At 39.8% G+C, this 288,358-nt stretch overlaps 2 protein-coding genes across 2 annotated transcripts; one reads left to right on the forward strand and one right to left on the reverse strand.

Moving 5' to 3' along the window:
* Positions 1-3,449: 3,449 nt before the first annotated feature.
* On the forward strand, positions 3,450-39,755 carry LOC139458598 (uncharacterized). The gene is made up of 26 exons (XM_071240025.1): positions 3,450-3,489; positions 4,836-4,924; positions 9,554-9,622; positions 11,147-11,246; positions 11,918-12,006; positions 14,605-14,673; positions 15,386-15,491; positions 18,093-18,182; positions 18,620-18,708; positions 19,381-19,449; positions 20,076-20,181; positions 20,372-20,467; positions 20,908-20,996; positions 21,674-21,742; positions 22,177-22,282; positions 24,690-24,770; positions 25,209-25,297; positions 26,735-26,803; positions 28,961-29,066; positions 30,314-30,418; positions 33,418-33,492; positions 35,167-35,289; positions 35,858-35,980; positions 36,526-36,648; positions 38,475-38,841; positions 39,434-39,755. The coding sequence occupies exons 1-26, from the start codon at positions 3,450-3,452 to the stop codon at positions 39,615-39,617; spliced, it is 2,721 nt and encodes a 906-aa protein (XP_071096126.1). The 3' UTR covers positions 39,618-39,755.
* A 6,147-nt stretch (positions 39,756-45,902) lies between these two features.
* Positions 45,903-218,285, reverse strand: LOC139459827 (potassium channel subfamily T member 2-like). Its single transcript, XM_071241523.1, has 31 exons — positions 217,034-218,285; positions 175,502-175,581; positions 169,377-169,473; positions 162,466-162,549; positions 146,845-146,953; positions 145,049-145,123; positions 133,223-133,303; positions 131,591-131,685; positions 102,946-103,129; positions 83,085-83,249; positions 82,013-82,149; positions 81,721-81,784; positions 80,610-80,718; positions 79,862-79,970; positions 78,546-78,695; positions 77,011-77,249; positions 76,060-76,309; positions 74,955-75,081; positions 71,897-72,069; positions 70,924-70,995; positions 70,550-70,684; positions 69,414-69,525; positions 67,277-67,462; positions 66,558-66,689; positions 66,270-66,296; positions 63,501-63,560; positions 59,931-59,993; positions 54,737-54,866; positions 53,607-53,691; positions 51,466-51,658; positions 45,903-50,860 (listed from the first exon to the last, which is right to left on the reverse strand). The coding sequence occupies exons 1-31, from the start codon at positions 217,195-217,197 to the stop codon at positions 50,675-50,677; spliced, it is 3,873 nt and encodes a 1,290-aa protein (XP_071097624.1). The 5' UTR covers positions 217,198-218,285; the 3' UTR covers positions 45,903-50,674.
* Positions 218,286-288,358: the final 70,073 nt, after the last annotated feature.

A 288,358-nucleotide genomic window follows, 5' to 3' on the forward strand; every position in this document is an offset into this window, starting at 1 on the left:
GCTCATAATATCAAACACTCGTCTGACCTTGTTCTCATAATCAGCCATTTATTGTCTGACCTGTTATTTTCTGGCTGCTGTCAAATTGCTGGAATATGTCTGACTGCGATGTTAAACAACAAACTAACAACAAAACATATAATCGCTTCTTTCTCCTTGCTCTGAAGCTAAAGAAAAATATCCTCTTGCGTCCTGTTCAAGCCCGCGCCTCGCGTCCCCCGGTTTTAGTGAGTGAGCAATATTCCAGCAATATCACGGTGGGGGACACCAGAAATGGGCTTCACACACTGTACCCATGTCGGGAATCGAACCCGGGTCTTCGGCGTGACGAGCGAACACTTTAACCACTAGGCTACCCGACCGCCCCGGTTTTAGTGGGACAGGAGAATCATTCGTGTCGTACGAGACAACTCAATTGACTGTGTGACCTGGTTGATTGTCTGATCTTGGCCGATGACCATCTTCCCGAGGCAAGGGCTTTAACTGACTACAAAATCCAGTTTCCACCCTGGCAGAACTAGGCTGGAATTCTGGTGTTACATTTTAGTTCAACCAGTGAACTTTGAAAACGAACTCATTTACTGCTTGTGTGTGTGTGTGTGTGTGTGTGTGTGTGTGTGTGTGTGTGTGTGTGTGTGTGTGTGTGTGTGTGTGTGTGTGTGTGTTTGTGTGTGTGTGTGTCTGTGTCTCTGTGTGTGTGTGTGTGTCTGTGTCTGTGTCTGTGTGTGTGTGTGTCTGTGTCTGTGTGTGTGTTGAAGGGGAGGCGTTATGTTGCTGGAAGACATAAAACATATAAAATATAGTACAACGCAGAATTTTTTTCAAAATGCATGCAGCTGGAATACAAATATATAATTTTGAAACTAGCCCAATCACAACGACCTACATTCAGTGTTTAGGCATGTCGGGGGTGTTATATGGTGTCAGATATGAAAGTTGTGTTTGGTTTGCTTGTTCTTTGGATTCCGGGTTAGAATTGATCACTGCAACTTGTGCTGTCGGAAATGGCGACCAAATGAATAGGGTGGTCAGGTTAGGCATGGATCACTGGTTTGTCTGGTCCAGAATTAAATATTTACAGACCGCCCCCATATAGCTGACATATTGCTGGAAACAGTGTCAAACAACAAACAAACAACATGTCAAGCATGTCAACGCACTGCTGTAAATTGGTGCATTCGATAGACCTTTACCGAATACCCAATTCAAACCAAGGTCACCTTTCTGTTATATGGAGGTCATATTAGGTGTGTAACGTCGCGTGCAACATGTTTGCACTTTTATAGCGACGTGCATGCATGTGTGAGTGTTTGTGCTTGTACTAGTCCGGGCGATTTTAAAGTGCTAGCCCACTGAGATACCATTCCGCAGTTTAACAAGACTCCGAGCCGACCAGTTTTTATTTTATCCCCTTACTGCCTCGCGCTAGCATGACAACAAGTACCTTCTTTAAACGTATATTGGTATGACGCGGCCTGGGATCGAGCCGCCGACCTTCTTTCCGGGCAGACGCTCTACCACTAGACCACGGGGCGGTCTGGTAGATTCCACTGGTCGTCCATACTTATTTTCACAGTTCTGTTACCTGACCTATTTATTACACTTGTATGTTTTTTGCGGTTAAGGTCATGAAATCTGGGCTGAAGTCCAACAGGTGGTGTATGACGTATCCTTCTCACATCAAAGTCACAGAATCGGTTATTTCAGAACGTTAATTTATGCAAAATAATGGCCGTCAGCCATATTAGACCACATTCAAGTTTTCAATTTAGTATTTGTATGAAATGCATATTAAATCCTTCATTATATATTTTATATATTATTATATACTCAACAACAAAAGTTCCTGTGACACCAATATTTTAGTGTATTTTTCAAACAAATAAGTTTGGTTTTCAATATCGAAGTACATGTATCGAATTAAGTCACAATAAAGCAACTGCTATAGAAAAGCATGCATTCCATGCATGCAACAGTTGACTTTTATGCAAGCCCCATGCATTTCACTACCCAAGAATGGGTATAAAAACATGTGCGTTAACGGGATTCCATATGCATTGTTAAGCATCGTGCTGACAACAACCACTCAGAAAAACAACAAAATTACGCAATTATTCAACATTACGAAATGCCACGCCTGTCCGAAAATGAGCGTCTGCGAGCCATTGGTATGCTTGAAGCAGGATCGAGTCAACGTGATGTTGCAAGACAATTTAACGTCCACAGAAACACCATTTGGTGTTTATGGCAACGATGGCAACAGACGAATGCAGTCTGAGACCATCCTCGGAGTGGCAGGCCACGCGTAACCAATAATCGACTAGACAACTGGATTCGAACAACACACCTACGAAATCCAGCCAGCAACAGTGACTGCAAGAAGCACCCCTGGCCTTCGACGAATATCTTCACAAACCGTAAGTCGCCGCCTCAGATGTGCAGGGATTGTCGCCAGAAGACCCCCAAGACGTCCCATTTTGACAGGAAACCACCGTCAAGCACGTCTACAGTTGTGCAGACAGCGTCTACGCTGGACGGCCATGCAGTGGGGACAAGTTCTATTCACTGACGAGTCTCGTTTTCACCTCAGCCACAGCGATGGACAGATTCGAGTGTACCGACGTCGAGGTGAACGTTACGTCAATCATTGTGTTATGGAATCGGTTTGGGGGCGGCAGCGTTATGGTATGGGGTGGGATTACAGCAAGACAGAGGACCCGTTTGATAGTGGTAGAGGGAATCTCAATGGACAGCGCTATCGCGACGAGATCATCGGCCCTGTTGTTCAACCGTTTTTGCGTCGTCATGGCCCAGGCATTACCTTTCAACATGACATGGCCCGGCCTCATATTGCTCGACTTGTTCAGGATTCTCTTCAAGAAAACAACGTGAATGTCATCCCTTGGCCGGTTCGCTCCCCTGAAATCTCACCAATCGAGAACATGTGGGATGAGATGGATCGGCGCCTTCGACGTCAACCACGTGTTCCATAGACACTCCAGGAACTTCGAAACATGCTCCAGCAGATATGGACAGATATCCCACGGGACTTTGTGCGACGCCTGGTCCATTCCATGAGACGAAGATGTGTTACTTGCATCAAATCACAACCAGAGGTGGACACACACGCTATGGATTTGTAAATTGACATTTTGGCATGTTCATGGTTTTTTTTTTATGAAATCACGCATTTTCGGAAGTTAGTATGGCAAATTAAACCATTTGAACACTTACAGGAGGTTTTTCCTGTTTCAAACCGAAATTGGTTCAGATTTGGTTTTAAAAACATAACTTCGCATTAAATCTTATTCAATGTCACAGGAACTTTTGTTGTTCAGTATATCATATTGACGTGCATGTATGGAACTGGAACACGGACACTAATCTAGGAAACACAGCCATGACCTACAAACAGCGTCTAGTCACGTCAGTTATTGTGTGCTGTCAAGATGATAGCGTTGGTGTTGTTCAGCTTAGGACTTTCAACAGGTACGTGTTTCCAAAACTGTATCTGAACATTTCCTTATTCCTTGAATTGAGGAAGAATATTTTTGTCTGTTTATTGCATAATAATAGTAATATTATTGTACATACATGTAAGTTTTGTTGTTTAACGCCGCCTTCAGCAATATTCCCGCTATATGACGGCGGTCTGTGAATAATCGAGTCTGGACCAGACAATCCAGTGATTGACATCATAAGCATCGCTCTGCGCAATTGGTTGGTTGGTTGGTTAACGCCGCACGCAGCTATATGACGGCGACCTGTAAATATATCGAGTCTGGACCAGACGATCCAGTGATTAATACCATGAGCATCGATCCACGCAATATGGGATCGATGACATGCATCAAACAAGTCAGCAAGCCTGACCACCCGATCCCGTTAGTCGCCTTTTACGACAAGCATAGTCGCCTATTCCTACTAGTATGGGTTGCTGAGGACCTATTATACCACAGATCTTCACGGGTCCAATATATGTAAGTGAGCGAGTCTGGCTTCATAAACCAGTGATTGATATTATGGGTACGGCAACGCCGTCAGGGTTCGAACTCGCCATCCGTTTAGTCCTTCTTACCATAAGCTTTGTAAATACCCGGAATAACTCACAACGGATGTGGCCGAGTTATACTAATACGTCACCATTATCTGACGCGTACTCTAAATTTCCCCCGAGATTCTCTAGATACAGTAGGCATCAAAGAGTGACCGAAGGTGGAGTTACCATCACATTTAAATCCGATTGTTCCCGAGTTGTAGCTCGCCGCAATCAATAGGAAGTTGATGTGACTGATCTAGCTGGGATACAGCTGTCTTGATAGCATGCTCGATTGTACCTAAAACCTTTTGAAATGTAGACACGAAAGGCTGGAGTTGCCAAAATATTGCTCGACATAAAGGGAAAGTTGAAGTCATCCTGTCATACAGTCTTGTGGGGATAGTTTTGTGACTCTGAATTTCTATGCATCGATCTAAATATGAAACAGATGAGGCGGGCTCTTTTATTTCTAGTTCAGCTAGGTAAATCAGTGAAGGTTAATTGGCTTTTGACCATTAATGAACGATATTGGATGACCATTACACACGAAGCTTAAGTGATGACTCTTGCCAATCCGAGCAGAAATTAATATGCATAAAGAAACATGTCTCCAGGAAGGGGAGCACAGTTGTTTCCCATGGGGATGCCTTTGTTAAACTTCTCTTGGTCATTTCCCGTGATTTTTTTTTTTCAAAATCCAAGCAGACATTAAGTCCTCAAAGAAACAGATCATCAGGAAGCACAATATTTACGGGAAAAATTCAGTAACATGATGTTTTTTCCTTTCTTTTTTCAGCGGCCTCCCTCGACTGCTACAATTGTAATCATTATGATGTTAACAACGTTCACCATTCTTGTCAGATTTTGAAATGTAACAACGGAGAGGTCAGTTTTTCTCTTTTATAACCCATAGCTTTAGTATTAACTAAGTTCATATAAAAACGTATGCGCAATAGTGCATTTATCACTTCACGTGCACTAGTGTATCGTTTACCTCATCCGGATGGGCCCGTGAAGATCCGGGTTAGAATAGATCTTCAGGAACCCAGGCCTGCTGTGAAAGGCGACTTTGCTTGTCGTAAAAGGCGACTAACGGAATCGGGTGGTCAGGCCCGCTGACTTGGTTGATGCATGTCATCGATCCCAATTGCGTGGATCGATGCTCATGATGCCAATCACTGGATTGTCTGGTCCGGACTCGATTATTTACAGACAGACGTCATATACCTGGGATATTGTTAAACAACAAACAAACAAACGTCATCCGGATGGTACTTTTGACGTTTATTATGACGTAAGATCGAAATGTCATCTCATTAGAACCGACGTCATAGCTGAAGATTGTTGACGTCATTCAACAATTGCAGTTCTTAAAGGCGGCGGTCGTTATCAGTGGAGTTCAAAGGGATTACGAAGGAATGGCTAAAAAATCAATTATCACACTCGCATGTGAGGGATGCTTCGTTCACGTTACAAAATATCCATAGAAGCATGGAGGTCATGAATCGGTACATTTGTAACTCCTAGAGGACACCGACAAGTAGAGACAGTTCTCTCCTACACCTCGACGGCGGAGTGGACAACAAGAACCGAATTGGCCTCCCGTCTGATGTTGTGTACAACACTACTTCTCACGAGCTAGTATTTGGGATCTACTACAGCATCAACGATGTAATCGGCATTACCTACCCATTGTTCATACCATCATCATCGTTGTGCTCAGAAGGTGAGATTTGTAAACATGTTCACAAACAATCGACATTGTTTACATACCGAAATCTGAACAATACCCTCGAATTTAGGCGACAGTCTATTGTGACACTTATCTATCTCTCCGGAGATATTGAACTTAATCCTGGACCTGAAGGAAATAGCTTTGGTAAGCTAAAGTGTGCAATAATTGAACAGATAAAGGAATCGGAAGCTAGATTAACTCAAAATATTGAATCTGTTAAAGGTGAAATCCAGACAATCAAGAACGATGTTCGTGAACTTCGAGACAAGGTGAACAGCAATAAAGAAGAACAGGCAATCTTAAGGCTTGATATTGATGCTGTTTCCGATAGAATAGATGCTATTGATGTTTATGGCGATGCTGTTTACAGTTTGGAGGAAAGAGTTGAAAGTCAAGAACGACATAGTAGAAGAAACAATTTAATTCTTTATGATGTTCCTGAAGGAGATAGTGAGTCCTATGATGCATGCAGGGGATATTATTAACAGAGATAGAAATAAAGAAAACCAACTTCCCCAGCTAGTGTCAAGAGATGTTGAACGTGCACATAGACTATCTATAAGGGAAGATAACAAACCACGCCCACTCATAGTGAAAATGACTCATTGGATGGGCATGATGCAAGGGGTCAGCATGAGAGGTACTAGTATACTGAGAGAGATGGGATTCGGGGTTGCTAGTGACCTAACGTACGAGGGGCGTTCAATAAGTTTTGCAACTTTAATATATGACCAAGTCGCAGAATATCTTTTGCACTTTTATTTTTCAATATTATCCCCATTCACCTCAATACACTTATTCCATATGTCCTTCAAGCTTTTAATACCACTTTTATTGGGTGGTAAAGGGTGGTAAATTATACGCATTTTTTTTGGTAGATTTCTCTAAAGTTTTTTATTCTGTTTGCAGATATAAATTATGGTCACGTTTCAAAGCACATGGTCTCAGCATTAAAACTGGAAAGTTAATGTGCTGTGTCTATCAGAATGTGAAGGTTTGTTTGCGAAATAACGGTACTGTGTCTGACACATTTGAAAGCAAAATTGGCGTTAAGCAAGGGTGCATTTTACGTTCGTTTTTGTTCTCCTTCTTTATCAATGAATTAGCTCAACAAATTCAGCAGAACTGTTCTGATGACATCCTACTTCACCCGGAAACTATAAAATTATTTTTTCTTTTGTTTGCCGATGATATAGTAATGTTTTCAAGCACAATACCCGGACTACAAAAGCAAATTAATCAGCTGGAATGTTATTGCAAAGAAAGGAATTTATCTGTCAACAAGAATAAGACAAACGTTATTATTTTTAAAAATGGTGGTACACTTGCCAGAAGGGAGAAATAGTTTTATCAAGGACATTCATTAGATGTTGTATCGTCCTATAAGTACTTAGGTGTATATTTTACAAATAGATTGTCATGGAAGATGTATGCTAACCGAGCTGCTGTACAAGCTAGGAAGATCCTAATTGGAATTCTTCAACATATGAAAGTTCTTGGAAATATATCCTATAATACATTCTTTAAGATTTTCGATACAAAAATAAGCCCAATTGTGTTATATGGAACAGAGGTTTGGGGATAAGACATGACTGATGTTATAGACAAAATACATTTATATGCATGCAAAATAGTCCTTGAAGTGAAACCTGGTACGTCTAATCTAATCATCTATGGAGAATGTGGGCGATACCCATTAACTAAGTTAAAGACGATAAATTACTGGATTAAATTAGTTAAAATGCCTGCAAAAAGATATCCAAAGCATTGTTATAATGTGTTAGTACTCTATGATCAGCAAGGACAGACTAACTGGGCATCTTTGGTTAAGCATAAACTTTATTCATGTGGGTATGATAATATATGGACAGAACAGGATACGTATATACTAGATCATTTCAAAGATGCTTTCACTCAGACACTGAAAGATATGTACATTCAAAATTGGCATTTTTCCTTATCAGTATCAGAGAAACTATCAAGTTATTCACTCTTTAAAAACAGCTTCCGTGGAGAGCAATACGTATTAGATTAAAAAGATTTCGATTTGCACTTGCAAGATTCAGAGGTGGTTCACACGAACTCTTTATCGAGACGGGAAGATATATGGGGGTCGTGAGAGAACACAGAAGTTGTCAGTTTTGTGATTTAAACACTAGAAAATGAATACCATTTCTGACTACTTTGTCCGTTGTATGCTGAACTCAGAAAACAGTTCATTGATAAATATTATATACGTTTTCCAAGTCTACAGAAATATGTTTCATTAATGTCAAGTAAGAATGTAGTAAAAACGAAAAAGCTGTGAATGTACATATTGCATGCTATGAAGCTAAGAAGCTCCAACTGTGTTACCTTATAAATGTATATACACCCATTACTATGTAACATGTACTATAGGCCTATGGCCTCTCAGTATCATGAATAAACACATATACGTGAGGGATGCTGTTTTTATGAAACTGGTGATAATAATTCGTGTATTTCCCTCGTTCTCGCTCGGGAAATACAATATTGTTTCTTTGTTTGTTGTTTAACGACACACAATATTCTAGCTATATGACGGCGGTCTGTGAATAATCGAGTCTGGACCAGACAATCCAGTGGTTGACATCATGAGCATCAATCTACGCATGTTGGATACGATGACATGCATTTACTAAGTCAGCGAGCCTGACCACCCGATCCCGTTGGTCGCCTTTTACGACAAGAATGGGTTACTGAAGACCTTTTCCCTAACCGGATCTTCACGGGTCGGGGGAAATACAAGAATTCTGACAGTCGTATCGTATTATCTGTATGACACACATGCTCGTGTAATTATTTATATTGTTAATGAGCGAGGTGATTAAAAATATGTGTGTAATAATAGTTTCACCTGCTCCCCATAATTTTTAACATTATGCAAATACCATCGTGACGTGATTTATGACCACAATAGAAATGACGTCACAGCATATAATTGTTGACGTCATATTGACTCTGCTATCACTGCAAGACGTTTCAGTACAGAAAACTATCCATGTGCTACATCTGATTGATGAAGTGTGGACAATTACAGGGAGTATTATATTTATGTGTGTTTCTACTGATTTACAGAACTGGCGATGCTCAGGAAATGGAACTGCAGATACTCGTTTTGGGAAAACTGTTCCACTCATATACCATTCTTTTTCAACTTGTTATTCTCTTGCTTTGACCTTTTATACATGACACCTTTTCATGGCCGATTATACAAAACACCTTGATATCTCATTGACCTGGAGGATTTAAATCTTTCCGTTTTACATGTTTCTGTACGAACGAGTATAAAGTATTTCAAATAATTTGCAATATTTTTTGGTTATTTGTTAATAGTGGCGATATTAAAGTATTTTGGTTGGATTTATTTATTGTCTTCCGGATTTCTGTATTAGGTTGGATTATGTTTCCCTAAAATTCTGAGGAATAAGTACAAGTACTTTTTGAGCCAAACTGTACTTTATTATATTATTCGGTTGGTCAGACTTGCTGACTGTGTTGATAACATGTCATCGTATCCCGATTTCGTGGATCGATATTTATGATTTCAATCACTGGATTGTCTGGTCCGGGATCATGTAGCTGGAATATTGCTGAGTGCGGCCTTAAACAAAATAATCCTGAATTAATTGAATTAATGGATTAAGGATTATCAATCATCGGAATTAACATGGGATTATTTATCGTATCGCTGGAAATTCGTTGTCGTTGAAGTTGTAAGCAGTAGTGTATTTGTCAATGAAATTCATCTATTTCAGTTTTGCAAAATGGAAACAGATCACAGCACCAAAGTACATGGACATTGTGAAGATATTCATCAACTTGCAGTGAGTTCCAAATGACATACGGAGCTACTCTTTCTGACGTTAGGCGATGCTACTTTGCCATGCATAATTCCAACTTCTTCATTCACAGAAAATAAGTTAAACAATAAAATCATTAAGATGTTATTATAAAACTTAATTTCTTACTTATGTTGTTTTCCATGGCCAATGGCGGAATATGAAATACCTGAAGAAATGTCTGTAGCATGTCTTGTGCCTCTTCCATTCCGTACCATGTCATGTCACGACTTTATTCATCCTCATGTTATGTTCTCTTCTCCTCCATCCGTACCCTCTCCTCTGTACCACCTCATGTCCTCTTCTCCTTCGTTATGTATATTGTCATGACTGTGCGCCATTCCGTGACATGTCTTGTCATCTTTGCCGCCTCTGTGTACCATGTCCTCTCTCACGCCATGTCCTCTTCCATTCTCTACCATGTCATGACTTCTCGTCCATTGTTTACAACTTCAGGACCTCTTCTCCATTGTTTAAAATGTCATGTACCCTCCTCTTCCCCTCCAGACTCTACCACGTAATATCCTCGTCTCCTCAAGTCTCTACCATGTCATATCCTCGTCTCCTCCAGTCTCTACCACGTCATATCCTCGTCTCCTCCAGTCTCTACCATGTCCTTCCTCTTTTCCTCCTGTCTCTACCACGTCATATACCCGTTTCCTCCAGCCTCTACCACGTCATGTTCTCGTCTTCTCCAGTCTCTACCACGTCATATCCTTGTGTCCCCCAGTCTCTACCACGTCATATCCTTGTCTCCCCAAGTCTCTACCACGTCATATCCTCGTCTCCTCTAGTCCCTACCACGTCATATCCTTGTCTCCTCCAGTCTCTACCACGTCATATACCCGTCTCCCCCAGTCTCTACCACGTCATATACCCGTATCCCCCAGTCTCTACCATGTCATATACCCGTCTCCTCCAGTCTCTACCACGTCATATACCCGTCTCCTTCAGTCTCTACCACGTCATATCCTTGTCTCCCCCAGTCTCTACCACGTCATATCCTTGTCTCCTCTAGTCCCTACCACGTCATATCCTTGTCTCCTCCAGTCTCTACCACGTCATATCCTTGTCTCCCCCAGTCTCTACCACGTCATATCCTTGTCTCCTCCAGTCTCTACCACGTCATATCCTCGTCTCCTCTAGTCCCTACCACGTCATATCCTCGTCTCCTCCAGTCTCTACCACGTCATATCCTTGTCTCCTCCAGTCTCTACCACGTCATATCCTCGTCTCCTCTAGTCCCTACCACGTAATATCCTCGTCTCCTCCAGTCTCTACCACGTCATATCCTCGTCTCCTCCAGTCTCTACCACGTCATATCCTCGTCTCCTTCAGCCTATACCACGTCATATCCTCGTCTCCTCCAGTCTTTACCACGTCATATCCTCGGCTCCTCCAGTCTCTACCACGTCATATCCTCGCCTCCCCCAGTCTCTACCAAGTCACATCCTCGTCTCCTCCAGTCTCTAACACGTAACACCATGGTTAATTACATTAACATTGCAGCACTGCCATGCGACACCTTCATGTATTCCGTTTCATGAGAACAAGTGCACTTTCTGCTGTGATACAGATGAAGAGGTGCACAAGACATTCCAGCAACCAAGTTAGTGCTTGGCATCCTAATTAGACGTTAAAACTAACGTTTATCTCTGGAATTGTGTGTTCCAGCTTTGACATGCGACACATACAGAATCCTTCACACATGGACTTTCTATGGTATCTGACATAACGACAATGACTGTGGTACTTTATGTATTACCGGAAACGTCGCTATTACGGTATAATAAAGAAGTTGTTATCCATAAACCTTTCACAACTTTGTCATCCGTCAAGTTCTAAGAAACGCCGATTAACCAAGACGTTTACGCCCATTGTATATGTGTGGAATGACACGAAACGCTAAACTCCAAAAGCAACCGTTGACCTTTGACAGACAGCAGGCCTTCCTCAACCATCTTGTGTTGTCCATCAGGCGCAGTTGTTAAGCTTGTATCACTGCTAATGGTGGTCATACCTGATACTGACTTGTGAACTGACAATTGACCCCGCCCCACTTCAAGCCTGAGGTGACGTTGACGTTAAGAAAGGACATGTGTTGACACTCGTAATGAATTCCTGTTTCATGGACACCAGTTATTGGTCTGTTGCGAAATCGTAATTTGTTTACGTTTAGTTAATAATATTATTTCCCATGACAGTCGGTGATGCACAGGAACTTTTTTCCCGCTTGTATAGATGTCAAAGTGGCATTAAACATTTTTCTTTTCATTTCAGCGGAATCTCTGGCGTGTTACAATTGCCATCATTATGATGTTAACAGCATTGGCCATTCTTGTGAAGTTTTGCACTGTGGTGATGGAGAAGTATGATATATCGATTCCTTTAGTTGCATTGCTAATGATTGTGAGTGTGATTTTATCACGATGGAAAGCTCCAGAGAGAAGCTTCACAAATTGTACATATGTGGGCAATCGAACCCGGTCCTTCGGCGGGACGAGCGAAATGTTAAAGCATTAGGCCTCCTCACAATCCACATGGCCATTGGGGGACGGAAGTAATAGGACTCCAGTGGTTTCTTCATAATTTACGATTTCGAATAAAACGAATAAAACTTATGAATGATGAAATCTCACTGAGAATCCCTCAAGCATCATGGGAAAAAACGATAAATTATCGAATGACCGGCCTGAAAACAGCCACACATGAACTGGCAACATCTGAGCTTGTACACATCTTCAGTTAGACTGGCAACATCTGAACTTGTACACATCTTCAGTTAGACTGGCAACATCTGAACTTGTACACATCTTCAGTTAGACTGGCAACATCTGAGCTTGTACACATCTTCAGTTAGACTGGCAACATCTGAGCTTGTACACATCTTCAGTTAGACTGGCAACATCTGAGCTTGTACACATCTTCAGTTAGACTGGCAACATCTGAGCTTGTACACATCTTCAGTTAGACTGGCAACATCTGAGCTTGTACACATCTTCAGTTAGACTGGCAACATCTGAGCTTGTACACATCTTCAGTTAGACTGGCAACATCTGAGCTTGTACACATCTTCAGTTAGACTGGCAACATCTGAGCTTGTACACATCTTCAGTTAGACTGGCAACATCTGAGCTTGTACACATCTTCAGTTAGACTGGCAACATCTGAGCTTGTACACATCTTCAGTTAGACTGGCAACATCTGAGCTTGTACACATCTTCAGTTAGACTGGCAACATCTGAGCTTGTACACATCTTCAGTTAGACTGGCAACATCTGAGCTTGTACACATCTTCAGTTAGACTGGCAACATCTGAGCTTGTACACATCTTCAGTTAGACTGGCAACATCTGAGCTTGTACACATCTTCAGTTAGACTGGCAACATCTGAGCTTGTACACATCTTCAGTTAGACTGGCAACATCTGAGCTTGTACACATCTTCAGTTAGACTGGCAACATCTGAGCTTGTACACATCTTCAGTTAGACTGGCAACATCTGAGCTTGTACACATCTTCAGTTAGACTGGCAACATCTGAGCTTGTACACATCTTCAGTTAGACTGGCAACATCTGAGCTTGTACACATCTTCAGTTAGACTGGCAACATCTGAGCTTGTACACATCTTCAGTTAGACTGGCAACATCTGAGCTTGTACACATCTTCAGTTAGACTGGCAACATCTGAGCTTGTACACATCTTCAGTTAGACTGGCAACATCTGAGCTTGTACACATCTTCAGTTAGACTGGCAACATCTGAGCTTGTACACATCTTCAGTTAGACTGGCAACATCTGAGCTTGTACACATCTTCAGTTAGACTGGCAACATCTGAACTTGTACACATCTTCAGTTAGACTGGCAACATCTGAGCTTGTACACATCTTCAGTTAGACTGGCAACATCTGAGCTTGTACACATCTTCAGTTAGACTGGCAACATCTGAGCTTGTACACATCTTCAGTTAGACTGGCAACATCTGAGCTTGTACACATCTTCAGTTAGACTGGCAACATCTGAGCTTGTACACATCTTCAGTTAGACTGGCAACATCTGAGCTTGTACACATCTTCAGTTAGACTGGCAACATCTGAGCTTGTACACATCTTCAGTTAGACTGGCAACATCTGAGCTTGTACACATCTTCAGTTAGACTGGCAACATCTGAGCTTGTACACATCTTCAGTTAGACTGGCAACATCTGAGCTTGTACACACCTTCAGTTAGACTGGCAACATCTGAGCTTGTACACATCTTCAGTTAGACTGGCAACATCTGAGCTTGTACACATCTTCAGTTAGACTGGCAACATCTGAGCTTGTACACATCTTCAGTTAGACTGGCAACATCTGAGCTTGTACACATCTTCAGTTAGACTGGCAACATCTGAGCTTGTACACATCTTCAGTTAGACTGGCAACATCTGAGCTTGTACACATCTTCAGTTAGACTGGCAACATCTGAGCTTGTACACATCTTCAGTTAGACTGGCAACATCTGAGCTTGTACACATCTTCAGTTAGACTGGCAACATCTGAGCTTGTACACATCTTCAGTTAGACTGGCAACATCTGAGCTTGTACACATCTTCAGTTAGACTGGCAACATCTGAGCTTGTACACATCTTCAGTTAGACTGGCAACATCTGAGCTTGTACACATCTTCAGTTAGACTGGCAACATCTGAGCTTGTACACATCTTCAGTTAGACTGGCAACATCTGAGCTTGTACACATCTTCAGTTAGACTGGCAACATCTGAGCTTGTACACATCTTCAGTTAGACTGGCAACATCTGAGCTTGTACACATCTTCAGTTAGACTGGCAACATCTGAGCTTGTACACATCTTCAGTTAGACTGGCAACATCTGAGCTTGTACACATCTTCAGTTAGACTGGCAACATCTGTATCATGATATAATCAATTGGCTAATTCACCCTGTTCTGTAAATATAATTACTTCTAGTTTTGCAAGATGGAAACAGACCACAACAACAAAGTGACAGGAACGTGTGAAAAGATCAATGAAATGAGTGTGAGTATAAGAATTTAAGTTACTCTTCTAGGCGTAAGTTAACTTTGTTTGTGTAACACAACAGATGATGCTGGCTACAGGATCGTGTTCGGGAATGTAAGAACTTTTAACTCAAAGTGAGGTAACAGAGCCACTGACATAACAACTTATACCTGATACGATCTCATCTGATATGGTTTGGGTTGGACTGGGCTGGGCTGGGCTGGGCTGGGCTGGATTGGATTGATTGGATTGAAGATTGGATTGAGGATTGGATTGAGGATTGGATTGGTTGGATTGGATTGGATTGGAATTGGATAGTTCTGTTCATTGACCTTCAGATGTATCTCTATCAGGCAACAACACCACATCGTTTGAAATTGGAAACATGTTTAGCACCTCCCCATCTTTGTCCATGCATGAAATATTTTCATGTTACATTTTTATATGTGTCTTTTACACCATCGATACCTTTCTTTTTGCTGCTTGTTCTAATCCGGGTTTTAGTGTAAGCCCACTGAGATACCAGTTTCACACTTAGAACCAACTCAGACGCACTACTATTTGTTTTAGCCCCTTAATGCCGAGCACCGGGCAGGGTAACAGCAAGCACTATTTTTAAAAGAATTTTGGAATGACTCAACCAAGGAATCGAATTTACCTAAAAGAGTGTCTATACTATGTCAAGTTTATTTGCACTCACTGGCCATAATAGTATGAATTAACATTGCAGCACTGTCAAGAACATGTGACCTCTTCATGCATTCCGTTTTACCATGATAAATGCACATTCTGCTGTTCGACTGGAGAATGTGTAAGCAATTCTCTCCAGGTGCCAGGTAAGATCTTAAACATCATTATGTTTACATCATGTCGAAACACAACAGCGTTGGTAAGGAATAAAGGGAAATCCCTCAGTTTTTCTGAAGTAAATCCATCCGCTAAGCGATAGACGTCGGAAGGACATGGTTGCTGAATGTGATGTCATAATATCCATAGTTTATCCTTTTTTTCGTTCTTCGTTTTCGTTCTTATATACATATCTGAGGACGTAATGCATTTGAATGGTGACGGATACAATGACACTGAACGCTGTTGCAATTATATACATTTAAATATTTAGATTATATATATATATATATATATATATATATATATATATATATATATATATATATATATATATATATATATATATATGATTTGGTTTGTTGGTTTGTTGTTTAACGCCGCACCCAACAATATTCCTGCTATATGACGACATAATCGAGTCAGGACCAGACAATCCAGTGATTGACATCATGAACATCGATCCACGCAACTGGAATCGATGACATGCATCAACCAAGTCAGCGAGCCTGACCACCCGATCCCGTTAGTCGTCTCTTACGACAAGCATAGTCGCCTTTTAGGGCAAGCATGGGTTGCTAAAGACCTATTCTACCCCGGATCTTCACGGGTCATATATTAATGAATTAATAAATTAGATAGACTAACTTAAGAGATGAATGGGTGCATCACTTAAACACTTGAAAGTTGTACAAACAAATAAAGGTGAGGTGAGGTGAATTGGGTTTATCGTCGCGTCCAAGATTATTGCACTTATATAGCGACGTGAACAAACAAAGGAATAATAAGCTTTCGGCTTTGCATATATACGTTTTGCTTGGAGGTCATGAGTTACCATCAGTTTATCATAGTGCAAATGTCTTGAACATTTAAGAGTCCTCATTATGTTAAAAAAGTTATTGTTTATTCCTGTGTCATAACTATTGTATGCTAAATGTATTATTTGTCATTTGCCGCCATAGAATAGGGGTTTTATGCAACATTGTGTTACAATCTAAGAAGGTATCTTTATGATAAAACAATTTTAACCTAAAATGTACGAGAATCTGTACTTTACTTAGAAAGTATTATCCCAAATATAACATCAGTTACATTTGACCACTTTCTAAATGGCATTGTGTATTCATAGCTTTCGGCCATGGGAGCCGTGCCAATTTACACGTGTCAGAGGGGTAGACAAAGTACGTGATCTAGACTACCAGTTGTCAGACTTTCAATGTTTTGGGAAACCTCGTTGGCTGAGCGGGTTAGATCGCTGACTTTGTGTGCTGGCGATTAGGTGCTTCCCTCTGGCATTGTGGGTTCGAATCCCGGACGGGACTCAACACCTAAAGTAAGAGAACCTGAGAAAGTGTTATCCCAAATATAACATTTATTGTTTTGTCATTCCCCTCAAATTAAAAAAAAGTTCTATTTATTGATAAATTCCTGTGGAAACCCTGACACAGTATTATATTATTTCCTGATATGCAACCAATTCAAATATCTTTTGTTGCATCAAAGTTCATGTGGATGTATACTCATGATGTCAACCACTGGATTAATTTACAGACCGCCGTCATATAGCTGGACTATTGCTGAGTGCGGCGTTAAACAACAAACAAAACAAAAAGCTTAGTACTTTATAAAGTTAGCGGAGTAGCGGAGTTGGCCGCCAATTCTTCAAAGTGTTCTTGTCTTTGTTTGGTGTAAGGATAAATGTGTTTACACACCTACTCATTGCTGCGGTTAATCATTTTATTATTTACAGCTTCTGTGATAAATCTGTAGACCCAAATTTCGAAATCTTTCTGAACGAATTTAAAGAACTCAACATGGAAGGATCAACACCCGGGCTTTTATTATCTTCCATGGTTTTTGTTGCTTCTAAGTATTTCTTCAAATTCCATTGTTTTGTCTAATTTATCAACGTGATTGTTTTAAAAAAAGTTTTTGTGTATGTATAAACTTTATGTATTAATCGTTTACATGTTTTCCATTGTCCATAAGGGTGTAAAGAGTAAGAACTTACTGATATTGGCAAATGTGCATGTCAGCGATTCCAAATGCTGATTTGCCATTTAAAGCGATATGACGTCACAGTGCTTTGAGAAAAGCAAGATATAACGTCATTCATTGTTTATTTACGTCACATACGGATAACATTACGTCAACTGAAAAGTAGACTAACTTCAGTGAAGTGTCCCTGTGGGTTGACATTTCATCCGTTTTTCTTCATTTTTGTCTTGAAACTCAGAATGTGAATGAAAGCTGCAGTCCCTTGCCAAATGATTAGGGTTTACACCATCCAGACAGACGAAACCTAATTACTATGTTTTTACATAGATGTTTCTCTAAAATGGCATGGTTAAATCAGTTCTTGCTTCAAACTGTTAACATGCATATTCATATGATTGCCAATGAGAGTGAGCTATAAAGTCACCTAAGTAGTATTTAATCCACATCGTGACCTTATATAGATAATGAGGTATGCACACTCCCACTGAGAATAACGTTTTTCATCATTTTGACAACTATAGTTTACCAGAATTATAACATGATGTCAGTAATTTACTGTCAGTTTCTAAACACGCTGCCTTCCTTTCCTGTAGCCATCCATCACCCTAAACCAACACCACTAACATCTACCACAACGTTGCCTACTGTGATCCAAGCAACTTCGGTGACCAATGTTCGGCCATGTAAGCTTCACTACTTGAAGAACAACTTCTTCAATCTCTGTATATTTAAATAATGTCTACCGTGAACGCGACAGTACGATTATTGAATTATGAATTTATATTATGAAATATTTATACTCTACTGGCTCGAAGTCTTGCTAATATACATCAAAGCTCCATGACTGGTAATACTATAAACATCCGATGTCTTGCTGATCTAAATTGTGTCTGCCTTGTCCTACTATCACTTTGGACCAACAAACATCGATTTCGATTAAAACAAAGTCCACAGTTTATATTTTCACCATAAAGCAAGTTGATTGAATTTACGTGTCTATTTATTTTGAGATTGAAATATTATTATGGGATCTGAAAAGAAATAGATTTCAATAAACGAGATGATTTTATTCACAGATGTCGAAATGTTACTCAATACATGTTTTTTTTTTGCATTTCAGCGGAATATTTGGAGTGTTACAATTGCCACTACTTTGACGTCAACAACATTAACTATTCTTGTGAAATTTTGCACTGTGGTTTTGGAGAGGTATGATTTATAGACTCCTATAGCTGATATAAGTATATTGCAAATGATCGAATTTAGCTCTATTTCTGTAATGTCACGGCAGGGAATACAAGATATAGGCTTCACAAATTGTACACATGTGGGAAATCGAACCGGGACCATCGGCGTGACGAGCGAAAAGTTAAAGCATTAGGCTACCACACCGCCCACATGACTAATGAGGGAAGGAAGTAATAGGACTCCAGAGGTTTCTTGATAATTTCATGATTTCGAAATGTGAACAAAACTCATTTATGATGTAATCTCACTGCGTATCTATCAAGCATCATGGAAAGAACGATATATCATATCAAATGACCTGCCTCAAAAAGTCAAACTTGTATCACCTACCGTTCAATTATTGAGTCATTGCGAGGTCACATGAGGGTCTGCTGTTGGAAATGGATCGTTTAACGAGACACAGGGAAATGACATAATTGCAGTTGTAGCATTGTTACTCGCAAACGTTGTGTGCATATTTTATGAAACTTTAAGTAAACCTTCCTACCTCGTTGCGAACAGATCTCCAGTTACACTGACAACATCTGAGCTTGTACACACATCATCGGTTACACTAGTTACATCTCCATCATGATATAATCATTTGGCTAAATCACCCTGTTCTGAAATATTTGTAAATATAATTCCTTCTAGTTTTGCAAGATGGAAACAGACCACAACAGCAAAGTGACAGGAAAGTGTGAAAAGGTCAATGAAATAAGAGTGAGTATAAGATTTTAAGTTACTCTTCTAGGCATAAGTTAACTTTGTTTGTGTAACACAATAGATGATGTTGGTTACAGGCTCGTGTTGGGGATTATAGTAACTTAAAACTCGAAGTGAGTTTACAGAGCTGCTGATATAACAACGTATAATAGATCTCATTTTGATATGTGTCTCTTACACCACCGATATTATCGAGTTGTTGCTTGTACCAATCCCATGTCGCATTTTCACATTGAGAGCGAGTGAGCGAGTTTGGTTTTACGCCGATTTTAGCAATATTCCAGCAATATCACGGCGGGGGACACCAGAAATGGGCTTCACACATTGTACCCATGTCGGGAATCGAACGCGGGTCTTCGGCGTGACGAGCGAACGCTTTAACCACTAGGCTACCCGACCGCCCCTCACATTGAGAACCAACTCAGACACAGTATACTGACTCTGAGGTATCCAGTATTTTTTTAAGGCCCGTAATTCCAAACCTGCAGAGGAACAGCAAGTACCATCTTTTAAAGTAGTTTAGTACGACTCAAAAAAGAAATCGAACTTACCTAAAAGAGTGTATGTACCATGTCAAGTTCATTTGTATTCATTGGCTTCAATAGAATGCTCTAACATTGCAGCACTGTCAGGAACACGTGACCTCTTCATGTATTCAGTTTGTCCATGACAAATGTACATTCTGTTGTGAGACTGGAGAATGTGTAAGCCAGTCTCTCCAGCTGCCAGGTAAGATCTTAACATAATTAACTTTACATCCTTTGGAAACAAATGAGCGTTGGTAATGAATACAGGTGAAGTCCAGATAATGTAAACCAAACTTTCATACAAATGTTGTTCGAGCTGGATCCAGATATATTTGACATAATATCAGTAATGTACTGTCAGTTTCAAAACATGTTGCATTCCTCTACTGTAGCCACCCATCACGCTATACCTACACCACCAACAACAAGATCTACCACAACGTTGCCAACGGTGGTCCAAGCAGCTTCGAAGACCACTGTTCGGCCATGTAAGCTTCACCAGTACTACTTGAGGAACAACTTCTTCAATCACTGTCCACTTAAATAATGACTACCGTGAATTCAGTACGCTGGATTATTAAATTATGAATCTGTACATTGAAATATGAATACTCTACCTGCTCGAAGTCTTGTTTATCTACATCAAAGCCCAGTGAGGAGGGGCCGTATATTGAACCAATAATATTATACAGGTTCGATGTCTTGCTGATCTAAATTGTGTTTGCCTTGTCCTACTATCACTTTGGACCAACAAACTTCGTTTTCGATTAAAGTCCACAGTTTATATTTTCACTATAATGCGAGTTGAATGAATTTGCTTATCTATTTATTTTGAGATTGAAATGTTATTATAGGATCTGAAAAGAAATAGATGATATTATTCACAGATGTCAAAATGTTACTCAATACATGTTTCTTTTCATTTCAGTGGAATATTTGAAGTGTTACAATTGCCACTACTTTGACGTCAACAACATTAACTTTTCTTGTGAAATTTTGCACTGTGGTTTTGGAGAGGTATGATTTATAGCTGATATAAGTATATTGCAAGTGAGTGAGTGAGTGTGGTCAAATTTAGCTCTTTTTCTGTAATGTTCACAGCGGGGAATACAAGATATAGGCTTCACAAATTGTACACATGTGGGAAATCGAACCGGGACCATCGGCGTGACGAGCGAAAGGTTAAAGCATTAGGCTACCACACCGCCCACATGACTAATGAGGGAAGGAAGTAAAAGGACTCCAGTGGTTTCTTGATAATTTCATGATTTCGAAATGTGAACAAAACTCATTTATGATGTAATCTCACTGCGTATCTATTAAGCATCATGGAAAAAACGATATATCATATCAAATGACCTGCCTCAAAAAGTCAAACTTGTATCACCTACCGTTCAATTCTTGAGTCATTGCGAGATCACATGAGGGTCTGCTGTTGAAAATGGATCCTTTAACGAGACACAGGGAAATGACGTAATTGCAGTTGTAGCATAGTTACTCACAAACGTTGTGTGCATATTTTCTGAAACTTTAAGCAAACCTTTCTACCTCGTTGCGAACAGATCTCCAGTTACACTGACAACATCTGAGCTTGTACACACATCATCGGTTACACTAGTTACATCTCCATCATGATATAATCATTTGGCTAATTCACCCTGTTCTGAAATATCTGTAAAAATAATTTCTTCTAGTTTTGCAAGATGGAAACAGACCACAACAGCAAAGTGACAGGAAAGTGTGAAAAGGTCAATGAAATAAGAGTGAGTATAAGATTTTAAGTTACTCTTCTAGGCGTAAGTTAACTTTGTTTGTGTAACACAATAGATTATGCTGGTTACAGGCTCGTGTTGGGGAATATAGTAACTTAAAACTCGAAGTGAGGTTACAGAGCTGCTGATATAACAACGTATAACAGATCTCATTTTGATATGTGTCTGTTTCGAGTTGTTCCTTGTACCAATCCCATGTGGCATTTTCACATTGAGAACCAACTCAGACACAGTTTACTTACTCTGAGTTGTCCAGTATGTGTTTTAGCCCCGTAATTCCAAACCTGCAGAGGTACAACAAGTACCATCTTTTAAAGTAGTTTAGTATGACTCAAAAAGGAAATCGAACTTACCTAAAAGAGTGTCTGTATCACGCCAAGTTCATTTGTATTCATTGGCTTCAATAGAATGCTCTAACATTGCAGCACTGTCAGGAACACGTGACCTCTTCATGTATTCCATTTTTCCATGACAAATGTACATTCTGTTGTGAGACTGGAGAATGTGTAAGCCAGTCTCTCCAGCTGCAAGGTAAGATCTTAATATAATTAACTTTACATCCTTTGGAAACAAAAGAGCGTTGGTAATGAATAAAGGTGAAGTCCTGATAATTTTAACCAAATTTTCATACAAATGTTGTTCGAGCTGGATATGTTTGGCGTCGTCACATTCAAGAAATGCATGTGATAATGTATTATGTAGACATGCAGACATTTCTTATGAATATGGAAAGGATTTTGTGGCTTATTATTTACTCTGTTTGATTGGCAAAATGAACATGTGTCACTATGAACTAATTTCACCCTAAATTGGTAATTTCTGGTGTAAACTATCCAATGCAAATTCCTTAATATCTTTTTCAAACATTTCCTCCTTAGTAAAAGGGATGTCTGGAAACACGTTTGCTCGGAGGTCATTAGTTACCATCAATTATCATGGCCAAGACCTATTAGAGGACTTATTATGTTGAAAACATTATTGTTTATTCCTGTGTCATAGATATTTATGCTAAATGTTTTATTTATAAGTTGCCATAGATGTGGAATATTATACACTTTGTTGCAATCGAAGACGACGCCTTTATGATTAAAGATTTTCTTTAAATCCTCAAAAGGAGTGAATCAAGTTGAACAACAAATATATTGTTCCATGTCTATACCTTTGTTATGCCCATTCTCTATAAACAGATCAACCTCGCGAAATTAAGGATGTCATAAAGGTTCAAACAAAATAATATTTATATGTCTAGGATTAACATTATGTTTTCTATCAAATCTACAACAGGTCTTCTTGATTGATTTAACCTAGCTCCTAGTCTGAAGTATTTTTCTATACAGGATGTTTGGGTTTTTAAAGATTGGGTTTTAATGAACGCGTCTCATATTTGATAGTTTCGAGGATTCAATAAATGTTTCCACGTCTACCATTCGAAGGCCATCATCTTCACATGACTTTATCAAGTCAGATCTTTTTATTTGGTCTGTTTTGCCATTTCCTATAAATTTAATGAAAGTTCTACTGATGAAGTTTACTGGAGTAGAAAATGACAGGGTTTATATAAGTGTAATTATACCTATTAAAGTTAATCTTCTCTTTCTTCAACTTGCAAATAGTATACTAATATGGTTCCCTTGTATTTATTACCCAAAGTTCTTCCAGACGTTTGTTAAGTTTGATTCATAATACTTCAAACTCTTCTGAATGCCAGTCAAAGTGGAAATCCTGACACAGTGTCCTAATACTTCCTGACATGAAACCAATTGAAATATCTTTTTTTTAATCTTTTTTCCTGATAATTGAGAGAAAGTGACTGAAGTGGCAATAGAGGCTCAAATAATTTCTTCTCTACGACTTGTCCTAATTTATATTGTTCATTTGTTTTGTTTTATCCCTTTAATGTCTGTGGTGCATGTTATCGTAATCCCAAATATTTAAGCCACAAGGATGAAAATATAGGGCGATATTGGACCACCTTGTCTTAAGACACTTTCGTTATAAAAGAAGATGACGATGACCATTTTGTATTACACAGGACGTGTCATTATTAGTTAATATATGAATTAATGTGATCATATGAGGACCAGCATCACATGCAATGTTTAGACACTACATCAAACCTTTTTTCAGAAAATCGATAAGCAATAAACTTAGTTGGTTTCTTGTAATTCTTTTCTTAAAACATGATATCGTACAGACGTCTATCACCGATACATCTATCCTGAATGTAGCATGTCTGGCTTAATGAATTATGGTATTTAGAGTTGGTTATATAGGTACTCAGGATATTATAAAGTGAGTTGAGTAGAGATGTTGGCCGCCAATTCTTCAATGTGTGTTTGTCCTTGTTTAGTTTAGGTAAACTTGTCATAACTACTCATTGTTGTGGTTAATGTATTGTTAGAAACAGCTTCTGTGATAAATCTGCAGACCCAACTTTCGAAATCTTTCCAAAAGAAGTTAAAGAACTAGATATGGAAGGATCAACACCCAGGCTTTTAAACTGAAAAGTAGACTAACTTCAGTTAAGTGTCCCTGTGGGTTGACATTTCATCCGTTTTTCTTCATTTTTGTCTTGAAACTCAGAATGTGAATGAAAGCTATAGTCCCTTGCCAAATGATTGGGGTTTACACCATCCAGACAGACGAAACCTAATTACTATGTTTTTACATAGATGTTTCTCTAAAATGGCATGGTTAAATCAGTTCTTGCTTCAAACTGTTAACATGCATATTCATATGATTGCCAATGAGAGTGAGATATAAAGTCACCTAAGTAGTATTTCATCCACATTGTGACCTTATATAGATAATGAGGTATGCACACTCCCACTGAGAATAACGTTTTTTATTATTTTGACAACTATAGTTTACCAGAATTATAACATGATGTCAGTAATTTACTGTCAGTTTCTAAACACGCTGCATTCCTCTCCTGTAGCCATCCATCACCCTAAACCAACATCTACAATAACGTTGCCTACAGTGGTCCAAGCAACTTCGAAGATCACTGTTGGGCCATGTATGTTTCACCACTTCTACTTGAGGAACAACTCTTTCAATCTCTGTATGTTTAAATTATGTCTACCGTGAACAGTACGATTACTGAATTATGAATTTTGTATTATGGAATATTTATGCTCTACTGGCTGAAATCTTGATAATCTACATCAAATCTCCATGACTGGTAATACTACACACAGTCGATGTCTTGCTGATCTAAATTGTGTTTGCCTTTTGCTACTATCACTTTGGACCAACAAAAATTAAGAATTTCGATTAAAATAAAGTCCCACAGTTTATATTTGCAGCATAATGAGAGTTGATTGATTTGCGTATCTATGTATTTTTAGATTGACATATTATCAAGGGATCTGAAAGGAAATACATGTCAATTAATGAGGTGATATTATACAAAGATGTCGAAATGTTACTCTTTTCATGTTTTTTTTTATTTCAGCGGAATATTTGAAGTGTTACAATTGCCACCACTTTGACGTCAACAACATATACTATTCTTGTGAAATTTTGCACTGTGGTTTTGGAGAGGTATGATTTATAGACTCCTATAGCTGATATAAGTATATTGCAAATGAGTGAGTAGGTGTGGCATTTAGCACTATTTCGGAAATGTCACGGCGGGGAATACAATAAATAGGCTTCACAAATTGTACAAATCGAACCCGGACCATCGGCGTGACGAGCGAAAGGTTAAAGCATTAGGCTACCCCACCGTCCACATAGCACTTTTATTTTTTGTCTATTTTCTGAAGCTTTAAGTAAACATATTTAACTCGTTGCAATATATCTGTAGTTACAATGGCTACATCGGTGCTTGCACACACATCAGTTACTATGGCTACACCAGAACCTGCACACAGATCTCCCGGTACACGGACTACATCTGAGCTGACACACACATCAGTTACAATGGCTACATCTGAGCTGACACACACATCAGTTACAGTGGCTACATCTGAGCTGACACACACATCAGTTACACTGGCTACATCTGATCTGACACACACATCAGTTACAATGGCTACATCTGAGCTGTCACACACATCAGTTACAGTGGCTACATCTGAGCTGTCACACACATCAGTTACAGTGGCTACATCTGAGCTTACACACACATCAGTTACAATGGCTACATCTGAGCTGGCACACACATCAGTTACAATGGCTACATCTGAGCTGACACACACATCAGTTACACTGGCTACATCTGAGCTGACACACACATCAGTTACACTGGCTACATCTGATCTGACACACACATCAGTTACACTGGCTACATCTGAGCTGACACACACATCAGTTACAATGGCTACATCTGAGCTGACACACACATCAGTTACACTGGCTACACCAGAACTTGCACTAAGTTCCCGGTACACGGACTACATCTGAACTGACACACGCATTAAGTTACACCGGTTACATCTTAGCCTGCGGACAGATATTCAGTTACACCAGCTACATCGGTGCTTGTACAGACAACAGTTACAGTGGTTTCATCTGAGCTTAAACACACATCTCCAGGCACACTGGCAACATGTCAGTTTACACACATATTGCCAGTTACAGTGGCTTCATCTGAGCTTACAGACACATCTCCAGGCACACTGGCAACATGTCAGCTTACACACATATTGCCAGTTACAGTGGCTTCATCTGAGCTTACACACACACACATCTCTAGGCACACTGGCAACATGTCAGCTTACACACATATTGCCAGTTACAGTGGCTTCATCTGAGCTTACAGACACATCTCCAGGCACACTGACGACATGTCAGCTCACACACATATTTCCAGTTACAGTGGTTTCATCTGAGCTTGCACACACATCTTCAGTTACTCTGGCTTCATATGAACATGGACACACATCTTCAGTACACTAGTTAAATACATGATATAAGCAAATGGCTAATTCCCCTTGTTCTGAAATGTCTGTGAACATAGGGTATAATTTCTTCTAGTTTTGCATGATGGAAACAGATCATGACGACAAAGTGACTGGAAAGTGTTCCAGCGTCAATGAAATGAACGTGAGTATAAGATTTCAAACCGCATTACTCCTCCTGCTGTCAGTTGACTTGTAAAACATGTCCCATTCGCTGTCTGGGCTGCCTGTGTCCCCTTTTCTGTCCCCTTTGATACTAATGTGATAGACAAGATTGAAGAAAAACATGGCAAATATGCGGACCTCGCCTTCGAAATGTCACGCTTGCATCCCAAGTACCAAGTTGTCCGACTCCCCATTGTTCTCGGTGCCTTAGGTTCGGTACCTCCCAATCTGTTGACTGACATTGGGAGAGTACCCGGGTTTGCAACCAGGAATAAATGGTACAAATCAAATAGGGAATTGCATCGGACATCACTTTTGTCAGTGATGCGTCGAATTTGGTAATGTCCTCCACATATCTAAATAAAACTCTTTGAAAGCTTTACTGAGGCCTTGTTTGTTGTAACCTTGATCAAACAACTTCTGAGCGAAATTGTGTGGTATCTGCAGTGTATTATACCACACCTATGGAACTTTCTTAACCCAAATGCGCTATGATTGAAGCCAAGAAGTACTCAAGTCTGTTAAAAGTCTGAAAAAGTGAAATTTATTGGGTTTTTTGTGGTGTGGTATAGAACGGTTTTTGATGCATCTTAAGACAAATGCTATTTTGCGCTAAAAGCATACAAGATTTTAATGAAGTTGGACTTCTTGAAATGTGTCATTATGTTTTGATAAATAACTACACCTATTGCTAAAAGTCATGTCCTATATGTATTCAGATGTTGGTTAAGTTACATTTTGATGTGATTTGGTTACCACTAATCCAAGATGAACGCCATCTAGTACCATAAATGAACTTGGTTTTAACCAGAATATATTACAAAATATAACTCTTTCACAAATATGTTGAGTTAGAATAACAAGAGAAGCATCTGGACCTTTATTCTGAAAAAGAAAAGACAACGTAATGTTTTGTACTAAAGTTGGATTTTGAGACAAAGTCTCATCCTAATGAGAACAAGAACAGGCATATGAGCCAGAAGCATTATGTGAGTATAGAAAATGTTTTTATGAAGGGAAACAATTGCTAATATTTAACTCTTCTTAATATGTACATACCACACCAATGGGACTTTCCTAGTCCAAATGGGATAAGATTGAGGTACCTAGGTCTATTAAAAGTCTAAACAAGTGAAATGTATTGTCTTTGTGGTGTAGTACAGAACGGTTTTTGATGCATTTTAAAACAAATGTCATCATGCACTTAAAACATGTAAAATTGTATGTGGGCTGCTTGAAATATATTTGCATGGATTTATAACTCTTAACTCCAAATTATAACAGCCATGTGCTAGATGTAGTCAAAAGTTGTTTTAATGCTACATTATTCTGTTTTTCCGGTTACAAGCTGAAACTGAAGGTCAAATTGGGGTCAAATTGGATATGCTTACCGCAATAACTTAAAATGCACTTATCTGTAATGTAATATTTCATAAGATCACACAATAAGACAGTCCAAAACTATTTTTATCACATTAGTGTTAGAAACTTAAGTCTTGACATTGTATACCTAAACAATGGTAGTCACATATGAGTCTGCTACTTATAGAGTCCATCTGGACCATCATCAACATCACTCGCTTCAAATTCAACCTCGTCCTTAACTTCCTGATTGCTACAGGTCTGTAATTTGCAATAGTATGTACATTCCATGGTATTCTGTAGGCAGGTACAGCTGCAGCTACAGCTCTCCTCTAAGCACTTCTTTAAACAGTTACAGTCCCCCTACACAATAACCAAGGCCCATCCTCCTCCTTCCAACCATGACCAACAGGAAAAGCCTCCATGCTCCTTTTCCATACTGGATAATTGTCCCTGTTGCAATGGTTCTGCAGTGAAGAGGTGCAAGGAGGAAGCTGCTAAGATTCAGCTTCGCAAAACAGGTTGAACCGCAATTCACGAATTCTTAATGAGTGTCTCTGTGCTGTATAGACAGCACATTTGTGACTCTAGTGCCTTGAACAGCTGTGGTGAAACGTTCCAGCTTGTGCTTTAGCGAGTCAATGTGTTGCTCTATATGTCACTGGTGAGTAACCTGAGGGCTGAAACCTTTCCTCTTCCAGCGAAGCAGCTAATAGCGGTGTACAAAGTTGAAACGTCGAGTTCATTTGTATTTTAACATGTTTTAACATTGCAGCACTGTCAGGAACAGGTGACCTCTTCATGTATTCCGTTTTACCATGATAAATGCACATTCTGCTGTTCGACTGGAAATTGTGTACGCCAGGCTCTGCAGCTGCCAGGTAAGATCTTAACATAATTAAGGTATATAAAGGTAAATAAAAGATAAATTACATCCCTCAGTTACACTGTAGTAGATACCGTTGCTGTTGGATAGACGTCGGATGGATAAACAGTACGGTTATACCGAAATCAACTTCTAATTTAAATCGTTATAACCGTAGTTCGTTATATGAATATATACAGCACATAAACAGCAAATCGACGGGACCCCAAAACAGTTCCGTTATATCCGTCAGTTCGTTATAAGCGTGTTCGTTATAAACGTAGTTTACTGTAATGACTGAATGGCATAGTGGTTTGTTTAATGCCGCACTCAACAATAGTCTGGACCAGAAAATGATGGATCAACCAAACTCCCTACCCTGACTTCTCGATCCATAAGTCGCATCTTACGCCAAGCATAGGTTGTTGTGGACCAATAACCTGGAATCACTAAGTGGTCATGTTACTCATAACGGTGAAAAGAGTGAAAACGATATTGACACATGTGCCTTTCAGCAATTCGAAATTCTGATTTGTCACAGTGCTTCATGAAAAGTAGGCTGATTTCATTCTCGTTAGATCTGGTTTAGAATAGGTCCTCAGCAACCCATGCTTGCCGTAACAGGCGACTATGCTTGTCGCAAGAGGCGACTAACGGAATCGGGTGGTCAGGCTCGCTGACTTGGTTGATGCAGGTCATCGTATCCCAATTGCGTGGATCGATGCTCATGATGTCAATCGCTTGATTGTCTGGTTCAGACTCAATTATTTACAGACCGCCGTCATATTGCTGGAATATTGCTGAGTGCGGTGTTAAACAATAACAACCAAAAAATGTAATGGGATGACTCATATATCGTCGCATGTTGTTTCGATGGAGTTTACCTAATATGGTGACAAATGCAGCAGTCATCACCCCAAGAAGAAAAGAAGTGATTTCACTTCATCTGTATGTTTTAGTATACTGTACATTGCAATACGAGTGCGGCGTTAAACAACAAACAAACAAACACTCGTCGAAGGGGTGACAGTGCGCCCGGGCAGACAATCCCCTACACCCAAGGGTGATGGTTACAGCGTATCCGCTCACTCAATCCCTCACGCTCTTAATGCTATCGGTGCAGTTAGTTTTCATTTGAAGGAAATTGTATGACGATTCTTCTGTATGACGATACTTCTGCAAAAACCTCCGCTCAGACAAATTGATGGGTGATTGATTTTGATAGTTTTATAATTCTTTATTACATTCTTATGTTTCTGTTAGACACGTCTCATAATCCCACACCAACCGCATATCGCCAATCTACTACATCTACGCCAGCAACAACGTCGACAGGTGGAATGACATCACGGTCGACTCATCTACCAGGTATGGACAAGTGTGACTTATAAGCATGACATATACGTGAGTGAGTGAGTATGGTTTTACGCCGCTTCTAGCAATATTCCAGCAATATCACGGCGGGGGAGACCAGAAATGGGCTTCACACATTGTACCCATGTCGGGAATCGAACCCGGGTCTTCAGCGTGACGAGCGAACGCTTTAACCACTAGGCTACCCGACCGCCCCTGACATATACGTGTCAGAGACAAGTGTGTCAGATAAGAGTGAGTGAGTGAGTATGGTTTTACGCCGCGTTTAGCAATATTCCAGCAATATCACGGCGGGGGACACCAGAAATGGGCTTCACACATTGTACCCACGTCGGGAATCGAACCCGGGTCTTCGGCGTGACGAACGTACGCTTTAACCACTAAGCTACCAGACCGCACCGTGTCAGGTAAGAGTGTAGATACCTGTCAGATACATGTGTGAGATATAATAGTGATAGATAGTGTCAGAGTGTGTTGGAGTCGCGTCTGAGGAAGTGTCAGAGATAAGCGAGTCAGTGATAAGTGTGACAGAAAGGTATGCCAGATACATGTCAGAGATAAGTATGACAGATACGTGTCAGAGATAAGTGTGACATATACGTATGACAGATAGGTATGACATATACGTGTGACAGATAGGTATGACAGATACGTTTTAGAGATAAGTATGACATATACGTGTCAGAGATAAGTATCACATATATGTGTCAGAGATAAGTATGACAGATACGTGTCAGAGAAATGTATGACAGATACGTGTCAGAGACAAGTGTGACTAATACGTATCAGATATAAGTATGGCATATACGAATCAGAAATAAATATGACACATATGTGTCAGAAATAAGTATGACAGATACGTGTCAGAGATAAGCGTAACTTATACGAGTCAGAGTTATGTATGAAATATACGTGTCAGAGATAAGTATGACATATACGAATCAGAAATAAATATGACACATATGTGTCAGAAATAAGTATGACAGATATGTGTAGGAGAGATAAGCGTGACTTATACGTGTCGGAGATAAGTATGACTTATACGTATCAGAGATAAGTACGACATATACGTGTCAGATAAGTAGGACAGATACGTGTCAGAGATAAGTATGACATATACGTGTCAGAGATAAGTAGGACATATACGTGTCATAGATAAGTATGACAGATACGTGTGACAGTTAAGTATGACAGATGCGTGTCAGATATAAGTAGGACATATACGAATCAGGGATCAATATGACAGATACGTGTCAGAGATAAGTATGACATACACGAGTCAGATAAACTAATGTCCAAAAGAAACGATACCACGTGTTTTCACAGTACACAGTATGTTTACAAAAATTCATTGTAATCAATCCTTTACAATCATGAGGACAGACATGTAAAGACGCGGGGGGGGGGGGGGGGGGGGTCCAAAATGAAAATTTCATTTGAACACAGTTGATGAGTCAAGCGTGGAAAATGTCACAACACACGTCTCAAAGTCACGTTAGTACCGGGTATGTCCACCGTGCGCGTCAATACACGCTAGTACGCGTCTACGGGCTGATGACGTTGGGGGGGGGGGGGGGGGGGGGGGGGGGATGCGTTGCCATTCATGGAGGAGGCATTGTTCCAATTCCTGGATGTTAACTGGAGGCACAGGGCGATTCCTGACTTTGCGGCTGAGAATGTCCCACATGTGTTCGATTGGGTTCATGTCCGGTGAACATGCCGGCCATGGTAAAACGTGAATGTTGGCGTTTGCTAGGAAGTTCTGGGTCAGCCTTGCCGTGTGAGGCCTCGCATTATCGTGCTGGAAAGTGATACCATTAGGCTGTTGTTGGATGAATGGCACCACAACTGGTTGTAAGATGTCATCACGATAACGCTGCGCATTCAGGTTTCCTCGAATAACGACGAGTCTCGTTTTGACGTCACCGCAGATTCCACCCCAAACCATGAAACCTCCGCCTCCATATGGCCTGACTTGATGGACGCAGTTCGGTGCCAAACGTTCACATACTCTTCGGTACACACGCTGCCGGCCGTCATTGCTGAAGATGCAAAATCTGCTTTCGGCAGAAAACATTTCACGTGCCCAGGTCCACCGTTGCCACCGTCGAAGTCGCCTGGCCCATATCCGTCTGTTGAGTCGGTGTTAAGTGTCAGGAACGCTCCGCGGTAGGGGCGACGTGCTCGGATACCATGTGCCCGCAGTCTCCTGTACACGGTTTGTCGACTTATCACGTGTCGCCGCGCCGTCCGTGCCGTTAACGTCGCCGTTACGAAGCGGTTCCGAAGGTGAAGTACCAGGATGTGGCGGTCTTCAATAGGCGTGGTCTCCCGATTCTCGGCCTGTCTGCTGGTGACGGTTATGCGCGCGCATCCTAACCTTCTGGCGACGTCGCGGTGCGTAGCTCCATGTAGGAGCATTCCTACGGCTCTCTCTCTCTCTCTTTCAATCTCTGTCAAACGTGGCATTTCTTTTGTGTGCTTTTTGTTGCTGTGATCCCAACGTGTCAGGTCAGCAGTTTTATACAGAAGATATGCACGTGCATTTCGTGTTACGGGACGGAACGTCATTTGGGCAAATTGCACGCTTTTTTTTCAATTGAACAAATGTTCCCGGTTTTATCGACCGAATACGTTTGGTTTGGAACATAGGATACGCAAAAGTACCTTTTCAGACGAAAATTAACTCTTCATAATAAAATATTTAGAAAAATGTGTGGTATCGTTTCTTTTGGACATTAGTTTACATGCATGAGATAGAATAGAGATAGATAGTGACAGTGCGCCCGGGCAGACAATCCCCTACACCCAAGGGTGGTTACAGCGTATATCCGCTCACTCAGTCCCTCACTCTCTTAATGCTATCGGTGCAGTTGGTTTTCATTTGAAGGAAATTGTATGACGATACTTCTGACAAAGCCTCCATTGGAGGTCAGACAATGATTTTTGAAATAGTTTTCTAATTCTATATTACATTATTATGTTTCGGTTAGACACGTCTCATAATCCCACACCAACCGCAACAACGTCGACAGGTGGGATGACATCACGGTCGACTCATCTACCGGGTATGGACAAGTGTGACTTATAAGCATGACATATACATGTGAGAGACAAGTGTGTCAGATAAGAGTGTAGATACCTGTCAGATACATGTGTGAGATATAATAGTGATAATATCAGAGACACGTGTTAGAGACGCGTCTGAAGGAGTGTCAGAGATAAGCGTGTCAGTGATACGTGAGACAGATAAGTATGACAAATAAGTGCCAGAGCTAATTATATATATATATATATATATCCCCCGTCTACAACATCTACAACAACTATGGCACAGTCCATTATTCTGAAGGTATTGTTGTAACTCAGTACACGGACCTATATAACCAAGTCCGTGCTCAGTAGTAACAATTAATCTCGATCAAAACAGATATTTTATTTCAATTCTATACCCCTTTTTGTCAATATGTGACATGAAGAGGTCACGTCGCTTTCGTTTCACGCAATTTTGATTGGACTATGCATAGACTCGTTGGTCTAGCCAAAATATGACTCCATAATTCCAGGCAAGTTCGGCAAGGGTGGAAACTAGCCTTTTACAGTCAGTTAACTCCCTTGCCTCGGGAACATTCCCAATTACACACAACATTAAAAACAGTTACCCGTACCTAAATATTAATGACTCCATGAATACAATCCGACCTACGCAATGTCGGACAAGTCAATTTTATCTACAGAGGAGGTAAGTTTGGTATTCTCACAATTGTCACGTCGATTATCTGCATCTCGGCAAGGATGCAAGGAGCGTGGCATCGTCACGTCTTCCCAGCCACTACGCCCGCGTGGACATAAGCTGCTACAAAATGGACTTGTCTACAAAGATAGGTACTACGTCCGCCGTTCAACTCCCCTTAAATTAACCCACCTACTAAGTTCCTAAATATATCAATTTACCCACAATAATCCCCAGTCGACCCAAACAGAAACTTATGACTGTCGTTGCGCTACAATACGATCGCCTTGTGGGACGGGACCTGAGCCCCGTTCCACAAAGCGATCTTAGCGCTACGATCATCGTAAGCCTATGTTAAAGTATGGGAGTTACGATCATCTTAGCGCTAATATCGCTTTGTGGAACGGGGCCCTGCACCACAAAGTTTACAATCACGTCACAATACTCTATGACGTGATTTGTAAAATTTTATTGCAAGATCCACCGGCGAAACAATGCCATGTGACGTCAGCGTAGCAACGGGGCTGCTTGGTTCCTTGAGTGTGCATCTATCATCTCCTCACGCAATGTCGTTGACTAAGCCAAGTTGATATATCTTTCAATGTTTGTTAGTGTGACTTGTTCCCGCAGTACATAAGCACGAACTCCGGTATTACACAATGTGTAATACAGCTGTATGTTTATTAAACAGTTTTTCTCTTCACAGGCAAGTAATAAATTTATATTGTAGATATCGCTCAATGAAATTGCATCACAATGCTTTGCAGACCATTGTGAAGTCATTGGTTAACATGACGTCACAATCAAATGAAATCACTAAAGGCTCTGCTACTGAAGCTGTTAGCAATACTTTTTACACTAAAGACACTGCTTATTTTTTGTCTACAAACCAAAAAAGTTGGAAGAATGATAGATGATAAATAATATCTCACCCTCGTATCTACATTCGTTGATATTTGATATCAAAAGACACTCGGGTGAGATTCTCTTTTTATCAACTGTATGTCAGTTACCACCAAGCCAGTTGACCCCTGTCAAGACCACGACGCTATCTGCAGCACCATGGTTGGCATCTGCAGCAACCCGGTCGGACGTTATATGTGCGGGAAGACATGTAATTCTTGCTCAACAGGTTGGTATGTTTCTTGTCATGTCACAGCCTAAATGTCCTCTGTAAGTATGACATATGACATGTATGCATGACATATGACATGTATGCATGACATATAACATCTTGATGGATGACATCCCATTTCTGGTGTCCACCTCCATGGCACTGCTGGAACATTAAATTCATATTGTTTCTCTATGTGAGATGAGGTTTAACGTCGCGTCCAAGATCATTGCACCTATAAAGCGATGTGCATGCACGTGTGTGTGGCTGCTTGTACTTGTCCGGACTGATGCCGATTTATAGTGCTAGCACACATTTTCAGCCCACTGAGATACCATGCCGCAGTTTAACATGGATACCCCACTCAGACACAGTGTGCTAGCTGACTTCGAGCCGACCAGTCCTTGTTTTATCCCCTTAATGCCGAGCAGGGTAACAATAAGTACCATCTTTTAACGTATGTAAGTATGACGCGGCCGGGGATCGAAACACGAGGCTTTCCGGGCGGACGCTCAACCACTAGACCACGGAGACGGTCGCTCTATGGAATGTATGTTTGACATGACTTGTATCCACTGTGTGGCAGGTACTATCAAGCCAGTTGACCCCTGTCAAGACCACGACCCTGTCTGCAGCACCATGGTTGGCATCTGCAGCAACCCGGTCGGACGTTATATGTGCGGGAAGACATGTAATTCTTGTTCAACAGGTTGGTATGTTTCTTGTCATGTCACAGCCTAAATGTCCTCTGTAAGTATGACATATGACATGTATGCATGACACATTACCTCTTGATGGATGATATCCCATTTCTGGTGTCCCCCGCCGAGATATCACTGGAATATTGCTAAAAGCGGCGTAACACATGCTCACTCACTCACATGTATGGCATTACATCTGAACGCATGACATATTACCTCTTTATGTATGATATGACTTCCCTATACTTTTAAGTATGTATACCCCACCGCTTTGGTGCAATCCACGAGCATGGATATGTTGCTGAGAAACAAATAACATAGTTAGGCGAATCTGGGATTCGAACCCACGCTCTTTCTTTTCTGAGGCAATAAGTACCATCTTTTAACGTCTGTTAGTATGACGCGGCCGGGGATCGAAACCCGACACTATCCGGGCGGACGCTCTACCACTAGACCACGGAGGCGGTCTACCCTATGGAATGCGACCACTGCATTGCATATGTTTGACATGACTTGTGTCCATGACGAATGAGATATGACCTCTGTCCGTCAGGTACTACCAAGCCAGTTGACCCCTGTCAAGACCACGACCCTGTTTGTACCACCATGGTTGGAATCTGCAACAACCCAATCGGACCTCATATGTGCGGGAAGACGTGCAACTCCTGTTCAATAGGTTGGTGCGTCACTTGTAACAGCAGGCGGTGTAGTGTGGTAGTCCGAACGACATAACGACCCCGTGAAGATCAGGTTAGAATTGGTCTTCTGCAACCCCTTCTTGTAAAAGGCGACTGACGGGATCAGGTGGTCAGGCTCACTGACTTGGTTGATGCATGTAATCGTATCCGAATAGGGTAGAGCGATGCTCTTCGTGTCAATCACTGGATTGTGGTCAGTGAGTGAGTGAGTGAGTTGGGTTTAACGCCGCTTTTAACAGTATTCCAGTCATATCACGGCGTGTCAGCTTAATGTGGGAGGAAAGCCCGAAGTGATGCAGATCTCAGATGTTTACCACTTCGGTGAAACCACGAGCACGGGTATGGTGCTGACAAACCTAGAAACATAATCGGGGCGAACCAGGATTCGAAACCACAATCATAGGTTTCTGGCGTGCCTAAGGGACGCAACTCTGCACAGGGAATCGCGGCGCCTTAGACGACTGGGCCACCCGTCCCCCCGGATTGTGGTCAGACTCACTGACTTGGTTGATGCATGTAATCGTATCCGAATAGCGTAGAGCGATGCTCTTCGTGTCAATCACTGGATTATGGTCAGGCTCAATGACTTTGTTGATGCATGTAATCGTATCCGAATAGCGTAGAGCAATGCTCTTTGTGTCAATCACTGGATTGTCTGCTCCAGACACATCGCCGCCATATAGCTCAAATATTGCTGAGCGCGGCTTTAAACAATAATTAAATAAACAAACAAACAAACAAAGATGTAACGCGTGGATGAGCTGTTATCATGTTTGTTGGACAATGCGCACCAACCATTTATACGTGGATTCGTGTAAGCAGGCCATAAGGCGTACCCGCACAATGTTAGTTCATTATGATACACGAGAAGGACGTGCAGTGAAACACTTTTAATAAGGGCAGTTGTGTTCAAAATGAAGTTCTATTTCCAAATCTCGTGTAAGAATTCTTGTAGTAGCTTCGCTCTCATTCGGAAAATACACGAATTCTGACACTCGTTTCGTAAAATCTGTATGACACACGTGTGTTGTGAACAGTGACATAAGAAATATCCTGTTTTTATCTAAAATATACTAAACATATTAAACATTTTAGCGAACACCTGGTATCAATCATCACTATTTGATAGTGATTCATAAATGCCTTTGAATGTTTATTTTAGGGAGTTTATAAAGAAAACAAAATGTAAAATGTTGAACTAACCTCATTGACAACATCTACGTAACCTTTGGGGGGAGGGGGAGGGGGGGGGGGGGGGCAAGACGTAGGCATCCCCATGGACACCAATTGACCCATGATTGGGGGCATGATACGCTCACCTTTTCGCGAATCACCCCAATCATCGTCATTTGATAGTGATTCATAAACATATGCTCATGATATAGTCGGAATCGAACAATCATCTCCGTGTTTGGCGGAGAGTTCAGATGATAGGGATATACCGATCTACTTTGATCTACTTAAAAGATCAGGTGGTCAGGCTCGGTAACAAGGTTGATGGCCTGTCTTCGTATCGGATCGATGCTCGTGGTATCAATTATTTACAGCTATCTGGAATCAAAGAGCCAGAATATTGGTGAGTGTGGCGTTAAACAAACAAACTGTATATGACAGCAATTATACCAATTAAACCCCCATCTCTCAACTTCTTTATGGGTTCTTCCAACATGTATGATGTTACGTCATACTTCTACAGCTGCGTTCTGCGACAACTATAACAGGTAACATCATTGCCGCCTTCAACCATTGACATCACCATAATCTTCTTCAGTCGCTAAAACTGCCTCTACATATCCCACCACAGCTGCCGCTACAACTGGCATACCATCTGCACCTACCACCACATCTGCTACTACAACCGCAACTACACCGGCTGCCAAGTCGGGCTCATCATCGTCAACGATCAGTGTTTCAACCCTCTCTGTCAGCACACCACCTGCAGCCACCAACGGCAACACATCCGCCAATATAACTAGGGCCTCAGCAAGGACGTCCACCACAAGGAAACCTTCACATCGAACATGTTTCCAGTGCGGTGATATAAACAAGGGTACATTTTGCACTATGGGGCAGAATATCATGCCATCCTCCTCGCCGTGTCCAGCAGACAAGGCTTTCTGTATGACCGACCTGTTTCATCATATCGATGGCTCCACAAAGTACATCAGAAGGTGAGAACCCCGTACGTTCTTCTGGTCGGAATTTGGCCATTCGTCGTATGAAACTGCGTCAAGGTAAACGTCAAGCTAAACCACAAAATGAAAAAGTCTTGTCGACTGGTGATTACTCGGCAGGTGGATTTAGGTCACTGGTAGATAAGGCTATCTCACTGCAAAATGTGCAACAAAACTGTTTCATTTGTAACTAGGTTGGTTGGTTGGTTTGTTGTTTAACGCCCTACTCAACAATATTCCAGCTATATGACGGTGGTCTGTAAATAATCGAGTCTGGACTAGACAATCCTGTGATTAATATCATGAGCATCGATCCACGCAATTGGGATCGATGACATGCATCAACCAAGTCAGCGAGCCTGACCACCCTATCCCGTTAGTCGCCTTTTACGACAATCATGGGTTGCTGAAGACCTATTCTACCCCGGATCTTCACGGGTATTGTAACTAGGACGTGTACTCATTCTTTTTCCGCCAGAGTTTTGAAATCATCCCATAAACTACTTTAAAAGGCACTTTACAAAACCGTTAGAAACAGAAACATTATACAGTTATTTGATTTAACAACTGTGTGTTTTATTCTGTGTAGGTGTGTCTCCCAGGTGATGTGTCTCAGGCAGTGGTACCAACAAACATCGGACGAGAGCGAGTGTGTAGATGTTGACCCCACTACAATTTCCACAGACATCACCTGCAGGTACTGCTGCACCACCGACGACTGCAACAGCGGCAACATGCCGGTCAGAAACACCCTGTACAAACCAAAACATTGAGGTTTATGTTCCAGAGAAGATATCTACAGCCACTACAAATATTCATCGATAACCCTTTATTAGTATCTTAAAGCATGGTCACGTTTCTGAAATGTTTGATATTGCATCTGGGCAGTGACAGACAATAAATGCCGCAACGCCACCAGAATAGCGACTGGATTTTATTTGGGTTAGGTGATTGTTGTTGTCTGGTAAAGTTCAAACAATGTGGGAATTCCACATTAGTTTTATTTGTTTGTTTGTTGTTTAACGCAACACTCCGCAATATTCCAGCTGTATGACGGCGGTCTGTAAATAATCGAGTCTGGACCAGACAATCCTGTGATTGATATCATGAGCATCGATCCACGCAATTGGGATTCGATGACAACAATCGAGTCTGGACCAGACTATCCAATGATTGATATCATGAGCATCGATCCACGCAATTGGGATTCAATGACATGCTTCAACCAAGTCAGCGAACCTGATCATGACCACCCGATCCCGAAGGTCGCCTCTAACGACAAGCATAGTCGCTTTTTACGGCACCTAAGACCTATTCCATTCTGTTCAGGCCCTTGCCATGCCTCTAATTTGACTTTTAGTTGACAACTGCACTTCGACTATACTAAAAGCTGAAACGTCTAATGGCCATTAAGCAGCACGTAATGTTCAAAATATCATGAAATTTGGTATATGTATAGTTTGTATAGTGTAGTTGGGCTCAAATGGGTATCTTAAATTTGAAAAGTCCAGAAGGTGTAAAGATATTTATAGGATAGTGCATTTCTGACACTCAGTTTTTGCCCGGAATATCCAAGGGGGCGATGTATACCACAGGTCACAATTCTGCAACAAACAAACCACTTTGCCGCAATTCTGCCCTTTCTTTTTTTCTCTCTCGCTTATTCTTGTTGCCATGTATGCGATGTATCCCCTTGTGGGGATTCCGCGTTAGAATTGGTCCCCAGAAATCTATATCAGTAAATGCTTTTGTAAATTTTGACATTCATGGTCGCTAAAATGGGTATTGGTTAGTTAAAACGGCTGCTGGTATGAAGAGTGTTCAGTGAGTTACTACCAGGTAAGACTAAATGCAACTGCTGGATTGAGAATGGCTTCCTCACTCTGTGCCAAACGAAGTGGGATTCCACATTAGAATTGGTCGCTAGCAACATATGTTTGCCCGTGAGAAGAGATGGAAGATTACTTTGCTTGGATGGAATATTGAGCTTATTCCATGTGGAGGTCCTGTGTAGGCGACTAAATGATCGGGTTATCAGGCTGCCTGATTTGTCTGGTTGCCTGACATCGTATTATGGCAGCGTGGGACCTCATGATATCATCACCGGAATGTCTGGTCCAGACGCGAATATTTACAAGCCGCTACTAATGCTACGCCTCCGTTGAACGGAAAATAATCATACACAAATGGGGATGCAAGATTCAGCGGTATTGAAGGCTATCTTCATCTTCTTGTCACGTGGGATACTTGAGTGAATACCAGAAGGCTTTGGCGTTTGAATACCCACCAATAGGAGGAGATAGTGACGTCACAATATGTGATAATTCGCGGTAAGAATACAGGTTCCCAGCAACCAATGCGTGTCGTAAGAGGCAACTAAGCAGATCAGGGCCCACTTGCACAAAACGATCTTAGCGCTAAGACTATCGTAAGCCTATGTTAAAGTATGGGGGTTAAGATCATCTTACCGCTAAGATCGCTTTGTGCAAGTGGGCCCAGTTGGTCAGGCTCAGTGACTTGGTTCAATGCATGTCATCGAATACCAATTGCATGGAACGATGCTGATGATGTCAAGTACTGGATTGTCTCGTCCAGCTCGATATTGCTGGAATATAGATGGGCGTAGCGTCTAACAACGAACGAACAAACAAACCAAACACTTCTGGAATAAAACTATGGTACCGCTGACAAAAGGGTCCAGGGTATTGGGTGGGGTATGAGTATGCCGATATAATACACTAGATAATCGGGGATGGATGCCTTGATGTTCTCGTCCCAAGGGTCACAGAAAACCAAGGCCAGAGTTATTTGTATAAAAGATTTAATTCACTTCTCAATAAAAACCGTGGGAAATACAAGCTGTGGCGGCACTGTCAAGTTCTGACAGGACAAAGTTCAAAGTTCAAAGTGTGAGGATGCTGGGATACTTGGTGACTAGTTACGGTAAAAATAATCCCGAGTGATTTCATATTCACAATAATGACAATGAAACATGACCTGGACAATTAACACAAATGTACTTTGTGGTGATAATACATGTTCATGAATAACTTCATATTGAGTGTAAAACAGTGGCAAAAACATCAGTCATCAGAACATGTATACATTAGATAATAAATATTCAGTATAGATCACATACGAACTGGTCAGTCACCAGCTGATATTCAGGGGTGAAGAAACTTGACATGTCTCCTTAGGTTTTACCGTTGGGCACGGTGAATATCCTGATAAATATGACAAAAGAATCTAACTAGCAACAGTCTGCCTACAAGCATAGATCAATCATCTCATTCTATTTGTGTTCATTTCATGATCAAGGTAAATAATCTCATTCTGTTTGTGTTTCATTTCATGGTCAAGATAAACCAAGAAAGTAGATGTCACATTTAAATTCTCTTGAATTATAGTTTTCACTGAGTTTACGTCAATATAACATTTGTTCGTTTGACTAAATTACATACTAATCATAAAAACAGTTATATTCATTTGTTTGATTGACATTTAAACATAACACTCAAAAGAAGTTAAATATCACCCGATGTTTTGAGTGAGTGAGTGAGTGAGTATTGTTTTACGCCGCTTTTAGCAATATTCCAGCAATATCACGGCGGGGGACACCAGAAATGGGCTTCACACAATGTACCCATGTCGGGAATCGAACCCGGGTCTTCGGTGTGACGAGTGAACGCTTGAACCACTAGTCTACCCGACCGCCCCCGATGTTTTGACATGGCTTTACTTAATCTGTCATGGCGGGTGGATATTGCAACACAGCCTTCCAATTGTGGGTGTTCTTTAACTTGGTTTGATAATTATAGTTTGTTTCCGATATAATTTAACTGAAAAAACATATCTTATATAATTAAGTGAATTTAATTATTGTAACTGGCATATATTTGTGGGGAAAGTGTGTGAAATTTATATTTTCAATTTTCAACATGTTGTATAGAACCATTAGAACAAGAACGATATTTCAAATACACCTTATTAAAACTTGATTACCATGCCTATTGCCTTCTAAAACATGACGATATGTATGAACAACGAAGACATCAAAATATCACAGATATGCAACATTCATGACACTGTGTTGTACTAGGGGTCAACAAGGGTGGACATATACATCACTGAAGTGAGTGAGTGAGTGAGTGAGTTGGGGTTAACGCCTCTTCGAATTGTATTTCAGTTATTTCAATGTGTGTTAACTGAAAAGCGCTAGAAGTTTCAGGTCTTTGACGTTTACCACTTTGGTGAAACCATGGACATGGTGCTGACAAAGCATGAAACATAATCAGAGCGAATCTGAGATTCAAGCCACTATCGAGGTATCATAGGTTTCATACACGCCTAATGAACTCTGCACAGCAAATTGCGGCTCCTTTGGCGATAGGACCACCCGTGCCTCGACAATGTGACGTTATAAAGTGAAAAGATTCTCATTCACCCGAAGGCGGGATAGTGTTAGAAATTTCAATTACGGGGAAAAGTATTCGCATTGCACATCTGAGAATGCACATCTAACTATGTTAGATTAAGGCCAACACCTGTCCATGGGAAACCCACCAGAACCTTTATGTCTGCTACATATTAATCTTATTACAATCAGATCATTTAATCTACGATTCCTCTTAGCATTAAGATCTGATGACACCTCAATAGGACCTCGGGTGGTAAGGTGACCTTTCTTATTAGCTATTCCGCGTCGAGACGTCTAAACTTTCGGTACGAATGAGCGAATCATTCAACCCAGCTTTTCTGATTTCTTTATCTTAAAAACTACAAAAACAACTCTCGAATTTAGTAAGTATAGCAGTGCCATTATATTGTGGATCTGTCATAGATCATGTAGTTTCTGAGGGCTGTAGCGTCTATACTCTAAACGGGGTACCATCGATGGAATACTTGTAATCTGTATAAGTTTTCATTTGTAAAAAAACAAAATTCCGAATCGGGATGGTACAAAATGAAACAGAAACGTTTTAAAAAGCTTGCAACTGATTGGCTCTAGATCCAACAGTGCCTTCCTTCAATTACGACGGTCATAGTTTAGCTGACGCGACCTTCTACGGAGATGTCCACAGAGGTATCTTAGAGTAAGAGATCTGATGTTAATGATATTGGCTACATATATGCCTATGGAAAAACACATAAAGGGTCGCAAGAGAGAGACTTTCGTTTATATAGTGTTCATCATATAGCGCGCGTCAAAGACATAGACTGATCCCACAATATATCAGGCACGTTATACTGCACGCAAACGATGTCTACTGCCAGTGATTTTGTGAGAATTATTGTTCAAATTCATCAGCTCATGTGGTCATGTGAGTATTAATGTATGTTAAGCCAGAATAAAATACACAACTGCGACTATACACAGACCTAATGGATTAATCTGACACCGTCAAATACACTGGAATAACATGATGGAATGACGACATTGCTTGTGGAAAACACGTATGTATGTACACATAAATGGTAATAAATAGTAAATATATAGAAATATGATATGATCGTACATTACCAAAAATAAACTTTCTGTACTCCATTATCTAACATTTTTCAAGGTGTCTTAACATCAGATATATTTCAGTGCCCAACCCATACACCAATTCAGGCACTTCAATTACGAGCAACAATTAACTGCAAATATAACGTTGTCTAAATAATTCCTAAATGCCAGGTCGCTGGACTGTAATTCAGAAATGATCTCATTGAAAGGAGTGATCTCCAGTTGGCCAGATCCAATTCAAGCACTAGTTGTATAACATTCTTCACAGACATGTTTCTGTAGGCAGTTGGAAAAGGAGTAAAGGCATGTGACCAACCGCCTTTGAATATCAGTAACCTCTATTGCTAGCTATCAGTGAGGCCAATTTTTATTGAGGAATAAAAGTCATTAATATAACTGGACTAGATTAGGTGAGTTTTTCTCGGACATCGATTTACAAACTCTAGCTAGGAATAGTGGTGGTTGTTTACAGTGGGTCTATAGATTTTATTGTGAAAATAATGGATGGCTGCAACACGTTGATCTTCAGTTGTATTTCGGACAAGTCTCTGTATATGAATAATTTTATTGATTCATTTTACGATCCAAAATTTAAAGAAGGAAATGACATTCGGCTTGGCGAAGAGGAGAAAACACTATCGAAATATTAAGTGTGTTCACAATCATAAGAAAAAAACTTCTGATCATCAGTTGAATCAAGGATGACACCATAGCATTCCAGAGTGATATAACACCCAAACACTCTGAACATAATGTTCTTCCTTTAATTACTTTAGGAAACATCATACTATTTTATTATATATAAACATACATATCATTTCAGATCTTATGATGCAAAATAAATCCTGATTGGAAAGATGCTGAATGTGTGTCCAAATTATGTACATGTGCAGTCAACAATGTATTTGTTTACAATTGCTGGTTAGTGACTTAAACTGCCAAGATTTGCCGACATGCAATACTAAAATAAATACTACTTCAAATCGTAATACCTGACTATACAGGACACTAGTTTGGTCGTACTGAATAAATCCTTCACATGCATCACGATCATGATATAAAGAACTTCATAACAAGATCCAGAATGTTATCATAATAAAAATGTGTTTTAGGAAAATCCATGTTCTATATTTAAAATTCAAAGCAAACTTTGCAGCAGTCTGGCGCTCTTCTCTGAGAGCTTCTTTGAGCAAAGATCTTCAGTGAAAGCTTGATCACACATCCGAGAGGTCATAATGTATTCAGGTGCCATCACAATGGCTGGCAGTCTTGTTGAAATCAGATCTTTTACTCTAAATGCATTTCCTCCTGCGTGAAGATCTGACTTACCCTCCATAGAAGGTCGCTTCAGGAAAACCCAAACCAAACTTGTCTAAATAAAGGATGAAATGGTTCTTGGGCAAATCAGATGCCACCTTTCTAAAACGATTCGTCTTCATTTCTTTACCAGCTTCATTCGGAAATTTCAATGAAATTTAATGCTACAAAACACATATATGCCATTGGCAGTACACTCGTTGTGTTTGGATGCCATTATTAATCCAAATTCTGCTCTGAATGCTTCACTCACTTGTATTGCAAATTTAGAAGCATCAACACGGATTCGCTGATAAAAAAGGTCACCTAACATGACCTTCTATGGAAGTGTTATCAGATCTTCAGTAAAAGATTTTATTGAGATTGAATAGATTTCTGATGACTGTAAAACACTTGACAAAGTGGAAACATGTGTTAACAAACAACGATGAACATTCCAGAAGGTGACAAAACTGTAACTGTCCACTTCAGTATACAGATCTATGCATGTTTTTATAGGGCAATGGTCACAAAAACTTGATCCGAATGCAGGCACCCATGCATGCACACACATTCTCGTCTTACATTCGATTCTGTACATATGTATCATGTGACACACATGGACACATCAGTTCATTTGTATCATGAACTCTGATAACTCTGAGTTGGGTTTAGCATGGAACACAATTTTGGTTATATCACAACACTCCACAGCAGGTTAATCAAACAGGTTTGTTGAAGTATAGATGTGAGCTTTATGCCACCAGGGAAATATTGTGATGAATATGAGTGCTTCAACAAAACATGTTCAAGCGTGGTTGGTGACCTTCATACATTCAGTTGTTCAGTTGTTCTTAGCTTGAAAAATGATGTCCCCAAGTTTCATGCTTCTGCAGAAGTCATCTCAATTGTTCTTAGCTTGAAGAATGACACTCCCAAGTTTCATGCTTCTGCAGAAGTCATCTCAATTGTTTTTATCATGAAGAATGACACTCCCAAGTTTCATGCTTCTGCAGAAGTCATCTCAACTGTTTTTAGCTTGAAGAATGACACTCCCAAGTTTCATACTTCTGCAGAAGTCATCTCAATTGTTTTTAGCATGAAGAATGATTTCCCCGATGTTCATACTTCTGCATAAGACTGCTCATTTGTTCCAATCTTGAAGAAAAGTTCAATTGCTCACACATTAAATAATCATTTCAAACACATTCTTGGTGTATGCTACCATAATAAGGTTGCAAAGGAGCTCTTTTCTTCTATGAAGAGAAGTTTCCTATTTCCTAAATTTCCTCCTGAAGAAAAGTGAATCCTGTTGATACCAAATGTGACCCTACACATTAAGAGGTCCTTGTAATATCTTGATCTTCAACATGATCATCCACGAATTTGTGCTCTGTTGTATTTCAGGCTTCCAACACAGAGTAAAGTCATATCTTTCCAGAAAGAAAACATAATACTATCTCAGGTTCAGACAATATGAATATGATCAAGATTTCTAAAAGATATTTTAGGCTGGATATAGTGTACACTGACAACACACACAATAGGAACTGGAGAAAGAGTAGGTGCCAAATTGGTTCGTTTAACCCTGATCTGACAGGCCTGTTAATACCCTCGGAAACATTACGTATAAATAACACAAAAATACATATCAACTGCTCTCAGTCAGGTGTGCTTCTAAGTTAAGTGAATGTGGTAGTTCAGTTCAATGATCAAGTGAGTGAGTGAGTGAGTGAGTATGGTTTTACGCTGCTTTTAGCAATATTCCAACAATATCATGGTGGGGGACACCAGAAAAGGGCTTCACACATTATACCCATGTCAGGAATCAAACCCAGGTCTTCGGCATGACAAGCAAATGCTTTAACCACTAAGCTACCTGACTGCCCCAGTTCAATGATCAAACATACACCAAATATTAAGATAAAGAAAAACCGGCATCGCCTGTGTGTGTAAACAGGAGACTTTTGTTTGAATTCTGAACACTTCAAATTTGTAGCTGACACCTGCCTGCCCTTGTTTGTCATCAAGCCAACCTTTTTCTGTTACTGGGATCACGGATCCACTGGCTCCAAATTTAAGAGTGGCAAATATATCTTGGCTTCTTGATTCTGTTGACTGTACAATCTTTTCAACAAATGGTATTGCACTGTAAAGTACATTACTACAGCTTACATGATGGACAGAAGGTGGCTAGAAGTTAAAAGTAAGAAATGTTAATTGTGCACGATAGCAATATTTCTTGACCAGTAATTTATTCATGTACAAGATGTTGCTTTTGTGCACAATAACTATAAATATTTAGAATGGTATGTTCCAATTGCTTATGATTATTGGCAGGACAAAATGCTACTCCTCATGAAAAATTGGCATCGAAAAAACCTGAGGCAAGAAAGAGGTCTTGATCCAAAGTCTTTCACCTTTATGGAGTTCATAACAATAGCTTGGTTTTAATGTAGATAACACATGAATGAAAGAACATCCACGCTGCATACTTAAGGTTCAGGGGACAAAACTCGTGGACATCTAAGGAAGCAAGGCCAAAATGATAAATTATTCATAATATTCCCTTCATTACCTGACTTCGAACAGTAATTGTTCTCATCCATTACACCATCCTCCTGTTAAACATTCCACGAGTAGGATTCTAGAATATCACACAGTTCAATGACACAGCTTCAACCTTCTCAAAGTGTTGTGCCCTGATAAGAAGCCATGTACAATTATACCATGTCACCTCATGATAAATTCTGTAGTCTCCTAATATCAAAGTAACCATGGTAACAGTGTCTCCTATGGCAAAGCAGTTCTGAAAAGGCAGCAATAGTGACAACGAAAGGCTTAATCACAACCAAGGCCATGGAAGTCACCAGATTCAGTGGTGCAGGATCTGTACAGAGCAGCTAGAGTCCACTTCGTAATGCTGACTTCTCGTACTTTTACATCCAATGTGGCAGGTCTGAGAAGTGAGCAGCTGACAGAAATCTTTTCCTAGCCATCATAAATGATATCTGAATCAGGTCCTTTCGGATTTGTTCTCATCAAACTCCCCTGTACACATTCTTATATCTGTCTTCTTCGCATCAATTCCACATTTGCTCTAAGAATGTGTCAAGTGAACGTTGTTAAAATTAATAATGCTGAGGTTCAAGAATCACCTGTTTATGCAGTTGGAACATCCAAACTGATGTCAGGTCATCTCAACAAAATCACTTCTGGTCACATTGAACACAGTTTTTACAGAACATATAACAAAAACATACATAGACAAACTGCAGAGAAATGTGACACTCATTCCATGTCTAGGTGTAGCACCATTTAAACTTCGTATTTGCTTCTTGTTTCAACAACATCTTGTAGTTAATTCCCAGTTAAATTCAAGTCCTCTGAAACCAACTGGTATGATTATTACAGGTGGCAGTCCAATACCTTTGTTATTGCAATTTTCTCAAATCTCACAAAAATCAGATCTTTTTCCATGATGCCATTCCTCTCTGCATGAAGATATGAGTACACCTCCACAGGGGGGAGTGTCAGGTGAACTAATCTAATCAGTCAATCAGTGGCAAAGCTTCTATAGTCTTGATACGACTGAATGAAGTATTAAACCCAGTGCATATGACTTCTGTATTTAGAAAATGAGCTTAAATGACCAGTTCAAAATGTAAATAACTAAGTCAGTGCCATTGTGTATATGTTACACATTTTGTAGTGCCAAAGGGTGCACTACTGAGGTAATATTTGTATCCTGTTTTGCTTTTAGTTTGATAAGATAGAAAATTATGAAACAAGGTGGTTATAATATTGTTATCAAGAACCCATTCTTTCTTTATTTGGATTTGACAGTCAGTGTCTCTCAGGGTTCTCCTTATGCACCTCCTATTGAGGTGTCCTCACATCTCAGAAATATATATTATCACAGTAAAAGATCTGATTTGAATGAGATTGAAATTTCACGTGTGTGACACATCATTACCTTTCAGTTTTTCTCTGTCCATCTTCAAAATTGCATTTCTTTCATAAATCAACTTCAAACATAACCTAAACCCTTCAAAACAATATAACATGCCCTTCAGCACTGCATATCATCCATAACAACTTTAAACATAACCTCAAAATCAATAATCCTTAAGACTCCTCCCAATATCATGTCAACAATTGCACATTCTCCATAACAACTTGAGATCACCTTCAAAATTGCACACTCTTCACAACTTCAAAAGATTACCTTCATAATTTCACATTCTTCAAAAACACAACCAATAATGGTTTCCATTCCCTCACAGTATCTCACACAGAAACACAATTCACCTTCTTCAGTTCACTAGAAATTCCCTCACAGCTTGTAGCACCATCAATGTGTTTTCTTACAATAGTTTAAAAGGTACACCTTATCCCAACAGGAGAAAGTAGTCCTCCTATTGCTCCAGAAACTATACCATTGTGTTTTGAAGAAACTGTTCAGCCAACAACCAGGTGGTGTGATCCTTTGTGAGTAATCATTTAAACTGTGGTCTTTCGCAAAAGCTTTGAATCCTCTTGAAAAAAACCAGATCCAACTGCAAACATATGGATCCTACATGTGTGATGCAGATATGGATCCTGCATGGATGATGCAGAGGTCACAATCGCTTCACAGCCTCAAGCTTCATAGAATTAGGGCTCAACAAATGACTTCACATGCACTTTTGTGCCGGTTACGCATTCAGTGTTCACATACTGGGAACTGACATCAAATTCCTTCCATCTGATAAACACATCCTCTTCTGATGAATCAGAACATCAATGCTCTCCATCTTCTTTCTGGGAGTAATCATATCTTCTTCTCCGATGATTACTTCAACAAGCAAAGATGAAACATGAATCTCCGTCATTGGTATTTCCTCCAACCGGGACAATAAATGCCACTTCTTCTATAACTGGCTCCAGCAACACATCTCCTTGACACAGCTACAACTGTAACAGTTTCACATGCTGTAGACTAAAGAGCCTTGAAAAGCAAATCCACTGATGAATCGGCCTTTATCATACCACTGTGCCATGGAGACCATCTTTAAATCCCTGTTGCTTGAAGTCATCAGCTTCTTGTGTGAAACTGCTTGTCCGACTCACTGATGGCGATCCTTGGATGATGTTTATTTTTGGACAGACAGGGCTTGTTTCATCAACGTTGTCATCCTCCTCATCAGAATCGTAGTACACCACAGGAATCTAGAAGGAAACAGAACAGGACAAGCTGTAAAATGAATTGAATAATTGAATACAGAGGAAGCTTTATTTGCCTTTCAAGAATTCAAATCCATCCTTACTGAACAAAATATAATTAAAAGCGACAAAACCCTTTTTGTATGCAATAGAAATCTCTGCCAAAAGTCAATTGTACAATTCCCACTATATACTGAGCATGTGATTATGAATCACTATCAAATATCAGTGATACCAGGTGTTCGTCATAAGGTGAATTTATCCTGTCCAATCGGTGGCACAAAGACATGCAAAGGCACGTCAATTGCTCACACCAAAAACACAGTTACAAATGGAACAAGTCAAAATAGGGAATTGCATCGGACATCTTTTTCATCACTGATGCATCAAATTTGGAAATACCCTCCACACGTCCACCATAGAACGTTTTGATAGCTTTACTGAGGCCTTGAATGTTGTCACCTTGATCAAACAACTTCTGAGCAAGAGTAGTATGACTATTTGTGGGAAAACATGCTTGTGCTGAAAGGAATATGTTTGTATGTTTCTTAAGTATTATGATCAACAATCAATGTTGGTGGGGTGTGATCCGCTACAAAAAAGAAGCATACCCGACTATTATCAGCATAAGTGACAGTGTCTGGCTTGGGCTTCCCATTCGGTCCTTGGCGATCTCCTTTACTCCCCAACACCTGATCAGAGTTGTCTGCCCCTGTTGGGTCTTCTCTCATCCCCGGTAACAACCTTCTCTCATCTGTAAGTGGTGATGGGTGCGGGGAGAGTGAACTTGGTCGGATTAGATACCTGTGGAAAGATAAGAGTTGTAGTCTCAGAAGCTGATGCAGATGAAAAGGAATTCTCAGACTTACAGATTCTGATAAAGCTGTAATATTCCATCAAACACACAAGTGATCGATATTATGAACAATGTTCCATGCCGTCAGGGCAACATGGACATGCATTCAAAAAGCCACTGAGTTTGACCACCAGAATCATTCCATCTTCACATACAATAATCATAGTAAATTGGGACCAACAGCCTTTCTTCTTTATATTTATAAACTATGGTTTAGAATTTCAAAACCTGGTTACACAAAGGACCTCTACAAACTTAAAGTAAGAAGTAACCATATGATCAGTAAAAATTTAATATTAGCTAGTTTTGTCATCTCTGTCAATCTCCCTGAAAGGCCTCCACCTCATATTATTTAAGAGATGATTTATTTGTCTCAGTATCGAGTTACAGCTAGAGATGATTGATCCAAATCCTCCTCATCCACCACAACTTACACAATGTCATCCAGTTCCAGCTTCAGATCACAGACCCTAACCCCTCCTTCTTCACTACTCACACAATGTCATCCAGTTCCAGCTTGAGATCACAGACCCTAACCCCTCCTTCACTACTTACACAATGTCATCCAGTTCCACCTTCAGATCACAGACCCTAACCCCTGCTTCTTCACTACTCACACAATGTCATCCAGTTCCACCTTCAGATCACAGACCCTAACCCCTCCTTCACTACTTACACAATGTCATCCAGTTCCACCTTCAGATCACAGATCCTAACCCCTCCTTCACTACTTACACAATGTCATCCAGTTCCACCTTCAGATCACAGACCCTAACCCCTCCTTCACTACTTACACAATGTCATCCAGTTCCACCTTCAGATCACAGACCCTAACCCCTCCTTCTTTACAACTTACACAATGTCATCAAGTTCCACCTTCAGATCACAGACCCTAACCCCTGCTTCTTCACTACTTACACAATGTCATCCAGTTCCACCTTCAGATCACAGATCCTAACCCCCCCTTCTTCACTTCTTACACAATGTCATCCAGTTCCACCTTCAGATCACAGACCCTAACCCCTCCTTCTTCACTTCTTACACAATGTCATCCAGTTCCACCTTCAGATCACAGACCCTAACCCCTCCTTCTTCACTACTTACACAATGTCATCCAGTTCCACCTTCAGATCACAGACCCTAACCTCTCCTTCTTCACTACTTACACAATGTCATCCAGTTCCACCTTCAGATCACAGACCCTAACCTCTCCTTCTTCACTACTTACACAATGTCATCCAGTTCCACCTTCAGATCACAGACCCTTACCCTCCTTCTTCACTACTTACACAATGTCATCCAGTTCCACCTTCAGATCACAGACCCTAACCCCTCCTTCTTCACTTCTTACACAATGTCATCCAGTTCCACCTTCAGATCACAGACCCTAACCCCTCCTTCTTCACTACTTACACAATGTCATCCAGTTCCACCTTCAGATCACAGACCCCTAACCCCTCCTTCTTCACTACTTACACAATGTCATCCAGTTCCACCTTCAGATCACAGACCCTAACCCCTCCTTCTTCACTACTTACACAATGTCATCCAGTTCCACCTTCAGATCACAGACCCTAACCCCTCCTCCTTCACTACTTACACAGTCATCCAGTTCCACCTCCAGATCACAGACCCTACCCTCTGCTTTTTAACTACTTACACAATGTCATCCAGTTCCACCTTCAGATCACAGACCCTAACCCCTCCTTCTTCACTACTTACACAATGTCATCCAGTTCCACCTTCAGATCACAGACCCTAACCCCTCCTTCACTACTTACACAATGTCATCCAGTTCCACCTCCAGATCACAGACCCTAACCCCTCCTTCACTACTTTCACAATGTCATCCACCTTCAGATCACAGACCCTAACCCCTCCTTCTTCACTACTTACACAATGTCATCCAGTTCCAGCTTGAGATCGTAGCTTGGATTGATGATCACATAAGAGATGGAGTTGCGTTTGTCACTCACTTCATCTGGAACACAAGTACATATGATATTAAAACATGTTTGATGGCAGACACAAGTGGGTGATCCTCTGTGAATCCTGATGGAAACAGCATAGATACCAAAAAGGTTTTGATTCGAGCAGTTTGCTTCAGAAGTAAAATAACACTTGAATTATTTAATATATTTGGTTTTAAAATATTAGCAGCGGTTGTAATATGAGCTGTTTGTCATCACATGGTTGGAATTCTAACCTTGTCACTTGATAAATAAACAGCATCTGTGTATTCAATCATCCAATGATTGAGCGCTCCTGATTGATTGCCCAAGTGGTGATCCTTGGTTTGTTTGATTCGCCACAAGTCAGAAGCCAGAGTCTAGTTACAATTATTTAGGTCTAGGTCTTAAAAACCTATCACAGTATTACCCTATATTGTATTAGGTTCCTGACAACCTCAGGTAAACCTAGTAACCAGCTCATCTTCCAAGCCCAAGTTTTGAAGCAGTTCTCTTTCAAACCTGGGTTTTGAAACAGATCACTTCTAAACCTGTCACAATTTTTTTACATGAAAATTCCCCTGACAAGAATTGAACCTGTAAACTCACATATCATGTTAAGTTTTGTAACCCACTGTTTTCCCACTGAGCTACCGAGGCAGGTGATGAGCAGTTGTTAGATTCATCATGTCATGACTCCAGCTAGTCCATGCTGCATGTGAATTTTCTCTCGCATGCTTTGAGCGAATTCCTTTTATACCGCAATACACTGTATAGTTTCACTACAAGGTATGTCAATGTCTCCTTATTTTTTTCTGGTATTTCTTGGAATTCGACGGTTCATAAGTTGGATAAAACACGCCTCCGAGGTCTTGGTTGAAAATGTAAAACCTTGAGCTTGTGAAAAGACCTCAGGTCTTCGGCCCTTGGCCTTTTCACTCACTCACGGCTTTACATTATTAACCAAAACCTCAGAGGTGTGTTTTATCCTATACATAGTCCATATGTTAAAATTAATTCGACTGTAATATATCTGGAAGACAACTTAGACCAGAAGAAAAAGACTGCATTACAAACCATAATCTTCAATAGGTAGATTTTGCGACTGCATCCGGCACTTGACCATCTGAATAATTTCCTGCCTCTCGGGGGTGAGGTGAGCTCCCAGCACCCCCTCTTCCTGGTCATCTCCCATGCTCAAGGACACCTACAGGTATTGCAGAGTAGGGAGTGAAACAGTGAACTGATTTCATTCTGTACAAGGCGCCCATGTCAGTGTGATTATTATATGTGGGAATAAATAGTTCACGATGTTCCAGGGTAAATTTATGGTTGGTTGGTTGGTTTGTTGTAATGCCGCACTCAGCAATATTCCAGCTATATGACGGCAGTCTGTAAATAATCAAGTCTGGACAAGACAATCCAGTGATTAATATCATGAGCATCGATCCAAGCAATTGGGATCGATGACATGCATCAACCAAGTCAGCGAGCCTGACCAACCGATCCCGTTAGTCGCCTTTAACGACAAGCATAGTCACCTTTTACAGCAAGCATGGGTTGCTGAAGACCTATTCTAGCCGGATCTTCACGGGATGGTAATTTATGAGCTTCAATAATGGCATAAAGCCATGGTACAATTATAGGTTGTCTTTGATACTTGAATGTAAATTACATCCTATGAATTTTCAAAAGCATAATGTCAAAACTATCAGAATATTCTGATTTGAAGGTATCTAATTGTTCCAATATACTGATACAAACAAATAAAGGAACACAGAAATGGCAGTCTCTTTCAATCACAGATTGTGATTCTGGCATGTGGTGCATCAGAACATGGATACATACAATGAAATTTTTCCAGATTTGAAAAGGCCTTTAATTTTGAGGTCTGTTATGATAATTTAGATTTTGCCTTGAAAAGGTATGATGATGAATAATGTGCCTTGGAAACGCCTTGAGTTTTCTGAACCAATCTCCATCTGGTGTAAATTGCTTAGAAATGGTCTGAAGAAAAACAATCTATTCAGAGTATCCCCAGAGCTATCTCTCTTCCACTGATCTGATGCTGAGTTGAACATAACTGACTCCGGAACAAACTGAAAGGAAGGCCCAAAGTTAAAAATGTTCATATGCAAATAGTAAGTGTAGTAACTGTTTATTGCACTGCCTTGAATTCTAGGAAGGGAGGTTGATTTTTTTACTAAAATTCTGCATGAGCTAAGCAATAGATCTGGTGGTGAGGGAAAAAAGATACCAAACCAATTCTTCCCTATCTAGCTGTTCCTTTATTTTGTTTTAAATCAGTAGAGGAAAATGAAACATAAAGTGAGAATCATTCAATAATAGTCCTTATTAAATTTGAAATCTTCTAAGATAAAAAATAATACATGATAATACACAACTCAAGCTGATGCACACATTTGATAAACGAGTTGTTTACATTTATACATTTTGTTTAAAAAACAACATTTTATTCCAAGTTTTTATATCAATTCAAAGAGTAGTAATACTTTTTACACACACAATTATTACAAAATTGACATATCATTACTCAATTGTATAATTTTACATTATGATGGTTTAAATCATTAAACACTCGTTATGTTAAAAGGCATATATATGCATGATGCACAATCTGAAACCAGGGTATTAGCTAGCTAAATGTAATAATCTTGCTGCTGTATAAATAACATGCTGGCAATGCAATACTCGCAGAGCAAAACACTCCTTCACTGGTACATGAGGTTGGAATAATCTGATGTGAAAATACAGTGCATTATTTTATTAATTTGTACAGCACACTTTCCGATCAATACCTGCTGAAATGTGCTTAGGCCAGGACAGACCATAATACTCTGAAGGTTTCAACCGCTGCAGGCTAACTAAAAGTATTGCCCAATATTGTGTGCAGCCAATAAGTTATCTGTTCATTAAAATCTCCTTTTCATTTCTGCAATCTCATTAAAATCAGATCTTTGTTTAGCGGTAGCGAGAACATCCCATTAAGGGTCACGTCAGAACGACCTTTCATCCAACCAATCAGAGCGTCGCTTACCAGATCATGAAAGTGACAGTCGGAATGTGTTTTCTAATCATGCAACCACGAAATATTTAAAACGGGGTATTCTGAATGACAGTTACGGGTTTTATGATTATATCCATACAATCTAGGCCATCTGTAAGCCATTCCAGAATGTTCTTCTTATCAGTTTTAATATTTTTAATCGAGAATATGTCAAAATATGTTTCAAAGCATAGTCGCCAGTTTGAAACTAGTGTCCTAAAGCTCGAGAAAGCTGCCTTCTGAATGGCTAATGTCGATTTCTTGTGAGTCATTTCATTGGTCGGTCAAAATTCGCGAAAGGTTGTTCCGACGTGACCCGTAATGGGATGTCCTCAGATCTTTGTTTAGCGGTAGCGAAAACTAAGATCTGAATTTAATGAGATTGTCATTTCTGACAACCACTTGTCTTGTTTGGCCCACATTCTTTTAACTAAGAACAAGAAGATGTTGGGCCATTCTTGTTAAAAGGACTCATGGACATGAAAACCTTAGAACTCTAAACAGTTGTCATTAAAAGCAATAAAATGAATGTTGTCATTTAAAATTAAAAAAAACATAAAAGTGTCCCTCAATTTGCTCACTTTGGGAAATACAGATCTAAAGAACAAGTAATCATTTGTTTTGCCCTGAAAAATAATTTTTGGGTGAAAACTTTGATAAAAATACTTGAAAATAGCACTGATGAACAACCTGTAAATACCTGGTACTGTTTGTTAAATGGATACATTAAAGACATTCCATTGTCCCCTGACATAAATCAAGTGCTGCAACCACTTGATGTTAAAGAAGTGAGGTGAAATGGGGTTTAACGTTACGCTCATGATTATTGTAGTGACGTGCATGCACATGTGTGTGTGGCTGCTTGTACTAGTCCAGGACTAAAGCCGGTTTTACAATGCAAGCCCACTGAAGTACCATGCTACAGTTTAAACATGAATATCCTACATAGACACAGTATACACAGACTCCGCACCGGCCATTCATTGTTTTTTACCCCCTCAATGCCAGGCAGGGTGACAAAAAGTACCATCTTTTAACGTTGCCTGGGGATTGTACCACCAACCTCCTCTCTGCGAAGACGCTCTATCCACTAGACCATGGAAACAGTCCATATACATAAGACATACATGAATGCACTCATTGCATCCTAGCTAATTAATTCCTGTGAAATAAATACAATCCCAGGGATAAGGTGAATACTGTTCTCCCCATACCTCTGACTTTATCCATCTTTTCCTCTGGATGGACATACGGGGGCACGGGTGGCCTAGTCCTCTAAGGTGCCACGATTCACTGTGCAGAGATGCGTCCCTTGGGTATGCCAGAAACCTATGATTGTGGGTTCGAAATCCCGGCACCTTAGACGACTGGGCCACCCGTGCCCCCTGGAGTAGTGGAGCATGTGTCATAGGGAATATTGCTCTGAGTCAGATGAGTATGAATGATTATTCCTACATATACAATTACACTTCCTTAAGGCATAAATGGAGAAAATCAGCACACCCTAAAATAGGGAAAAGTTTTACTGGGGAACAACTTGAGAAAGAAAACTCCTTTTATGTGGTCAGTAAGTTTTAAGGTATGGGAAACCAGGGCATTTCTTCAATTTGCAATAATGCTTCAGTAAATTATTGATGACATTTTCAGCCAAACATTTAAAAAATGTCAGGTTGGTTATTTTTTCTAATATTTTGTTTTTGAAACAAAAATGTTTTTAAGAGGAAAGTGAGTGAGTTAATATTTAACGTCACATCAGCAGTATTTCAGCCATATCGTGACGAGCTAAGAGGATGGCATATGTGAACATTAGCACTTGACTTGCTTATAATACATTCACAATCTTACATTGGACTCTACTTTTAGCAGACATTTCTTATGATGGAAAGGTTTTTTGTTGCTCTTTTTCAAATGGAGCATGAATGTAGGACTAAGTATGTGGTGTATTTCATCCAGTATAAAGAGAAGAGAAACACACAGCGATGTTTTAGTCTGCAGATACTTGCAGGGGAAGGAAAACTTATTTGATGTGGGATGTTTGGTAGTGTGAAGATAGGGATGAACAGCTAACGATAAATTTGTTTGTTTGTTTGTTGTTTAACGCCGCACTCAGCAATAATCCAGCTATATAATCGACTCTGGACCAGACAATGCAATCCATGAGCATCGATCTACGAAGCTGGGATACGATGACATGCATCGACCAAGTCAGTGAGACCACGGACTTGTATAGGTCCGTGGTGAAACTGACCACCTAATCCCGTTAGTTGCCTCTTACGACAAGCATAGTCGCCTTTTATGGCAAGCATGGGTTGCTGAAGACCTATTCTACCTAATTTGTAATGGCCTAAGAGACAAAAGCTATACTTGCATACTTATATGCACAGATGTATATAAGAAAAATGTGTGACAATCCCTGACATTGTCTGTTATCATCTCTAGGCCTTGTTAGTATATGCACTTACCTGCAGGAGTGGTATTAACAGTGTTAGGATCACACAACATTCAGTTTTATCTTTCACTTAGTGCCATAGTGTTTCCATGGCAACCTGAATACATGCATCCGATTCTCACAGCGAGTTCAATAAATTCATCTGATTTGGCTTAAACATGATGTTTGCCACAGCAACATCAATACATGCACACACCTGACTGGCAGAATTCCACAGCAATGCACAGCAATACACGCCTCTGATTGGCTTATTATTCCACAGCACCCTGAATGCATGCATGCATTTGATTGGTTAGTGTTTCCATAACAACCTGTATGCATGCTTCTGATTGGCGTATGCTTCCTCAGCACTTAATAAATGCAAGATATCTGTTGGCCTGTGTTTCCACAGCAATCTGTATGCATGCATCTGATTGGCTTATTATTCCACAGCACCCTGAATGCATGCATGCATTTGATTGGTTAGAGTTTCCACAGCAATCTGTATGCATGCATTTGATTGGCTTGTGTTTCCACTGCAACCTCAATATATGCATCTGATTGGCTTGTTTACAGAGCAGTCTGTATGCATGCTTCTGATTGGCTTGTGCTCCCACAGCACTTCATAAATGCATGACATCTGATTGGCCACTGTTTCCACAGCAACCTGTATGCATGCATCTGATTGGCCTGTTTCCACAGCAACCTGTATGCATGCATCTGATAGGCTTGTTTCCACAGCAACCCAAATGCATGCATCTGATGTGGCTACTCACTGAGTTAATACGTCCCCTTACTGGTGGAAGTTTCATCGTATTGCCAGTGCGTTGTTTATTCCTCTAATAAGATACACATGCTATTACATTTTAGTCTGTGAGGAAAACTTAAGAATGAGTTGTTCCAGGAGGAGCAACATTGCAAATTTGACATACCAACTGTATCAAGAATTCAACATACTTAGATGCTACTTTTCATGGATGAACATAATCTTTGACTATTACTGAAAATGGTTATGAACAAAATAAAATATATTTTTGCCTAAGATAACTTTGAGTAAGTGGGCATGTCAGGGAATTATTGTTCATGATAATGGCTGACTTTGGTTGGAATATATATATGTATACACATACTTGAAAAGCCCAGTATCAATAACCTTATCATGAAATAAGTTATATTACCCTTATTGTATACCAAATATTGAGGCAATTATTATGATATAACGTATGTTACCACGGTACGTAGGCAGTTATCACATGGGTTCATGTGATAGATCTCACAAACAGATCACACAAAGGAAGGGTAGGGAGGAACACATTGTATGAAAATATTGGCTTAATTCGTTAGATTAATCCCAGAATGCTTGTTGTCCATCTGTGAAATATCTGTAGAAGCATATTATTTGTCAACAATTTAAAACAGGAAAACATTTTTACGGTGTTATATAAATATACTTCTGGTTGTACAACACTTCTTGTTGGGTAAGAAAAAGATACATCGAGATTGCGAAGTTTGAAGAGAGGATACAAATCACTCAGAAATGAACTTTGTTGAGAACAGTACAACATACACTTAACGTGTATGCTTGCAAGAGTATATACACATATATATATGGGGCCCAAAGCCAGAATCATGTCTAGACAGACTCAAACAGCACAAATGCAGAATATCAGAGAAAGATGCAGCCAGTGTTGAGAGTGGTGAGGTTTTGCCGTTGTCTTTGATAACTTGGCAAGACACCTGAGAACCTATCAGGAATAGCCTTAATCCTACCACTTCTGTCAGTTTAGATTACAGATATAAGAGATGATATTCATGGACTACAAGAGTTTTAAAGGTGTAGGCCAATGGATGTTATGGAATGGCCTTTAGCAGGGTGCGATTTTCAAATTTGCCTGTTCAGGTCTACGAATGAATTTCTTTGTATGGATAGAAATGAATGAAATATCAACACCAATTGATGACTTTGCTCACAAAACATGTGGATTGTAGATGTAGATTTTGCTTCTTAAATGGATTGTCTGCATAAAAAGAAGAGAAAGGTTATATGCAAATGTGCAACCTCATGATATAGACAATGTTCAATGACAGTTGTTCCTGTGGCGGTGTTGGGCGGTCGGCTAGCCTAGTGGTTAAAGTGTTTGCTCGTCACGCCGAAGACCCGGGATCGATTCCCCACATGGGTACAAAGTGTGAAGACCATATGTGGTGTCCCCCGCTGTTATATTGCTGGATTATTGCTAAAAGCGGCGTAAAAACAATATTCACTCCTGTGGCTGTGCAGTCAGTACAGCCGTACTACTTCAACAACCCGTCATGGTGGAGCTCACTTTTCTCAGTTGTTCACTAACAAGACAATATGTCTGCATGATATAATAGTGGATTGATGGCCACTATGTTTATATCTGTGTAACAGGGGTCTTTTATTCATAATTTCCATTATTGACTGTGTTTCACCTGCATTGCTGTATTTGTCTTGACATGATATGTTGTCTACTTGATGATGGTGAGGCCATAAATTGCAGTTAGATCACAAGATTAGATCATACATTCTGAATGCTAGATCATGTCTTTTTCAATATAGGTAATAAAGTAAGTGTGCAAAGTCTACAAATAATGCTGATTTTTGTGGTTCAAAGTCTACAAGTAATGCTGAATTTTGTGGTTCAAAGTCTACAAGTAATGCTGAATTTTGTGGTTCAAAGTCTACAAGTAATGCTGAATTTTGTGGTTCAAAGTCTACAAGTAATGCTGAATTTTGTGGTTCAAAGTCTACAAGTAATGCTGAATTTTGTGGTTCAAAGTCTACAAGTAATGCTAATTATTGTGGTTCAAAGTCTACAAGTAATGTGAATTTTTGTGGTTCAAAGTCTACAAGTAATGCTGATTTTTGTGGTTCAAAGTCTACAAGTAATGCTGATTTTTGTGGTTCAAAGTCTACAAGTAATGCTGACTTTTGTGGTTCGTAGTCTACAAGTAATTCTGACTCTGTGGTTAACAGTTGTCCATTGTTGTAGACATTCTCATAACAATTATCCATACACAAAATGTGTTTGGTGACCCCAGTGACAGGGTGGAGGGTAAGGAGTATGGTGCAGGGAATTATCAGATGCAGGTGGGCTGCACACAGTGCAGAAATAGTTGCTTTAATTTTATTTTTGAAAAACCCTTGTTAAAAAGATGACTATCCTTGGTACCTATTTAAGGTACTCATGATTACAAATTTCATTCTTACTTCAAAATTACAAATATTGTTTTTCAAAATTTCATCAACAATTAGTACTAAAAACCTCACAAAGTCTCATATCATATTTTGAATAATCAACTTTTTTGTTTTAGAAGACAGAGGCAAATTTTGAGGAACAGAAAGAACATGTAATGTTTCATCTTAATAGGGTATGATATGTAAAAACATCCTTATATAAGGATTATGTGAGGATTTAAATACTGTAGTGCAATTGACTGGTTGTGGTGCATGAGTTGCAACTGGGTTAAGGAAACACAAAATACAAAATCGCACCCTGCCTTGACATGACATTGTGTCATGATGACAGACTAGACCTGATGATTGATGATGTTAGAAGGTCTGTCTGTGATGTATCTGATGGGGTGATGTTTCACAATGTACACATGGTCATGCTGGAGCATCTGTTGAACAGAATGGGGAGGCTGGGGCTTGGGTAGATGCGGCCAGGGAGGAAGTTGAATGATGTGTGTGTGTGGGGGAGGGATGGATATCGCCTCCTGTAGACTCCTATATATGAATGAACAACTTCTTTATTACAATAAGGAGTGACGTTGATAACAGCATTAGCACCAACACTGAAACATGCTCCTACTTGTAATAAAGACGTTGTTCATCCATATATTTTATCCTTACTTAGTACTCCAACTTCTAAATTCCTCTCAAAGAAGTTTCCCTCCAGAGGAAATAACTATCGTATTTCATTAAGTGTTTCATACATATTTTGTATCTCAAAGAATGTTGATGTTTCTCAAAGCAATTGTTTTGTGAATCATGTGTGTTGTTAAGAGTACATTGCCAATCACAATTTTGACATCTGTTTAAAAAACATAATTTTTTCATCAAACATGTTTTGTTTGAAAATTAATATAGTTTATTATGAATAAGTGTTGTCAGGATAAAATGTTGAATATTCTCAGGAAACTATAATCTGAAGAGATCTAGGTACTCCAGTATAATGAATTGAATCACGTATTATCACTTGTGATGTGTCTAGACTTGATCAAGGCAGTCAGGAAACAGAGAGTTGGGGTGTGAATGGGTTGGCAGAGGAAGAATGGATTATTAGTAACAGCAAGCGCACACAGTATAAATGTATACTTACAAAGGAATTTCTAAACGCGAGATTGAGCGCGGACTGATCCCGAGAGACACATGTTGAGGACTGCAGGATAAGGACAGTGTTATATGCAACTCAATAAGCTGTACATCACCTATAAAGTTAGTGATTTGTAGCAAATCTACAAACAGAATCCAACTGAAATAAAACGTGAGAGGTTTGTGGCAGCATTCAAACACAGTGTTCACAAATGGTAAACTTCCACAAAAACTGTGCTTTGGGAGTGATGAGTCCAATCATCTAGATATGAGAATCAGGGAAAGCATTGCTGGCCAGCTATACCCATGTTTTAGATACCTCAGAAAAATGTCTTTTCACATTGAACATTTCAACCCTGAGAGGAATCTGTTTTGACAGGTTTCCAGTTACTAGATAAGGATTGAGATGAAATATCGGGAGACTGTTTGGAATTTTCGTCTGTTTTCACATTATAAATATATATATCCGATCCCCAAAATTAAAATGTGAAAAAAGATAATGCATTTACTATCGCTATCAATATCAATATTTCATATACAACAATAAATAAAACCTGTTGAAAACGTATCTTAAAAACTTCAAAACAACAAACTGTGACGAATAAGAAGAAATTTAAAAATATATTTTAAATTCTAATTTTTAAAAATGTTTTACCTAACGACCTGAAGTTTTTTTGGGAAAAAATTGTAATTAAGATTGTGTATGTCCTAAATAATGATGAAAAAAATACTTAAATTATTTTTACAATTTGCATAAACAGTTAAACCCTGGCAACCCTGCAGAAAGAACAATTTTGTGTGTGTCTACATATTCTGAATGGGTCATTGCTATGTTGCAAATACTTGTAAAATGGAAATAACTTAAACTAAATGATTTCACTGAGATGGAAACAGTTGGATTGAGGTTTGACTGTAGGCTCCAGATACTCCCTGATTCTCATGTTCCTGAACAGACTATCTCTGAACAGCCCAGAGTCTATGAGTCAGCAGTGTTTCAAAACGCAAAATATCGGAACCTGTAGATCAAGCACTGCAGGCAAGGTGCAATAACCAGACACAGCGTACTGGTTAGAAAAAACAGAAGAAGATTCTGATGAGCTGAGCTGGTACAGAATGGAATCCATGGATGGAAAACTGTGATGTGAGCTAGACTGACTGACGGAAACAGCGAATGGTGACGAGATCCAAGAAGTGATATCTGATATATGATGACTTCCTGCATCGGATAAAGTCTACTCACATTCCCACGGAAAAATGAACGTTGCCTTTTTAGCTAATAAAAAGACAGTAAAATACAGTTATTATGAGTAGGTGTTGTCTCAAGTTGTTATTAAAACAAAAGAAACTGCTTCAAGCCGGAAGCAATTTCTGGTCAAAGTCGCATGTATAATGTCAGTCTGGTTGTCAAGGAGGCGTCCAAATCTAATCAAGAGATGTAGATCGACAAACTGAAAGAACACTGAAAACTATAGTAAATCTCGATTCAGTATTAAAAAACATTATTACTGAGAAATGGTCCTTTAAAATTGTTTACCCTTCTGATAGGGGATGTGGAAGCCTTAATTCACCATTCCACCTTTGTGTTGCTTAAACTAATAGACAGTCGATATCAGTGAATGTCTGGAGCAGGAGTGCCCGGTCAGACACGGGTGTACACATACAAATATCATCACCACCTTGAGGACAGCCACAGTGGGACTGCAGGTTTCTAAACACAAGCTAAATCTACCAACAACAGCATAAGTAAACTCTCTGATGTTAGGGTGTGAGAGCGCTAATCACTGCACACTGTTCAGTATGTGTTAAGAGCTGACCCTGCAGTGCAGTCCAGACCATGTGCAGGTGATGGCAGGGTGTGGCAGGGCGTGGTGGGGTGTGGCAGGGCATGGTGGGGTGTGGCAGGGCGTGGCAGGGCATGACAGCAGTGGGATGCATAGGGAACAGTGTCTAGGAGTCAGGATCACCAATAACGGGTCTATACCCCAAATAGGAAATTAGCAAATCTACAACAGGATTCAGGAATTCGAACATCTGTTAGCCTAGGCTATTAGTATAAGACTATGTGATGTACTCTACAAACTAGTTTTTTCAGCAAATTCTCAAATGATTAATTACACACTTCCGTTTATAGATCAAAGTACCCTAAATATTTAACTTTTGAACCCTGAAGTTTTGGGGTATGTGTTAGTGTTATTATTAACAAATTAATTGACTGGTTTTAATTAACAAATCAAGAACGTGTTTCATAAATATCTTTTTTAATCCACTTTCCAAATAAAATGAACTAACCATAATATAGTGAATACATAATATCACAAATATATTTTTTTAATGTTTTTAATAAATTTAAACAATAAAAACTTTCTAAAAATACATTTACATAGCATCGTCAAACAATAAGGCCAGACCATTTCTTGGTGTTTTACTGATGTTTTACTGATTTCCTGCGTCAACATGCCAGGATACAGAAGAAAGCAAAATACAAAAAGGATTTTGTTTGTGTTCCTATTAGGTAAAGCTTGTAAAACGATAATCAAAAGAGCATATTTTCAGTCACAACATTTTTTTTACCTTTTCCAAATTTCAGATACACTAAAACGTAAAACAGGCAACAAAACTGGTCTGGCAAAAACTACTTCGTAAACTTCTAATGAAGGTGTACTGCCTACCCCTGGGTGTGGGAAGTGGGTGGGGGAAGAGGGTGGGTTCAGCCGATCACCTGCACAGGCCTGGGTGGGACCACAAGGGCACACATGGGGTGACAAACAGAACTTACTTTCACAGGAGAGTGACCCATACCGCTCTATACAGAAAAGAATAAAATGTCAGCATGTCAAGAAATTCTTTAAAGTCTAGTTGTACAAGAATACAGTCATTCAGTAAAGCTAATTTCATGCAAAAGGAAATGCAGAAAATTAACAGTCTTCCCACTATTGACCAGAAAGGACAAAACAGATACCAATTACATAGAAATGGCTCTCACTAACCTGCTATTAAAGTAGGATTTGATACAATATACACAAGCTTGGGGTAAACAAAGATTGGAAGACCCATGAAGACTTACCGAGGTAATCTCAGACCCGGTATGGACCTGGGTTCGGTAAATGCCAAGGGGAATCTCACACGTAGTTGAGCATAGCTTCTGGTACAAGCGGCCATATGTACGGATCCATAGATCATCCTTAGTGATCTTCATCTGTGGGAAATGGGATGAATGCCAAGTTATTCAAGTGGGTGTGAGTGAGGGAGTGTCATTAATGCCACTTCTAAAAGTAATCCAGTTATATCATGGCATGTCAATTTGATGTGGAATGAAAGCCCGAAGTTATTCTGACATTAATTGTTTACCACTTTGGTGAAACCCATGAGCATGGTATGGTGCTGACCAACCTAGAATCATAATCAGGCGAACTGGGATACGAACCCAGTATGACGGGTTTCTGGCTTGCTAATCAAATTTGGACAGAAGCATACAAAATGGAGTGAAATCATGTCTCTTTCATTCTTAATCATCAAACAATGACATGAATTCATGTCTCTTTCATTCTAAATCATCAAACAATGGCAGGAATCCATGTCTCTTTCATTAATTCTAAATATTATGAACAAGAATCCATATTGTCAGGGTACAATGACAAGCAATTAACTATGTCAAGCCTGATCCATTAAGTCACCTCTTTCGACATGCAGTGGATGCTGTGACCAAATCAAACCCAGAATCACCAACAACTTGTAAATGCCACATGAAGATCATTAAAATAAATGTTATGCATTTCAACTCACACAGGCAAGATGACCTGACCCGACAGCCTGGTCAATCCCCAGGAGGAGGCGGACGAAGGTGATGAGATAGTCCTTGACAAATGCTTGGTACAACAGCGTGTCCAGCATACTGGCACTGAACACATTGCCTGCTGCAAACGGCAGTCGGAACATGTAGTAGATGTGGGATCCTCGCTCTCTCTCTTTCTGAAAAGTGAGACAGATTGTTCTCAATGGACTGAACCTGTCCAACAGTTTTCAAAGTAAAAAGAAAGTTCATCGTAAATTAATCGCAAACAACCCAAATCCCACTAAAATCAGATCTTTACAGAGACCTGAGGACATCCCATTACGGGTCACTTCAGAACGAACTTTCATCTGACAAATCAGACATTGCTTGCACAATCGCAAAAGTGAAAATTAGAATGTGTTTTCTGATTATTCGACTTCGAAAAGGTTAACAGGAGACATTCTGAACAACAGTTACAGGCTGAATGACAGATTTAGTCAAAATCATTGTCTATCTCTCGCTTCAATGGGAAGAAACAGAAGAAACTTTCCACAACCCATGGAAATTACTGCCATACAATCTCAGCCATCTATTAGACATTACAGATTGTTCTTTTGTTCAGTTTTCAGGACAGAAACATGAGCTGGCCAATAGAGCCACATTCAATACCCTTCATTTCTAAATCTCCTCATATCTGCTCATCTATCCAACCTAATCTATTTTCATTCTGTAAATACAGATTTTCTAAGACTTGACCTACTCCCTTTCTTCCCTTTTACTGCAGTTGATTCGACACAAAACTTTCTTTCCATCAATCTAGACACATATATTTACATAATAGTTTATGAAACCGTTTCACTCAGTACAACAAATGTTTATAATTTTTCTTTTTTTAAATTGGTCTTTCTGCATTAATCAACCGAATCTAATTACCGTATTCGATGTAATAAGTGCCCAGGGTGCTCTCAAAATTAGAAATAGGGGGGCACGTATTAGAATATTATTTTAGTGAAAATAAAAGATAAATTTCTTGGTTAATGCTGACAGCCTGAAATGATTATGTACGACAGATATATTTTTTTCCAAAATTTAATTGCCCATAATTGAGTGTCCATATAACAGATGAGTGCGTATTATACGAGAAAATATAAGTCTTGTGTACATTGATCAATCAGAAGGGGTGCTAATTAGGATTGTTCACTGGTCAATATATTAGCAAATATCGCAGTGGCCGCTTGTTAGAGCAGGGCACTTATTACGTCGAATACGGTAACCTACATAAGTTCGTCTGAGCAAGAAAGAATATCGTCCCATCCTATTAGTCCTGACAGTACAATGATAACCTTATGAAATTGGTCTTTCTGTATCAACCAACAGATGCTGCTGTTCTGAACAGTGCTGTAGTATCACTTCAGTCAGCTTTGATCATGATCTAGAAGTGTAATGTAAGTTGTCAGCCTACCTTGAGGGTATATGGTGTGATGTACCCTGTGAGTGAGCCTATGTACCCCGAGCCGTCAGGCCCACACACAGGGTATATCACACCATATGCCTGGGGGATAGGTTGACAAGTTTATATCACTGACATTCAATCATACAGAACAAGAATTTATGTTTAACTGTGTAAAACACTTTGATTCGGCTAATTGGACAGCTAGCAGACGATGCAAATGAACCAAGTTACTTCCCTTTACCCAATAAATTCGGATAAACATCAGTTCATTTCAGCTCAACAATACTTTTGTGAGATAAGTAAGTTACCTAAAGTGTGTTCTGATCAATTTCTCAGAGGCCTACATGAGCGGGCTACATGAGACAGGCTACATGGAAAATAATTGCTACTTAAGGCTAAAAAACCCCATAAGTCTAGGCTCTCAGGCACTGCCCACATCATCATAAAGTTCACTGCACATTTCGTTTTTGTTTCCATTTTCAATTTTTTTTGTGCATTGTGTTGAAGCATTATGATTTTTATATTTTTTGGAAAATGGAAATAAAAACAAAACATGCGGCAGACTTTATGATGATGCGGGTGATGCCTGAGATCCAAGACTATTATTTTTTTCAGTCTAACCAATCAGAAGCTAGTATTTCAATGTAAGGTGAGATAATAATGATTGCCCTTCTAGGTATAGGTATAATAGTTACTTTTTCCAACTTGGAAATGGTGAGGGCATATCTGTCCTTGGCACGGAACTGCATGAACCTCATATTGGAAGCTTGTGACAACTCTGTGATAATGTTGGCAGTAGGGAATAATCTGGAATGAAATGTAAACAAAACATGCAATAAATATTCCCTAGCAACTTCACCTTTATAAAAATAATAAACAATATTGCATGATGTCAGCTTAATGTTTGTCTGCCTGTTTGTTTGTTAAGCCTGCACTCAGCAATATTTCAGCATTATGGCGGCATTCTGTAAATAATCGAGTCTGGACCAGATAATACAGTGATTGCTATTACATGTATGTGCTACGATCCATGCCATCAGGGTATGATGACTCGCTATCAACCAAGATACCTATCCTGACCTCTCGCAACTAACAACAAGCACAGGTTGCTGTGGACCAAATCTAACCAAGAATCCCTATGTAGTTATATTACCCATAAGGGTGTAAAGAGTGACAACGTACTGATATTGGCACAATGAGATTGACATCATGAATATCAATTCAGGCAACTGGGATAAGATGACATTCACTCAACCAATCACTGAGTCTGACCACCTCATCCCTTGAGTCATCTCTTATGACAAGTATAGTTGCTGGGGACCTATCTCTATGAGCAGTCAGTGTAATGTAAGAACTAAACCAAACATGATGTAGATTGTTGATGTTTACCACTTTAGTGAGCCCGCAACATCATAACCTGGGTGAATCTTGCTATGTTTTCTTGACTTAAGTACAGCTGTGTGGTATCTACCTGAATATAGTCTGTACAGATACAACTGTGTTGCTGTAAGTAGAGCTGTGTTGTATATACCTGAATATAGTCTGTACAGATACAATTGTGTTGCTGTAAGTAGAGCTGTGTTGTATCTACCTGAATATAGTCTGTACAGATACAACTGTGTTACTGTAAGTAGAGCTGTGTTGTATATACCTGAATATAGTCTGTACAGATACAACTGTGTTGCTGTAAGTAGAGCTGTGTGGTATATACCTGAATATAGTCTGTGCAGATACAATTGTGTTGCTGTAAGTAGAGCTGTGTTGTATATACCTGAATATAGTCTGTACAGATACAATTATGTTGCTGTAAGTAGAGCTGTGTTGTATATACCTGAATATAGTCTGTACAGATACAATTGTGTTACTGTCAGCCAGTGTCTCCTCCTCTCTGGACGTGGAGCTCTCCTTGTTGACAATGACGACGTTCCCAGCATGGTTGATTCCTGCCCGTAGCAGGTCATCTAGGCTGTAAACATACACACCATACATAAGTTCTGGGGCTGTGGCACCTGGGAGACAACATACCATGATACCTTCTTAACAAAATTCATGAACAGAGTAGGACCCATTTGACTTCCCTGTCTTACACACAGCTCAATTCTTTGCTTGCCTTGAAATACACATGCATGACAAGTTACCCGTCGAGAGATCCTTTCATCCAATCCAACAGTGGAAAGTAAGAAACAGACATGCATCACTAGTTACCTGTCGAGAGATCCTTTCATCCAATACACCAGTGGAAAGTAGCAGATGGTCTCAAGGAATGATGGCTCAGGTCTGGAAGGGAACAGTATTTTCAACATGGATGGAATGTTTACATGTACTTTCATCAGTTTTCGTCAAGAACCATGTTTACCTCATTCAATATGTAAGAAAAGTTCAAATGGTTTGACTTAGAATTTGTGTTAGTTCTATTCAATCATTTTATGTAACCAACATTATGTCGATGAGGTCAGATGTATTAAAACTTTACAAAAGTGAAAAATTGAAATGCTGTGTTTGGTTGAAAAATATTGTGTATGTCATTTTTGGTTGCAACATTACTTCAAGAACTTTTAAAGGAAAAATAACTATCTCTAGTAATAGATAGTCTTTTGTTTTGAATTACATCCTTAATAAGATCAGTTTCCTGTTTCCCATATGAATGGCAACCCTATGACTGTTGTGCCTACAAGTACAAGAGACTCACGACAACTCGGTGCAGCTCAGTTTTCCTTGTGGAACAGACACTGGACTTGACTAAACTGAGGGACAGGTGGTGAGGTGAGGTGAAATGGGGTTTAACGTCACGTCCTAGATTATTGCACTTATATAGCGACATGCATGTACGTGTGTGTGTTTGTGTGGCTGCTTGTACTAGTCTGGACTGATGCCGATTTATAGTGCTAGCACACTGAGATACCATGCCGCAGTTTAACATGAATACCCCACTCAGACACCGTATACTGATTCCGAGGTGGCCAGTCCTTGTTTTAGCCCCTTAATGCCTTGCCCCAGACAGGGTATGAACGAGTACCATCTTTTAACGTCTTTGGGTATGATCCGGCCAGGGTTCGAACTCCGGACCTTCCACTCTCCGGACTGATGCTTCACCACTAGACCACGGAGGCGGTCCAACTGAGAGACACATCAGAAGCATATCCTCAACATTATCTTTAATATGGTGTATAATACTCACTCAGTTTCAAGAAGCAGGACGATTGGACTGAGTGACTTCTTGGGGCGAGCATGAGATCGTAGAGGCACAATGAAATTATAGAGGCCATTGCTGGCATAGTCAGCAGCCACAATCACCGCAGGGTTGGGCCAGTTGTACTCCTTGCAGCTCTTAGCGTCACAGTGATCGCAGACCTGAAGTAGCGGCCATATTGGATTATACATTTGTCATGATTTAAACTTGGGGTTGGGGTTAATGCCATTTTGAATGGTATTTTTTACAGGTACTGTATTCGACATAATAAGCGCACTGATAGAAAAGTGCCCCATGACCAACTTCTAGACCAATCTGTAACTACTCCATATAAACGCCCCGACTGAGACTGAAAACTTACATGACAGTCGATACTCTCTTGTTTCTATTACAGACAGAAAACAGCAACGCAGACAGGGTATATCATTGCCCAGTAACAGTTATTGAAACTTGTTATTCTAGTTACATCAAAGTTTCAACTAAGTTTGTTAACTACTACTTGATTTCTGAAGAGAAATTTAACTAGTTATGTATGGTTTTAATTGGCACCCCCTCTGTCAATTTTCTAAGCATCCAGGCGCTTATTATGGCGAATATGGCATATCGGCATGTTAGCTTCATGTGGGAAAAAAGTAAAAAGTGATCCATGTCATTGAATTTTACCACCTTAGTGAAATTCATAAGCACAGATAAGGTTCTGACAAAATATGGCCACAATCTGGGAACATCTGACTACTCCTCAACACTTTCTTAGCCAACAAATCAACAGTTAATTTTTAATGAAAATTTTTGTGAAGGGCAGGTGCTTTTCATTAACACCTGGTGTCATCACTGATTTTCAGTGATCCATTCATATAATTTTCACCCCCATGCTGCCGCTCAAGTATATGGAATCTGTATTCAGCTGATAATTGATTATTCTCTGGCACTGAAGTTTCATATCAAACACATCTGTAGATGTTGCTTTTGTGGCTTAAGAAAGATGTGGGTCATTGAAGGAAGAATATAGAACTCGTCATAGTTATTTCTAAAGTATTTCATTACACGCACATTACCTATGGTTTCGTCACTTACCTGTAGCCTTAATCATGAACCATAACACAACAAATGCAGTGCAAATGCAGACCATATTTTATCTGTCACCAACACTATAAAAACATATGTTTGTAACCTAGTCCTTCAACAAACTGAATTGAAACATGTGATAACAAAGTAAAGAAGCTGACATCGCAATAATACCACTGCCTTGCAATGTGGCCACAGCAGTACAAGACTACACAGACCAAACAGAGGCACAAGAGAGAGCTGGTTTATACAAAGGCTGACACGAGAGACCCAAAGCACTAGTTCCCTGTGTGTAGCTCAGTTCTACTTGAGATGACGGAAATGTGCAACTATGTGTAGAACAAAGAACAATTACAATACTACAGAGACTCAGAGAAGATCTACTATGACTGTTGTGCCTACAAGTACAAGAGACTCAGGACAACTCGGTGCAGCTCAGGTTTCCTTGTGGAACAGACACCAGACTTGACTAAACTGAGGGACAGGTGGTGAGGTGAGGTGAAATGGGGTTTAATGTCATGTCCTAGATTATTGCACTGAATTAGCGACGTGCATGCATGTGCATGTGTGTGTGTGTGTGTGTGTGTGTGTGCGTGTGCCTGTGTGTGTGTGTGGCTGCTTGTACTAGTCCAGACTGATGCCGATTTATAGTGCTAGCACACTGAGATACAATGCTGCAGTTTAACATGAATACCCCACTCTAACACAGTATACTGACTCCGAGCCGACCAGTCCTTGTTTTATCCCCTTAATGCCTTGCCCCAGACAGGGCACGAACAAGTACCATCTTTTAATGTCTTTGGGTACAACGTGGCCGGGGTTCGAACACCGGATCTTCCACTCTCCGGACTGATGCTTCAACACTAGACCATGGAAGCCGTCCATCTGAGAGACACATCAGAGACTACATGGAGACTTAGAGAAGATCAACAGATGATCATGATGTTCTAATCAACATTTATCTCCTGGGTGGTCCCAACGAGCCCGCCAAATCTTAGGGATCATAGTGACCTTTTGTTTCTGGCAAAGAGGGTCATCTGTACCAAATTCTTTGGAGACTGGGTGAACTAGGTCTCTTGGTGTAATTTTTCAGCCAATAGGAGTGTCATTATATGGACTATTATTAGCTGAGCTGACCATATTTTACTAGACACTGGCTTCAAACTGGTGGCCAATGTCACAGACTGTCATAGGGGGGCACAGGTGGCCCAGTCTTCTAAGGCGCCACATTTCGCTGTGCAGAGTTGCGTCCCTTCGGCATGCCAGAAACATATGATTGTGGGTTCGAATCCCGGTTTGCCCCGATTATGTTTCTAGGTTTGTCAGCACCATACCCGTGCTCGTGGGTTTCACATCAACTGTACAACAAGTCCTGTCTTAAAACATCAACTGTACAAAACGTCCTGCCTTACAACATCAACAAGTCCTGCCTTACAACATCAACAAGTCCTGCCTTATAACATCAACTGTACAACAAGTCCCCTCCAGAAAGCTCCAGAATCCTAACCCATTCTCTTACGCAATACTCCCATTTCTTTCATTTTTCACAAGGAATGTATGCCAACCATTTCTAGCAAGACAATTTCACTAAACACTGTGGCAAAATCCCTGCTGCAGCCAAATCCCCGCTGTGGCAAACCCGCGCTGTGGCAAATCCCCACTGTGACAAATCCCCGCTGTGGCAAATCCCTGCTGTAGCAAATCCCCACTTTGGCAAATCCCTGCTGTGGCAAATCCCTGCTGTGGCAAATCCCCACTGTGGCAAATCCCTGCTGTGGCAAATCCCTGCTGTGGCAAATCCCCACTGTGGCAAATCCCCACTGTGGCAAATCCCCACTGTGGCAAATCCCCGCTGGTGCAAGAAAGAAGCTTGTCACCACAGTGCAGAAGAAAAAGCAGAGAGCGACGGACGAACGGACATCGACTGCACCATTACGATAACAACACGTATCCATCAATAGGAGTCAAAATTGTACTGAACTGCGTGATACGTAGGTTGTACCTGCATGAGTTGCAGACAACACAGAGGGCGCTTCTCTCGCATCAAGTGACACAGGGTTGGGCTCGTGCCCACGTAGGGCGTCACTGGTGGGAAACCCCGCACATACCTGAAAACATAATTAGAACTTGGAATAAAAATTTCTAACAATAAAAACACAACAAACATATATATTAATGATTATTGTCAGTTTTTGTTTTTCCTGCAGAGGAAATATTGAATGTTAACAGTGTGGCAAAGAAAAACAATGTTGATAATAATATATACATTTAAAAATTTATCTTTATACACTTTAAAGCCAGAACCAATTATTATGTACATAGTTTCTTTGCCAATATGCCAAGAATTAGGAGGCAACTCATCAAATATTATTTTTTGCAAAATGTTGATTTGACATTATTTCCCGAGAAGAATTTGACATAAACATTGCCAAAACATATTATGAAATATAAAGATACAAAGTATCAAAACATTATGGTTGGCCCATGAAAATAATATACCTGTAATGTTGCAATAGGGTGTTTTAATATTGGCCTTGCTATAGGTCTTCGGTCAGTCGTATTTGCCCGAGGCAGGCTGTATTGGCCCTAGGCCACACCTATTTTATGACATATTTATTAACTGTCTACCTACACTATGAGTTCACAAGTAGTACCAGTCAAGAAGATCAAGAAAAAGCTAAAAATGTTGAAGTAAAAAGAAAACAGGATCCATGCTCTAATTGTGTATCGCCTTGTTGTGATTGCATTGTAAGGAATGCAATCATGCACAAGAGCTGTCTTGCCCCAGAACAGATGTATAGACCCGCTCAAATCCGATATTGGCCAGCTAAACCTGTATTTGACCTCCAGTGCTTCTTTTTGATGCGGGGCAAGATTATTATGGACAGTCGATTAATAAATTGGTCATATTTAATGTCGTATTTACATTAATTAAATAAAACTGTTTTTAAAAAAATAATTTTACTTATACCCAACACACTGAAACTCTTATATAGTCAGTTCAGCCACTCTACCACAAACTGAACTTTTTTATATTGTTATTGTTATTGTTGACGCCCTCACATCCCGTCACTGCCTGCACTCACTCTGGGTACTCATCATACTCCTCCTCATGGGCAGTGTCATCATCCGACTCGGAGTCGGACCCTGTCAGGTTGATCTGGATGTCACTGGAGTCGAGAAAGGCTGGTACAGGGGCTATGCTGGGCCTCTTCTGGAGGCTCTGGATGTTGAGGCCTTTCGGCAGGCTCAGGCGGGTTCGCTTGCTCCCTTGACGGGTCATGTTCTCGGCTTCACTGTCGATACGTGTGTGTTGAAGTTCCAGCGCAACAGTTCCTGAAATTGGTCAATTGGTTTTGGTTTTTAGGGGAGTTGCATGATTAGAAAACGCCTTAGGACTTTCAGTTTCGTGATCTGGTAAGCAATAGTCTGATTGGTCAGATGAAAGGTCGTTCTGACATGACCTGTAATGGCATGTCCTCAGATCTATGTGCAGCAGTAGCAAGCACCAAGATCTGATTTTAATGAGATTTAACTCTCCCACACCGGCAATCATACTGGCAACTCACCCACACTAGATCTTACTGTTCATTCACCACACTAGATCATACTGTCCACTCACCCACACTGACAATCATACTGGCAACTCACGCACACTAGATCATACTGTCCACTCACCCGCACTAGATCATACTGTCCACTCACCCACACTAGATCATACTGACCACTCACCAACACTGGCAATCATACTGGCAACTCACCCACATTAGATCATACTGACCACTCACCAACACTGGCAATCATACTGGCAACTCACCCACACTAGATCATACTGACCACTCACCAACACTGGCAATCATACTGGCAACTCACCCACACTAGATCATACTGTCCACTCACCAACACTAGATCATACTGTCCACTCACCAACACTGACAATCATACCGTACACTCACCCGCACTAGATCATACTGGCAACTCACCCACACTAGATCATACTGTCCACTCACCCACACTAGATCATACTGTCCACTCACCAACACTGGCAATCATACTGGCCACCCTGGAAGCCTGCTCTGCCCCATGGGGCAGCCTGTTCTTCTCCGTCTTTTCCTCCTGGTTTGGGTGGGCCAGGATGAAGTTGGAGTTCTCCTCCTTCGTGATGTTCATGTAGAAGCAGATGTCGGACTGCCTCATGATGTGGCGTGGGCCGGGGTTCAGCTGGATGGTGGAGCCCGGCACATCCTTCTGCATCCCCACCAGACTCACTCCATACCTACAATAGCCTCATAGTTGCTCACAGGTGCATCCTTGTTTCCTTACTTTCACAAGAGAGTAACTTCCTTTTGGAATGAATATGGGCAACCATATGTTTTAGGAGATTCATTATAACTATGGGCATGGAATAAAGCATATATCTTCAGGAGACTTACTTCCTATGGGCATGGAATAAACATCTTTCATCTAGGGGCTTACTTCCTTTTGGGATGGAATACAACATCTTACATGAGGAGACTTACTTCCTATGGGCATGGAAAAAACATCTTACATAAGGAGACATACTTCCTTTGGGCTTGGAATAAAACATCTTACATGAGGAGACATACTTCCTTTGGGCATGGAATAAAACATCTTACACGAGGAGACTTACTCCCTATGGGCATGGAATAAAACATCTTACATGAGGAGACTTACTTCCTATGAGCATGGAATAAAACATCTTACATGAGGAGACTTACTTCCTATGGGCATGGAATAAAACAAGTTGCATGAGGGGACTTACTTACTATGGGCATGGAATAAAACATCTTACATGAGGAGACTAACTTACTATGGGCATGGAATAAACTATCTTACATGAGGAGACTTACTTCCTATGGGCATGGAATAAAACATATAATCAGGAGTATCCCTTCCTTTGGGCATGGAATAAAACATCTTACATGAGGATACTAACTTACTATGGGCATGGAATAAAATATCTTACATGAGGAGACTTACTTCCTATGGGCATGGAATAAAACATATATAATCAGGAGTCTCCCTTCCTTTGGGCATGGAATAAAACATATATCTTCAGGAGACTTACTCCCTATGGGCATGGAATAAAACATAAATAATCAGGAGTCTCCCTTCCTTTGGGCATGGAATAAAACATATATCTTTAGGAGACTTACTCCCTATGGGCATGGAATAAAATATCTTACATGAGGAGACTTACTTCCTATGGGCATGGAATAAAACATATATAATCAGGAGTCTCCCTTCCTTTGGGCATGGAATAAAACATATATCTTCAGGAGACTTACTCCCTATGGGCATGGAATAAAACATATATAATCAGGAGTCTCCCTTCCTTTGGGCATGGAATAAAACATATATCTTTAGGAGACTTACTCCCTATGGGCATGGAATAAAATATCTTACATGAGGAGACTTACTTCCTATGGGCATGGAATAAAACATCTTACACGAGGAGACTTACTTCCTATGGGCATGGAATAAAACATATATAAGCAGGAGTCTCCCTTCCTTTGGCCATGAAATGAAGTATTTATATCAGGGCACTTACTTCCTATGGGCATGGAAGGACGCATATGTGAAGCTCTTGCCACAGTACTCCCCGAAGAACTTGCTGTCTCCCAGCTGTATGTGGTAGATCTCGTTGCCAGAACACCGGCCATACAGCTGCTGCCACTCCTCTGACGATGTCTGGCCTTCTCTGGGAGGAACAGGGAAACATAGATAACTACATGTGCATACATTTGTCATCACAATGCTATGGCAATATATAATTACAGGTGTAGGTGTCTACTGTGTATTGATATTGAGCATCTCATTACCACATATGCACTCCATCATTTGTACTCTGCCTAGGTCTAAAAGTTGTAACCTGTGTCAATAACTGCTGGACTAGTACATCCAAAATAAATTTCAAACTGGCAAAGTTGGTTTAATATGATTTGAATTGAAATTACAAGTACTGCCTGAGTCTAGAATAGCCTTTCTATCATTAGTTTGTTTACTACGGTTTGTTTACTGATTTTATCCCTTCAAACAATTGGTCAACAGTAAGATTAATACATGTACTGTAAATCTGGAAATTGATGCATCTCCAAATTAATACGACTGCTGACCAAAGCCAAAAATGAGACTCAATATCAATGCAATATTTCTAAAACCATCACACAGTTTATGTGTTTACTCTGTTGACTGGCATTAAGGAAGTTAAAGGCAATAAAATAATTGAACCAACAACAGTTCACTGATTGGTATGCGGAGAAGGTGTCAACAAGCTTGACAAGAGTGGGTAGAACTCTTGACCCCAGCAGTGATAACTCACCGGTACCCATTGCGTAATTCCTATTCTTTGAATGACATTGTTATATACTTGTTACAACTGCTGCTCAATAAACCGTGTCTGTGTTTATTGTGTTCAAGTTGGTATTTCCGCTATCCAAAGTGTCCAGTAAGGCCGTCTTATTGTTGATAGTCATTTTGGAGACATAAATGCGAAGTTAATTAATGCGAGCAAAGACCACTCGCATTTTTCGCATTTAATTCACGCTCGTGTAAACTTCAAGACTTAGACCCTTCATTTCTTACATATAGAGCCATGGATGGGAGCATGTTAGACACTGAAAGCAAGAGCAGTGAAGGGATGTCTTATATATGTTCATCAAACTCTGAGAGAACATTTACAGGACATTACTCCTTGAACCCCTTGTCTGAATCAGACAATGGAACAATTTGTTTTAAGCATTCCTGATTTTTATGGTTTCAAGATTTGTAAACGCACAAAAAATAACAAAACTTGAATGGTGAGTCTGTTATATTAACATTCACAGCTATCCAGTGACTGCTATATAGAAGGGTGCGTGTACTCACTGTCCTCTAGACGTATGTAGCAGTAGTGTGACAAAGGTAGAAATTCCCGGGCACAGACAGTTGTTGGCAAGTAGGGCGTACTTGAACTCATCCTCACACACAACGTGGTCTGAAACACACATTCAACACACATTGAACACACCTATTTTAAAAGCAATATGAAAGCTTGTCCTTACCTTCATCGTTCCATAACCAATGTCCAAATTTGCTTCTTTTCAGGTTTTTGTACACAAGGCTTGTTTCAGGGGTCAGTTATTCACCTGAATTCGCTGATTGGCTACGATAACGCTCATCAATTATTTTTGACCCTGTTTGTTTTTTAAAATGTCCGGACAGAAAAATTTAAATGTCTGGTAAGCAATATTTTAAACCGGACATTTGAGATTCCGTATCGGACATGTCTGGCCCATATGACCGTTTCCGGACGTCTGGTTGCAAGTGTATTATTTTAACCTGCATTATCTTTGCCAGATTAAGAATGAAATGTAAATAGGAAAGAAGCCACCTTGTAAACAAAGCATTCTAGAACAACTTCTATTTTTTGGCATAAAGTGATGTTTCAACGTTACTCCAACTTGATGACGATGTTAGAATCTACATCGAAAGTTGCTACATGCCATAATCAAGAAGTGGGGTGGTTGAGTGCACACTATATATAAGTGGTGAAGGCTTGCACGTTATTCTGCATCCACCTACAGGCAGGCTCACCAGTGCCTTGACATCTGAAATGTTGCCAGGAAAGACTTACCAGCAAATTTGACATGAAACTTGTTCTCTGGACGAAATATCTGGACATAGAGGGGGCAAGTTGGGGCAAAGTCCTTGACGGCCCAAGACCTCAGGATGGTGTGCTGGTCCTGAAAGAGTGAGTAAGTAAGAGAATCACAGTCAGCAATATTCAAGCTTTATCACTGCGACTTGTCAAACATAATCTACCAGCCTTCGAAAGTCCTGATAGTCCGCTAGCCTGAGGCTACTAAATTGTGCCTAAGACAAGTATATACCCAATGATGGTAGTCCTCATTGACTAGTCGCAATTGAGGGCTTTAATTCTGAACCAGTTCTCAAAGCTTAAATTTTGCTTTAAAAAAACGAATAAACTGACAGAAAAGTAAATATGGTAAACATTTTTTTTCTTCAAGCAGGAGCACCTATAATCTCTGAGGACTAGTAAAATATGGTCTACACTAGTCCTCTGGAATAGTCTCCAAAAAACATTCTTAGGCTTACCAAACCACATACAATCATCTAGGTCCCACTTTGTAATTACATGACTCATTTGGTTGGCATCAAAGCATTGAGAACTGTTGACCTTTGTACACTTGAAGGTGACCAATGAATCGGATGTATAAACAGATCTTGATCTATATTCATGTGTTGATCAATGTCCAAATTAAAGAAATGTTGCCTGAACCGACTTAAAAGGCCTTGAATTTGGTGACTTAAAGTCTGTAAGGACCCTGTATAATGTCTAAGGTTACCGTATTCGATGTAATAAGCGCCCCGGGCGCTCTCAAAATTAGGAATAGGGGGCTGTTATTAGAATATTATTTTGGTGAAAAAAACAGAGTTGAAAGATAAATTTCGTGGTTTATGCTGAAATGTTTATGTACGACAGATATATTTTTCCAGAATTAAATTGCCCATAATTAAGGGTCCATATAACACATGAGTGTGTATTATACGAGAATAAATAAGTCTTGTGTACATGGATCAGTTGGAAGGGGTTCTAATTGGGATTGTTCACTTGCCAATATATTAGCAAATATCGCAGTGGGCACTTATTGGAGTGGGGCGCTTATTACGTCGAATACGGTATTCATTATGATAAAGAAGTCTGGAGAATGTGATACACTTACAGAAGTCATCTTGTTGCTATGGTTTCGTCCTGCCAATACAAAACATGCCTCAGCTTCCTGCATCCTGGAGGATAAAAATAGAATCATGAAGACCTTCACTGATACTCAGGAGCAGGTAGAGGATGGAGACAAGACACTTTTATAGAAACAGGTGAAAAAAGTAAGTGGTCTTCAAATACAAATTGTCAAAAAAAGTTGCCACTTCAGAATTAAAAATAACTCGGAGAGTGTGAAATTATAGCATGCAAAAAATGTAAAAATATGTTACACAGTTGTGGAAGTGTCGGTTTACCTGCACCGGGCAAGATCAGTGTATTTGAGAGCTGAACCCTGGACATAGATGACCCGCTGTGCCCAGATGGGCACCTGCAGCAACATCTTCATAGTGGAATCCAGCTCACACGGCGACAACAGCACCACGAAGTAGTCCTGCAACACGGAGGAGAGAGTCAATGCTGATTTAGGCAACAGTCTGTGATATAGAGAATCTCACCAGAGTGTCTTTTGATATCAAATATATCAACGAGTGTTGATATATTTGATATCAAAAGACACGCCGGTGAGATTAAATTTATCATCCAACATCATTCTTCCAACTTTTTCAGTTTGTAGACAGTAATAAGCAGTGTCTTAAAAAGTACTGCTAATAGCTTCAGTAGCAGAGTCAATAGTGATGTCATTTGATTGTAACATCATGCTAACCAATGACGTCACAATGGTCTGGAAAGCATTGTGATGCAATTTCCTTGCAGCGATATCTACAGTGTAGATATCGCTTGATCTCACCCAAGCGATATCTCCTGAGGGAGCCAGTTATGGATGATAAATCACAGCTCCATGTAGGGATAGAGGGTTAGAATGGTCCACAGAAACCAGTGATTGTTGTAAGCGGTGGTGGGGTTTCTCAGCCTTGGAGTTAAAATGCTCACTCATTAGGCCAAAGTCCCAGGTTTCAATGACCCACATGGGTACAATGTGTGAAGCCCATTAATGGAGTCCCCATCGTGATATTACAGGGCAGTTTTCTGTAAATGCTATTTAAGGGTATTAAATTGCTCATACACATTATTGATTGGTTGAAATTACAGTTTCTGGAAGCTCAGTAGCTTGTTTGTCACCCAGCTGCCAGACAATTTGTTTACACATTGTTTGTGAATCAAGTACATCTAAAGGCAATGATGATATACATTCCACGATGTAATTTCAATGTAAGGAGCTTGAATTGCAGAGATTACAGAGGTCAACATGTTGCCATGACGACATGGTGTATTTATTCCAGTAGCAGGGTACATAAAATTGATGAAAATATTATTGACCATGTTATGCATGTATTTTACCAGTGAGATGAGATCTTTCACACTGACCTGCAGAAGTGGATGGGCGTAGAACTCATTCAGGAAGTCCATGATGGTGTCAGAGTGCAAGGTGGTGGTGCACACGACCACGTGGCGCTCCGTCTGGGCACGATGGCTGCTGTACGTGCCCCCAAGCTTCTGTCTCTCCAGCCAGGTATACGCAAGCTGTTCAAACTGCAAGGAAAACAGAAATGTTTAGTCAGGTCAGGGGCACGGGAGGCCTGATCATCAATGCCACTGCAACTTGTGGTGCATAGTTGTCTCCCTTAGGCATGCCAGAATCCTAAGATCCTAAATGTTCTTGCAACAAACAGTTGCTACATTTTGACTGAATAGACACTGGCATTAATCAAATACAATAGCTCTGTCATATTCTGTATACTGATAGGGTTGAATATTAGGGCATCTCAGTTCCCACAGAAAAAGGAATAAGAAAATGTTCAATCATGATACAAGCAGGAACTATGACTTGAAAGATGAAAGGTAAAATACACAGATTATTTGTAAATGATTATAAAGAAAGATTGATCTAACAAACCAAACAAACCAAACCAATACCATAACAGTAATAGGGATATCCCTAACTGTAAAAGGCGACTATCCTTGTCGTAAGAGGCGACTAACGGGATCGGGTGGTCAGGCTTGCTGACTTGGTTGGTTGATGCATGTCATCGTATCCCAACTGCGTGAACCGATGCTCATGATGTCAATCACTGGATTATTAATAACTTGATTATTTACAGACTGCCGTCATTTAGCTAGAATATTGCTGAGTGTGGGGTTAAACAACAAACCAAACCAAACCAAAAAACCTAACATTATGGCAGACTCGCCACTGTGCACAGTACATAACACTGAAGCTTTCATAAAATCCCACTAGAGACAGACAATGAGATATGACACTTGGGAATCCTCAAACACAATGAAGCATTCATAAAAGTTTCAAATCTTCGAAATAGAACTGATTGTTTTTCTTGCATATTTAAGTGTGAAAATTATATATACTTGCTGACATGTATACGAAGTGACTCAGTAAACATGTTTCTTTAATCCAGACGATTGTGAACTAGGCCAATTGCAATGGAGATGCTACAGTTTATGTCCCTCTACTTCCAGTTTATGTAGTTTGTTTGTTTGTTTGTTTGTTCTTTAACACGGCACTCAGCAATATTCAAGCTATATGACGACGGTCTGTAAATGTGAATATTTGTCAAATTATAGTGTTCACCCTATTTTACTATTCATTTCATCATAACACGCACACCAAGATTCTGAACGATGACGGAATGTTTCTTACAGGTGTACAGTACTTCACATGTACCCAATGTTGACAGGCTGAATGTGTGCACTCTCAAGGCAGCTTTGATGACGTCACACCTCTCGTTATATCACAACAAATCACTCCATGTATCGTATGAAAATAGGTGACGTTCGAAAATAGGTTACTCGATAGAAGGAAGGTTACCTACAGTATAAAACTACCACATAAACTGACCTGTGAAGATCCGGATCACATTTGTGAATAGGTTTGAAACTTTCAATTATGTCAATAAAGTAACAAAACAATCAGGTGACGACACTCCAGTGCAGTGGGAGTTTACAGACAGGGCAATGGAGGTCATGTCTTTTATTGAAAAAATTTTCTCTTGGAATGTTGCAGAATTCTATTGTTAAAGACATTACCTACTGGCATGAAGCTGAATTTGAATTTTGATTCACTCATCCATCAGCAATGCCATCTTAACTATTCGAAAACAGGGTACGTCAGGATATATAAATGTAAAATGTGTATGTGGCGAGGGCATATGACTTGGTTTTTTTTGTTTTTTATGTTTAACGCCGCACTCAGCAATATTCAAGCTATATGACTGCGGTCTGTAAATAATCGAGTCTGGACCAGACAATCCAGTAATTGATGTCATGAGCATCGATCCACGCAATTGTATATTTTGTGAATGTGTCAGGCTTGTTCAGGCTCTCTACCAGTTATAAACGTTTTGTTCACTTGAATTCCGTTCTGTGCTTCATCCATTATCAGGAACAAGAGCATCTGCACATTTGACCTTTATCAGCACTCCTTCATCCTTTCATAGAAGAAGGATCAGAGTCTGTAGTTTTCAGACAGGTTGATCTAAAATCCACATTTACATTCCTTGTGAAAAGAGGCATGATCTCAGAAATTGGACTGCCAGCTCGAGAAAGTTTCCACAAGATTTTGAAACACTAACGCACAGCTTAGAGCCTAAAGTGGACAATACATTATTTAAGGCTGAATCAAACTAGGGCAAGGGGAGATAACTCAGCCATTAATGAGAAGAGCCCCGTTAATTGAGATTCTCCGATGGTACGGGAAACTACACCATAGGCATATCAATGGCTGCTTGCTATTCTGTCCTGGGGTAATGGAGCAGTCAGGGGATGCTTGGGAAATTATTGATGGTCAATACAATATAAAGGGTTACGGTAGTAAACTGGACAATAAATAATCATTGGCTAACCTGAAATAGAACGGTAATATGTAGAACAGAAGTTAAACAACGTTAGGCGTGGAGAGTACGTGGCTGGGCTACCACATTCCAAAAATTTAACACCTGAGCAATTCTAGGGATCCAGATTCATGTGGTGTCTCCTCAGGAATATCCCATTCATCCATCCATACATCCATTCACTCCCTTGGTGAACAGAACGCTGCACCCCTCCATCAATCCATCCTCTTATTTATTTATTTATTTATTTATTTATTTATTTATTTATTTATTTATTTATTTATTTATTTATTTATTTATTTATTTATTTATTTATTTATTTATTTATTTATTTATTTATGTTTACTATGTTTAAAATGAACACACTTATGATGAACTGACGGATATAACGACCCTAATATTTTGTTTCAACATTTGTTGTATATATGCTGTATATATGCTTATGACAAATACAGGAATACGGTTATGGCGAACTAAAATTAGTGGTCCGTTTATAACTGTAGTTTACTTTATTTATTTATTTATTTATTTATTTATTTATTTATTTATTTATTTATTTATTTATTTATTTATTTATTTATTTATTTATTTATTTATTTATTTATTTATTCTCTCACTGCCATGACATGCCAACACAAAAACAGGGTGGCAATCATCACATCCTCAATCATCTAGGGTATTATGACTAATCTTTCTTCCTAAATACCCTGGACCCGTTCAAACATCATAGCTTCATGTAAGAAATTAACCTCATCTCCATCTCACCAGTCAAGTGCAGAACTCCTCTCACTCATGAGCTTGAACCCAGACTGAATGTCATTTCTTAATAATAAATGGACACATTAGTGGACACACCAGTAACATCTGCCCCTGACAGGAAATAAGCCACAGATCCATGCCACGGACTTCAATATCACCTGTGTACGTAGCTGAGAATAGCAGTAGTAATTGGGGACAGTGTTGCTGCCACAGGTCTGAGATTAAACACCAATCTGTCGTGGATCTGAATCTGACACATGTGCAATTCCAAGTTTGTCTCTTCAACTGTCCATTTGTATGGAGTGTGTAAGTGAGTGAGTGAGAAGGCAGTGAGTGAGTGAGTGAGTGAGTGAGTGAGAGTGAGAGTGAGTGAGTGAGTGAGTGAGAGAGAGAGAAGTGAGTGAGTGAGTGGTGGGGTGAGGTGAAATGGGGTTTAACATTGCGTCCAAGATTATTGCACTTATATAGTGACGTGCATGTACGTGTATGTGTGTGTGTGGCTGCTTGTACTAGTCCAGACTGATGCCGATTTATAGTGCTAGCTCACTGAGATACCATGCCGCAGTTTAACATGAATACCCCACTCAGACACAGTATACTGACTCCGAGCCGACCAGTCCTTGTTTTAGCCCCTTAATGCCGAGCGCCAGACAGGGTAACAACAAGTACCATCTTTCAAAGTCTTTTGGTATGACGCGGTCGGGGATCGAACCCCGGACCTTCCGCTCTCCGAGCGGACGCTCTACCACAAGACCCGGAGGCGGCTGAAGTACAAGGAGGATGTGCTTTCTATGGTGATTTCAGAGAGCATTGCATGATTCTTGTTCAAAACTTGTTACTGGGTTACAATATTCAAGGCCTTAGTAAAGTTTTCAAAAATGTTGTTATCAAACCTAATGTAGTGTGTCATTCTATGCAATCCGAAATAGGTTTTGACAGCATACTGTCTTACCCTACAACTCAAAAAAAAGAAGAAGAAAAGAAAGAATTTAAAAAGTTTTATGATAGATACGTGGAGGACATTTCCAAACTGATACATCAGTGACCAAAATGATGTCTGATTCTCTTGTGTCTTGTACAATATGTTCCTGTGTTTGTTCAGTTGAACAATTGCCTTGCCTTTGCAAGTGTTTGTGGTAGGTGCCACGCGTAGGGCAGGATATCCTCATCTTTTCACAAACACCAAGTATTATCACTATTTGATAGTTATTCAGAAACACAAGCTCATGATATAGTCAGACTCATGCAATGGACTCTGCTCTTGGTAGACATTTCTTATGATTATGCAAAGGATCAAATAACCCCAAACAGGCTTCCACAGAGGATATTGCTTGGGTGAAATCAAGCTATAATGAAATGCTTGGCAGGCCATTGTGACATTATCGGTTGCCATGACCTCACAATCAAACGACATCACTAATCTCTGCCACTGAAGCTGGTTAGCTGTACTTCTTACAATCAAGACACCGGTTCTAAATGTTTACAAACCGAAAAATTAAGTTGGAAGAATGATTTTGGGTGAAAAATAACTCAAGCTCATATTTTGATATTCAAGATATCAACACTCATTGATATATAGAATCTCACCCGAGTGTCTTTTGATATGAAATATATCAACACGAGTTGATAAAAGTGGAAAAATTCAGATGCTTGCCGAGGATTTTTGCCACTTTTATCAACGAGTGTTGATATATTTGATATCAAAAGACACGAGGGTGAGATTTATTTATAATCCAACGTCATTCTTCCAACTTTTTCAGTTTGTAGACAGTAATCAGCAGTGTCTTAAGTGTAAAAAGTACTGCTAACAGCTTCAGTAGCAGAGCCATTGGTGATGTCATTTGATTGTGACGTCATGGTAACCCGTGACGTCACAATGGTCTGCAAAGCATTGTGATGTAATTTCATTGCAGCGATATTTACAGTGTAGATCTTGATCTAATCCAAGCCATATCTCCTGTGGGAGCCAGTTTTAGATGATAAAATAGCTTAACACTCCTCGGCAAGCCCCAGCGATTTGAAATTTTATTGACTTGTATTGATTTATTTCATGTCAGACTTAAAAACTATTCTGACTCAAAATAGCAGTAAATTAACACAACCACAATGGTAAGAAATGTCACCTGTCACACATAACAAGAGTTTTTGGGGTCAGATCATTTTTTTAGCCAGAGTACATCAGTTCCTTCTAAGGGTCAGAACCTTGTCACACAACCCTTTGTAGTTATTCTGACCAACTCCAACTGGTCAGCTGAGAGTGCATCTGAGAAGCTGTAACCTCATCAATGGTGAATGAGGTGGGCAGTCTTCAAGGTCCTGACTATCAAAGGAGGTCTAATTGTCCAGAGCATCTGTCTGATGTCTACACACCAGCTCAGCATGCTCATGTGATTAATGACAGAGATCAATACCGTGTACAAAGTGTCTTCCAAATCGTGAGCCCCCACTGGTAATGGCCGAAATCAATGATCAGTCATGCTTGCAATTCCGTTTTATTTCGGGTTAACAGCTCAATTTGTTGGATGAAGAAGCAGGAAGCACCTAATGGATAACGTAATGTTTGGCTTCAAATAAAAACATTATTGAGCTCTTGTCTCGAGTGTGTTTGGGTCAGATCATTAGCTGTGGTCACGTCAGTTCAATTAGACAAATCTGTGGTAGCTGGTGTTGAAGTGAGTTTGGTTTTAAGCGGCACTGAACAGTTTTTCAGTTACATCACAGTGTGTCGGTTGATGTGGGAGGAAAGTGATGCAGGTCTTAGAGATTTATTACTTTTGGTAAAATCCATGCGCACGAATATTGCACTGAAAAACCTAGAAAGGATATCAAGGTCAATCAGGAATTTGAAACCAGGATCATATGGTTCTGGTATGCCTAAACTGTGGGGCAGAGACATCTTTCTGCAGTTTGCAGAAATAGAATCTAAACAAATTCCTCAATCGTGTTAACCAAGAATCCAGACCAAAACATAACCCAGTCAATTCAACTCACAATTCATACCCCAAAGCAACACATACACAAATTAACAAATTAAAACTCATCAACTCCAAGTAAAATCCTGATGAACAGCGCACAATTGTCTAATTCTTCAAATAACAGTATAATCGGACACCCAAGAGATCAACTGACAAAATCACAACGCTGTTCCAGCTTCTGCTGATTTTTTTGTTTGTTTTGTTTGTTGTTCAACAGTGCACAGAGCTAGACTCCCTCTATATGAGGGGTGGTGGGGTAGCCTAGTGGTTAAAGAGTTCGCTTGTCACACCGAAGACCCCGATTCGATTCTCCACATGGGTACAATGTGTGAAGCCCATTTGGTGACCCCGCTGTGATATTGCTGGAATATTGCTAAAAGAGGCGTAAAACCATGTTCACTCACTCACTTTCTATTGTTTCATCCTAAATACCGTGGACCCATTCACCACCTTAGCTTCACGTCAGAAGTGACAACCCCATCTAAAAGCAGCGTAAATCCCAACTCACTCACTCACTGCAGCTATATGACAGCAGTCTGTAAATATTCTGACCATCAGTGATTGACGTCATGAACAATGATCCATACAATTGGGATACAATGTCATGCAATCAAATCAGCCGCCTGACCACACTATCCATATATTCACCTCTAACACCATGCATCAGCTGCTGAGACCTATTCCAGCTACAATAGACACACACAAGATGGATAGAAACTAGAAATACATGATTGATAGAAACTAGAAATACAGGATTGATAGAAATTAACTAGAAATACAGGATTGATAGAAACTAGAAATACAGGATTGATAGAAACTAGAAATACAGGATTGATAGAAACTAGAAATACAGGATTGATAGAAACTAGAAATACAGGATTGATAGAAACTAGAAATACAGGATTGATAGAAACTAGAAATACATGATTGATAGAAACTAGAAATACAGGATTGATAGAAACTAGAAATACAGGATTGATAGAAATTAGAAATACAGGATTGATAGAAACTAGAAATACAGGATAGAAAGAAACTAGAAATACATGATTGATAGAAACTAGAAATCCAGGATTGATAGAAACTAGAAATACAGGATAGAAAGAAACTTGAAATTCAAGATACAAGCATCTTCCTGAGGCAAGGGCATTAACTGATTATTTAAGTCCAGTTTCCACCCTTGCCGAACTAGGCTGTCATATCCTTGCTCGATCCTTGCACCACCAGTGGCTATTACCAGTTATGTCTCTTCAATTTCCTTCCTACTGCATGACCAATAAGATCCCATCGATATCGCTCATACCGCTTGCATTTGCTTCAAACAAAATGGCGGCATTCAGTCAAGACGATCTGATCGATAATCAAGATCTATATGGTAATAAACCAGGTCTTATCCGTGAAGTGCATCAAATCACTTGAGCGCCTTGATTAAAAACATGAAAAGATCTACAAAATATCTGATGATGGCCAGTTGCAAATCCTGCAGTTGACCGAAATTAGATGTCTAGTTTGTTACACGATTTTGATTGAACTATGCATAGACTTGTTAGTCTAGCCAAAATGTAACTAAAATGTACTTCGAACCTAGTTTGGCAAGGTTTGAAACTTGAAACTGGACTTATATAGGTAGTTAACTCCCTTGCCTCAGGAAGATGGATACAAGAAGAAGTCGCCAATGTGGCTTGTTCTTTAGTGATGAACTGGGGCAACAATGAAAGCCTCCATCACAAGATGGCAAAACAGGGCGGAGTTTTCAATCCATGCTAACAAGGAAGATGAAGAGTGTTTGCCTTGTGATGAATTCCTTCAAACTGAATCTGAATGCCATGCATATAAAACATACAAATGTCTTCAGGTGATTTTCGCAGAGAGGTTCTTACATGAAACATTCATCACAGAGACTTCAATAATTGACAATGGTTTTGAGCTAACCACCAACTAAAACATTCAGTTCTTCCCAAAATGAGAGCAATGATTTACTCGTTAAAACAGTGAAATGAAGGTTTTTTTCTTCCAGAGCATATTCCAGTCACACACAGTTCGATTTCTTTATGTCAAATTCAATATTGCAGCATTGATTGGCAAAGTTCTCTTGCACAAGCTTGATTTGAACAGTAAACAGGCTGTGGGTGTAGGTTACTGTGAGTGAGTGAGTGAGTGAGTGAGTGAGTGAGTGAGTGAGTGAGTGAGTGAGTGAGTGGGTGAGTGTGTGGGTGGTTGGGTGGGTTTTGGGTGAGTGAGTGAGTGAGTGAGTGCGAAAGAGAGTGCGAAAGAGAGAGTGTGTGTCATGTGTGTGTGTGTGTGTGTGCGTGTTTGCGTGTCTATCTCTGTATGTCTGTCTGTCTTTCTGTGTCTGTGTTTGCGTTGCCACACTCCACACTCCATATTCCAGCTATGACAGTGGCCAGTAAATAATTGAGTCAGCACCAGGAAAATCCAGTGATTGATATGATGAGCAATGATCAAAGCTGTCAGGGTACATCCACATGCAATCAACAAAGTCACCAAGTCAGACAATCTGACAATATTTGGTTGCCTCATTGACTAGCAAAGTTTCTGGGCACCTCGTCTTTATTAACCCTGAATCCCCATGGAGGATGAAACCATTGAAATACTTTGTCTGAAATATCATTCTTTACATCAAAGTGAACTTGCCTAGTATGCATTACCAAATGATGCCTCTAGCCTGCCGAGGGGGCACAGGTGGCCCAGTCGTCTAAGGCGCCGCGATTCGCTGTGCAGAGTTGCGTCCCTTGGGCACGCCAGAAACCTATGATTGTGGGTTCAAATCCCGGTTCGCCCCAATTATGTTTCTAGGTTTGTCAGCACCATACCCGTGCTCGTGGGTTTCACCGATGTGGTAAACGTCTGAGACCTGCATCACTTCGGGCTTTCCTCCCACATTAAGCTGACACGCCATGATATAACTTGAATAATGTTAAAAGCGGCGTTAAACCCAACTCAGTCAGAGGCAGTCTAGCCTGCCGATCTACACTTGTACCCACAAAGACTTGGCTGATTGGATGTCATCGTAACCTCAAGGAAAGGACCGTTGCTCCTCATATCAATCACTTTATTGTCTGGTCTAGACAATTATTTACAGGTCATTGTATATCTGGAATACTGCTAAGAGCCTAGTGGTTAAAGCGTTCGTTGCCACGCCGAAGACCCGGGTTCGATTCCCGACATGGGTACAATGTGTGAAGCCCATTTCTGGTGTACCCCGCCGTGATATTGCTGGAATATTGCTAAAAGCGGCGTAAAACCATACTCACTCACTCACTGCTTAGAAATTAAACAAACAATTGAATTACTATTATTAGTATTATCGAAATAAACAAACAATTGATCCAACTGACATTCATCTCATGGCTATAAACTGAACCTACTTCAGAGACACAGGTGAGCCTGACACTGTATTATGAAAAGAATTAGACGAACACATTTATCAAATGTATATTTAAAAGGATTTGGTCATTTCCATACAATTCTTTATGAAAGATTAAAGAGACCATTATTCAAGTATCTTCACCAAACATTGATCAAATGCACATATCCATCACAAAGCCTATTTGAAATGAATACTGTAAATCTTGAAATTAACACGAGCTTCAATTAAATGCGAAAAACGTGAGTGGTCTTTGTTTACATTAATGAAACTTCGCATTTATGTCTCCAAAATGACTATCAACAATGAGACCGTCTCACTGCACACTTTGGATAGCGGAAATACCAACTTCAATTCAAACACAAACACGGTTTATTGAACAGCAGATGTACAGGGAGAGAGAGAGTTGTTGTTTTTATATGCGCTTTCCGACTTTATGCGTATTTCGCACATGGGCCCGCCAGGCCAATTAGTGTTTTTGCAAAGTAGGGTATGTCCAGAAAGGAAGGGGAACCTGGGGGACTATAGGGTTGCTTATTTAATTTTGGGGAAATTTGGATTTTGAAGAATGATGTGCTCTAGGTGGGGGAACTAAGGGAGTTTGTGTGGTTGTGTGTTATTTTGGATTTTTTAATTTTATTTTTTTAAGGGTCTTAGCATGGTATAGAATGATTTTGTAGTTTATTAGATGCGGCCTAGTAGGCCTGTTTTAATTAGGAAAATGCCTAATGCATAATTTGTAGCTCGTTTAGTGGGTTTAGAAGTGTTGCCAGAGACATTTGGTTGTTACAGTTTATTGTGGTGCCAGAGACATTTGGTTGTTACAGTTTATTGTGGTGCCAGAGACATTTGGTTGTTACAGTTTATTGTGGATTTGAGTGTTGTTCTGTGTTGGTGGTGTGTGAAGTGTAATACTCCATGTTCAGGTGTTTCCATTAGGTTACAGTGAGGGCGTTAACTGTTTCGTGTTTTCTGATTCTGTGGAGGTGAGAGTTTGGTTTAGTTTGCATTGTCTGTGATTTGATTATTGCCTTGGTGATATTTTTTCGATTTATGAAGAACTTTTGTTTTTTTGAATGGCTTTTGGAGCACCTGTTTTAGTTTTACAGTTTGATTTCTGATATTGGTTTTGTCACTTTTGGAGGATTTTACTCTTAGTGATACTTTTAATCTCGTTTTTAGATACTAGTTGGTTGATGCTTGTTTCGTCTAATTTTAGTGACGCTTTGGCTGCTTTGTCGGCGTGTTCGTTACCAACACTCCGACGTGGATCCATATGCATTCTATATCTTTACCTTGATTGCAGAGCTTGTTGGAGCTTTTGAGTAACTGTTGAATTAAATTAGGTCGACTTTTGGTGTTTTGGTTTTTATTAGCTTGGAATCCACTAAGTGAGTCAGTAAGGATTAGGATTTTGGGTTTTTTTTAATTTGGGGGTTATGTAGAGTTGTGGCCTTCCCCATTAATTCGGCCGTGAAAACTGATTGATTATTTGAGAGCCTGTAGCATTTAGTTTCTTTCGTGGGTTTATATACATGGAAACCCAAACCTGTGTGTTTCGAGCTTGGGTTGGAGGACCCGTTTGTATAGATGTGACACCAATTTGGCCATTTTTCGTGTATGTATGATGGTGTGGTATTAGGGTTGGTTTCTGTATTTAGTTTGGAGGAGAGCGTTGTGTCTGTATTGGTGATTTGTAGTTTGGGTGTGAATATGTTGTTTGGTTTTGTTTTTAGTCTTAAATCATTTGGGTAGTTTAAGTAGTTGAGTGTGCGTTGAGAGATTGGAGTTAATAATGGGTTTTTCCATGCTAGTGTTTGGTGTTTTAGCCTTATATTGTTTATAAGGAAGTGTTGGATTAGAGTGTTTTGTTGGGTTGAGGCCCGGAAATTTATTGTTCACTGTTCTCGGCAAAAATCCAGGGGGATTTCGCCTGTTAGGGTCTGCAGTGAGGTAAGCGAGCAGTTGTAACAAGTACATAGCAATATCAATTTAAGAATAGGAATTACACAATAGGCATCGGGTCAAGAGTTCTACCCACTCGTGTCAAACTAAGCATCACTGACCACTCAAATCAGTGAACTGTTGTTGGTTCAATTATTTTGCTGGCTTACAACTTCCTTTATGTCAGTCGGCAGAATAAACAAATAAACTGTGTTGGTTTTAGGAAAACACTGTTTATTGTTTTTACTGAAGCAGTGCTATTTGCTGTTTGATTGGATTAAGGTTGGATTAAGATAAGGCTACATATCTTTCCACTGGGAATGGGGTGGGGGCCCAAGAGTCGCATTGATTTTGAGTTGCATTTTTGGCTAAGGGTCTGCAGTCGTATTAATTTGAAGACGTATTAATTTCAACACTTAAGGTACTGCATTATTTCAAAATTGTCCACTTCTATTCTATAGTACAAAGACTAATGTCTTCCCCTATTCCTCAGTACAAAGACTAATGTCTTCCCCTATTCCTCAGTACAAAGACTAATGTCTTCCCCTATTCCTCAGTACAAAGACTAATGTCCACCTCTATTCCTCAGTACAAAGACTAATGTCCACCTCTATTCCTCAGTACAAAGACTAATGTCTTCCCCTATTCCTCAATACAAAGACAAATGTCCACCCCTATTCCTCAGTACAAAGACTAATGTCCACCTCTATTCCTCAGTACAAAGACTAATGTCCACCTCTATTCCTCAGTACAAAGACTAATGTCTTCCCCTATTCCTCAGTACAAAGACTAATGTCCACCCCTATTCATCAGTACAAAGACTAATGTCCACCTCTATTCCTCAGTACAAAGACTAATGTCTTCCCCTATTCCTCAGTACAAAGACTAATGTCCACCCCTATTCATCAGTACAAAGACTAATGTCCACCTCTATTCCTCAGTACAAAGACTAACGTCGACCTCTAAGCCTCTGTACAAAGACAAATGTCCACCCCTATTCATCAGTACAATAACTAATGTCGACCTCTATTCCTCAGTACAAAGACTAATGTCCACCCCTATTCATCAGTACAAAGACAAATGTCGACCTCTAAGCCTCTGTACAAAGACAAATGTCCACTGCTATGCCTCAATACAAAGACTAATGTCCACTTCTATTCCTGAGTACAAAGACTAATGTCCATCCCTATGCCTCAGTACAAAGACTAATGTCTACTTCTATTCCTCAGTACAAAGACTAATGACACCTCTATTCCTCTGTACAAAGACTAATGTCTACTTCTATTCCTCAGTACAAAGACTAATGTCCACCTCTGTTCCTCAGTACAAAGACTAATGTCTACTTCTATTCCTCAGTACAAAGACTAATGTCCACCTCTAAGCCTCAGTACAAAGACAAAGTGTTCATCGCCATGCCTCGATCAGTACAAAGACTAAGTGTCCACCTAAATGCCTCTGTACTCAGACTAAAGGGCCACCTCTATGCTTGACAATATGAAGACACACTAACAAGCTTCCATCAGATTTTGAAAAGATTATAGTCTCCAAATCCCATGCATTTCATTGGCTCCATCATTTCACAACTACCTTATGCAAATCTATAGCTGGAGCTACTTTCCCCATGCTTACACCAGCATCCGTCAAATAGGCTCTATCTGTGCCAGCTCTGCCTAGATAAACAAGCCACAGTCAATACCAATCATGCTGAACACACACAGCCTAATCCTTCAATACATTCAATGTGTTTTGCTTGTTTTAGGAGATGACACTGCAGACAAGTCCACATTATCGACTGTTATTCAACTCAGAGAATATAGACACATCAACACAACCACATCCTAGTGGATGGCAGCTTTAGGAATGTCCATGTCCATCCACCAGCCAGTCTGGGAGAGGTTCTGACATTGACTTTTGTGAAGAAAAAGGAATTACTTAATCAATCCTAAATGAAGTGAATTACTTCACTTTATAGTGTACATCAATATTTGTTTTTTCTTATTGCATAGATTCTGAATTATAAAGGGATGCCTACATAAACCAACATGGGTTATTAATAGTTCTTATCATCCAAAACTGGCTCCCCCAGGAGATATCCTTGGGTGAGATGAAATTGCATCACAATGCTTTGTAGACCATTGTGATGTCATTGTTTACCATGATGTCAGAATAAAATGACATCACTATTGGCTCTGCTACTGAAGCTGTTAGCAGTACCTTTTACACTTAAGACACAGCTTATTACTGTCTACAAACTGAAAAAGTTGGAAGAATGATGTTGGATGATAAATAGAATCTTACCCTTGTGTCTTTTGATATCAAATATATCAGCACTTGTTGATAAAAGTAGAAAAAACTCCTCGGCAAGCCTCAGAGTTTTTTCCACTTTTATCAACTCGTGCTGATATATTGATATCAAAAGACACGAGGGTAAGACTCTCTGTATATTAAGAAAATGCCAAGTAAACACACTCACTTTTACCACAATTACAATCTTGATTGCTTGGTCAAAAAGTTTGTGGAAGGAAAAAACTACAATCCTTTCCTTACTCAGGCCCAGTGATCCAGTGGTCCAGTGGTCCAGTGGCCCAGTGGTCCAATGGTCCGTGGGGCCGCAACTTGCTGTGCAGAGTTGCATACCTTGGACAATGCCAGAAACCTATGATCATGGGTCCGAATCCCGACTTGCCCCAATGTTTCTAGGTTTCTCAGCACCAGACACATGCTCATGAAGGTCACCAAAGTGGTCAAAGATGGGCATCACTTTGGACTTTCCTCCCACATTAAGCTGACATGTTGTTTGTGGTTTAATGCTGCACTCAGCAATATTCCAGCTACCGTACCAGACAATCCAGTGATTGATATCATGAGCATCGATCCATACCCTTTCTATGAACATTACAAAGAGCATCATATGACTCATGCAATAAATGTTGTTCGGTCAGGGTTCAACGTTCAAGTTTTTAAAAGGTTTCATGGAAGACATGTGGTGAACATTTCTAACTTTGAAACATCAGTGATAAAAATTATGTCTGATGCAATTCCCTATTTTGACTTTACCATATGTTTCCATGTGTTTTTAGGTGAAAAATTGACTTGCCTTTGAATGTGTTTGTGCCACTGGTATCATCAATATTTGATAGTGATTCATAAACACATGCTCATGATATAGACAAAAATCATACAATGGACTCAACTTTGAGCAGTGATCTCTTCCAAATATGGAACGGCTTAGTCACTTTTATTTAGAGAAGGTCAGGGCTCACAGGGTCTCGTTGCCCGAGCAGCACTCACCCACCTACTGGTGCCAGCATCAAACATGATAAATGAATCGGAAAATGAATAGCGACTGTAAACTTACACAAAAAATTTTTAAATGAACGATAGCTCGTTAATCGGTGTATTGATCAAAGAGTCTATTTCCATCTCTAAAAGGTGTAACCTTGTTTCGTTATCAAAACTCATCCAGTAAACATCTGCTCAAAAACTAACGCAAGACAGACAAACTGGCAAACAATCTGAACATGGTCATGAAAATAAAACTAAATCATTAAGATTCCATCAGAGAGGGAAAACACACCTAATTAACTCATCCAATATGTTTGATGTCATAATGTTCTTAAAAGTAATGAAAGATTTTACAAAAAGCTACAGAATTAAAGGGAAACCAAAAAAACCATTATTAATCAATGAAATTTACTGCATTTCCTTCAAAGTTGCTTGTCAAGATCAATGGACGTGTTCAACGGATGTGCATGTCCCGAGATGAGGCTCTTGCTATTGTTGCTATTTTGGGCGACAGGAGAGCGTGAGATAATTGTAACAAAAAAAACAAAAGGAAACTAATTCATTTTTGGGTACCACCAGGTCATTACCTTAATGTGGTTGTCACACAAGCCTGTCATGCAATCAGAGTTTCGGGTATGATAGTGACCATTATAAGAACATTGAAATATTGATATGGAATTTATTAGACAAGTTCACATGACTGACAACTACCCTATTTCGTTTCTATAACTTGTAAGGCGTATGATGTGATAAAGTAATGACGTGTGGTGTAGCTGGGATCAGTTTAAAAGGACAATATGTCAAACTTCACAAGAATCTGTGAGCCCAAAATGTTTTATCATAGATTTGTATTGTCTTTGCAAAAAACAGGCAACACACACTTTTTTGGATTTGTTGGAGTTGCGGGTGCTACGAGTAGGGAAGGACAAGCTGACGCTTTTGGTGAAATCTGGCGGCATCACTGATTTTCAGTGATCCATTTATATAATTTTTACAGCTATTTTGTCTTTTATGCCTAATGGAATAAACGAGGACAATTCTCATCGGATAATAAGATATTGGGTGAGTGAGTGAGTGAGTTGGGCTTAACCCCGCTTTTAACAGTATTCCAGTTATATCATGGCATGTCAGCTTAATGTGGGAGGAAAGCCCGAAGTGATGCAGGTCTTGGATGTTTACCACTTCGGTGAAACCCACGAGTACGGGTATGGTGCTGACAAACCTAGAAACATAATCGGGGCGAACCGGGATTTGAACCCACGATCAGAGGTTTCTGGCGTGCCCAAGGGACGCAAATCTGCACAGTGAATCGCGGCGCCTTAGATGACTGGGCCACCCGTGCCCCCTAATAAGATATTGGAGACTGGCTTATAAGTCTCTCTCTGTTGAGGTTTTATATTTACATCCATCTATTATCATGTCCTTGTGACACAGTTTAGGCTTACATTTGATTTGGATAAGAGCCTTTCTTATGAAGTGAGGTGAGAAGAAATGTGGTTCATCATTCAAGATGATTGCAGCTACATAGCGACGTGCATGCATGTGTGTATGGGAGCTTGTACTGGTCTTGACTAACGCTGATTTTTTAGCGCTAGCCCACTGAGATACCATGCCATAGTTTAATATGGATACCCAATCGGACACAGTATACTGACTCCGAGCTGACCAGTCCTTGTTTCAATTGCCTTAACCCTGCAGGGTAACAACAAGTACCATCTTTTAACTTCTTTTGGTATAACATAGATGGGGATCGAAGCCACGACTTTCTACTCTCCGGGTGGACGCTCTAACCACTAGACCACGGAGGCAGTCTGGTAGATTTTCAAACCACCAACCTTCTGCTGTCTGGGAAGATGATCTATCCACTCAACCACAGAGGCAGTATCATGCATATGAATACACTGGATAGTTTCATAACAACATCTTGTTTGGTTTGTTTGTTGTTTAACGCCGCACTCAGCAATATTCCAGCTATATGACGGCGGTCTGTAAATAATCGAGTCTGGACCAGACAATCCAGTGATTAATATCATGAGCATCAATCCACGCAATTGGGATCGATAACATGCATCAACCAAGTCAGTGAGCCTGACCACCCGATCCTGTTAGTTGCCTTTTACGACAAGCATAGTCGCCTTTTACGGCAAGCATGGGTTGCTGAAGACCAATTCTACCCCGGAATCTTCACGGGTCCATAACAACATCTAAAACTGGACTCATCAATCTGGTGGACCAAGTGCTTTTATAATGCAGCACACTTTTTGTGCTAGCCAGGAAATGTCCCAGTCAGCAATATTCTAGCTATATGACAGCGGTGTGTAAATAGTCGAGTCTGGACCAGACAATCCAGTGATTGACATCATGAGCATCGATCCACGCAATTGGGATCAACGACATGCATCAACCAAGTCAGCGAGTCTGACCACCCGATCCTGTTAATCGCCTTTTACGACAAGCATAGTCGTCTTTAACAGCAAGCATGGGTTGCTGAAGACCTATTCTACCTCGGATCTTCATGGGTCTACAAAATGTGTAATAAACCTTGGTTTTATCGAAATACACTTCCTTTTTCTAATTTGTCAACAGGAATGTCTCCTCTTATTAACTGGAAAAAGAGAACTGCACTATGACATATTCATGTCACATGATACTTAAGGTCCAGAAGCCTTTAGGTATCGCTTGATAATGACCTTTAATATAGAGACTGTGCCAATCCAGAGTCACAACATATGAAAACATCTCATTCAATGAATCAATCATATCACAAAGTCTATGTTAAAGTGTGCCAGTAACTTCAGCTGTTGGAAGAAGTTCTATAAATTCACTACCTTCAGGAAACAGTGAACATCTGTCAAACTGACCCAAGCTACCTGGATCTCTCAATATTTCCATAACACAAAACATTAAGATCCATCAGTAATAATGCATCAACCACAGAACCAATTTTGGCACCATTGTCTCCAAGTCTTTGGCACTATAATGCTGAATATAAGCAGGGAGCTATTTTGATTGGACTCAATCATTGTTTCGCAATATAATAAATTCAAAGCAATATAAAACCAAGTGGTCCCACATTAACTCCACCGCATATTCCCCTTCTAAAAGAAATTAAAAAAAACAGAAATCCATAATTAATAAGTCATCTCAGTCAATGTTTAATGTTTGAACAGCAATACAGTGGGTGAAAAAAACATATATACCAAAGTTCATAGCATCTCATAGCATAGCTTCTGAGGCGCCTGGAGACTCTTGGACTAGCATATGTTCTATTATTGGGAAAAGCCACTGAAAAGCCACGATGTCTATTATATCAAGTATTGATCATTTCCTCATGATTGACAGTTCATTTAAGGCTTGTCAATAACGATTTCATGCTTATTTCTCTGTGAATGACAACGGTAAATCTTTTCGTTTAGATTTATTTTTCTTACTCAGTGCTGTCTGTGCTGAATGCTGATAAGATGCTTTTATTTGGGTTTAAGAAGGTGTGTACATAAGATGACTGTATTTAAAAACTCATCTAAAATTTCAATAGAATTTTTTTCATTTTCTGCCACAGAGAAAAATCAAAAGAATCCACTTCAGTCTGAAAGAGTCCATGTTTTATTACGCTTGTGGTCATTGAGGCCAAATAATCCATGCTTTTGAATGATAAGCATGTCCCCCAAAATGACTTTTGCATATGTGCATTCACCCATCTTCCTGATGAAAGGGAGTTAACTCACTATAAAAGTCCAGTTTCCACCCTTGCCGAAATAGTCTGGAATTCTGGGGTTACACCTTGTCAGGACCAACGAGTCTATGCATATTCCATTCAAAATCACGTAACGACCTAGACATCCGGTTCATAGACAACATGGATATCAACAAGCAGGATTTGCAAAACATGTGTACTGTCAACAGGATGTCGACAGATATTTTGCAAATTTTTTCATATTTTTAATCATGGTGCTCAAGTGCATTTTCGCAGGGTAAGACTTGAATTAAATACAATATTGATCTTGATTATCAATGAGATCATCTTGACTGGGCGCCGCCATTTTGTTTGAAGTAAAATGCAAGTGATTTAAGAGATGGAATCTTATTGGTCAATAGGAGGGACATAGAAGGTACATCTAAGGGACATAACTCGTAATAGCTACTGGTGGTGCTACGATCTCTGGAAATTCCAGCCTAAGTTTGGCAACTGGAAACTGGACTTTTACAGTCAATTAACGCCCTAGGCTCGGGAAGACGGCGTTCACCTAAGTTCCAGCTATATCAATTATGTATAACTGGTATAGCTGGAACATAAAAGAGGTGACATTCTTTGGTGTACAGAACCACATATATCAAGAAATTCCCACAACACTGACACAAAACAAATTGTTCTCCTACATGTTTTAAGGGACTATTCAGGAATAAATCTCCTTCTTCCTGCATGATGATTCCATTAATACTAAAAGGAGTGTGCTTATTATCTTTTATTCAGCAACTGCCACCCTGAAAACTTGTCTGGACTGGTATCTGTGTTTGGTGCTGGTCTGCTCAAACTTTGCCAGTAACACTGCTGACGACTGGGCCACCTGTGTCCCCCTGGGCAAGATAGAGGGCAACACAAATCATCATCAGCATGAATGAGTGAGTGAGTTCCGCCTTTAGCAATATTCCAGCAATATCACGGTGGGGGAGACCAGAAATGGGCTTCGCACATTGTACCCATGTCGGGAATCGAACCCGGGTCTTCAACATGCAAAGCGAACACAAACTCACTAGACTACACCACCCCATCCAATAGCATGAAGAGCTGGCTGGGCCAGAGAGTGAGTGAGTGAGTTTGGTTTTACGCCGCTTTTAGCAATATTCCAGCAATATTACGGCGGGGGACACCAGAAATGGGCTCCAAACATTGTACCCATGTCGGGATTCAAACCCGGGTCTTTGGCATGACGAGCGAACGCTTTAACCACCAGGCTACCTGACCGCCCCTGGCTGGGCCAGACGTCAGGGTAGATGTTAAAACTTCACCAGTAACTGCTAGCATCCTGAGTACTTACTTGTGTGGGCAAGATGAAGAGGGCAACACAGATCATCAGCAGCATAAAGAGCTGGCTGGGCCAGATGTCGGGGTAGACGTCACCGTAGCCCACTGTGGAAAATGTCACCACCACAAACCAGAAGGACTCAAACAGGCCAAAGTGGTGGTTCCCTCCCCGCTGAAGGTGTTGGATACCACAGGCACTGAAACAAAGATCAGATCATCATCAGTAAGTCAATAATTGCCGTAAATAAAAGTGACATTACCCTTTCCTTAATCATAAGAAATATCAAACGTTTATGGAGCACTGTCAAATAGTGATGCCACCAGGTGTTTTCAAAAATGTGAGTGTATCTTGCCCCTCCAGCTTACCCATCATAAACACATGCAAAGGCAAGTCAATGAATCACCTGAATAAACACAAGAACACATGGTTCAAGTTAAATGGGAATTGCATCATTTGATGCCAATTTGGAAATGTCCTCCATCTGTAACATTCTAATACTTCATCAGAATGGGCACAATGTGTAAAGCCCATTTCTGGTGTGACCCACCATGATATTGCTTGAATATTGCTAAAAGTGGCGTAAAACCATAATCACTCACTCACTCAATCAGCCATGTCACACATTGTAACCAGGCAGTCCTCATACTGGTAGAGTCTATCAATAAGCATTGGCTGTTCAGTGCCTTTCTTGAACCATAATGGCCCATGGTGAGTTAAGTGAAAACCTATTCTGAACTGGAATACCCACTGAGAGACAAAATTGGGTACTGGAAATCTAGTCTGACCAAGAACCCTAATGGGAAGACAAGCATGAGGTGCTGTGAATCTAGTCTGACCAAGAATTCCAATGGCAAGGCAAGCATGGTGTTCAGGGAATCTAGTCGGACCAAGAATCCCAATGGGAAGACAAGCATGGTGTATAAGGAATCTAGTGGGACCAAGAATCCCAATGGGAAGACAAGCATGGTGTACACGGAATCTAGTCGGACCAAGAATCCCAATGGGAAGGCAAGCATGGGGTGCTGGGAATCTAGTCGGACCAAGAATCCCAATGGGAAGGCAAGCATGGGGTGCTGGGAATCTAGTCGGACCAAGAATCCCAATGGGAAGGCAGTCATGGTGTTCAGGGAATCTAGTCGGACCAAGAATCCCAATGGGAAGACAAGCATGGTGTATAAGGAATCTAGTCTGGCCAAGAATACGAATTTGAAGGCAAGCATGTTGTATAAGGAATCTATTCTGACCAAGAATCCCAATGGAAAGGCAAGCATGGTGTATAAAGAATCTATTCTGACCAAGAATCCCAATGGAAAGGCATGAATGGTGTATAAGGAATCTAGTCTGACCTAGAATCCCAATGGGAAGGCAAGCATGGTGTATAAGGAATCTATTCTGACCAAGAATCCCAATGGGAAGGCAAGCATGGGTTACTGCGATCCTAACTTGATCCAGAATCAACACACAAGACATGTGTGCTGGTGACCTTTTCTGAAGAAAAATCAAAACACATGCATAGGCACTAGGAACCTGTTATGAACTGGAATCCCAACAAGGAGACACATAGGATGCTAGAATCCTATTCCTACCTAGACTCCCCACAGGAATTCAAGCACAGGGTACTTGAGACCGATTCTGACGAGGAATCCCGATTGGGCAAATAAACATTGAATGTAAAACTTTTTCCAACACATACATGTATTCCCAATGCGGAGACATGCATATTCTGATCTAAACCTAGAATTTCCACAAGGTAAACATATCTGTATGAGTGCCTCGTTTGTATCCAAGCTCAATAACAATCAATACACATTGTAGCCACAAACATCAGAAAACCTCATTCTACCATGACACAAGACACAGTTCAAATCATTTCCAAATCATGTCCGAAACAGGATTACTCCAACATGGGCCATCAGATGCCACCGGCCCCATCCAAAGGATGTAATTTTGCCATTAATGTCATCATGTTTTGAACATGAGGAAGTCCATGACAAGCAAATCAGCGTGTATGCTTATTCCAGCTTGGTACGATTGTATCACCTCAAAAATTTGCATTCCACAGAATGAATACCAGAGAGACAATCAGGACATGGATGAGACAGGCAATGAATATGACCATCCTTGAGTTCCCAGCAAATCTCACAGGTGGAAGGTCGCAGTGCATCAATACTGGGATAGTAATAGCAGATCCCATTTGTGACCAACCCGTGTTATTCCGGGACAAGCCGAATAGCGACTAGTGACCCTCTCGTGGTCATTTTTGAGACCGGGTTCCGTCTTAGCGCAAACAGGCATACCTAAAACAATTGTCAACTCGTTGCGTAATGGTTCACACATTTTCCCCATATATTATATATATTTCAGATGCAATTTAAAGCGCATCGGGACGTGCAGAATTATACAGTATGATTGAACACATTTAACTGTGTCTTGGGTATATTTTTAGATGCAAGACATATGTAAAATCAAAATTATTTCTGAGGGATTCTTTGACGAAGAATGTGAAATCATACGTTTATTCTGATTGGTTTGTCTTATTTTCTCATATAACATTCATCGATAGGGGGACGAGTCTTCTTGCAGGTTACGGAAAGGGGCGAGTGGTGACGAATGAGCAGATCCTAGTGACTAATAGTCTCAAGGATGGAACAAAGACTAAAAGGGTGGTCTAATTAAGTTGTGATTTACATTTTGAAAATTGTTGGTCCTAGTTCTATTACGTTATGTTTCTTAATCATTCCTCTTCCTTCTGGTTCATCGGCATGCTTCACCTCACGGGAAATAAAAACTTTTTGATAATTTGTTACAAATACTCTTTAACTTTCAATGTGTGGTGACTTAGAAACGTCAATCAGAAATTGAGGCAACCAGGATTATCTAGGATAATTGGTGTTTAAACTTAGTAATTTTTCACAAAAATATAAATAATCATTTGGTATGACTACATGATTTTTATAAAAACAAATCATATTTTATCACCCAAACTCATCAAAATCTACAAACATTCCCACAAGCTATAACAAATTACTATTACTATTGTATTCGACGTCATAAGTGCCAAGGGTGCTCTCAAAATTAGAAACGGCGCTCTTATTAGAATAAAAAATTGAAAGATTGTAAATTTTGTGGTTTATGCTGATTGCCTGAAATGATACAAAAGAAAAGTCTATGCATATTATACACGAGTGTGTATTATACACAAATAAATAAATCTTGTGTACATTGATCAATCGAAAGGGGTGCTAAATGGGATTGTTGACACTAGCCATTACATAAGCAAATATCGCCATTGGCGCTTATTAGAACTGGGCGCTTACTACATTCAATACGGTAATTGATAATTGATAGGTTGTACATGCAACAATGGCTATAGCAAGGTCTTCTGTTTAAAATTACAGGCCATGTTATTTTTTGTCCAATTCACAATATCTTTCACTTCATTGTATTGGAGGAATTTGGTAAAAATACATTGTAATGATTCAACCAAACTAGGAATGGTTGGCGTCAATGGGCGAATTCCAAGAATAGGCATTCCCCGAATAGTTACAAAAGCTACTCGCTTTGGTTTAGTGTCTAGTTCTATAGATTGGTATGGACTGCCATGGGTTACAAGGGATTGTTTAGTCTTACACTGAAATACTTTGAAAATGCATATTCAATTTTTTATAATATTTCACAAATTGGCCACAAAAAATTGTTCTGTGTCCTAGGCATGAGGTAATCAAACACAACAATGTCATCAGGTTCAAATCTTTTTTGATGCTGTTTCTAGGTTTGTTGGCACCATACCCGTGCTTGTGGGTTTCTCCGAGGTGGTAAACGTCAGAGACCTGCATCACTTCGGGCTTTCCTCCCACATTAAGCTGACACTTTGCGATATAACTGGAATACTGTTAAAAGCGGCGTTAAACCCAACTCACTGACTCACTATGTGATGTGTTTTGAGACATGTCTGATGCTTGGAAACATGATGATGTCTGTTTCTTGTATGTAAACTCACCACTAAGAGAAACGCGAATCATAGAAACATGTACAGAAGTATGTACGTTAAGAGTGAGTGAGTGAATATAGGTTTACGCCACTTTTAACAATATTCCAGCAATATCACGGCGGGGGACACCAGAAATGGGCTTCATACATTGTACCCATGTCGGGAATCGAACCCCAGTCTTCGGCGTGACGAGCGAACACTTTAACCACTAGGCTACCCGACCGCCCCATGTACATTAAGAAGAGATGTTTCCAATGTGTATGAATTAAAGACAAAATCAGTCAAGCGTTACCACAGAGTGTTTTTATTTTTATGCTCCATGTGATTCTCAAACTTTACAAGCTGGTCCTACATGAAACAAATGGAGTATCCTGATCCATGGATCTATGACGTCACATGTGATGGGTTCATGAATGTTGGTTCACACAACATACCAGTATGTTCACCTGTGCATCGTACCAATCTAATATCTCTTTAATATATAATTCTTCATATATTAACCAACATGTATGGTATTCATGTTTCTTTTGGCAGTGAGTATATTTATTTGAGTGAGTGAGTAGAAATGGGCTTCACACATTGTACCCATGTCGGGAATTGAACCCGGGTCTTCGGTGTGATGAGCGAATGCTTTAACCACTAGGCTACCCGACCGCTGCCATATATATTTGTTTGAGGACTGTAACATGTGAAACCAAACTTTGGAAACCTGATAGTTTTGTTTCAGATTTAGAAACCAGGTTAGGATGGGATTGTTTCAACTTAAAGTATTTTTTAATTAGAGTATTATTTGTTTCTACTATACAACTGACAACTAGTTCTGTTCCTGTCTTGTATTTACATATTATGGAATAATGGCAGATCAGGTACAAGGGCATGGCCAAAACGTGCAAAAGCAGATATTTGGTTTGTTGTTTTGGTGGAATTTAGCTTGACCTGGAGAGCGTAATCAGTCAGGGGCAGGATCGCCTGATACATCAAGTCCTGAGTAGCAAATGTTTTAACCAGTACACTACCCACGGAGGTGATGGATGCAAAGTGTTATTCATACCCATGACAGTATGTATCTTCTAGAGCATCATTTAAGTGTTCCTCATCAACATGGACGTAACCTTTACCAGTTTAATAAAAATATTCCTCAAGGGAATGACAACAAAGATAGTTATAGGGCAAAAGATTCTTTGTCTGAAACTGGGTCAGTGTCAAATTAGACATTGTCTTTTTTAATGTTCATAAAACACGGTGAATCTTAAAAGGCTTCAAAAGTGAATTAACAGAACATTTTTGCTTGTACTGAACATCCACGTCTGTTGCAAAGCATGTTCTTGTGAAAAAAGCCCTTTTCTTGCAAACGCTACAGGTGACAGAGAAAAATGTGCAAAGCATCCAAAGATATTCACATGGTCTAGAAGTGAACCGGCGCACCTCCAGTGAAACCTCTTAAGACTGAGAAATATTCTTTCAGCTCTGGGTCAGATCAACTTGTTTTTTAAATTAAAGTACTTGTTTTATCAATCTAATTACTTGTTTTATCAATTTAATTACTTGTTTCACCAATTTCACAACTTGATTTGTCAATTTGATTACTTGTTTTATCAATTTGATTACTTGTTTCAACAATTACAAAACTTTTTTCATCGATTTCATTACTTGTTTCATCAATTTGATTACTTGTTTCAACAATCACAATACTTGTTTCATCAATTTCATTACTTGATTTATCAATTTGATTACTTGTTTTGTTTCATCAATTTCATTACTTGATTTGTCAATTTGATTACTTGTTTCATCAATTTCATTACTTGATTTATCAATTTCATTACTTGATTTGTCAATTTGACTACTTGTTTCATCAATTTCATTACTTGATTTATCAATTTGATTACTTGTTTTGTTTCATCAATTTCATTACTTGATTTGTCAATTTGATTACTTGTTTCATCAATTTCATTACTTGATTTATCAATTTCATTACTTGATTTATCAATTTCAGTACTTGTTTCATCAATTTCATTACTTGTTTCATCAATTTCTTTACTTGATTTATCAACTTGATTACTTGATTTTTCAATTTGATTACTTGTTTTACAAATTTATTCCATTTCATATTGAGGATCAATGAAAAGGCAGCTTGATCATTATCAGAACATCTGTCCTTAAGCAATTATATTATAAAATTTGCATTGATATTTACAAATATTTGCAGATTGGATATAAACAAGTTGACATTCTCAATATTGTTTAAAATATAATATATGTTCACTCTTTCAAACAAGAGACATCAGAAGATGACATAGCCCAAATCATCAAAAGGCGTCAGTTCCCCACTAGACTGATCTATATAGCAAGTTTCAACAGGAAGTATTTCCCTGGTTTTGGAGTTCTGCTCTGAAAATGGAAAACAACTTCTTTCAATCATGAAATATCATAAAAACAAAACAAAATAAAAAAAATAAAAATCCCAAATCATCAAAAGGCACCAGTTCCCCACTAGACTGATCTATAAAGAAACTTTCAAGATGAAATATTGAATGGTTTGGGAGTTCTGCTCCAGAAACGGAAAACAGACAGACGTGGTAATTGCAATATCCCCTGTTTTTCAAACAAAGGAGTGATGCAAAGGATCAAAATACAACTGTGACTGCAATTACTTCTGGTTACTGTTGTTTAAATGCTGTAGTCAACAACATCACAGCCATATTTTGGCGGCCTATTAATGCTTATTTCTGGAAACTAACCAGTAATTGATATTTTAATATTTTAAACAACCACACACCAAAAGGTATATTGGCACACAGTCAGCCAACACCATTCAGCCACCCTTCACAAATACAATCATGTTTGCTCATGAAAATTGAAGCATATTGTAGTTTATGTATTATCAAATAACATGAATCTCAAGTGCATAGAGTGTCTGCCCAGAGAGAAGATCAGTGACTCGATTCCCTGGCCGTGTTAAATATCACAAGAAGTTGAAAGATGGTACTTGTTGTTACCCTGCCTGGTGCTTGGCACTATAAAAGGGGATAAAACAAGGACAAGCTGGCTCAGAGTCAGTACACTGTGTCTGAGTGGGGTATCCATGTTAAACTCATGGTGTCTCAGTGGGCTAGCACTATTATACCAGCATAAGTCTGGGCCTAGTACAAGGAGTCACACATGTGCATGCACGTCACAATATTGATCTTGAACATGATGTTAACCCCCTTTTTCATCTCAACCACATGCACATGTAGCAGGGCGTGGAGTCATCCCACAGATGACATCCTTACCTTGTCAGCTGGCTGACGGGGTTTACCTCTTTGGTCATGTGGACAAGGCGTCCGACCTCTGATCAGAAGGTCAGTACTTCGAATCTCATCATGGGACTCGGAAATTTTATGGCCGCTACATTGGCGCCCAACGTGGGGCTGAGCACATTCATCTTAAATTTGAGCAAAATAAGCCTCAGTACCCTACTATGCGTCCCAGGATGTCCCTTCTGTTGACAGGGGAGTATGCAGCAGGGCATGGAGTCATCCCACAGATGACATCCTTACCTTGTCAGCTTGCTGACGGAGTTAACCTCTTTGGTCATGTGGACAAGGCATCCGACCTAGGATCAGAAGGTCCGTGGTTCGAATCCCATCACGGGACTCGGACATTTGCAGCCGCTACACAAACAAGAACTTCATACACACCTGTCTGTGTGCTGGTCTTGTCCAGTTGTGGCTGTCCGTTTTGAAAAAGTTCAAACTGGACATTTTAAACTTTGATCCACGTATGGAACAATTTGACCCGTCACTGTTGCCGCAGAATTGCGAAACATTATGTTGCCATATATAATAGTCACACTACAACAAATATGACTTTTAATGAGTCAAAGTGTGGCATTTATGATACCTGTGAATATGTATCCATTCTCTGTCAACTTAAGTACATTTCATGGTATCAATATCAGTAATCTGACTGTGGTTGCTGTAAATAACGGTAAGTTACCGAGTTCACACATGATTTGGCTGAAATTAATGTTAACAATATTGAATTTGAATTTGTTTAATTAAATAAAATAGATTACAAACACAAGTCTGTATATACAATGGACAGTTTTTATAACCAGATAGTGTAATAACAGGATTAAATAGCATAATTTAGTAAGGATTTGCTGACATGGTATTTCTGGTATTACGTGCTCACGATAACATCTTCAGTTTGCGTTAAGGGATAAACATCACGACTCACTTGTGGTGTCTTTTACAGTTAAAAAAAGTGTGCAGTATATTCAAGATAATCTGGTATATGCCATGAAAGTGATCCTGATTTTATTCTTGTATTATTTTACCATTTTATTCATACATGAACATCCACCAGCAACTGTCAAATATGAGGTGGGCATGACAAAAATACAAATGTCCGACTGACAAAAACAAATTCCGAATCCCTGGTCTAGACTCACATGGAAGTGGCAGTAACTGTATATACTTCCTGGTTCCTCCTGTTTTGTTTTTTTGCCTTCAATTAGGCTGAATAATAACTAGACACCCATCTCCATAGACATTCATTTACCGTGCAGACACATTCATGTTCTTTAACGACTTAACATCCCCGCTTTGAGTGATTATTTTAACATTATGAGGCATATGTTAGTACCGAAGTTGTCTGCTGTTTTCAAATTGGCTTCTTTTGAGCTCAAGTTTCTGTTTTACTTCAGTTAAAGTGTCATTGTGTCTGGCTGGATAATGGGTGTGAAATAAAGTAGCCTTTAGTTGCTGATGTATTGTCTTGGGGACACTTCATCTCAGACAGGTGTCCTTAACACATCATCTCAATGTCTGTTGTGCTTCCTGAAAGCTGCTAGGCTGTTCTGCCATCAATCAATGTCCTGTATACAGGAGAAATGCTTTCCAGCCAATTACTGCACCCATATGTCCAGGGGTATGCTTTCCAGCCAATTACTGCACCCATATGTCCAGGCATATGCCTTCCAGCCAGTTACTGCACCCATATGTCCAGGCATATGCCTTCCAGCCAATTACTGCACCCATATGTCCAGGGGTATTCTTTCCAGCCAATTACTGCACCCATATGTCCAGGGTTATGCCTTCCAGCCAATTATTGCACCCATATGTCCAGGTCTATGCCTTCCAACCAGTTACTGCACCCATATGTCCAGGTCTATGCCTTCCAGCCAATTACTGCACCCATGTGTCCAGGGCTATGCCTTCCAGCCAATTATTACACCCATGTGTCCAGGGCTATGCCTTCCAGCCAATTACTGCACCCATATGTCCAGGTCTATGCTTTCCAGCCAATTACTGCACCCATATGTCAAGGGTTATGCTTTCCAGCCAGTTACTGCACCCATATGTCCAAAGCTATGCCTTCCAGCCAATTACTGCACCCATATGTCCAGGGCTTTGCCTTCCAGCTAGTTACTGCACCCATATGTCCAAAGCTATGCCTTCCAGCCAATTACTGCACCCATGTGTCCAGGGCTATGCCTTCCAGCCAATTACTGCACCCATATGTCCAAAGCTATGACTTCCAGCCAATTACTGCACCCATATGTCCAGGGCTATGCCTTCCAGCCAGTTACTGCACCCATGTGTCCAGGGCTATGCCTTCCAGCCAGTCACTGCACCCATATGTCCAGGGCTATGCCTTCCAGCCAATCACTGCACCCATATATCCAGGGCTATGCCTTCCAGCCAGTTACTGCACCCATATGTCCAGGGCTATGCTTTCCAGCCAATTACTGCACACATATGTCCAAAGCTATGACTTCCAGTCAATTACTGCACCCATATGTCCAGGGCTATGCCTTCCAGCCAATTACTGCACCCATATGTCCAGGGCTATGCCTTCCAGCCAATTACTGCACCCATAAGTCCAGGGCTATGCCTTCCAGCCAGTTACTGCACCCATATGTCCAGAGCTATGCCTTCCAGCCAATTACTGCACCCATATGTCCAGGGCTATGCCTTCCAGCCAATTACTGCACCCATAAGTCCAGGGCTATGCCTTCCAGCCAGTTACTGCACCCATATGTCCAGGGCTATGCCTTCCAGCTAGTTACTGCACCCATATGTCCAGAGCTATGCCTTCCAGCCAATTACTGCACCCATGTGTCCAGGGCTATGGCTTCCAGCCAGTCACTGCACCCATATGTCCAGGGCTTTGCCTTCCAGCCAGTTACTGCATCCTTATGTCCAGGGCTATGCTTTCCAGCCAATTACTGCACACATATGTCAAGGGCTCTACTCCACCCACTATTTTCTTCATCCATTCCGTGACAATGTTATCCATACTTCAATCCACATTTCAGCGATGACTTTGCAATACACAACTGACACAAGCTAATTTGCATATCATGACTTTTCTCTTGTTGGTAAGAAGAGTTTGGTAAAGGTACTAGCATCTGAACCAAAATATTAGATTGGAAGGAGTGAGTGAGTGAGTTTGGTTTTACGCCACCTTAAGCAATATTCCAGCAATATCATGTCAGGGGACACCAGAAATGGGCTTCACACATTGTATCTTCGAGGGAATCGAACCCAGGTCCTTGGTGTGACGAGCTAACGCTTTAACCCCTAGGCTACCCATCACCACCCCTAGATTGGAAGACTGAAGAGCTTGATAAAGGTTCTAGCATCTAAACTGCACATTGCATTGGAAGAATAAAGAATAAAGATTTTGATAAACATACTTGCATCTGAATTGAAACATCACATGGAAAGAAAAAAGTTGGAATCCATATGTAATACACATCTTCCATGCCAATATCTAACAATATATCAGTGTGAAGAACCAATGACCCTTCTGTATTTCTTGACAAGTCACAGTCAGAGAGACACAACGCTGACACCCCCCTGCTCCTAATGACAGTAGGTCAAGGTCAGAGAGACACAACGCTGACACCCCCCTGCTCCTAATGACAGTAGGTCAAGGTCAGAGAGACACAACGCTGACAGCCCCCTGCTCCTAATGACAGTAGGTCAAGGTCAGAGAGACACAACGCTGACAGCCCCCTGCTCCTAATGACAGTAGGTCAAGGTCAAAGAGACACAACACCGACACCATTGTGCTCCTAACGACAATTAAGGTGAAGGTCAGAAACAAGGCTGACAGTAACAGCATGACCTGCAACAGTAATTGGCCACCATCAACTATCAGTTGATGGGATAATACATCCCTTGATACAGCAACTCTCACCTTCATAGCTGCAGGAGCTGAGTGCAGTGGTGCATTGGGAACACTTACTTGGTCATCATGGCTGTGTCTATATGATAAAGTGTTGCTGGGGAGGAGGTGTTTCATGCTCTGCTACCATAAGGTGGAGGTTTATGGATCAGAGATGATTTATGACTAGACCACTCTGTTACAAATCTACAGGGCAGCACTGTTTTCACAGAGCTCCAGATAAGCTTTTGGTATTGTGGGTATTTTACCCATGCATTTTAAAATCACTGGGTATCAGTAATTCTATCTGGGTATTCAAATTTCTGTTACCCACTAGTTTTTACACATGTGGGTATTTAAGTTAAATATTTAAAAACACTATTCATCTAGTCCCTGCAAACTGGTGTCGTGTGGGTTTGAAAGCTCTATAGGACTCAAAAATACCACGATACTTCCACAAGAAAGTGTGATTGCAAATGATCATGACGTAACTGTCATCGTGGAGTTTGGCAAGGTTGACAGAATTCCCGTATATAATTTCACAATAAGTTGCTGATTTTCTAATCGAATACGCAGGGTTACTTCACAATATTTTGATGATACGCACACGTTTTATTTTTGTAGCGTATCTGTAAATGTTCGTTGCGTATTTGATACGCTTGGATTATATTTTACTGCGTATTTCTGCATTTCTGATGCGTCGTTTACGCAGTTACACAGCTTATCTGGAGCTCTGATTTTCATTGCTAAACATCCTGAGATGAAACTGCCTGAGAGTTTGAAAATTGAAATGACCATTAGGCCATCTGTATTTCTGTTGCAATACTTAACCAGTTTACAATAATATTAAAAAATAGAAAAATTCATATTGATCCATTCATTCTTAAAAAACGAATAAGGATTATTATGTTTCATAAACAAATCTGCATTTGTATTTGTATTGGGTATTTAAAGAAATAACCCAACTACTGCTTTGTTTGTTATCCTTAACGCACTTTTTCAATTCAATTTCAAAGTCTCAACATCATTGTGATTCTGATGATTGTGCAAAATCTTGCCCCAAAGAGTTAGTGAGTAAGTGAGTATGGTTTTACGCCGCTCTTAGCAATATTCCAGCAACATCACGGCAGGGGACACAAGAAATGGGCTTCACAATGTACCCATGTCAGGAATCGAACCTGGGTCTTTGGCGTGACGTTGCCCAAAGGATGTGTTATGATCAATGTTTTTTGCTCATGCTGTCAACCACCAGTTTCCCCATGCCAGACTGATTACTTACAGGCTGAATGAAGTAGCTGGGATAATGCTGGCTGACTGCAAAACAAAATTCACTAACTCAAGGTCACAAGGCTTCAAGACTCAGCCATCATGATTGGGACGGCATATGATTGACAACTGATGAGATCAAATTTGAGGAATTCTGATGACCCACGGACAATGCTCATCCATGTGACTCTCCATCAGCAACTTCTCATGCTTCGTCACATCAGTGACAAGGCTTGCAACCCCTACTTAGTATTATGATTGTCTTGGTTCTTCTCCTTCACACATTCTGCTCACTGGTGCCTTGCAATCTCAACACAATCAGATCTTTTACTCTGATACGATACCTCTCTGCGTGAAAGTCGAGGACACCTCATGAGGTCGCAGCAGGTGAACTTTAATTTCTAATCAGTCAATCAGCATTAACACTTCTCAGTACAAACGAATGAAGCATTAGCCGGTATATCTCAATTTTATATCTCAAGGATGAACTTAAACAACAAGTTACGGAAGTATGCCATTATATTGTTGTGGGTAATTCTTACATCTGTCTTTTCAAGGTGCGGAGGCGTCTACACTCAAAAGATAAAAATAAATCAAATCTATGTTCATTATCAGTTTTCAGTTGTACAAATCAAATCTAAATTTTCAGTATGAGTGAGCAAAGCATTCAAGCCAGCATATTGATTTCCATATAAAAAATGAACTAAAATTACTTAAATGTCTGTCAGGGAAAAAGACATATTTTCTTTTTATTGCGCTGTAGCGTCTACACTTAAAACTGACAAGGAATATTTGTGTTCATCTGGGTTTTATTCGTAACAAATAAAATTTCCTAAACAAGATTGAAAAACATGAAGCCAAATTGTTTTAGAAAGATTACATCTACAATTGTAATTAGTTCAAAAACCCACGCAGCCTTATTTAGATTGGGCATTTTGCGCTTTCCCATATTTCACCTGACACGGCCTTCTATGGAGGTACCCCACATCTTTATGTTGGGAGGGATTGTATCTAGTAAGAGTCTAATGAGAGATAAAAATGCTACATGATCTACAGCTGACAATCATGCAAAGACAACAGGAACTATACAAACTCAATAATTTTGCCCACAGTTCTGGCTAATCGATGTTCACAATACCCTTTAAGGGTGAAACGTTATAACTTGAAGTCGTTATAAAGTTATGGTAGAGCTTGGTTTCTCTGTTAATATTTCTTCGATTAAAAAAACCTCCATTATTAAACTGTTAAATGTCACACAGATCAACATTTCAATACTGCTATCCTGATTAAGGTGATTGCACAGAGTGAGCTTGGGTTCCTGATGCTGGGACACCATGGCCCCATGTACAATGCGATCTTAGCCCAAAGACTATCGTAAGTCTATGTTAAACAATGGGACTTACGATCATCTTAGCGCTAAGATTGCTTTGTGCAAGTGGGCCCATGTCTTTTGGTTTTTGCATTATTTATTCATTTGGTTATTATTTGAGGAACTCACTGTAATGATACAGGGTGTTTGTGCAGCAGCTGGATTGTAAAGTCGTATGTACAGGATATAATATTTGTGTTCATGTCATACTAAATATACGACACAAGTGTCTAAATTCTGGTAAGACCGAAATTTAGTCACGAGTGTCGTAAACATAGTATGACATGAACATAAATATATTACCAAAGAAGATGTCTACATACAGAGATAAAGTCGCAACATTAGCAGAACCACAATTTGTCGAATGATGTCAACAATCTTCAGCAATTACGTTTTTTCTCTTGTGACGTCATTCCGATCCCCTGTCACAATAAGATTTGAATGACGTCAACAATGCCGTCTGGATGACGGAAACAATACACTGTTGTCTCGTGACGTGATATGACCCTAGGGCACGCCGAAGCCCCGGGTTCGATTTCTCACATGGGTACAATGTTGAAGCCCAATCCTGGTGTCCCCCGCCATGATATTGCCGGAATATTGCTAAAAGCGGCACTCACTCACTCACCATCCTCACTCACTCACTCACTCACTCACTTGATAACAAGATGACACTTTCCTATGAATACCAAAACTTTTTTTTCACAGAATATTCAGTTGATAATTGATTTAAAGGCACAGGTTTTTTATTTCATTTTTCTAGAAAATGTGACATTAAATGCTTAGTAGATGGAGGAAATCGGTTATAAATGTGTCCAACATGACAGCATTCACATCACCAAGCAGTCACAATAATGAAAATAAATCCTAAGTTGAGATACAAAAATTGATAACCTATTATACATGCAAAAGGAAATATTTATACACAAGCAAATATATATAGTATTTCACAATACACAACTTTAAAGCCACAACTATCTCTATGTAGAACACTTCCTGATATAGGTTTAGGCCATACCATTTCCATTACCATATTTTCTTGAGTATTGTGTGCACCCGAATATAATGCGCACCCCACCTCTAGCAGATTCAGTATTTTGGAAGAAAAAATATTTGAATATTATGCGCAGAAAACAATTACACAGTACCCCTTCAGCGAATTCCGGTAAACGAACGGGTGATGAGAAACTTGATCAGTACAAATCAAAAATCATGAGACACGTTGATTTACCGTATAAATTGTATTTTTTGTTCTGCTAGGCATTGTTTTACAGGAATAATATATTCCAATATCTTGTTATTTTAGTTGCAGCTTTTACTAAATATATTTAAAATAATTATAACCCAAAGCAAAGCAGCTGATCGCTATATTTCCAATTATTATTTTTCATGTGGAACCAGTTTGACCAGTCAACGTCGAGGCTCCCGCGCACGTGATCGCAAGAACTATGTGTTGACATAGAATCGTCTAACGATAACTATACTGACTTTTAATGAGACAAAGGATGGCATTTATGATATATGTAGCCATTCTCTGTCAACTAAAGTTCGTTTCAAGGCATCAATAGTGGTATCTGACCGTGGTTGCTGTTAATAAGGGTGAGTTGTGCGATCTTCCGATTGCTTCACACACGATTTTGCCGAAATTAATTAAAACAATATTAAAAGGAATTTTTAATAAAATTTATGAAATAAGTTACAAACATAGGTCCAGACATACAAAGAAAACTTTTTATAGCTAGACTGTAATTACATGATTAATTTGCGTACTTCAGTATGGATTTGCTGACATGGTATTTCCGGTGTTACGTGCTCACGGTAATGTCTTTCCGTTGGGGGAAAAATACATCAAAACTCATTATTGTGTGTATAATGCGCACCCCCTTCTACACAGCTGTGTTTTTTGGAAAAAAAGTGTGCACTATACTCAAGAAAATACGGTATTAACAACACATCATTCAACAATGACAGCAACAGATGAGTGCATTTAGAAGACAAATCATAGCATCTGAAAACAATCTGTGGAATAATGTCACATTCCCAATAGGGGAATATCTTGCTTATGGATTCCCAACATGTGCTGATCATGTTCCAGACTGGATTTCGCCCAAGTCACATGATTCTGAACATCCTGTCAATACTTCCAATGCAGGACTTTCAACCTCTGTGTCCTGTGAGACACATATTATTTAGGATCCTGATGATAGCAAATAGTGCGATGATGTAGTAAACAGTTTAAATTGTCCACAGAAACTGGCAGTTAGAGATATAAAACACCCTAATAAAAAGTCTAAATGTAAGCTTGATATATCTTCATCCCAGAATCCTTCCCTATGATATACTTAAAATTGAAAAAAAATAAATAAATTGATAAAAACCCTTTCCACATCCAATTGAAATCTCAGAATAAAGAAAAGTCGATTGTACGATTCTTCTATATCATAAGCATGTGTTTATGAATCACCATCAAATAGTAATGATACAAGGGGTTTGCGGAGCGTATCCTGCCCAACTGGTGGCATCCATGAAAAACACATGCAAAGGCAAGGCAATTATTCACCTGAAAAGGCACGGGGAACATATGGTACAATAGGGAATTGCATTAGATATTATTTTTGTCACTGATGCATCAAATTTGGAAAATTCTCCACATGTCTACAATAAAACTTTTTGAAAGCTTTACTGAGGCCTTGAATGTTGTAACCTTGATCAAGCAGCTTGATCAAATACATTTACAAATTATTGAGAAATAATAAGTCTTGTTTTTGAAAAACATCGCACCAAATTCAAAATGTTTCAAATGTAAGTCAATTGTTCACCAAACTACACAGAAAATGCACAATAATATTGACAGTGTAGTGGTGCTAAAATTCGAGTCCTGCAACGGGATTCGAACCACGGACCTTCTTGTCCCCATGACCAAAGAGGTTTATAACACCGCCAACAAGCTAACACCGTCAACAAGCTAACACTATCAACAAGCTAACACCGTCAACAAGCTAACACCGTCAACAAGCTAACACCGTCAACAAGCTAACACTGTCAACAAGCTAACACTGTCAACAAGCTAACACCGTCAACAAGCTAACACCGTCAACAAGCTAACACCGTCAACAAGGATATCAGCTGTGGGATGACTCCACACCCTGTGACATACTTCCCTGTCAACAGATGGCACATCCTGGGCCGCATGGATTGGTAATAAGACCTATTTTACTCAAATTTAATACGATCATGCTCAGCCCCACGTTGGGCGTCAATGTAGCGGTATAAGAATTTCCGAGTCCCCCAACAGGATTTGAACCACCTTCTGAGCTGAGGTCTGACGCCTTGTCCACATGACCAAAGAAGTAAATCCTGTCAGCAAACTGACATGGTAAGGATATCAGCTGTGGGATGGATGACTCCCGAAAAGCATTTGATATTGGTGATAAAACAACAGGACATCATATTAAGGGATGATTGGAAATGATCAGAACGCTTCTGGTATCAAAACTGTCACACTTCTGGGGCGGTCGGGTAGCCTAGTGGTTAAAGTGTTTGCTCGTCACACCGAAGACCCGGGTTTTATTCCCGACATGGGTACAATGTGTGAAGCCCAATCCTGGTGTCCTCCACCATTGAATATTGCTAAAAGCGGCTAAAACCATACTCACTCACTCACTGTCACACTTCTATTGGGAAGGGGCATTTGATGCTAAATGTTACGACACCACATCCAACCATCACCTTACAAAGTCTAATGGCTTTTCACTTGCGCTATCATTTATTTAAATCCAGTGGTGTTTCTGCGTAGAACTGTCATGATTTATCTTAACGACCACAAGCTGATGGCTAGCTATTATAGATGAATCTCGGCCATGTGATTAAATGTATCTGCATCAGGAAATGTTTTCTACTTCAATGAATTTTTATATGTTTTCCATCTTTATGAGCGGCTTAATATCTACTCTGCTGTTACAAATGAGAAAATATACTGCCACGGCACTGTAGCTCACCTGCTTAAGTGTTTCCGCTTGTTTGTTGTTAAACAGGTGTACAGGTATAGTCCAGATGTATGAACCACGCCATTTAGCCTTACAGTCTGATCCGTTTACTTGTCCTTTTAGAGGTGAGGTGAGGTGAGGTGAGGTGAGGTGAGGTGAGGTGAGGTGGGGTTTAACATCATGTCCAAGATTATTGCATTTATATACATGCATGCACATGTGTGTGTATGTGTGTGGGTGGCTGCTTGTACTAGCCTGGACCGATGCCTGATCACTGAGATACCATGCCGCAGTTTAACATGAATACCCCATTCAAACACAGTATACTGACTCAGAGCCGACCAGTCCCTGTTTTAGCCATATAATGACGAGCGCCAGAAAGGGTTACAACAAGTACCATCTTTTAACGTCTTTTTGAATGATGCGGCCGGGGATCGAATGCTGGACCTTCTGCTCTCTGGGGGGACGCTCTACATCTAGACCACGGAGGCGGTCTGAGGTGAGGTGAAATTTCTCTAATAAACTATGCAATAAACCTGGATTTTAAAGAAAATATATTTCATTTTCCATATTTGTCAGTAGAAATGACTGGGGAGCCATCCAGTCCCTGCTACATCCCTTGCTTTGTCATGTGTAAGTCAGGCCAACAACAAGTACCATCTTTTTTACATTATTTGTATGATGTTGTCTGATCCTACTTGGAGACAAGCAAAATAAAAAAATTGAAATGCCAAAGGATGATTTTTTTCTTCTTTTAAAAAAAAGATGAGAAAATATTTTCATTACACAAAACAAACTTAATTTTCCAGTTTATATTCACCATTTTCCATCTATTTTGTCCTCAAATCTTTTACATTTTTAATCATCTCACACACTACCCACTGTACCATTGTAAAATGAGAAACGACAGAACAAACACACCTTGCAAGAATCAATAGGTAAAAGTAATTGAGACTGGTCACAAACAGAAGAAAACAGGTGTGGATCATTAATATTTTACACACTAACTTACAGAACGCCAGACATTAAATAGAATTTCTATCTCAACACAGTAATTAGTTCCCAACACCATTCAGTTTCCTCATCACATGCATCATGATGACAAATTGTATAGTTTGTGATCTTTCTGTTAAATAATTTCTACAAATAGTTAAGTTAAAAGAAACTTTAGTCTTAGCATAAACTACTACTATGACATTCAGCAAGTTATGGCTATGAATGAGTGATTATGGTGACTTTTTCATAAATATTCCAGCAATGTCATAGGAACATCAGAAAAGTGCTTTACACATAAGTACGCATATGAAGAATCAAACTCGGACCTTTTGAGTCACATAGTTCTTCAAAATACCAAACAAAATAAAATGACAAATTAAGGATTATTTGCTAACAGTGGCCCACTGAGTCAGGTGAGCTATAGGTAATGTTTAGAAGGCCACGCCTATCATAAAGCCATTGACCACTGGAGTCAGTTGAGCTATAGGTAATGTTTATAAGGCTACGCTTATCATAAAGCCATTGACCACTGGATTCAGGTGAGCCATAGGTAATGTTTAGAAGGCCACGCCTATCATAAAGCCATTGACTACTAGAGTCAGGTGAGCTATAGGTAATGTCTAGAAGGCCACGCTTATCATAAAGCCATTGACCACTGGAGTCAGGTGAGCTATAGGTAATGTTTAGATCACATAGCTTAAGAAAGACAGACCTGCAATCAAAACTTGGTCCACACAGTCAGGGACGTGAGTTATAGGTTAGTATAGTTAAAAACCCCAGGCCCACTATCCAAACTTGGACCACTGAGTAAGGTGAGCTATAGGTATAGTCAAGAAACCCTGGCCTATTACCCAAACTGGGACCACAGTCAGGTGAGCAATAGGTATTAAGAAACCCTGGCCTACTTAAATAATCCAACCATGGACCACAGTCAGGTGAGCAATAGGTATTAAGAAACACTGGCCTACTTAAGTAATCCAAAAATGGACCACAGTCAGGTGAGCTGAAGGTATTGTTAAGAACCCTGGCCTACTTTCCAAACTTGGCCCACTGAGTCAGGTCAGCTATAGGTATAGTTTAGAAGCCTAGGCCTATTATCTAACCAGTCTCTTTGTTAAATCAATAATCTAATCCCCCAACCTAATCTAGAGAACCCGGAAACATCCAACCTAATAACAATCATGGAACTACCAGGTCCTCGTCCTAGTAAACAGGATTTCAGTTCATAAAACATGAGCCTCCCCTTCTTAAATAACCACCATTGATTACTTTGTTACTACTTTCAACATCTTATAGGGAAAGCAGAAGGGAACTCTGTCAATCACTGCCGGACAGCACTAACTAGATACAGGGCTTACTTAGACGACAGACAAATTTCATTATCTCAATAGGGACAGTCAAGTAGTCCAGTGGTCGAAGTGTTTGCATGTCACGCTGAAGAACCTGGTTCAGATCGACATGGGTACAATGGTATCAATTCTGGTGTCCCCTGCCATGAGATGTCTGGAAAATAATCTTAGAAACCAAGGATCATAATCCAGCAAACCAAGGATCATAATCCAATAAATCAAGGATCATATTCCAGCAGACCAAGGATCATAATCCAGCAGACCAAGGATCATAATCTAACCCACCAATTATCATAAGCCAGCAGACCAAGGATCATAATCAAGCAGACCAAGATTCATAATCCGGAAAACCAAGGATCATAATCCAACACACAAAAGATCATATTCCAACGAACCGAGAATCATAATCCAACAAACCAAGTATCATAATCCAAAACACTAAGTATCATAATCTAACACACTAAGTATCATAATCTAGCAAACCAAGGACCATAATCCAACACACAAAAGATCATAATCTAACAAACGAAAAATCACAATCCAACAAACCAAGTATCATAATCCAAAACACTAAGTATCATAATCTAACACACAAAGTATCATAATCTAGCAAACCAAGGATCATAATCCAACACATGAAAGATCATAATCCAACAAACCAAGAATCATAATCCAACAAACCAAGAATCACAATCCAACAAATCAAGTTTCATAATCCAACAAACCAAGTATCATAATCCAACAAACCAAGAATCCAAATCCAACAAACCAAGTATCATAATCCAACAAACCAAGAATCACAATCCAACACACAAAGGATCCTAATCTAACTAACCAAGAATCAGAATCCAACAAACCTAGTATCATAATCCAACAAACAAGGATCATAATCTACAAACAAAGACTTATTATCCAACAAACAAAGGATCAAACAGAAGGGGGATTCGAACCAAGGACAAGCAATTTCTGGCACAGAATGACAAGATTTAAATTTTGAATTTTCGCAAATGAAAAGAAGATCCATCATGTAGGTCAAGACAATGTCTGTTTACTGTGACTTTGAAGTAATGTGTTAAAAAATGATTACTAGTTTTTTTACCACCAAATTATTACTTCTACTATGAATTCTCTGGAACTAACATAAAAACATATTGTCGAAATAAATATGCACGACTACATTACAACTGAACATTCTCAAAACATAAAACCAAATTGATGCCTAAACATATGCTACAAAACAACATAAGCTACATAATAACATATGCTACATAATAACATATGCTTCATAACATAAGCTACATAATAACATAGCTCCATTGTACATAGGTAGATAATAACATAGCTACATAGTTATATAGCTATATAATAACATAGCTACATCATAACATAAGCCACATGACATAAGCTGCCTAATAACATAAGCTAAAAAATAACGTAAGCTAAAAAATAACATTAGCTACATGATCACATAAGCTACCTTATAACATCAGCTACAATATTATAACATAGTTATAGAACATAAGCTACATAACATAAGCAATATCATAACATAAGCTACATACCATGTGCTACATTATAACATAGCTACATAATAACATAAGCTACATAATAACAGCTACATTATAATATAGTTACATGACATAAGCTACATTATAAACATAGCTGGATAATAACAAAGCATGTTTGTGATCTTTTCCTTGTAAAATGTGACACTTATTCTGCCAATATCTATTAATAACTTTGTCAGGCTGCACTGAATAAAAAAGTTTCTTGTCATTGGTTACTCTCAAACCAGTTTGACACACAAAACGACAAAATATTGAGGCACACAACAGTGGTTTTTTTTCATTTTCACTATAGCAAAAGTACACAAAGTTGAAAGAGACAACAAGAAATTTCCAAACATGTCTGTTTTATGTTTTTTTATACAGCAATTACTGTGAAAAGAACTGGTGAAAAGTAACCATGATCGATATTTGTAATTACTGCTGGTACAAAGGGCTGTTAAAATAGCCACCTGGAAAACTGCCTAACCTTTAGCACTGGCATTACAGCCAGGGAGGACTATACAGAGATCTTGTCTCAGTGCAACAAGGGGACTGACCATGTATACTACTCAAAAGAAGTTAAAGAACATCCGATTCTTTACGGCATGATCAACTATAGTCATGTGAAAGAATCAGGGGTTCTTTAACTTCTTTTGAGTAGTATATTTGTGGGAGAGGCCAAAGACTTTTGTAAGAGTCAGAATACGTTTTTGGTCACTGCTTTTACATATAATTTCTTCTCTGAAAGAAAACAAACTATTAATAATTTCTTTGACAAACATTTTTTTTAAGCGGACAATTACATTATTTAAAGCCTGAGTTAAAATCATATTTCTCAAGTATTTTCTTGAATAGATCATGTACACGTTTCAAAGAATAGCCAGGCCCAGAATATCAAGTCCTTGGTCCCTCATCAAACATAACAGAATGGCAATCTGAATTAGCATCCTGGCTGACTGACACATGTCTTTCATAACACTGACATTTGAAAGTTCCTTCTTCAAAGACCAGCCTTGTCCACACTGACCCATACCCCAACCTCAGACTCAAAGGATCTTCCCCATCGCTTGTAATGAATTCAATGTAACTTGCTGAATCTAATCAATTTCATTATGTCTCCCCTGATTCAATCAAAGGCCATATTCCGGTGCTGATCTTCTACACGTTGTCACATAATGACAAAGGTGAACATGAACTTGTCTTTCATGTAAACATAAATCAGTCCACACAAATTATAATCTCTACCCCTCCAAGCTGTTTCATTGAAACTCGATTTTGTCTGTGAAGTGAACACACCTTAATGGCTGCTTTCTAATGTGGCGATATGTGCCATTCATGCATGTGAGATAGTTGAGGACGATTTTTCGTACTGGTCTAGGTCAAGGAATAAAAGCATGGTTACTGGTACATCATGAAATCCCCACAAAGAGACAAGCATGGGATACTGAGTACATCATGGAATCCCCACAAGGAGACAAGCATGGGATACTGGGTATTTCATCATGGAATCCCCACAAGGAGACAAGCATGGGATACTGAGTACATCATGGAATCCCCACAAGGAGACAAGCATGGGATACTGGGTATTTCATCATGGAATCCCCACAAGGAGACAAGCATGGGATACTGAGTACATCATGGAATCCCCACAAGGAGACAAGCATGGGATACTGGGTATTTCATCATGGAATCCCCACAAGGAGACAAGCATGGAGTACTGGGTACTTCATCATGGAATCCCCAGAAAGAGACAAAGATGGGGTACTGGGTACATCATGGAATCCCCAAAAGGAGACAAGCATGGAGTCCTGAGTACTTAATGGAATCCCCACAAGGAGACAAGCATAGGGAACTGGGTACATCGTCATGGAATCCCCACAGGGGATCCCCACAAGGAGACAAGCATAGGGAACTGGGTACATCGTAATGGAATCCCCACAGGGAATCCCCACAAGGAGACAAGCATAGGGAACTGGGTACATCGTCATGGAATCCCCACAGGGAATCCCCACAATTAAGGAGACAAGCATGGGGTACTGGGTACATCATGGATTCCCCACAAAGAGACAAGGAAGGGGTTCTTGGTACATCATGGAATCCCCACAAGGAGACAAGCATGGTTACTGGGTACATCATGGAATCCCCACAAGGAGACAAGGATGGGGTACTGGGTACATTACAGAATCCCCACAATAAGCACAGACAGGAGCAGTAGTCAGTGAACGTGGTGTTGTCACCCACAAGAGTGGCATGCATGTTGCTGCCTGGTGTGCATACTGCACATCTGCCCTACAGGGGCATCCAACCTGTCAAGTATACTGGGATCATTACTTATGGTGCCAATTTGTCACCAACACATCTTCAATGTTCTATGGCCAACCAGTAGAATTTAATGGGGAAACATCTCTGACGGAGCTTTGTTAGAAATGTAACATTTTTCGGTCACTGCTTAGATCTGAACGAATAATTTTGTAATGAGATGTCATGTTTGCTGGATTTTTCTCTGGAATAAAATAATTATAAAAAAATACAATCTCAGACACTCTCCCCATCACAACCGATTATCAAGAGGTCAGTCTCCCACATAACCAGGGCAAATTCTGAAAGACCCTGTCAGATCTGTTAAATAAGTAGGTCATATTCTGAAAGACCCAGTCAGGTCTGTTTTATAAAGAGGTCATATTCTAAAAGACCCTGTCATGTCCGTTAAATAACTAGGTCATATTGTGAAAGACCGTGTCAGATCTGTTACGTAGCAAGGTCATATTTTGAAAAACCCTGGCAGATCTGTTACTTAAATAAGTCTTATTCTAAAAGACCCTATGAGGTCTGTTATATAACCAGGTCATATTCTAAAAGACCCCATGATCTGTGACCAACGGACACACATTGGGCACTTAAGGGACCTATTCTGCATGATGATCTCCCAAGGTGGCCTCAGGTCGATTTCCATGTCCTGTTCCATGTCCTTAAAAGATGAATTACCACAAAACATGATAACAAAGGGAGAAGAGGATCGATACAGAATATTCACGTTGCCTTTGATATGAGCAGAACCTTTTATTGTTGAAGTGGTTTGTTGAAACAAATTTCATTTTAATTGAGTCTCATCACAGGTTAATCAGTGCATAACAACGAAAGATGACACATCCATTTGGCAAACTGTAGCATTTGATAACTCCATTCCTAAACCATTATTCTAAATGCAATCACATCGAAGTGGAACCAGTCATAATAAAATTGCTTGTAACCCATCCATAATCTCATGGGAAAGAAGCATACAAAAACAGATGGAAAAACATCCACATGAAGGAAAAACAGATGGATAGAAGAAATGAAACCTTTTCCATCATATTCCCATAAAGGTAATACGTTCATAGTAATCCCCTCAAGCCAGCGCGGTATTTACCTTATTTACTCAAGTCAAGGAAAACAGTTCCTTTATTCCACCTATTTTCTGACATATTAAAGAGCTAATTCCTTATTTTTGTACCATTTCCGAATATTTATCCAGACCATGTTCTCAATATTATCCTGTCCGTAATCCGTACAGCTTAATAGTCCTTATACAGACGATTTGACTCCCAGATCCACACGGAGACAGCGAGCAGCTCAGATCATGTTCAAAAACAATCCCAAGAAGACAAAATATGGCGGCCTTTGATCTGGACTAGCTTCCGAGATCAATGTCTCACAGAGAAGATTTGCTACAGATGTGGAAGTTTCATCCTGGACAATCATGGTCGTATAAGAGCAAGCTTGATTAATGTCTGTTGCTGCATCACTTTTGTGCTACATCTTCATAGGTCAACTGGGCACAAAGACGACAGACACTCCAGTTGTATGACTGAATTGCAATATGTGGGCCGTTTTGGGCCGTTTTGGGCCGTTTTGTCACAGCAAAGAGGCATATGTCATGTAAAGGTAATTTAAACATGCTATTTATCATGGAAGTATTTTCACCGAAGCAGAGGAGTAATTAGATACAGATTCACATGTCTGTTTAAAATTGATTTCATTTTTGCGTTTTTGGATGGGTAGACATAAAAAATACACACTGTCTAAACCAGCGTGGTAGATTAATTCAAAGTGTGCACAAAGGTTTTTACGTTAAGAATTTAATAAAAGCCAAAACATATTGATGTCGATTGTTATAAATACATATGCAAACCATAATAACTTCACAGACAGCTTGTTTAATCAATAACATAAGAAAAACCTGTGGACAACAGTACAAAAGCTGTGACATTGTTCAACTCTGCAACACAAGCCCACCTACTCTATCATCAGGAGACAGGGAACAGTCATTGTTTGTTTTATCCCGTAATGAGCGAACGCTTTAGCCACGAGGCTACCGGACTGCCACTTTTAATGTGTAAACTATGTAGGTCATGGAATTCACACATTGTACACATGCAGCGAATCGAACCCGGGTTTTTAGCGTAATGAGCGAACGCTTTAGCCACTAGGCTAACTGACTGCCACTATTAATGGTTCAACTATGTAGGTCATGGAATTCACACATTGTACACATGCAGCGAATCGAACCCGAGTTTTTAGCGTAATGAGCGAACACTTTAGCCACGAGGTTACCCGACTGCCACTATTAATGTGTAAACTAAGGCCATGTAGGTCATTGACTTCACACATTGTACCCATGTGGAGAATTGAAACTGGGTCTTCAGCATTATATTCATGTAGAGAGGTCATTACATATCAAAGTAAATTATCTGATTTAAGTACATAGAACCAAGTAAACGTGAACTGTAAGTAAAGACAGCAGGGTACAAAGTCTCTAATCATTTCACAAGGTTTTTGCCCTGTGGGGATTCCAGCGCAGACTTGGTCCCATGTAACCTATGCTCATCATATGAGTCTACAGAAATTGATCAGGAATTGACAATTTTCTGTAAAAAAGCATGCCATATTGGATACGCAGTTTGTCTCCATACCAATCATCCAATCAAATGAACTGCACACCAATCACAGAGGACTAATGTAAATATGTCTCTTATTTTGGTTTAAGTATGCATCGAATTCCCAGGTGATTATCAAATGAAGTTGGTGCCAATCAAGGAAAAAGATTTGTCACTGCTTCAAAGATTCATGGCTACAAAACCGATGGTGAGCCAATCAGCACTGATCTGATGAATTGATGTTGGAAAACTTTGATCAGTTCTTGGGCAAAACTACTTCTCTTGATTACAAGGATGTTTTCCCTGATATTTAGATGCATAGTGTCTTCATCTCAGTTTAACCAACAACCTACTTTCACAATCTTACGGTGACTTTAATACCTTTTCAAAATACAGCGTATCTTTAACAACCTACTCCTGCAGTTCAATCAGGTTAATTGGTTTGACTTCATCATTACAGTCATTGCTTTTTCAGAATTAACTTATTGATTTGAGGTTCCATGTCCTTGATCTACGGTGTTCTCACCAACACAGATTTAATCACATGAGCTAAACTGTAAATGCAAAAAAAGACTACCAATTATGAGATCCGTTCTGAAGTTCACCCGCTGAGGTTGGCGAGGAACATGATAGAGTTTTGAGGTTTTGAAGTTCATGCACTGAGATTAGCTAGGAACATGATATAGAGTTTTGAGGTTTTGAAGTTCACCTGCTGAGGTTGGTGGGAAACATGATAGAGTTTTGAGGTTTTGAAGTTCATGCACTGAGATTAGCTAGGAACATGATATAGAGTTTTGAGGTTTTGAAGTTCATGCACTGAGATTAGCTAGGAACATGATATAGAGTTTTGAGGTTTTGAAGTTCATGCACTGAGATTAGCTAGGAACATGATATAGAGTTTTGAGGTTCTGAAGTTCATGCACTGAGATTAGCTAGGAACATGATATAGAGTTTTGAGGTTTTGAAGCTCATGCACTGAGATTAGCTAGGAACATGATAGAGTTTTGAGGTTCTGAAGTTCACCTGCTGAGGTTGGTGGGGAACATGATATAGAGTTCTGAGGTTCTGAGGTTCATCTGCTGAGGTTGGTGGGGAACATGATATAGAGTTCTGAGGTTCTGAAGTTCATCTGCTGAGGTTGGTGGGGAACATGACATAGAGTTTTTAGGTTCTGAAGTTCATCTGCTGAGGTTGGTGGGGAACATGATATAGAGTTCTGAGGTTCTGAAGTTCACCTGCTGAGGTTAGCTAGGAACATGTTATAGAGTTTTGAGGTTCTGAAGTTCACCTGCTGATGTTGGCAAGGAACATGATATAGAGTTTTTAGGTTCTGAAGTTTACCTGCTGAAGTTAGCTACACCTGCTGAGGTTAGCTAGGAACATGATATAGAGTTTTTAGGTTCTGAAGTTCACCTGCTGTTGTTGGCAAGGAACATGATATAGAGTTCTGAGGTTCTGAGTTCTGAATTTAACAGTTTTGGATTGATTATCTTCAAAGTCATTTCAAAATTTTGCCATGTGGTGTGTTCAGGTCTGATCATTCTTGCAGTTTATCGCTATGTAGGCGAAATGTTTTTGTGTTATGTAAGATCGCAATCAGCAAAAAAAATAAAGTGCTTTTCATGTTGATCTTACCAATCCAAAGAAAAAGTAACACCATTTAATACAGGGGCATCAAAATTCTCGGGATTTAACGTCGCGTCCAAGATTATTGCACTTATATAGCGACGTGCATGTACGTGTGTGTGTTGGTTTGGCTGCTTGTACTAGTCCGGACTGATGCCGATTAATAGTGCTAGCTCACTGAGATACCATGCCACAGTTTAACATGAATATCCCACTCAGACACAGTATACTGACTCCGAGCCGACCAGTCCTTGTTTTAGCCCCTTAATGCCGAGCGCCAGACTGTGTAACAACAAGTACCATCTTTTAATGTCTTTTGGTATGATGCGGCCGGGGATCGAACCCCGGACCTTCCGCTCTCCGGGCGGATGCCTCTACCACTAGACCACGGAGGTGGCCCTTCCAGTACAGTGAGCCCCTGAGAGATGCTTGCCTCTACTCTACTCTACTCACCTTATGAAAACAAGGCAGAGCAATGTAGCACAGAGGACCATCAGCTGCTGCCCCAGGGCAGACTGCGACTTCTGCATCACTCGATGGAGGTCATTCTGGGGGAAAGTAGCAATAAGTGGCAATTAGGACAAAAAAACTAACATTCCGCAGTTTTCTCAATTGGCAAGGATGCAAAAACTATGAATGCAGTTAAAGTTCATCCATCCTGGTTACTGCGATAATTTAACTTAGATTGCATGACAAGAATCGGAAACCAGTCGTTCAGAAGTAGTGCAGAATTTCTGTACAATGCAGACTGCAACATAAACAGAAAATACATGGTGAAACCTCATTAGCTGTGATCACTGAACCTATGTAGCTCTTATTGACTGAGCATCTATTTTAAATATCATATATCAGGAACTACAATTGTATTATGTGAGTCTTGTGGTGAGGATACTACTTTTTTTAATTCCTGATGTAATGGCACTCTGATATATAACTCTTGACACATACAAACATGTTCTGCTTTACTTTATACCTACAAACATGTTCTGCTTAACTCTATACTTACACTTATAAACATGTTCTGCATAACTCAATACCTACAAACATGCTCTGCATAAGTCTATACTTACAAACATGCTCTGCATAAGTCTATACTTACAAACATGTTCTGCATAAGTCTATACTTACAAACACCTTCTGTATAAGTCTGTACTTACAAACATGCTCTGCATAAGTCTATGCTTACAAACATGTTCTGCATAAGTCTATACCTACAAACACCTTCTGTATAAGTCTATACTTACAAACACCTTCTGCATAAGTCTATACTTACAAACATGTTCTGCATAAGTCTATACTTACAAACATGTTCTGCGTAAGTCTATACTTACAAACACCTTCTGCATAAGTCTATACTTACAAACATGTTCTGCTTAAGTCTATACTTACAAACATGTTCTGCATAAGTCTATACTTACAAACATGTTCTGCCTAAGTCTATACTTACAAACATGTTCTGCATAAGTCTATACTTACAAACATGTTCTGCATAAGTCTATACTTACAAACATGTTCTGCATAAGTCTATACTTACAAACATGTTCTGCATAAGTCTATACTTACAAACACCTTCTGCATAAGTCTATACTTACAAACATGTTCTGCATAAGTCTACACTTACAAACATGTTCTGCATAAGTCTATACTTACAAACATGTTCTGCATAAGTCTATACTTACAAACATGTTCTGCATAAGTCTACACTTACAAACATGTTCTGCATAAGTCTATACTTACAAACATGTTCTGCATAAGTCTATACTTACAAACACCTTCTGCATAAGTCTACACTTACAAACATGTTCTGCATAAGTCTATACTTACAAACATGTTCTGCATAAGTCTACACTTACAAACATGTTCTACATAAGTCTACACTTACAAACATGTTCTGCATAAGTCTACACTTACAAACATGTTCTGCATAAGTCTATACTTACAAACATGTTCTGCATAAGTCTATACTTACAAACATGTTCTGCATAAGTCTACACTTACAAACATGTTCTGCATAAGTCTATACTTACAAACATGTTCTGCATAAGTCTATACTTACAAACATGTTCTGCATAAGTCTATACTTACAAACATGTTCTGCATGGATTGTTTGGCCAGCCAGCAGTTGAGGAACACCGGGATGAAGAGGTTGCGGAGGGGGTGAAATATCTGCAAAACAAAAGAAAACATCAAGTTGAGCAACTTGTCTCGAATTGGCAAATCTGTTAGCAAGAACATCCCATACCAAAATAATGAAAGGCATCTGGACATTTTTGCCTTGATCAGTGACTTGTGACCTTCCCACATATCTGCACAGCTAGAGAGAGACTCAAACTCTTATGGCCACCAGTAGTGATCATGAGTCCCATTGTTAACCCATTGTTGGGTGCAAAATGTCCAATTTGGAACTGTTTTACCGGAGACCTTGCACAAACTAGTTAGATACAAGCATAAAACAATCTGATCATGTGTACACTGAAGTTGATGGAAGGTGTATTTTTTCTCAAACATATAAATGTCAGAAAGAAATGCAAACATTAAAGACTTGTGGTGTAACCGTTGAGTTTTATTGTTATTGTCCTTAAACAATTATCATGTGACTAACCACGGGTCCTACTCAGGACTCACCTGGCCTGAGTTACCAGTCCCATCGTTAATCTGAACAAACACTTGTAACCAAAGTGAAGACCTTTTTTCTTTAAAAGACTCTTTAACAGTACATAAATCACAAAGAAGAAATGACTTCAAAAGATTCACTGCATGAATGAGCTATGTTTGTGTCAGATGTGTGTCCTCCAGAGGCAGTTGGACCGATGTTTCTTCTGATGGGGGCTGGCACAGTCAAAGTATTTACTTCCAAGTCACATTGGTTCAGTAAAACATGATCGGGATAGTTTTTACATTTTAACTGTAGTACAAGACTGAGTTAGCTTTCTGTTGCTAGTAGTAAGACTGTTATGTTAGCTTTTGTTAGTTGCTGAAAGTAAGACCATCAGGTTCCTGTTGCCAGAAGTAAGACCATCAGTCTCCTGTTGCCAGAAGTAAGACCATCAGGTTTCTGTTGCCCGAAGTGGGACCATCAGGTTCCTGTGGCCAGAAGTAAGACCATCAGGTTTCTGTTGCCCGAAGTGGGACCATCAGGTTCCTGTTTCCAGAAGTAAGACTGTTATGTTAGCTTTTGTTAGTTGCTGAAAGTAAGACCATCAGGTTCCTGTTGCCAGAAGTAAGACCATCAGGTTTCTGTTGCCAGAAATAAGACCATCAGGTTCCTGTGGCCAGAAGCAAGACCATCAGGTTTCTGTTGCCAGAAGTAAGACCATCAGGTTCCTGTTGCCAGAAGTAAGACCATCAGGTTCCTGTGGCCAGAAGCAAGACCATCAGGTTCCTGTTGCCAGAAGTAAGACCATCAGGTTCCTGTTGCCAGAAGTAAGACCATCAGGTTTCTGTTGCCAGAAATAAGACCATCAGGTTCCTGTTGCCAGAAGCAAGACCATCAGGTTTCTGTTGCCAGAAAAGAGACCATCAGGTTCCTGTTGCCAGAAGTAAGACCATTAGGTTCCTGTTGCCAGAAGTAAGACCATCAGGTTCCTGTTGCCAGAGGTAAGACCATCAAGTTCATGTTGTGACAAGCATTGGTTGCTGAAGGCCCATTCTAACCTGGTTCATCACAGGTCTCTAAAAGGATTACTCACGCCATACCACTGAACAATCTCAGAAGCCTTTAGTCTATGAAAGATGGGGGTTTCAATGATGGATTAAAAAAAATCAACCACTGACTCGACACGTTGAGTGTGTTTGTCACCAGAAATGTCAGGCACATGTAACATTCACTCTACAATCGAACAAGTTTTAATGATTCAAGCAGCCATTCTTTATTGCATCCCCAAGGAATCGTATTGACTCCATTCTCAACTTGGATGTGTATTGGACACACTACTGCATACCTCAAAACCATGCATTACACTGATCAACTCACTCTAACAAAATTTGGTGCTTTTTAGCAAAGCCTATATTTCAAAGGAATTCTGACATAGTGACAGCATGTCAGGACTCAGATCTCCCCAAAGCTTATATATACTACTCAAAAGAAGTTAAATAAAACCTGATAGTTTTATATTACTCTACTTAATCTGTCACGGGATGACAGATCAGCTATAGCACTTTCATATTACTTTTGATAATCTGTCATGACAATACAGATACATTAAAATAACATGAAAGAATCAGATGTCCTTTAACTTCTTTTAAGTAGTATATATGCATGACAGATTAACCTAAGTAAAATGAAAGGAATCAGCTCTCTTTTAACTTCTTTCGAGTAGTATATATGATATTGGACAACAGTTGTTGCAAAATATTGGGTTGGGTCTCATGTCTTAGTCCTGAGATACCTCGTGTTGTGCACTGAAAAAAAAAGACAAATAATGCTGATCTCAAAACCAGGCTAAGCATACTTTTTCCTTAACAACCCGCCATTCATGATTTCACTAATCAGACAAACTGGACATTTTCACGACAAAGTCAAATTAAACATTCTCACCATGGTGACGAAATGTCATTTCTCAAGTCATCGTAATTGCATTTTCGGGGTAAAAGCATGAATCTTGTCAGCCATAATAATCAAATCATCCAGGATAGTCTTTATCTGTGTGACATGCGCAAATCAGAGGCGAAGCTCGTAACAATGCCTCTGACATTTGTGCATCTTCCTTCATTGACGACATTGTTACCAAAGCTCTATACACTGACAATGTCATCATTCAAGCTTTCTGCTTCGATGGCGTCTCTACTGAGGCTCTCAATATTGGCAGGGATTTCATTTGTCAAAATTGAACTGTCATGTTAAATTGACAAGGATATTTGTGCTTGTCCTTCTCTGTGTCTGAAGGATCCAAATGCCACTTGTAGCTGCAGAACGGGACAGGAGCCCAACAAAATATTAGCCTCATTAGGAATCCAAGATATCAATAAGATGAAACTTTAGACATCTTGAGGTGGGGTGAGGTGAAACGTTTGTTTAAGATTATTGCACTTATGTGTGGCTGCTTGCTTTAGTCTGAAATTATGATGGTTTTATAGTGCTAGTCCACATAGATACCATGTCGCAGTTTAACATGAATAACTCATGCGGACAGTTTATATTGACTCCAAGCTGACAAGTCCTTGTTTTATCCCCTTAATCCCAACTGCCAGGCATGGTAATAACAAGTACCATCTTTTAATGTCTTTTGGTAGACCCAGTCCCTGTCAACCAGCAAATAAAGTACCTTATAAATTTTTGTTGAATGAAGTCAGCTTGTCTGTTACTGGGGCAGTCGGGTAGCCTAGTGGTTAAAGCGTTAGCTCGTCACGCCGAAGACCCGGGGTCGATTCCCGACATGGGTACAATGTGTGAAGCACATTTCTGATGTCCCCCGCCGTGATATTGCTGGAATATTGCTAAAAGTGGCGTAAAACCATACTCACTCACTCACTTGTCTGTTACCATCAGGGTTTCCCCTTGTCTATTTTTAGTGCAAGGAAATAGCGTTTCACTTTGCTTCAAGGCTAAAAATATATTTGTAGCAACTTAGTTTGAAATAATAAAACAAAGAGGAGAAAATTGTGATTGAACCTTGTGTGAATGACGTGTAGATGTAACTAGGTTACTTCAGAGATGAACTGAACATGAAGTGGAAGGAATTCAAACCAGGTAATTTTCATACATTTTTTGTTATGGTTGAAAGTTGGGATTGACAAAAATTATGGGGGACTGGTAATTGTTAAAGACAACCGTGTTGTGCCACCAGGAACTCTGTCTTATACTTTACTGGTTTCTTATGCAGGCAAATTTTCTCCATGAGTCGAACTTTCGTTTCAGATGTTCTGAAGTCAACATTGCAAGAAGTCAGATATTCCTGCATGGTCGACCTCAGACCACTCGTCGTCGGCACAACAGTATCTGGTTCCTGGACATTATGATAACCGACGTTATCCCTGACAATGACACTTGGGTTGTTTAGATTTGGCAGCAGTTGATGTTCTACCAGTCTATGAACACATCACCATTCATTTCCTTATGTGACCCGTGAAGATTCCGGGGTAGAATAGGTCTTCAGCAACCAATACTTGCTGTAAAAGGCGACTATACTTGTCATAAAAGGCGATCGGGTGGTCAGGCTCGCTGACTTGGTTGATACATGTCATCGATCCCAATTTCGTGGATCAATGCTCATGATGTCAATCACTGGATTGTCTGGTCCAGACTCGATTATTTACAGACCACCGTCATATAGCTGGAATATTGCTGGGTGCGGCGTTAAACAACAAACAAACAAAACAAAAAACATTTCCTTATGATAATCACCATTTTTCTTTTTCGCATTGAAATGTAGCTCAATCCATGAATAAGCCCGAAGAAGAAGACGGGTTCCCGCATGCAAAACAATGACATGATTCCATTTACCTGATGGTGCCATAGGTACATTTTGTGCATCTGACGGTAGCCACATGTAGTCAGTGGAATGATTCATATTCACCAAGGTTTCATCAAGGTAAATGACCTGGAAGCCATGACTGTGATAGTTATGAATGGTGTGGAGATATTGTGACCTCATAGACAGGATGGAATACTTTTCCATGAAAACTCCTCGGTCTTTGCTACATGCTGTGTATCAAAATCAATCTTGTGGTGAGCAATAATTAATGTAGTCCGGAAACATTCATTGTGTCTTTAATTTTCTTCATCCTTTTACATCCCAGTTTTATTTTTGAGACGACCCCTACTTTCATTGTTTTCTTTATCATACTGTAGACCTATTGGTATGGAAGACCCAGAGCTTGGGCAGTTTGGTTATACGCCCTATGTAAACTAATAAATGGTTTCTCCTGTCTCTCTCAAGTGTAAAGAACTTGTACATATTTCCCAGCACAGGCTCCATGTCGAGTTCCATGGCTGTGCAAGCGTAATGTAACATGCATCATGGGAGCAGTGTTGACAAAACAATTGCAGCAGCATTTTGCTATTTTATAAGATGCACACCTAGAATTTTATCCAAATGATTTTTGGGGTGGATTAGATGTTTTATGAAGACTACATTATTATTATAACTGAGTCACATGTGCATATTTCTATAGTCCGTTTCAGACTTCTCTCACTGGACTTTGAAAAAATCTGGACTTGCTGTTCAATTTTTTCTACTGTCAAGTCGTTGATAGGACTCCTTGTGACTGAAATACTCCGGAAACATTCATTGCGTCTTTAATTTTCTTTATCCTTTTATGTCCCGGTTTTATTTTTGAGACGACCCCTACTTTCTTCGTTTTCTTTATCATACTGTAGACCTATTGGTATGGAAGACCCGGAGCTTGGGCAGTTTGGTAATACACCCAATGTAAACTAATAAATGGTTTCTCCTGTCTCTCTCAAGTGTAAAGAACTTGTATATATTTCCCAGCACAGACTCAATGTCGAGTTCCATGGCTATGCAAGTGTAATGTAACATGCATCATGGGGGCAGTGTTGACAAAACAATTGCAGCAGCATTTTGCTATTTTATAAGATGCACACCTAGAATTTTATCCAAATGATTTTTGGGGTGGATTAGATGTTTTATGAAGACTACATTATTATTATAACTGAGTCACATGTGCATATTTCTATAGTCCGTTTCAGACTTCTCTCACTAGACTTTGAATAAATCTGAACTTGCTGTTCAATTTTTTTTCTGTGAAGTCGTTGATAGGACTCCTTGTGACTGAAATACTTCAAACCAAAGGAAGATAAATCGGTAGTTACTCGATATTTGAATAAAACAGTCTGTATAAAATTCTATCCTTCTTTAACAGACAAAAAGCATTCTTCTAACATTTCCGACAGTACTTTATAAAGGTATGGTATTTTTGAAGTTAGACAGGTATTACATTACCCCTGTACTTGTACAATAAACTATTTTTTTCATTAATGGAAGTCGTTGCTCACTCTATGGGATTACACTAAAAAGCCTGCCCAATTAGCGGATTACGCAAGCAGGATTACAGTTCCCGGGAATTGCAAAATCTGTGGATCGAGCAGTTCTTAAATTACGCACGACATATATACACCCTATGTGACAGCATCGTTACTGACAACACTAACACCATAATAACATTCTTCATATAATGGATAGCGTTATCGATGTGATAAACTGTTTCAACATACTTCATATCATGGTCAGATAAATTTGCAAATGGAAACACTTAGCAGGTACTACTTTCAAGATCCATTAATCAATGTAATGTCTGCTTGCTCTATAAACTAATGACTAATCTTCTCAGTAAGTTTAGTGACGAATTTCCCAATGGGTGTTTATCAAGATCAACATGGTTGCAATTCATTTAGACTTGCACAAGTCCCTTAGGCAATGATTATTAGCTTAAATCATAATTTCTTGATTATATTAATAATAAGAACAAGATGTACCTATAAGAGACTGGCGTCCTTACTGTCCTCTTATCTAGACTTGCCAATCATAAGGATAGAATTACTATACCCCAGAGGATTCACCATTCACTACAGCCTTGGAGCAAGGCTACAAATCATTTGGCAGCAAAAGATAAACTGTATGGTCAACATTGTATTCATGGTTACTTCAAAAAGTAAAAATACATCTTAAATATTGATTATTTTATATGATTAAGAGATTATTATTCTTGTGTGTTCGCGCATCATAAATATCTCATTAGGTCACTCACTCACTCACTCACTTGGTCACTCACACACTCACTCACTCACTCACTTGGTCATTCACTCACTCACTCACTTGGTCATTCACTCACTCATTTGGTCACTCACTCACTCACTTGGTCACTCTCTTGGTCACTCACTCACTCACTTGGTCACTCACTCACTCACATGGTCACTCAAGCAGTCACATGGTCACTCACGCACTTACTTGGTCACTCACTCACATGGTCACTCACTCACTCACTTGGTCACTCACTCACTCACTCACTTGGTCACTCACTCACTCTCTCACTTGGTCACTCACTTGGTCACTCACTCACTTGGTCACTCACTCACTTGGTCACTCACTTGGTCACTCACTCACTCACTCACTTGGTCACTCACTCACTCACTCACTTGGTCACTCACTCACTCACTTGGTCACTCACTTGGTCACTCACTCACTCACTCACTTGGTCACTCACTCTCTCACTTGGTCACTCACTCACTCACTTGGTCACTCACTTGGTCACTCACTCACTTGGTCACTCACTTGGTCACTCACTCACTCACTCACTTGGTCACTCACTCACTCTCTCACTTGGTCACTCACAGGTCACTCAATCATTTGGTCTCTTGGTCACTCACTCACTCACTCACTTGGTCCCTCGCTCACTCACTTGGTCACTCACTCAATCATTCACTCATGGGTCATTCACTCACATACACACACGCACACTCACTCACTCACAGGACACTCACTCACTCAATCGGTCATTTGGTCACACACAACTCACTCACTCATTATGAGAGATGACAAAATTAGATTCAGCATCTAGGCTGTGTGATTGGCTTATTCTATTTCATCATGCCCAGATAGCAAGGGGTTCATTTTTCACATCTTCAGACTCTGGTTTGCCTGGACTTGGCACCATTATTTACAAGGCGCCACGATGCAGCTCATATACTGCTGACTGAAGCATTTCTCACTTATTACGTAAGACATGAGGTTCTCATCAAGATACTGAGACATTAAATGAACTGTTAGTCATCACGACACAAGCCAGACATGTCTAAACTGAGAAGCCGTAACCAACTGGCATTTTGTAAACTAATTACTTCATGTCTTCTATCATTACTAGACCTATTTTAAGGAAAACACAAGTCCTAGAGGCTAGACGATGACAACAAGGTCAGTGTGTTAAATTGCTGCCTGCCCACCAGACTGTTGCTAGAAAATTTCCAATCGGGCTACAGATTCTAAAATGTCTCACTGACTGACTACTGAAATTTTAATGGTGATTTTTTATGCACACCTCTCAAAAGTTCTCCTGTTTCTGTTCATCAATACAACTATTGAAAATATTTATTATCCGTAACAAATTATGTAGCGAGGTTGTGAGATCAGAGTTGTCAACATTTGACTTTACTGATTCCTTCTCAGAATCAAATTTCTGGGAAAACAAACTGTTGCTTATATACTTTTAGACTGGCCCCTAGATTTGTCTGTAAATTATACTCAACAACAAAAGTTCCTGTGACACCAATATTTTAGTGTATTTTTTAGTAAGTAATGTTTGCTTTTCAATATTGTAGTACATGTGTGGAATCAAGTCACAAAAACGCAACTGCTACAGAAAAGCATGCATTCCAGGCAAAAGTTTACTTTTATGCAAGCCCCATGCATTTCACTACCCAAGAATGGGTATAAAAACATGTGCTTTAACGGTTTTCCTTATGCATTGTTTAGCATTGTGCTGACAACAACCACTCAGAAAAACAACAAAATGATGCAATTATTCAACGTTACGAAATGCCACGCCTTTCCGAAATTGAGCATCTGCGAGCCATTGGTATGCTTGAAGCAGGATCGTGTCAACGTGATGTTGCAAGACAATTTCACATCAACAGAAACACCATTTGGTGTTTATGGCAACGTTGGCAGCAGACGAATGCAGTCAGAGTAGCAGGCCACGCGTAACCAATAATCGACAAGCCAACTGGTTTCAAACAACACACCTACGAAATCGATTCCAGCCAGCAACAGTGACTGCAAGAAGCATCCCCGGCCTTCAACGAATATCTTCACAAATAATACGTCGTCACCTCAGATGTGTAGAGATGTCGAGGTGAATGTTACGTCAATCATTGTGTCATGGAAGATCGGTTCGGGGGCGGCAGCGTGATGGTATGGGGTGGGATTACAGCAAGACAGAGGACCCATTTGATAGTGGTAGAGAGAAATCTCAATGGACAGCGCTACCGCGACGAGATCATCGGCCCTGTTGTTCTACCGTTTTTGCGTCATCATGGCCCAGGCATTACCTTTCAACATGATAACGCCCAGCCTCATATTGCTCGACTTCATCAAGATTCTCTTCAACAAAACAACGCGAATGTCATCCCCTGGCCGGTTCGCTCCCCTGATCTCTCACCAACTGAGCAGATGTGGGATGAGATGGATCGGCGCCTTCGACATCAACCACGTGTTCCACAGACACTCCAGGAACTTCGAAACATGCTCCAGCAGATATGGACAGATATCCCACAGGGCTTTGTGAGACGCCTGGTCCATTGCATGAGACGAAGATGTGTTGCTTGCATCGCAACCAGAGGTGGACACACACGCTATTGATTTGTAAATTGACATTTTGGCATGTTCATGTTTTTTATGAAATCACACATTTTCTGAAGTCAGTATGGCAAATTAAACCATTTGAACACTTACAGAAGTCTTTTATCTGTTGCAAACCGAAATTGTTTCAGATTTGGTTAAAAACATAACTTTGCATTAAATCTTATTCACTTCACTTATTGGCTTCACCTTGCTGTTTGTTCTGACAAGAAAAACTTTCATAAACTGTCACATGTTCTCTATGTATAAGGGGGCACAGGTGGCCCAGATGTCTAAGGTGCTCAAATTGCTGTGCAGAGTTGTGTCCCTTGACCATGCCAGGAATCTATGATTGTGGGTTCAAATCCCGGTTCCACCCAAATTATGTTTCTAGGTTTGTCAACACCGTACCAGGCTCTTGGGTTTCACCAAGGTTGTAAACATTTAAGACCTGCATCACTTCGGTCTTTCCTCCTACATTAAGCTAACACTATGATATAACTGGAATACTGTTAAAAGCATGGGCAGTTTGATCAATCAATTCCCCCAAGATAGAACCAGTCACTGTGTACTAGGCTTTGAGGAAATTTTACTCAGCATGTCACTTTAAATCCTGCACGTCAGACATTTTTATTGTCAATATAAAAAATATGATTTAAATTTCCCATGTGATATGAAGCAGACTGTGTCATCCATGTTTGACACCTGACATTGTATTGAAGAGCAGGGTTCAATGTGTGCGTGTTGTTTGTTGGTGTTTTTGGTGGGGAAAAATAAAAAGTGTCGCACATCACTTTGCTGTCAATAAAAATATCTAAAAAGTCATACTGCCCTCTTCACTTTTTTTGAAAATGCAGCCTTATGTAGTGTGAGTTGAGTGTTGTGTGTGTTGTGTTGTGTGTTGTGTGTGCTGTGCTGTATTTGCTGTTGGTGCTTTGTTGTATGTGTTGTGTATGCTGTGTTTTATGTGCTGTGTGTGTTGTATGTGCTGTGTTGCATGTGCTGTGTGTTGTTTGTGCTGTGTTGTGTGTGCTGTCTTGTATGTGCTGTGTGTTGTTTGTGCTGTGTTGTTTGTGCTGTGTGTTCTGTGTTGTATGTGCTGTGTGTGTTGTGTGTGCTGTGTTGTGTGATTGTTGTGTGTTGTGTGTGCTGTGTGTTCTGTGTTGTATGTGCTGTGTGTTGTGTGAGAGTTGTATGTTGTATGTGCTGTGTGTGCTGTTGTATGTGCTGTGTGTTCTGTGTTGTATGTGCTGTGTGCATTTGCTGTGTTGTATGTGTTGTATGTGCTGTGTTGTATGTGTTGTGTGTGCTGTGTTGTATGTGCTGTGTTGTGTGTGTTGCGTGTTCTGTGTTGTATGTGCTGTGTTGTATGTGCTGTGTGTTCTGTGTTGTATGTGCTGTGTTGTATGTGCTGTGTGTTCTGTGTTGTATGTGCTGTGTGTTCTGTGTTGTATGTGCTGTGTGTGCTGTGTTGTATGTGCTGTGTTGTGTGTGTTGTGTGTTCTGTGTTGTATGTGCTGTGTGTGCTATGTTGTATGTGCTGTGTGTTCTGTGTTGTATGTGTGCTGTGTTGTATGTGCTGTGTGTTCTGTGTTGTATGTGCTGTGTGTTCTGTGTTGTATGTGCTGTGTGTGCTGTGTTGTATGTGCTGTGTGTGCTGTGTTGTATGTGCTGTGTGTGTGTTGTGTGTGCTGTGTGTTCTGTGTTGTATGTGCTGTGTTGTATGTGCTGTGTGTGCTGTGTTGTATGTGTGCTGTGTTGTATGTGCTGTGTGTTCTGTGTTGTATGTGCTGTGTGTTCTGTGTTGTATGTGCTGTGTGTGCTGTGTTGTATGTGCTGTGTGTTCTGTGTTGTATGTGTGCTGTGTTGTATGTGCTGTGTGTTCTGTGTTGTATGTGCTGTGTGTTCTGTGTTGTATGTGCTGTGTGTGCTGTGTTGTATGTGCTGTGTTGTGTGTGTTGTGTGCTGTTTTGTATGTGCTGTGTGCATGTGCTGTGTTGTGTTGTATGTGCTGTGTGTGATGTGTTGTGTGTGTTGTGTGTGCTGTGTGTTCTGTGTTGTATGTGCTGTGTGTGCTGTGTTGTATGTGCTGTGTGTGCTGTTGTATGTGCTGTGTTGTATGTGCTGTGTGTTCTGTGTTGTATGTGCTGTGTGTTCTGTGTTGTATGTGCTGTGTGTGCTGTGTTGTATGTGCTGTGTTGTGTGTGTTGTGTGTTCTGTGTTGTATGTGCTGTGTGTGCTGTGTTGTATGTGCTGTGTGTTCTGTGTTGTATGTGTGCTGTGTTGTATGTGCTGTGTGTTCTGTGTTGTATGTGCTGTGTGTTCTGTGTTGTATGTGCTGTGTGTGCTGTGTTGTATGTGCTGTGTGTGCTGTGTTGTATGTTGTATGTGTGCTGTGTTGTGTGTGATGTGTTTTCTGTGTTGTATGTGCTGTGTGTGTTGTGTGAGTGTTGTATGTTGTATGTGATGTGTGTTCTGTGTTGTATGTGTTGTGTGTGTTGTGTGAGTTGTGTGTGTTGGGTATGCTGTGTGTGCTGTGTTGTATGTTCTGTGTGTTGTGTGAGTTGTGTGTGTTGTGTGTGCTGTGTGTTGTGTGTTGTGTGTGCTGTCTACTCACTGTGAAGATGAAAGGGACAGTGGTGATAAGTTCTACCACGAACTCCAGCGTGAGAATCTGCTGTAAGATATTGCCCTGAAACATGGACAAGCAGTCATAAGATATCAACACCATTAGGCATAAGACATCAGGGCAATGGTGTATGGTACAAGACATCAGGGAAATGGTGTATGGTACAAGACACCAGGGCAAAAGTGTATGGTATGAGACATTAGGGCAATAGTGTATGATATAGGACATCAGGGCAATAGTGTCTGGTATAAGACATCAGGGAAATGGTGTATGGTACAAGACATCAGGGCAAAAGTGTATGGTATGAGACATTAGGGCAATAGTGTATGATATAGGACATCAGGGCAATAGTGTATTGTATAAGACATCAGGGCAATGGTGTATGGTATAAGACATCAGGGCAGTAGTGTATGGTATAAGACATCAGGGCAGTAGCATATGGTATAAGACATCAGGGCAATAGTGTATGGTATAAGACATCAGGGCAGTAGTGTATGGTATAAGACATCAGGGCAGTAGTGTATGGTATAAGACATCAGGGCAGTAGTGTATGGTATAAGACATCAGGGCAATAGTGTATGGTATAAGACATCAGGGCAGTAGTGTATGGTATAAGACAACAGGGCAGTAGTGTATGGTATAAGACATCAGGGCAGTAGTGTATGGTATAAGACATCAGGGCAATAGTGTATGGTATAAGACATCAGGGCAGTAGTGTATGGTATAAGACATCAGGGCAATGGTGTATGGTATAAGACATCAGGGCAATAGTGTATGGTACAAGACATCAGGGCAGCAGTGTATGGTATAAGACATCAGGGCAGTAGTGTATGGTACAAGACATCAGGGCAATGGTGTATGGTAAAAGACATCAGGGCAATGGTGTATGGTACAAGACATCAGGGCAGTGGTGTAATTGGTATAAGACATCAGGGCAGCAGTGTATGGTACAAGACATCAGGGCAATAGTGTATGGTACAAGACATCAGGGCAATGGTGTATGGTATAACACAATAGGGCAATAGTGTATGGTATCAGACATCAGGGCAATAATGTATGGTATAAGACATCAGGGCAAAGGTGAATGGTATGAAACATCAGGGCAAAGGTGAATGGCATAACATATCAGGGCAATAGTGTATGGTATAACATATCAGGGCAATAGTGTTAGTTACAACACAGCAGGGCAATAGTGTGTGGCATTAGACATCAGAGCAATAGTGTGTGGTATCAGACATCAGGGCAATAGTGTATGGTATAACACATCAAGGCACTAGTGTATAGTATAACATATCAGGGCAATAGTGTTAGGTACAACACATCAGGGCAATTATATGTGTGTGGTATCAGACATCAGGGCTATAGCATAAGGTATATGACACCAGGGCAATTATATAAGCGTAAGGTATAAGGCACTAGAGTGAGGTATAAGACATCAGGTCAATGGTGTAAGGTATAAAAAATAGAGTACCAATATTGGTACACATCTTATAACTCTGGTGGTATACAGGAATAGATTAAAATGGTACATATTTCGTACCTGGGGTGGTACATAAGCATAGGGTACAATGGTACATATCTTGTAACTGGGGTGGTACATGGGCACACAATCTGTACACACCTTGTAGCTGAGGTATTGTACAAGTATGGTCTCGGTGTATGGTATAAGACATCAAGGCAATAACGTATGGTATAAGACTAGGGCTAGTGTATGGTATAATATCATATGGTATGGTACATATCTTGTAACTGGGGTGGTACATGCGCACACAATCTGTACACACCTTGTAGCTGAGGTATTGTACAAGTATGGTCTCGGAGAGACTGATGACAGCCACGCTCAGCTGACATATCCAGACGACCTCATGCCGCGTCACAAACACGATCTCTGACCTGCAACATTACAAACACACATGAAACACTGTCATAAAAACATTCATGTGACCTCGACTGAACCCAACAAAGGAGAATTAAATTACCGTATTCGACTTAATAAGTGCCCAGGGCGCTCTCAAAATTAGAAATAGGGGGCTCTAATTAGAATATTATTTTGGTGAAAAACAACAGAGTTGAAAGATCATAAATTTCGTGGTTTATGTTGACAGCCTGAAATGTTTATACACGACAGATATATTTTTTCCAGAATTTAATGTCCCATAATTAAGGGTGCATATAACACACGTATTACATTGATCAATGTGATACATTGATCAATCGAAAGGGGTGGTAATTGGGATTGTTCTCTAGCCAATTGTTTAGCAAATATTGCCGTGGGCGCTTATTAGAGCGGGGCGCTAATTACATCGAATACGGTAAACTTAAAAATAAAGCATGTGTACTGTAATGCAATAAGCATGAACAACCATCCTCTAATATTGGTTTATGCTGAAAATCATAACATCACATTTCATGTGCACATGTATACGTATTTCTTCAAGCTCCTTGCAGGGTTATACTTTGCTCACTGCACTGCGTGTCAACACTGAGACAATGGTACAGGTGTCACTAAAGTACTCATGGAAATGAAAAAAAACTGTTTTTTCGACCTCAGATCTTAAATTATTGCAGTTAATATACAAAATATGTAAATATTCAAACAACTAAATTAGTACTAAGCGTATCAAATGTTTTTATGCCTTTTTACACGTAAAAGTGTGTAAAAATGTGAATAAAACAGACTATTGTGAAACAGGGCATAACCAGGTGTAAGTAGATCAAGGTGACCTATGACACCTTGACGACAGGTGAGAACAGGTGCGTAATGCCTATAGTCTGTTTCTGCTATGTCAATTTGGATTTAGTTTTATTTTTGAATGCTGAAAGTGCCGACAAATTACCTCCTGTAAAGTACATTTTGTATTGTTCACTGAGATCAAACTAGCAAATCCAGACTAGTACTTTTCGAGTTGTTTTGTTATTTCGTATTTACAGCTACGTAGCACTTTGTGTCGATTTTTAAATTGCGAAAAACAGGTTTTTTTCATTTCCGTGAGTACTTTAGCTTATAACATTGTGAGCCAGTACATCAGTATAGGTTGTCTTTCATCAGACAAACAAGGTGTTGATACCGGGAGCATTGCGTATTATCATGATATAACATTTATACTAAGTTTTCATATCATAATTAGATCCACAACAAGTGCTTTTATGAGTTATCATGGTATAACATTTATACAAAATTTCATATAATTATAGTTTAGCAAGTAACACATATAATCAGATAAAACGCATATACAAAATATCAGTAGTTTCAGTTATTGGTTTTAGATAAATACTAGCCTAAGGTAACAAGATCCCATCTCCCAGACATACTAATCAATAAGACAAAAGTTCTATCTACATAGTTTTATAGATTGTCTTGAACTAATTTATTTAAGTAAATCTATAAAACTATGTAGACATTAAACTTTGGTCTTATTGATCAGTATGTCTGGGAGATGGGATCCTGTTACCTTTAAAGCATTTATCAAAAAGCTTTAAATTTATAAAACTAGGTAGACATAACTATTGTCTTATTGGATAGTATGTCTGGGAGATGGGTTCCTGTTACCTTAGGCTTAAGCATCTATCTAAAAACTATAACTGAAACTACTGATATTTTGTATATGTAATATATGCATTATTTGCTAAACTATAATTATATGAAATTTTGTATAAATGTTATACCATGATAACTCATTAAAGCACTTGTTGTGGATCTAATTATTACATGAAAACTTAGCATAAATGTTATATCATGATAGTATAATGACAGCCACGTCCAGCTGTATTCATATACAATAAACTACAGTTATAACGAACTCAAAGGGGATACTAATTTTAGTTCATTATAACCATAGTTTGTTATATGCATATATACAGCCTATATAAACCAAATGGCCGAGATAAAAACATAAGTTTGTTATATCCGTCAGTTCATCTTAAGGGTGATCGCTATAAATGTAGTTTACTGTATAATTGTTTAAATTTCCACTTTTTTCAAAATGTCTGACCAGATATACCCAATGAGATAAGAGAAATTAGCAAGAGAAAATTTCTGAAAACCATTCAGAAGCATAGATACATGTGTACATTTCTTGCCACACAAACATGGTAGAAATAAGCTGAGCCACATCTTCCCTCTGGCAAGGTATCGCATATCCGGTAAGTTTGCCAATAATTTGAAAAAAATGTGAGTGGTGTCACAAATTCGGGACTGAATATTTGAATCTACTGAATGAGGTTTCACGCCTCCAGCTAGCAAACTTTTGTGACCTTTTCACATTCACAAGTGAGTGAGTGAGTGAGTGAGTGAGTGAGTGAGTGAGTGTGAGTGAGTGAGTGAGTGAGTGAGGTTTTACGCCGCTTTTAGCAATATTCCAGCAATATCACGGCGGGGGACACCAGAAATGGGCTTCACACAATGTACCCATGTCGGGAATCGAACCCGGGTCTTCGGCGTGACGAGCGAACACTTTAACCACTAGGCTACCCGACTGCCCCCATTCACTATAGCCCATACCACATGCATTTAGTGATGCTATGAACATTTTACTTAAATCGGGGGCATAGGGATTAATGTTAACAGATTGCTAATTCTCAGAAACAATACCAAGGTTAGATCTAAATTCCAACAGTGTAACAATGCGAATAGTTTTCCCATAAAGAGTGTGTTTATGTACATGTAGATGTTTTTTAGTCTCAATAGACAGTTTCGGCAAGTCAGCTTTAAATGAAAGGATAAATATATGATCACACCATATTTCCATAATCATAATAAGTATCTTCTTACAAATAGTTTCTGGCAACGTCCTGGCAGTCTTGGGGAATTATTGGGAAGACACATTGAAAAATATCAAAATATGATGGATAATCTCTAGATAATCTGCATATTCTTGCTAAGCCAATGCCTGACCACTGAATGACTGTCTCTGACAGATATTAGGATAATACCTTGCAATGGATAATATGTACATATATTTATGACAATAATCGGTTCTTCAAGGGTTTTTACTGTTGTACTATGTATCATTACTTATAATAGAATCAAGCCATCTGACTGGCCAGTTTCCATCAGGTAAAAACCCACACAAGTTGACAGTCATCCTGCATGGTGAAAAGGTTTACACATCACAAACAACGACCCACAATTATGAAGTAAGACAAGTTAGGAATAGTCTGTTAGCCCATTACTGAATTTCCTAATAAATGTCTTTGCACTTAGAGCATGCTAATTCATGGAGTACAGCGCCATATAAAAGGATTATTATTATCATTATCATTATTATTATGATGATGATGTTGAACATTTTTCACATTGCCTTCAGCATGTATTTAAACTTGCTTCTTTGTTTTTTAGAACTTTCAAAAATGAAGACATCTAAAGGGAAGTAACTCTTTTACGCTGTGACTATTCTCCACTATCCAACAGTGGAACACAACTATGTTTATTGTCACTCATGACTATTTCTCAGAATATGCATTCTTCTACCAGAGAAATTATGTATATCCCAATTGCTATTGATGCTCATGATATCAATCACCGGATTGTCTGGTCAAGACTTGGTTAATGACAGACCATTAAAAAACTGTAATATTGCATTGTTAAACAAATAATTAAACATTTTCGTTCCTTAAATCCTCTACGTCTCGCTAATGACACATGTAACTCAAAATATACCCTCTCATGAATAACTGGAACAAATTATTCAAATTATTCAAATTAATTACTTTCAACATTTTAATGATTCCACTGAAACTGACTGCGTTGGAATCATTAATTTCAACTTGACCACAGAAACCTTTCACTTTTATATCTCATTGGAAATAATATTTATCTGAATCTATTTCCTGTTTAATCAATACATTGATGCATTAGAATATTCCCCTGATGATTTATCAATAATGAAATTTATCACACGTCTCCTAAGGAATCAGCTGATGATGAATGCTGTCTGGCTCGTGACGCAAGGGAGATGAGGGGACGAGGAGGCATGGGTTCTTCATCACTTTTATTAGAATTCTCCCTGCTATCTTCTTATGTTCGATGTCATAAATAATTGCTAAACTGATGATGCAGCATGAATTAATCCAATAACTCACCAAGTTGAGGTCTTTGTAATTTTGTACAATATCACCTGAGTTTGCAACTGATGTATTATTATTCATGAGGTCTAGAGGTGAATTTAATTACATGTTTTACAAATTACTTCGTCACTAACAAATAATGGAATTAGAATATAAATCGTGTTTCGTAATTTGAACCTAAGGTTTACAGTTACATGACATTTTAGCTATGTATGCTCTTACTCAAAGAAGCAAAGGAATAGCAATTTTCCACACAAACAGAACATAAAATGGTGTATGACACAAGAAAACATGGTTTGTTTGTTTGTTGTTTAATGCCGCACTCAGCCAAATTCAAGGTATATGAGAGGGTCTGTAAATAATGGAGTCCGGATCAGAAATTCCAGTGCTTGATATCAGAACATTGATCTACCCAATTGGGACATGATGACATGCATCCACCAAATCAGCGAGCCTGACCACTCAACCTGGTTAGTCGCCTATTACGACAAGCATAGTCGCCTTTTACGGCTGCTGAAGACCTATTCTACCCCGGACCTTCACAGGTATGGGCCCAGTCACTGATGTTTTTTTTTATATATACATTTTCATTTTTATATCTTTGCCTCCACCCTTCAGGTGTTTTTCCTTTTAGTTAAAAATCACCTCCATTGTAAGTTGCACCAGGGGAACTTTCTTATCAGCCAATCAGCAGCGGGGCTTCTAAACTCTTGGTATGACAGAGAAAACCATCTCGAAAATGAACTAAAATGACAATTTTCAAAGTGGCAGTACAGCAGCGCCATGATACTTCACACAACCTGTTGTTTCTACATACCGTGGAGAGTACAATCAATGTTGTTTCTACATACCGTGGAGAGTACAATCATTGTTGTTTCTACATACCGTGGAGAGTACAATCAATGTTGTTTCTACATACCGTGGAGAGTACAATCAATGTTGTTTCTACATACCATGGAGAGTACAATCAATGTTGTTTCTACATACCGTGGAGAGTACAATCAATGTTGTTTCTACATACTGTGGAGAGTACAATCAATGTTGTTTCTACATACTGTGGAGAGTACAATCAATGTTGTTTCTACATACCATGGAGAGTACAATCAATGTTGTTTCTACATACCGCAGAGAGTACAATCAATGTTGTTTCTACATACCACGGAGAGTACAATCAATGTTGTTTCTACATACCATGGAGAGTACAATCAATGTTGTTTCTACATACCATGGAGAGTACAATCAATGTTGTTTCTCCATACCATGGAGAGTACAATCAATGTTGTTTCTACATACCGCGGAGAGTACAATCAATGTTGTTTCTACATACCGTGGAGAGTACAATCAATGTTGTTTCTACATACCGTGGAGAGTACAATCAATGTTGTTTCTACATACCATGGAGAGTACAATCAATGTTGTTTCTACATACCATGGAGAGTACAATCAAAGGGCTTTTTGTGTTCTGTTTGGGGTTTTATTTGTGTAAATAAAATGTTCTTAATCGTGATGGTAAAAAGAAGAAGCCAAATCATTTTAGAAAGCATCTTCCCGAGGCAAGAGAGTTAACTGACTATAAAAGTCCAGTTTCCACCCTTGCCGATTGAACTAGGCTGGTATTATGGAGTTACATTTTGGCTGGACTAACGAGTCTATGCATAGTTCAATCAAAATCTCGCACCAAATTGCATTCGTAAACTGTCGCGCAGATTTCGATTGATTGCAGGATTTGCAAAGCATGTGCACCGCCAACTCGTTGTCAGCAGAAATTTTCCAAATCTTTTAATGTTTTTAATCACGATGTAAGACCCGTTTTATCACAATTGAGATCTAGCTATTTAAAGGGGGGGGGGGCCCAGCTGGCTAAGGCGTGAGTATGCCAGAAACCTATGATCATGGGTTCAAATCCCGGTTCGGCCTGATTATGTTTCAAGGTTTGTCAGCACCATACCAAGCCTGCCTCGGGCTTTCGCCCCACACTAAGCTGACACACCGTGATATAACTGGAATACTGTACAAAGTGGCATTAAACCAAACTCACTCACTCACTCGCTGTTTTAAGAAAATTTCCATTCAGGTGAGATACACATAAAATTGTCCTCAACAATAACAATTAGTTTCTGACAAAACAACTTTCAATTAACTGATTTTTAGTATATATCTTACGTTGGCAATCAATTGGATCTATATAATTCATGTTATAACATTTAAAAAGGTTCTTTTTAGAAAATCAATTTTAATCTGTCGTCAGTCTGAAATAATCATCAGTTCTGAGGCCTGTAACAAATGCATTCTGTAGTGTCTTACTGGTACACTGTTGGGATAACATATAATTTGGCTAATTCTGTAACATCAATAATACTGATTGCATATAAATCACTTTTATTAAGGCAGTTCATATACTATAGAGTCAATTCCATGGCCGTTGCATCCAATTAAATCCGTAAACTACAGGAGTCGGGTTCTGATGCTCATGCATAAATCTCAACAACTCTTCAGTTGTGGGTATGTCAACACAGAGATTAAAGCCACAAATTGTTCTTCACAAGTGATATAAACTGCTGAGGAAGAACAAAGAATACACCATGGTACAAAGTGGCTAAAAATGAAGAAATAGTTATTTGATGGTGATGTATTTGAGACGGGTGTCAGAGGTTTTTTTTGGACCTTAAATTTGCAGTGTTTTGATGGTTTTCTTTTTCTTTCTATTCATAGCAGACCAAAAACTTGCTATAACCCATAGGAGTATAGTGTGTGTAATGAATGGATGTTCTTGTGGTAACATCAGGAAAGACTCAACATTATAGTGTGAGTGAGTGAGTGAGTTTGGTTTAATGCCATGTGTACAGTATTTTTGTTGTATCACAGCGTGTCAGTTTGACATGGGTGGAAAGCCTGAGGTGAATCCGTTCTTTCGCAAATTTGGACCTCAAAACCACAATCACTGATTCCAGGCACACCTAAGGGATGCAACTCTGTACAGCAAATAGTGAAGCTCTTGTCAACAGGGCCACCCTTGCCCCCACAATGTTATGAAACTGACATACAAAAAGTCTCATGCTGTGGAGAGCTGTTGAGGTTGATGCTGCAGATGTTGTTGAAATCAACAGCATTCCTGTGCTCAGCAGTAGACCAAGAATCATAATCGATGAGGCTGGACATTTTAATATGTAATGCATCAAAAAAGATGTATTCGAAACATTTTTCACAAGATGTGTCCTGGGTACTGACTGACTGACTGAGTATGGTTTCACACCGCTTTTAGCAATATTCCAGCAATATCACGGCAGGTGACACCAGAAGTGGGTTTTACATTTTACCCATGTACACTTCAGCGTGATGAGCTTCCCCACCGCCCCCTGATGGATAAAAAAGATGGAATCTTAACATTATTTTTCCCAAGACATGGACTGAGGGTTATTGTCTTTTATTTTGAGACAAGGAAATCAGATGGCCCTTCGACCTATCTCAGAAAGGACAGATTCATTCTTAAAAGTAATTTTCACACGACACAGAATGGTCATCGTAATTACATCCAGTCTTGCTGCAGCAATCCTGTCCCTCGTTCATTCATCGTTTATCATCAGGTGTAATGACTTGGAGGCAACTGTGGGCCTCACACGTTGTACCCATATCCCGTGTGACGGGCGAATGCTTTAGTGAACTTAGTCACAAATCATTTTGCAACTTTTTACTAACAAAAACGCTGGGAGTCATTAAACGAGCAGTAATGTATCCATTCAGAAAAAAATGTACCCTGTATCGTATAGGCGCATGAAAACACACGATGCAACAGTGCACCAATGAATTGCTCCACCTCAAATATTTAATTGAATCAAAAGACTGTTATCAACTTTTAGCTGGAAAAGTGTTTTCTGAGTATTAAAACACTAAGTGAAGGAAGTCATTATGCTACAAAACATTCCAGTTTGGAGAAGGCAAGATAAGACGAGTTCTGGTGATAGTCTTTCTTCAATCACGTACTTAGCGTGTCAATAGGACTAAGAACGGTATAATGGAGAATGGAGCCAGAGAAGATTATCAAATGAGTTATTTAATACACTAGATATCTGAGGATGGATGTTTTCCAAAATATAATTTGCATGGACATGGACAGAGAATAATCCCCTCCACCCAGACATATAAAGAGAGACACCTTCTTGAGTTGTGACAAAAAACCATCCTTGATGCTATTTCTGCATGAGATGTTCAGACAGAAAAGGCAGATTCCTCCTTCATGTGTCATATGGGAAAGAAAAGATGAAAAGCAGATAAATGTTTCTCTCGGATAATCGGGATAGCAGACTGAAATGACAAGGCTATTTAGTCCCATCAAGGTTTATGCTGCATGTGTTGATGATGCAGATGTGGCCAAATTTAGAAACTATTTGTCTCTGTAAATTACAGCTGGCATGCTGTGCAAGACTGACTCATTTCATTTGTTGTCCACAATTGAGAGTTTTATAGGCCAGACTGAGCTTCGAATCAACTGTTGTACTTTGTCCTGTAGTTGAAATCGTGTCCTTTTATTCAAGCAAAGCTTAGACGTAGGGCTGTGACAATTCACCAATACCTATGATATCTTCGATACTTAGGTACATACGATACTTGAATTGTCAGCTTGTGAGATCGCGATACTCTATAAATAGAACAGAAACCAGAAGGGTTATGTCTCATATAGGACAGAAGTAGCATTGCGCCACCAGCATGGCAATCTCATTAAAATCAGAACTTAGTTCTCGCTACCGCTAAACAAAGATCTGAAGACATCCCATTAGGGGTCACGTCAGGACAGAAGAAGCATTGCGCCACCAGAATGGCAATCTCATTAAAATCAGACCTTAGTTCTTGCTACCGCTAAACAAAGATCTGAAGACATCCCATTAGGGGTCACGTCAGGACAGAAGTAGCATTGCGCCACCAGAATGGCAATCTCATTAAAATCAGACCTTAGTTCTTGCTACCGCTAAACAAAGATCTGAAGACATCCCATTAGGGTTCACATCAGAACGACCTTTCATCCGACCAATCCATGCTTTGCTTACTAGATTATGAAAGTGACAGTCGGAACGTGATTTCTAATCATGCAATCTCTGAAACTTTAACATGGGGTATTCCGAAAGATAGTTACAGGTTTAACGACTGAATACTTACAATCTAGACCATCTATTAGCCATTCAATCCAGGATGTTTTTTGTTCAGGTTTCAAATTTGTAATCGAGAATTTGTCAAAATATGTTTCGAAGCGTAGTTGCCAGTTTGAAATTTGTGCTGTAAAGCACGAGAAAACTGCCTTCTGATTGGTCTTTCCATTGGTCGGTCAAAGTTCGCGCAAGGTCGGTCTGACATGACCCGTAATGTGATGTCCTGAGATGTTTGTTTAGTGGTAGCGAGAACTAAGATCTGATTTTAATGAGATTACCAGCATGGCAGATTACAATGACGTGGTAGCTGAGGGTGTACTGACTACTGTTTCATTCAACCTTCCCTTCATTTAAAACTGTTTTGTTCTTGCATTTTTCTTCTTAAAGTTTTTAAAGAAAACAATAAATAAATGTATGAAGAAAGATTTCAGAGCTTTATTTCTGTGATTTCATCATTTCTTACTATTTGATCATTTTGATTTGGTGTATCGCGATACCAGTAGTATCGTCAGTCCGTATCATGATACAAATCGTATCGCAAGATACCAGGCAATATTCAGCTCTACCTTGGTGATGTAGGCTTGATGGAGTAATTGTGTTACAGCAGCTGTCAGTGGCTGTGTGTGTTTATACCTGTCATACTAGTCCCCACATGGACTGCCTCCATGATCTAGTGACCCGTGAGGTAGAATAAGTCTTCAGCAACCCATGCTTGCCGTAAAAGGCGACTATGCTTGTCGTAACAGGCGACTAACGGGATCGGGTGCTCAGATTCGCTGACTCCGTTGATGCATGTCATCGATCACAATTGTGTGGATCGATGCTCATGATATTAATCACTGGATTGTCTGGTCCAGAATCGATTATTTACAGACCGCCGTCATATAGCTGGAATATTGCTGAGTGCAGCGTTAAACAACAAACCAACCAACCAACCATGGTATAGTGGTAGAGCGTCTGCCCGGAGAGCGGAAGGTCCAGAGTTTGATCCCCGGCCGTGTCAAACCAAAAAGACTTTGAAAGATGGTACTTGTTGTTACCCTACCTGGTGCTCGTATTTAAGGGCTTAAACAAGGACTGGTGGGCTAAGAGTCAGTATACTGTGTCTGAGTGGGGTATTCATGTTAAACTGCGGCATGGTATCTCAGTGAGCTAGAACTATATAATCGGCATCAGTCCGGACTAGTACAAGCACACACACATTATTATTTCACATTTCTTTCTGACTATGATTGCATTCCTTCTGACTTTTTATGTTCGAATAAAGATAAACCTTCCGTCAACTTCAGTGTATGCATGGCCAGATCGTTTTATACATGAATCTAAAAACATTTTGCCAAGGCTACTGTCAAACTACGCCCAATCGGACATTTTGTACCCATCTCTTGAGACCTACACCGGATACCAAGCTTAGAGTCGGTCGTGTACCCAGGTCGTATACTTGTACTCGTCCCAGCCCTACCTACCAATCACACACTCACAAATCAATAGCATTAAAACAGCCTGATCACAACGCTGTGTCCTTCCTCAATGTGTCCTCCCAACCAGGTAATACAAAGCCAATACTGCACATAAAACATTCAGGTATATGCCAAGATATGCATCGCGTACCGGCTTGGGGCTTTGTGATTGGTCCCAGGACACCTCTCTGCTACTACATCAAGATACACATCATGTTTCCCTGGTTGGATATCACATCCGCACTGGGGACCTGCATCCCTGATTCATGAGAGCAAGATTATGTTCCTTGCTGGCAAGTTGAAATATTATTTTTATCAGATCCATGAAAAATATTCTTGTTTTTCAAAACTGGGTATGGAGGGAGGAATATATTTTTTATTTCATTCCTCTAAGTTACAAATCTATTAAAGTAAACATAATTCTTATGTATCACGTGACATAATCTGGCCTGGCCCCCTACAGCTTGCAGCATGGGTTCTCTGTGTGTCGGACACTCTATAGAGTGAGCAAAACAATTAAATCTAATGCAAAAAAGAAAAAAAATTCAGTTGAAAAACGCCCTTGCCTCGGGTAGATGTGCCCAGACACAATGGCATTGTATGTTCATAGCTTTCGGCCAAGGAGGCCATGCCAATTTACACTTGTCAGAGGGGTACACAAAGTATGTGATCTAGACCACCAGTTGTTGGACTTTCATTTTTCGTTGGCTGAGTGGGCTAGATCGCTGGGCTTTGTGTGCTGGCGATTAGGTGTTTAATTAACTCTGGTAGTATGGCTCTGAATCCCAGATGGGACTCCCACGCCCCCACCCCTCCACCACCACCCAAAAAAGTATAAGAATCTGTGCTTAACTAAGAAAGTCTTATTCCAAACATAACATTTGGTACATTTGACCACTTTCTAAATGGCATTGTGTCTTTGTGTATCTCTTTCCACAAAAACATTTTTCACACAGCAACTTTAACCTGAGAACTGAGACAGTTGTAGCGCTCACAGCACTCAGGCGTAGGAGGTATTGCTTCACAAGCTTAAACTATGCTTTAAGTGAAGGCTAAAACATGTACGACGGTCTTAATGATATCTACAACCCACATCTGCAGGAAACAAGTGAGGAGCATCAGCCCTTGGCTTCATCCTGAGGACGTGGGTTTTAAATATCTTAAAAACTCTAGGGGAAGTGTTTTATCCAATTGATAAATTGACTTTTGCTCTTCAAAATACTTTAAAAGGATGCGAATCATTAGCGAAATGTCATGGGTTTCAATTCCCAGCAGTGAGAAACACTGCAAGAATAGTTAATGAGAAGATAACATTCCTGGGACTTTGTATATGAAATTGTAACAACCTGATTATGAGATATATCCTGCTTGGAGAACAATGGGATGACGTTGGCCATGGTTTACGTGGAAAGTGAACAAGTATTGTTCCCTGAACTGTTCATGATGTAGAACAAGAATGCTATTCGTGGAACTCAAGTATTCTGTTCTGCTCTAAGACAGATAAATGACTCAAGACAGTACACTATTAGGATGAACAGGAACAGTCACTGATCTTCGTTCTTACAACTGCATATTTCCTCAATTAAGGCTGGGCCTAAAACGGCACCTGGGTATTGATTCCACACCAGGCCTTGATTAAACAGTGGATAGTTTTTATGCATGGAATTCTCCCCATTATTATCTTTTCAATTGAATGCCAGGGTTAAAGACTGTCTGAAAAAAATATATGCCCAGTGTAAGCTGCCAAAACCCCTTCACAGTATGCCCGGGTAGAATCTACCCCCAGGGGGTATAATCTGGGAGTCCCCAGAATCTACACCAGTGTAGATAATAATACATTGTTATCTAATCCAAAAATTCAAAATGTTGTTTTTATACATGCAAAGAAGAAATAAATATTGTTTAAACTAACAAAAAAAATCTTACAAATCACATTAACTTTAGCTCATTGTTGTCATCATCAATTTGTAAGTTCGCAAGTTGGTGGAATTGTGTGAGGAAATGTGTTTCTTTAATTATGATTACTGTTTAGGACTATACACCCAGGGTTTGATTCTCGGAAAGGAGGAAGATTCTGTCAGCTCCCAGAATCTACCCTGGGGTAGATTCTGGAAGGCCCCAGAATCTACCCAGGTATACTTTGAAAGGGGGGTATACTTTCAGACTTTACACTGGGTGTTAATAATCGTTGACATATCCAAAACGTTCCTGTCACTCTGTGTTACTTGTGAGGTGAGGTGAAATTGGGTTTAACGTCGCGTCCAAGATTATTCCACTTATATAGCGACGTGCATGCATGTGTGTATGTGTGTGTGGCTGCTTGTACTAGTCCGGACTGATGCCGATTTATAGTGCTAGCCCACTGAGATACAATGCCACACTTTAGCATGAATACCCCACTCAGACACAGTATACTGACTCCGAGCCGACCAGTCCTTGTTTTAGCCCCTTAATGCCGAGCGCCAGACAGGGTAACAACAAGTACCATCTTTTAATGTCTTTTGGTATGATGCGGCCAGGGATCGAACCCCGGACCTTCCGCTCTCCGGGCGGACGCTCTACCACTAGACCACGGAGGCGGTCTGTGTTACTTGTACATCCATGATATTGACCTCTCTTCTCGTAATATGTTGTTATACATACATTATTGGCTTGGAGTCTTGAGCTATTTAACAATGTTTTTGAAAGCATAAAAGTACACACTTATGTGCACACCGTAAAATTGCATATCCAAATTTGCACACAGATTTTATGTTTATAAATCCACAGACACAAAAACATATTGACGTCAATTCAGATCAATAAATACGACAACAAAAAAAACCTAACAGACTGCTCATTGAATCAATTATACATAAAAGCTATAAATAATAACACAAATCAGTGACATTGTTCAAAGCAATAAAACAACACAAGCCCCGCCCATCAGGAATCAGTAGGCTGTTAGTAGGCATGGCCTAATTTCTTTTCAGTTTATGGAAACATAAATGAAAACAAAATTGCTTGGTTAGCCAATCAAATGCCACGGAATCACTTGTAGTTCGTACAATAATAACCATATCAGTACAGTCGAACCTCATTAAGTAGAAACTGGATGACTCCTTCTCTATTTGTCATCATTTGAAATGTGATAACTAGAATCATGCAGGGGGCACAGGTGGCCCAGTCATCTAAGGCGCCGCGATTTGCTATGCAGAGTTACGTCCCTTGGGCAGGCCAGAAACCTATGATTGTGGTTTTGAATCCTGGTTCGCCCCGATTATGTTTCTAGGTTTGTCAGCACCATACCCATGCTCGTGGGTTTCACCGAAGTGATAAACGTCTGAGACCAGCACCACTTCGGGATTTCCTCCGACATTAAGCTGACACGCCGCGATATAACTGGAATACTGTTAAAAGCGGCGTTGAACCCAGCTCACAAACTCCTCACTCACTCAAACCATGCAAATAGAAAAATAGAAAACATTATGGAAGTAGAGTATTGGGGTTGGTCCCCAGAGCTAATGTTTGTTGTTAACTAAAAAGGAAGTTATTATCCAAACATTCCAGTGATGAATGTCACCTCAACTGATCAGGTTATTAAAACATTCACAAGACAACATGTACCTCACTTTCACTGATTAGGATTTGCTATCCCAGTTCATATTATATTCACTCATAAATAACATAGTACTAGTACTTTGGTAACTGGTATTCACCAGAAACACAATTTCAAATCTGGCAGTCATCATAAATCACGTGTACGCGATTTTACCAAAATTTGAACTGGAAAATTTGAAATATTTGTCCTATATACTATTTTATTAATAAATTATTAAACTTGGTTATAACACGTCAAATAATTCATAATGTTGTAATTGAAATAGAAGGTCGGTGTATAATGGATACATTGGAAGTGTAAAATTTCACAAAAGCAAAGCAGAAAATTCCCTGTTGAAGGATGTTGATAAAAGCTTTAAAAATATTAACCCAAATTTTAATAATGATAACTCCCTGAATAGAATCCGAGGTTCTCCCTGAATAGAATCCAACCTCGGAAATGTCGACTAGTCCATTTTACTTACAGGTGGGTTAAGTTTGGTATTTCTGCATATTCTCAACAATCATGTTGATTATCTGTACTTTGTCTCCTAATACCAATTGTCATATGTCTCGCACTCTTTGATGCAATTGTTCGGCCACTGTGTTTATCTGTGTAGCCCAGCTACATCAACTGGAAACAACTAGTCACTTCCCTCTCAAAAATAACGTCGTCCAATATACGTTGCGAGCACATATACGAATCTCTAGAAATCATGTCATGATAGGACAATGTTTGACCTTGAAATAAACCATGCTTTGTTCTTCATTGTTCTTCGCGATTTACAGTGTAGCTACCTCATATAGTGTAATAGAATGGGATGTAATACGCTGGAGTCAAACACACATGGCTCTAAAAGTGAGATAGTGAGTTTGGTTTAACGTTGCTGTAAACAGTATTACAGTTATGTCACAGCATGTATGCTTGGTGGGGACAGGGCTTAGATGTTTACCACTTTGGTAATACCCACAAGCATGTGTATGGTGCTGACAATACTAGATTCATCATCAGGACGAACTGGGGTGTGAACCCACGATCAACAGATCCTTGAGCCCCTAAGGGACACAACTCTGCACAGAAAGTGGTGCAGACTGGTGACCTGTACACTGACTAGTTTGGAATCTATTGGATGGAAGTCAAGGTGAAGGTGACACTTACCAGCAGATCTCTTGCTCTCGGTGGAAATCATCCGGGTCCATTCTCTGGTGCACGTCTGTCCCATTTTGACAATCTGACACATGTCTGTAAAAGAAAAGTAGTTTCAAAAGAACATATTGATGGTGTTTGATAACATGCAATCTCATTAAAATCAGATCTTTTACGCCAAAACAATATCTCTCCAGCAAGATCTGACAAACCCATCACTGGAGGTTGCCTCAGTGAACTTTGTGATCAGCCAATCAGGATTGAGGCTTCTAACTTTTTGGTACGACTGAGGGAAGCATTCAGACAAGCATACCTGATTTCTGTATCTTAAAACAAATATAATTAGGGACCTCTGATTGCCAAAGAATAGAGCCTCACCATTTTATCATTGTAGATATTTTATGCACTGTTTGTTGTTTCTGAGCTCTGTGTCATCTACCAAAAAAGGGAGTACCGCCGAAGGCATATTTGTGTCTTACGTGGGTTATCATTTGTAAAAATCAAAATTTTATGAATGAAGCTGAAACATTTAAAAAAGCTGACATCTGATTGGCTCAAGAACCATTGAACCATTGGCTTCCTCATACAGAAGATCTTCTGGGGAGGTGTCAGATCTTGATGCAGAGGTGTATCGTATCAGAGTCAAAGATCTGATTTTAATCAGACTGTGTCAGATAACTCACCTAGATGAAGACTGGGTTGATTCATGGATTTCAACTTGTTGTCTTTGAATGAGATATTTCGGTACAGATACGGAGTACCTTTTAAGTTGTAGCACCTGTACCCACACATCACACAGACAGAATACAGACATGTAAGTCAACCCTGTCTTCCTTATTTAAGAACTGACTTCAATATTTTTCGTGTTTATGGAGTTATAAAGGTAAAAACGGGTGTGAAACTGTGTAAATCCATGTAGCATATTTACGCAAAGTGTGAAACTGTGTAAATCCATGTAGCATGTTTACGCAAAGTGTGAAACTGTGTAAATCCACGTAGCATATTTACGCAAAATGTGAAAATGTGTAAATCCACGTAGCATATTTACGCAAAGTGTGAAACTGTGTAAATCCACATAGCAGATTTACGCAAAGTGTGAAACTGTGTAAATCCACGTAGTAAATCCTGTAGGCGGCATGGGTTGTATACACCAAAGGGAGTTGAAAATAATTGGAATGCATATAGATCAACTGATCCCGGGGAACATAAAGACTGATTTGAGCCAAGATGTCAGTAAAAGTGAGGTATATAAATGTATATTATAAGAATTTTCCAAAGTTAGTAAATAATTAAATGCTTTAAACCTTCAAATATGTGCTTAAAGGTTGTATGTGCATTTGGTTTTCATTATCCCTGTGACCAGCATACATTAACTGATTTGGCTTAAACTTCGTCTTGTCTAGACTGGTGTATGTTGTTCAAAGCAATGCCTTCATGAAAGTTACGTACACTGGATCCCAGTTTTACCTGAGCCATGCAGGTTTAGTTTGGTCATGTGAACTGGCCTTGACATATCAATATTCTTTGGTTGGCTACCAACTTGCAACATGTGTACACACAAGGACACAATAAATGAATTATTAGAAATAAAATGTAAAAAAATACAGTACAGTACCGTTATAACGAACTCAAAGGGACTACTAATTTTAGTTCGTTACAACGGTAGTTCATTATAAGCATATATACAGCATAACTACAGCAAATAATCTGGACCTAAAAAGTAAGTTCGTTATATCCATAAGTTCGTTATAAGCGTGTTGACAGAAGGAATTTGATTTTGATTTTTAAACTGTTCAAGACAAAAGTGAAAGTACATTAAAGTGTAATGTAATTCACATGAAAATCCATCAGTATTTGTCTAATTACATGGACTCCCAATCTTCCAGTTTCTGTCATGTGGCCTTGACCTTGCCCTCACTCAATCAACTCTTTATGTCATCATGCTTGGTGAAATCAATTACAACTTTTGATTAGGAACTACCAATGAGCTTTGTAAAAAGACAGATGAGTTCATGCATATTAATAATTTCTGTATGTCAGATATTCCACAAGGGAGTGGCATCTTCATTAATTATGCCCAAGATGCCATAAATCGTGATTACGAATTTCCCGTTGGATAGTTCCATTCTTTCCCAGAATGGACATAAGCAATTATTCATAAACAAAACACCGTCAGGTTGGATGTATTTTTTATGTCGGTTGCATCAGTTTTCAGTGCATAAAGTTAAGTATCAACCACAAGGACTCATACAAACTGAAATGTTTACGCCACTCCTGGACATTGCGGTTTTCGAAACAATCTCATAATGACGAAAAACTCAGAATTCTCTTTTCAAATTCGGACCATCAGCCAAAGAAACTCAGATGTGTCCAAATAAGATAGTAATGTGTATGTTATTTGTCGAATTTGCACACAAAAAGACAAAATATCTGAAATATATATTACATTCACACATTCAACTTTTATTTGGTCCATGTCAGAAACATGAAGATGAAGCACTCGAAAGAAACACCAACCAAGCACGTTCAGAAAACATGTAAGGGGTCAGAATGTCGAGATCAACATCAAGTGGAATAAGATTCTTCACCTGACCCCCAAGCTCAATTATTAATCAACTACCGAGGCCTTCTCAAACTCTCCAACACCTGGGATGGAACTCAAGAGGCTTGCGTTCTAAATAAGCAGGCAATACATCTGGCAGAAAGCCAGGTTTGGGTTAAAACCATCCCCCTTCCCCCCCCTGTGAAGACCCAGTTGAGAATTGGCTTTGATTGTCATAAAAAGCAACTAATGGGATCGGGTGGTCAGACTCGCTGATTTGGTTGATGCATGTCATCATATCCAAAATGCGTAAATCAATGGTCATGATGTCAATCACTGGATTGTCTGCTCCAGACTTGATTATTTATAGATTGCCATGATATAGCTGGAATATTGCTGAGTGCGTCATTAAACAACATACAAAATTAAATCAAACGGAAAACCATGATTTAAGGATTGTTTAATTAAACACACTCTACGTGGCCCCTGATGTCATGATTTTATCATGTTGAAACACAGAAGGATAAATTAGTCTAAGTAAGTAAAATATCAGATCTATGATGGATGTGTCATGAATTACACATAACAGGGATTAGTCATATAGTATGGTAAATAAAGCTTTTCAAGTGTTCAAAGATGTGGACAAGTAAGGGTCAGTCAGACACATATTTGAATTTTTGTGACATGCACACGGTGCATGTACACATAAATATTAGGTTGCATTTTTCAATAATAGGTTAAATGGTACCTGTCCTATATGACTAAATCGAGCCCAGATGGGTACCCAGGTAGGGTCAGGCAATAGTGGGTTAGGTACCCAGGTAGGGTCAGTTAATAGGGGGGTCAGGTACCAAGGTAGGGTCAGGCAATAGTGGGTCAGGTACCCAGGTAGGGTCAGGCAATAGTGGGTTAGGTACCCAGGTAGGGTCAGTTAATAAGGGGGTCAGGTACCCAGGTAGGGTCAGGCAATAGTGGGTTAGGTACCCAGGTAGGGTCAGGTAATAAGGGGGTCAGGTACCAAGGTAGGGTCAGGCAATAGTCGGTCAGGTACCCAGGTAGGATCAGTTAATAAGGGGGTCAGGTACCCAGGTAGGGTCAGGCAATAGTGGGTCAGGTACCAAGGTAGGGTCAGGCAATAGTGGGTCAGGTACCCAGGTAGAAAATTTGGATATAATTCTAACCCTTGAATTTAAAGATAATATGTCCAAATGTTGAGTCAGTGAGTTGCATTTATCACCATAGTTGGATAACTTGTTCCTAATCCTTTTCCATTTGTGAATAAAATATGTTTAAACTAAACTCATGGTGGGCCAGGCCTCTTCTTGGTGCCATGACACCTGTTCTGTTGACTTCAGCAAAGACGTATATATATATGTCTATATCTGTATACGTCTTTGACTTATGCCTCAGTCACATTTGCCGCGGCCGTGGGGTCTAAATCTACGGCAAATAGGAATTATAGGGCCACTGCAACATTCCCACGGTCACATACTGTGTCAGTCACATATGTCAGGATAGTCGAGCGCTATATTTTGAATTTGTGTCGTACAGCCTTTGAAGTGATGATGCACGGTCACCTGCAAAAGAAAGGGATACGCCCTAGGGTGACCCTGAAGCCACCGCAGATCCTCTGTGGCCCCCGCAGGTATTTCTCAATTTCGGGGGGCTACGGCCGCCGTATCCTAGCCGTAGAGCAAATGTGACTGAGGCATTAAGCTTTGTATTTCAATGAACTGACAACAGTGAGTGAGTGAGTTTGGTTTAACGCCACTTTTAACAGTATTACAGTTATATCACGGCGTGTCAGCTTAATGTGGGGGGAAAGCCTGAAGTGATGCAGGTGTCTGACATTTACCAATTCAGTTAAAACCCACGAGCACGGGTATGGTGCTGACAAACATTGAAACATAATCGGGGCGAACCAGGATTCAAACCCACAATCATAGGTTTCTGGCCTGCCTAAGGGACGCAACTCTGCACAGCGAATCGCGGCACCTTAGACGACTGGGCCACCCGTGCCCCCGAACTGACAACAGCTTACACTAACCGGGAATATTGAGTTAAGCAATTCCTCTAAAGAAAGAACTGGTTAAATTAAATACGTGAATGACGAAAAATGCACGCTGGGGAATTCTGCTGACCGATTCCCCACAGAAGCTGTATAGCTTAGACGCTTGCCAAAGTTTTTGTGGGTGAGTTGGGTTTAATGCCGCTTTGAACAGTATTCGAGTAAAACCACAGCGTGTTAGCTTAGTGTAAGAGTAAAGTGACACAGGATTGCGCCACTCACGCCCATGCCCCAGTTTGAGAAAACTTAGGGTTAGGGTTAGGGTTAAGGTTAGGTGAAATAATTTGATCAGGCTATTAACTGGACCATGGCAATCTCCCTGATTGGGAATCTAGATGAGCATTCACACATGACAACATCATTGGGAATGAGTGAATGGATGAAAATTTCAGTAATTTTACAAATCGATTGAATTTAGACACCGATTGTTACATTTGTAATTTTTGTTGAGAACACAATAATAACATTTGGTCAGTCTTCTTGGTAAATTGATGAGTGAATCAGTCATTTAGTAAATTGACTAAAATGGTTACAAAATATCCTTTAGTACCATTTAATACTTCTCCAAAGACGTTAAAGAGCTCTCGATTCTTTCCTATTACTGTAGTTAACTGTAACTGTAGAAATATGAAAAAATGGGGTGGTCCTTAACTTCTTTTGAGTAGCATTGAAACTGGTGTATCATGGAAGACAGATAATTTTGTCCAAAATGACTGAATTTAGAATTTAACGGCTTGGACACCCCCACACAGGGAAAGGAAAGCAGATTGGCTTAAAATTAATAACAATGTTATATTTGGGATAACACTTTCTTAGAAAAGTACAGATTTTCATACTTTTTTGGGTTGAGTCCCGTCCTGGATTCGAACCCACACACTGCCAGAGTGAGGCACCTAATCGCCAGCACACAAAGTCAGCAATCTAACCCACTCAGCCACCGAGGCTTCCACAAAATGAAAGTCCTATAACTGGTAGTCTAGATCACATATTTTGTGTACCCCTCTGACAAGTGTCGATTGGCACGGCTCCCATGGCCGAAAGTCGGACTTTCAGACTTTCATTTTGTGGAAGCCTCAGTGGCTGAGTGGGTTAGATCGCTGACTTTGTGTGCAGGCGATTAGGTGCCTCACTCTGGCAGTGTGTGGGTTCGAATCCAGGACGGGACTCAACCCAAAAAAGTATAAAATTAATTATACCCTAAAAAGATCTGTGTGCATAAACATGAATTCTAAATAAAATGACAAAACATCCCTGCCTCAAAAAAAAGACCCCTAAAAATACAATGGACTGTTCCAAGATAACTGTTTGTTATAACAGTGGTAGGAAATGATTAGCTGGACCACCAGGTGTGAATAGCAATATTAAATTCAACAAAATGATACATGCATCATTGATTTTAACGATATATATTTTTTTCTCATACTCTTCCAATTATCTGCACGCTTGGTGGTCTATAAACTATGACTGATGGACACTGTGGCTTGATTGACTGCAATTGTTTATCTTTTCAAAGCATTTTCTGGAACTAACTATTTTTTTCAAAATATCACAGCCTAATCAAAAACAAATTAGTTGGGTTCCGGATTTTAGCTCAAAATCCATGGTAGAAGTAATTCTAACAAGCATGAAATACTCACTTCCCCCACCAATATGACATGTCGGGTGTGTGCAATGCATTTGCTCCTGTGAACTATGTTTACTGGGCCTTTTTGTAAAGAAATATAGTATGTTTTTCAAGATCTGCTCCGGAAACGAGGACTACTGCCAGTTTCAGTCTAAATCAAAGTCATTGCCATGGAAACTTGAAAAACAATTTTTTTTAAAATCCCAAACTATCAAAAGGCACCAGTTCACCACTAGACCCATCTTTGTGCCAAGTTTGGTTAAGATATCTCTCACGGTTTTTGTGTTCTGCTCCGGAAATGAAATGTGACGGACGGACGGACGGATGGACAAATAATATTCATAAATGTAAAGATAAAAATAAATCCTTCAAATATTTCTTTCAGCGTTGGAAGGATGAGAACAAAAAATTATATTCTTTATTTATAATTTTGTTAAATGTGACATGAATGTTAAAAATTGTACCTATTACATGGGAAAAAGGCCTCAAACCTTAGCATAACATAAGGATAGTATTCGCTGTGGTTCTATCTCAGGATTTTATTATTTGTTCGTTTTCGTCAATGTGATTATTAGGCTGAGCTGTAATAAAAAAACTTTAAATGTGATTATTTTTTTCAATATTCCTGATTTTTAAAGTCTGCAGATCCAAAAAGCAACTTATGAAGCTAATGAGCTGGAGGAACTTACTGTGAGGAAGTCTTGCCCTTGTCCATGTAGACTCGCACCACGTACAGGATGCATGTCAGAAGCTTGATGAGCAAGTTGAAGATACGAATACGTAAACCTGCAACAGAGACACCAGATGAGGGACTGGTTCAGTGGACTTTCATTTCATATCTAAATAAAACAAGCGACTTCGTTGGGGCGGGGGATAATAACAATAAATCACTAACACTAACTAGGAATACTTATTTTAGTAATTCCAATAAAAATTAAACTGGAGAAGTGGTATAAAGTAAATACAAGATGAATTTGTTGAAGAACAATTTTAAGTTTGTTTGTTTGTTGTTTGAAGCTGCACTCAGCAATATTCCAGCTTTGTGATGGCGACTTGTAAATAATCAAGTCTGGACCAGAAAATCCAGTGATTGACATCATGAGCATCGATCTAAGCATTTGGATATGATGACATGAAAACAATTTGTGAGTGAGTAAGTGATTGAGTGATTGAGTGAGTGTGTGAGCGAGTGAGAGGTGGGTGGGTGAGTGAATGAGTGGGTGGGTGAGTGAGTGAGTGAGTGAGTGAGTGAGTGAGTGAGTGAGTGAGTGAGTGAGTGAGTGAGTGAGTGAGTGAGTGAGTGAGTGAGTGAGTGAGTGAGTGAGTGAGTGAGTGTCCAATATTATAACACAATAAGAAGAGGAAATCTGACTAGTAACTTAAGTAACATGTTTATCAAGTTACATTAGAAGTTCATATTAGTGCATAAATCAAAAGAAACCCCATATGTTTTATAAGTATTTTCTGACTGAAATCATTGTGTATGTAAGATGGACTGAAAATAATTCCGTTCATAAAGTACCGATAGTCTTTCACTGAAGAGAAATTATCAATATTACATTTTCAGATGAAGCAAAACGTTCCACATATATCAAAATACGATGACACATCTGGGTAATAAGATCAATATCACATAATGTGTTTTTCAAATTAACTGAAATTTTGACATATTTTTTACTCATGCAAGAAGTAATTTAGAAACTGGTAATGAATACAATCCAAGATTAGTAAAGGTTAAGGTCACATTCATTTCCAGTTTGACTTTGAACCCTCTATTGATCCTATAAAGCTAAATGATTAATAGCCATGTTTGTAAACACAAATACTAAATCACCAGGACATCCCTCGTAAACTGCTCGAGCATAAACAGCCAAATGATTTGCAGCTATGTCTACTGGCAGAAACACTCACAATCAGGACATCCTCATCAAAATGTATTGGAAATGTCAAGCAGTAGTATCTTTAACAAGCAGACATCACATCATGGAGCTTACCAAAACTAGTACCTGCTAGGTGACTTCATTTGCATATTTATCTAATCCCGACAAGTTATTGGATTGGTATACATGATAAAGAGATCATTATCCTTGTGTTTCCATATCGGGATTGTCATATTCACCGTATCAAGCATCCTGCTTCATTATATAAGTGTCCGTGACCTATTTCTGGACCAATCCATAAGAAATCTTTATAAGCGCTACCCAAGACCAAAAATTTGAGTGACAGTCCATATTTTCTTGTCTATATTACAGATTTCTTTGATAATAAACAGCAGGGGTATATATTTGCACTGTATCTTTTATCAAAAAGGTTTAAGTTTCCCAACACTAAACAGTGTGAAGACAAGCCTAAAAATACACCTGTTTTAAATATTCTGTCATTAGAAATTCTTATCAATCTTGCGGGAACTATGAACACAGAGCCTGTGTGGAGCATGTGGCCTTGTCATTATTATTTTGGTACCGCAACTGGAGGTAATGCTTAACATAATATCAATCACTGGCTTATCTGGTCATGGCTTTATTATCTATTTTACAGGTACAGCCGATATATTGTTGTCTGGGGTGGGATCACTCACTCACTCACTCACTCACTCACTCACACAAACCAGTCAGTCACTCACCTACTGGTACAGCCGATATATTGTTGTCTGGGGTGGGATTACTCCCTCACTCACTCACTCACTCACACAAACCAGTCACTCACTCACCTACTGGTACAGCCGATATATTGTTGTCTGGGGTGGGATCACTCACTCACTCACTCACATTTTACAATGTCAAAAAACATTATGTGTTTCAGATTTGTGGGAGGCGGTCGGGTAGCCAGGTGGTTAAAGCATTCGCTCGTCATGCCGAAGACCCGGGTTCGATTCCCGACATGGGTACAATGTGTGAAGCCCATTTCTGGTGTCCCCCGCCGTAATATTGCTGGAATATTGCTAAAAGTAGCGTAAAACCATACTCACTCACTCACTCAGATTTGAGGGTGTCATTAAGGATTTATGAAAGCCCCAAAATTTGAACATTTGAAACCAAACATGATATCCGGGCATTGAATTCTGCATAAAACCCAGACGTCTAAAAACATATAATGTCTCTCTCCTAATTGTAGTGTTGGAATTTGGTTCACATTATTGTAACGATTCCTGCAGCATTGTAACGGTTGTCATTGCACAAACTCACGCTTGTGGTGCTCCAAATCTCATTACAACCCCAGAAAACACTAGTATTTGTACGCTTCATAAAAATGTAATGCTCTTTGCAAAAAAAATAAATTTAAACTCAGGTGAGGTGGATGCAACCTCATATTGTCACAATTATACCAAAAGCAATCTCAGTCAGAATGCCTCAAAATATCAAATGTCACTATTAAATGTGCATACCCATGAGAATTATTTATGAGAATACAATCATGTCACAGCCTTCTCATTTGTAGTGATATCACCGAGAAACTGCATGATTCACACGATTCACTGCCCTTTAGTACTGGCGCTGTGTAGAGACAGATGGTAATACCTGGCTACAGAGGCGATCAAATATTCATCTTACGTCTGACACTCATCATGGAAATACAGTTACAAAACAGCTTAATCTTGGAAAACCTAATTTATTATTTGCTCTTAAATGTCAGCGATCAATGAGACTGGTGGTACTCGTCACCTTATTTGTTATTTCTCACACATAAGGCATGTTGGTATTTTTACTGACACTTATATTTATTAACATACATATTGCACAATGAACTGTTCAGAGTGGGAATTTAGCATTATCATCATTGTTCACATTCAACAATACTCCAGCTGTATAATGGCTGCCTTTAAATAATTGGTTCTGGAATATAGAATCTAATGATATTATGATGAATGAACCTGCTGAAGCACATACCCTCCTGCTAAAGCCATACTCTCCTGCTAAAGACCATACACTCTTGCTAAAGCCATACTCTCCTGCTAAAGACCATACACTCCTGCTAAAGCCATACTCTCCTGCTAAAGCCCATACACTCCTGCTAAAGCCCATACACTCCTGCTAAAGCCCATACACTCCTGCTAAAACCATACACTCCTGCCAAAACCATACACTCCTACTGAAGCCCATACACTCCTGCTGAAACCCATACACTCCTGCTGAAGCCATACTCTCCTGCTAAAGCCCCTACCATCCTGCTAAAGCCCATACACTCCTACTGAAGACCATACACTCCTGCTGAAGCCATACTCTCCTGCTGAAGCCCATAAACTCCTGCTGAAGACCATATTCTTTTGCTAAAGCCCATACACTCCTACTGAAGACCATACGCTCCTGCTGAAGTTAATACACTCCTGCTAAAGCCCATACACTCCTGCTAAAGACCATATGCTCCTGCTGAAGACCATATGCTCCTGCTGAAGTTAATACACTCCTGCTGAAGCCCATACACTCCTGCTGAAGCCCATACACTCCTGCTGAAGCCCATACGCTCCTGCTGAAGCCCATACACTCCTACTGAAGACCATACGCTCCTGCTGAAGTTAATACACTCCTGCTGAAGCCCATACACTCCTACTGAAGACCATACGCTCCTGCTGAAGTTAATACACTCCTGCTAAAGCCCATACACTCCTGCTAAAGACCATATGCTCCTGCTGAAGACCATATGCTCCTGCTGAAGTTAATACACTCCTGCTGAAGCCCATACACTCCTGCTGAAGCCCATACACTCCTGCTGAAGCCCATACACTCCTGCCAAAACCATACACTCCTGCTGAAGCCCATACACTCCTGCTAAAACCCATACACTCCTGCTGAAGCCATACTCTCCTGCTAAAGCCCCTACCATCCTGCTAAAGCCCATACACTCCTACTGAAGACCATACACTCCTGCTGAAGCCATACTCTCCTGCTGAAGCCCATAAACTCCTGCTGAAGACCATACACTTTTGCTAAAGCCCATACACTCCTACTGAAGACCATACGCTCCTGCTGAAGTTATTACACTCCTGCTAAAGCCCATACACTCCTGCTAAAGACCATATGTTCCTGCTGAAGACCATATGCTCCTGCTGAAGTTAATACACTCCTGCTGCAGCCCATACACTCCTGCTGAAGCCCATACACTCCTGCTGAAGCCCATACGCTCCTGCTAAAGACCATATGCTCCTGCTGAAGACCATATGCTCCTGCTGAAGTTAATACACTCCTGCTGAAGCCCATACACTCCTGCTGAAGCCCATACACTCCTGCTGAAGCCCATACGCTCCTGCTGAAGTTAATACACTCCTACTGAAGACCATACGCTCCTGCTGAAGTTAATACACTCCTGCTGAAGCCCATACACTCCTGCTAAAGACCATATGCTCCTGCTGAAGACCATATGCTCCTGCTGAAGTTAATACACTCCTGCTGAAGTTAATACACTCCTGCTGAAGCCCATACACTCCTACTGAAGCCCATACACTCCTGCTGAAGCCCATACACTCCTGCTGAAGCCCATACGCTCCTGCTGAAGCCTATACGCTCCAGCTAAAGCCCATACACTCCTGCTAAAGACCATATGCTCCTGCTGAAGACCATATGCTCCTGCTGAAGTTAATACACTCCTGCTGAAGTTAATACACTCCTGCTGAAGCCCATACACTCCTACTGAAGCCCATACACTCCTGCTGAAGCCCATACACTCCTGCTGAAGCCCATAAACTCCTGCTGAAGCCTATACGCTCCTGCTAAAGCCCATACACTCCTGCTAAAGACCATATGCTCCTGCTGAAGACCATATGCTCCTGCTGAAGTTAATACACTCCTGCTGAAGTTAATACACTCCTGCTGAAGCCCATACACTCCTACTGAAGCCCATACACTCCTGCTGAAGCCCATACACTCCTGCTGAAGCCCATACACTCCTGCTAAAACCATACACTCCTGCTGAAGCCCATACACTCCTGCTGAAACCCATACACTCCTGCTGAAGCCATACTCTCCTGCTAAAGCCCCTACCATCCTGCTAAAGCCCATACACTGCTACTGAAGACCATACACTCCTGCTGAAGCCATACTCTCCTGCTGAAGCCCATAAACTCCTGCTGAAGACCATACACTTTTGCTAAAGCCCATACACTCCTACTGAAGACCATACGCTCCTGCTGAAGTTATTACACTCCTGCTAAAGCCCATACACTCCTGCTAAAGACCACATGCTCCTACTGAAGACCATACGCTCCTGCTGAAGTTAATACACTCCTGCTGAAGCCCATACACTCCTGCTAAAGACCATATGTTCCTGCTGAAGACCATATGCTCCTGCTGAAGTTAATACACTCCTGCTGAAGTTAATACACTCCTGCTGAAGCCCATACACTCCTACTGAAGCCCATACACTCCTGCTGAAGCCCATACACTCCTGCTGAAGCCCATACGCTCCTGCTGAAGCATATACGCTCCTGCTAAAGCCCATACACTCCTGCTAAAGACCATATGCTCCTGCTGAAGTTAATACACTCCTGCTGAAGTTAATACACTCCTGCTGAAGCCCATACACTCCTGCTGAAGCCCATACACTCCTGCTGAAGCCCATACACTCCTGCTGAAGCCCATACACTCCTGCTGAAGCCCATACGCTCCTGCTGAAGCCTATACGCTCCTGCTAAAGCCCATACACTCCTGCTGAAGCCACACACTCCTGCTGAAGCAACACACTCCTGCTGAAGCCTATACACTCCTGCTGAAGCCCATACACTCCTGCTGAAGCTCATACGCTCCTGCTAAAGCCCATACACTCCTGCTAAAGCCATACACTCCTGCTGAAGCCCATATACACCTGCTGAAGCCACACTTACTGGATCTTTGGTTCTTGATGAAGTATAGTTGTAGCCTCTCCTTGAAGGACTTCTCATTTGTGAAGAATTCGACCAGAACTCTGAAAATATAACAAGGACTATTCAGACAAGAGATAACTGACACTGAAGGCTAAGAATACTTATTATGATGATTATTATGATGATGTTGATGATGATGATGATGATGAAGATGATGATGATGATGATGATGATTATTATTATTATTATTATTATTATTATTATTCAAGTGAACAACAACACAAGGGTAGTAAGTGAGTGAGCAAATGTTTTTTTAGGTGACATTCTGCAATATTCCACTTCTATCCCCATCACATAAATGGTATTCAAGCACTTGTTGTATAGTCTTGACTACAGTCTGACAGCTTACAAAGAGTATCTTCAAAGCCTTGTATCATGACAAGGACAAATAAATATTATTTATTTCTATGACAATACAGTGTACAATAATATTACTGAGTGAGTATGATCTTACACCGCTTTAAGCAATATTCCAGCAAAATAACGGCTTGGGAAACCAGAAGTGGGCTTCACACAATCCAATCAGGCCTTTGGCATGACGAGCAAATGCTTTAACCCACCACTGTAAACTTATTGAACTCAATGAGCAATATGAATATAAAAACAACCAAATGAGATCAGGAAAAACTATTCAAGCCATAACCTGGTCATAATATTGATCACAATTTATTGAAACTAGGCAACATCTCCATTAAAACCTGATTTCGGTATTTTTCGACCTGATTACCGATTCATGAAAAAGAACACACACATTCATATCTGTTTTAATATCTGTATTCTGGACTCATTTTTCTATAACGTGCAAGTGCTTCTCTCTCCAGAATGATTTACCCGTTTTTTTATCACACAATGTAATGGCTCTCCTTGGCATTTCACTATAACCATCGAATTTCCGTCAGCGCCAACAAATCATATAATAAAGGCACTCTCAGAAGACCCTTGATTCTCACACAAGCACCTACCAAGTGCAGGTAAGGCCATACCCTGATAATCTGATTCCATCATAAAAGGCTGCTGTGCCCACAAGATACCCAGAGCTGAAATGCACATAACGTTCGATTAAGAACAGCAAGTCGGACAGACCTACTCTTGCTTGGAACCCCATTTGGCCCTTTCTGTGCAAGTGGTCATGACTTCTACATTCATGAAACACATCAGCACACTTTTTTCTCCTCAAGGGGGCATGGGTGGCCCAGTCGTCTCAGGCGCTACAATTTGCTGTGCAGAGTTGCGTCCCTTGGACACGCCAGAAACTTATGATTGTGGGTTAATCCCGGTTCGCCACGATTATGTTTCTAGGTTTGTCAGCACCATACCCATGCTCACGGGTGTCACTGAAGTCATAAACATCTGAGGCCTGCATCACTTCGGGTTTTCCTCCCACATTAAGCTGACACGCCGTGATATAACTGGAATACTTTTAAAAGCAGTGTTTAACCCAACTAACTAATTTTACTCCTGAATGTAGAACTGATTGTTGACCAACATCACACTACAGACAGATTGTGCAACAGGCAGAAAGGGAGGCTTCTGCAGTGTTGACACAGACACCCATGGGAGTTTCTTATCAGCAAATGCACGGGCCTTAGGTGTCTGGCTTAATGTTGAACAAATATGCATGGATGGTGTGTGTGGCACAGTGATTCTGTACTGTTGGCCTATTAATGGACTATGAGCACTCTTGCGTTTTTGAAAGCTGTTGTGCCATAGATCTAGCTAAATCAACATTATATATGCTCTCTCAAATGTAGTCACATGATTGAGTGAGTGAGTGAGTGAGTCGGCTTTAATGGCGCTTTTAACAGTATTCCAGTTATATCGCGGCCACATGATTGAGAGATGTGTTTCATTGTGCAATCATAAAAATGTTATTCTTTACATCCTAACCAAAGGATCAATATCTGAGGGTCCTTAAGGGTGGTATAGAGTTACTCTTTAAACTTGTAAAAAATGCTATCCTAAATGTAACATGAGTCAAATTTTAATCGTAAAAGATTAATGTAAATTGTCCATGACAAAACTGCTTAGTGTAAATTAAAACTTAACCATATATCATAAAATCCCATAAAATTGTATACAATTAGATCTATCGACAAAACAATAAACAGTCAGTGTTTGGTATTTGCAAAACACAAATTTCAGTAATGGAACGAAAGCAGAGCCAGTTGTCCCTGTTTCCCCACAGACAGACGATATGAATTCACACTGAGATGATTTTGCATGTTAGATTCAACTTGACATCTTGTCCCTTATTTTCATGTTGCTATTGCTGACCAAACCAAAAATATAATGACTACCGTGTAAAGGCCCTAAATTTTACTTACCGACTTGTCACACACCCCCATCAGGACCCTCCTATCTGATGGCATATTCATTTTGTTATGTCAGTCATATTAAAAATTGAAAAATGAAAATAACTTCTAAAATATGTCATTTATTACTTGGCCTGTATTGTCATTAAAGAAGAAGATCAATATCAGTGTAAATATATCATAAAAGTGATGCAATGCAAAAACAACCATTAACCAGTCTTTTCAAAAGGGGTTCCATTGTAAAACTTTTCCTTACACTATCAGTATGAACAATATCAGGGTGAACCTGTATTCCCAACCCAACATCTGAATGAGGTCTTCGTCATTTACATTTAGATATGAATCAGATAGGCTTGTCTGAATCCACGAAGCGGATTGGTTGAATTGAAAGTTCATATGATGTGACCTCCAGTAAATTTAAGCCAGGTTTGCCAGATCTTAATGGAGATCAGTATCGATTTAAAGAAAAAGATCTGATCTTAATGAGATTGGTTGTTGCAGAATAAAATGGTTTAAAGTATGTTGAAGCTGTTTTATCACAGATTTGTAGAACTACAACTGTATTGACATCAAACCATTCCAGCTGACTCATTCACTCTGAAGCTGAACCTTTCAAGAACCTTCTCTTGGATGAATCTTCACAAGCTGCTTTATCAAAGAATATTAGAACTAACCAGGGTATAAGTTGTCCCCACTGACATAATCAGGCCCCCCCCCTCCTGTGTCAAGGCTAAATATCATGACCAATTAAATATTGACAGAGATATCTGTACATTTTCTTATCTTGGCTTATCTTTTTGTGAATCCGTTCACCTATCTATTTTTGATCCATTCATATAATTTTCATCACAATTTTTCCTTTACTGATAATGGAATCTGTTTTGGCAAATAATTGTGAATTATTCTCTGGCATTGATGGTAGTGTTCCCTCGCTATTGCGCCCTTAAATATATTGTTAACTCGGTTATAGCGCGCAGTATAGCATGGCTTCCAAAATTTACTGATGTTTTTTATAAACTCAAGTTTTGCAATGACAAAATGTTTATCTGGACTTATGTTTGTCATATATTTTATTTAAAATTTCATTCAATATTGTTTACATTAATTTCGGAAAAATTGTGTATGAAGTGATCAGTAGATCACACAACTCACCGTTATTTACAGCAACCAATTTAGTTTGACTATTATATGTCAACATATTTTTTTCAAAATCGAAATACATGTAGCGTAGGAAGTTTCTATGGTGACTGGTCAAATTATTCTACATGTATTATATCATTCCTGATAAAATAACAATTTCAGATACAGTTTCTTCTGACAATTGCATCAAAATTCTTTGAAGTTGTATCATTGGGTACTTTTTAACTGAATCACTGGTAGATTGGGAGGAAACGTGTGCACATTGCTATTTCCGGCTTAGTTTATGATTAAAAACACAAAGTAATCTTCACTTAATCTCTGCATTTAAAACAATGCCTTGGAGAGCAGGAAATACAATTTAAAATGTAAATCATCATGTCTTGCGATGTTTAATATCAAATTTCATATTTTCTTTGATCAAGTTTGTTATATATGTTCGTTCACCTGAATTTGATGTGGATACTAGGTGTTTTGGGTAAACTCGATAAATCTTTTTTAAACTATAAACCATAAACAACTACCATACTAATCTTTTTTAAACTCTGCAATGTGTTAGGTAGGTAGAGCATGTACTGTTTTGTTGGTCATCTACCCCCTACGACTCCACCTCGGTTAAAATCGCTGATTATCTATAATGCTCATCAATTATTTGGACCCCAATGTAGCGTTGTAGCGAGGGATCATTGAACATATATATCATAACATTCTCCAGTGCAATACTTGAATGTTCTTGGTCAATAATGTTTTCACAAATCTCATTGTACTCCGCAAAGGACATTTAGCCGATCTCCGTAATCTATGCACTTCAAGCTCCTTACCCAGGATGTTGCCACATGATGTACATTGTAAGGATAAGAATTTATGGATGAACAACTTCTTTAGTACAATGAAGAGCAACGTTTCGGTGTAGGTTCTAACACTGTTATCAAGCAAGTACTTAATACTCCAACTTCTATATGCCTGTCAAAGAAGAAATGAATACATTAACACTGACTTTAGATGCACTAAGAGCCTAAACATAACAAATCGTTGGAACTTTGCATGTGTTTGTTTTCAAATTGTGGTAAATCATAAACATATCAGAAAGACCATTGTGAGACCATTGTCGGTAAGATTTGTTTCCAGGCATGTATTCTTTTGGAGTGAGTGAGTGAATATGGTTTTACGACGCTTTTAGCCATATTCCAGCAATATCACGGCGGGGGACACCAGAAATGGGCTTCACACATTGTACCCATGTCGGGAATCGAACCCGGGTCTTCGGCGTGACGAGCAAACACTTTAACCACTAGGCTACCCGACCACTTGGAACCCTCACAGGTATTATTAGTGCCTGTACAGGGTTGCATGAGTCAAAACATTAATTCCCATTTTGTTTGTTCCTCCATGGTGGAAATCATACTATCAATACTGTAACCTGCCTAAAAGAGTTTTTTTCCTGATGTGGCAGTCTAAAAACATTAAAGGATCTAATCCCATATGTATGAAAGTTCCCATTGGAATTTTCTCCATATCAGAAAAATGCCACAATAATCACCAAATCTATCAGTGTATTCAACTCAAGCTGCCTGTTAGGTGCTAAAAGGTTAACAGCCACATTGCCATGTCATCCTACTTGGTACCCATTCACTGTTGGGTAAACAGAGGCACATCTCGAACAAAGCCACTTGCCCAAGGAGACATCACATGAAGTACATGTACTTCAGAGTGGGCGAGAGGACCAAACCCCTAGAAACTCTCAGGAGTCAAGCTGCAGCCACCCATCCAAGGACTTTCCGTAACAGACGTTGCTTCACCTCACCTGATTTGTGTACAATAATTCTGTATTGCATCTTTGGTGTGGTAAGGCAACAGGTTTTCATAGACACAAACAGTCGACATACCCATGAAGATCCGGGGTAGAATAGGTCTTCAGCAACCCATGCTTGCCGTAAGAGGCGACTATGCCTAAGGGATCAGGTGGTCAGGCTGGCTGACTTGTTTGATGCATGTCATCATATCCCAATTGCGTGGATCGATGCTCATGATGTCAATCTCTGGATTGTCTGGTCCAGACACGATTATTTACAGACTGCCGTCATATAGATGGAATATTGCTGAGTGCGGCGTTAACAACAAACAAACAGTCGATACTTTATGGAGGCACAAATCTTGTGTTTAAGGTGGTTATTATGTTGTTTGTAACTTACTTTTTAAATACTGTAACATTTTAATATTTTACATATACCTTAACACCAATTTTGAGAGTTTTCAATTTGTGCAATTTCGTGACATTCCAATTTTTTAATCCAAACTTTTTACCTAAAAACAACAAGGTTTAGTCTGGCATGAATGTACATCTGCACTTGGCTCGGAATCGATACTACAATCATATAGTCCATCAGCCTCGTTGTTTTGTTCCGGGGGCGGAATAAAACTTGGTGGGGAAAAAAATGCCCATGGGATCGCTGAGTATACCACCTTAATCAATTAGTATGTGGTTTCACGGTTTCGGAAGGTGGGCATCAGGTACTGATATGTCATGTCAGGATGAATCCAAATATAGGGTGAACACTAGCTTCTTCTCAAGTCACTGGGTAGGACTTGGGTTACACATAACTCACATTCACATTCCTCATAAGCCTACATTTCATATCTGCTCAGATAATCTGTAAATGTTCATAGTTAATGTATGTTATATCTGATAAAAAACTTCCTACCCATTGCCTTATAATTACTTTTTTCAGGGATTGATTCAACTTCCTACAAAAAACATATTCTTCTAGATACCTAATTATTCACCTGCCAACTTCCTGAAGAGAAAAACAAAAAGGTAATGGAATAAGGCAGGAAGTGCTGATCTGGTCAATAGAAACACAATGATTAGTCAAAGTCCAAAAAGCAAAATGATGTTGGCCGACTTGTCAGGAAATGTGCCATTTGTATCTCTGAAATTCGATAATACTGTGACAGTTCTCATAAAGTCAGAAACAGTTGGGGTGAAATGGGTTTTAACGGGGCGTTCAATATTATTTTACTCATGTGCAATGGCGTATCTATAGTGCAAAATAACTCAACTGAGCACTGAGATGTAACCATCCTGCAGCTAAGCATTGATACCCTACTCGGACACATTATACTGAAGCCACTAAACCACGGAGACTATCTCTAGGCAGAAGCTCTATCCACTAGACCACGGAGGCTGTCTCCACGCAGAAGCTCTATCCACTAAACCACGGAGACTATCTCCACGCAGAAGCTCTATCCACTAGACTACCGAGATGGTCTCCAGATAGATTAGCTCTATCCACTAGACCACGGAGACTATCTCCACGCAGAAGCTCTATCCACTAGACCACGGAGATGGTCTCCAGATAGATTAGCTCTATCCACTAGACCACGGAGACTATCTCCAGGTAGAAGCTCTATCCACTAAACCACAGAGACTATCTCCAGGTAGAAGCTCTATCCACTAGACCACGGAGGCTGTCTCCGAGTAGAAGCTCTATCCACTAGACCACAGAGATGGTCTCCAGGTAGAAGCTCTATCCACTTGACCACGGAGACTGTCTCCAGGTAGAAGCTCTATCCACTTGACCACGGAGATGGTCTCCAGGTAGAAGCTCTATCCACTAGACCACAGAGACTGTCTCCAGGTAGAAGCTCTATCCACTAGACCACAGAGATGGTCTCCAGGTAGAAGCTCTATCCACTAGACCACAGAGATGGTCTCAAGATAGATTAGCTCTATCCACTAGACCACGGAGACTGTCTCCAGGCAGAAGCTCTATCCACTAGACTACTGAGATGGTCTCCAGATAGATTAGCTCTATCCACTAGACCACGGAGACTATCTCCAGGTAGAAGCTCTATCCACTAAACCACAGAGACTATCTCCAGGTAGAAGCTCTATCCACTAGACCACGGAGGCTGTCTCCACGTAGAAGCTCTATCCACTAGACCACAGAGATGGTCTCCAGGTAGAAGCTCTATCCACTTGACCACGGAGACTGTCTCCAGGTAGAAGCTCTATCCACTTGACCACGGAGATGGTCTCCAGGTAGAAGCTCTATCCACTAGACCACAGAGACTGTCTCCAGGTAGAAGCTCTATCCACTAGACCACGGAGATGGTCTCCAGGTAGAAGCTCTATCCACTAGACCACAGAGATGGTCTCAAGATAGATTAGCTCTATCCACTAGACCACGGAGACTGTCTCCAGGTAGAAGCTCTATCCACTAGACCACGGAGATGGTCTCCAGGCAGAAGCTCTATCCACTGGACCAAGGAGATGGTCTCCAGGTAGAAGCTCTATCCACTAGACCACGGAGATGGTCTCCAGGAAGAAGCTCTATCCACTGGACCAAGGAGACTGTCTCCAGGTAGAAGCTCTATCCACTAGACCACGGAGATGGTCTCCAGGTAGAAGCTCTATCCACTAGACCACGGAGATGGTCTCCAGGTAGAAGCTCTATCCACTTGATCACGGAGATGGTCTCCAGGCAGAAGCTCTATCCATTAGACCACGGAGACTGTCTCCAGGTAGAAGCTCTATCCACTAGACCACGGAGATGGTCTCCAGGTAGAAGCTCTATCCACTAGACCACGGAGATGGTCTCCAGGTAGAAGCTCTATCCACTAGACCACGGAGATGGTCTCCAGGTAGAAGCTCTATCCACTTGATCACGGAGACTGTCTCCAGGTAGAAGCTCTATCCACTAGACCACGGAGATGGTCTCCAGGTAGAAGCTCTATCCACTGGACCACGGAGATGGTCTCCAGGTAGAAGCTCTATCCACTAGACCACGGAGACTGTCTCCAGGTAGAAGCTCTATCCACTAGACCACGGAGATTGTCTCCAGGTAGAAGCTCTATCCACTAGACCACGGAGATGGTCTCCAGGTAGAAGCTCTATCCACTAGACCACGGAGGCCGTCTCCAGGCAGAAGCTCTATCCATTAGACCACGGAGATGGTCTCCAGGTAGAAGCTCTATCCACTTGACCACGGAGATGGTCTCCAGGTAGAAGCTCTATCCACTTGACCAAGGAGATGGTCTCCAGGCAGAAGCTCTATCCACTAGACCACGGAGATGGTCTCCAGGTAGAAGCTCTATCCACTAGAACACGAAGATGGTCTCCAGATAGATTAGCTCTATCCACTAGACCAAGGAGACTGTCTCCAGGTAGAAGCTCTATCCACTAGACCACAGAGGCCGTCTCCAGGTAGAAGCTCTATCCACTGGACCACAGAGGCCGTCTCCAGGTAGAAGCTCTATCCACTAGACCACGGAGATGGTCTCCAGGTAGAAGCTCTATCCACTGGACCACGGAGATGGTCTCCAGGTAGAAGCTCTATCCACTAGACCACGGAGACTGTCTCCAGGTAGAAGCTCTATCCACTAGACCACGGAGATTGTCTCCAGGTAGAAGCTCTATCCACTAGACCACGGAGACTGTCTCCAGGTAGAAGCTCTATCCACTAGACCACGGAGATGGTCTCCAGGTAGAAGCTCTATCCACTAGACCACGGAGACTGTCTCCAGCAAAAAGCAGTATCCACTAGACCAGGAAGGTGGTCTCCAGGCAGAAGCTCCATCCTCTACATCATAGAAGTGGTTCAATCAGAAAGTTAGTGTAGGAATATATATTAGGAATCTGCTCAGAGACGTGGCATTGTGTTCCCTGATTGTTCTCCGCAGGAATTATTGTTCACACAAAAGCTTCTGGCTGAGATCAAATGTAAATATTTTCTGTGATGACTCAACTGATATAATTTGTTTCGACAGGTCAAGATGACATTTGAGAGTTATTGTGCCATAGAATGTCATGGTGTCACATCAGAGTTGCATTGTAGAATATCGAACACGACAGCCTGAAAACTTTTTTAGAATTTTTTTTTGCAAAAATGTCATTTTTGTGGCTGATAATTTATTTATTTTTTCAACTGTCTGAAGCATAATTAACTTTGATCATAATACATGCATGCAATGTCTGCTGATTGAGCAAGTTTGTTATCTGCTATTTGTTCACCTTAAGTGTTAATACAATGTACTTTTGACTGAGCATAATACTAAAAAAAAAAAATGTTTTCCAAAATATGTCATCCACGAGATGGGGTTGCACATTACTCTTGGGTTCATACTAGTATTGTTTTTCCCATTTATAAACATTAAACCGCAAAAAATTCAACTGTATCAATCTGTGGAGCCTCAAATTGATATACAAACACACACCCACATATACATATCATACATATGCTGTCAAAGTACTGAAACTGTTGAATATACACAAAGATAGACATTTATATACTTCTTGAAATATCTGTTTCTGTGTGAAAATCTCCGGTCAGTACATTAAAAAACAAAAATGACAAAGGATTTTTCAGATGTCAAATTACCATAAATGTTCTCATGTGGAGGAATGGACTATTTATAGTTCTTTGATTGATGCTATTTATGTTTGTTTGTTTGTTTGTTTCCAGCATTATGACAGCGGTTATTGCTATTTATTTGAAAAATCATAGTTGGGTACAAAAATAGAGCAAATAATGTTTTGGGTAATATCATTACTTAGAATAACCTAGAGTAGCTCTATATGCTAGTGGATCAATATACTCATTGAACTTTATTTAGATGCGATGAAAGATAAATATGTGACGACAATTAATGTTACACTGTATTGTGCTAGAAATACATTGTATATACATGGTAACTGATGAAAATACCCAGTACTAAAATCATCCACTGCAGCCATCACAACAGCAGACACTTGTGCACAGGCCATACTCAAAATCAACAAGATAATGCTTCCCTTCAACAAGCTACAATACCTTTATAATGCCAGGCAGAACAACACATTGTTATGGTTACAAAAAATGACATTTCGCAAAATAATTCGTTGTATGTACATACTGCTCTATCTTCTATCAAATATTTGGTATAAATTCAATTAAAATCTTAATATTCAAATATTCTGGTTTAATAACTTAAAAGCAGTGAAATTGAAAAACGTTGCAAAATGAAATAATTAACTACCATTCATCGTGACATGTCAGTACTTGCTGATGTTCATTAGTTTGCCTCACACTGTGTAATTACCATATTTTCTTGAGTACAGTGCGCACTTTTTTTCCCAAACACACAGCTGTGTAGAAGGGGGTGTGCATTATACACGAAATAATGAGTTTTGATGTTTTGTCCCCATGGAAAGACATTACCGTGAGCACGTAACACCGGAAATACCATGTCAACAAATCCATACCAGGGTTAGAAACTAACAGTTTTTGTCCACTAGTCCTTATAATGATAACATATAGCAAACCCCTTAAAATGAGCCAATTTCTACTGGTCCTTAGGATAACTTTACTATTGGGTAGTTTGGTAAGGACTACAGGACTAGTGCCAATTTCTAACGCTGCATACTGAAGTACGCAAATTAATAATGTAATTACACTGTCTGGCTATAAAAAGCGTTCCTTGTATATCTGGACTTATGTATGTAACTTATTTCATTAATTTTATTAGTAGTAGTTTTCGATATATATACTGAACGAAAAATGTTATGAATCATCAATATTTCGGGAGATATATTTTTGAAATTGTGTGTTAGTCTTCACCATAAAATAAATATCGCAAAAAATATTAATGATCTCTAACTTTTTAGTTCAGTATATCATAGTTTGGATAGTTAATGTTGGATAAATAATCCCCTTATAGACATATAAACATAACCAAGCTTCAAATATATAATGAGACAATCAAATTCCTGACCATAATCCTTCCTGAGACAGAAATAAGCAGATTGCTTTTCCCTTTAGACCAAAATCATGTCAATTCCAAGTCAGCAAGCATGTAAGATGTCCGGAGAGACAAATATTACGAATAGCAAACAAACATTTCTAACAGTAGCTTTCAAGCAAGAAAATGATAACAAATATTATTCCAGCTAAAGAGCTTCAAATAATGTATTGAACTGTGAAGCGTAAGAGAGCTATGATGAAGACCGAAGACCATGTTGACGAGCCTATCAAACTGTATTGATCTGTACACTGGAGATGCAAAGCCATCTAGAAACCTCTTGAAAACCTCTCACAATGTATTGATAAGTGATGAGATCAACGATGAATTGAAACAAGGCATGTCACAGGATAACCTGCCTGATAGTTATACCACAACAGGGATCGATAAACAGAGGTTATCATGCCAGTGTTTTGGGATGGTAATATCTGGTATTAGGAATAAACATTGTGTTTAGGGACTTTTGGTCAAATCCAACTGTTTTAAAGTGGGGAAAAAACCCAAGCCACATAGGTCGGAAACCATAATGTCATCGCTAAATTATTTAGCAATTTTATGCTCCAAAGTTGACCCAACTTGTAAAATACCTCACCTATGTCCCTGTTAGATAGTGATTTATGGTATCTAAGAGTCATATTTTGATATGATAACAATTATCCCAATAATTTATGCAGATAATTTTGACTTGATTGCCGATTGACAAGGACAATGCAGCGTTAGCTTGTTAACACAGAAATCATTCCCCACTTGACCTTTTATATTTGCATAATTATTTATAAGACCCCAACGGATACAGTCTTTATCTGATGGCTTTATATTGCCCACCTACTCGCATATTATGTGATAATGTTTTCCACACCTAAAATGACCAGATCCATGTAGGTAGGCTTCCTATGTTTTTCTGTCACAATAAAGAAAAGGTTCAACACAAATATAGATGTAACTTTCACCATATGGGGATTCTCAGACAGAAGATGTTATTTGTGAGTTACGTGTCTTGTGTCGCTGTTAAAAAAGCAAAAAGGTTTTAAGAAATGTCATTTGTGAGTTACGTGTCTTGAGCACTGTTAATAAAATAAAAAGGTTTAAGAAATGAAAGAATGGTGACTTTCAGTTTGTGGCAGAACAGGTCTCTGTCAAGTTATATTTCCTAAGTTGACGCATGAAGATCCGGGGTAGAATAGGTCTTCAGCAACCCATGCCTGCCGTAAAAGGCGACTATGCTTGTCGTAAGAGGCGACTTATGGGATCGGGTGGTCAGGCTCGCTGACTTGGTTGATGCATGTTATCGATCCCAATCGCGTGGATTGATGCTCATGATATCAATCACTGGATTGTCTGTCCCAGATACTATTATTTACAAACCGTGTAATATAGCTGGAATATGGCTGAGTGCGGAGTTAAACAAAAAAACAGGTGGTCAGACTCGCTGACTTGGTTGATTCATGTCATCGATCCCAATTGCGTGAATCGATGCTCATGAATCGATCACTGGATTGTCTGGTCCAGACTCGATTATTTACAGACCGCCGTCATATAGCTGGAATATTACTGAGTGTGGCGTTAAACAACAAACAAACTAAGAAACAAACAAACAAACAACAACATTTCCTAAGTCTGCCTCCATGGTCTAGTAAATAATGTAACACCAGTGTAAAAAGTTTAACATGAGAAAAAAGTCACTTTGGGCCTCAGGGTTTCTGAGACAAAACAAGGGTAGCCTTGGTGGCTGAGTAGGTTAGATCCCTGACTCTGTGTGCTGGTGATTAGGCGCCTCACTCGGGAGTGTGGGTTTGAATCCCTGATGAGGCTCAATCCAAAAAAGTATGAGAATCTATACTTTACTAAGAAAGTTTTATCCCAAATATAACATTTGTTATACCAGAAGAGTTAAGACTAAGTAAGAACACTTACCCCTTGAGTGAACTCTGAATCAGTAATATGTCCACTCATGGAACATTCTCAGTTATAAAAGACCATTATATTATGATGGTAAAACCTCCTGTGGTCCACAAGACTCACCATCAAGCATTGAATGACACTTAGAAGTGATACACATCAGGAGAGGTGAAATTGGGTTTAATGTCGCGTCCAAAATTACACATTGCACTTATATAGCAACATGCATGCACGTGTGCGTGTGTCTGTGTACGCATGTGTGGCTGCTTGTACTAGTCCGGACGATTTATAGTGCTAGCCCACTGAGATACCATGCTGCAGTTTAACATGAATACCCCATTCAGACACAGTATACTGACTCTGAGCCGACCAGTCCTTGTTTTTGCCCCTTAATGCTGTAACAACAAGTACCATCATTTAACGTTTCTTGGTATGGCGGGGCCAGGGATTGAACCCCTGACCTTCCACTCTCCGGGCGGACGCTCTACCACAAGACCACAGAGGCGGTCACACATTGGGAAAGAATTATTGGATGTCAACCTGTTTATGAGACGAGTGAGTGATAGAGTGAGTTTTTACACCGCTAGTGGGCTTCACACATTGTACCCATGTCGGGAATCGAACCCAGGTCTTAGGCATGACGAGTGAATGCTTTAACCATGAGGCTACCCGACCGCCCCTTATCAGATGAAGGAGAAAGTATATACTACGAAAGGTTGTGTTCCTCATAATAGAGAAGTTGACATCCATAAATTCTCTTCCTTAAGGCTCACCTAGTACTTTAATGTTTTGTCCTCCCTTCAGTTAAGATTTCAAAACATACATCTATCAAATCTGTGTTCTACCCCTGAACTTCTACAATACACAAGGGTATTACAATACATCAGTTTCTTTGCCTATTATAGCCTTCTGAACTTTTGGTATACACAGGGACAATGATATTCTTTGGACATCAGCCTTTTCGTGTCTGCACCCATCTAAATGTCTGTCATACATGTGGACAAAAACAATCAGAAGACATCAATCATAATGTGTCCTTGCAACCATTGGAACTTTGACAATACACAAGGGCAATGCTATTCCTTGGGCGTCAGTCATTGTGTGTTCCTGTAAATCCCTGAACGTGCACTCCTCAACAGCTCCACTAGCTGCCCGATCTTACTCCTCAATACCTTTAATACAAAAGATTCCAACTGGTAACTACACATGCATCCTTCCAATTTCCAAGATATTCCCAATCTCGGGCCAGATTAAATACTGTCAGTCTCACCACCAAATCAGTCTATCAACATCTATCAGACATACATGCTAACAAGAACCCGTACATGCTAACAAGAACCGTCTTCGGGCGCCTTCCACTGTGCTCAGTTTCTGCCAATAGATCCAGACTCATAAATAATCTTCAAATTCATTGAGCATTTTGCTGTGAGACGTATCAAATCCATTGTGTCTGGACTGCCTGGCTGGTGGCAATAAGACGCCTGTGTTGGGCTTGCTGGATCTGACCTTGTCACAGCTGGAGATATGTGGGAGAGATAATGACTGGAGGGAACCACCATTTAATATTCGTGGGGGACGGAGGCAATTTGGATTTTAAAAAACTTGCTAAAGACAGGACATTTTTTCTGTATCTGCTTCCAAACAAAATTGTTTCTCTGAAATGAGGAACGGAACAATTATTCATTTGTTCCCAAACATATTTTTTTCTGGAATATCCAGCAGCAATGCTTTTCTTCTGACACAAAGTAATTTTTTCAAGAATTTTCTGGAATAGGTTTGTTCATAAGAAAAAAGATTGAGTTGAGTTTTAGCCTGCTTTTAGCTTCATTCAGGCCAGCAAACACCTTCACCACTAGGCTACCCCACTACCCACTGGGGGCAGTGGGGTAGCCTAGTGACCAAAGTGTTTGCTTGTCACGCCGAAGACTCGCGTTTGATTCCTCACATTGGTACTTTGTGTAAATTTAACACAATATATATCCGAGTGTCTTTTGATATGAAATATATCAACACGAGTTGAAAAATGTGGAAAAACTCTTAAGCTTGCCGTGGAGTTTTTCCACTTTTATCTACAAGTGTTGATATATTTCATATCAAAAGACACAAGGGTCAGATTTTATTTACCATCCTTCCAACTTTTTCAGTTTGTAGACAATAAGTAATAAGCAGTGTCTTAAGTGAAAAAGGTACTGCTGACAGTTTCAGTAGCAGAGCCATTAGTGATGTCATTTGATTGTGACATCATAGTTACCAATGATGTCACAATGGTCTGCAAAGCATTGTGATGCAATTTCATAACAGTGATATCTACAATGTAGATATTGCTTGATCACACACAAGTGATATCTCCTGTGGGAGCCTGTTTTAGATAATAAAACCTATTACTGGTTCTGCTTTCTGGTAATTCTTATCCATGTTTGTCTTGTTTTTTGTTTGTTTGTTGTTTAACGCCGCACTCAGCAATATTCCAGCTATATGACGGTGGTCTGTAAAATAATCAAGTCTTGACCAGACAATCCAGTGATCCACATCATGAGCATCGATCCACGCAACTGGGATTGATGACATGTATCAGTCGCTTGGGTTGCTGAAGACCTATTCTACCCCGGAATCTTTACGCGTCTCCAATCCATGAATGAGTGACCTTATCAAAGTTTCAATAAATTGTTTAATAGTGTGTTTTCGCCATTCGTTTGTTTTGATACCAGGCAAACTGGTAAGCGGGTTACAGAAAAAGTTGCACCGGCCTTAGAAAGAATTGATTTTACTTAGAACAACTAAATTTGTTTTAAAGAACTGCTATCTTCCCCTTCAGCTGCAGTTTCATGTCCTAAAACATACATGATGTCTACCACGTAGGCTGATATGAACTTGTGTTTTTATCAGTGGTATCCCATAAGATTACTAAACTTAATGATCTCTTTTTTTCATTGGTCATAGTGTCCTGAATAGGAGAGCATGTGACTGTAAAAGAAATAAAGATTAACTGACCATTAATACTTGACTTACTTACTTACTTTAAAGATTTAACGTGCGCTTTCGGACTGATGCGTATTTCGCACACGGGCCCTGCCAGGCCATTTAATGTGTTTCCGAAAGGGGCGAAAGTGGTCTGTGAAAGAGGGGGGTTTAGGGGTTGCTTATATAGAATTTGGGAATTTTGAGATTAATACTTGATGATAGTATATATATATATATATATATATATATATATATATATATATATATATATATATATATATATATATATATATATATATATATACTAACAGTAACAAGCTTATCAGTTTGCCTGGTATATATACAGACATTCATAAAATAATCACCTGACATGAATTGCTCTCAGATTAACTGACCATTAATACTTGCTGATAGTATATATATACATATAACAGTAACAAGCTTATCAGTTTGCCTGGTATATATACAGACATTCATAAAATTATCACCTGACATGAATTGCTCTCAGATTAACTGACCATTAATACTTGATGATAGTATATATATATAACAGTAACAAGCTTATCAGTTTGCCTGGTATATACAGACATTCATAAAATAATCACCTGACATGAATTGCTCTCAGATTAACTGACCATTAATACTTGATGATAGTATATATATATAACAGTAACAAGCTTATCAGTTTGCCTGGTATATAAAGACATTCATAAAATAATCACCTGACATGAATTGCTCTCAGATTAACTGACCATTAATACTTGATGATAGTATATATAAATACATATAACAGTAACAAGCTTATCAGTTTGCCTGGTATATATACAGACATTCATAAAATAATCACCTGACATGAATTGCTCTCAGATTAACTGACTATTAATACTTGATGATAGTATATATATATAACAGTAACAAGCTTATCAGTTTGCCTGGTATATATACAGATATTCATAAAATAATCACCTGACATGAATTGCTCTCAGATTAACTGACCATTAATACTTGGTGGCATATAATAGGATGTTAATGGTGCTGACAAACCTAGAAACAATAAGATGAACCAGTTACCAAATCCATCATTATAGGTTCCTGGCATGCCTAAGGGACGCAACTCTGCATGGCAAATTGTTGCCTTAAAGACAAGAAAGCCAACTGTTGGTTGAGCACAGTAGAGCAGAACACACAGTTACAATATAACAGTCGATAACATTCAACAACCCTCTATTGAAACCTTCTAACTGTGCGCCCTTGATAGTCTTCACTTCCTCTGACAAATTACCAGGAAATCTTACAAGTGCTTTCAATGCAAGTTTCTTTCTTTGAAAATGAAATTAAGCTTGAAACAAGTACTAATATAGAGGCAGTGGTTGTTCAGTGTAACCAGTCTGTGAGAACTCCCCCATTGCTTGTACTTCTAATGATGGTAATTGGCAGAAAATCAATAAACATCTAAAAACCTAACAATCTTGAAAACCCAGGAAATAACTCCATCAATAGCGTGTTTGAAAACACTCTTAAAGATTACATAACCCATTAGCAATATCCTTCTAAAACATGCCGACATTGATTGATTCACTTAAATGCTCTAAGTGGCCCCATTAACTGAATGTTACTTAAATGATCAAGAAAAGTGTCATACAAGTGCAGAATGATAAGAAAAATAAATAAAGTCAATGATTTATAGTGCCAAAGAACATCTTCAAAACAAAAGACATCCTTAAGACCACAAAACATCAATGTTTTATTGCCAAATATCAATCTGCACTGAACAAAAATAAGTAAAACATAATTCATTAAAATGAGTACGGTAAATTTGAATAAACTGAGGAGTGAAAATGTGAACTTTGTTTGATTACATTATGTGATAAACATGACAAACATGAAGAGATAAATGTTGATAATATGAATAAATATGTATATCATCACTCCATACATATTAATATATTTCTACATAATATCTTTCTCCACTACTCATTAATTATTCTTTGTATCAGATATTCAATATTAATCTACATACATGGTTGGTTGCATATCATTATGTCAGATTAAGGAGTATGTCGGATAAACAAAATTAAGTTGTATCAACGTTTGTGATCGAAAATGGAACAACTACACACCTATACAAACACATTGTAATAAAAAATGAAAAACATGTGATTTTTTTAAATCCTATTTTGTTCATTTTAAGCATTAATTGTTTGTTTGAAGTAAGCTTATCTTTGCGACCGTTGTAATATGCAGCTATACTGGCCGACTAGTCTCACATTAAAACACAGGGTGTGAACTTGCAGGCAGCCATGATGACCATGGGTTACACAGATCAGTGTTGGATTAACAGTATTTCAGTAATTTGTTGCAAAATAGGCATGTAGGAGTCAGAGTGCGGGATTATTGGATAACAGGTATAAATAGCACAGATTTTATTGGATCTCAAAGCCAATTGTTGGAAAAATTAGTGTTGGATTAACAAGACTTGACTGTATCAGCCTTTTTATGTCATCTATTGTATAAACACATTACCTTGTACCCACTCTCCTGTAACAACTATTGGATTCCTTTCTAAATGTCACAGCTGGCTTAACTTACATTAACTAATTCTAACTGGCTTCACTTGTATGTACATTTACTATCTATAGCATAACAAATAACCGAGTTCATATAAATACAGGATATTTACCATCCCCAAACATATAAATCGTATGTGCACCAGTGCAATTATCACTTCTCCCACATCACTGTATTGCTTCATCCAGCATCCAGTTGACGTCATTCGAATCTTATTGGGATGTGAGGTTGGAATGACGTCACATGGGAGCTAAATAACGAGAAACATAGCCATATGACGAGATTGAAAAAACTTTCCTGGCGTAGGAATACATACTTTGGTGTGACATGAATCAGGTGATTGTTTAATTTATGCACATAACTAGACATGCCTACTAAGTGGGTTAAAAATTAAACCCGAAGATATAAAATTTGTGGGACCAAGGCGAGAGAAAAAAACAACAGGTGAGTGAGTTGCATGTTTGCAGTTTCATTCCTTCTCAGCCTTTCCCTTTGAAGGTTGGTTTGCATGATAAATATACGTAAATTTCGCTAAAACGTCCTGTGTATGATGATACTGGTGAACAGAAAGGGAATTCCCTCGTCTGTAATATGGGATTCCCCGACACTCCATTGTAATAAAAGTAGTCCGTTTTGGTGGGTGTTGCTTATGTTTCAAAGTTCATTGGGAAATTAATGTAAAAGCACGTGTCCAATTCAGCCAAACAGAATGCTGGAATTGCAATGAACACAATGAAAATTTAATTATTCCATTTAAATACTCTTTGTCATTATTACATCTGATGTTTTTGCTTTTTTGAGGATATTGGCAGGATGGAAAAACAGATTTCTTTACATTTAAATAAATTCCAAATAGAGACAGAGAAAGGTACTTCTATATTAATCATTAATAATTTCAGCCAGAGATATAATTATAAGTGTTCGTCGAAATAATAAAAGGGTCTCCATAACTTCATGACCTGGACACCGTTCCATAAGCAATCTTAGCGCTACGACTATCGTAAGCCAGTGTTAAAGTATGGGAGTTACGACCATCTTTAGCGTTAAGATTGCTTTGAGGAACGTGGCTCACCCTGGCACAGGTGAAAATGTCATAATTAACGATTATGGCTTAATTTGGAAGACCAACCTCATCTCACGTCTCTATTAGGATCAATACAACATCGTCTGGCTCTGTTCACTTTGGGATGAGTTGTGGGCGTGTGACATGAATTGCCCAACATCTTGAGGTATCTCGGGCTACAAAAACACACACCAGGGCCTCGTTCCTCAAAGCTATCTTAACGCTGAGGTGATCGTAAGTCCCATACTTTAACATAGGCTTGCGATCATCGCAGCGCTAAGATCGCTTTGAGGCAAGTAGCCCAGAAACATGCATCATCAAGAAGCTTCATGATCAGTAGATTTACATCTCTAATTGTTCAAGAACACATTTCAGTCTTGCAGGATATTAGCTACTCTGGCCCACGAAAAATCTATAGGTCAAGACATTTGAAAAGTACAGCGGAATGTTTATAGAATTCAAATGCTTTTAATTGAATAACACAGGCTGTAATCAATATGAAAAAACAGTCATTCGTGTACATGCAGTTAGCTCCTTGAAGTTAACATATTTAGGCGAATGTTTTTTTAGGGACTATTTCTGTTTGACTTGAGTCGTATGAGTGTTGGTTGAAGCAGCATTGATCAGTGTGGTCATTGGTGGACAGCATGAGCAATTCTACGAACCACCTCTCTGAAGTTCAATGTTTGTTTGTTTGTTTGTTGTTTAATACCACACTCAGCATACATGACAGCAGTCTGAAATATTCGAGCATGGACCAGACAATCCACTGACCGACATCAATTGGAATACGATGACATGCTTCAACCAAGTCACTGATCCCGTTAGTTACCTCTTACGACAAGCATATTCACCTTTTACCACAAGCATGGGTTGCTGAAGACCTGTTCTACCCCGGATCTTCACGGCTGTCATATTTTCTGCATTTATAGAGGAATAAACGTGAAACCTAGTGTACACACTCTGTAAATTCGTGTATCAAAATGTGCACATTAGTTCAAGGAGGTATAAACATAAAAACTAATCACTAGATTGTCTGGTCCAGACTCAATTATTTACAGACCGTCGTCAAATAGCTGGAATAATGCTGAGTGCGATGTTAAACAACAACCAAACAGAAATTATGAAGTCAATTCTTAATTACTCCTCTCTTGTACAAGAACACTGCAGACCATTTTTTTATGCCTTCATAAACACAAAAACATACTGAAGTCTTAATTGCAACCCTGTTGTACATCTATAACACTGCAGAGTCTGCCTATAACTGTGTCATTGCTGTAGAAACTGACACTCAATCACAACTGCAAAACTAGAAGCTTCCCAAGAGAAGTCATGTTTCCAAAATCAAGACCCTCACATGTCACAAGCAGGAGAGAACAATGGTACATGTCAGTTTATCAAGATTGAACCTTTCAGACAATACTTCATGAGCTCTCAACTCTTGCCACTTATTTTTCCCATGGTATCATCTTGACGGAGATGTGGACTTTTGTTAATAGCAACACGAAGAAAAAACATTCCTGTGTGGTTTCAGAGAATGGGGGTTAGAGGCTGGGGTGGAGGCTGCTGAAACAATGACTTCAAGTATTCTTTATTTATTGGCCGCACTCAGCAATATCCAAGCCATATGAAAGTATCATGAAATTATTAAATCATGTCTGGACCAGACAATCCAGTGATGAGTCATGAGCATTGATCCACACAACTGGGATACGATGAAATGCATCCACCAAGTCACCAAGCTTGACCACCCAGTCCCTCTTAGCTCAGGTTGCTGGGGACCTATACTCTTGCCCAGAATCCCAACAAGGTCAAGCAGTTCTGCTTATACTGATGAATATTGAGAGTAATGGCATCTTTGATTATTCAGTGTCATACCCCCATACTATTATGATACCTGTGAAGATCCGGGGAAATGAACCTTGGTTGTTGACGAGATAAGTCTACACCATAACCACCAGAGTTTCCCTCATACATAACTGAAACACCTGGCATATGTGAAGACCAACACACACATACCTGGAATCTATTAACAGACCAAAATTATGATGATCTATTACAACAGAAATGGTTGCAAAGACTGAGTGCCTAAATACAAGAATATGGTAGCAAGTAAAGTATTCAATGTCCTCCTGTAAATGGTTGCAAAAGACAGACTCACTGAATGGAAGAATATTGTAGCAAGTTTCGTGATCAATGTTTTTCAGTAAATGGTTGCAAAAGACAGACTGACTGAATACAAGTGTAGCGGCCATAAAATTTCCGAGTCCCGTGATGGGATTCGAACCACAGACCTTCTGATCAGAGGTCGGACGCCTTGTCCACATGACCAAAGAGGTTAATCCCATCAGCAAACTGACAAGGTAAGCATGTCATCTGTGGGATGACTCTATGCCCTGCTACACAAGTATATGGTAGCAAGAACAGTACTGTCAATGTACTCCAGAATCAGCCCATCAGGGCAGATGATTAAGATGACCACATATCTGAACATGACCAGGAACACCACTTTGGGAGCTGTTCTGACAACAAAAGCACCCATTACTAGATCTAACACAATGCACTCTAACCACTGTATGAGGGACCTGCACCATGTGTTTCATCATCAAGATGGTATAATAATGATATAGGGCTTCTACCACTTAGGTACCTACTTTTAACATTTGGCGCTGCCAAAAGAAACCGTTTAGGAATTATTCGTAATTGATTTTTTAATGTCAAGAACAAGCCTACATTTTAACTGAACAACAGTAGCACCTGCTAATGCACATGCCAACTCATTATGACCAGGACAGCCTCCGTGGTCTAGTGGTAGAGCATCCGCCCCGAGAGTGGAAGGTCGGGGTTTCGATCCCGGCCGTGTTATACCAAAAGATGTCAAAAGATGGTACTTGTTGTTACCCAGTCTGGCGCTCGGCATTAAGGGACTAAGCAAGGACTGGTCGGCTCGGAGTCAGTATACTGTGTCTGAGTTGGGTATTCATGTTAAACTGTGGCATGGTATCTCAGTGGGCTAGCACTATATAATCGGCATCAGTCCGGACTAGTACAAGCAGCCACACACACACACGCATGCACGTCGCCATATAAGTGCAATAATCTTGGATGTGACGTTAAACCCCATTTCGCCTCACCTCACCTCACCTCACCTCACCTCACCACACCTCACCATGATGACCACCATCATGGACGGCCACACAAACAACAGGTTTAGAACGATGGGATTTCTTTTGTATTCAGGGCAAAACTTGAACTGTTGTTAACTGAAGTTCTATAATGACATACTGTAAATCTTGAAATTAAATTTTGAATGACTTGTGTACTTGTTACTACTGCTGCTCACATTACCGTGATGTGGAAAAGGTAGTTTGTTTGTTTTTTAAGATGGTATTTCAATTATCCCGAGTGTGTTCCTATTTTATTTAATATTGTTTACATTAATTTCTTGGATCTCAAGTCAGTCAATCAGTGTAAAAATCTGTGATCGCCAAATAATTCAAATTTGTGCAATAATCTTTCAACAATAATTCAATTTGCACACATTTTACATCAGGTCTATGAGGAGAACCACAATGTGAAGTCATTGTAACCACATATCTACGTCTTTGCTGTAACCTTGATGCATCCATGGTTGCAAGTTAGTGGCTGATTGAAGGGTCCATATGACATCTGGATCCATATGACATATACAAAAACAAATTCTTTCATTATTGAAGTACGACCATCTATCCCGACTCCCCAACTGACTGATAATTCAAATTCAACATGTGAACACCACATCCATTATAAACTACTGAAGTTGGCAGTTCAAAATTTGCACAACAATCAACATATTTTTTACTTCCAACAGTAAATAATACAATAAAAACCTTAACAGCACCTGTCAAAGCAACAGTGGAATACTTTGATACAGGCCAGTGGACATTTCTGTAATCCCTCCATGAATTTTACATGACTGTATACAAATTCAGGCAATGATGGCGTCTGCCATTACGCAATCAAAGAGAAAATTACTGAATGCCCTCTTGTCTGCAGCATTACAATTGCTTTACAGACAGAGATCCAAATACAAAAAATTGACATGCTGCCATCAGGATCCACACGCTGTCGGCCCTGACTGAATTTTTAGGCCCTTGTTTAAAAAAAATGTAGCTAATTGTGACGAATAAATCGAGATGCAAATTTTAAACAACAGGCCTGACAGGAAGTCTAGAGGCCACGAGAATACACGCAGCTGCATATTTCTAGCACTGTTCACAGAACAATAGTGAAATTTATCTCTGTCAATCTATCTATGTTTTATTATTCTAAAGAGTGTGCTTGGAGTAGGGCTGGGACAGGTTGCATGGGTCCAGTTGGTACTCAGAGTAGGACCCGGGGACCCACAGCACTACCCGGACCCGTGTTAAGTCATGTCATATGTTTATGACAAAATTCACGATAACTACATGGTAACTACACTGCAAGTCACTAATGTTCACATCTCTTTCTGACTGTGAACACATTCCTCCTGACTTTTATATCTTTCAATAAAGATAAAGCTGCCGTCATCTTCAGTGTATGCATGACCAGATCGTTTTATATGTGTATTTGAATACTTTTTGACAGACATGCCTGACATATTGTACCCAAAACTTGAGCCTACAGTGGGTACCCAGGCAGGGTTGGGTAATAGGGGGTGGTACCCAGGTAGGGTCGGGTAATAGGGGTGGTACCCAGGTAGGGTCGGGTAATAGGGGGTGGTACCCAGGTAGGGTCGGGTAATAGGGGGTGGTACCCAGGTAGGGTCGGGTAATAGGGGGTGGTACCCAGGTAGGGTCGGGTAATAGGGGTGGTACCCAGGTAGGGTCGGGTAATAGGGGTGGTACCCAGGTAGGGTCGGGTAATAGGGGGTGGTACCCAGGTAGGGTCGGGTAATAGGGGTGGTACCCAGGTAGGGTCAGGTAATAGGGGTGGTACCCAGGTAGGGTCGGGTAATAGGGGGTGGTACCCAGGTAGGGTCAGGTAATAGGGGGTGGTACCCAGGTAGGGTCAGGTAATACTTACAACTAAAATTCTTTTCATTTATTGACAATGTACAACATTTAACATTATAAAAAACAAAAATACAGTTCAACCATAATCCCGATGGTACGATTACCAAAGAAACTGTTAGGAACAACAAAAACCACATACAGAAATCAGGGCTGCTGAAGGCGGATCGTACCGTATATCGCCGTCTATAAAGCGACCCCATGTATAAGGCTACCCCCCTGTACAAGCCTTCAAAATTCTAATTTATATACCCCGTCTATAATGTGAATCGGAATGAAGAACGTCACCAACGCAAACACAATCCCAACATTTGCAATAAAAACGTGTTTGTCTTCTGCAGAAAAAAAATTGCAACTTAGATCTATCCCATCAACGAATTCAGGGAAATTATCAGAGCAGATCATAAAAATTAAACTCGGCCAATACAAATTTAAAATTTGAGAAACATCACTAGACATGATAATGCAGATAATGCAGATTACAAGTTTTTAAATTTTCCTGACGTTTCTTTTAAATTCGTAACTGAATTTTTTATGCTGGGCGGGAAAATATGTAATGTAACAGACAGTTTTTAATACAGTTGCCATGTGAGTTTTATAATTACATCATTAAAATATTTTTCGGGAAAATGGAAAGTCATCATCTACATCTACAAACCCCTTCCATGCAGGTGTATTGTCTGTGTGAAATCCACGGGGAAACAGCGTATACACGAGCATGTAGATGAGCTTCTAATGTCAACATTAACAGTCTGTACGGAGGCTGGGAAGTCGGGCTAATGATGATGTAGACAACAAGGATGGAGTCACACAAAGATGAGAGCTAGTTAGAGATGAAAGCCTCGGAAATGAAGACCTACATAACTGATAACTAACGTACCTTCATCACCCTTTCGACTTTCTTCATCAACTTTCGTTTCATTTCCAAAATTAACAAACACATGTGTTGGTTTGTGAAGGAGAATGTCACCCAAACAAATTTTGTTTTAAACAAATTAGTTACTTTGATTTGTAAATATTTGATATTTCTTAAAAGTTGGTGAAATGTTGTCACAACAAAATTGAACTAATTGGGTTGTGTCATTAACCATACATTTCCAGTCTGAGATTTGATCCGTTAACATGGCAAATGTCTGTAAATGAGCTTGATGTGGGAGGAAAGCACAAAGTGAGACAGACATGCGCCACTCTGATGAGTGAGTGAGTGAGTTGGTTTTAACGCCGCTTTTAACAGTATTCCAGTTATATCATGGCGTGTCAGCTTAATGTGGGAGAAAAGCCCGAAGTGATGCAGGTCTCAGACGTTTACGACTTAGGTGAAACCCACGAGCACGGGTATGGTGCTTACAAAACTAGAAACATAATCGGGGCGAACCGGGATTCGAACCTACAATCATAGGTTTCTGGCATGCCCAAGGGACGCAACTCTGCACAGCGAATCAGGGCGCCTTCATGGAAATAAATCTCATAAAATGTCCAAACTTCAGACAAGGCTTGTACAGTGTATTACCATTCCCCGCAATATTAAAGAGGAGGTCATCCTGCATTCGTTTATAACTATCTCACTTGATCAAAAGAGTATATTATTGGAACCACTCAATCCTCATTTCAGGTCTTGAAATAATATGGGCAGTCAGGTAGTCTAGTGGTTAAAGTGTTCGCTCGTCATGCCGAAAGACCTGGGTTCGATTCCCGATGTGGGTACAATGTGTGCAACACATTTCTGGTGTCCCCCGCCATGATACTGTTTGAATATTGCTAAAAGCGGCCTAAAACCATACTCACTCACTCTCTCACTCTTGAAATAATGAATACCAGTACACACAATCAGGGTATGATAGTACACAATGGGCCAAAGAGTCTTTTCACATTCTTTTTGGCAAGCTCATAAGTTGTGAAAAGCATAAGACGGGTTTATGGATTTTGATAGAAAAAAATTTGGTTGGTAGTAGATAAAATAAAAATGAAAAAAAAAAAAAATATGCTTTGTACAGGGTTATTAATCATCTTAAAAGTTTATTTTTTGATCGGTATATGATAAAAATTGGCCTGGTTTGGGTCCTTAAAAAAATCATAAATCTAAAATTTACTTATTTTCACAGAACTATTACCGTATTTTCTTGAGTATAGTGCGCACCCATGTATAATGCGCACCCCCCCTCTAGCAGATTACATGATTAATTTACGTACTTCAGTATGGATTTGTTGACATGGTATTTCCGGTGTTACGTGCTCACGGTAATGTCTTTCCATGGGGTAAAAAACATCAAAACTCATTATTTCGTGTATAATGCACACACCCTTCTACACAGCTGTGTTTTTTGGAAAAAAAGTGTGCACTATACTTAGGAAAATACGGTATGCTCCTAATGCAATAATGTAAAATGATTCTGCTTTAGTCCTATAAATATCCCTTTGATTCTTTTTGTATTGTCATACTGATCATTACATCAGAGGTTTGAAAAAAACCACCTGTCATTCTCATTTAATATTTTTTCGGATTTTTTATTAAGGGGGTAAAATTGCTACAAAATGTAAGGCTACGGTAATATGGATCTATCCTGCCCCAGACAGAATTCCTGGGTCAAAATTAAAGCTTGAATTTTATTACTTTTACCTGTCACCTTACATTCAAGATACTGAGTCAAAGTTCCCAGGTGGGACTCCAGGCATAGGCCCCACCATTGGTACAACCTATTCTGGTCGTATGAGGGGTGGTCGGGTAGCCTAGTGGTTAGAGCGTTCGATCGTCACACCGAAGACCTAGGTTCGATTCCCGACATGGGTACAATGTGTGAAGCCCATTTCTGGTGTCCCCCGCCGTGATATTGCTGGAATATTGCTAAAAGCGGCATAAAACCACTCACTCACTCCCTCTGGTCGTATGAGGCAAGAGCATGGATCGGGCGTTCAGGCTTGGTGACTTGGTTGATTGTGTGTTTTACCTTGATGGCACGGTCATTGCTCATAATATCACTGACTGGGTTATCTGGACAAGACTTGATTATTTCCTAGCCACTGGCACCTAGCTGGCGTATAGCTGAGTGTAGTGTAAACAACAGAACTCACTAATAGCAGAACAGGAAGATCCAGGTCAATACAGACACTCTGTTGGAACATAATCTGATGAAACACGATCTGGAAAGTGAACATTTAACATTTCTATAGGTCAATGTGAGTATCAGCATCTGATATGGGAACATGAATAGGTATACCCCATAACACTGGAACATGGATACTCAATAACACACGATCTGTGAAGATCCGGGGTAGAATAGGTCTTCAGCAACCCATTCTTGACGCAAAAGGTGACTTTGTTTGTCTTAAGAGGTGACTAACAGTAACGGGTGGTCAGGATCGCTGACTTGGTTGATGCATGTCATCGTATCCCAATTACGTAGATCGATGCTCATGATGTCAATCACTGGATTGTCTGGCTCAGACTCATGTATTTATAGACAGCCATCACATAGCTGTAAATATTGCTGAGTGCGGCGTTAAACAACAAACAAACAAACAATCAATAATACCCTGGTACCGTAGCCAGAATAGGTTGTTTTTTTCTCATATAAAGCAGAGGTGAATCCTTCTTACATTTAGTGTTGTTGGAGGACATACTTTTGAACTTTCACCTCTTAGAGGGCAGAGGTCATCCCACTTCAATCGACAACTGGAATGCATAGGGATCCACAGTTCAGGGAACAAATGAACTGCATTTTTGCAGACACAGTAAGCTACGGTTGTAGCGAATTCAAAGGGACCACTAATTTTAATTTCTTATAACCATAGTTCGTTATACGCAAATGTCAAAGATATTTATTGCAATTAGTTTGCAATTCCATCAGTTTGTTATAAGCGTGTTCGTTACAAACATAGTTTACTGTACTAGCAGTTCATTATACGCATATGTCAAAGTCAAAGATATTTATTGCAAATAGTTTGCAATTCCATCAGTACGTTATAAGCGTGTTCGTTACAAACATAGTTTACTGTACTAGCAGTTCGTTATACGCATATGTCAAAGTCAAAGATATTTATTGCATGTAAGGCCTCCGGCCCAAATACAAGAGAGTTACAAATAAGTAGTTTTCCATATTTGGATATATACTCATGTTTAACGATTTGTTTCTGTTTCTGAATTGACTTTTTAACATATATGTCCAGTTTTAATGCGACAGCATAATCTTTTGAAGAAAGAAGAGAAATTAAAGCAGGTACAGGGTAATTTGACAGATAGCATTCTGGTATAAACTTTCTTCTTAGATAACAATAATAAGGACACACAAAAGTACATTGAATTTCATTTTCTATAGCTGAATGACATAATCGGCACAACCTCTACGACTTTTCAGAGGACGTTTTCCTTCCTTCATTTATCATTAGATCTAACAATCCAAGCCTAATTTGAATAAATGGTTCTTGATGTTAATATATACAACATACATACTGCAAATGGACAGGATCAAGAAATAGTTTGCTATTCCATCAGTTCGTTATAACTGTGTTCGTAACAAACGTAGTTTACTGTACTAGCATCTTGATAAGTGAGGTATGAAAATGAAAAATATAATATGAACTGTTTTTATCATATATTTATACTTTTCTTGCAACCCTAACATGGCAGGCGTCTGTCAGTCTGTTATACCTGCTGTCAGGGTATTTCAAGTTATCAAGTGTCATGAGGAGCAGCAAGACGCCATTGTTATGCATATCAGTCACATGTTTATTTGGTTCTTCAAGACCTTGTGTAACGCTCCATGGCTTCCTTTATTGAAGGATAAATCAGTTATCACTTGCTTATTTCCCTATCTCCCTCATCACATATACCGTATACGACGTAATAAGCGCCCAGCGACATTTGCTAAGATATTGGCTGGTGAAAAATCCCAATTAGCACCCCTTCCGATTGATCAATGTACACACGACTTATTTATTCCTGTATAATAATCGTGTGTTATGTGTACCCTTGATTATGGGCAATTAAATTCAGGAAAAATATATCTCTCGTACATAAACATTTCATGCCGTCAGCATAAACCATGAAATTTATCTTTCAACTCTCTTTTTTTCACCAAAATACTATTCTAATAAGAGTCCCCTATTTCTAATTTTGAGAGCGCCCTGGGCGCTTATTACGTCGAATACGGTATATATCTGACATCATCTGGCAGCTTTTGGTCAGACTTTGGAGACTTGTAAAGATACCTTGCCACATATGGAAATTAGCAAGAGATAATCACTACACCATCTGGCATTGTTACAACGGTGGTGCTAAATGGATATCGGCTAACACGATATACATCAGTATTAACTGGTACTGTGGCAGGTGGGATGATATACTGCAGTGTGAGGATATATTCAGGGAAATACCCACAATGTGAAACTACAAACAAATATTTTGGACAGAACTGCAATGTTTTGAGCACAGAGAAATGTTTAATCCCTTGTAAAACAATCTTTGCCTAGTTTTTTAACTCTTGAATTACAATGATGCAAGTTTTCTTATTCACATGGACCCCCTCAAAGATTCTGGATTGAATCAGTCTTCAGTAACCCATGCTTGTCATAAGAGGTGGGATCGGGAGGTCAGGCTGGTGCTGACTTGGTTGATGCATGTCATCGTATCCTAATTGAGTGGATCACTGCACACAAAGTCAATCACTGGATTGTCTGGTCCAGATTCAATTTTTTTACGGACCACCATCATACAGCTTGAATATGGCTGAGTTCAGTAAGTTAGCAAGCCTGACCACCTGATCGTTTTTGTCACCTCTTACGACAAGCATCATCACCTCTTACAACAAACATCGTCACCTCTTTCAACAAGCATTGTCGCCTCTTAAAACAAGCATAGTCACCTCTACGACATGTTTTGTCGCCTCTTACGACAGGCATAGTCACCTCTTACGACATGCATTGTCGCCTCTTACGACATGCATAGTCGCCCCTTCCAACAAGCATAGTCACCATTTAAGACAAGCAAGGTCACCTCTTAAGTGAGTGAGTGAGTATGGTTTTACGCCACTTTTAGCAATATTCCAGCAATATCATGGCGGGGGACACCAGAAATGGGCTTCACACATTGTACCCATGTTGGGAATCCAACCTAGGTCTTCGGCGTGACGAGCGAACGCTTTAACCACTAGGCTACCTGACCACCCCTCACCTCTTAAGACATGCATGTGTTGCTGAAGACAAATTCTAACCAGGATTTTCACAGTCTTCGATATTTGAACATGATATAGAAATACCATTCATCCATATGACAACAGCTTACTTTCTATTTGCTGTGTTCATTTTTTAGCAACTCAATAAAAACATGTGTCCCCTCCATTTCTAACATGTCATACACTTCTGTTGTACAGTGGTAATTAACAACCATTTTTTATACATAATACTATATCTTAGTATTTTGGCTACACCTCTTCATACTGGTGCGGCCAAAATACTAAGATACAGTATTATGTGTAAAACATGGATGTGATACAAAGATTGACTAAAACTATGTTGCTAAAGTCCCCCGATACATGACAGTTTGTGTTGCACAATGAACACAAATATAGACATCTATAAACACAACCTGAACACGAGAAGCTAAGTATCACTCTGAACTATGATAAAAGTTCAGTGAAATAGGAGTTCTGTGAAATAAGAGCGTAGTGAAATAAGACATCTGTGAAATAGAGGTGAAAATGGAGTTCTATGAAGTAATAGAACTGTGAAATTGGAGTTCTGTGAAGTAAGAGCTCTGTGAAGTAAGAGCTCTGAGAAATAAGAGCTCTGTGAAATAGGAGATCTGTGAAATAAGAGATCTGTGAAATAGGAGTTCTGTGAAATAAGAGTTCTGTGAAATAAGAGCTCTGTGAAATAGGAGATCTGTGAAATAGCAGTTCAGTGAAATAAGAGCTCTGTGAAATAGGAGATCTGTGAAATAGAAGTTATCTGAAATAAGAGTTCTGTGAAATAGGAGTTCGGACAAATAGGAGTTCAGTGAAATAAGAGCTCTGTGAAATAGAAGTTATCTGAAATAAGAGTTCTGTCAAATAGGAGTTCAGTGAAATAAGAGCTCTGTGAAATAGGAGTTCTGTGAAATAAGAGTTCTGTGAAATAAGAGCTCTGTGAAATAGGAGATCTGTGAAATAGAAGTTATCTGAAATAAGAGTTCTGTGAAATAGGAGTTCGGACAAATAGGAGTTCAGTGAAATAAGAGCTCTGTGAAATAGAAGTTATCTGAAATAAGAGTTCTGTCAAATAGGAGTTCAGTGAAATAAGAGCTCTGTGAAATAGGAGTTCTGTGAAATAAGAGTTCTGTGAAATAAGAGATCTATGAAATAGGAGCTCTGTGAAATAGAAGTTCTGTGAAATATGAGTTCTCTGAAATAAGAGTTCTGTGAAATAGGAGTTCTGTGAAATAGGAGTTCTGCGAAATAAGAGCTCTGTGAAATAAGAGCTCTGTGAAATAGTAGCTCTGTCAAATAAGAGCTCTGTGAAATAGGAGTTCTTTGAAATAGGAGCTCTGCGAAGTAAGATTACTGTGAAATAGGTGTTCTGCGAAATGGGAATTCTGTGAAACAAGAACTCTGTGAAATAAGAGAACTCTGAACACAGATACCTTTCTTCATATTTGCTTTGTTGTTCTAACACTATCAGGACTGAAGTTTCCTGTTTTGCCAGACTTTGATGAAAGGAATTTCTGGTTGGAGTAGGTCCCCTGTCCTTCATGCTTGTCATTTGAGACCCGTGAAGATCCGGGTTAGAATAGGTCTTGAGTAACCCATGCTTGCCATAAAAGCCAACTATGCTTGTCGTAAGAGGCAACTAACGTCATCAGGTGGTCAGGCTCGATTTCTTGGTTGATGCATGTCATGGCATCCCAATTGTGTGGATCAATGCTGAAGATGTCAATCACTGGATTGTCTGGTCCAGGCTCGATTATTTATGTATTATAATATCATTAGAGGTGGGGTAAAATGGGGTTTAATGTTACATTCAAGATTTTTGCACTTATATAGCTGTTTGCATGCATGTGTGTGTGGCTGCTTGTTGTAGACTTGTGTGTTTTTTAGAGCAAGCCCACTGAGATATTATCCTGCAGTTGGATACCTTATCTTTTTGACAAAAGAATCTAAGTTTGAATGTTGGGACAAGCCTCCTGTAATAGAGTTGTAATCTATGACAGACATTCTCACAAACAAAATCAGTCCAGACTTGATTATTTACAGACCGCCGTCATATAGCTGGAATATTGCTGAATGTAGCATTAAACAACAAGCAAACAAACAAAACAAAATGAGAACAGTTTACCAAAATATTGATAGGCTGAGTTGAATCATCCAATTAAGAAGAAAGTTAATTGGCAATATCACTTGATTTCAAAGCCCAAGAAAGATATATCGATGACAACTTGGTCTGAAGATATATAGAGAAGTCTCACAAACACATCTTGGACAGTTTGAAAGGTATACAGAATTCTTGATGGATAGATGCTTCAGGTTTTAAAGATATTCAGCAATCTCACCAATAACACTTTGGTTCAAAAGATATACATAGCCCTACACAAATATACTTTGGTTCAAAAGATATACATAGCCCTACACAAATATACTTTGGTTCAAAAGATATACAGCAGTCTCACAAATAGAACTTTGGTTTAAAAGATATAAAGAGCTCTACAAAAGTAGAACTTTGGTCTGTATAAGACATTGCACCTCAAACCAACGTTCTTGATACAAATATTATCTTGTGGAGGACACATCCCTATTTGAGTGAGTGAGTGAGTGAGTGAGTGAGTATGGTTTAACACCGCTTTTAGCAATATTCCAGCAATATCGCGGAGGGGGTCACCAGAAATGGGCTTCACACATTGTACCCATGTCGGGAATCGAACCCGGGTCTTCGGTGTGACGAGCGAACGCTTTAACCACTAGGCTACCAGACCGCCCCGTCCCTATTTGAAGCATCAGTGACCAAAACGATGTCTGAAGCATATGCCTATTTTACTTGTACCATATGTTACCATGTATTTCAGGTTAACATTTGACTTCACAAGTGAAGAAGGATAAGCTCACCTTTTCGCAAACTCTAGATATCATCGCTATTTGATAGTGAATCGTAAGTACATGCTCATAATATAGTTGGAATAGTAGTGAACACGCAGCCTTTAGCAGCGAATTCCTATAAACGTAGAAAGGGTTTTGTCGCTTTTATTCAACATCAATTTTCAGCGCCAGGAAAGTAATCCCCTATACCTTGATAAGTTAATCCCCAATCAACAATAAGATGTGATATACTGTCTAATTCATTCAGTTGCCTAGAAACATATTGATGATTTAATTTTAGCCTTGTCCAAGTTTTACCTAATCCTTTTCATGAGACTCTGGTCCTGCCTGGTTCTATATCAAGCTGGAATGAAGAAACTCAAGTGGCATCAAATCAAGGCCAAACTTGTGTGAGTGCTGGACCAGGTTTGACTGGATGCCAAATAGTGTGTCCACAATTAATAAATACGGATGCACATAATCCCACTGTCCATTTGGATGTGAAGGAGTTGGGTGCTGTATGATTGCTAAGCATTTGAAGCATGTACGTTAGATTTATCTTAAAAGTCTATCCAGATAAGATATTCAATCAAATTATTATTAGCAATCTAAATAAAACAACAGTTACCAAATAACAGATATCTTTTATACCATTTCATAGCTGTAACGTATTCTCCATTCTATCAAAATATGGACCTTCAATTGAAAATAAAATGTGTTTGACATTAGCATTTGGCCCAGATTGGTCAATCCCAACCAGGCCATTAAAACAATTTTCTCTGAATCATTGAAAGCAAAACCTTCCTTTTTTTCCTGCTTCCACTGCATCATATGACCTGTCTCTGAATTGCTTAATCATGCTACCGCTACAAACACTCACAGTGCCATCTCACATCACCACGCTATGCAACTTGCTTTTGCTCAGCAGCAACAGCAACAGCATCAACAACAGCAACAGCGCCAACAACAGCACCAGCAACAGCGCCAACAAAAGCAACAGCGCCAACAACAGCAACATATTGTACACACCATCATGGCAGTTTTTCACAAGGTTGTGCGTGAGTGAGTGAGTGAGTGAGTGGGTGGGTGGGTGGGTGAGTGAGTGAGTGAGTGAGTGAGTGGGTGGGTGGGTGGGTGAGTGAGTGGGTGGGTGAGTGAGTGAGTGAGTGAGTGAGTGAGTCCCAACTGGTTGTCACAAGGCAGTGTTGTGACAGAGCCACAAAAACTGAAATATGGACACCAAGCCCAAGATTAATTTCACTTGACTCCAGAAATCACTCAAGTTTAGATGTATTTTTCTTCACCTTCTCACATAAATAGGTCCTCCTTTTTAACCAAAACCCAGACCAATCTATCTTTTGTTTGACAGATAGGTTCAAGGACATTGAATTTTTTGGACAATTTTCTTTTTTATCTTAAAAGTCTTCTTTACAAAACAAACCTAAAATCAGCCCTGACATTTCCTCTTTTTTTGCCCTCCAATCCTAGGCATGTTGACAATCTGTACATTAACTAGCCTTAATTATAAAGGGCCATGTATCACTCTGTCGAGTTTATTGGGCACCCTGCAAAACGGTGTTATTAAACATTGCACCAAAGAAGAGTCAGTGAGTTGGGTTTAACTCTGCTTTTAACAGTATTCCAGTTATATCACGGCGTGTCAGCTTAATGTGGGAGGAAAGCCCGAAGTGTTGAAGGTCTTAGATGTTTACCACTTTGGTGAAGCCCACGAGCACGGGTATGGTGCTGACAAACCTAGAAACATAATCGCAGCGAACCGGGATTCGAACCCACATTCATAGGTTTTTGGTGTGCTCAAGGAACGCAACTCTGCACAGTGAATCGCAGCGCCTTGGATGACTGGGCCAACCATGCCCCCCAAAGAAGAGAAGAGAAGTCAAATTGTCTCAAGGAATAACATTTGTATTTGTATGCATTGTTAAGCGTCAAATATTTGATTTACAAACCACTTCTTTAGAAGCTTTTTCATAATGATAAAACATCAACTTTTATTACCCAAAGCTTCAATTCGGAAAATAGTACAATGTTTATATGGGTAAAACATTGCATAAAGTGGCCTAACAATGACAGTTGGGACAATACTCAGTGAATAGCCCGTGTACAGAGGTTCAGAAGCTCACCTTTATCCATTGACATGAGTGAGTGAGTGAGTATTTTTTACATTGCTTTTAGCAATATTCCAGCAATATCACGGCGGGGGACACACATAGTACCCATGTAAGGAATCAAACCCGTGTCTTCGTGGTGATGAGCAAATGCTTTAGCCACTAGGCTACCCGACCGCCCCTCCATTGACAAACACTTAAGGAATGAGGATGTGCTAATATTTTTACTTTTGTTTAATAGACTAATAATCAGATAAGCTTTTTTCTAATATATCTTAGATGGATAAATGGACAGACGATGGACAAAGACCCCACGAAAACCCTTATCAATGACATCAAGGTGAACAAAAACAAAACTTAACGCCATTGAGACAAAAAGTAAAATATTGCATGGTATTGTTTAAATGGGAGTGAATGAGCCTATACTTATTCCCTACTCAGCTCCAGCAGCCTCAGCTCTAGCAGCCTATTCACATCCCCTACTCAGCTCCAGTAGCCTATACTCATTCCACACACAGCTCCAGTAGCCTATACTTATTCCACACTCAGCTCCAGTAGCCTATACTTATTCCACACTCAGCTCCAGCAGACTATACTCATTCCACACACAGCTCCTGTAGCCTATACTCATTCCACACACAGCTCCAGTAGCCTATACTCATTCCACACACAGCTCCAGTAGCCTATACTCATTCCACACTCAGCTCCAGTAGCCTATACTCATTCCACACTCAGCTCCAGTAGCCTATACTCATTCCACACTCAGCTCCAGTAGCCTATACTCGTTCCACACTCAGCTCCAGTAGCCTATACTCATTCCACACTCAGCTCCAGTAGCCTATACTCATTCCCTCCTCAGCTCTAGCAGCCAATACTCATCCTATTCTCATCCAGATCTAGCCTTAAATTCTGTGACTTGCTGGTTCCTTAAGACTCAATCCTTTATAGAATAACATGTATTTCACTCGTACATAACTTTACATCGGGGACCATCTGTCAGTCTAGGTACAAAGCATGTTATTGACCTTCCAACCCCACTCCACCCCAATCATACACATTAATCTAGTAAATACACGAAACTCTTTAATCCAGTTAACAAATAATTATCCTCTGTATCCCTTAAGAAGTCCAAATACTTAACATGGTGTTGCCTGAATATTGCTATAATTGATTCAAATGGGATTCCCTGACTCCAGGACTCCTGACTCTGTCCATGAAACATGCACAACTCTTCATCTCTCATCCCCCAGGGCCCAAATACCTCATGGTCGATTGAGGTTCATCGAATTACAAACTGCAGTGACAAATGCTTTCACAATTATTAACTTTGCTGGCTATTTGTTGATGAAAAAACATGCAACTGATTGTAGTAAGAGTTGAAATAATGGCAAAATAAAACAGATACTGGAATTTGGGAGGTGTAGAGTGTCTCAGTGAGAGAGATGGAGGGAGAGAATTGGAGGGGCAGAGAGAGGGCAGAGGTAGGAAGGACAAGGGAGTGAGAGAGAGAGAGAGAGAGAGAGAGGAGACCAAGACAAATTAAACAGATATAGGGCAGAAAGTGAAAAGTGAAGGAGAAAGAGAGAAATAAAGAAATCGGGTTAGGGATGGAGAGAAAAATAAAGAAATCAGGTTAGGGATGGAGAGAGAAATAAAGAAATCAGGTTAGGGATGGAAAGAGAAATAAAGAAATCGGGTTAGGGATGGAAAGAGAAATAAAGAAATTGGGTTAGGGATGGAGAGAGAAATAAAGAAATCGGATTAGGGAAGGATAGAGAAATAAAGAAATCGGGTTAGGGATGGAAAGAGAAATAAAGAAATCGTGTTAGGGATGGAGAGAGAAATAAAAAAATCGGGTTAGGGATGGAGAGAGAAATAAAGAAATCGGGTTAGGGATGGAGAGAGAAATAAAGAAATCGGGTTAGGGATGGAAAGAGAAATAAAGAAATCGGGTTAGGGATGGAAAGAGAAATAAAGAAATTGGGTTAGGGATGGAGAGAGAAATAAAGAAATCGGATTAGGGATGGAAAGAGAAATAAAGAAATCGGGTTAGGGATGGAGAGAGAAATAAAGAAATCTGGTTAAGGATGTAGTGAGAAATAAAGAAATCGGGTTAGGGATGGAAAGAGAAAAAAAGAAATCGGGTTAGGGATGTAGTGAGAAATAAAGAAATCGGGTTAGGGATGGAAAGAGAAATAAAGAAATCAGATTAGGGATGGAGAGAGAAATAAAGAAATCGGGTTAGGGATGGTGAGAGAAATAAAGAAATCAGATTAGGGATGGAAAGAGAAATAAAAAAATCGGGTTAGGGATGTAGTGAGAAATAAAGAAATCGGGTTAGGGATGGAGAGAGAAATAAAGAAATCTGGTTAAGGATGTAGTGAGAAATAAAGAAATCGGGTTAGGGATGGAAAGAGAAAAAAAGAAATCGGGTTAGGGATGTAGTGAGAAATAAAGAAATCGGGTTAGGGATGGAAAGAGAAATAAAGAAATCAGATTAGGGATGGAGAGAGAAATAAAGAAATCGGGTTAGGGATGGAGAGAGAAATAAAGAAATCGGGTTAGGGATTGTGAGAGAAATAAAAAAATCGGGTTAGGGATGTAGTGAGAAATAAAGAAATCGGGTTAGGGATGGAGAGAAAAATAAAGAAATCGGGTTAGGGATGGAAAGAGAAATAAAGAAATCGGGTAAGGGATGGAGAGAGAAATAAAGAAATCGGGTTGGGGATGGAGAGAGAAATAAAGAAATCGGGTTAGGGATGGAGAGAGAAATAAAGAAATCGGGTAAGGGATGGAGAGAGAAATAAAGAAATCGGGTTAGGAATGGAGAGAGAAATAAAGAAATCGGGTTAGGGATGTAGAGAGAAATAAAGAAATCAGGTTAGGGATGGAGAGAGAAATAAAGAAATCGGGTTAGGGATGGAGAGAGAAATAAAGAAATCGGGTAAGGGATGGAGAGAGAAATAAAGAAATCGGGTTAGGGATGGAGAGAGAAATAAAGAAATCGGGTTGGGGATGGAGAGAGAAATAAAGAAATCGGGTTAGGGATGGAGAGAGGAAAGGAATGAAACATTATACTGAGGGACTGGAAATAATAGAGGGTAGGATTGAATATTTGATGCCCTCTGACATATTGACATTCATATTATTCAGCCATTATATTCCACACACGGGATGCAAGGACATTGTGAACAGGATCATCAAAATCAGTTCATGACACCCTTTGTGAATGGTTAATAAAATATCAGCAATTTATTGAATACTAACGGAGGGAGGTGTCATTATACACTATGAATAAATTATTACTCAGTAGAGAAGAGACAGTGAAGGATGGACATACCCACACAGACAGACAGGTGGAAAGAGAGCTATCAGTATTTACTGTAATGTTACAAACTGCTCTTGGTCGTCCTGTGAATCATGATGGTATATTTATTATGCTAACAATTCATTTTACATTTTGCGAAGCATCACCAATATCACATTCTAAAAGCATTTCGCCCAAAATAAAACTGATCCACAACACTCTAGTTTTACTATCACACTTTTCATATTCTATGGTATTCTTCAACATTCTATGGATGTTTTGCTGTACAATTATTTTTTGTTAAAAGCAAAACTGAATTAAATCTGAAAAGCTCAATGACATTGTGAGGGTGTGTTGGAATGTGGAAAGTCTGGACCAGACAATCCAGTTATTGACATCATCAGCATCAATCTATGCAATTGGAATATGACGACATGCATCAACTAAATCAGCAGGCCTGACCACCCGATCCAATTAGTTGCCTCTTATGACAAACATAGTCGCCTTTTACGGCAAGCATGGGTTGCTGTGGGCCTATTCTACCCCGGATCTTCATGGGTCAGGATACGATGACATGTATCAACCAAGTCAGCGAGCCTGACCACTCGATCCCGTTAGTTGCCCCTTACGGCATAGTCGTCTTGTATTATTGTTATGAAGTATGAAGAAGCTTACACTAGACAAATCTACAGGTAACCTGAACAAAACCTGCCCAAGAGGCAGAGCAAGGAGTTTAAACAAAGGGGATATTCTGTCAGACTACCCAAGCCACAAAGTGAGTTTGGAACAAAATGTCTGATTGGGAATAGCCTGACTGTAGCCTTGGCAAAATGTATTTAGATACACGTGTAAAATTATCTGGTCAAGCATACATTGAAGTTGACTGAAGTTTTATCTTTATTCAAACCTTTTCAGGTCAGAAGGAATGGGTGCATAGTCAGAAAGAAATATGAATATTATTGACATGTAGTGTAACCATAGAGTTCTAGATCATTTTTGTCATTAAACAATATATCATGTGACTAACCATGGGTCCGGGGAGTCCTGTGGGTACCCGGGTCCTTCGCAGTACCCACAGGATCTGTGTACCCAAATTACCCGTCCAAGCCCTGATACAAACATATCCTCTGCATGTCCAAACTGGGTTCAAATGTAATTTCCAACCATAATGCATTAGGGGCTGGTCAGGTGACCCTTTTGGAAACCATACCATGTGTTATAGATAATGGAAAGTTCGGGTAAACTTAAATTTGATAGTATCACTAAAATATATCAAAACCACAAAAATCATGTCCCTATTTTGATGTTATAAAAAAATTTAAATTTTTTGGTGATGTTAAACTGTCTATCGGTAAGCCCTAATACTTAAAAAAAATAATAACAGTATGGTATGTGTGGAAAGAGCAGACCCTGGGCAGTAATCTCCACAAAGACAACAAAACTCTGGGTTAAAAAATAGGACGAAGAGTCACAAAAAAAGAGAAAGAAAAAAAGTCACACATACGTTAAGCTGGCCAAAATGTGTAAGAAAAATTTCCCAATTTAAAAAAAACTTTTGTGATCGTTAGGGTACTGCTGCATACTACAAACTAGTGTTTTGACCTATTTCAAGGGATTCATCTGGGTATTTCCAATACGACCCTAATTGTCAAAAGCTATCAACAACAGCTGTCAGCTGTCCTATAATGATGACATAGGTCTTTGACAACAAGGTGCGTGTGTCCCCTGCAACCCTGCATTCCAACCACTGAACTATTTCAACAGCCCTAGGTGTTTGCTTTATCGAATAAGGATTCAAACATCAGGCGAGTTTCTGAATTGTATCTAATTCATCTGTCACCAGCACCCAGCTGCTGCTTACATTATATACAGCCACTGCTTTTATTTTTTGTCTGCATTAAGCAGCAAATACCATGGCAACACTGAGTATGACTGAGTACATATGTAACAAAATATGGAAGAAGAGAAAGTAGAAACATCTCCAACATCTGTTATCAACAATAATATTGACCCACCACAATTTGATATCGATCAAAGAATTCAACAAAGTACTAACAGGTAATTAATTCAAATTCCACAGCAAAACAATGTCATGATTTAGTCCATATCTTAACAAAATATGGAGTGAGACAAAGTAGAAACACCTCCACACTACACAGCTGTTGTCAACAATAACATTTACCCACCATAATTTCATATCGATCAAAGGATTCAATAAAGTTGCTGTAAACAAATGCAAATAATTCAAAAGAAAGCCGGTGACAACTTACGGAGGAGGAGGTGGAATAGTATCAAAGCTGTCCGACAACCCCACAACACCACTCTTGCGGTGCCGGCGCAGGTTGGGGTGGAGGTTGGGGTAGTTTCGCTCTTTCATGGATTGTAATTCGGCTGAGAATTTTCCTCTGCCCCGGTAGAACCACACATACGACATGGGTTGAGGTGGGAAGCCAGAGCTCGTCCACCAATAGGCGAAACAGGTGATGTCAGCTGTCCCCAAAGAAATACGAGTTCATGTGGTCTACAGAAACTTCACGCATCTTTCCTGGTACGTATGCCTATATACTGTAGCTCTGTGACACGAGAGAGCTGGCAGCTCTCTTCACACCTGTCACCGCCCCAGTATTGATGAATCCTTCTGCATTGCACTACGTAGTGTTGATCACATTTGAGAAGACACCGGTCGAGACCTGTTACAAGCCATGCTACCCCTGACTGCTGAAGCTCAGCAGCATGGACAGATTCCCGTGGCACTCAAGCAAAACACTACAATATCATGAATGATTCACACTACCAGGTTCCTTTGTCCGAAGGAGCCCGGATCAATGGACACTCTCTCATCAACATGGGCAGTGTTGGGCAATCGTGAATAAAGGTCAGAGGTTGGATGGTGATTGGTAGCTAACCTGTTCTGGGTGTTCTGTGATCGGAACATTGGGCCTAATGCACCTGGGAGTATCATTACACCAGTCTATGCTAATCACAGCTGATTGTGGTCAATACAACACTAGCGTGACAGACACATCTGCTTCGTGACAGTGTATAAGAGACGATCACGTCTCTTGTTTACGGAAACCATCTCGAATACACTGTTGTAATCAGTCTCTAACACTCTCTGTCGTCTTTCAACCGATCCATATCTGCTGTGTGGTAAGTAAATAATACATTCAATAATGATTTTCCTAGTAAGCAATGTCCTTGAAGCTGTAAAAGCTACTGACAAACATTGCAACTCCAGTTGAACTAGCACAGAAAGTGGCCAATCAGTTCATCCATCAATGACTAATGACAAGATTCACATCTCACATGAAACAACCACTGATCAATCCTTTTAGAACACACTCAGCTTAAGACTGCAGGAGTCTTGGGTATGATGAACTGGGGTCCCTCATTCCTCTCACCTGTGGTGACTGTCATCACCATGCTCTCAACTCAATAACCTTCGCAGATGTTGGTGAGCCATGCCAGATCATCAGTAGTGCACTCATCTGTGGGCAGAGCCAGAACTCGACCGTGCATCCCTCTCTCGATCACGCCTCTCTCGATCATGCCAGATATATCGCTATTCAATGGTACTGTATGTCTCTATGGTGCTCGGGGCAGTACACAATGCGAGCGGATTGGACATAGAAGCCAGGAAATCAGAGTGGGTAATGAGTTTTCATTCATTATCTCGGTGAAGGGAAAGGAAATTCATTACCGAATTAAAATGTTTTGGACTCCAGAGGGGAAATATATTTCAATGTCCATGTGAATCTAATTGCAAAAACGGTTCAACATTTACACAGTGATTATTACACATTAGCTCGCTGTGTTTATGTCGAGGTGATGTGGGTGTTATTTGTCAGGAAAAGTCCAAGGCCACACTTTTTAGATTTTATGCTTTACCGATTCCTCACTTGCAAATTAGCATGGGTCAGTCGATAACAAAACCAAAGTTGGTGCAGCTAAATAATTTTAGTTTTTTGTAACTGCAGATACTGTTCACAGTGCAGGGTGTTTATTATTTTTATTATTTTGTTTTGCATAAATATTGGGGCTGGTCGGTGTATTTGAAAAGTAAATACTAAGAGTGTCTTTATTTCACGATGTGTATTGTTTTGAAGTAACATGTATACTTTGTCCTTATAGGAGATGGAAGACACTGCATACAATACCTCTGATCAGTTATTACATAGCATACCATAGTATAATTTTGTATGACCTTCGTAGTTGTACGAGTATCTTCTTGTTTTTCTAATCTATCAATGATGGAGGGGTTGGGACAATAAAAAACAAATCTGCCACTGCAGTTATCTCATAATTTATTTTTTTTAAATTTATATATTTTTTTATTCAATTCAGTACATGATATTACAGATTTATACATGGAGTAGCACGTCACATGGTATACTTATTAGATGTAGGTTACAAACCTATACAGCAGACAGCAAATTTAAGTTGGCTACAGGTGTCCAACAATGTTTACAAATGGTGAAACAGGCAGGCTACAGTTAGTTATCTCTTAAATTGAACGACACCTTTATCGAGGTAAATACATATATTTATTACTGAAACATTCTGCACCTTACACTGAATTAACATACTTTTTACCCAAGCCAATGGACCCAAACAACATCAAGCAAAAGCTAATTAAGTGATTAGCTTCACCATTGTCTATTTAGCCAGACCCAAGTTATTTGGCCAGCATAAAACTCGGTACATCATAAAACTTAAAAACATGGCCCGAGGCATAATGACCAATCTGTTGCACATTGATTTTTCAACCTAAATATTACAATACATGATGGCAGAATAGTTGATATAACATTTTATAAAAGAGATAGTATCATATGTTGAATGTTATAACTTGGTTGACTTTGTTGTTTTTCAGGATTGAAAAAAAACCAATAAAATAATAAAAACATATAAATGATCTCTTAAAAAACTAATGTTGTTTTTCATTAATGACTAGTCAAGATTGATATCCGGCACCACTTGTCGATTTACTTGAGTTGTTTTTCTCACAGCTGCAATTTGTTAACAGAATCTATCGAGTCAGTCACCGTGGAAGCAAAAAGACAGTTCTTTGAATTCTAAATTTATTTAGCCTTTGAAAAGCAAACATTAAAAAAGTATTCCTGTCTGTCTCACACAACATACAACATGCCAGACCCATAATGTGGAAATGCTGCAAAATACCACAACCATAATTAAACTGTACTCCAATAAAGTTTTTTTATGAAAATGAGTTTTGATTTAATGCAACAATGAACAATATCTTGGTTGTAGGAAATACACTTTAAAGAAAAATAGTCTTGTATCATATGCCACATTCAGCAATAATACCATTGTCTTCATGATGACTGTCTGTAAATCTATAAAATCTGGACCAGACAAACCAGTGATTGATTTTTTAGCAAGGCCCCCACTATTGGGGTACAATGACATGCAATCAGTCAAGTCGCTAATCCATTTGGTCGCCTCATGCTGGGCAATTATTCTAACCTTGAATCCCGAGAGGCTACTTTGTCTCTGTCCCTTCATGCTGAAAGAATGTCAATGCGACATATATTGCAGAGTAATTCAATACTTAACATCCTATAACTGTAATTACAGCGCCATGTGTGGCATTGACATATTTTGTTTGTTTGTTTGTTGTTTAACTCAACACTCAGAAATAATCCATTTTTTTATGGTGGCCTGTAAATAATCCTGAAGAGACATGTGATTGAGATTGTGAACAATCATCAACATTATCATGGTACGATCATCGACAAGTCAACGAGCCAGATCACTCAAACCATTTGGTCATCTCTGACGACAACCATAAGATGATGAAGACCAATTCTACCACAGAATCACCATGGGGGTTGTCTTGGTGTCATTAGTGTATTCGTTATTAGCTGTGTTTGTTTGTTGTTTAACGGAGCACTCATCAATATTCTGGCTTTATGACGGCATCTGTAAATAATCATATCTGAACCAGACAATCCAGTGATTGACATCATGAGCATCGATCCACTCAATTGGAATACGAGGACATGCATTAACCAAGACAGTGAGCCTGACCACCCGATCCTGTTAGTCACCGTTTACGACAAGCATAGTCGCCTTTTACAGCAAGAATGGCTGTTATGATATATATATACTACTCAAAAGAAGTTAAAGAACACCTGATTCTTTCATATTACTAAGTTAATCTGTCATGTTCTTTAACTTTTATTTGAGCAGTATACATCATGACCTTTGAGTGAGTGAGTATGGTTTTACGCCGCTTTTAGCAATATTCCAGCAATATCACTGCGGGGGACACCAGAAATGGGCTTCACACATTGTACCCATGTCGGGAATCGAACCTGGGTCTTCCGCGTGACGAGCGAACGCTTTAACCACTAGGCTACCTGATCGCCCCCATGACCTTTGAACAAACTAGCAATGTCGTGTTTGGGTGATGATGATGATGTTGTAGATTTAACAAGCGCTTCCGGTGTTACCGTTTTCGCACTCGGTTTGGGGCACTGAATCAAATTAGGTCTGTCAATTACCCCTGACATGCTGCCATCACGATGACGTTACAAAACACACAAATTTCCATTTCCAGTAACTCAACCAAACAAAAACATTTTTATCACATCTGTAATCGGTGTAAAAAACTTCATTTTCACATTCGGAATCTATCAGATTTATTGCGATTGGGACTCTTTGTGATGTAAAAATTACCAGATAACTAACGACAAATAGGTTTGTTACTCAATATCTAACTCAATATTGACCAGCTCTGTGGATAGAGCATCTGATCCCTGCTGTGGGAATGAAACAAGAACTGACCTGCTCAGAGCCTGGGTATGCATGCACGCACGCACGCACGCACGCACGCACGCACGCATACATGCACGCAAACATGCACTGTGTAAGTGCAATAAAAAGAAAATGATGTTGATGCTAAATTGCATACTGTAAATCTTGAAATTAATGCGAGCGTGAATTAAATGCGAAAAAAGCGAGTGGTCTTTGCTTACTTTAATTAACTTTGCATTTATGTCTCCAAATGACCATCCAACAATAAGACGGCCTCACTGCACACTTTGGATAGCAGAAATACCAACTTGAATATAAACACAAACACGGTTTATTGAGCAGCAGTTGTAAAAGTACATAACAATATTAATGTCATTAAAAGAATAGGAATTACACAACGTGCATCTGGTGAGTTATCACTGCTGTGGTCAAAAGTTCTACCCACTAGTGACAAGCTTGTCCGCATACCAGTCAGTGAACTGTTATTGGTTCAATTATTTTATTGCCTTTGATCTTCCTTAATGCCAGTCAGCAGAGTAAACATATCAACTGTGTGTTGTTTTTAGGGAAACACTGTTTATTGTTTTTACGAAGTGCTTTACTCCGTGCTAATAAGCAGTGCTATTTGTTGTTTGATTGGATTAAGGTAAGGATATGTATCATTCCACTGGGGACGGGGGGGGGGGGGGGGGGAGTCACATTGATATTGAGTCGCATTTTTGGCTAGGGGTCAGCAGTCGTATTAATTTGGAGATGCATTACTTTCAAGAATTACAGTAGTTGGTTGGGTAAAAAAAATAACATATGTTGAAAAAATTAACATCAGTTTTATGCTTTTTAGGTCAAAGAATCAATATGTGAACCACTAAGCATCAGTAACAATTATAACACACAACCTCTCTTGTTTTACAATTTACTTTACGCAGCTGGAAGATGGGTCTATGCACACAATTCTACTTTTTTTAGTGAAATACATTTCCAACACAGCATGGGCATAAACAACAACTTTTCTCATCATTTTGTCTAAATTCCACATTTGCAAAAATGTACAGCAGATCCGTAAAGCAAGTAATGAAGAAAACACGAATGGATCCATTTGTATCTGAATCATATACAGACAGATGCAAAAGATGTCCTCCAAATATTCGTTAAAGACAGATATGGAAGTAGGTCTCATTTGAAGATTTCCTTGTCGTAAACTATTCAGACGCGCACCTAATCTGCAAATGAGGGCCATATTCCCCTTAATGCCGTTATTCCTATCTCACCCAGGAGATACGGAAATCGGGTAAATTGTATTAGTCTCCCGGGTTCCAATCCAACAAATCCTCAAAGTTGTTCAAGAGATGACAACTTAATTGTGAACACTCAGTCATTGCTTGTATTGGAATGTGAAGGTTGAACCAATTTGATGGCAGACTTTGAGATCAGTTGCCATGGCAATCAATAGTATTTGCTATTCCTTGAAAGTATAGCCAATGCTAATCACCTAATTAGTCGGTAGACAACCCAAAAAAAGTTTTATAATACACACACAAATTTGTTGTTTTTTTCGTGTAAAATAGCAGTTTGCAGGATAATAGCTTCTCCTCTAGATGCTTGCTTCAAACTGTGCACAGTCGAACCTGTCTAAAATGGAATAATCTGGATGGTCGTCAATTGCCAGACAAAATTAACTCTGTTTATCTATCCTCAAATATAATTTGTCCAATTCGGACTCCTGAAGTGACATTAACAAATTATGTAACCTCATAAATCATTGAAAATTCTAAATTAACTGTGATGAGGTGTTCACAGAATCCTTCTTGACACATCAAGGCATGTTAATCTGCTTGTAGTGTTAAGAAATATCTGCCGCACCCATACCACGGTACAACATCCTGATGGACCAATCAAACTGCCACACCCATACCACGGTACAACATCCTGATGGACCAATCAAACTGCCACACCCATACCACGGTACAACTACCTGATGGACCAATCAAACTGCCACAAACAGATGGACCAATCAAACTGCAACACCAAAATAACTGCCTCCCTGATAATGTTGCAGTGGTTAACTGCCTCCCTAATAATGCTGCAGTGTTTAACTACCCCCCTGATAATGATTCAGCGTTTAACTGCCTCCCCGATAATGCTGCAGCGTTTAACTGCCTCCCTGATAATGCTGCAGTGTTTAACTGCCCCCAAGATAATGCTGCAGTGTTTAAATGCCTCCTGATAATGCTGTAGTGTTTAAATGCCTCCAAGATAATGCTGCAGTGTTTAACTGCCTCCCTAATAATGCTGCAGTCTTTATCTGCCTCCCTGATAATGCTGCAGTGTTTAACTACCCCCCTGATAATGATTCAGCGTTTAACTGCCTCCCTGATAATGCTGCAGCGTTTAACTGCCTCCCTGATAATGCTGCAGCGTTTAACTGCCTCCCTGATAATGCTGCAGTGTTTAACTGCCCCCAAGATAATGCTGCAGTGTTTAACTGCCTCCTGATAATGCTGCAGTGTTTAACTGCCTCCCTGATAATGTTGCAGTGTTTATCTGCCCCCTGATAATGTTGCAGTGGTTAACTGCCTCCAAGATAATGCTACAGTGGTTAACTGCCTCCTGATAATGCTGTAGTGGTTAACTGCCTCCTGATAATGCTGCAGTGTTTAACTTCCTCCCTGATAATGCTGCAGTGGTTAACTGCCTCCTGATAATGGTGTAGTGTTTAACTGCCTCCTGATAATGCTGCAGTGTTTAACTGCCTCCCTGATAATGCTGCAGTGTTTAACTGCCCCCAAGATAATGCTGCAGTGTTTAACTGCCTCCTGATAATGCTGCAGTGTTTAACTGCCTCCCTGATAATGTTGCAGTGTTTATCTGCCCCCTGATAATGTTGCAGTGGTTAACTGCCTCCAAGATAATGCTACAGTGGTTAACTGCCTCCTGATAATGCTGTAGTGGTTAACTGCCTCCTGATAATGCTGCAGTGTTTAACTTCCTCCCTGATAATGCTGCAGTGGTTAACTGCCTCCTGATAATGGTGTAGTGTTTAACTGCCTCCCTGATAATGCTGTAGTGTTTAACTGCCTCCCTGATAATGTTGCAGTGTTTATCTGCCCCCTGATAATGTTGCAGTGGTTAACTGCCTCCAAGATAATGCTACAGAGGTTAACTGCCTCCCTGATAATGCTGCAGTGTTTAACTGCCTCCCTGATAATGCTGCAGTCTTTATCTGCCCCCTGATAATGCTGCAGTGTTTAACTTCCTCCCTGATAATGCTGCAGTGGTTAACTGCCTCCTGATAATGGTGTAGTGTTTAACTGCCTCCCTGATAATGTTGCAGTGTTTATCTGCCCCCTGATAATGCTGTAGTGTTTAACTGGCCCCCTGATAATGCTGCAGTGTTTAACTGCCTCCAAGATAATGCTACAGTGGTTAACTGCCTCCCTGATAATGCTGCAGTGTTTATCTGCCCCCTGATAATGCTGCAGTGTTTAACTGCCTCCAAGATAATGCTACAGTGGTTAACTGCCTCCCTGATAATGCTGCAGTGTTTAACTGCCTCCCTGATAATGCTGCAGTGTTTAACTGCCTCCCTGATAATGCTGCAGTGTTTAACTGCCTCCCTGATAATGTTGCAGTGTTTATCTGCCCCCTGATAATGCTGCAGTGTTTAACTGCCTCCCTGATAATGCTGCAGTCTTTATCTGCCCCCTGATAATGCTGCAGTGTTTAACTTCCTCCCTGATAATGCTGCAGTGGTTAACTTCCTCCCTGATAATGCTGCAGTGTTTAACTTCCTCCCTGATAATGCTGCAGTGGTTAACTGCCTCCTGATAATGGTGTAGTGTTTAACTGCCTCCCTGATAATGCTGTAGTGTTTAACTGCCTCCTGATAATGCTGCAGTGTTTAACTGCCTCCCTGATAATGCTGCAGTGTTTAACTGCCTCCCTAATAATGCTGCAGTCTTTATCTGCCCCCTGATAATGCTGCAGTGTTTAACTACCCCCCTGATAATGATTCAGCATTTAACTGCCTCCCTGATAATGCTGCAGTGTCAAACTGCCTCGGTAGTAAAGTGGGTAGAGCATCGGAGAGTGGAAAGTCAGTGTTTTGATCCCTTGGTAGCGTCATACCAAAAGATTTTAAAGATGGTACTTCTTGTAACCCTTCCAATCACTTAGCATAAAGGGGCTAAAACAAGGACTGGTCAGCTCAGAATCAGTGGGCAAGTACTATAAAACCAGAATAAGTCCTACAAGAACAATCGTCTGTAAACACACATGCATGCGACTGTGAGTGAAATAATCTTGAACGCAATGTTAAACCCCATTTCAACTCGACTCAGCTTTATTAATGAGTTTGTTTTTCAACTGATTAATTAAAGCACTGGGGATAGAGATGTTTAGATAATCAGTTCACTTCAAGACATTTTTCAGGAAAACTTAATCACTCTACATGTGCTGTGAAAAAAACAGACTTGACTGCTGAAAATTTCAAAACAAAAGAAATGGCCCAATCCCACTGTGTGACATAACAGAGTCATTAATTCCTGAATTTCATTAACACTGATAAAAAGATTCATACATTTTCACCAACGCATACATTTGTGTTTAATGCGTAAAAATATATCTTTCTGCTTCAGAAACTTAATATCATTACCTAGAAGCATAAAATCAAGAAACATTTTTTCTAATGATAATGACATTTCAAACTTTACCTCTTTTTGTCTAAAAAGCGACTCTGATACCATGCTAAATGTGTTTACTGACATTGTGGCCATAGAGAGTTACAAATAGAGCAGCAAGGCTCAGAAGCTCACCTTCATTTTTTTTAATATAACACCAGATCAGAAAGGTCAGAAAAGAGCAAAAGAAGAACAAAAGTTTCTACAGGAAAGACATACTGGCCAAATGTTTATTAACTTGCACATTAATATGTAACAAAATACAATGTATTAGATTCAAATTACCTCACACCATGACATTCTGTACATGTTTTTTGAAATGTGAATTACATTGAATATCACTGAGGTATTCTCTATACACTTACTGAGATGAATAAAAAAGACTAAGGCCAAAATTACATCCTAAAAATACTGAATCTTATGCCCCATTTAACATTCTTACAGCATATTAAATTTCAGGATACATTAATGGCTTAAATTGGTAATGGGCAAAATGACATATTCAAAATGGCTGCCATTGTGGCCTTTTCTAAAAGGAAATGAGATATCTGTGAGCAATTTCACACCATCTATGTACATCATTGTCATTTATAATCACATTGAATGTCATTAAAACATGATCTGTGAAAGAGAACATTGTCAGCACAAGCAATAGCTTTTGGTTTTGATTGGTACTTAAATATGGTTATAACATGATTCAATATGGTATTAAGATCAGTCAAGATTATTCAAACATTATTGGAGTCATCATTCCTTGCCTGAACTGTGTTGCCATGGTTGCTGTTGTGCTATTCTGCTTCTGAGAAGTAAAATGATCAAGTGTGACCTTCTCATTTGAGAATAAGCTTCAGATTTCAGAGGTTCTCCTACATTTAAAAACAATGAAGTTCACACCATGATATAGCTGGAATGTGGCCTTTAACAACATTCAAAAAAGGTGATCAGGTAATTTTAAAATATCACATTAACCTTTCATGGCCTAATTAATGATGGAATAGCTTTAAACTCAACCATTTCTTATCAACAGGACGAAGAATTATCTAACAAAATATAATCCGATATATCTACGATTGAGTCAGCAACATTTGGACAGACAACACGTTTCTTGTAAATGGCAGCTCAGGCATGTGGATAAAACAATTACAACACTTAGAAACTTATACCTACTTGTTCCAGACAAAACTTTCTAAAATGGGTGGTTTATGCAAACTACAAGAAATCTAACCCCACAGGAAAACTCTCCAGACAGTATGTCACTTTTGCGATAGTAATTGCTATTAATCTGTAAATTCAACAATGGGGTATGATTATATTTGGTCTCGGCTGTATCCAGCAGTGAGATGATCTGCTTCAAATTGAGAAACACATCTCAACAACACCTACACCCTGTGATTTTCTACATTACTTCAGGGCATTCTTCTGACCTGCTTGACCTGCTTGACCTGCATCCAGAGTAATGGCCTGGAGAGGTGCCAGTAGACTCGTAAGATAATGGTTGTTTTTTTTAGCTGGAAAATCACACTGTCTCAAGAAAAGCTCTGATAGTGTGCTTTAGTCTGCTGTTAGGATGTAAATTGGTTGAAGTGTCCTAATTGGAAGACACAGATTGTACACTCCTCATGAGCAGGTTTCATCAGGGGATGTAGCCATACATTGATATGCAATACAATTTTTTTCATAAAAATGCAGACCGCCTCCGTGGTCTTGTGGTACAGCGTCCGCTCGGAAAGCGAAACATCAGAGGTTCCATACCATACCAAAAAACGTTAAAAGATGGCATTTGTTGTTACCCTGTCTGCTGCTTGGCATTAAGAGGATAAAACAAGGACTGGTCGGCTCGGAGTCAGTATACTGAGTGGGGTGTTTAAACTGCGGCATGGTATCTCAGTGAGCTAGCATCATAAATTGACATCAATGCGGACTAGTACAAGCAGCCTCACACACTCACATGCACGTCGCTATATAAGTGCAATAATCTCAGACATGACGTCCCCATTTCACCTCACCTCATAAACATGCATGTTTTAATTTTCAGTTTCAGTAAGTTTTCAGTAACACTGTAAGGGAATATTGCAGGAATTCAAATTACTCTGTAGAATAAGGAGTGAGTGAGTGAGTTGGATTGGACAGTATTTGCATCATATGCCCAATGAGGGTAAAACGATCCCGTGTATTCGCTCATTAGTGATTCTCAATGCTGACTGATCAGTTGATGCCATTTGACGTCACCGAGCTTCACTGTTGAGAACAAGGGAAAAAGTGAGCGTGGCCCACTAATACCCCTGACCCGTCTAGTGTGTCAGTAGTTTCAAATTAAATTATGGATAGGGTTAGGGTTTGAAAAATTTATAAAAAAATGGAAAATTAATAAAACCAATTTTTTTTCTTTTGACTGCACCCCTCCCTATGACACAGATTATATGTACAAAGTTTGAGATGAATCCACAGAATAGTTTAAGAGAAATCACGCGGACAAAGTTTTCGGACGGATGGACGGACAGACCGATGGACGGTCGGAACGTTGGTATAACTATATACCCCAGACCTATAAGGTTGGGGGTAAAAAAATATGATGTCACATTACGGCCTCTGAACAATGGCCTACCCTCAGTGAAATTTATCTGAAAGGGTTGACATTTCACCCATCTTTCTTCTTTTGCTCTCTTTAAATGTCAAAGATTAATGTATAGAATAACCTACCGAGGTACTTGATACTGGGAATTAAGGATGATCTGTCTCTTGTAAATGAATGCTGTAAATAACTCACCAAGGGCTTGGTCTAACTGCATTTATCCACTCGGGACAGATAATCTGTAATTCCTCGTAGCTCATTGGTCATTTTCTAAATATCACAGGTGTCGTGTAGGAGGACTTAGGCCCACAGTGAATAAGGCCACTGATATCTTAACCAAGAATGAAAACATGAATCATGGATTCAAACCAAGGACTCAGGCCACCTAAAGGATTGCAAAACCTTAGACAATTTGGCCACCTGTGTCCCCTTTAGTCTATCATCAGATGCTAGAAAGAAGGATCAAGACAACCCAGAGATGAAATCATCCCTGCTCTTTGGACCCGTGCCAATTTCAAATGTCAGAGGGGTACACAAAGTACGTGATCTAGACTACCAGTTGTCAGTCTTTCATTTTTTGTGGAAGCCTCGTTGCTGAGTGGGTTAGATCCTGACTTCGTGTGCTGGCAATTAGGTGCCTCACTCTGAGAGTGTGGGTTCGATTCCTGGATGGGACTCAACCCCCAAAAGTACTAGAATCTGTACTTTACTGAGAAAGTGTTATCCCAAATATAACATTTGTTACATTTGAAAATTTTCTAAAAGGCATTGTGTGTTCATACTCATCGGGTTGACAGAGCAATCACCCATTGGGCAAATGCGCATCATCAATGGTGATGAACTTCACGCAGCATGAAGCACACCAGCTCTGCTATGGCTGGTATATTACCGAAACCCTTCCCACTGAGTGTACAATGCAGAGTGAGTGAGTGTGTCGCGTTTAAACGCCGCTTTTAACAGTATTCCAGTTACAACGTGACGTGTCACCCTAATGTGGGAGGAAAGCCCGAAGTGATGCAGGTCTCAGACGTTTACCACTTCGGTGAAACCCACGAGAACGGGTATAGTGCCGACAAACCTAGAAACATAATTGGGGCGAACCGTGATTCGAATCCACAATCATGGGTTTCTGGCGTGCAAGGACGCAACTCTGCACAGCGAATCGCAGCGCCTTAGACGACTAGGCCACCTGTGCCCCCACACTATGCAGAGACCCAAACCACACCACACCATCCCTCCACAGTTTGATATGCCTGATATGCTCCTGTAGTTTGTGGGTTTTGTGAGACATTTTATAACCATGATGAATCAGGGCAGACCAACAATTAAGTTCAAAACATGCTCTGGGCTAAAGAACATTACAAGGCAAGCAAAAGAGGTAAAAATATCCAGTTTGTTTGTTAGTATGATATTACCATCAGTAAAGAGTATTCAAACATTACGGGAGTAATCTTTCCTTGTCTTAACTGTGTTGCCATGGTTGCCGTTGACCTATTCTGCCTTATGAGAAGTAAAAAATGAAGCAAAAAGGTAGCCATGTAAAATGAGAATATGCTTCAGATTTCAGTTGTTCTCCTGGATTAAAAAACAATGACGTTCCAACAATGATATAGCTAGAATAATGTGGCTTTAAACAACATTCACTTACATATAAAGTAGAGCAGATTTTGTCGGACCTATAAAATTTGTTCTTATAAAATATTTGTAATTGACATCAACTTAAAAACTGATGCCTATAACATATAATATATATAAAATACTGTGGCTCTAAACAATATTCACTCACATAAAAAGTGGTGCAGATTTTGTCGGACCCAAAAAATTTGATCTAATAAAGTATTTGCAATTGACATCAAAACTGATGCCAATAACATATAATATATATATCAAATACTGTTGCTCAAAACAACATACACTCACATAAAAAGTAGAGCAGGTTTTGTCGGACCTATAAAATTTGTTCTAATAAAATATTTCCCATCAACTTAAAAACTGATGCCAATATATAAATCCAACCAAATGTCACAAAACATTCCCAACACCAGCAGGATTCATCACAAGATGCTGGTAATAATTCTCAGAAAAGACAAATAAATACAATTTCTGGTGGGACACAAATACAAGACACAGTAAACAAACAAATACAAAATGTAAACATCAGAGAATGACCTCCATACCTGCCCACACAGGCTCCATGAGGTGTAAAAGGCAAAAATAATCATGAGTGAGTGAGTGAGTATGGTTTTAAGCCGCTTTTAGCAATATTCCAGCAATATCACGGCGGGGGTCACCAGAAATGGGCTTCACACATTGTACCCATGTCGGGAATCGAACTCGGGTCTTCGCGAACGCTTTTAACCACTAGGCTACCTGACCGCCCCAAATAATCATGACACTTTTATGAATGGATCACTGAAAATCAGTGACACCAGGTGTTCGCAAAAAGGGTAAGCAAGTCCTGCTCTACAGGATGCATCTGTCACACCCACAAATCTCATTAAAAAAGTGTTTCAAGCTTACCGTATTCGACGTAATAAGCGCCCAGGGCGCTCTCAAAATTAGAAATGGGGGTCTCTGATTAGAATATAATTTTGGTGAAATTCTGGTGCGTATTATACACGACAGATATATTTTTCCAGAATTTAATTTCCCATAATTAAGGGTGCATATAACACATGAGTGCATATTATACACTCATAAATAGGTCTTGTGTACATTGATTAATCCGAAGGGTGCCAATTGGGATTGTTCACTAGCCAATATATTAGCAAATATCGCCGTAGGCGCTTATTACGTCGAATACGGTATCAATTACCCTAGGAAACACTTTCCAACACTACTTTTAGCTCTGACACAATCAATCACTGAGTATATACAATATACATGAAAACTCGTTTTAGGTCAGTGACAGCTGTCAAATACTTTTGAATAAATTGACATTAGCAAGTATTTCTGTCTTAAAGATTTTAGCCAAGAGGTGAATGGAGGAAGTCTACAAGATAATAGAACTTCAGTCCTGGACCATGACTGTGGAATATACATGTACATATTTTATGAAAACAAAACCTATATATATATATATATATACTAAGGCAAGTCTAGCCAGCTCTAGCAAGCTCTATTCCACATGAAATCAGCGTAAGAACAAATATTTGTTTTTTGTCGAAAGGAACTTGTTTTCCACAAGTACCACAGTGTACATGGACGTCAGTTTTGTAAAACCAACCAATTCCGAGACCTGTTTCCAGTGACATATTTACTTGTAACAATAACAGACCTCTCTTGTGTCTGTCCCTCTGTAAAATCACTTGAAGTGCAAACAGTCACAATGATATTTTCTTTCCGTATTGAATGCTGATAATAGTTTACTGCCTCTAAACGAATCAGTCAATAACACATTGATAAAACAAACCTCACATTCTGAAACATCCGCTCAATATGATGGCAGCTCCTGTGAGGTTTCTGGCAAATAATTCGATTCTTCAAACATTTTTTATTTATGATGTGTGAAAGGATTCTTATTCCATGTCAGAAAACCCTTCTTCAAATTACGTTCACAAACATTACGATTACAGCTATTGCCCTAAGTGAGGTAAATCTGTCCGCTGGCTATACTTGATGCATAATAACGCATCCGATATGCATATAAAATGAGTACAGTTGAATATAATTGACTTTGCAAGTCCTGTGGGATGACAATAAAAGTACCGTTGAATAATTACATTTATCCAAATTGTACATTGCATGTTCCATAAAAATGACAATTCTATTCCAGCAAGTAATGTATTTTGCTCAATTAAAATTTTATTATTCAAGTTATCAGTAAATTAACCTCATATCTGCAACCCCAACATTTATCAATTCTATTTTGTCAAAGACAATCTGTCTGAACAAGCTTTAATACCTATTACACACCTAGTTAAACCGGTTCTTGTTGTATAATTCTGATTTAAACTGAAATGACCCAGAGACTTCCCTAAATGCCACTGAGAGAAACCCAATCCAATCTCCATTTTCAACGTAAAAAATGTCACAATGAACTAAACTACAAAATTCAGTTGGCTCACACTAAAAACAATCCCTTTTCCGAGTCCGACTTTATAAACTGTTGGGCAAAAGAACGTATACACTTGAAAATTGGATTTGACAAATAAATGACAAATGTTATCAAATGTTACTAAGCTGCAAACAGTCTCCAAAACACTGCAAACTTAAGGTCCAAAACACAACTATGATACTTGCAGCAAATACATCAACATCGAATACCGTATTCGACATAATAAGCGCCCGCTCTAATAAGCGCCCACGGCGACATTTGCTAAGATATTGGCTAGTGAGCAATCCCAATTAGCACCCCTTCCGAATGATCAATGTACACAAGACTTATTTATTCACGTATAATACACACTCGTGTGTTATATGCACCCTTAATTATGGGCATTTAATTCTGGAAAAATATATCTGTCGTACATAAACATTTCAGGCTGTCAGCATAAACCACGAAATTTATCTTTCAACTCTGTTTTTCTCACCAAAATAACATTCTAATAAGAGACCCCTATTTCAAATTTTGAGAGCGCCCTGGGCGCTAATTACGTCGAATACGGTAACCATTTCTTGTCGGTTTAATTTTAGCACTATCAAACATGTTGCATACTTTCTTTTACCTGGAAGTTTTAAAAAGCCTGTCCTTAAAAAGGGAATTAATCACATATGAAACTCCAAGAACATAAACATTCTTAACACACATTCATACCACCATCCTGGCATCAATTATGTCTGGCCTTGCTTCTTAAGAAGCATTAGAAGTCAGAGAGGACATGCCCTTTGAGAACAATAAGTACCTATTCCTGGATTATGGCCTTGCTAATGGAATAAAAGTCCAATAACAACCAGGGCAAGTGACATACAGCAAATGATGGCGTTTCCGACAACTGCTCGAATGGGAGGGCCAATATTGACCACATGGACTGACCCGGATACAATGGATGGTGTTTTCATTGTCCAGTACTCTCATTACACTTCTAACAAGCTGTGCCGATGATCCTCATGACAAGCAATAGTTCCATCAGATTATCATTGACATTAAGTCCATATGTGTGATGATATTTAATGAATTAATGACTGAGTAGCTTGATTCACGAATTTATCTGCTTTTTCTCATATGATATGAACCAATAGTTCCATCAGATTATCATTGACATTAAGTCCATATGTGTGATGATATTTTATGAATTAATTACTGTGTAGCTTGATTAACAAATTTATCTGCTTTTTCTCATATGATATGAACCTACAGCCTGATAAACATTATTAAATCCATTATGCTTTCTGTCCAGTTAAACAAATACTTATGGTGCTCCATATGCTGTTATGATATTTAATGAATTAATTACTATGTAGCTTGATCATGAATATATCTGCTTTTTCTCATACTATATGAACCTACGACACTGATAAAGCTAATTAAATCCATTGATTCTTTCTGGTCCAATTAACAAATACCTAGATGTCCAATGTGGCAGTGTTTTTCCTTCTTGATTTATTTCATGTCCAGTTGGGACAATGCATGGATCAATTGGCAGTCGTTCAAATCATTCAAATTCAAATTTTTTCGTCTTACTTACTTACTAACTTATATTGGAGATTTTACGTGCGCTTTCCGACTGCAGCGTACTTCCCACACTGGCCCGGCCAGGCCATTTAATGTGTTTCCGAAAAGGGGAAAAAGTTGTTTGGCAATCCAGTAGGGGTGTTTTAGTGGTTGCTTATATAGAATTTTGGAAATTTTGTAATTTGGAAAAAATGCCAAGAGGGTTTGGGGGGCGAACTACGGGAGCTGAGTATGGAAGTTTGTGAGTTTGATTATGTGGTTTGGTTTTGGTAGTTTATTGGGGTTTTAAATGCGATTTATTAGTCCTGTTTTGATTAAGTATACGCCTAAGGCTTTGAATTTTTCTATTTTATTTTGTGGGTTTAGGATTGCTTCTAGAGTAAGAGCCTTATTTAGATTTAGGGTGGTTTGTAGTGTAGTTCGATGTGTTAGGTAGTGGGTGCAGTGTATGAATGCGTGTTCTGGGGTTTCTTGTTGTTTGCAATGTGGGCAGGTTCCTGTTTTGTGTTTTTTTATTATTTTGAGATGGTTATTTAGGTTGGTATGTCCTGTTTGGAGTTTAGTGATTACTCTGTCGATTTGTTTGGACGTATGTAGAATTTAGGGTTTGGTTAGGTTTTTTTTGAGAACCTTTTTGATTTGGCTATTTGAGTTTAGATATAAGTTATGCCATTTTTTGGTGATTTTTTGTTTGTTGAAACTTTTAATTTCTGATTTGGAGATGGGTTTTCGTCCTTTTACAATAGATCAACAAACTACTGGTTGCGGATAATAGCTTTAAATAACACAAAGATGATCTCCAGATAACAATGTCCAGAAAGCTGTTATAGTGTTTGATTCAGGACAGCCATTGTCCAAAAGAACATTTAATTCCATGGGCATATTACCCTGTAGCCATGACACGTATATGCCTAGAATCACTTAATTGCCATTAGACCTGTGAATATCTGGGTTAGAATTGGTCTTCACCAACCCATGCCAATAGAGGTGACAATGCTTGTCATAAGAGGTGACTAACGAGATCAGGTGGTCAGGCTTGCTCAGACTTGGTTGATGCATGTCATCGTATCCCAATTGCGTGGATCGATGCTGACAATGTAAATGACTGGAGTGTCTGGTCCAGACTCGATTATTTACACACTGCTGTCATATTGCTGGAATATTGCTGAGTTTGGTATTAAAGAACAACCAACCAACCAACCAACCAACCAACCAAACTACTTCTAACATGCTAGTCCCCATTCTTAATCCTCATCACCATTGTATTGTACATTTACTGTCAGCCACCCTGAAGAAGCAACCATGTTGTTAATAATTATGACTCAATCAGTGTCAGATGACCTTGGCTTAGTATAAGTTTTGTTTTGGAGACGCTAAGGGAAGGGTTCACCCAGAGCCTAGCTAGGGTTTGGTTAGGTGCCCCGGGTCATCAACACAACAACCACTACCACTTTGTGCTGACCTGGCACATAGTGCTTCTTGTATATATACATCTACCTGTACCTTGTGATGAGGACATGTAAACATCCAGTGACCGTCATCCTCATTGACTCGCAGCATTCGAGGGCTATAATTCTGAACCAGTTCTCAATGTTTCAATTTTGCTACAAATTGGAAATGAATAAAACTGACAGAAAATATACATACAAACTGAACATTTTTGTCTTACTCAAGCAAGAGAGCTACAAACTCGGAGGACAAGTGAAACATGGCTTACACTATTCCTTTGGGCTAGTCTTGAAAAAAAGAACTCTGAGGATGTAGACTGTGAACCACACAATGGAGCATAGTCCTTCTTTAACTTGACCTTTGTTATTTCTTGTAGCAATAGGGATACAATGTGTGATGTCCATCTCTGGTGTTCCCTGTCGTGATATTGCTGTAATATTGCTATTAGCAGAGTAAAACCATACTCACTCACTCACTCACTCTTGCAGCAATAAGCCACAAGATAACAGTTGTTCTTTGAATTTTCTGCATGAGTTTGGTTTAATACAGCTTAAAACAGTATTCCAGTTATACCACAGCATGGCAGCTCAATGTCAGAGGAAAGTCTGAAGTGATAGGTCTTTGACTTTGATGAAACCCACAAGCATGGGTATGGTGCTGACAAACCAAGAAACATAATTGGGGCAAATCTGGGATTCAAACCAACAATCAACGTTATGTGAATGCCAAGGGACACTACTCTGGACAGCACAAAGAATTTAGACGCCTGAGTCGCCATTGCTCCTCCTGACAAAATAGAAGCCATGACCATGTTACATGATTTGAAGCTCAGAAATGGTTCAAAATTTTCACTGCATACAGATAGTTTTCTTGAAAAGTATGTTTTTTCTTGATTCTAAATCTGATATTTGCCATTCAACTTGGCTAAATGGACACCATGTTAATAAAATATTATGTTAGATCCATTTTTATCCATCACACAAGCCATATGGCAAATTTCATGAAATCATCAATGACCAAGATTACATTTTCAGTATGGTTTCCATGGAGACCTAAACTAAACAAAGGACTGAGATGACATCAATAGACTTGAAAGATCCCACTGAAGGGTTGTCCAAGCAAAATATCAACTTCCTCCCTCTTGACGTCCCGAAAAGATGATAATACCAAGTTACACAAGAATGGTCAGGCAATTCCGTACAGAACAAAAGAGTAACACAGGGAGCTTATCAGACAGGCTCCACTGCAAACTGGTTCAGGGCAAATTGAGTCATTCCTTCTGCAACTATGATCAAATGGACCTTAACATCTTCACAGATATGGATGCCATGAAAATCAAAGCTTGGCTGGAAATGTTTCAAATAGTTAACGCACATAACAGAGCATATTGATGTGACCGTCCATGCAATGTTTTAGCAGGAAGTCAAATATACAAAGGGTTTGGGCAAGTCGCCAAGAGATTTGGAGCCAACATTTTGACATTGTGAGGAGGTTGAGGAACAAAAAATCTGGATTTGTTGTTGAGAAAATATCGATTTGTTGTCAGGATTTACAACAATAAAAAATAATTAATGACAGGAGGGGCATGGTGGCCCATTTGTCTAAGGCACAGCAACATCAATTGGCTATGCAGAGTTGCTCCCCTTGAGCATGCTGGAATCCTATGATCATGGATTTGAATCCCAGTTTGCCCTGAATATGTTTCTAGATTTGTCAGCACCATACCATGCTTGGTAAACGTCTGAGACCTATATACATTAGGTGTTCGTTCCACATTAGGCTGACACGCCACGATACATATGGAATACTGTCCAAAGTGGCATCAAACCCAACTCACTAACTCACTTTATGGGCATGATGGATGTTCACTGTGCACTTGAACCAAGGGGAGAAAACTGCTGGAGGAACGAATACTTGAAGATCAAGCACTTTATAATCCCATTATATTTGATAGCTTCACCCTGACGTAGATTTCTCAACAAACACTTAAGGTACAGATTTTTTATTGCTTTAGCTGTTGCACCTTTTCGTGAAACCATTAATGAGTGAGTGAGTGAGCATGGTTTTACACTGCTGTTAGCAATATTCCAGCAATATCACGACAGGGGACACCAGAAATGGGCTTCACACATTGTACCCATGTCAGGAATTGAATCCAGGTCTTCGGCGTGACGAGCAAATGCTTTAACGACTAGGCTACCCATGCCCCCGTGAAAAACCATTAAGATTCACATGTTGTATTATAGCATAATAGCATAAGTTGGAGACACATTGTTGTCAAATACGTAAGATTCACATTATTGCATTGAATGTCTTTAGCTAATGGCACCTTCTTGTCAATCCATTAAGACTCAAATTTTGTTCAATAGTTATAGCTGGGAACATTGAGGTTCTTTTCCAATTCTTTAACTCTAGCTGTAGACACCTTTTTCCAACCCTTCATATTCACAGTTTGTGTTTTATGCTATTGCTGTGGAAACCTTTCTGTCAAACTCAAGTGCCACGTTATGATTTATAGCTAACTGGAAACATATGTGTATCCAATGCTTAAACTGTGTGCATTGTAGAAAACAGCTGTGGAAACTGTTTTGGAAAAAGCTTAAAATTCAGTTTGTCTTAAAACTATAGCTTTAGACACTTTTTTCAAACCCTTAAGATGAAGATCATGTCTTACTTAGTAGATTCTTTCCTCCGATGACACTTACGATTCACATTGTGAGTTTTATAGCTAGCTAGCTAGCTAGAAAATTTACAAAATGCTAAGCTTCAATGGAAAATAAAAGTGTCTTGTAGAAAAATAAAATGGCTCAAAAATTAAATTAGATGTCAGAGTGTTGGGTTTTTTTCAACAATTAATTATACTCAATTCTCACAAGATAGTTCTTTCCGGTAGGGTCCTTTATCTCTGAATTCAGTAATATGCCTGTTTTAGTTTCCATGACAACATCAACAACGACATGTCTGGACTGGAATCAGTAATTAGCACAAGCAATACAAGGTTGTTAAATCTTTTGAACTGTCATGACTGTCATGTGGACACTAATTTGCAGCTGGAGAGCAAGCCACAGGTGGTCTTGATACTTATCTCCCATCTTTGGTCGTAACATCTCTCCAACAGGCTCTGTAGCTCACCTGTTATGTGTATTTTTTTAGTATTTTACATATTCAAGATTCAATATGTATTTGATTTGTATCAGATTCATAAATTCATATTTATATTTAAATGTTTTGAACATATTTGAAACCCCTGAAAGGTACAATGATGTTCAGGTTTGTAACCAGCAGTTTCCACAAGGAGTTAACTCAAGGTATCAATGACCACTTGATCACTATGGTGGGTCCAAACATTTGCAGGGGGCTGGGTTGTATTTTTAGAAATATATTTGTTCCAGAAAATTAATTTGTCTTCATATTTGACATACATGACACACACACACACACACGTACAGTTTGTTTTGTTTGATTTTTGTTAACGCCGTACTCTGCAGTATTCCAGCTATATGACAGCAGGATGTAAATAAATGAGTCTGGACCAGACAATCCAGTGATTGACATCATGAGCATCGATCCACACAACTGGGATACGATGACATACGATGAAAGATACACACACACACACACACACACACACACACACACACACACACACACAATATGACACAGTGTTTTTGGGGTCACTTGCTGAAAGTCATCAAACAAGGCCAGATATCAAGCTGTTGTAATCTGGAAACTTTGGCCCCTTCATTTTCATCGAGATTGTTTTTTTATTTTTTGTTGTTCGGTTGTTGTTTATTGCTACACTTATTCCAGTTACATGACAGCGGACTATAAATAATTGTGTCTAGGCCAGACAATCCAGTGATTGACATCTTCAGCATCAATCTAAGCAATTAGGGTACGATGACATGCATCAACCAAGTCAGCAAGCCTGACCACAAGATTCCTCTAACAACAAGCATATAGTTGCCCCTTATGACAAGCATGGGTTCCTAAAGACCAGTTCTTGTCAAGATCTTCATGGAGCAGTTATTTTGTGAATCTGCTGGGCATTTTCCATGTGTTTGTCATGTTAACTTGTCATGTTAACTTGTCATGTTTACTTGTCATGTTTACTTGTCATGTTAACTTGTCATGTTTACTTGTCATGTTAACTTGTCATGTTTACTTGTCATGTTAACTTGTCATGTTAACTTGTCATGTTTACTTGTCATGTTAACTTGTCATGTTTACTTGTCATGTTTACTTGTCATGTTAACTTGTCGTGTTTACTTGTCATGTTAACTTGTCATGTTTACTTGTCATGTTTACTTGTCATGTTTACTTGTCATGTTTACTTGCGCAAAGGTCCATGACAAGGAATTTCATTTAATAAACATGAGTGAGTGAGCGAGTGAGTATGGTTTTACGCCGCTTTTAGCAATATTCCAGCAATATCACGGCGGGGGACACCAGAAATGGGCTTCACACATTGTACCCATGTCGGAAATCGAACCCGGGTCTTCGGCGTGACTAGCCAACACTTTAACCACTAGGCTACCCGATGAACAAGTAAAAGAGCTTAAGGATTTTTACAAAGAATGCATGACCATGCACACCCATCAGCTAAGGTCTTATTGATTTGTCACTCATTGTAACCAGACAAAAGTCAAAGATGAAATTCAACAGTGAAACATAAACTTTAAAACTTCAGGCCTTCAGAAAGATATTCAGCTGTCATAAGAATTACAAGGCAATTGGACAAAGGCTTATTGTCTTTATTGAGGTATGGGAGTTACAATAGTCTTATGCTATTAACAAATGTTTTTATTTGTCTTTAACAGCCAAATGGTCAAATTCATTTGGCAAGAGACAAACTGTAAGTAGATTTCAAGAGTTATCTGCCCTTGGTCCTATACCAGGATACTGTGTCTCCATTGCCATATGATATTCTGGATCCATTCACTACCCCAGCCTCATTATAAGCCAGATTCAAATTAGGCGATGATTAAAATAGCCATCCAATTAGATTACACCCAGAGCCACCCAGAAGTACAGTGGGGAGTTGCAATAACTGATGAAAGATGAGATTGGGACTCAAGACAAAGTTGTGGCAGCTGATATGTGTCAAGAGCTTTTATCATTATAGAATGGTGACACAATACACCATAATCAATAATGACCCTTGGTCTTGTGAAAAAGTTCGAGTTCCAAACAATGTAAGTGACACCTGTTATGTTCTCGTTAGGAGCAATCGTCATGGCAACTAGTAAACAAAAGTTGGTGTAAATTGATGATCTGTTCTGTTGTGACGTAATGTGCATCTGTTTCCCTGTTCCTGATTAAGCAGGCCTTGGCAGCCATTAGCACATGGTCGGGGATGTGTAATCTCACTCTTCACTACTTGCCAATCAATGTAGTTGAGAAGATCGTCGACCATTTGTGCTTTATCACAACTGTCAGGTTTTTGAAAAACTCAACATCTTTCTCATCTGATGCCATCTGCTTGCTGATCATTCTCTATTATCCCGGGTATTTTACCACCATTCTATTGTGATATATACCCATTCTGTTCAGAAGAAAATACATCACTCTTATCACTGCCTTAGTTCAAAATTTTTCTCTCATATGAGCTTGAAATGAACCAATCAAAATGACCCTTCTGAAAAATATTTCACGAAATTGAGAATGTTTTATTTATATTACTTGAGTAGGGTTGGGGATGTGAAACTAAATAATTGGATTATGTCATTTGAGTCAGAGAAATACCCATCGTCCTGGGTGGGCCACTGACATCAGGAATCCACTACCGCAAGCTGGTTCTACTACACCAAATCAGAATCAGTCGTCCAACAAGTAGTTTTCATAGAGAGCCTCCTTCAGTGCAGATTGAATCCTCAGGACAGCTGTGATTGGATGATTTTGTGTAAGAGTTTGATGTTTTTAAACATACATCCATCCAGTAATTAAAACTGACCATGTTTTTTTTATTTAGAGCTGTCTTTTTCTACATGATGACTTATGCTGAATGTGACCACAGATATTATCAAGTGACATTTGGTGCGGAACTGGGGATGGTGTGTTTAACTTCCTGTACTCACAAAAAAGAGCTGGCTAAGCAAGTCATTTTTTTTGTATTTATTGCTGCGTTAGAGTTAAACTGTGCACACGTACAGGTAAAAGCTGTTGAATGCTTAGTTTTTCTTTAAAAATATATTACATTACTATAGAAGTCTATGGGAAAACATCTTCTTGTGGGTAACCAGCTGGTAACAAGGGTGGCTCAAGCTAGGGCTGGGAGAGTTATCTCCCTTCAGACACATCTTCCGCTTTTGTTAATGGATTTGTCACGATTATAGAAAATTAACATGCAACATCTGGTACAACAATAAGTTAAATTGATCTTGTCATCTAACTTAATGCTTATTATTATATCTAGTAATATTTAATGCATGAGTCAGTGGTGAGTCATGTATATGTTGTAATATTCATCATTGTTACTGATCATGGGTTCAATAAAAACATTGTCCTGACATTGTAGCTCACCTTGTTCTATACAATTTCATACACAAATGAAAATGAGCAGTTCAAATATATGTGTCAAAAACTTTATATTGGATCAAAACTGAATTTCTTTAGTAAACCTGTCAACACACACACACACACTCACGCGCGCGCACGCACGCACACACACACACACACGCACACACACACAAATGTAACGAATTGAGATTTTTATTATATTTATTTAACATTAAACTGTTTTATGAACACCTGGTATCATCACTACTTGACAGTGCTTCATAAACACACACTTATGAAAGAGCCGGAATCATATTAAGGACTCTGCTTTTAGCAGAGATTTCTCATATCGCAAGTCCGTAACTGGATCACATCAGCATAACATGATCTATGGAAGAATTCCATGGGGGATTAGAATACAGTCCATGTTATCAACTTGATGCCAGGTGTATTGATGGTATTCCCCATCTTCATCTATTATGCTGTCAAATATGATCAGGTTACTGTTGAAATTGATATTCTCTTCCCGTGCCGTGTTTGATTTCACGCCAGAGAGAAACATGCTAGATGGTATTTACTTCTGCTCAGTTTCAAATCAGTTCTGTTGAACCTGTTATAACTATCACTGTCAGGGAATGTAATTCTGTAACAGCACAATGTGGCAGTTGCTCTTATTTCTTTCACACTGCAACGATTTATCCAGACAAACTCCGAAGTTGATATTTGGCAACAGGTCTGCAGCAAATGACAGTAAATATTAAAAATTTGAATAAACTATGTCACAATACCACGGACCCTACAAAAACAAGAACAGTAACAAAATTCCATTTTGAACAATATCCTGATTTTTCCCTCTTTACCTGCTAAAGGCACTTACTGTATTCGGCGTAATAAGCGCCTAGGGTGCTCTCAAAATTTTAAATAGGGGGCTCTTATTAGAATATCATTTTGGGGAAAAAAACAGAGTTGAAAGATAAATTTTGTGGTTTATGCGGACAGCCTGAAATGTTTACATATGACAGATATATTTTTACAGAATTTAATTTCCCATAATTAAGGGTCCTAAAACACATGAGTGCGTATTATACACGGATAAATAAGTCTTGTGTACACTGATCAATAGGAAGGGGTGCTAATTGGGATTGTTCACTAGCCAACATATTAGCAAATATCGACGTGGACGCTTATTATGTTGAATACAGTAGTTTGGAATCCTGAATAAATCCCAGCACCGATAAATTTTTCTGGAATGTAATATAATGTAGTTCCAAGGGAAACTTGTCTTTCAGATACTGATTTTTAGTAGGTAAACTAATACTTTTGATAATGATGACAAACACATGAAATGAGTACCAGTATCCTTCAAGGAATGTTTGAAACACAACGTTTGTTTGTAAACACTGAATGTAATAAGAGTATAATTTTCATATTTATCCCTAAATGACACAAACAGATACCATTTTGGTCTGATCATGTTGAGAAGCCTTCCCATTATTTTGTAAGTTGTATTTATTGTCTATTGTGACCCGTGAAGATCCGGGGTAGAATAGGTCTTCAGCAACCCAAGCTTGCAATAAAAGGTGACTTTGCTTGTCGTAAGAGGCGACTAACGGGATCGGGTGGTCAGGCTCACTGATATGTCAATCACTGGTGTGTCTGGTCCAGACTCGATCGTTTACAGACCGCCGTCATATAGCTGGAATATCGCTGAGTGCGGTGTTAAACAACAAACAAATATTGTCCGTTTCACCTGCAAAATTACTTCAGAGGTGTGTACTCAACCATGCCAGAAGCTTACATATGATCGAAAAATTCACCTTGATAATTTTTCTAGGTTTGTAGCAACAATTCCCGTTCTCGTGAGTTTCACCAAAGTGGTGATATCCAAGACTTGCATCTTGTCAGCCTTGTGTCCCACATGATACTGACACCGTGATGTAACTGAATTATTCTTCAAAGTGGAGGTCCAGTCGCACTCTCTCACTCACTCACTCAGGGAGTCACTCACTCACTCTTCAAGTTGTTCTAAACCTGTACCTCAGTGTTGGCCATTCTGTGCATGAGTATGAACCAAGATGTCCAGATTGTAGGTCTCTTCCTCTACAAGTGAGAGAAGCACTCATAAAATATCTACCTGTGTCAGTTGTACCAGGGATATGCTGCATGAGGGTGCTGATAGCCTCACAATCCCCAACAATGTCCACTTCATTTCCTCAATTTATACCTTGAGAGTGAAAGAGAGAGGGGAAGAAGGAGAGGGAGAAGGAGAAGGAAAGTGAGAGCGAGGGAGAAAGAGAGAGAGAGGCAAGGGAGGAAGGAAAGGGAGAGAGAGGAGAAAGAGAGAGGAGAGAAGAAGGGAGAGAAAGAGAAAGGCAAGGGACGAAACGAAGGACAGGGAGAGAGAGGAAGGGGCGAGAGAGAGAGAGAGAGAGAGAGAGGGGCAAGGGAGGAAGGATTAAAGGAAGGAGAGGTAGAGGGAGAAAGAGAGAGGAGAGAGGTAGGGAGAGAGAGAGAGAGAGAGAGAGAGAGAGAGAGAGAGTGAGTCTACATGCCACTTTTAGCAGTATTTCAGCAACATCACATCTTGAGCAGGAACAATAGGTGGCAGTGATAATGGAGACATAATTATACATATATAATAGCGACAATGATGGCAACGAGGCAACACCATCGGGACTTCCAGATCCAGTAATCCAGCAGCAGTCAAATAACCACACACTGAGACCATCAGAGACATTAATAATTCATGCCGGTCATTTTCCATATTTCAGTGATATCCCATTCACTATACAACCTTTGAAGAGTCCCTTGAAACTTGAAGGATCAGCAAATGTCATCCTTCTGACACACAACAACACTAATTTCCATATGTGTGCTGTGTCACCGAGCTAATCTACCTGGTACTATCTGTTCCATGTCCATAATTCCACTGCAGTCCACAAACTGTCCCCGTCCTTTCACATCCAGTCTACACAATGTCTGTATAATTCCACTGCAGTCCACAAACTGTCCTCGTTCTTTCATATCCAGTCTACACAATGTCTATATAATTCCACTGCAGTCCACAAACTGTCCTCGTCCTTTCATATCCAATCTACACAATGTCTATATAATTCCACTGCAGTCCACAAACTGTCCTCGTTCTTTCATATCCAGTCTACACAATGTCTATATAATTCCACTGCAGTCCACAAACTGTCCCCGTCCTTTCACATCCAGTCTACACAATGTCTTTATAATTCCACTGCAGTCCACAAACTGTCCTCGTTCTTTCATATACAGTCTACACAATGTCTATATAATTCCACTGCAGTCCACAAACTGTCCCCGTCCTTTCACATCCAGTCTACACAATGTCTATATAATTCCACTGCAGTCCACAAACTGTCCTCGTCCTTTCACATCCAGTCTACACAATGTCTATATAATTCCACTGCAGTCCACAAACTGTCCTCGTCCTTTCATATCCAGTCTACACAATGTCTTTATAATTCCACTGCAGTCCACAAACTGTCCTCGTCCTTTCACATCCAGTCTACACAATGTCTATATAATTCCACTGCAGTCCACAAACTGTCCTCGTCATTTCACATCCAGTCTACACAATGTCTTTATAATTCCACTGCAGTCCACAAACTGTCCTCGTCCTTTCATATCCAATCTACACAATGTCTGTATAATTCCACTGCAGTCCACAAACTGTCCTCATCCTTTCACATCCAGTCTACACAATGTCTGTATAATTCCACTGCAGTCCACAAACTGTCCTCGTCCTTTCACATCCAGTCTACACAATGTCTATATAATTCCACTGCAGTCCACAAACTGTCCTCGTCCTTTCATATCCAGTCTACACAATGTCTATATAATTCCACTGCAGTCCACAAACTGTCCTCGTCCTTTCATATCCAATCTACACAATGTCTATAATTCCACTGCAGTCCACAAACTGTCCTTGTCCTTTCATATCCAGTCTACACAATGTCTATAATTCCACTGCAGTCCACAAACTGTTCTCGTCCTTTCATATCCAGTCTACACAATGTCTGTATGATTCCACTGCAGTCCTCAAACTGTTCTCGTCCTTTCATATCCAGTCTACACAATGTCTATATGATTCCACTGCAGTCCACAAACTGTCCTCGTCCTTTCATATCCTCTACACAATGTCTATATAATTCCACTGCAGTCCTCAAACTGTCCTTGTCCTTTCATATCCTCTACACAATGTCTATATAATTCCACTGCAGTCCACAAACTGTCCTCGTTCTTTCATATCCTCTACACAATGTCTGTATAGTTCCACTGCAGTCCACAAACTGTTCTCGTTCTTTCATATCCAATCTACACAATGTCTGTATAATTCCACTGCAGTCCACAAACTGTCCTCGTTCTTTCATATCCTCTACACAATGTCTGTATAGTTCCACTGCAGTCCACAAACTGTTCTCGTTCTTTCATATCCAATCTACACAATGTCTGTATAATTCCACTGCAGTCCACAAACTGTCCTCGTTCTTTCATATCCTCTACACAATGTCTGTATAGTTCCACTGCAGTCCACAAACTGTTCTCGTTCTTTCATATCCAATCTACACAATGTCTTTATAATTCCACTGCAGTCCACAAACTGTCCTCGTTCTTTCATATCCAGTCCACACAATGTCTATATAACTCCACTGCAGTCCACAAACTGTCCTCGTTCTTTCACATCCAGTCTACACAATGTCTATATAATTCCACTGCAGTCCACAAACTGTCCTTGTCCTTTCACATCCAGTCTACACAATGTCTATATAATTCCACTGCAGTCCACAAACTGTCCTCGTCCTTTCACATCCAGTCTACACAATGTCTATATAATTCCACTGCAGTCCACAAACTGTCCTTGTCCTTTCACATCCAGTCTACACAATGTCTGTATAATTCCACTGCAGTCCACAAACTGTCCTCGTTCTTTCATATCCAGTCTACACAATGTCTATATAATTCCACTGCAGTCCACAAACTGTCCTCGTTCTTTCATATCCAGTCTACACAATGTCTATATAATTCCACTGCAGTCCACAAACTGTTCTCGTCCTTTCATATCCAATCTACACAATGTCTATATAATTCTACTGCACTTCAGTCAATGTCTACATCATTTGATCTCTAAACAATACAATGTTCTTATAATTTAGCATCCATATACTTTACAATTTCAATACCATACATATCCATATACTTTACAATTTCAATATCATACATATCCAGAAGCCATACAATGTACATATCATTTCATATCCAGGGGCTGTTATATCCACTGCAATTCACTGAGATGGTCAAGCCTGAAAACTATGATTTTTTATTCGAATCCCAGTTCGCCCCAATTATGTTAAGGTTTGTCAGCACCATACCCATGCTTGTGGGTTTCACCAAAGTGGAAAACGTCTGAGACTAGTGCATTGCAACGGAAATACTGTTAAAAGTGTAGCGGCCATAAAATTTCCGAGTCCTGTGATGGGATTCGAACCACGGACCTTCTGATCTGAGGTCGGACGCCTTGTCCACATGACCAAAGACGCTGACCCCGTCAGCAAGCTGACAAGGTAAGGATGTCATCTTTGGGATGACTCCACGCCCTGCTACATACTCCCCCGTCAACAGAAGGCATGTCCCGGGCCGCATAGTAGGGTACTGAGGCTTATTTTGCTCAAATTTAATATGAACGTGCTCAGCCCCACCTTGGGCGCCAATGTTGCGGCCATAAAATTTCCTCCGAGTCCCTGCTACAAAAGCATGGTGTTAAACCAAACTCACATACTCACTCACTTACATTCATATTATAAAATGTCCATGTCATTTCATATCAACATACTATCCTTGTGATATGGGTTTTCGAGGCCCTACGAAGTATTTCTGATTACGTGTCTAATAACAATCCAAATACACCAAAATTAAGTCTTAACTTTGAGAACTTTAATTTCAGTTAACATTTGGATGGTGAAATATCCATGTCTTGTTAGTTTTATCGTGATAATGCCTCATCGAGCCAGATGAGTCGATCAGGCGTCATCTTGTTACCGTCACATGTTATAAGCCCCTTCATGACAGTCAAGTTTAAAATAGATGCACAATATGATGAGTCACATGACACGACAGACAGGAAGATTACAGACAGGAAGTTTACAAACAATATTATCGGTACATATGTTGGTTCTGACGCAAAATTATCATCAGGTCAAGTTTGATTTGGGGGCATGGGTGGCCCAGTCGTCTAAGGTGCCACGATTCGCTGTGCTGAGTTGCGTCCCTTGGGCACGCCAGAAACCTAGGATTGTGGGTTCGAATCCCAGTTTGCCCCGATTATGTTTCTAGGTTTGTCAGCACCATACCCGTGCTCGTGGGTTTCACTGAAGTGGTAAACGTCTTAGACCTGCCATCACTACGGGATTTCCTCCCACATTAAGGTGACACGCCGTGATATAACTGCAATACTGTTAAAAGCGGCGTTAAACCCAACTCACTCACTAACTCAAGTTTGATTAAACTGTGCATGAGTGAAAAAGTACATTTTGAGATATGTTTTCATTACTTATTGAATATCTTTCCTCGCGCAGCTTAATTTGTAACATAACTTCAGCGGCAAGTGGCGAACACTTTGATGTCTTTAGTGGGCTTTGAAGTGTCTACCTTGATTACATCATTAAGCGTGGCCATGTATTGTTTGGGGGCTCGAAAGAGGCAAGGCTTGAAAACATGTGGCTTTGGGATATACAATGTCTGTATCATTTCATATACATAGACAATACAATTTCCACATAATTCCACTATGTTTCTTGCAATATCCGTATCATTTCACATCACTGCATTGGTTACGCCGTTGTCACGCGGTATTTATTTAATGTAACGATCAACTAGTGACCCACACATCATATTGCTCCGTGTTTGATAACAATGACATGTCCATATCAGCAGCAAGCTTAATGTCTCAAAACCCTAATATCCAGGGCGCCGTTACTAAAGCCTATGTCAAGGTATGGGAGTTACAATCACCTTAGCGCTAAGATCGCTTTTTACAACGGCACCCAGATGCAGTTTTTGGCCCCAAAGAACTTTCAGTTAATGAGCTTTCAATGTTCAATATTTCAAATACACCTTTGAAGTTACTCCCTATGCAATCATGGCTTATTTATCTCAAAATAGTTTACTGTTTAATGTGTTTTTGTGTACCTTTGGATTATATATGTGGATGAAAGCGTTCCATTCCCTCGTCCGTCTTTGAAGGGCAAGAAACACCTTTGAGAGATTGAGAAGCTGTGTATTGATAAATCAATTCCCATTCTGACAACCACAATAGCACCAATGAAAATTCCTGGAGTACCATATTGATTTCCTGATACAGGGAATTAAGTATTAATATAAGTACACTGAGTTAATCCACACACATATTTCCTATGATATAACCTAATTTTAAGAATACATAATATTTTCCATTAACTAGACAATTCAGGCTCGTCGTTTCCGGATTAGAAGATAGGTCTCCAGCAACCCTATGCTTGTCACAAGAGCTGACAAAATGGAACAAGTGATCATGTTCAGTGTCTTGTCGGATTGCACAACATCGTATAAAAATTGCGTGGATCGCAGTTCATAATGTCAATCACTGGACTGTCTGGTCCAATTTTGCTTATCTGCGGACTGCTCACCTGAATTATCAAGAAATAATGATGGAAAATGAACAACGTGCCACGACATCAGCTCTCTTGACTTTACATCAGGTGAGCTAAAAACAAATTCCAAGTTCTTTTTCCAATTGTGTATTGAAATTTATTAGTGTACCAATATGTTCCACAAGTGCAATCGTTCTTGAGTAAATATTTGGTGTCGGAGTCAGCAATATCATTGCCGTGTACAGTATATCTTCCGATTTTGTCTCTACACAATAAAGAACAAATTATTCATGGCTCTCTAGCTGACAGTAACACACACTGTCAAACTCACTTCTGTACCTCCATGAGACATCAGTCCTTCAGGACAAAGACAAATGAGTTTCAAAGAGCAGCTCAATGTCGGAGATTCAAATTAACATTGAAGGATATTCTGTGTTCTAATTTGTTTCTTAATACTTTAACTTGGGAATCAAAGGATATCTATTACATTGGGAATAAATTGTAAGTTTGTTTGTTTCTTTGTTGTTTAACGCTGCTTTCAGCAATATTCCAGCTATATGACGGCGGTCTGTAAATAATCGAGTCTGGACCAGACAATTGAGTGATTGACATCGTGAACATTGATTCACGCATTTGGGATTGATGACATGCATCAACCAAGTCAGCGAACCTGACCACCACATCCCATTAAGTCACCTCTTACGACAAGCATAGTCCCCTTTACGGCAAGCATGGGTTGCTGAAGACCTATTCTACCCCGGATCTTCACAAGTGACTGCGCTTCTTTGAGTTATAATGTAAGATCTGCTATCAACACCCCAATGCTTTAACTCCAACAATAACAACAGCAGTACACTAGTACAGCAGCAACGACAGCACAGCAGCAGCACCATAAGCACCAGCCACAACAACTTCAACAGGAACAACAGCAGTACAGCAGCAACAACAGCACAGCAACGGCATCACCATCAGTACCAGCCACAACAACTCCAACAGTAACAACAGCAGTACAGCAGCACCATCAGCACCAGCCACAACAACTCCAACAGTAACAACAGCAGTACTGTCAGCAACAACAGCAGCACCATCAGCACCAACCACAACTCCAACAGTAACAACAGCAGTACAGCAGCACCATCAGCACCAACCACAACTCCAACAGTAACAACAGCAGTACTGTCAGCAACAACAGCAGCACCATCAGCACCAACCACAACTCCAACAGTAACAACAGCAGTACTGTCAGCAACAACAGCAGCACCATCAGCACCAACCACAACTCCAACAGTAACAACAGCAGTACAGCAGCACCATCAGTACCAGCCACAACAACTCCAACAGTAACAACAGCAGTACAGCAGCACCATCAGTACCAGCCACAACAACTCCAACAGTAACAACAGCAGTACAGCAGCAACGACAGCACAGCAACAGCAGCACAACACAACACGGCATTTTTTAAAACCCACATTAAGGAATCTCATCAGCTCAAGTATAACAGGCTTATTGGACACTTAATTTTCCGTGCCAGTTCAATACTGCTGTAGAAACCACAGTGAACCTAACCATACATTATGGATAGGAAGATGCATGACAAGAAAGCTTTAATGATGATGTATGTAAAAAAGAATGAAAGCAAAACAAAGATTCTGGTCCCATGGTATTAACTCTCCGTTGTGTCAAGGGCAGCAAGTACCTAAAATCACATAATCTGTGTGTATGTAAATTTGTGAGACGTGGGTGCTTCCGGTAGAGCAGGACATGCTTACCCTTTTCATGAACACCTGGTGTCATCACTGATATTCAGTGATCCATAAACACAATTGTCACTGCCATTTTGCCTTGTGCGCCCAGTGGATCTGATTCAGCGTATGATTGAGACTGCGAGTCGTGGATTCTACCAGTGAGGCAGGACATGCTTACCCTTTTCATGAACACCTGGTGTCACTCAGATATTCAGTGATCCATACACACAATTGTCACTGCCATTTTGCCTTGTGCGCCAAGTGGATCTGATTCAGCGTATGATTGAGACTGCTTGTTTTCTGGCATTGACATTTCGTCCTGGCTTAACTGCAGAAAGCACTGACAATGATGTTTCTACTGCTAATGCACAGTGTTGCTTCAGGCAACCTTTACGCAAACAAAGATGAACAGTCTCATTGTAAAACAAATTTGCTTCTACAGCCTGTGGCACAAACTGATCTTTGATAGAGAGATATCTTATCTCTACCTTGTTTATATTCCAGACTAATTGGATTTTTTGGCAGTATGCCAAGAGGCAAAATAAAAATCTTTTGTCAGACTACCGTATTTTAAATTTAAGTGTCCTATAAAAAATTGAAAAATAGCTAAAGAAAGATGTTGAAAAAAACAATTACCCTTTTAACTTGTTAAAAAAAACGTAAAACATGAAATAAATAATAAGACCCCGTTTGATAACTGTTACAGAAATAAGGTCATTGTGACTTGACCATCAAAAACATTATGAAATTACTCTGGGATTTGCCTGCATATGAGATCACTCATCGGACACGTCAAATACTACAGTAGACAAAATACATCATTATTCATGTTATATGTATGAGGTGCTCAGTCATGTCATGAAGTAGTCCAGACTAACAGGGTTTTCAACCATATGAGAGTTTTACAACTCACTGTGATTCACTGAATGTTGTTCAAATCCACAGTCAGCAATATCCAAGCCATATCACATTCCAGCTTGTAAATAATGAAGGAGGCATGGTTGATCATAATATCTTCCACACGACTAAATCTAAAGATTTTATTGTGTGATGAAAGAAATGGGAATTACTATATTCAGACGTAATAAGCACCAAGGGCGCTCTCAAAATTAGAAATAGGGGGCTCTTATTAGAATATTATTTTGGTGAGACAAAACAGAGTTGAAAGATAAATTTCTGGTTTATGCTGACACCCTGAAATGTTTATAAATGACAGATATTTATTTCCAGAATTTTATTGCCCATGATTAAAGGTGCATATAACACACAAGTGCATATTATACACGAATAAATAAGTCTTGTGTACATTGATCAATTGGAAGGGGTGCTAATTGTGATTAATAAATTAGCAAATAGCGCTTATTAGAGCAAGGCGCTTCTTATGTCGAATACGGTATGGCTATGATATAGTGAAGGTGAGGTATTTGAAGGACTTATAAATCGTCAATTCCAGATCAGCACTGATTATGTTTCTAGGTTTGTCAGTACCATGCCTCCGCTCATGGGTTTCACCAAAGTGGTCAACATTTGTTGTATTACTATTTAGAGATTAAAATAAAAAATGCAGCAAAGAGGGTTTGGGTGATCCTGGCACAGTCAGACTGGCTAGGCTCATCATCAGATCAGGGCCCTTGCCCCCTCTACACGCAGCCCAGACAGCGAATGGGACTTCTCCCAGGAAGCGCTGCCTAGTCAAACCCACCCAGGACTTTTCGGAGAATGTGAAGACTCCCAAACACTGCAGCCTTCTGCGTTACCCAGATTGTGAGAAGGGCTGTAGCAAACCCGTGTACTCTCCAAATGTCCTATATAGGTCAACAGATTTGGAGGTACCAAACCTAAGGCACCGAGAACAATGGGTAGTCGGACAACTTGGTACATGGGATGCTAGCGTGACATTTCGAAAGCAAGGTCTGCAGATTTGCCATGTTTTTCCTGAATCTTGTCAATCACATTAGTGTCAAAAGGGACAGAAAATTCAATAATTTATAATAAATGATTACATTGGATTTATCAAAAAGGACAGTATCAGGATTGTCTGAGGGTGTATACGGGCCTATTCCAAAGAATTTTGTCTTTATTATTTTCCATGACACCCTAGCCAAGACAGTAATATAAGGATTATTATTATTATTGTCAGGTCTTGATGTGAGGTATAAGATCTAATACTAATAGAATCACTGTTACCGTTGCCTTCTGAAGACACTGACAACTCAATGCCTTCATGCTGACAATACGTAAGTTGAAATCAGACACCTCACATTCTACCCCCACGCAGCAACCTGGCAGTACACAAGCAAGAAGTCAGCTTCAACCAAATACAACTTCTCATCTGTCACTACACATCACAGATTACATACAACTGCTACTGACAAATGTCAACAGTCATCACATATGATGCTAACATGCTGCTGAGTGCCTGCTATACAGAGGCTATCCCCTATCTGAAGGCTATTAACTTACTCACCCTTGACTCTCTATGGTTTGTGTGTGTGTGGGGGAGGACATCTCAGGCACCACGATTTGCTGCACAGAGTTGCGTCCCTTTGGCACACCAGAAACCTATGATTGTGGGTTCGAATCCTGATTCGCTCGATTATGTTTCTAGGTTTGTCAGCACCATACCCGTGCTCGTGGGTTTCACCGAAGTGGTAAACGTCTGAGACCTGCATCACTTCGGGCTTTCCTCCCACATTAAGCTGACACGCAGTGATATGACTTGGATACTGTTAAAAGCAGCGTTAAACCCAACTCACTCACTCACTTTATGAGGGAAGTATGGATTGAATGACGGCCACGTATTTCGTAGCTTAAATTGGTCTGTCTAACATATTTTCATACATATTTGGAGAAATCAGAAGTTTAAAATATGTGACCAACCATGAGATACTGATATGTGAAAATCACATTTTGACTTTTCATATTTTAAAACAGCACCATCAGATCACAAAAATACAATTCACAAGCTTCAATTCATATTTATTACAGAGATACGTGACATCACACATGGCGATCGTCAATGACGTAAGTTGACGTCAAACATCTTAATGACGTCATAGCACAATTGTATCCACCCATAAGGTTCCTTTTCCCCCCGGGGGGTCACATATTTTCCTTCAGCTGACATGTAAAATGTATATAAGAAATCATCCACAACATGCTGCAGTGTGTCTGCCATGTATAACTTAAACTCAGGTCAACTGTTTGATTGGCATTCTAGAAGTTGGCGAATAAATAAGTAAACATACAACTTTATGGACAACAACTCATTTACTGCATAAAGCAATGTTTAGATATAGCTTCCTACACTGTTATCAAGCTAGAGTCATAGTGGTGTAAGAATCTACATCGAAAGGTTGCTTTATGCAATAAACCAGAAGATGCTGTCCATAAATATAGAATACTAAACGAGCTCCCGTGTAATACCAATTTTATGAAACGAGTGAATAGTTGTGGTATCTGGCGAGCGAAAGCGAGTTAGATTCCACAACTATTCACAAGTTTCATAAAATTGGTTTTACACGGGAGCGAGTTTAGTATTTTATTTATTACTTGCCATTTATAACGTTTTTTTAATTATACTGTTGAGTATGAATAGGCTGACACCTACACGATCCACGGCATAGTCCAATTGAGTTTAACAGAATAATACTCCAAAAACGTCAAAAGTTGAAACGAATGAATTTAATACCATACAACGGTCCACCTTTAGAATTCAGGCGTCCATTCCACAAAATTATTGTAGGGCTAATCGCAACTCACATACTTTAACTTAGACTAACAACTGTCGTTGTGCTACAATACGATCGCCTTGTGGAACGGGCCTTGCACGTAAATTGTGGAGTTTTGTTGCAAGATCCATCGGCGAAACAATGCCATGTGACGTCAGCCTAGCAACAAGGTTGCTTGGGTCATCAATTGTGCATAGGCTCCTCTCAGTGATCTATCAACTCCATATTTGTCGTTGAATAAGCCAAGGGATGTTGAGAGCTTTCAATATTTGTTCGTGAAACGTGTTCCGAGAGTACATAAGCACGCGTTTTGGTATTACACAATGTGTAATACAGCTGTATGTTTATTAAACGGGTGATCTTTTCACGGGCAAGTAATAAAGTGTTTTATTTACTCCGACCATTATGTTTTATCTGTTATTACATTTTTCTGCTAAAGAGTGAGTGAGTAAAAATTTAACATCAGATCAGCAATGATCATATTTAGTAACAGTCAGAGGACAGAACACAACAGGCCATCAGCCTGAAGATCCGGGGTAGAACAGGTCTTCAGCAACCCATGCTTGCCGTCAAAGGCGACTATGCTTGTCATAAGAGGCGACTAACGGGATCGGGTGGTCAGGCTCGCTGACTTGGTTGGCGCATGTCATCGTATCCCAATTGCGTGCATCGATGCTCTTGATGTCAATTACTGGATTGTCTAATCCTGACTCGATTATTTACAGACCGCCATCATATTGCTGAGTGCAGCGTCAAACAACAAACAAACATCAGCCTCAAGTTGTGACTCTCTGTGAGAGGGAACATGTCTTCTTTCCGTACCATTGGTCTGTCTGACATATTCTCATAAAAAATTAGGGGGCAATAAATATTTACACATATTTTATTTCATCTGACATGTTTTATGTGCTAAAGAAATCAGCTGCAGCACATAACATGCTCAATTGAACATTGCTATTTTACCAAATCAATCACTTGTTTCTGATTGTGTACAGAATAATCTAGAGTTCTGTCCCTTGTCCTTGTTACACAGTCTTCGCTAAAATAATTCCTTCAATCTTCCAAGTAAATTAAAAACCAACATATCACACACTTATAGAGTTTGAAATTCAAATCTCCCTCTTTGCTTTCTTACATTTTGTAAGAAAATAACAAAATGATGGTCTACATTTCATAGGGCAGATTAAGAAATGTCTGAAATTACAAAGACAACTTGAAATATGTATATATACATTACAACCAGTTCCTGCAGAGCGTGCCAATATGTCATTTCATTTATAAAATGTTTTTAACTGACTGCACAGTGCAGAATTGGTGCAGCCAGCCTGCTGCAAGACGCCACTGCTTGAACACTAAGATGCTGATATCACGTCTAACATTACATCTGCAATAACCCTGCACATGTGGAGAACCAGTTGTGCATGTATGAGAGTACAGATCATGCAGTGAAGATGCATAATGTGATACACATCATGCAGGGGTGCATCCAGGGTTTTAAAAAAGGGGATTCCACTTGGCCATTTGTAACCACAGAGGGGAGGAGGACCACCCAGAAGTCTACCGCAAAAATCACAAACAAGACACACAAACATTATTAATTTTGATCCACAATCAACATGTTATCACGGTAGGTAATGTGCATACAAAATATCCTCAGATGTCAAAGAGGGGGTTGGCCATCCCAGAACACCCCCTCTGAATCCATCACTGTGATATGATAATATCATGTAAGTTGTGTGGGGTTTCATAATGCTCCATTGAATACCAATCAGCCCAAATGATACAAGAAGACATTGATTATAAATTATAGATTATTATTAAATATGTGCATAAATCACAAGAAGTATGTTACATACCTCGTTATGCCAATTAATCCGGTCTTTGAGTACAGCTGACATTATGATTGATTACTAAACTAAATGAATCACTCTATTCTTTAAATGATTCTATATTTTCCAAGGATGTGATTTTTTAATGATAATCTTTATACAGACAGCTTTTCATTTGACAGTAATGTTACATATGATATTTTCAAAACTGTAACCCATAAACTATTTCAAACGATTCCTGAATTGATGTAAGATGCCGTGCTTGTTTTTCACCAAACACTGCATCATGAGCATCATCTGTCAGGCATGATGTCACACAATCAACCTCATCACCAGGCCTGACCACACGCGCCATTCAGTTGCATCCCAGAAAAAGCACAGGTTGCTCGGAGCCTATTTTAACCACAAGTGTCAAAAGGGTTGTATTGTGGTTGGTTTGTTGTTTAACGCCGCACTCAGCAATATTCCAGCTATATGACAGCAGTCTGTAAATATTCGAGTCTGGACCAGACAATCCAGGGATTGACATCATGAGTATTGATCCACACAATTGGGATCGATGACATGCATCAACCAAGTCAGCGAGCCTGACCACCTGATCCCGTTAGTTGCCTTTTATGACAAGCATAGTCACCTTTTACGGCAAGCATGGGTTGCTGAAGACCTATTTTACCCCGGAATCTTCATGGGTCAGTTGCATTGTAGACAAGATGTGGCGCCATATATGTATAAGTTCCAGCGGAACTTTTACTACCAACATTTGTTCCTTTGGAGGTGCATATGGTGTCACGGTTTGGTTCCCATCACACTGACATTTGTTCCAGTCATACAGGAACTTTCACACACATATTTCCTACCTTGTGAAATGTCAAGTGTCTAAAAGTGGGATGCTTTATCTGTGAAAATTCCTATTTGACATTTCCGGTAACATTTTGAAAAAACCCTCAAATTCATTAAAACATTAAAACATCTCTGTTACCATGTTAAAAAAATGGTCTTATGGATCCTTCATCCCAACAGCCATAGTATTCACTGTCAATTGCCTTATTGTTAAGTTATTTGACATAAACAGTCATTTCATGGAAATCTACTGCAGCAGTACTTCCGAATTCAATTGCACTTTGGGCTCTGTATTATCCGTTCTGTCATAATAACATATTTCACATTTGCCTTTATCATTGATAAACTATCAGGATTTGTTTCATGCTTTCCTTTTTCATCATATTCTTTTGTTTTTCTTTTCGAGTATCTTTATTTTTATTGTGATTGTATGTCTTAGTTTCACTGTTTTTCATGTTGCACATCTGGGTACAATGTGTGAGGCCCATTTCTGGTGTCCCCCGCCATGATATTGCTGGAATATTGCTAAAAGCGGCGTAAAAGCATACTCACTCACTCATGTTGCACATCAACAATATACAGGAACATCGCTCATAAACACACCCAAACATTTGTTCCCATTAGTCGGAACTTTTCACTACAGGGTCGGAACATTTTCACTGCAGAACAAAAATATACTAACAGTATGATGTATGAAATTTAGTGGGCTTACAAGGTTTAATCAAGAAATGTTGAATGGCTTATGAGTTGTGCTCCGCAAAATGAAGCCTTCATTTTAACACAGGTCCATCTTATTAAAGCTTTATTACTGCAGAGTCTAAACAAATAAACAAACGACTTGAACAGTAGACAGAATATGTTTCGCACTTGTCTAAAGGGGTTTCACAAGGAAATAGGGGCGGTCAGGCAGCCTCAGTGGTTAAAGCGTTTGCTTGTCACGCCGAAAACCCGGGTTCGATTCCCAACATGGGTACAATGTGTGAAGCCCATTTCTTGTGTCCACCGCCGTGATATTCCGGGAATATTGCTTAAAGCGGCATAAAACCATACTCACTCACACACAAGGAAATAAAAGACAGTTTATGAGTTACACTAAAGAAACAATCCCTACATTCATTTGGAAATGCAAAAAGTCTCAAAATGTTCCTCGTCTGGGCGGGGAATAATTAAATAAAATTTCTTGATGAATATTGCAAGAGGCAAGAGGAGGATTAACAAAAATAACATTTGCTGGTATTGATTTGAGGTCAATTTCCACAACATGCAACTTCAAACAAAAGATTTGACAATATTAAGCAGAGTTTTCTGTTTTGTTCTTGGCAACAATACTCTAAATTGATGGCTTATCTAAAAGACTTCAAGGTTATCAGTGGAAAAGAAATTGTCAATCTCTTTGAGTCCAAGACATGTTCTAGACATGTTTCAAAAGTTTTAGTATCATTCAAGAGAAGTTAGAAATCCATAAAAGACACATGCCCAACAAACAACTGATGAAATGTCAAAGCTTATTTAGACACGCAACCTTAGTGAAGTAATACTGAGACAGCTATCAATTTACACAAAAGAATAAATGTTTGACAGCCATAACAAAATATAAATGCCTCGACATAATCAGATTAAATGTCATAAATTGCTGAGGGGATACGAAAACAGTTTTGAAAATGATCCCTTACAGCATTCAGTCTCATGATTCAACATATATTTTGGCACGAGAGAAATAAGTGGGAGTGTTGATGGTGATGTGAGCAAATAGGATGGGATTACAACAGCGAAGGAAACAGACAGTCAACATCACACGGCACACCCACAAGGGGAATCAAACCTAATAGCCTTCAGCCCTGTTTAGCAAGCACTGTGTCCTCTGACCCACCTTAGATCTTTCCATCCACTCAGTTAAAAACACTGTATTACTAAAACATTATGTCTGTCGGGGAGTAGGACTCTGTGATCCCTTGCATGTTAAAACTCTGAGATATTATCTTTGTTTGGATGTTATTTAATGCTGCAGTTAGCTACATTCTAGCTATAAGACCGTAACCAGTAAATAAGACTGGACCAGACAATCCAGTGATCAATATTGTGAGCACTGATCCACTGGGATATGAGGATACGGTATCAACCAAGTTACCTAGCTTGACCCCCAGATCCATTTAAGTTGGTCGCCTCATACGACCAGCATAGAGAACCTATCCTTACCTGGAACCCCCACAGGGTGAGAATGGTATATAGTTAAACAGGATGTATAAAAGGTTTGGCGAAGAATATTGTAAGCTTCTTTAATTATTGTTTTACCTGAAAGAGACAAATGAATTTGGGTTAAGACATCTTGCCATACGTTTTCTTATTGAGCTGACATAACAGAAAATAAAAGATAATAATAATAAATGTTTTTCAGAAGAGGAAATAATAATTTGTCATGATGTACACCAGTGATTGAAATGTCCTCGTGTGCCAGTGGGCATTCATTATGAAGTTCAGGCGTGCCCTTTTGAATTTACTAAAAAAATAGTTTCAGATACAATTTTTGCCGATCCTTGCATTAAAATCCTGTAAAGCTATATCATTGGGTGTGTCTTGACCGAATCACCGGTAGATTCCAAGAAAACGTGTGTACAGATGATTGCTGTGTCCGGCTTAGTTTACAAGAAAATACACAAGGTAATCTTAATCCCTGGACGTAAAATAATGCCTATCAGAACAAAAAATACAATTTAAACGGTAAATAAACATGTCTGGTGATTTTTTATCTCAAATTTCGAATTTGTACTGACACTTGGTATCACCCGTTCAGTCTCATCACCCGTTCATTTACCGGAATTCGCTGAAGGGGTAGATCTACGGTGAATTTTTTTTTCTGCGCTTGACATTCGAATTTATGTTTCCAAAATACTGAATTGCCAGAGTGGGGTGCGCATTATACAATTTCTGAATCCCCGGGTTCATATCGTGGATCACGCTGTTCACCAGGCATGTGCATATCCTCATTAATCATGTATGTGGCCACTTTGTTTGTGTGAAGGTACATTATCACTGGCTTTATGTACAGAACATCTTTCAAAGGTACTCTTTCTTTAAGAAAAAGCATTCAAAATGCATGCCCTTAAAGCACCTGGAACTTGTTATAACCATGCCATTGGCACTCAGAATTGTTTATTCATGGCAAACTGGGGGGCCATAGGCCCATAGTTCAATGTAGTAACAAGGTATGCATGTTTCTTCTAACTTACAATGCATGTTGTACGTAATGTAATGTAATATTTTGGAATAATGTGATATTTAAGGTTGACCTTCTTCCCGAGTCAAGAGAGTTAACTGACTTTAAAAGTCCAGTTTCCACCGTTGCCGAACTAGGCTGGAATTCATTGGCTCGATCGTAGCGCCACCAGTGGCTATTACCAGTTATGTCCCTTCTAAGCCTCTCCTATGGACCAATCAGATTCCACCTCCCGTATAACTTGCATTTGCTTCAAACAAAATGGCGTCACCAAGACAAGACGATCTGATCGATAATCAAGACCTATATTGTGATCAAACGGGTCTTACATCACGAAATGCATCAAATAACGTGAGCACCTTAATCAAAAACAAGAAAAGATTCGAAATATATGTTGACAACGAGTTAGCGGTGCACATGCTTTGCAAATCCTGCAATCGACCGAAATCTGCACGACAGTTTACGAACCGGATTTCGATTTCGTTGCGCGAATTTGATTGGACTATGCATAGACTCGTTAGTCCAGCCAAAATGTAACTATATAATACCAGCCTAGTTCGGCAAGGGTGGAAACTGGACTTTAACAATAATCAACTCTCTTGCTTCGGGAAGATGGAGGTTGGCATGAGTATGCAAAACAAATTGACATTTGGATAAGATGTCAGACCTCCAGATAAGCTATTGGTGGTGTGGGTATTTTACGCATTCATTTTAAAATCATTGGGTATCAGTAATTCTATCTCCGTATTCAAATTTTTCTGTTACCCACTAGTTTTTACACATGTGGGTATTTCAGTTAAATATTTAAAAACACTATTCATCTAGTCCCTGCAAACTGGTGTCGTGTGGGTTCGAGAGCTTTATAGGACTCAAAAATACCACGATACTTCCACAAGAAACTGTGATGGCAAATGATCATGATGTGACTGTCATCGTGGAGTTTGGCAAGGTTGACAGAATGCCCGTTTATAACTTCAAAATAAGTTGCTGATTTGCTAATCGAATACGCAGGGTTACTTCACAATATTTTGATGATACGCACAAGTTTTATTTTTGTAGTGTATCTGTAATGTTCGTTGCGTATTTGATACTCATGGATTATATTTTACTGCGTATTTCTGCATTTCTGATGCGTATTTCACGGAGATACGCAGCTTATCTGGAGCTCTGGATGTAGACATCTTTGGAATGTTTCTTAATTGAAGATAGGGGGGCACGGGTGGCCCAGTCGTCTAAGGCGCCGCGATTTGCTGTGCAGAGTTGCGTCCCTTGGACACGCCAGAAACCTTTGATTGTGGGTTCGAATCCCGGTTTGCCCTGATTATGTTTCTAGGTTTGTCAGCACCATACCCGTGCTCGTGGGTTTCACCGAAGTGGTAAACGTCTGAGACCTGCATCACTTCGGGCCTTCCTCCCACATTAAGCTGACACGCCATGATATGACTGGAATACTGTTAAAAGCGGCGTTAAACCCAACTCACTCACTCACTCACTAATTGAAGATAGAGTTTACGCACAAGCATAAAATGATACTCATTGTCTACAACATTAAGGTTACAAGATGTATAGATATTGTTGGACTTTTGAAATATACCTTTATAGATCTTTAAATCATAAAAAGGCATCACTCTAAGGCAAGGAATTTCTTATCTTGTACACTGAGTGAGTTTATTTTAAAACAGCTTTGAAACATTTTCCACTCACTGCCAGATAACCTATACTCAGTAGGTGAGGTGAAATGGGGTTTAACGTCATGTTCAAGATTATGGCACTTAGATAGCATCAGATCAGTTTTATAGTGCTAGCACACTGAAATACCTTGCTGCAGTTTAACATGAGTACCCCACTCAGACACAGTATATTGACTCCGAGCTGACCTGACCATTTATGCTGAGGGCCAGGCAGGGTAACAAAAAATACCATCTTTTAACGTCTTTTGGTATGACACGGCCGGGAATTGAACCCACGACCTTCCACTCTCTGGGCAGATGCTCTGTGCACTGAACCACGGAGGCAGTCTTATACCAAGTATTTTCGACTACTTGCCTGGACTTATTTACTTACCATTGCTTTATTGCCAGTCAAACTACACTGTAGAAACTCTCTAGGGAAAGTTCACAGTGACAAAAGTTGTAAACATTTATTATTTTTGTTAAGTCCAAGGTCACATTATATCTATATTGCAAAGACCAATGCTCATGACGTCAATCATTGGATTGGCTAGTCCAGATTCAATTATTTACAGACTGCCATCATTATAGTTGGAATATTGCTGAGCATGACGTTAAACAACAAACTAACAAAACATAACTTTGGTGGGGACAGACCGAGGAATCATAGGAATCTTGGATTCAAACCAAAGGCACTCAGATCCTGGCTCACTGGGGAGACAACTCTGTCCTACATACCTCATGACTAATGTACGGCAATTTCTGGATATTGTGACAATAATGGTATGTGGTTATATATACCCTGTGTGTGTTGCAATCATGTTATCAACTGGCTATAATTTCTTCATCAATGAGTGAGTGAATTTGGTTTTACGCCGCTTTTAGCAATATTCCAGCAATATTACAGCGGAGGACACCAGAGATGGGCTTTACACATTGTACCCATGTCGGGAATCGAACCCGGGTCTTCGGCGTGACGAGCGAACGCTGTGACCACTAGGCTACCCGACCACCCGAATGACATATGAAACAAACGGAGATTGAGATCCGCAGTGTTTGTCTGTCGCCATACTGCCAGGTCAGCTCAAACCAACAATGTGTTTATGTTTATGCTCACGAATCTCCAAAGTCAATGTTGATATACCAATACCATTTTGCTGTAAGGAGCTTGAATTGCAGAGACAACAGAGCTCACCAAAATGTCTGTCATATCTAATAAGCTAACATTGACCTTCAATCCATGTGAGCTTAAAGTAAAGAAGCTTTTAAGATAGTTTGTCCCTAGATGACTAAACTGTGTCCATTTACATTAGATCTCCTTTTGTCACACAATGCCCTCAACCTGACAGGAAATCGATGCATCTCCATCACTGGCTGATAACAGAATAATTACTGACCAGGATCTGATCCAGTAGAGATGATCAATCTGTCAAAACACATCCTCAGATCGTAAGTGTGTACAGGGAGTTAGTGTATGTCTGTCTGTTGTTCAACACCTCACTCAGCAATATTCCAGATATATGTGGGCGGTCTGTAAAACTCGAGTCTGGGCCAGACAATCTAGTGATTAACAACATCAGCATTGATCTACGCAATTGGGTTACAATGACATGCATCAACCAAGTCAGCAGCCTGACCACCCGATCCCGTTAGTCGCCTTTTACGACAAGCATAGTCGCCTATTATGGCAATCATTGGTTGCTAAAGACCTATTCTACCCCGGATCTTATGTAACATACGACTGAAATGCTGTTCAGGGCAGCTTTAGACGAAACTCACACTCTCATCCACCACAAAAAGCAGGGTTCATATTCCACGACATAAATGGAACTTCCCGATCCTGTGAGTCACCTCTTACGACAAGCATAGTCGCCTTTTACGAACCATGGGTTGCTGAAGACCTATTCTAACCGGATCTTCACGGGTCAGGGACATAGAGAGGGAGTTCGGGACTAATGACGTGAACAGATTTCAGTTATATGTCTGCACGTCAGCTTGCTGTAAAACAGAAGTCCAAAGTGGTGCAGGCCTGAAGATGTTTTCACTTTAGTTTTCCACCTGTGCCTTGGTTGGTTTGTCGTTTAAGGCCGCGCTCAGCAATATTACAGCTATATGACCGTGGTCTGTAAATAATCAAGTCTGGACCACGCAATCCAGTGATTAATGTCATGAGCATTGATCCACGCAACTGGGATCGATGACATGCATCAACAAAGTCAGCGAGCCTGACCACCTGATCCAGTTAGTTGCCTATTACGACAAGCATAGTCACCTTTTACGGCAAGCATGGGTTGCTGAAGTTCTATTCTACCCCGGATCTTCACAGGTCGACTAATGATTTGAACAGATTTCAGTTATATATCTGCACGTCAGCTTGTGGTGCAGTCCTGAAGATGTTTTCACTTTAGTTTTCCACCTGCGCCTTCGCATGACAAGTGAACACTTTAACCAGTAAGGGACCCCACCTCCTCATGTTCATGGGTTCTCTGTGCAAGATGAATAGTTTTTATGGTTGTATTGTGCTTAACTTAGAGAGTGCAGTGTTGTTTTACAATTCAATCAGCAGCATTCCAGCTCCTGTGTTTATCATGCCAGGTTTATCTAGCTCTGACTATTTACAGACCTCTCTGAGCCAGCTGGAATATGGCTGACGGCAGCGTAAAGCAACAAGCGAACTGATAACGTCAATCTGTTTACAGCACATGTTGCACTGCGTGTGTCTCACATGGGATGGATGATGTTGAGTTGGATCACATTCATCAACTATTGATTCTGATTCATTCATTATAGAATGCATTGTGCAACAGTCTCATCACACATTCATTGCCCTGGGGTAACAGTGGTTAATGATTGTCCTGTCAAAAATCTTTGTTTGATTCTACACATTGCTACAATGTGTGAAGCACATTTCTGGGGTGGCCTGGTGTGATATTGCTGGAATATTGCTAAAAGTGGCGAAAAACAACATCACTCACTCCCATTGTGAGGTGTTAGATTGTATTTTTAAATGTATTTAGATTTCGAGTGAGTTTTGGTTCAACTCATTTTGAACACAATTTCAGAAAATCATGGTGTGAAAACTTTGGTGAAAACTAGGAGTATCTGTAAGGTGCTTACAGACCAACAACATGATTAAGATGAATCTGGGATTCGAACCCACAGCCTCAGAATTCTCTTCACAGCAAACAGCTGCACATTTGACCACAAGGCATCAATGTCTCTTTTAGATTTTGAACGCCTCAAAATTTAATTCTAAATAAACAGAACTTCAAATCATCCTTTCTTTCATTGCAAATGAAATTTAACAGCTAAATGTAACCACGGAAACATATATTGGTTATCATATGAGAATCTGTTCAAACATCAGAATAAATGGTAATGCCGTGTCAAACAGTTCCGGTGCCGACAAAGCATTGGATCATAATCAGGGTGAATTAATGTTCCGAATTCCACAATCATTGGCTCCTTGCAAAGGGAAACACATTTGGATTGCGAAATGTGGCACCTAAGGCAACAACTTTAGCCATCCAAGGACCCACACATGTTAGAATTACTAGAGGCAATGAGTGAGCAGGCTCTTATGCTGCTTGCAGCCAATTCCAGCCATATCACTCGGAGGGGTGGTGGGTGGAGGACGCGAGGCACCAGAATCAGGCTTCACACACCAGACCAATGCGGGGAGTCAAACTCAGGATGAGCCAGTGCTTAACTACTAGGCTACCCAAACACCCACATGATCAATAGCTTCCCTGACACACCCTTGAAATATGACCATTAGCTACCATGAAACATCCGAGCGAGTAATATGACCATTACCTTCCTGACACACCCTAGAAATATGACCATTAGCTTCTCTGACATACCCTAGAAATATGACCATTAGCTACCCTGAAACACCCTAGAATTATATGACCATGAGCTACCCTGAAACACCCGAGAATCATATGACCATTAGCTACCCTGACACACCCTAGAAATATGACCATTAGCTTCTCTGACATACCCTAGAAATATGACCATTAGCTACCCTGACACACCCTAGAAATATGACCATTAGCTACCCTGACATACCCTAGAAATATGACCATTAGCTATCCTGCCACACCCTAGAAATATGACCATTAGCTTCTCTGACATACCCTAGAAATATGACCATTAGCTACCCTGAAACACCCTAGAATTATATGACCATGAGCTACCCTGAAACACCCGAGAATCATATGACCATTAGCTACCCTGACACACCCTAGAAATATGACCATTAGCTTCTCTGACATACCCTAGAAATATGACCATTAGCTACCCTGACACACCCTAGAAATATGACCATTAGCTACCCTGACATACCCTAGAAATATGACCATTAGCTATCCTGCCACACCCTAGAAATATGACCATTAGCTTCTCTGACATACCCTAGAAATATGACCATTAGCTACCCTGAAACACCCTAGAATCATATGACCATTAGCTACCCTGAAACACCCTAGAATTATATGACCATTAGCTACCCTGACACACCCTAGAAATATTACCATTAGCTACCCTGAAACACCCGAGAATCATATGACCATTAGCTACCCTGAAACACCCGAGAATCATATGACCATTAGCTACCCTGAAACACCCGAGAATCATATGACCATTAGCTACCCTGAAACACCCGAGAATCATATGATTATTAGCTACCCTGAAACACCCGAGAATCATATGACCATTAGCTACCCTGACACACCCTAGAAATATGACCATTAGCTTCTCTGACATACCCTAGAAATATGACCATTAGCTACCCTGACACACCCTAGAAATATGACCATTAGCTACCCTGACATACCCTAGAAATATGACCATTAGCTACCCTGCCACACCCTAGAAATATGACCATTAGCTTCTCTGACATACCCTAGAAATATGACCATTAGCTACCCTGCCACACCCTAGAATCATATGACCATTAGCTACCCAGAAACACCCTTGAATTATATGATCATTAGCTACCAAAAGACAAATGACCTGTCATGAAAGTGTCCCAGACTGGTCACAGAAAGGATGGCTAATCTATAAGTAGAGAACTAACTCATCATAGCCTGATAATCTGCACACTAATGTGGACATCAAAAACGCCAAATAACGATCTAGTGATGGATTGAAATTCAATATGTCTCACAAGTAAACGCTAAAAATATATAGCTTTCGTTAAGTCATGTCATTAGGTGACACACAGGAATTAATCAATAATTCTTAAACCATAGCAGAGTGAAGTCATTAAGCCGTACTTGAGTCTGAATAATGCTTGATTACCATAATGACCCTTATTTCAGTCCAATGTGGATAGGTCTGTGTCTACTAGAACACTCTTTGTCGAAAAAGAGAAGCCAAAAACAAATATGGTGATAATAAAAAAATAAAGAATGAATGTAGGAAGAAAATACATAAAACATATTAATAGAAGGATGGTGAGGTAGCCTAGTGGTGAAAGCGTTTGCCTGTCTCACCGTTAGCCAGGTTGAATTCCTCAAATGGGCACAATGTGTTAAGCCCATTTTCAGGTGTCCCCTGGCCCAGCCATTGCATTGCTGGAGTATTGCTACAAGCAATGTAAAACCCTGCTCACTCACTCACCCGTCCTTAAATCCTAAGACACGTACATAAAAAAGTACATAGATATATGCATATGTACATACACTTCCAGAAACCTACATTTGGGGAAGCGGGTGGGGCAGCCTAGTGGTTAAGCATTCGCTTGTCACGCCAATGGCCTGGGTTTGATTCCCCACATGGGTATAAAGTGTGAAGCCCATTTCTGGTGTCCCCTGCCGAGAAATTGCTGGAATATTGCTAAAAACGGCATAAAACCATACTCACTCACTCACAAAGCAGTATCAGCACAAAGACCATCTTGGCCCCGTGTTTTAACATTGACTTATTGCAATTGTAGCTCGAAGACTTTGGGGGACATGCCCAACAAACTGATCATAGCGCTTAACTACTGTCGTAAATGCCAGTTTGTAACATATTAACGTGCGACCGTCTTAGTGCTAAGATCACTTAGTGGCACCTGGCCCTGCAAGTAAAGAAGTAGGGCACACAATCTATAGTTAGTGAGTGAGTGAGTTTGGTTTTACCCCGCTTTTTGCAATATTCCAGCAATATCACAGCGTGGGACACCAGAAATGGGCTTCACACGTTGTACCCATGTCGGGATTCAAACCCGTGTCTTTGGCGTGACGAGCGAACGCTTTCCCCACTAGCTAGGCTACCCGACCGTCCTCACACACAATCTATAACATATATGAACATATGATGAAAGACAGTCTTAGCGCTAAGATCGGTTTGGGGAACTGGGCAATACAGTAAAGATGCAAGACACGCAAGGCAAAATAATTCTATTGATTGTTTGGATAATTCATTGGTAGCATGATCAATATCTAATGAAGCAATATATCAAGTCATGAATAATTGCAGTGTTTATTTGAATAGTTACACTAAACATCCGTTGTTATCCAAGCTTATCAAAGATTATGAAAGATTTAGCTGAATCCAGCTATATCCAAACTGCAGAACCATTCACCAGTCATCATTCTCCCTTTCGGGCACAAACCTTCCATTCCAAAAACGTCTCTAGCAGCGACACAAAATACAAACTGAATTCTGATAGCCATTGACACAGCCATCTGAGGATTCAGTCATGAAAGATCACTTGTATTGCATGACAATCTCATGAGAAGTGATCAAAAACTGAATCAGTGAAGTCTGATGGCCATGAAGATTATCAGGTCTGGTGCTTCAAGCATCAGGTCTCCTGGTGCTTCTAGCATCATTGTGTCTCCCATTTGGTACTGACTGATTAAACTATTGATTCAATGTTATTTGTTGTGTGCCGGAGGTATTACAATGAAATTATCAATATTGAAACTTGACGTCCATGAAAATTTGAAACACTGATATCAATATACAGAGCTCCAGATAACTCTTTGAGCAATTGAGTTTTTACTCTAGGGCTTCTATTTTAATTGGGTTATTACATTTTTCATTGGGTAACCAATATTTTTTCACTCATCTATTTATCACTCTATTGGTTTTTTCCCAAAACTAGTGAACATTTTAAAATTTTAAAAAATTGAAATAATATATATGTTCTGGATGATAACTGTTCTAATTATACGGACTTGACTCAGAAAATAAATAAGCTCGTAATTGTGTTTCGGAAATAAGCTTCTCTGTACTCCATGCTGAAACAGCTTCATTGGGTATTTACTCGTGCTGTTTTTATACATTTGAGTTTTTCATTTAATAAATGCGTTTCTGTATGCAAGTTAATTGAAACTAATTGGGTTTTGATTATTTGGGGAGGGGGGTGGGGGGTGGTATTTTATGCAAATAAGCTGCTTATCTGAAGCTCTGAATATAAAATGTCAACGCCAAAGAAAGATTAATCTCAATGGAAACAGATTCCATTGCACATAAAAGGCCAAACAGTGGTCAAAATTATGTAATTATGTGAATGGATCAGTCTATCTAACATGAATCTTTGGAGCTCCGATACTCTGACTGTATTGAAAGATGCTCACAATATTGACCACTGGTTTGCCTGAGTGAGTGAGTGAGTGAGTGAGTGAGTATTGAACACATACTGGCATTGTTTCAGCCCCATAACGACAATAACAAGTTATGGAATTAAACAGCAGGTTATTTCTATCAATACATCAAACTTGTACTTTTAACAAAAATATTAATAACTGTTAAAACACAAGTTACAGGTCACAGCAAGCAAAGCCAGGTCCTGGGCCCACTTACACAAAGCGATCTTAGCACTACGACTGTTGTAAGCCTATGTTAAGGTATGGGAGTTACGATCATCTTAGCGCTAAGATCGCTTTGTGCAAATGGGCCCTTGTCTGTCTCAAGCAGCACTGCAGGTTTTCATCATGAGTCATTCAGTAAGCCATGATATTACTGCCGACTTCAATGTGCAACATTCTCAACAAAAAGATGGCACAAGTGGTAGTATGTGAACAATCTCAGCCATAACATGTTGATCAAGTGACCTATAAAGCTGTATAGATGGCCCAGCATCAAAGCCAGTAATTGGCAAGGTGAGCTAGAAAACTCCGCTGGCATTTTGTGTTTTGGAGAGTCTTTCTCTATAGAGAAAGCCATTAGCTGCTGTCATAGTCAGCGACAGCAAGGACGCCTGCTCCATTCCTTGTAGATTTAATACGTTAGTTGCCTTACACCGAATACTTGATATGTAATGGAGGGATTGGCCATGTGGCTATCTTGTTATGCCTAATGCTCATCCTAATGTTTCAAATTTGGAATGTGGTATGGGATATTATCATGAAAAATATTTAAAGCTTTCAGATCCCACTTATCAGGTTCAACCAATCAAATTGCAGCAAACGTATACCCATCGTTTATAATCAAGTTATATCTCTTGTTGGCCTGGCAATATAACCATACTGATTTGAGCAATATTCAAGCGATCAGCAAGACACTGAGAAGTGGCTTCACAAGTTGAACCTATATCAGTCCCTGCTGTATTTCTAGATTCTGTGGGTGGAATATTTCAAGAAATGCCCACTCGGATTAGAAATGTACCTATCTTCCAGAAATTAACTTTTTTTGCATTACTGCTTTACTGAAAGTGCCTTATACGTTTACACCAGTTATCTCGAGATTCACCACAAAACTGGGACGTAAAAGAATATTAGACAGCTTTGATACAGGGTGATTAGACGTATAGTGTACAAGCTTAATGAACAGAGGTAACCCTGACTTGTAGTAGAATTTGGGAGGAATTAAAGATACAATTAATGTTAACTGCACTAACTATTGCTCTCCAACATGTCCAAGACATTGGATTTCCATACACTGTGCATGGTGATGACCGAGCACTTTTCAGGGGAAAATATTCCATCCTGTCTATGAGGTCACATTATCTCCGAACCATTCATAACTGTCACAGTCAGGGCGTCCAGATAATTTACCTTGATGAATCATTCCACTGACTACATGTGGCTATCGGCAGATGGACAAAAAGCACCCATGGTACCATCAGGTAAAGGTAATCGTGTCATTGTTTTGCATGCCACAACCCATGATATGGGGCTTATTTGTGGATGTGTGCAAATTTTCGAGGCAAAAATGTGTTCATAGACTGGTCGGAACTTCAGCTATTGCCTATTTAAAACATAATCAGTGTCATTGTCATGGATAACGCCAGTTAATATAACGTCCTGGAATCAGATACTGTCGCCCAAACCATGAAGGCGACCATAAAGGAATATATGAGATTGTCAACTTCAGACCATCTGAAACGAAAGTTCAACTCATGGAGAATATTCGGCTGAATAACAAACCAGTAAAGTAAACCAGTTACCTTGTCTTTCGTACGCCAGTCAGACATTGTGAGCTCAACCCTGTTCTACCACAGCAGAACATCCAACCATGTAAGAACATTCAGGCAGAATAGTAGCCTCTGCTATTTTCAAGTATGATTTTCAAAATGTCAATATTTTTTTTATTTTTTTTTTATTTGTTTAAAAATTCTCTATTTTTATTTTTGTTTCATCTAATGAATTCCTAAAAAAATCTATTTTTGATACCATAACAGATCAGTCTGATCATGATGCTCGACCTTCAGTCAAGATGAGCTAAATCAAATAATATCAAAGTGGCCATACTTGATTATTTACACATAATACAGCTGTAACATTTAATAGACTATCTCGTTGCTCACTCACCCGCTACACAAGTTTTGATAATATTGTTTGTTTGTTGCTAAATGCCATACTCAACAATAATCCAGTTATATGACCTCAGTCTGTAAATCCAGACCAAGCGATCCAGTGATTGACAATACGAGCATCTATTTATAGAATCAGCATACAATGACATGCATCAATCAAGTCAGCAAGCCTGACCACCCGATCCTGTTACTCGCCTCTTTCTGACAAGCATGGGGTGCTGACGACCAATTCTGAGCCAGGTCTTCAATAGGATATATACATCAACTTTTAACATGGCTCACGGAAAAAAAATAATTTTTACAGCATCTTAATTCTATTTCCAGCCTTACACGTGAGGTTCATGACCATGCAACTACAACATAATATCACATCCATTAAGATTCACCATTAATGTGTAATATAATCACAAGTATCCAAATCTACTTCGCTTTCATTGAAAAATTCAAATTTCAGAAATACTAAAGTCTTAACTCATCATAACAATTTCAAGAGTCATAAAGAAAATCAAGGGATTTAATGAAAAATTCATTTTCACAATAAATCCTGAGATTCTGTTGCAGATGGCTGTCATATTTTATTGATTTGTTCTCTGCTTGTTAACGTCAATCATATACATGTCAATGGTTCCAATCATATTCAGGCCTGCCTGGTCTAATATCTGGATCCATGCACTAACAGCTCTATATAACTGACTGAATCCATGCACTGTCTACTGGTAAACATAACAGTAGCTTGCCTCACTATGCTCGGTCAATAATTGTTGCATTTGTGAAAACAATCTACTCATGAATAAAAGTAGATCTTATCAACACGGCGCAGCATTACAAATATATGAGTTATCGATCTGGGATGAAATATTAACATGATGAGGCAATACTTTTAAAATTTACTGGTTTATGGATTTTTAGACACTAAAGGACATGAAACTTGGAAAACCAAATCTGAAAAACACAAAAAGGGTTGTGAAAAACAAATGTCAATACATGCTACATCTGGCTGCAGATAATGGTTTTCTTCCCATGGAGATTTCAGGGTAGAATAATCCTCAATAGAACATGCTTGTGTCCTGTAGAGATTCTAGGTCCCCAGTACAACATGCTTGTCTCCTGTAGAGATTCTAGGTCCCCAGTACAATATGCTTGTGTCCTGTAGAGATTCTAGGTCCCCAGTACAACATGCTTGTCTCCTGTAGAGATTCTAGGTCCCCAGTTTAACATGCTTGTCACCTGAAGAGATTCTAGGTCCCCAGTACAATATGCTTGTGTCCTGTAGAGATTCTAGGTCCCCAGTACAACATGCTTGTCTCCTGTAGAGATTCTAGGTCCCCAGTTTAACATGCTTGTCACCTGTAGAGATTTTAGGTCCCCAGTACAACATGCTTGTGTCCTGTAGAGATTCTAGGTCCCCAGTACAACATGCTTGTCTCCTGTAGAGATTCTAGGTCCCAAGTTTAACATGCTTGTCACCTGTAGAGATTTTAGGTCCCCAGTACAACATGCCTGTGTCCTGTAGAGATTCTAGGTCCCCAGTACAACATGCTTGCCTCCTGTAGTGATTCTATGTCCCCAATACAACAAGCTTGTCTCCTGTAGAGATTCTAGGTCCCGAGTACAACATGCTTGTCTCCTGTAGAGATTTTAGGTCCCCAGTACAACATGCTTGTCTCCTGTAGAGATTCTAGGTCCCCAGTACAACATGCTTGTCTCCTGTAGAGATTCTAGGTCCCCAGTACAACATGCTTGTCTCCTGTAGAGATTCTAGGTAGGCACTGTAGGTACCCAGAACTCAGTACCCTCATTCCATGTTTTCTGTGGACGAAATGGTCTTTTGGACCATCCCACTGTAACTATCAACTGGACTCTTGCTTGGGGATTGTCTAAATGGGCAATAATTCATCCTTACTGTACTTCCTTGCGAGCAAGTTTTTCTCAATTCAAATTCTTAATCTGTTGTTGATTCTCAACATATTTCACCACACTAAATTGCTCTTTTTACAGGGCAGAATTGCTGTAACGAGATTGCTAGTTGTTTTGGAAAGATTCATCAGGACTACAATGAAGCCAAATCCCAGACCTAATCCAAACTCTATTACCATATAAATTGAGCGCAGAACCAATCCAGCGGCAATTCCATTAGTCTCTCCTTCCTGGCATTATCCCGCTGGCCTTCAGTGGACTTCAGCATCTTGGTTACCTCTCGGGGTCACAAGTGACTGCGGTTACCGTAGCCCCTCATCAGTTTGTAACCCCTCATCAGTTTGAAGCCCTCGTCAATAGGTGGCCCCTCGTCCATTGATAGCCATCTTCCATTGGTGGCCCTTGTCCAGTGATAGCCCTCATCCATTGGTGGCCCCTCATCCATTGATAGCCTTCATCCATTGGTGGCCCCTCATCCGTTGGTTTGCCCCTCATCCATTGGTGGCCCCCTCATCCATTGGTGGCCCTTCATCCATTGGTGCCCCTCATCCATTGGTGGCCCCTCATCCATTGGTGGCCCTCATCCATTGGTGGCCCTTCATCCATTGGTGGCCCTTCATCCATTGGTGGCCCCTCATCCATTGGTGGCCCTCATCCATTGGTGGCCCTTCATCCATTGGTGGCCCCCTCAACCATTGGTGGCCCTTCATCCATTGATGGCCCTTCATCCATTGGTGGCCCTCATCCATTGTGGCCCCACATCCATTGATGGCCCTTCATCCAATGGTGTCCCTTCATATATTGGTAGCCCTCATCCATTGGTTGCCCTTCATCCATTGGTGGCCCTCATCCATTGTGGCCCTTCATCCATTGATAGCCTTCATCCATTGGTGGCCCTTCATCCATTGGTGCCCCTCATCCATTGGTGGCCCTTCATCTATTGGTGCCCCTTCATCCATTGGTGGCCCTTCATCCATTGGTGGCCCTTCATCCATTGGTGACCCTCATCTGTTGGTGGCCCTTCATCCATTGGTGACCCTTCATCCATTGGTGCCCCTCATCCATTGGTGGCCCTTCATCCATTGGTGGCCCTTCATCCATTGGTGGCCCTCATCCATTTGTGGCCCCACATCCATTGTGGCCCCACATCCATTGGTGGCCCTCATCCATTGTGGCCCCACATCCATTGGTGGCCCCTTGTCCATTGGTGCCCCTCATCCTTTGGTGGCCCCTTGTCCAGTGATAACCTTCATCTATTGGTGGCAGTTCAGCTATTGTTAGCCCTCATCCATTGGTGGCCCCTCATCACTTGGTAGGCATAAAAAAACTGATTGAAACAGCCGATTTGACGGCTGCATCGCCGCAGAAGCAAATATTTTTAGAAAAGCACTTCTTTTACAATCGTTGTCGGTAGGCATATTTAAATACTTATATGTACAATCATATGCCACAAAATGAATAGTTGCGGTTACTATGATATTTAAAGGATGTATGGCAATACATTTAGTGCAGGAAACATATTTAAAGGTTTGACTACAACAGAGAGTTTGCTATTTAGCGTTTTTTATATATGACTGTGATGTCAACTCAACCCATGCCGCTTCACTCAGTATATTTGCTAACACCAAAGAGTTTGGGTTTTAATTAGTCATGGTAGAATGGAGATACATAAACATACTGTGTTTTCAATGAAGGGCTAGGTTACCTGGAGGTTTAACCACACTAAATTAAACATTTGAGACCTCACGCTGTGTTTTCAGGTCCAAATTCAATTTAACATGGTTAAATCACCAAGTAACCCAGCTCTATATTGAAAACACAGTATGTTCATCTCCTATGTCATCTCCACAGTTCTGCACCAAGTAAGTGAGTGAGTGAGTGAGTGAGTTGGGTTTAACGTCGCTTTTAACAGTATTCCAGTTATATCACAGTGTGTCAGCTTAATGTGGGAGGAAAGCCCGAAGTGATGCAGGTCTCAGACGTTTACCACTTCAATGAAACCCACGAGCATGGGTATGGTGCTGACAAACCTACAATCATAATCGGGGCGAACCAGGATTCGAACCCACAATCATAGGTTCTGGTGTGCCAAAGGGATGGAAATCTGCACAGTGAATCACGGCGCCTTAGACAACTAGGCCACCCATTCCCCCAGCACCAAGTGAATGTTCAGCAGCATGAGATTAGACCAGTAGGTCAACAATGTCAGGTTTGATAACATCTGAACAGCTCCTTCCAGCCATTGAGACTGACTTAGTCCACTGACCAAATAACAAATAGATTTGTAACCACTGGTTGCCACGGAGTCTAGCTGTGTAAGGGAGGGCTGGAGATGCTACCATGCAGACTGATTGAAATACAGGAGTCGCAACTCGTTGGAGGCATGTGGAATAGATGATTTCAGATCTCGTTCTGGGGATTCTAGGCCGGAATAGGTCACCAGTGCTTCATACTCTCTCCCCATGAGGATTCTGGGATAGACTAGGCTATCATCATCCTATGCTTGTTTCCATAGATATTAAGGTGCAGAATATGTCGACAGGAAATCCAAATTCCTCCCTTGTTTTTTGTAGGAACTAGTATTAACTGATGGAATAATATTGCATCAAATATGACTCATTAAAAATCATATAAGGAGAGGTTGGAGTGGAAATTGCACCAAATACACAGGATTCCTACATAATGGGAAATCCTGAACTAATTTAATACTACTGGGCAAACAACTTAAACCAGAGTCTAAAATATATCACAGCTAATAAGGTGAAAGGACTGAATGTGACCACATACATACACGTGGTCTACATTCAAACCCAATTTATATTTGTTTGTTTGTTTGTTTATTTGACGCTGCACTCAGCAATATTCCGGTTATATAATGGTAGTCTGTAAATAATCACAAGCACAGTCGCCTCTTAAGGCAAGCATGGGTTGCTGAAGACCTATTCTAACTCAGATCTTCACGATTCCAATGTTTATGACTGAGTGGCTGAAAGAGAAAACAGACTGTGTCAGTAACCATTTCCAACTACAAAACCATCAGACCCAAATTATGGTCTTGAAAACCAATTTTCTCATGGTTCCATCAAAACAAGAATTGTTGAAGAATTAAAAAACATCCATGCGGAGTCGCATATAATTGCAGTGAGTGTGTGTAGTCTAAGCCCCACCGTTGACTTGCAGAGTTGCATCCCTTGCTGTTGCAGGATCTGATTTGGGTTCATTGTCCAGATTTATTCTATTTATGATCCTTGGTCTGACAGCACTGTATCCATGGTGAGTACAACTTGACCAGCTTTCCTTCCACATTGAGCTGACACACAATCATATGTATTCCAATGATCATATTCTTAGTTATCAAACTGCTTCCATGGTCTACTGGATAGAGCATCTGCCAGATGGAAGACTCGGTGGCTGGGTGGGTTAGATCGCTGACTTTGTGTGCTGGCAATAAGGTGCCTCACTCTGGCAGTGTGGGTTCAAATCCCGGACGGAACTCAACCCAAAAAAGTATGAGAATCTGTACTTTACCACTTTCTAAATGGCATTGTGTGTTTATTTATATGTATTTTGTCTTTCAAATACAGCCAAGTGCAAACCTTTTAGGTGGAAAAACATCTCATGTAGTGACTTTCCATTGGTCCCGCAATGTTCACTGTATAATTATCATACATTTTATAGCTGACTGACTGACTGATATAGAAGATTTAACCTGCGCTTTCCGACTGCAGCGTATTTCGCACACAGGTTTTTATAGCTGATAAGTAGAACCCTTTAAGTAGAAAACCTGCAGACAAAATACATTTCATTGGTCCCCCGAGACACATTACATAGTAAATTGACTTGATAAGTAGAATAGCAGTCAGTGTGGTGGTAAATGCACTATTGACAAATTACCAGATAATTGGAAGTGCTAATCTCCACTCAACACTAGTTGCCCTGTCAATATCTAATCCACAATGAGATGACATTGAGTTCATCATGCTAATGAGCTGTAAACATTACAGATAAACATTAAAGGGGCATTCAAGGCAAGAAGTAGGCATCCCCATAGGCACCAACTGTGCTCCCCTTTCTGTGTTTCTGCTCTGTTTCTTTATGCATATGAATCGGAATTGGCAAAGTCAAAACATGGTATTTTGGTCAAGAGGTTTAACTTAAGCTTCAGGTATATGGATGATCTGATATCGTTCAATAACAATGAAATAGCCAATTCCCTTCATTAAAACCTAGTTGCACACTGGTCCCATAAATTTATCCATGTTGAATAGGGGTGACTATTGGTCTGGAAATCACTATTGCGATAACTATTGATATTACAAGCAACTATTGCGATAAATATTGATAGTTTTCAGTGTATCATTTTTTATGGCTTTTGGAGTTGAATTAAACCTTGGAACTGACGTTTCCTTTGAATATGATAAACATAAAAAAATTAAAAGTAAAGTTTGAGATATAACTGATTTATTTTTTCTTTACCCTAATAATTTAAGATAAAGAAACTTCCACACTACCATGTGTAAATTACTACCACTCCTGATCAAAAGAAAAACAGATTTGAACAGCATTGCATGTATTTTATTGAAACTGTAAAACAATCAAAACTATCAATAGTCCTAATTGAAATCAATACTATTGATCGGAAACTGATTTATAATCGATTTATTGACTTTAAGTGCTTACCAATAGCGATATATCGATATTTCGATTTATCATGACACCCCTAATGTTGAAACATGCACATGGACTCTTGATTACTTCAAGCCCTTAAATGCAAGACAAATTATACACGAAAGGGGTAATTGACTTAGTATGGTAAATTAGTTTAGACATATTGATGTGTTCAAAGATCAATGTTGCATTGGCATCTTAGGGTGAGAAACAAATTTGAATTTTTTAACATGCACTTGGTGCACGGAGACATAACTATTAGGTAATTAATTAAATAATACCTTGCACTGGTGCATGTTTTATATAGCTAAATGAAGCCTTGATTTAATAAAGTATTTTTAGTGCATGTGAACTTGAGTATAATGCGCACCCCTCATGGGTACAAGTTTGGGGGAAATTGCTCTCTCACATACTATGTGCACGTGCAGTCAAGACGACTTGGTAATAATTGCTACAGGCTTGGTCAAGGTAGATGCTTACTTTACAACAAAAGATTCCTAGCCATAATAGATTACAATTGCATTGCCTGTTCGCAGGCAATTCCTTTTACACCAAATTTAAAATTAACTCATGTAATTATATTGAAATGAATAGTAAGCTGTGCATGCATTATGCTCCTGTGATCTACTGGGGATTGTTACCCAACATAACAACTAAACACAATTTAAATGCCATAATCAGATTAATTTAACCAGAAACTAACATTTTACCATGGATATTATATTCCCCAAAAAAATATACTAAGTGTACATTCAATTCATTTCAAATTTTAATTTGTGAAAACCATTGTAGGGTACAGCCACATGAGGGTACAGTCACATGATGATACAGTCACATGATGATACAGTCACATGAGGGTACAGTCAGATGAGGGTACAGTCAAATGAGGGTACAGTCACATGAGGGTACAGCCACACGAGGGTACAGACACACGAGGGTACAGTCACATGAGGGTACAAACACATGAGGGTACAGTCACATAAGGGTACAGTCACATGAGGGTACAGTCACATGAGGGTACAGCCACACGAGGGTACAGTCACATGTGGGTACAGACACATGAGGGTACAGTCACATGAGGGTACAAACACATGAGGGTACAATCACATAAGGGTACAGTCACATGAGGGTACAGTCACATGATGATACAGTCACATGATGATACAGTCACATGAGGGTACAGTCAGATGAGGGTACAGTCACATGAGGGTACAGTCACATGAGGGTACAGCCACACGAGGGTACAGTCACATGAGGGTACAGACACATGAGGGTAGAGTCACATGAGGGTACAAACACATGAGGGTACAGTCACATAAGGGTACAGTCACATGAGGGTACAGCCACATGAGGGTACAGACACATGAGGGTACAGCCACATGAGGGTACAGCCACATGAGGCTACAGTCACATGAGGGTACAGTCACATGAGGGTACAGCCACACGAGGGTACGGCCACATGAGGGTACAGTGACATGAGGGTACAGCCACATGAGGATACAGTCACATGAGGGAACAGTCACACGAGGGTACAGTTAGATGAGGGTAGTCACATGAGAGTACAGTGACATGAGGGTACAGTGACATGAGGGTACGGCCACATGAGGGTACAGTGAAATGAGGGTACAGTCACATGAAGGTATAGCCACATGAGGGTACAGTCACATGAGGGTACAGCCACATGAGGGTACAGCCACATGATAGTACAGTCACATGAGGGTACAGTCACATGAGGTTACAGTCACATGAGGGTACAGTCACATGAGGGTACAGCCACATGAGGGTACAGCCACACTAGGGTACAGTGACATGAGGGTACAGCCACATGAGGGTACAGACACACGAGGGTACAGACACATGAGGGTACAGTCAGACGAGGGTACACTCACATGAGGGTACAGCCACATGAGGGTACAGCCACAATAGGGTACAGTGACATGAGGGTACAGCCACATGAGGGTACAGACACACGAGGGTACAGACACATGAGGGTACAGTCACACGAGGGTACAGTCACATGAAGGTACAGCCACATGAGGGTACAGCCACACTAGGGTACAGTGACATGAGGGTACAGCCACATGAGGGTACAGACACACGAGGGTACAGACACATGAGGGTACAGTCAGACGAGGGTACACTCACATGAGGGTACAGCAACATGAGGGTACAGACACACGAGGGTACAGTCACACGAGGGTACAGACACATGAGGGTACAGTCACATGAGGGTACAGACACACGAGGGTACAGACACACGAGGGTACAGTCACACGAGGGTACAGACACATGAGGGTACAGACACATGAGGGTACAGACACACGAGGGTACAGACACACGAGGGTACAGACACATGAGGGTACAGACACATGAGGGTACAGCCACATGAGGGTACAGACACATGAGGGTACAGACACACGAGGGTACAGTCACACGAGGGTACAGACACATGAGGGTACAGTCACATGAGGGTACAGACACACGAGGGTACAGACACACGAGGGTACAGTCACACGAGGGTACAGACACACGAGGGTACAGACACACGAGGGTACAGTCACACGAGGGTACAGACACATGAGGGTACAGACACACGAGGGTACAGTCACATGAGGGTACAGACACACGAGGGTACAGACACACGAGGGTACAGACACACGAGGGTACAGACACACGAGGGTACAGTCACATGAGGGTACAGACACACGAGGGTACAGCCACATGAGGGTACAGTCACACGAGGGTACAGACACACGAGGGTACAGACACACGAGGGTACAGACACACGAGGGTACAGACACACGAGGGTACAGCCACATGAGGGTACAGACACACGAGGGTACAGTCACATGAGGGTACAGACACACGAGGGTACAGACACACGAGGGTACAGACACACGAGGGTACAGACACACGAGGGTACAGTCACATGAGGGTACAGACACACGAGGGTACAGCCACATGAGGGTACAGTCACACGAGGGTACAGACACACGAGGGTACAGACACACGAGGGTACAGACACACGAGGGTACAGACACACGAGGGTACAGCCACATGAGGGTACAGACACACGAGGGTACAGTCACACGAGGGTACAGACACACGAGGGTACAGACACACGAGGGTACAGTCACACGAGGGTACAGTCACACGAGGGTACAGACACACGAGGGTACAGACACACGAGGGTACAGACACACGAGGGTACAGACACATGAGGGTACAGTCACACGAGGGTACAGACACACGAGGGTACAGACACACGAGGGTACAGACACACGAGGGTACAGTCACATGAGGGTACAGTCACACGAGGGTACAGTCACACGAGGGTACAGTCACACGAGGGTACAGTCACATGAGGGTACAGACACACGAGGGTACAGTCAGACGAGGGTACAGTCACACGAGGGTACAGACACATGAGGGTACAGTCACACGAGGGTACAGTCACATGAGGGTACAGACACATGAGGGTACAGACACACGAGGGTACAGACACACGAGGGTACAGACACACGAGGGTACAGACACACGAGGGTACAGACACACGAGGGTACAGACACATGAGGGTACAGACACACGAGGGTACAGACACACGAGGGTACAGACACACGAGGGTACAGACACACGAGGGTACAGCCTCATGACATGACAAGTTGGCTGATACCAATCAATGCCTCTCAGGTAAACTGTGATCCATCACCCCCCCTCACCCCCAACACTGCAATCCACTCAAGTGCTTACTGATATTGTAACATTATAAACATTAATATTTCCCCGTGTGACGAGTATGACAAAACATCTACCTGCTCATAAAGGTAAAAAAAGAGTGCAATGCAATACCATCAATGTTTTTACTTCCTCTCCTGTGTACTTGTTGCTAGGCAACCATGGTCATTTGTCCACAGTGTGTTATCAGACTGAATGTTTGATCGGTCCTTCACTACAGGAAACTGTGCAAGCTCAAAAACCACTGTGTAACCAAATATAACAACTGAGTCAAGCTTTAGGAAAGAGATATGCAAGCATATATTATGATATGAGACCTGGGACTTCAACTCGAATTTTTTATCACATGATAATTTTTGTCAAATGAAATATTTTTCTTTTGGCAGATAATGAAAACTATTTATTCTCTGGCATTGACGTTTTATATCCTGTTAAAATTCAGGCTTTGAAATGCCCTGTATCGGAGCGTCAATGGAACAGTTAATAGAACTTCCTGGTGCCTGGTGAGCACACTTAGAAATCATTTCATTTCAAATAGAAATACCTTTGACTATGTTTCTGCCATGCAGCCAGCAGTAATAATGCATTTCCCACAAGACAACCATATGGTTAAGGAACACACTTAATGTTCAAATAAACATCTTAATGAGTGCCCTGTGGCACACCTGAACATCTTGATGAGTGCCCTGTTGCACACCTAAACATCTTAATGAGAGCCCTGTGGCACACCTGAACATCTTAATGAGAGCCCTGTGGCACACCTAAACATCTTAATGAGTGCCCTGTGGCACACCTGGACATCTTAATGAGAGCCCTGTGGCACACCTGAACATCTTAATGAGTGCCCTGTGGCACACCTGGACATCTTAATGAGAGCCCTGTGGCACACCTGAACATCTTACTGAGTGCCCCATGGCACACCTGAACATCTTAATGAGTGCCCTGTGGCACACCTGGACATCTTAATGAGTGCCCTGTGGCACACCTGGACATCTTAATGAGAGCCCTGTGGCACACCTAAACATCTTAATGAGTGCCCTCTGTGGCACACCTGAACATCTTAATGAGTGCCCTGTGGCACACCTGAACATTTTAATGAATGCCCTGTGGCACATCTGAACATCTTAATGAGTGCCCTGTGGCACACCTGAACATCTTAATGAGTGCCCTGTGGCACACCTAAACATTTTAATGAATGCCCTGTGGCACACCTGAACATCTTAATGAGTGCCCTGTGGCACACCTAAACATCTTAATGAGTGCCCTGTGGCACACCTGAACATTTTAATGAATGCCCTGTGGCACACCTGAACATCTTAATGAGTGCCCTGTCACACACCTGGACATCTTAATGAGTGCCCTGTGGCACACCTGAACATCTTAATGAGTGCCCTCTGTGGCACACCTGGACATCTTAATGAGTGACCAGTGTCACACCTGAATATCTTAATGAGTGCCCTGTCACACACCTGAACATCTTAATGAGTGCCCTGTCACACACCTGGACATCTTAATGAGTGCCCTGTCACACACCTGAACATCTTGATGAGTGCCCTGTCACACACCTGGACATCTTAATGAGTGCCCTGTCACACACCTGAACATCTTAATGAGTGCCCTGTCACACACCTGGACATCTTAATGAGTGCCCTGTCACACACCTGAACACCTTAATGAGTGCCCCGTGGCACACCTGAACATCTTAATGAGTGTCCTGTAGCACACCTGGACATCTTAATGAGTGCCCTGTGGCACACCTGGACATCTTAATGAGTGCCCTATCACACACCTGAACATCTTAATGAGTGCTCTGTGGCACACCTGAACATTTTAATGAGTGCCCCGTGGCACACCTGAACATCTTAATGAGTGTCCTGTAGCACACCTGGACATCTTAATGAGTGCCCCGTGGCACACCTGAACATCTTAATGAGTGTCCTGTAGCACACCTGGACATCTTAATGAGTGCCCTGTGGCACACCTGGACATCTTAATGAGTGCCCTGTGGCACACCTGAACGAACATCTTAATGAGAGCCCTGTGGCACACCTGGACATCTTAATGAGTGCCCTGTGGCACACCTGAACATCTTGATGAGTGCCCTGTCACACACCTGAACATCTTAATGAGTGCCCTGTGGCACACCTGGACATCTTAATGAGTGCCCTGTGGCACACCTGAACGAACATCTTAATGAGAGCCCTGTGGCACACCTGGACATCTTAATGAGTGCCCTGTGGCACACCTGAACATCTTGATGAGTGCCCTGTCACACACCTGAACATCTTAATGTGTGCCCTGTCACACACCTAAACATCTTAATGAGTGCTCTGTGGCACACCTGGACATCTTAATGAGTGCTCTGTGGCACACCTGAACATTTTAATGAGTGCCCTGTCACACACCTAAACATCTTAATGAGTGCCCTGTGGCACACCTGAACATCTTAATGAGTGTCCTGTGGCACACCTGGACATCTTAATGAGTGCCCTGTCACACACCTGGACATCTTAATGAGTGCCCTGTAACACACCTGGACATCTCAATGAGTGCCCTGTGGCACACCTTAACATCTTAATGAGTGACCTTTGGTACAAATGAAAACAAACACATTCCCATCCCTACATTTGTGGACTAGATTCTGATGCAACCTGACATCTTAATAATTTCTTAAATCATATCACATCTCCAGTACAATCTTCCTGACATAAGTGTCCTTCAATAATGTGGAAAAACTAGTTTTGCTATTGTTTACGAAGTAGCTCACAAGAAAATCCTCAAGCAAATTGACATCTGAGGATTCTTCAATCTGAAGGGATCTCCATCAGTGTAGAGTTTCCACGTAAGACTATGATTTCGATGACTGCATACAAGAAACTATTTGTTCAAAAGCTCTTCTTTGTCTTTTCTTATTGGAAGGCAATGTCAATACAATATATATTGTCAATGCAAGAGAATACCCAGTCTAGATTATCAGTGTTAAAGATAAAAGTGAGTGAATATTGTTTTACGCCGCTTTTAGCAAAATTCCAGCAATATCGGGGGACACAAAAAATGGGGTTCACACATTGTACCCATGTCGGGAATCGAACCCGGGTCTTTGGTGTGACGAGCAAACGCTTTAACCACTAGCCTACCCCACCGCCCTCTAGATAAAAGAATGATTAAGTCAATAGCAAACAGTAAAAGAGTATGTGATTACAAGAGCGTTGTAAAATTCAGAATTGTTACAGAGCTTCACTTCAGATGATACTCTGTAGAAATGGCTTGGGTTTTAAATTACACTTACAGGCATAGAGGCCCAGCTATCTGACACACCATCATTCACTGAGCAGAGTTGTGTCCTTATTAGGCATGGCTGAAGATCGTGAGTTCAATTTACATCAAAAATGTTTCCTACGTTTGTCAGCACAAACCCTGTGCTTGAGGGATTCATAAAAATGTCAGGTTCACACCACAAAATAAACTGTTTGTTTGTTTTTTAACGCTGCACTCCGCATTAAACTGATACTCCATGATAAACCATATTTGACGTAATAAGCGCCTAGGGCGTTCTCAAAATTAGAAATAGGGGGCTCTTATTAGAATATTATTTTGGTGAAAAAAACAGAGTTGAAAGATAAATTTCGAGATTTATGCTGACAGCCTGAAATGTTTATGTACAACAGATATATTTTTCTAGAATTTAATTGCCCATAATTAAGGGTGCATATAACACACGAGTGTGTATTATACATGAATAAATAAGTCTTGTGTACATTGATCAATCGGAAGGGGTTCTAATTGGGATTGTTCACTAGCCAATATATTAGCAAATGTCGCCGTGGGCGCTTATTAGAGCAGGGCGCTTATTATGTCGAATACGGTAACTGATACACTCTTCAAAACAGCATTAAACTCACTCACTCACTCACTCACTCACTCCAGGAACTAAATCTACATCTCTTAAAACATCAAGACTGAAAACACAGGGTTTTTTTAAGAGTTAAAACATGAACCTGCATGTGCATTAACTGTTTGGAAAATGAATCTATCATACTTGGAACAGTCGTCCTGCTGAAAGGTGTCGTAATACTTTAAGATAATCAATCGCCCATTTCCAATATTCCAGGGCTACAGTGACAACACATGCACGCACGGCAGTCGAGAGTCAACATTAGCTGGCCTTGACAAACAGGCTGCCAGAGTCTCTCTTATAAACAGCAGAGCATGTATTTCATAAAACATTCCCCCGATTCAACTCTCATCATCTTCTCAGCCTGAAAGGGGCGGTCGGGTAGCCTAGAGGTTAAAGCATTTGTTCATCACGCCAAAGACCCGGGTTCAATACCCAACATGGGTACAGTGTGTGAAGTTGTTTGATCAGGGTTACAACAATAAAGTTTCTAAATGTTTAATTGTAGACATGAGGAGAACATGTCCAAATTTGACGCATTATGACAAAAATGATATCCCTATTTTTACTTGAACCATATAGTTGTTCCCATGATATTTCAGGTGAACAATTGACCTGCCTTTGATTGTGTTTGTGATGGGTGCCTTTTCATGAACACCTGGTACGATCACTATTTGATAGTGATTCATAAACACATGCTTATGATAGAGCTGGGATTGATGAATGGACACTGCCTTTAGCAGAGATTTCTTATAATTATGGAAATGATTTTTGAAACTTGCATTTATCCAACACTTTAATGGGGCTGTCGGGTAGCCTAGTGGTTAAAGCGTTTGTTCATCACGCCAAAGACCCGGGTTCGATTCCCAACATGGGTACAGTGTATGAAGCCCATTTCTGGTGTCCCCCAAATGATATTGCTAGAGTATTTCCAAAAGCAGCGTAAAACCACTCTCTCTCAGTCTGAAATTAAGAGACTTGAGGGTTCCTTAATACTTGAGTGTTCCCTTGTAGAATTATTTATATTTATCCTCATACGCTTTATTTCAGGACTATCGGTTAGTCCAGCTGCAAGCTTTTAAAATAAAAAATATGTTTTCATGCACTTGTGCAAACATTTTCAACAGGTTCTCATAAGTGGAAGTACCTAGGTCTATCTATCTGTCCATGGGACTCGGTGACAATCCTGGGCTGGCAACAAGTGGCACACTTCTCTTAATTTCTAGGCCCAAAATTCAGCTTGATAAGTCTAAAATAAAATAAATTAATTTCAATTTCAAATATTTGTTTGCATTTCTCTCCCATTTCATCATGGTTCATAGTGTTTGCTTTTTTAAAATATAAAAATATATT

This window comes from Haliotis cracherodii, unplaced genomic scaffold (assembly GCF_022045235.1).
Source record: "Haliotis cracherodii isolate W230 unplaced genomic scaffold, xgHalCrac1.p SCAF_13, whole genome shotgun sequence".
Taxonomy (NCBI): Eukaryota; Metazoa; Mollusca; class Gastropoda; order Lepetellida; family Haliotidae; genus Haliotis; species Haliotis cracherodii.

What these genes read in the sequence shown, in the direction of transcription:
- LOC139459827 (XM_071241523.1), bottom strand. Translation starts at nt 217,197, where the DNA reads ATGTCGTATGTGTGGTTCTACCGGGGCAGAGGAAAATTCTCAGCCGAA. An exon ending in TACAACCTACGTATCACGCA is followed by an intron (nt 72,070 to 74,954) that starts GTTCAGTACAAT and finishes CCGCTACTTCAG; the next exon opens with GTCTGCGATCACTGTGACGC. An exon ending in TCGCGTTTAGAAATTCCTTT is followed by an intron (nt 59,994 to 63,500) that starts GTAAGTATACAT and finishes GTATCTTATTAG; the next exon opens with AGGAATAAACAACGCACTGG.
- LOC139458598 (XM_071240025.1), top strand. Translation starts at nt 3,450, where the DNA reads ATGATAGCGTTGGTGTTGTTCAGCTTAGGACTTTCAACAG. An exon ending in AAGATATTCATCAACTTGCA is followed by an intron (nt 9,623 to 11,146) that starts GTGAGTTCCAAA and finishes TTAACATTGCAG; the next exon opens with CACTGCCATGCGACACCTTC. An exon ending in CCAGTCTCTCCAGCTGCAAG is followed by an intron (nt 22,283 to 24,689) that starts GTAAGATCTTAA and finishes CCTCTCCTGTAG; the next exon opens with CCATCCATCACCCTAAACCA.